We start from the raw sequence: 277,069 nt of genomic DNA on the forward strand, positions 1-277,069 counted from the left end.
GGGGACAAATTCAGGCTCTCCGGGGTGCCTGCAAGGAGCTTTTATATCATCTTCCCCCTGTCAGCCTTACCTAGGGAGGTGTACTCACTGCTGGGTATGGTGGCCACTGGCAAAACCTTCACCATGTCAAATGCTCCGGCACCTGGTGCTTGTCAGAATCCTATAGTTGTCCAATTCCACAAAGAAGGTAAATGGAACCCAGCTTGACAGTTTGATAGTCTGCCCAAGTTACATGCCGCCCTGCACGTGACAAGATGGGCTTGAGTCTCCAGCCTGCCAGGTAGCTCAACGTGCTTCTTTTTTTTTTTAAGATTTTATTTATTCATTATAGAGAGGAGACAGAGAGAGAGAGAGAGAGAGAGAGAGAGAAGGGGGGGGAGGAGTAGGAAGCATCAACTCCCATATGTGCCTTGACCAGGTAAGCCCAGGGTTTTGAACCGGCAACCTCAGCGTTTCCAGGTTGACGCTCTATCCACTGCACCATCACAGGTCAGGCTCAACGTGCTTCTGACCACACACCCTTTGAAAAGGGGCAGAGAGCCAACCCTGTCCATTTAACCCCCTGCCAAGAGGGGGGTGCTCACCACAACCGACTCCTGCCACCCCAGGCTGTCATCCTCACCCTAGTCGTGACTCCTGGTGAAGCCTGAGACAGACTTGGAACCAGAGGACTCCTTCCCTTTCAGCCAGCGAGGCCCTCCCTGCCCCTGTAAGGTCCCTAGCAGTCACCACACAGGCCACACACGCATGCCTGCACTTTATTTCTGTAGAAAGCCCGGCCCTGCCTAGCCCCGATCCCATCTCCAGGGTTACCGAAAGGTAGAGAAGCTCTGGGTGGCAGTGCAGGAGGCATAGGGCACACCCCGAGACCGAATCTGCAGGGTGTGGAAGGTGAGGGGTGGGTTGGGGCCTGAGGAGCCCGGGTTCAGGGACTCGGTGTGAGGCTCCATCACAGTCACGGGGACTGCATAGGACAGCATCTGGGGCCGGTCTTCGTGGCGTCTCACCGTGCCTTTGCCCACCAGGTGCAGGATGCTAGAAAGGACGTCGGCACTGTTGCAGGCAGACCCCCGGCCAAGGCTGCTGACCAGACCCCTGGGAGGACACGGGCCCTTCTGCCAAGCCTCCAGCACCTGGTACAGAGAAGGAAGGATGAACAATAGGTCACAGACACCGGGCTTCAGGCCACGTCTAGTTTCCACTCCAAGCACAAGCTGCCAGGGAGGTAAGCTCTAAGGACACCAGGTGCAACCCAACCTCACACACCTACAGGCACCACAGTGAACCAGGGGCTGCCAATATGGACCTACCACCCTGTGGACCGCACCCCCCAGGGCTCCCTCAGCCACTGCCCACCCCGCCTACCAGGCAGACAAGCTGGTCAATGTGCAGCCCCCCATCCCCGTAGGCTTTGAGGATGCGGACAATGAGGCAGCTCAGAAGGTTCCGTCTCTTCTCCAGGTTCCGGCCCTCTTCATCTTCAGCTTTCAGGTATGTCTGAGGTGGGATGAGCCACACGTTGCCCCTCCTTGGCCTGGGCTCCTCGCTGTCATCTCGAATCTTGAGAACACCTGAAATAAGCATTGGTCACTCGGCGGGGCGGCCCCTGACGACAACTGGACCTCGCTCAGGCCTCTCGGCCCTAAATCCATACCTCCTGGGACATCCTTTGGCTCGTGAAGGTCCAGGGGGCCTCTCGAAGAGGTAAGAAACCCAATCGCCTGCTGCAGCGTGTCTGGAGAGAGCCCCGAGAGCTCCAGCAGACTCTCCACGGAGACCGCCTTGGAGAAGAGCAGCGAACATTCAGGGCTTCCCGAGGGGTGGGTGGAAAGGGGAGGGGAGGATGGGAGTCAAAGTTTAGGAAGAAAGGGGAGACAAAGGGGGGTGAGAGCAGGGAGGGGTGAGAGCAGGGAGGGGGAGAGAGCAGGGAGGGAGGAGAGAGCAGGGAGGGAGGAGAGAGCAGGGAGGGGGAGAGAACAGGGAGGGAGGAGAGAGCAGGGAGGGGGAGAGCAGGGAGGGGGAGAGAGCAGGGAGGGGGAGAGTAGGGAAGGGGAGAGAGCAGGAAGGGGGAGAGAGCAGGGAGGGGGAGAGAGCAGGTAGGGGGAGAGTAGGGAAGGGGAGAGACCAGGGAGGGGGAAAGAGCAGGGAGGGGGAGAGTAGGGAAGGGGAGAGACCAGGGAGGGGGAAAGAGCAGGGAGGGGGAGAGGGCAATGAGGGGGAGAGAGCAGGGAGGGGGAGAGAGCAGGGAGGGGGAGAGTAGGGAAGGGGAGAGACCAGGGAGGGGGAGAGAGCAGGGAGGGGGAGAGAGCAGGTAGGGGGAGAGAGCAGGGAGGGGGGAGAGCAGTGAGGGGGAGAGAGCAGGGAGGGGGAGAGAGCAGGGAGGGGGTGAGTAGGGAAGGGGAGAGAGCAGGAAGGGGGAGAGAGCAGGGAGGGGGAGAGAGCAGGGAGGGGGTGAGAGCAGGGAGGGGGAGAGAGCAGGGGGGGGAGAGAGCAGGAAGGGGGAGAGAGTAGGAAGGGGGAGAGAGTAGGAAGGGGGGAGAAAGCAGGGAGGCACAGAGAGCTGGGCCACCTCCAGGTCGTTGAGATATAGCAGCAGCCACATCTGCACGGTGGACACATGCAGGGTCTGGTCCCCAAACTGCAGTTCAGCCCGGCCCAGCCACGTCCACTGCAGCCGCTTCTGCGGGCCCGGCTCCAGTGCAGGGTAGCTCTGACCTGAGAAGGACCAGGGAGGAGGAGGGAGACAAAGAGCAGGGCAAGGAGGGGAGTTGGGTTTGGGGAGGGCACACCGTTGGGTGAGCTTTGAACCCCGCTAGTCTCTGCAGAGCATGCAGCCCAGCATTTGTGGACACTCAGAGCTCAGCCTTCTGCTGCCGCTCAGGTGAGCCTCAGGCATCTGGGAGCCCACCGTGAGCCTAGCCCTGTACCATGTGGGCTCTAGTCAGTACCTTCGAAGAGTTCCTCATTTTGAGGGGGAGACAAAACCATTAAGTAAGGAAGGACAGGGGCTCTCTCATCACCTGGACTATCCCCGAGAGAGAGAAGACATGTCTCCCGTGTTAGTCGGGGACTCCCTGAGGGCAGATCGAATTCCCTTCCCCCTCCATTGTTGCTGCCCAGCCCTGGATCAGCCCCTGGGGGCAGCCTGGATTACAGTGACTGACCAGGATCTATACACCTACCACTGAGGGAGAGATAAGAGTCCTTTCTGCTGGCCTCTGGTGCCTCCTGCCTCCATTCCTCTCACCACCCACAAGGACAGTCCTGGGTCTTGCCTGACCAGGCAGTGACACAGTGGATAGAGTATTGGACTGGGACGCGGAGGACCCAAGTCTAAAACCCCAAGGTTGTTGGCTTGAGCATGGGCTCACCAGCCTGAGCCCAAAGGTGGCTGGCTTGAAGCCCAAGGTTGCTGGCTTGAGCCCAAGATCAATGGCTTGAGCAAGGGGTCACTGGCTCAGCTGGAGCCCCCAGTCAAGGCACATATGAGAAAGCTATCAATGAATAACTAAGGTGCCACAACGAAGAATTGATGCTTCTTATCTCTTTCCCTTCCTGTTTGTCCGTATCTATTCCTTTCTCTGTCTCTGTCACAAAAAGGAAAAAAAAAAAAAAAGAGAGTCCTGGGTCTTTTTTTTTCTCCCAGAAACAGAGAGAGAGTCAGAGAGAGGGATAGACAGGGACAGACAGACAGGAACGGAGAGATGAGAAGCATCAATCACTAGTTTTTCATTGCAACACCTTAGTTGTTCATTGATTGCTTTCTCATATGTGCCTTGACCGCAGGCCTTCAGTAGACTGAGTAACCCCTTGCTCGAGCCAGCGACCTTGGGTCCAAGCTGGTGAGCTTTTGCTCAAACCAGATGAGCCCGCGCTCAAGCTGGTGACTTTGGAGTCTCGAACCTGGGTCCTCCGTGTCCCAGTCTGATTCTCTATCCACTGTGCCACCGCCTGGTCAGGCGAGAGTCCTGGTTCTTATTTTATGGGCAGAAACACCAATAGTCTGGGGATCTGATGCCTGATAGCCCACCCCTACCCAAACCTAAGCTCCTGCCCAATCTTCTCAAATCCACCTAACCCCACGTTCTTGCCCTGTGTGCCAATCTCTTCCCAGTCCCCAGTTACCTCTGCCTCTCTCCTTACTCTTGTTGTAGAAGTTGGAGTATCGGTTCAAAGTGCCCCTCAGGTAGGAGGGCAGGCAGGTTCTGGGGTTCAGCGTGTGGCAGATGGAAGCAGTGGGCCAGCAGCGTGCTGACAAGACGAGCACAGACACTTCCGGCATTGCCCCTTCGTAGTAGAGGTCCTCATTCTCCTCCTCCTCCTCCTCCTCCACTGCCCCCGTCCCACCTGCGGCACCTGCTGCCCCAGCTTCCCAGGCTGCTTCTTCGCCCTCTCTCTCCTGCTCCTTGCCGCTGGCCTCATGACCCACCTGTAGAAGGAACACAAGGTCCCCCCCAACGCCGGTGAGCCGCCTCTGGTCTGCTCTGCGCGCTCTTCTTCCCTAGCCTCCCACCCGCTCATCCCTTCCCTGGCCCCCACCTGTATCTTCTTCTCTGTGTCCTCCAGTTTCAGGAGTTCCTGATCCAGCCGCTGGAGCTGGTAGACGTGGAACTGGCGCTGCAGCTCCTCCGAGGTGCTTAGGCTCTGCAGCATCTGCTGGGGGAGGCGGCTGGGGAAGCAGGAGCCGATCTGCTCCAGCACAGCGCCCTCCAGCCAGCTCGAGCCCAGGCTCAGGAGCCGGTCCGCCATGTAGTGCCTGCAGCACACACAGCCCGGGCCAGCCTCAGGGTGGCACTAGGCTCCGCCCGGCCTCCCGCTCCAGGCCCCAGGTCTTCCCGGACCCCAGACGCCCAGGCCCCTTGCGCCGCCCCGCTCTTGCCATCCTGCCTCCCCCAGGGCTCACTTCACAGGTGCGCACTCACTGGTAGTAATGCTCGAAGGTGGTGGCGATCTCCAGGCCAGAGAAAACCAGGGCGGTTTCTAGGCACCGCTGCAATTGCGCCAGCATCTCCATCCCCCGAGCCCCCCCAATCCGGCTGCCCTGAATCCGCTGGTCAATGTGCCGGGCAAACTGCTCGCTCACCTGGGCGGCGGGAAGACAGGGAAACCGAGAAGGGGCGCGTGGAGGTGGGCAGTGGGGCAGTGCGCCGAGGCCCACACCATGAATATGGTCAGCGCTTGGTAAGTTGCTCAACACTTTCACGAAACTGTTTTATAAAGTCATTAACAATCGGGCAACTCAACAATATTAATAATTATGATGTGTTTTTTCATATAAAGCATGTCTGAAAGTCAAACTAACAACAAGAATTTAATATGAGGCCCTGGCCGATTGGCTCAGCGGTAGAACGTCGGCCTGGCATGCAGGAGTCCCGGGTTCGATTCCCGGCCAGGGCACACAGGAGAGGCGCCCATTTGCTTCTCCACCCCTCCCCCTCTCCTTCCTGTCTCTCTCTTCCCCTCAGGCAGCGAGGCTCCATTGGAGCAAAGATGGCCCGGGTGCTGGGGATGGCTCTGTGGCCTCTGCCTGAGGCGCTAGAATGGCTCTGGATGCAACAGAGCACGCCCCAGAGGGGCAAAGCATTGCCCCCTGGTGGGCATGCCTGGTGGATCCCAGTCGGGCACATGCGGGGGTCTGACTGCCTCCCCGTTTCCAGCTTAGGAAAAAATAAAAAAAAAATTAATATGAGGGAATAAGTTCTGTGTACAAAGACAGTCACACTGCAGGGTTACTGAGCCGCCGTCTCACGCTCCCTTTGTACCATTCTCTGCTTATCAGAGAGCCTATCACATTTTAGTTATCATTTGCTTAATTAATTCTGTGTCTTTTCTAGAAGACTAGAAGTTTTTTCTGTTTTTTAAGATTTTATTTATTTAATTTAGGGAGGAAAAGGAGGGGGAGAGTGGGGGGGGAGAGAGACAGAGAGAGAGAGAAAGGCAGTGGAGGAGAAGTGGGAAGTATCAACTCATAGTTGCTTCCTGTCTGCCCCTGACCGGGCAGGGGTTTCAAACCTCAGCAGTCAGGTCAATACTTGTTCCACTGCACCACCACAAGTTGGGCAAGACTGTAAGTATATTTTTTTTGTGTGTGTGTTTTTTTTTTTTTTTTTTTTTTTAAGAGACAGAGAGAGGAAGGAGAGAGGGAAGGGGGAAGGGAAGCATTCATTTGTTGTTCCATTTATTTGTGCATTCACTGGTTGCTTTCCAAGTGTGCCCTGATCAGGGATTGAACCCGCAACCTTGTCATTTTGGGAGGACGCTCTAACAGACTGAATTAACTGGCCAGGGACAAGACTATAAGTTGTGTTTTTTTTGTTGTTTTTTTTTTTTGTATTTTTCTGAAGCTGGAAACGGGGAAAGACAGTCAGACAGACTCCCACATGCGCCCGACCGGGATCCACCCGGCAAGCCCACCAGAGGGCGACGCTCTCTGCTCACCAGGGGGCGATGCTCTGCCCATCCGGGGCGTCGCTCTGTTGTGACCAGAGCCACTCTAGCGCCTGGGGCAGAGGCCAAGGAGCCATCCCCAGTGCCTGGGCCATCTTTGCTCCAATAGAGCCTCGGCTGCGGGAGGGGAAGAGAGAGACAGAGAGGAAGGAGAGGGGGAGGGGTGGAGAAGCAGATGGGCGCCTCTCCTGTGTGCCCTGGCCGGGAATCGAACCCGGGACTTCTGCACGCCAACGCTCTACCACTGAGCCAACTGGCCAGGGCCAAGACTATAAGTTGTTGTTTTTTTTTCCTGAAGCTGGAAACAGGGAGAGACAGTCAGACAGACTCCTGCATGCGCCCTACCGGGATCCACCCGGCACGCCCACCATGGGGCGAACGCTCTGCCCATCCGGGGCGTCGCTCTGTTGCGACCAGAGCCACTCTAGCACCTGGGGCAGAGGCCACAGAGCCATCCCCAGCGCCCGGGCCATCTTTGCTCCAATGGAGCCTCGGCTGCGGGAGGGGAAGAGAGAGACAGAGAGGAAGGAGAGGGGGAGGGGTGGAGAAGCAGATGGGCGCCTCTCCTGTGTGCCCTGGCCGGGAATTGAACCCGGGACTTCTGCACGCCAGGCCAACGCTCTACCACTGAGCCAACCGGCCAGGGCCAAGACTATAAGTTTTTAAAGGGAGGAACTTTGTCTATCTTCAGCTCTTATCACAGTGCCTGACACATTTTAAGCGCCTGTTAAATATTTATAGGATGATGGGAATGGGTAAGTTATAGTATTCATTAGATGGAATTTATGCACAAATAAAAAATGAGGGCAAACAACACTGGGAGAGGCTTTTAAATGTAGTCATCAAGGAAAACAGGATAAAGCATCTCAGCTACTCGTGAGTAAACCCTTAAAGCATGCATTCAAACGGGAGAAAGTATGTCAAGACAGAGAGGACAGCGTGCTGGGGGTCACTATTTTTCTTTGAATTGTTGATACCGTGGTCATATGCTGATACACGTTGCTTGTTGAATGGGCATGGAGGGGGGACATCTGGAGGGGGTGGGGGAAGGCAGAATCTGGGGAAGAGGCGGAGGCGTGGGCGGGAGGCTTACGTGGGCAGCTCGGAGAAACGGGAGCTTCAACAAGGCCCCAGCACAGCCGTTCTGCAGCGCCAGCAAGAAGGCTGCCCGTGGCCCAAACAGCTCGGAGCTCGACTTCTGCAGTTTATTAAAGTGTTCGCAGTAGCGTGGCACAAAGTCATCATCTCGCCAGTGTGAGGTCAGAAAACTGTTCACCTGCGGAGATGGCGCAGCAGCGTGAGGAGGCAATCCAACCAGCCGCAGCTCTGATTCCACGCCCGCCCCCGACCCGCCCCCGCCCCTGCCTCCTCCCGGCCCCTGCTCACCTGCTCCTCCACCGCAGCCTTCCAGCAGCGGGTCAGGTTTTTTACGATGCTGCTGGGAAGGCCCCCGGTGGCTAGAGAGCTCCAGCTGTGGCTTCTGTTTCTGTCCTCTGTGGAGACAGACGGAGGGACAGAGACAAGTGGAGGAAGCCATTCAAGGGTGAGCCCTGGGGCCTTTCCTGACATGGTACCACCCCAAATGATGCTCCTGGGTGAGGGAGACACACATCTGAAAGATGGATAGTCTGAGCACGTGCGGAGGGTGGGGGAGAAGGGGAGAAGCCGGAGCCTGTGAGTGGGGATGCACAGGGCGGTGCCCCTAACCAAGTTCCCACCTGGACTCCCTGGTACTCACTGAGCTGAGTGGCCATCCCCGCGGCGGGCACCTGACAGGGCTCCACGTGCACCAGCAGGTGGGTGAGGCGGCGTACCCTCGAGGAGAAAGCTGCTGCACGGCTCTGGGGGTTGTGGGCAGCCTCCCGACACTCCAGGTACTGGTCCAGCAGCCAGCCCAGGGGGCTGACGCCGTCCTCATCTAGAGGGCAGGGAAAACAAGCCAAGGCAGGGCATGTCTCCAGGACAGTGGGAGAGGCTGCAGGACGAGCGTGGAGAACGAGCAACTAGACAGACTGAGAAGGGGGAGAGAGGGGGAAAAGCCCCTCCTGATCTTATGGTGTCAGCTGGCACCTGAGAGACATGGGAAAGGAGGTGGCCCCTGGGCTGTGAGAACGGGGGCACTGGGGTTCCAAACACACACGCAGGTCCCAAAAGTGCCACGAGCACAAGCCGGATGGCTCCAGGGTGGAGCAAGAAGAGGCTGGTGAGTGGGGCAACACCGGGATGGTAAAGGGGGCCGGGGCTCGGGATGGTTACCGGGGGAGGTGATGTTCTGCACCAGGGGGCTGACCAGGGCCTCCCAGCAGGTCTTGCCCAGTGCTTGGGCGGCTTCATCATCAGGGAGGAAGTAATCAGCAAAATTCTGCTCCTGGCGCAGTGCCCCATTGAGTCTGGGGATGAGGATGGAGGAGGAAGGTGTCAGGGGCTCAAGGCATAAGTGACCCCACTATCCAACCAGACTGAGACTGCCAGCTCACCCCAGCAACCAGACCAAATCCTCCCGACTCAGTACTTAACAACTCCCCATATGTTAACTGGCACATCCCATGCCCAGCCTACCAGAGAAATTTTTTTTTCAAGATTTTATTTATTGATTTTAGAGAGAGAGACAGAAGGGGGGAGGAGCAGGAAGCATCAACTCCCATATGTGTCTTGACCAGGCAAGCCCAGGGTTTCAAATCAGCAACCTCAGCGTTCCAGGTCAATGCTCTATCTACTGAGCAAGCACAGGTTAGGCAAATCTCTTTCTTCTTTCCTCCCATCCTCAAAATGTAGAATATGGCAGCCCCTCCCCAAGCGGGTTCCCTCTCTATCTTACACCCTCCATAGAACCCACCCAGCGGCCTCTGCGATCCTCTCACCTGCACACACACAGACACACACACACACAGACACACACACACACTCGCACACACCTAGAACTCAGGTGCAGGAGGCTCCTGCGGTCCTCCGCTATGTCTTGGCTCCAGGCCTGTGACCGAATCATGTAGAAGAGGCGTGTGTGTCGACACAGCTGCTCCCGGAACACCGGCCAGAACGTGGGCTTGGGGCCCAGGACCTCCAGCCCCCGGATGCGTGTGTCGATGCCACCCTGCAGGGCACACAGGTCTGTTTTTACCCATCCACACTCTCTTCATGATGGGCTGGAGTCAGCCACACCCTTGTGCCTCACTCTTGGAGCTGCCCATGACCCGGGCTGGAGCCCTGGCCCAAGACTACAGCAGTTAGAGGCCACACCTCACACCCCTGCCCTCCCCCCACCTGCTGGCAGCGCTTTATGCGAATCTGGATGACGGGCCAGAAGCGGTTGAGGTTCTCCAGGATGATCACCCGGCTGGCGGAGGGCATCACATTGACCTGGCAGGGGATAGGGAGGGCTGTCACCTCGACATGTGTGGATAAGAGTGCTGACAGCACAGCCTGTTCCTGTCCCCTCACTGTGTCCCTCCCTTCCCCAGCCCCGGGCTATGTCTGGTCCCGATGAAAGGGTGCGAAGGCCACCCTCACTGTACAGGGTCTGATGCCACTACACTCACACAGGGACAGAGGTCTCTACTTTCCATGGGGCACAAAACAAGGAGAAAGGTAGGAGGCTGGCTGGGAGGGTTGATCCAGTGAGGGGTGGTCTAACGGCAGAGGGCTCCCTACCGAGTTGAGTTCTGTGTTAAGAGAGCTGGTGCTGTCGCCCCCGAACACCACCACCCTGGCCGGCATGTAGCTTGAGTCTTTGCTAGCCACCATCAGGGTCAGCTGCCTGGGAGCAGGGAAGAGGAACCAAATTGGAACTGGAACCAGTCCTGCCCTTGTAAACAGAACCAAGGGGACCCTTTGACAACACAGGGAAAGTGTGAGAAAGTGTAGGTGTGGCCAACATATGCACGAAGCGAGTTACCTGATGAGGGCACCCTGGCGCATGTGCAGGGTGATGGCGTGGGAGCCGGTGCTGCTGTTGGACTCCCAGTAGGTCTTGGGGTTGCGGTCTGTCAGCTTGCCGGCCTGCTGCGGGTTGGAGGACACCTCCACCTTCTCCCAGCACTTGTCCTCCTTCACTTCCACACTGGAGCCTGGGGGCAGTGGGAAGGGGTGGCGGTCACAGCCTAGTAGGTGTGGAGGGAAAACAGATGTAGGTATGGGGACATGGAGTAATGTGGGGACAGGCACGAACCCTGACACAGATATTTGAGGAACACATCAAAGAAGGGGATGTTGATAGGTCGGTGGGTTCGTCTGTGGTCTTCGATCTGACCCAGCACCATCTGTAGCCGGAACATCAGAGAGAAGGGCAGAGGGAGGGGGGAGGAACATGGAGAAACACATATGGAGAAAGACCCAGCAGCAATGGGACTTCCTCATAACACTGCCAGAGCAGGTCCAGGGGCAGCAGAGACACAGAGAACGGACGCCCCCCGGTTTACTAGACTCACCCACCTTTCCCAAATTCAGAAGCACACTCTGTCCCCTCCGCGGCTCAGGTTTTATATTCTTACCCAGCTGTGAACCCACAAGCGTCTCCCGTCCTTCCTCCTGACCTGGATACAGCCTCCAAGGATGTTGGTGGTGAGTTTCCGGTAGAGGTGGGCATGCTTCTCACACTTGAACACCATGTCACGCAGCTCCTGAGCCAGATCCAGCTTTCCCAAGTGCTTTTCCAGGGCCTTGGAGATGGCATCTCGGGCTCCCAGCTGATTGAGCACCACAGCATAGTCCCTGCTCACAGAGGCCAGGTGGTGCAGGAAGAAGATCAGTTCCTGGAGCACCTGGGAAGGCGGCAGAGGAGGTGAATAAAGGTACCGGTCACAACGGCATCTGCACTAGTGTTTACTATACACTCGCTGGGTGCTGGGTGCTGGGGCTCCCGCAATGAACAAGACAGTGAGGAAGTGAAAAGACAGGGATGGGGTAGACACGAGAGCTGTGCAGAGCGAGAGAACCACCAAATACAAACCGAAACAGCAAAGCCTGGAGGCCCTGCCCCCCTGGGGTTCTCAACTACTGATCATGTGTGCAATAGGAGAGCATCCCAGCCTGTTTCTTTTCAGGCCCACCTGTCCCCAGAGCCAGTTGTGGGGCTGCATTTTGAGATCCTCAGGCACTAAGCAAACATCTGTCAGCAAGGAGGGACTGAGAGGGCCCCGATGTGTGTACGCACACTCAGTGAGTCCATCTCAGAAACTCAAATCTAGGTAACAGCTGAAGGTGTGTCCTGCAGATGTCCACTGCCACCATGACCCCAGTTCTCTGATCCTGTCCCTAGCCTTCTGTGCCCAGGATGTCTTTGTGGCAGGGGAGTCTGGAATGTGACAGTCCCTTCTGCCTCCTTTATTCCCCTACCCGCTACAGGAGTAACAAAAAGGGAGCCATTGAGGCTCTTAATGTAATATGGACATAACCTTTCGTGTGAAAAAGGAGGTGGCACCTGACCTGTGGTGGCGCAACAGATAAAGCGTTGACCTGGAAACACTGAGGTCACCGGTTGGAAACCCTAGGCTTGCTCGGTCAAGGCACATATGGGAAGCAACTAGGGGTTGATGCTTCCCGCTCCTCCTTCCCCCTTTTCTATCTCTCCTCTCTCTAAAATGAATACATAAAATCTTAAAAAAGAATTAGAGATGGTAAATAAGATCATACATTTGGGTTTGTTTATATTTGCATAAGGAAACACAGGCGCCTGACCTGTGGTGGCACAGTGGATAAAGTCTCGACCTGGAAATGCTGAGGTTGCCGGTTCGAAACCCTGGGCTTGCCTGGTCAAGGCACATATGGGAGTTGATGCTTCCAGCTCCTCCCCCCTTCTCTCTCTCTGTCTCTCCTCTCTCTCTGTCTCTCCCTCTCCTGTCTAAAATGAATAAATAAAAAATAAAGGAATCATATAGTTCTAAAAAAAAAAAAAAAAAAAAAGAAACACAGGCAAGACTTATGAATTGATACAACTGGTGACCACTAAGGGGTGGGGTGGGGTGGGGTGTCGCTGGGAAAACAGGGATTTGGGAGGGAGGGAGAATACTCAGTGTATACTTTGTTATATCGTTTTGATTTGTGAACTATGTGAATATATACCTTTTTAAAGCAATAATATTCAACTTAAAAAACAAAACCCGCCCTGGCTGGTTGGCTCAGTGGTGGAGCGTCGGCCTGGCATGCAGGACTCCTGGGTTCAATTCCCGTCCAGGGCACACAGGAGAAGTGCCCATCTGCTTCTCCACCCCTCCCCCTCTCCTTCCTCTCTGTCTCTCTCTTCCCCTCCCACAGCCAAGGCTCCACTGGAGCAAAGTTGGCCTGGGCGCTGAGGATGGCTCTGTGGCCTCTACCTCAGGCGCTAGAATGGCTCTGGTTGCAACAGAGCAACGCCCCAGATGGGCAGAGCATTGCCCCCTGGTGGGCGGGCCGGGTGGATCCCGGTTGGGCGCATGCGGGAGTCTGACTGACTGCCTCCCCGTTTCCAGCTTCAGAAAAATACAAAAAAACAAACAAAAACAAAACAAAACCCAAACCAAGGGCAGAAAGGTTCTACCATGCCCTTCAGAGCCCCACCCAGGTGGTCTGCCTCATCAGAGGCCACCTCGTGTCCTCCACTTTCAGCATGTCCCCAGAGCAAGGCAGAGTACCTCTCGGTCAGTGTCTGGGGACCGCAGGCAGACCATGCAGGCATCCATGGCCTCATGCCAGGGGAGCAGCAGTGCCTCAGGGAAGTCCACCAGACGCATCAGGACTCTGGGGGCAGGAGCGGGAGGAGAGCTGTGTGGCCAGCCTCAGTGGCCCCCGTGCCCGCCCCACCCCTCCGCACCCCATCACCTCAGAACAGCCAGGTGCAGGGCCCTGTTGGCCGCTGGAGTGTCGAGGCTCTGCATCAGCATGAGGAAGGGCTGGGGCTGCCGCTGCAGCCGCAATAGCAGCGACTTGACCTCGCTCTCCTGGGTCCCCTCGGCGCTGAGCGCTTGTGCCAGGTCCAGGACAATCTTCCCAGCCGGCCCAGACCCCTCCACCAGATGTTTCAGGGGGCTGCCAGGACACTGCGTCGGAGGGTCTTTTGCTGTAGGATGAGGAAAGTCACAAGAATCGGCCACTCTTAGTGTTATGAAGGATCAGAAAACGATAGATTTGTAACTTTTTTTTTGTGGCAGAGACATGAGAGACAGAGAGAGAGAGACAGATAGGGACAGACAGACAGGAAGGGAGAGAGATGAGAAGCATCAACTCATAGTTGCCGGACCTTAATTGTTCATTGCTTTCTCATATGTCTTGACTGGGGGCGAGGGGGCTACAGCAGATTGAGTGAACCCTTGCTCAAGCCAGCGACCTTTGGACTTCAAGCCAACAACCTTTGAGTTCAAGCCAGCAACCATGGGGTCATGTCTATGATCCCATGCTCAGGCCAGCAATGTCACACTTAAGCTGGTGAGCCCGCGCTCAAGCTGGCGACCTCAGGGTTTTGAACCTGGGTCCTCCATGTCCTTGTGCAATGCTCTATCCACTGAGCCACTGCCTGGTCAGGTGATTTGTAACTCTTAATCTTTTTTATCTTTTTAAAGATTTTATTTATTCATTTTGGAGAGGAGAGAGGTGGAGGGGAGGAGCAGGAAGCATCAACTCTCATATGTGCCTTGACCAGGCAAGCCCTGGGTTTCGAACCGGTGACCTCAGCATTCCAGGTTGACGCTTTATCCATTGCGCCACCACAGGTCAGGCAACTCTTAACCTTATTTCCTAATTTCTCCTAATTTTTTTTTTAAGAGAGAAAAAGAGAGAGCAGGGAGGAGTGGGGAGCATCAACTTGTAGTAGTTTCTTCCCAGATGTGCCTTGACCGGGCAAGCACAAGGTTTCAAACCGGCGACCTCACCATTCCAGTCGAAGCTTTATCCACTGCACCACCACAGGTCAGGCAAAAATGCAAAAATGTTTTTTGATTTGTTTTACCCCCTTAAAAGTTAAGTTTTGGGGGTGTGGCCTGTGGTGGCACAGTAGATAAAGCTTCGACCTGGAATGGTGAGGTCACCAGTTCAAAACCCCGGGCTTGCCTGGTCAAGGCACATAAGGGAGTTGATGCTTCCTGCTCCTCTATCTCTTCTCTCTCTCTCCTCTCTCTAAAATGAATAAATAAAACCTAACATGCTATAGTACTTCCATTGACACATGACTGACTGGTGGCTCTCAGTTTCAGGTCTTGGAGACAAGCCCCCATGGGCCGTGGGTGGGGGAAAAAAAAAAAAAACCTAACAAAAATAAGTTAGGTTTTGGAATCTGATAATATACTTAAAAAGACAGCTTTATGACAAATTTTATATCATTAAAATTGCAAAACAGCTTCCTGACCACAAAAATCGAGCATTTCCCTATATCTGAGAGAGTGCAATAATTTGTTTTTCCTGGCAATAGGAAAAATTAAATGTGGGGGGTGGGCTTTTGAAGGCTTTTAAATTCTCTCAATTTTCTAACTTTACATCCTCCCTCATTCTTTGGAGGGAGCACAATGTCTACTTTTCTCATTCATTGCTTGTCTCTAAGTTTGAGCTTCTCTCTAAGGTTCCGTCTCCTCCAGACAGGACTGCACAAAATCAGCAGTGCCATGTCACCACCTGGCTCGCACCCTCCTCGAGGCCACGTGGCAGAGCGGCTGTCTGTCTGGGCCTCACCTTCCGCTTGGGCTGCATCTGCTGCTCCCCGAGGAGGCTGGGCCTGGGCTTCCAGCAGGGCTGGGTCAGCCAGCTGCCCCGCCACAGCCTTGAGCACGTATTTCCGGTAGACACGGCAGTTGAGCAGGTCCCTGAGAGCACTCTCATCAAGTCGCTGTGGCAGTGCCAGCAGCAGGTCCTGGGCCAACTCGACGGGCACAGCCAGCTCAGCCAGGATCTCGCCATCCAGAATCTGTCATCAGGGAGGAGCTCTTCTCACTACAAGCCACCCTGCAAGCACGGATGCTCCAGGGGCACTGGGTGGGGGGGCGGGGGCTCTGTAGTTGCCTCTGCATCCTGAGCCTCTCACGGCTGGCAGCTAGCTCTTCTCAAACAACCTGCCAACACCTCCGGACATTTTAGACCCCTCCCCTTCAGCCCCTTCCACTGTCAACCTCCACCTCCCATCCTGAGCCTTCCAAGTGCTCTGTCACAGTCCAGCCCTCGCACTGGAGCCCCCCAACTTCCGTGTGTCTCCGGGCCAACTCTACCTCCCCATCCAGGTTCTCCTGGAGAATCTGGAGAACCTCCTGATGGTCTGGTCCGTCCAGCTTCTTGATGAAGAAGAGGAGCTCCCACCATTCAGGCTGGGTCAGGTGTTCGCTCTCCTCAGCATCTTCGTCCTCCGGCGGCACGTAGGGCGCAGCATAGAGCTCGGTCATGGGTTTCCATCGCCAGGAGAGCCAGGCTGTGGGCATGGGGCACAAGGCGCAGAGATGTCACTGCCCACCCAGCCAGACCATTGCTCCTGTGCTCCGAGCTTCCTCCAGCTTCCTCTCTGGGCTCACCTATACCCTGGGCTCCGCTGCCCACTGCCCGCTGGTACTCATCAGCCTCCACGATGTCCTCCATGTCTTCCTCAAAACCCAGGATCTCTAGCATGTGCCAGTGTACCCAATAGGTGCGGCCTATCGATTCCCACAGCACCTAGGAGACATGGGGAAAAAAAGAAAGAAAAGGGGAATAGAGAGATCAATTCATGACTGACTGGGGCCCATTGATGAGGACACACATACTGGCCAGGTGTAGAAAAAGCTATAGACAGCCAAACACTGGTATAGTGAGAACACAAGCCCACACCCAGGGTGCCCGCCCCTACTGGGGCTGGGCTGGCTCTCCTCTCACCTGTCCTTGATGGCTTATGGCCTAGACTTTCTCCTGGTCTCAGCCACGCTGTCTCCCTGACCCTGGCCTTTGGGAGAGTCTTGCTATATCAGTTCCTTCCTGGGAGTCTTCCTGACCTCATAGCCTCCTAACTCCAGATTTCCTTGGTCCTCCAAATGGTCTCCCTTCTCAATTGCTGACCCTTGGAGGTGTTCTCCTTGGGCAACCTGCCGGAGCCCTGTGCATGGAAGCCCCAGCTCTGCATCACCCAAAAACATCCCCCACAGCCCTGCACTGGGGTACAGGGACTGGGGCGTCGCCCGGGAGTGCTAAGGTTGCCAGTCCCATCTCTCCCTTCCTCTCACTCTATCAAAAAAAAAAAAAAAACAAATAAAATAAAGAGCCCTGGCCGGTTGGCTCAGCGGTAGAGCGTCGGCCTGGCGTGTGGGGGACCCGGGTTTGGTTCCCGGCCAGGGCTCATAGGAGAAGCGCCCATTTGCTTCTCCACCCCCCCTTCCTCTCTGTCTCTCTCTTCCCCTCCTGCAGCCAAGGCTCCATTGGAGCAAAGATGGCCCGGGCGCTGGGGATGGCTCCTTGGCCTCTGCCCCAGGCGCTAGAGTGGCTCTGGTCACGGCAGAGAGACGCCCCGGAGGGGCAGAGCATCGCCCCCTGGTGGGCAGAGCTTCGCCCCTGGTGGGCGTGCCGGGTGGATCCCGGTCGGGCGCATGCGGGAGTCTGTCTGACTGTCTCTCCCCGTTTCCAGCTTCAGAAAAATACAAAAAAAAAAAAGAAAGAAAAAGAAAAGGGCCCTGGCTGGATAGCTCAGTTGGTTAGAGCATTGTCTCAAAGTGCAGAGGTTGCTGGTTTGATCCACGGTCAGGGCACATGCAGAAAGAACTCAATGTTCCTGTTTCTCTGTATCTCTCCCTTTCTCTCTCACTAAAATCAATAAATTAAAAAGAAAAAAAAAGGGGGTCCCCACCCAGTAGTGTCCCAGCACCGTGCGCTCCCTCGCTCACCTGCACAGGGGGCATTCCACTGTTGCTCTGCTGGTACTCGCCCTCGTCCCCAGCACTGATCTCCTCGTAGTCGTCCAGCATGCGCACTCGCATCCCCGGCTGCAGTGTATCCCGCACGTACAAGGCGTAGGTATTGCCGCTTGCGAACTCAGAGCGAGGGCGAAACCGCCTTGACCTCCTGAGGGCGGGCCGGGCCTGGGCGGGTGGCAGCCCCAGGCCTGCATCTGCCAGCTGGGGCTGGAAGATGGAACAGGAGGACCGAGCCAAGGGCCCCTCTCTGCTCGAGGCCCAGTCCCAGCGCATGGCGTGTACCAGCTCTGAGATCAGGGTGCCCATGGCCATGCTGAATTCCAGCTCCAGCCGACCCCTTTCCCTACTCAGCTCTTCGAGAGACCTGTTCTGGCCGCCTAGTTCTGCAGTACTGTCATTCAGCTGATCCAAGAGGGAGGTGACGTGCAAATAGTGTTTCACCAGGGAGAAGAGCAGCCTTCCTGGGACCTGTAGGACACAACCTTTGCCCGATGTCCACTTTGTCCCAGCCTTCGCCCCTCCCTCTACACGGTCCTTTATGGACACGGGTAAAGGCCTGGTCCCTAGGTCTTCACGGCTCCATCCCCAATGCCCACGACAGAATACCTGTGGCAGCTGGATTCCCTCGAAAGACATGGGATGTTCGGAAAGCGTGGCCTGTGCAAACAGAGCCAGCAGAGCACAGCGGCTGTCAAAATCCAGGTGCTTCTCAATGGCCTCCTGCTGGCTCAGTGACAGGAGAATCTGGGTACGGGTCCCTGTAACCCACACTCTAGTCAATAACTGCTCCCTAATCCCACCTTTCCCAGGCATCTCTCCTAGACACCCCCACTCCCTTAGTTCAATTATTTTTCTTTCTTTTTGTATGTGTGTGTGTGTGTGACAGAGACATAGAGAGACAGAGGGACAGATAGGGACAGACAGGAAGGGAGAGAGACGAGAAGCAGCAATTCTTTGTTGCAGCATCTTAGTTGTTCATTGATTGATTTCTCATATGTGCCTTGATGGGGATGGGGGCTACAGCAGACTGAGTGACCCCTTGCTCAAGCCAGAGACCTTGGGCTCAAGCCGGTGCCCTCGGTTGTTTGAACCTGGGTCCTCCACATCCCAGATTGACGCTCTATCCATTGCGCCACCACCTGGTCAGGCAAAGTCCAATTATCTTTCCACCACAAACTAGGAATGATAAGGTTTGCTGATTTCCTTTGAAAGCCAGATTTACTTTTTCACATATATGAATGAATATATATATATATATATATATATATATATATATGTATGTATGTATGTATGTATATCCTGTAATAGTTTATAAAACCTCATCTCTTCCTTTGCATGGAGGTTCTTGGGGACTCAGTCTTGCCTCTTTCTGCAGAGATGCCCACACCTACCTCCCTGCCTCCTTTTCTTCCAACTCTGAGAGAAGGGAAACAGATCATGTCCTACTGATGGGGTCATAGGCTCCTGTTATAGCATCCTGTGAGGCCCTCAGCCGCCCCAGCCCCTCTCCTACTCCCCCGCCCTCCCCGCGCTTCTCACCAGCATCATGAGAGGCCAGGGCTTGTATCATCCGGCCGGCGCTCCAGCGAACCTGATAATCAGGACTACTCAACATGTGCATGAGCAAGTCCAGGACCCTGGGGTCTCGGAAGACCCCAGTGAGGGGCTCAATGCTGGCGTAGGCGCTGAGCACGTGGACAGTGTGAAGCAGAGGAGCAGGAGGGATGGTGCCCACACACTCCTCCAGCTGCCGAAGGGCCCTCTGAATCAGGGACTTCACGTCGGTTTCCATCTCCCTCAGCACAGATTTGTCCAGGACCCCAGTCTCCCCTGCAGACTCCTGGGAAGGCCCAATGATGTGGCCGTCCTCGCCCAGCATCTTGTGGCAGTTGGCATAGATCTCCTCATTGGACATCCAGAGTAGGATGTGCTCAGCCTTGCAGTCCACTTGGCTAGAGCCCCCCTCCCCATCCTCCCCGCGCCTGAGGAGGAGCCAGCGGATCTGGTACTCAAGATGCCCCGTGTGGCCCACTCGCTGGCGGATCAGCTCATCAGGATAGGCGTGCAAGCCAGGCCCCAGGGGCACTCTGAATTCCCTGTACCGGAGCTCCCCCACCATCCTGGCACCTGGGACAAACAAGGAAAAGAGAACAGGAAAGCGAGTGTGAGAGGGGAGGTCAGAAAATCAAGGACATCCAGGAGAGGGGAAGCAAATGTGGCACCAGCTGTTGCGCTGGGTGGGGTATGGCAGGGCCCAGGAGCTGCCTGAGGCAGGCTGGGTGGAGCCGGCCTAAGCAGAGGAACACTGGGGTGTTTGTTCTGAGCGAATAGAAAACCTGGGGGCTAAAAGGACGATCTAAGGTCCTACAGCCTGCAGTGGGTCGGTTTGGAGCAGCGGGAAGGGGCAGTGGGGGCTGGGCCACCTTGGCCGCCTTAGAGTTTATAAGGGAATCCCAAGGTCCTGGGACAAGTGGAGGCAGCCCTGGGAAGGGGTATGTGCAGCCCAGAGCTGGGTGTTGGGGACTGTGTGTGTGTGTGTGTGTGGGGGGGCTGGACAGCAACACTGGATTGTGTGTGGGAAGCGGTGCTAGCTCCAATGCTTGAAGCTCAGGAGTGCAGGTCGCGGAGGAGAGACCAAGAGTAGGGCGCAAGGCGCGATGGGCTGGGAGGGGCTGGTGGGCTGCAGGCACCCATGACTGGAGGCACTGGAGTAGCAAGGCCCTTTGGGGTAACGCAAGGCCTGTAAAGGCAATGCGAAGCCCCGGGCAAAGTGCCTGGGAGACCCGATGGATGAGGGGCGCGAAGCTAGAAGGACCAGCGTCACATACCCGAGAAGCCCGGGGGCGCGCAACAAGATGGAATGGGTGGCTGGGCAGGATAAATGAAAATCGCAAGGTGCAGTGAAATGGGGGAATGCGAGGTCGGGTGCGGAGCAAGGATCGGTGGGCTAGTGGGTGGGTGGGGGACCCAGGGTAGGGGCAGAGGGCCGCGGCGGGGCTCTGGCCACCTTAGATCGATGGGAGTCCTGGTGCAAGGCCTGTCCTTCGCGGAGCTAGGGACGCGGCGCAGATGATGGCGGCGATGCTGGCTGGTGGAGATTTGGGCCCCGCCTGGGCCCCCCAAGGGGGTCGAGGCGGAGAGGCGGGAGGGGGCGTGCTTCCGTAAGACACACGTTCGGGAAGGGGGCGTGGCGCGCAGGGACTCAGCGCCCAGGGGCAGGGCTACTGTCTCCACCAGCGCACGCGCTGGTGTGAAACCGCCGAGACAAGTCAGGTCAGGTCAGAACCCATGGTACCCACACCAGCTCTGGGGGCTCAGCCACCCTCCCAGAGCCTCTGCTTATTTCCGCTGCACCCAGCGGAAAGCTAGGGGCCCTAGGAGAGCCCTGGGGAGGAGCCGTGGGTGCCACCTCGGCGACGCGCAGCACCTCCTCCTCTGCACCGCCCTTTCCTCTTCCTTTTCGTGCTCCCTCCTGCCACCGGAAGTGTCTTCCCGGTTTCCCCAAGTCAGAACTGGAAAAGACCTTAGAGGTCATTTATTACCCCCTCCTCCATTACCTATGAAGGAACGGAGAGAAGGGGTATGCCTGGAAACGAGGGAACTGCAGCCGCAGACTTTGTTCCATATTGTCCTTCCCTTTCTCTGCCCCAAGCATCTGTTTGCTCCTGTCTCCCCCACCCCCCATCCAGAATGTACCATCTCCCCTCCCAAAACACCAGTCACAAATAAAAAAGAGGGTTATTTTATTAGAGTCCAAGAGCATCAGCTTTGGGCAACAGCGGAAGGCAGCTTTACATAACTCTTCATTGGGGGCAGTGGCCGAATCTTGCGGCCAGCCCAGCCCCCCTTGCGGTGCCACAGCCCGCTGGAAGGCCTCTTGCCCAGCCAGCGGTTCCGTCCAGCCTTGCCAATGACCCGTTTGTTATGATCAACGTTGGATACTCGGCCTACTGTTGCTGTGCACGTTTCCAGCACCTGACAGAGAAAGCAGATGGAAGAGAATGCACCTTGGGGTCAAGAGCCTGACTATGTTGAGGACAGGACTCTTGGGATGGTTCTTATACTCTGAGAGAAGGGAGAGGACAGGGGGAAAGCACAATAGAACTGAACCTGAGTGCAGGTCCTACAGGTATTGAAAACGAAAGACACTGTTCTCTATTCTATTATTGTGCCAGCCTCACTAAGCATTCTGGTCACGCAGCAGAGGACAGACCTAGCTCAGGGCAGTTCCTAACACAAAACACCTGGGAGCTATGCAGGCCAGGAAAGGTACATGCCAAAAATTCCTCCCTTGCTTATCCCTCCTCCCACCTGTACCCACACACACACACCTGCATCTGCCTCTTGGAGGGCAGCTGGATGATGGCTGTCCCATTCACCTTCCGCAGCAGCACACCACATGTCCCTGGGGGAGGGAGAAGCAGCTTTGCCACCCTCTACAATGGAGGAGGTGGGGGGCGGATTTACAGGGGCCACTCGCCACATACTACCCATGTTTTGCCCTTTAGGAGCATATACACTGGAACAGGACGCATGTAATGTTTTAGGTCAAAATATAACCACCTTTTCATTCTCATTCTCCTTTTTTCCTTCTTTTCACCCTCATTCTCATTTTTTTCTTCTTTTCCTCTGCTAGTGGACCAGATGTGGGCCCATGGGTTCAGAGAATTGTGACCTTGGGTATCACCTGTCCTTTCAAAACATAAGACCCCAAGCTCCTTTCTTCATACCTGCGGCTCGGATATACTGGGCCCCCCGGCCTGGCTCACTCTCCACGTTGTTGATGAGGGTCCCCACGGGCAAGGCCCCAAGAGGATGTGCATCCCCTTCCCGAGGAGCAACTAAAAGACAGAATTTCATCAGCACCAGAACTCTTGCAGCCTTCCGGTCCACACACATCTGGCGGCCATCTCTCACCTGCCATTCGGCCTATGTGGTCAGAGTTCAGGATTATGTCTCCAGCTTGCATGTTTTCAGTGGCAATGATCCAGCGTTTCCGGTTGCCCCCAGCAACCAGAGCTATGTCTGCTGACCTGTTCAGGGTGAGCTACAGGTGAACAGACCATCCAGGCCAGGGGTAGTCAACCTTTTTATACCTACCACGCACTTTTGTATCTCTGTTAGTAGTAACATTTTCTAACTGCCCATCGGTTCCACAGTAATGGTGATTTATAAAGTAGGGAAGTAACTTTACTTAATAAAATTTATAAAGCAGAGTTACAGCAAGTTAAAGCATATAATAATAATTACTTACCAAGTACTTTATGTCAAATTTTCACTAAGTTTGGCAGAATAAATATTTATAAAACAACTTACTATAGTTAAATCTATCTTTTTTTAAAACATTCTTTTCATTAATTTTAATAGGGTGACACTGATAAATCAGGGTACATATGTTCAGAGAAAACATCTCCAGGTTATTTTGACATTTGATTATGTTGCATACCCCTCACCCAAAGTCAAATTGTCTTCCTTCACCTTCTATCTGGTTTTCTTTGTAAATCTATCTTTTTATTTATACTTTGGTTGCTTTGCTACCTTCCACCATGAAAGCTGGAACACCCACTAGGGGGCGGTAGACACCAGGTTGATTACCATTGATCTAGGCAGACCCACATCTTCTGAAAAGCCACCAAGTCGTCATTCAGTCACGCCATCATCACCCCACGCCCCGAACTTGCCTACAGGGATCATAGCGGACAAGGACGACCTTCTCCTCAAAGGGTCCTGGCTTGGTTTCCGGCTGGGGTCGGAACCGAAGAAAGTCAATCATGCGGTAACGTTGCTTGTGGCCCCCACCAATACCATGCACTCGGATTCGGCCTGTGGTCAGGACAGTGAGGGCGACATAACTCAGGTCAGACCAACAGGCCTGTCCTGGACAAAGAGCACTGCTTCCCAACATTATGACTCAAGCAGAAAATGATAATAAAAAAAACAAACCCAAAAGACGTAATTATTTGGTTATTAAAATGATATAAAATGCCCAGATAAATTCTCTACAAATTACTAAATTCAGTGCTCACCAAAGGCCATGCTCAATTTCAACAGTTATCAATTTTTGAAGGGTATGAAGAAAAATGTCATGAAACTTGCTGTGTATGTCCAGTTTTCTTCAATTATCTAGATTGCCTCTAATAGCACAGACCACTTGTCTGTTACTTTGTCTTCTACTCTCTCGTCTTTTTTTTTTTTTAATTTTATTTTAATTTTTTTAATATATATATATTTTTTATTTATTCATTTTAGAGAGGAGGGGGGGAGAGAGAGAGAGAGAGAGAGAGAGGAGAGAGAGGAGAGAGAGACAGGGGGAGGAGCTGGAAGCATCAACTCCCATATGTGCCTTGACCAGGCAACCCCAGGGTTTCGAACCGGCGACCTCAGCATTTCCAGGTCGACGCTTTATCCACTGCGCCACCACAGGTCAGGCCTACTCTCTCGTCTTATACACATACCATATGCAGGAGTCCAATAAATATGTTTTAATTACATTCCTCTGCCTGTATCAATGCACAGTACTGGGTCCTACCATGCTTTTTTTCCCATTTACTGCTTAAATCCTCTTGCCCTTGCCCCCACCTGTGTGGTCTCGGCCCCCAGACTTCCTCATCTTCAATGGTCTAATGGTGTACTTGGTTTGACTCTTCCAGGATACAAAGTTGGCACTGAGGACCACAGAGGTAAGGATTGGGCGGCAGGGGAGCAACATCGAGGCGAAGGGCGGCTGGATGAGGGTACTGTTGGTCACCTAGAGATAAACATAAATCTCTTTCACTTGAAAGCTGATTGAAGGAGAAGCATCATAGAACCAAGGGAGAGTATAGAGACCGAGTTTAGCTTGTAGCCCACTTCCTCCTGGATGTGCCCCAGCCAGCTGTCCAAAAACTCTACCCTTCACAGCTTGCATACCAGTGTGGAATGTTTATCCAGGTGTATGTGTGTTGATTACCTCTCCTCATTTAATATACCTTCACCTCTGAAATAGTTTATTCACTTATTTCTTTTAATATTGATTGATTTTGAGAGAGAGAGAGAGAGAGAGAGAGAGAAACATCAATCTGCTGCTCCACCTATCCATGCATTCACTGGTTGATTCTTTTTTTTAAGTGAGAGGAGGGAAGATAGAAACAGACTTCCGCATGTACCCCAACCAGGATCCACCCAGAAAACCGTGTCTGGGGCTGATGCTTGAATCAACTGAGCTATCCTCAGTGCCTGGGGCCAACACTCAAACCAACTGAGCCACTAACTGCGAGAGGGGAAGAGAGAAGGACAGGAAGGGGAAGAGGAACAGATATGCTTCTCATGTGTGCCCTGACTGGGGATTGAACCCAGGAGTCCGCACACTAGGCTGACACTCTATCCACTGAGCCAGCTGGCCAAGACCTGTTTGATTCTTGTGTGTGCTCTGACCAGAGATGGATTGAACCCACAACCTTGGCTATAAGGACAACGTTCCAACTGACAGAGCTACCCGGCCAGGACATCTGAAATATTTTTTTTCTTTCTTTCTCATTATTTTTTTTTTAGTGAGAGATGAAAAGCATCATCTTGTACTTGCGGCATTTTAGTTGTTCATTGATTGCTTCTCATACATGCCATGACTAGGGGGGAGGGAGGTCCAGCCAAGCCAGTGAACCCTTGCTCAAGCCAGCAGCACTGGGCTCAATCCAGAGACCTTGGGCTTCAAGCCTGTGACCTCTGGCTCAAGCCAGTGACGCCACTGCCTAGTCGGGCAGGCCTTTCTTTCTTTTTTTTTTTTTTAATTTATTTTATTTTATTTATTTTATTTTTTTCAGAGACAGAGAGAGGGATAGACAGGAACAGACAGACAGGAATGGAGAGATGAGAAGCATCAATCATTAGCTTTTTTGTTGCGCGTTGCGACGCCTTAGTTGTTCATTGATTGCTTTCTCTTATGTGCCTTGACCATGGGCCTTCAGCAGACCGAGTAACTCCTTGCTCGAGCCAGCGACCTTGGGTCCAAGCTGGTGAGCTTTTTGCTCAAACCAGATGAGCCTGCACTCAAGCTGGCGACCTCGGGGTCTCAAACCTGGGTCCTCCGCATCCCAGTCCAACGCTCTATCCACTGTGCCACCCTGAAAGGTCAGGCAGGCCTTTCTTTTTAATAAATATGTTTAATAATAGTTAAACATATGTTTAATAAATGTTTAATAATAGTTGTTCATGTTAGTTCATTGAAGTATTTCTATAATGAAATGTTCTCCCCTCCATGCTCTACTAAATCTAGCTCAATTCTCCTTCTCCGGGAAACTTTTCCTTCCCTAAACAAAACTCCCTTCTCCAGAGCAGATAACTTGCACACATCCATGTACCACTATCAGAACCAATGCCTTTTGCCCACTGGCATTGTTTCTGGGAGTTTCCAGATACAAATGGAGGGGAGGGAACATATCTGTCTTGCTCCCTGTTGTATTCTCAGAATTTCACAGAGTAGGTTTTGAATTTTAAGTACACATCTCCGAAACTCGAGCATCAGCTCTAGAGATTCAGAGCAAGACTTACGTCTTTTCTGTGATTCACGAATTGTCCACTAGGGGCCTTATGATACCTTCACCTTAGGTTCCTAGTCTTGGAATTCTGCCCTGCATTCTATAATCTCAGCATCCTTAATGGTTATCATAATGGTTAAAAGCTCAGGCTTTGAAGTCAGACCCGCGTAGCTCAAATAGTTGGTGTATGGCCCTGGACTGCTTATTAGTTTTCTCATATGTAACATGGGAATAATGGTTGAAAAGAATTCACTCACCTAAAACCTCTATTACTCATGCCTGGCTTATGCTAGGCACCCAATAAATGTCCATTATTATTGAAACCTTGTACAACCGGTTATCTGGAACCCACTTTCATCTCCGATATCTCGTCTGGGGAACCCAGGGGCCCTGTGAAATAGCATCACTTATAGAAGAGAAAACTGAGGTCAGTTTTAGAGTGATTTATCCAAGGTCACAGTCTGGCGTGACTCTAACCCGAGTCGCATCCTAGGCTCCCATCCCTGGGCCTTCCCTCTCCGTCGGCCCGAATGGAAACAGCCTCATTCGGATAAGGTGGATTACCTGGGCGGCCGAGGTTAGTCTCGGGCCGGGAGCGGGGACAGCCGGGGGCGCCAGGCTCAGGGAGCCCAGAGCACGGGTCAGTCCCCGCAGTGCCATGAGTGTAGCCAGGCTCCGCAGGGATCCGCACGCCACTATCACCTTTACCCAGACAGCCCGGCACTACGAGATGACGCTAACGACTCCCTGTGCCGTCCCTCCCTCATGACGTAAAAGAGGCGGAAAAAGAACCCAAGAGCAGCTGTATACACATTTCCTTCCCTGCCTGCTCGTGGTCAGAACCAATCCTCCGGCTGTTCTTAGGTCGCGTGACTGGGAGCAGGTCCCGCCCCCATGAGCCGTCAAAACAATTGCCTCGAGCGGCAGCCATGATGAATTTAAAGGGGCAGTATCGGGAAGGGCGACAACCAGACCGACCGACTGCAGGTGAGTCTTTGAGAATACCTCTGGGGCGGAGGGTTGAGCTCCGGCTACCTCTTATTTTCGCATTGTCGGACAGATAAACAAACCTGGGCCAACCGACCCCACACAACTCCAGACAGTCTAAAAAACTCCGCCCCCCGAGATTCTTCCCGCCCCTCGGTGTCCAGACAGACAGACAGTCGGCCTGCCCCGCCCCCTGCGCTATAGACATATTCAGTGACCTCGGGGCTATCGAATCGCTGAGTGTCGGTCCACTTTCTCCTCTCCCCGGCGCCCCCTCCCATCCCACTCTATCCCCATCCTGCGCCCCAGGGCAGGTCGACAGCCTGGGGCACTCTTCAACCACATCCCAAGGCCCGGGAGACCACCTCCCAGCGCCGTGTTTCCCTGTGACCCAGCCGCCGCTCAGCAGACCTGCCATTTTTCTTTGCATCATCAGGCGTGTGGGAGGCACCCTAAGGTGACTCTCCGATCCTGTTAATAGGTGATCATAACAGGCAAAGGCATGGAAGTGACTGAGCCAGGACTGACCAGGTCTTCCTCCTTACTCTTGACCAGACACGCCCCATCCCACAGGTTCCAGATCAAGTCTCACTCCCTTAGGAGAAAATAGCTCCCCAGGCTTGGGGTGAGAGGTTGGCTTGGGGAAGGAGGAGGGACACTGATAGTCTTTGAAGACCTGCGGCCAGGGGGAGGGAGGATGTTTGTCCTGGGTGGAGCTCTGTGCCAGGTCCTCTGGGTGGCTGTGAAGTGGTGAGAGAAGGAGTGGGAATGCTGGACTTCTGGACTTTGGGTAGGGCAGATCCTTCTGAGTCCCTGGCCACTGAACAGAGTTTCTTCCCGGCTTTGGCCTGAGTGCCACAGCCGAGGGCTGTGTTCTGTAAACAGGTAAGAGACCTTCAAAGGTGAGAAACAAAGCTCTTTTGAGGAAGTAGGAAGACAGCCTGAGAACCTTGGGGGGGGGGTGTGTGTGTGAGAAATATGGGTTGAAAGCTAGTGGGAAAAGAGGCAGGGCTAACCGGGTTTGTAGATGCTGGTCTTAGCGCCGTGATGCAGCTTGAAGACCTTCAGCCTAATGGGGCCCTCTCATTGAGGTCCTGCAGGGAAGGCTCCTGTTTCCTTCTTTTCTCTTTTCCGTGACTTAACTTTGAAACTTGTTCCTTCCCTTTTTCCAAAACTTTTGTACCATTTCCTGCATATGCCCTGTCTGCTTGAACTCTATTCCCTTTGCAACTCTCCCCAAGCACCCTCTGTGTTCCTTGTGGCGCTGTCTCTCATCTCCTGATTCCTTTTCCTAACCCTAGCTCTCTTTCCAACTCCTGTACTGTTTTGGTTCTAAGTTTTCAAGCCCCCTGCTAGTTTTCAGGACCTTTGTTCCTTCTCTATTTTTTTTCATTTAAGTCACTTACTCTCTCATTCCCACAATCTTAAGCTTTGTGTATATTTTTGTTTTGTTTTAAATTTTTTGTGTATTGCTTTTAGAGATAAAGAGAGAGGAAGGAGGTGAGAGAGAGAGAAGCATTCATTTGCTGTGCCACTTAGTTGTGCATACATTGGTTGCTTCCCGTATATGCCCCCACCGAGGATCATACCTGTAACCTTGGCATTTTGGGATGATGCTTTCACCGACTGAGCTACTTCCAGGGCTTAAGCTTTGTGTTTTTAGTATTGTAGGCTCCCTCCCCACTTATAACTTTCTCTCTCCAATTAAACCACAGGGTGGCCCATATTCTTTCTCATCCCTCCACTTGGATCTCTACCACTCTCTAAGCATGGCACTCACCCTCCTTTTCTTGTCTTTTTGTTGTTGTTAAAAGATTTTTTTTTTCCATTTTTTTCTGAAGCTGGAAACGGGGAGAGACAGTCAGACAGACTCCCGCATGCGCCCGACCGGGATCCACCCGGCACGCCCACCAGGGGCGACGCTCTGCCCACCAGGGGGCAATGCTCTGCCCATCCTGGGCGTCGCCATGTTGCGACCAGAGCCACTCCAGCGCCTGAGGCAGAGGCCACAGAGCCAACCCCAGCGCCCGGGCCATCCTTGCTCCAATGGAGCCTCAGCTGCGGGAGGGGAAGAGAGAGACAGAGAAGAAAGCGCGGAGGAGGGGTGGAGAAGCAAATGGGCGCTTCTCCTGTGTGCCCTGGCCGGGAATCGAACCCGGGTCCTCCGCACGCTAGGCCGACGCTCTACCGCTGAGCCAACCGGCCAGGGCATTAAAAGATTTTTTAAAGCAAAAAAAAAAAAAGAGATTTTTTAAAGCCTGACCAGGCGGTGGCGCAGTGGATAGAGCATCAGACTGGGATGCTGTGGACCCAGGTTCGAGACCCCGAGGTCACCAGCTTGGGTGTGGGCTTATCTGGTTTGAGCAAAAGCTCTCCAGCTTGGACCCAAGGTCACTGGCTCGAGCAAGGGGTTACTCGGTCTGCTGAAGGCCTGCAGTCAAGGCACATATGAGAAAGCAGTCAATGAACAACTAAGGTGTCACAACGAAAAACTGATGATTAATGCTTCTCATCTCTCTGTTCCTGTATGTCTGTTCCTGTCTATCCCTCTCTCTGACTCTCTCTCTGTCTCTGCAAAAATAAATAAATAAATAAATAAAAATGAATAAATAAAAAGAACTTGATTTAAAAAAAAAGATTTTTTTTAATTTATTGATTTTACAGAGAGGAGAGGGAGGAGCAACTCATACTTGCTTCACTTTACTTGTTCAATGGTTGCTTCTCATATGTGCCTTGACCAGGCAAGCCCAGGGTTTCGAATCCACGACCTCAGTAATCCAGGTCAACACTTAATCCACTGTGCCACCCCAGGCCTGGCTCTTTTTCTTGTCTTTACTGCACCTGAGTACTGTTGTTTCTCCCTAGCCCAGGTGAGGTCCTTCAGGCCAGGATGTCGGGCCTGGTGTTGGGGCAGCGGGATGAACCTGCAGGGCACCGGCTCAGCCAGGAGGAGATCCTGGGAAGCACTCGGCTGGTGAGCCAAGGGCTGGAGGCCCTACACAGTGAACACCAGGCTGTACTGCAAAGCCTGTCCCAGACCATCGAGTGTCTGCAGCAGGGAGAACATGAAGAGGGGCTGGTGCATGAGAAGGCCCGGCAGCTGCGCCGTTCCATGGAAAACATTGAGCTGGGGCTGAGTGAGGCCCAGGTGAGAGGGAGGAGGTGGTGCCAGGTGGCCCATGGAGGAGCAGTGGTCTGATTGGAGGTTTGGGGTCCCTTGGGATCACCTTGTCCTAGATTCTTGCATTCAGTAAATATGTAGTAAGCTCCTACTATGTGCCAGGCACTGGAGACACATCACTGAACACAACACTCAAAATCCTTGCTGTCTTAGAGCTTTCATTCTAGCTGGGGGAGGCAGACAATACACAAATAAATAAATGACTCAGCATGCCAGAGTGATCATTGCTAAGGATAAAAGGATAAAAATAAATCAGAGAAGGGCATTAGGGAGTTTGGAGAGAGCATATGATTTTAAATAGGGTGGTCAAGAAAGGGTTCACTGAAATGGTGACATTTGAGCAAAGGTTTGAAGGGAAGGGAAGGGATCATGCAATAATTAAGGGAAGATCATCCTAAGAAGCATAGGCAGCAAGTGCAAAGGCCCTGAGCCAGAGCCTTCCCAGTGAGTTCAGTGCGGAGCCAGTGTGGCTGCAGTAGAGGGAATGAGGAAAAGCAAACTAGAAAATGCCGTTCAGGAGGGAATGGACATGCAGAGTGGGGGAGAGATCACATGGAACTTGTAGGTCATTATAAGGACTGAGGAGAGGAGTGAAGTGTTCTAAATTAACATTTGCAAAAGATCACCTGGCAGCCCAGTTGAGAAGAGACTCTAAGGGAACAAGGGCAGGAATGGGAGCCAGTGAGGAGGCTAGTGTAGTTAGTAATCAGGTAGGAACTGATGCTGGTGTGATGTAGGGTGGGGACTATAGAAGTGGTGGGAACTTGGGCTCAGGGAGTATTTTATATATATATATATATATATATATATATATATATATATATATATATTTTATATATATATATTTTATATATATATATATATATTTTTTTTTTTTCCTGAAGTTGGAAACGGGGAGGCAGACAGACTCCCGCATGCTCCCAACCGGGATCCACCCGGCACGCCCACCAGGTGGCGATGCTCTGCCCATCTGGGGCGTCGCTCCGCTGCAACCAGAGCCATTCTAGCGCCTGAGGCAGAGGCCATGGAGCCATCCTCAGTGCCCGGGCCAACTTTGCTCCAATGGAGCCTTGGCTGCGGGAGGGGAAGAGAGAGGCAGAGAGGAAGGAGAGGGGGAGGGGTGGAGAAGCAGATGGGCACTTCTCCAGTGTGCCCTGGCCGGGAATTAAACCTAGGACTCCTGCACGCCAGGCCGACGCTCTACCACTGAGCCAACTGGCCAGGGCCTCGGAGTATTTTGAAGGTAGAGCCATTGCTCCCCGACCCCACTTCCTGTCTCCTGCTAGTCCTGCTGCCTCCCAGCAGACTCCCGTCCTGCCTATTCCTGAGTACTCCTCGCCAGAGTCTGCAGCTCACAGGATGTGCCCACCTAGGTGATGCTGGCTTTGGCCAGCCACCTGAGCACAGTGGAGTCGGAGAAACAGAAGTTGCGGGCTCAGGTCCGGCGGCTGTGCCAGGAGAACCAGTGGCTCCGGGATGAGCTGGCGGGTACCCAGCAGCGGCTGCAGCGCAGCGAGCAGGCTGTGGCTCAGCTGGAGGAGGAAAAGAAGCACCTGGAGTTCCTGGGACAGCTACGACAGTATGATGAGGACGGGCACACCACGGTAAGCCTGTACGGGCGAGCCTAGCTGGGGGCAAGGAGCTGGGGCCACTGCTCCATCATCTGCAGGGGACAGCAGCACTGCGCAACCTGTTCCACATGGCAGAATTCATGTACTGACCCCAACTTTAGATGACAGCAAGGGGCAAAGAATATTCACTCACTCAATCAACAATGAACATAATCACATAGGCCAGGCCCTGTGCACTCCGCTGGGATGCAGCAGTGAATAAGGCAGACAGAGTTCCTGCTCTCACAAATACAGGTTTGTGCAGGGAGACAGATGAGCGTCCGGACAACTCCAATCCAGAGTCCTAAGTGCTACAATTAGGGAAAGCATCGCCTCGTTGCTCAAGACCCTCCTAAAATTTGCTCTCAAAATGTATAACATTTAACCCTCACTCAACACGCATTTATATATCTTTATGCCTTAAGCAGTTCAAGAAGAAGTATATAGGGGACATGAAAAGAACTATGAAAGAGTTGCTGCCTTTTTGAGTTTGTAATGTAGCTTATCTGTGAGGACACACGTGTGACAACACAAAGCAGCAAGTGCTCGGTGCTGGATGAGGGGTTCAGTCGGTGTGGAGGAGTTCCAAGCAGATGGGCTCCTGGGGACTGGAATGGTTTGAGAAGGAGTCACAGAGGAGGCAGGGTACTGGGATGGTAAGATGTAGGTTGGGTTTTAAAAATTTTAATGGTTATGAGTTGGGAGGATTTTGATGGATGATGAGGGAGAGGGAGGAACCTTCTAAACTGGGGGCTGGGGGATGTCACAGATAAGGCTCTAGGGCTGCAAAGCTGGTCTGTTCCAGGAAAAGTGGGTTGATGTGCATGGGACACATTGGCGAAGCTGGGTAGGAGGGTTGGAGGTGTTTGTACAGGCCTGCAGTGCCTTGTGAGCACAGCAAGTTTGCCCTGTGTGGAAGTAGGTTAGACAGGGAGGGTTGGGCATTAAGTCGAGTGTGAACAGTGGCAAGTGGTGGCCAGAAGGCTGAGGTAGACACTTTGGGTATGTGTCAGTAAGATCAGACACACTCCCTGCCCTCAGGAGAGACAGGACAGACATATAATCAATGTCAACACACAGGGCTATAATTATAAGAGTTGAGGGGGTGAGAGGTAGAGGCTGGAGAAGGAGCGTGCTTAGGAAGGAAACTCTGAATGTGAGGGAAGGGAAAGTCATGAGATTTGCCAACGAGAGGTCTGAGCTCGGGGAGACAAATGCTGGCCTTCCGCAGGGGTAGGGACATGATCAAGGTTCTTCTTGTGGGCTCCACCTGGTAGGGATTTCATGGTTCAGAAGGGCCCTGCAGAGGTTACTGGGGATATCTTGGCCCAGATACACTGCTGCTTTCTTTCCAGGAGGACAAGGAGGGTGACGCCACCAAGGATTCCCTGGATGACCTCTTCCCCAATGAGGAGGAAGAGGACCCAAGCAATGGCTGTAAGTCTGTCTCTGAAGTGGGAGGGTAGAGAGGGCCAGCAGGAGCCTGGTTCAGCTGTGCCCCCCCCTAATACACAGGATGCCCGCCATCCGGAAATAGGTTCTTCACTTCCTCTGGAGATGGGGCAGAGACTGGGCTAGTACTTCGGTTTCCTCAGCCTCCCCGTTATTTCTCATTCATCAACATTTATTCAACACTTCATATGTGCCAGGGACTGTGCTAAGCCCTAGGGATACTGGGATAAGCACGACAGGGTCTTGCCAGTAAGGAGTTCACAGCTGAGTGGGAGAATGACCCTGGGGAAGAAGAACATGAAGTCCTCAAGGGAAAGAAACAGGTCTTTCTTCTCTTTGCGCCTCTGGCTCAGCCCCTGCGTCATGCTTATTGAGTAAATGTTTGTTGAGTGAATGAATTCCTGGGTGAACAAATGGGATCAATGGGCACAGGTTCAAGAGCTTGGGCAAAAGAATAGCAGATGATGAGGCAGGTCTCCAGAGAGAGCCTGGGTGGGGGCAGGTGCAGGCACAGAATAAGACATGGAGCGGGAGTGGGGAGGGCAGGGAGCAAAGGAGAGGAGAAGAGTCCCCTGGGAAATCTCCTGTTCATTTTCTGGGATGGTTTAGTGTCGCGTGGCCAGGGTACCCAACATAGTGGATACGAGATCCCAGCGAGATTACGGACTCTGCACAACTTGGTGATCCAGTATGCAGCCCAGGGTCGCTATGAGGTGGCCGTGCCGCTCTGTAAGCAGGCACTGGAGGACCTGGAGCGGACCTCCGGCCGCGGCCACCCAGATGTCGCCACCATGCTGAACATCCTTGCTTTGGTGTATCGGTGAGTGCTGCCCTCCTTCTGGCCACAGATCTGCCTCCAGATTCCACGTTAATACACCCTGATCCACCTTGAGCTCCCATTCCTTCTCTCCACTGGGTACCCTTACCCTTCTTCCTGCTGGGCCCCCAGGTATATGCCACTTGGGGTCTTTTCTTGGACCAGAATGCTCATTTTTTCTGTCCCTAAGCCCCTGACCTTAGATAATACTCATCTCTCAGACTCTTTGTTTTTCCAGTCTTTCTTCTGGGGAGGGTTTCTTTCTCCTTCTCGGTCTCCTGTGTCCAGTCTCCTCATGGAGGGCACGATCCCTAAATATATCTCAGTCACCCCAAAGGAAAGGAGGGAAAGGTGGAGATGGCTTGGGGGCAGTGTTCAGGGTAACCCCTTGATACTTTTCTCCTCCTCCAGGGACCAGAATAAATATAAGGAAGCCGCTCACCTGCTGAATGACGCTCTCAGCATCCGGGAGAGCACCCTGGGCCGGGACCACCCTGCTGTGAGTATTTCCTGCCCTCCTCTCCCATGTTCTTTTGTCCTGTCTTCGCTGGACCCTCCCCGGCCCTCAGTCCAGTCACTGGGGATGCTTAGGAAGCAGGTGTGAGGATTCTTTTCTTCCAGGCACTGTCTGCTGATCCCAGAAGTTTTCTTTTTTCTTTTGGTATTTTTCTGAAGTTGGAAACGGGGAGGCAGTCAGACAGACTCCTGCATGCGCCCGACCGGGATCCACCCGGCATGCCCACCAGGGGGCGATGCTCTGCCCATGTTGGGCATCACTCTGTTGTGACCAGAGCCATTCTAGCGCCTGAGGCAGAGGCCATGGAGCCATCCTCAGCGCCCGGGTCAACTTTGCTCCATTGGAGCCTTGGCTGAGGGAGGGGAAGAGAGAGACAGAGAGAAAGGAGAAGGGGAGGGGTGGAGAAGCAGATGGGTGCTTCTCCAGTGTGCCCTGGCCGGAAATTGAACCCAGGAGTCCTGCACGCCAGGCTGATGCTCTACCACTGAGCCAACCGGCCAGGGCGTCTTTTCTTTATAAATTTTTTTTTTTAATTTACTCATTTTTTGGAGAGGAGAGAGAGTGACAGAGAGAGAGATAGAGAGAAAGGGGGGAGGAGCAGGAAGCATCAACTCCCATATGTGCCTTGACCAGACAAGCCCAGGGTTTTGAACCGGCAACCTCAGTATCCCTGGTCGATGCTTTATCCACTGTGCCACCACAGGTCAGGCTGATCCCAGCAGTTTTAAACTCTGAGACCCGAATGACTCCATTTTTTTTATTTTTATTTTTATTTTTTGTATTTTTCTGAAGCTGGAAACAGGGAGAGACAGTCAGATAGACTCCCGCATGCCCCCGACCGGGATCCACCCGGCACGCCCACCAGGGGCGACGCTCTGCCCACCAGGGGGTGATGCTCTGCTCCTCCGGGGCGTCGCTCTGCCGCAACCAGAGCCACTCTCGCGCCTGGGGCAGAGGCCAAGGAGCCATCCCCAGCGCCCGGGCCATCTTTGCTCCAATGGAGCCTTGGCTGCGGGAGGGGAAGAGAGAGACAGAGAGGAAGGAAGGGGGGGTGAAGAAGCTAATGGGCGCTTCTCCTATGTGCCCTGGCCGGGAATCGAACCCGGGTCCCCGCACACCAGGCCGATGCTCTACCGCTGAGCCAACCGGCCAGGGCTCCATTTTTTATTTGTTTGTTTTTTGTGAGAAAGGAAGAGGGAGAGAGAGAGAGGGAAACTGGAAGAGAGAGATGAGAAGCATCAACTTTTAGTCGTGTCACTTTAATGGTTCACTGATTGCTTCTTATACATGCCTTGACCGGGGGCTCCAGCTGAGCTAGTGAACCCATGCTCAAGTCAGCAACCTTGGGATCAAGTCTGTGACCATGGGGTCATGTTGATGATCCCACTTTCAAGCTGGTGATCCAGCACTCAACTGGTGAGCCTGAGCTCAAGCCGGTGACCTTGGGGTTTCGAACCTGGGACAACTCTCTATCCACTGTGCCACCACCAGTCAGGCGCAAATAACTCTTTTTTAAATATTTTATTTATTGATTTTACGAAGAGGAGAGGGGAGTGAGAAGTATCAACTCATAGTTGCTTCACCTTAGCTGTTCATTGGTTGCCTATTGTCTGTGCCTTGACCGCACAAGCTCAGGGTTTTGAATCAACAGTCCCAGCATTTCAGGTCCATGAGCTATCCACTGTCACCACAGGCCAGGGAATGACTCCTTCTTATAATGAATATTTTCCTGAAACGTTTTTCATAGATAACGTAATCTAATTACACATATAATTTCCAAAACATCGAATGATACCCTATTAATATAAAGTGGAAATAAGGAAAGTTACTTATAATAAAATAATATATACAATGTATTACAATGAAATAAAAATATAATAGTTGTAGTATTGAGTACAACTATGCTAGAAGACATAATATAGTAATATGATATATAATGAATAACTTTAGATTTAGAAGTAAGGCCAGGAAACCATCCTATATGAGAGGTACTAAAATATGACAGAGCAGAAGGACTGGTGGATGTGAGATAAAAATTGAGTGTGAGAATAAATTACAACGGGCCAGATTTAGTTGTATTAGGTAAGAGAGAAATAAGTAGGGATCGCATGCTCAGATAAACGATATGTTGTCAAAGTGGAGAAAATGAGAAATAAGATATTTCTGAAAATGAGCTAACAGTGTGAAAATAATTCCCTATGTTTTGGCATGTGATATGCAGGGATGATGTATCTCAGAAAACATAATTCCTGTCTTGATATCCCACCAGTGTCAAAGCTTACGTTTAGTATTTAAATGTCAGGCAGGACATTCAAAACTTGGCACAGCTATCCCACAATGCAGAACACCTGCTGCTTCCAAGGGTAATAGTGCCCCCCCCATTTTCACGTGTAACAAAAAACAAAATATATATACTTTCAGAAATGTCTACCCCTGGCCAGGTAGTTAGCTCAGTGGATAGAGTGTTGGCCCGGCATGTGGACGTCCTGGGTTCGATCCCTGGTCAGGGCAGACATGAAAAGCAACCATCGGCAACTCTTCCCCTCCCTCTCCCCCTTCTCTCTCTTAGCTGGTGACTCGATTGGTTCAAGTATTGGTCCTCACTGGGTTGCTGGATGGATCCTGGTTGGGGCACATGTGGGAGTCTGTCTATCTCCCTTCCCTCCTTTCAAACAAACACACACACAAAAAACAAAGGAAATGTCTAAAAATGCCTCTAGAGGGCGATACCACCCCCATGGAGAACCCCACAGCTGTCTGGGTCAGCAATTTCCCCTCTCTGACGCAGAGTCCCGCTTTCTTGGGGTTGTGCAGCGTGGGGGAGGACCTCCCAGTTCTCAAGGTCTTTCTCAGCACCAGTGTCTGAGGGGACAGGCCTGTCTTCTCAGGTGGCTGCCACACTCAACAATCTGGCTGTGCTGTATGGCAAAAGGGGCAAATACAAGGAGGCGGAGCCACTGTGCCAGCGGGCACTGGAGATCCGAGAAAAGGTGCACATCCTCCCCATGTTCTTCGTGCTGCTGTGACCCCTCCTCCGCTATCTCTCTTTGGCTCTGCCCTCTCACCCCTGCCTTGTTGTCTTCTGTCATTCCCTTTCTCCGCTCCCCACAGGTGTGTGTGCATGCATGTGCATGTGGGCGCACACGACACATAATGGCAGCCATCTATCAGCCTGTGCTTCCCTTCAGGTCCTGGGCACTGACCACCCAGATGTGGCAAAGCAGCTGAACAACCTGGCCCTGCTGTGCCAAAACCAGGGCAAGTATGAGGCTGTGGAATGCTACTACCGGCGGGCGCTGGCCATCTACGAGGGCCAGCTGGGGCCGGACAACCCTAATGTAGCTCGGACCAAGAACAACCTGGTGAGAGAGGAGGGGGCGATGTGGGCGGGAGGAGAGGAGGGGACGGCAGGCACCACAGCCTGACACGCTGACACCAGGGCCTCTGTGCCTTGTCTCTGGGGCTGCCTTCGGGGCCAGGGCTCTGCTTCTTTCCAGTGGGAAGGCAGAAGTTCCCTAGCCCCTTGGGGGTGGAGTGGGCATACTCTCGACCCTGCAGCTAGAAAAGGAGGTGTGAGGAGGATCTCTGGGGAAAGGCAGAAACAGACCAAGAAGTGGAAATCCCTGCAGCCTGGCTGAGATTTTTTTTTTTTCCTACAGAGACAGAGAGTCAGAGAGAGGGATAGACAGGGACAGACAGACAGGAATGGAGAGATGAGAAGCATCAATCATTAGTTTTTCGTTGCGCATTGTGATACCTTAGTTGTTCATTGACTGCTTTCTCATATGTGCCTTGACCATGGGGCTACAGCAGACCGAGTAACCCCTTGCTCAAGCCAGCGACCCTGGGTCCAAGCTGGTGAGCTTTGCTCAAACCAGATGAGCCCGCACTCAAGCTGGCGACCTCAGGGTCTTGAACCTGGGTCCTCGGCATCCCAGTCCAACACTTTATTCACTGCGCCACCGCCCGGTCAGGCATGGCTGAGATCTTGTCTCCATCTCTTACTCCTGCGTTTTTTGGCCTTCCTGCCCCCAGGCCTCCTGCTACCTGAAACAGGGCAAATATGCTGAGGCCGAAATGCTCTACAAAGAGATCCTGACCAGAGCCCACGTGCAGGAGTTTGGGTCTGTGGATGGTGAGTGGCAAAGGCCGATGGGGGACAGGGGAGCTGCAGGGAGGAAAAGAGGTGCAGACCAAAGGTGGGGGGTTAGACCACAGCAGTTCCCAGGGAGTGCCACACCCCGTTAGTCCAGCCCTGTGGGCCGTGGGTCCTGGCTCCCCTTACTCCATCCAGCTCAGTTCTGTAACTTCAGCACCTCATCCCGTGTCTCACCCCCAGATGACCACAAGCCTATCTGGATGCATGCAGAGGAGCGGGAGGAAATGAGCAAGGTGAGTGGGGGGCCCATTCTGGGGAGCCTGAGGCTACTTGGCCCCCGTCTTACCCCCTGTACTAGCCCAGTGCTTCACGCTTCACTTCCCAACCGAGCGCCAGCCCTGAGGCATGGTGCCTGGCCAGCCCCACCTGCACACCTGCACCCCAGCCAGCTCCAGCTCTCACCCCAGCAGCTCCGCACTCACATCCCTGGCTCCCCCACTCTGTCCTCCTGCAGACCCGGCACCGCGAGGGCAGCACACCCTACGCAGAGTACGGAGGCTGGTACAAGGCCTGCAAAGTGAGTAGGTAAGCTGCAGGGAGAAGGTAGCTTGGTCTCTGATGCCCTCCATTCAAGCCCAGACCCTGGCCTGGGCCTTTCCCCTCCCTCCTTTTGACCTTTGCCCTTCTTCCCTTTGACCTTTCCTTGGCCTTAGCCCTGCTCCCTTTGTCTCCTCACTTCCTTCCCTGGTCTCCCTGCCACAGCCCCACAGTGAACACCACCCTGAGAAACTTGGGAGCTCTGTACAGGCGGCAGGGAAAGTTGGAGGCCGCTGAGACCCTGGAGGAGTGTGCCTTGCGTTCCCGGAAACAGGTCAGAGATGGGAGGGCAAGCATGTCCGGGAGGTAGGGCCTTAGGGACAAGGGACCACTGAGGCTTCTCCCGGGTCTCTGGAGAACAGGAGGAGGGCTGAGAGGACGTGAGGCACCCTTGCGGTTGTGGTTGTTAAGTATGTTCTTACCCCACCTGCCCTTTGTGGTCAGGACTCCAAGTTCAAGGTTCACTTCACTAAATGGGATTATTAAAGAGGAAGCCCTGCCCTTCCACAATTGGAAAACTATTAACAAGGGGCATAGGTGGTGTGGATAAGGGGGTTGAGGTTGAGAAGAGCCCAATGTCAGAGGTTCGCAGGTTGTGGGTGTTAGTTAGCTCATTACTGGGTCATGAAATCAATTCAGTGTGGGCTATGGTTAAAAATATATACGCATGTATATGTAGGGATGTACTGCAAATAGAAAAGGTGGGTATTGTGCCGGTATGTGTGCCAGCATGTGTGTATTGGGACATCACAGGGAAACATGTCCTCCTTCCTGTGGCTGATGGAGAAAAAAGGTTTGAAAGCCTCGCCCTGAATGAAAGAGTAGCAAGTCCCAGCTTCTTCCTTTTCCTTCCTAGGGCACTGACCCTATCAGCCAGACCAAGGTGGCTGAGCTACTTGGGGAGGGTGACAATGGCAGGACCTCCCAGGAGGGCCTCAGGAGCAGCGTGAAATTTGAGAGAGGGGAAGACGCCTCCGTGGCGGTGGAGTGGTCGGGGGTAAGTCTGGTTATTGCCCCTCGGTCTCCCCGGCGCCCTCCTGCTGGTGGGAGTGAGAGGCTCTGAGCCTGTCCGTGGAGTGGTCAGGGGTAAGTCTGATTATTGCCCCCTGGTCTCCCCGGCGCCCTCCTGCTGGTGGGAGTGGGAGGCTCTAAGCCTGTCCGTGGAGTGGTCGGGGGTAAGTCGGATTATTGCCCCCTGGTCTCCCCGGCGCCCTCCTGCTGGTGGGAGTGAGAGGCTCTGAGCCTGTCCGTGGAGTGGTCGGGGGTAAGTCTGGTTATTGCCCCTCGGTCTGCCCGGCGCCCTCCTGTTGGTGGCAGTGAGAGGCTCTGAGCCTGTCCCTGAAGGATATGACAACATGTCCCCACTCCAGTTTAGTCAGCTCCTCCCTCTCAGAGGTATCTCTGTGAGCCGGCTAGTGGCCAGGCTCCTGTCTGCAGGGACTGGGCTTTTGGGGGTGGGGGATGTGTGCAGAATAAATGGCAGGGGTAGACTCAGAAGCCAGTCTGCATGGGATGCCCTTAGCTTTTGTGCCCTGCCCCTCTCCGCCAGGACGGCAGTGGGACACTGCAGAGAAGCGGTTCTCTGGGCAGGATCCGGGATGTGCTCCGTAGAAGCAGCGAACTCCTGGTGAGGAGACTCCAGGGAGCCGAGCCTCGGCCCTCCAGGTACAGGGGCCTGAGACACGGGGAGATGCAGCAGAGCAGGCACGGAAGCCCCGGCCTCCAAGTCCTCGGTCCCTCACCCCTGGAGGGGAGAGAATCATGGAGGAGATCAATGGGATGGCCATGAAGAGAGAGTTTGGGAAAAATGGGTGCCCCAGTGTAGGGGGAGACACCTGAGGAGATGCTGTTTGCTGATGAAGATAAGAGAGTCTATGTGGATGGGGGGTGAGGCAGTGACTTGATTTCGTGTAGCACGCACACAGCTCTAGTGACTCGGGAGGAAGGGAAGAGACCTCACTTCTTTTTTTCTTTTTCTTTCTTTTTTTTTTTACAGAGACAGGGACAGAGTCAGAGAGAGGGATGGATAGGGGCAGACAGACAGGAACGGAGAGAGATGAGAAGCATCAATCATCAGTTTTTCGTTGCGAGACCTTAGTTGTTCATTGATTGCTTTCTCATATGTGCCTTGACCTGTGGGGCTACAGCAGACCTAGTAACCCCTTGCTTGAGCCAGCGACCTTGGGTCCAAGCTGGAGAGCTTTGCTCAAACCAGATGAGCCCGCGCTCAAGCTGGTGACCTCGGGGTCTCGAACCTGGGTCCTCTGCATCCCAGTCCGACGCTCTAACCACTGCACAACTGCCTGGTCAGGCAAGGCCTCACTTCTTTCTTTTCGATTGCAGCAGCAACATGAAGCGGGCAGCCTCCTTAAACTACCTGAACCAACCCAGTGCCGCGCCCCTGAAGGTGAGAGCAGTGCTGGTGAGCTGTTACGGAAGAGAAAGGGAGGATGTGGGAGCAAGCCAGAGGGGGTTAGGGAGGAGGGGAGAGGCATCAGGGCTGAAGATGAGCTAGGGACCTGGGTTTGGCTGACAGAATCAGGCACCTTGCTGGTGGTGGTGGTGACTAGGAAAGGACAGTTTCAGGCCGGAGATAGTAGTAAATAAATTAATCGGAAGGGGAACAGGAATTGATGTTCTCTAAACTGGTATTTTGGAATTAGGAATAACTCAAGAATGATTTGGGAATTCTAATTACCCTTTCTCCTGTAGCCGCCATATACCTTACCTTGAAGACTCAGTAGTAAAGAAGGGAAAAAGAATTCAATTATTTCCATTGGAAAAAAACAGTAACGACATTTTAGTGGGAAATGAGCATTTGTATCAAAGTATATGCCAGTATTCACATGGCTCTTCGAGGTGTTTTCTCCGCCAGACTGTGGCCTTTGAAAAATATTAGTAAAGCCTCAGAACTTGGAGTGGAGGGTACAGGCTCCATCCTAGGTCCAGAGATAAGACTGCAGCCATGAGATGGATAGACCCTAGGGGACAGTTTTTAGGGAGCTGAGGTCACTGGGCTGATGGTATATATTGTCTGTTTCAGGTCTCCCGAGGCCTCAGTGCCAGCACTATGGACCTCTCTTCAAGCAGCTGACATTCACCCCGCCCCCCCAGATCTGCTGGGTCTCCCCACTGCCCTCACAGCATTCCCTGTTGCTCCTGGCTCTTCCAGCCCCACAGTGGGACAGTGAAGGGGGAGCAGTTAACCAGAAGATTGCTGCTGCCCTTAGGGTCTCAGCCCCCTCCTCAGGAATCCCCTCAAGAAGGACCCTCAGGACACCCTCTCCCCACCCTGTGGTCCTCTAGAGTAGCCAGCTCTGAGGCTCCCGGGCGGGTAGGGAGCAGGTATGCACCTCAAAGGTGCAGCCTGCTGCTGGCTCTTCTGTCAGAGGGGTTGGGGCTGGCCAAGCAAGATGTCTTGTCCTGGCCTCTCTTGTTCCTTCTGCTGCCTCACTTCAGGTCCATGTATTTCACTTTTCTTAAATAAAAGAATCAGGTAACCATTCTGCCACTTGAGTCCTGATTGAAGAGGGTAGGAAGCAAGGATTGTGTTGGGGCCTTCACAGAAGGGCGAGGGGCAGTGATGGATGGGGCACAGGAGGAGTGTTGATTCTTGGATCGCTCCTCTCTGCCTTCCCGTTTGTATCCTCTCCAGCAGGGCCTGCAGGAAGGCATGTGGGGAATGGGGGAGGAGGCCCACAACCCAAGGAGAAGGTGCTGTGGACTGGGTTGTCAGGGACATGTGGTGGCCATGTGGCAGGACCCTGGAGTCCTGGCGCCACTGCTCCCGGGCTGTGAGGCCCTCTGTGGCTGCCCCTCCTCCTCCCAGCTGCTTGGGGGAAGGGAGGTCTAAGCAGGCCTGGGGGGCCCTCCGGAGCCAGAGGGGAAGGAGGCACTCACTATCCATCCCCTCTCAGCATATCCTGGAGGCCTGAGCAGCAGCTGGGGCCCATCTTCTAAAGCTTGACTCCTCCTGACCCGCCTCCTACACCCCTTGCTGCTTTCACAACAAAGAAAGAATGTGGGGGTGGTGGCGCTGGGGGTGGGGGTGCCTGGAACGAGGGCTGTGCTGGGCCTCCCCACAGCTGGAGACTTGGCCATGCCCTGACACAGCCCAGACTGCCTGGAGATGGACTTGGGATGAATCTGTCAGTTTAACAGCCTTCAGCCTGGCGCTCCAAGCCTAGTCTGTTTCTACCTTTGGGTTCAGGTTGGTCTAGACTAGAGCCAAACCAGACCCCAGCTATTCACAGGTCCCTCACTTCCCCAGGCGACATCTCTCCTGGGGCTGCACAGTATCTCCAGGTTACCGTGCTTGGGGGACACCAAAGACAGCCTTCTGTTCTAGGTCTCCCTCAGGATTTCAGGTTGCAAAGTCACTTCTCATCTGGAGACTTAGGGGGAATTGTTGGTCAGAGTCCCCATGAAGCCTCGAACTGACCATCCTCCCTAGGGGCCACGGAATCACAAAAGTCACTTTGGTTCCCTTGGATCCCTGCGGATTAGTTGGTAGGGACAGCCTACCTTTCCCTACTTCACTCAGATCATCGGCGCTCCCCCACGCCTCCCTCAGTCCGGGATCCGTCTCCAGACCCCTCCCCCAACTGCGAGCTCCTCCCCACCACCACGGGGAGGGGGCGTCGTGGGGGCGGGGCGCCGCGCGGCGGCCCGCGGGGAGGGGGCGTCGTGGGGCGGGGCTTGGCGGCGGCGCGCGAGGACTCGGAGGTACCGGGCGCGCGCGGCTCCGGCTGGGGACGCCTCGGGCTCCGGCTGCTGCAGCGGCGCCCGCGCTCCGGTGCGCTCGGCCTCCTGGGCCCGCCACGGAGCGCAGTCCGCGCGTCCGCCGTGCGCCCGCCCGCTGCTTTCGGCGAGCCCGCAGTGATGGGAGCTACGCGGGGAGCCCCGAGCAGCCCCCGCCGGCTGCCACTGCTCAGCGTCCTGCTGCTGCCGCTGCTGGGCGGTGAGTCCCGGCGAACTGGGGAGCGGGGCTCGGGGAGCGCGGAAGCCCCGCTGGCACAAGGGGTACCCGGGAAGTGGGTTTGGACGGCTGGAGGGGAGAAGACACCCTGGAGTGGTGGAGAGGCTGCTAGGACTGCGAGGTCCCGGCGGCGGGGAGGTGGCCGAGCCCCCAGTGGACTCGGTCGGTCGGGGCCCCTCTGCCACCCACGCCCGCGAGGTCGCGTTTCCAGCTTCACAGAGTTTTCCCGGCCCGAGCGTAGAGTTTTGCTTGGGAGCTGACGGGAGTTGCCCGCGCCCGGGCCCTGGTGGGGAGTTTCTTTTCGAGAGAAAAGCGACCATCCCTCACTTGGCGGGGGTGCAGGGAGGTGGCTGGCGGTGGGAGAGACCGAGTCCCCCGGGTTTAGCTCAGGTGAGGGAGGCCGGCCTGGGGCCGGATGCCGGACCGACCTGCGGCGCGCTATAGCTTTGTTGCCTACGCCGGCTCGACGCTCCCCGCTTCCCTCCTCCAAGTTCCAGGGCCAAGCTGGGACCCCTGATGGCCTTACTGGCGAGGGCGGAAGAAGGGAAGAATTAGGGGCTGCACCGTCTCTTCTAGCTCCTGGGCCCGAGCCCACTCCCAGCCGGGGTTGAATCTGGGGACTGGAGTCCCAGGCTGTCGCGGTGACTAATGTGGGAAGGCCGCTGCCAAAATCGGGCATGGCCGGCCTGCAAAGGTGCGGACGGGGTTTGTTCTGCGCCTTCCTGGATTTCCATCCTGTGTCTCCTCAACGAGAAAAGCAGATCTCACTTTCTACAGGCCAGTAAGGCCAAAAGAGTTCATTCTGTCTTTTCTTGAAGAGCCTCAGCATTTTGATGAGGGTGTGGTCCGTATCTCCAGGATAGAAAGGATCCGGACCCCTCCCCCCTTCCCGCCTTTATTTCCTGTCTTGATCACACCTGAGAGTCACCACTGAGGTGTGGAAGTGTTTCACAGGAAAGCACCAAGCTACCAGCACAGCCTGGACTGGAACTACCCCCCCTCCCCATCTTTCTCTTTCCAAAAAGACCCAAAAATTTTCCGTGATGATTGTGGCAGCAACCCTCTCTGGGGAACTCTGCTCAGGGAACCTGGTCCTAGTTTATCACTTTCCTCCTTTGAAGAGTGGCCACGGGGAGAGGGGGGATAGAGAATTGTCTTTCCTGGCATCTTCCAGGCCTGCCAGCTGCTGAGGGGTTTTGGTGCTGATGGAATCAACATTTCCCCCACCCTTAGTTGTAAAATGAGAGGTAATTGTAACCCAGGACCCAGAGGTAAGAACAGGCTCCGAGGATTTGTAGGAGGTGTTTCTGGAGCTGCCCTGTGTTCCTTGTGATGTGTGGGGTGATTATTGCTCATGGCAGAACCCACATCTGCTCCCAGAGGAAGTAGGGAAGGTTTTTTTTGCCTAGCCAGGATTGGGGGCCCAGCCATATGGAGCAGCCTGAGCTCACAGGCTTCCTACGTTGGCCAGCTGTTTGGGTTTTGGTGTGCAGGTTGCTCGATATGGGTGCGTTCATTGCTGCTAGAGTTCTGGAGTCAAGGGGAGATTCTGCTGGAGACAAGGCTCTTGTTCAGCAAATGCTAAATTCCTTCTGTGAGATGACTCTGATGTTAATGGACGCTAATCTGGTGACTGGTGTTTACTGGAGGGGGCTTCTGTAGGGGAAGTTAGGGTAGGCTGAGGGCTTGGGACTGGAGGTCTTGAATCTCCCCTGGGGGTGGGGAGATGTCTTGAGCTCAACAAAGGAACATTTTAACGAGAGCCTTAAATCAGTTCCACCAAATGTGCTTGGTATGGAACCTGTTCATGTGCTGTAAACAATTTCAGTCAAGGCTTAGGCGCTTGCTGTTTCCTGGTGAAATCCAGGGACTTGGTGCACCCCTGCCAGGCATGACTTTAGGGGGGCAACAATTTTTAAATAGATTACAGTAGATTTTTTCCATCTCATTGTTTGTGTAATTAACTGGAGTTGTAGTAAGACCCTGCTGTTAAAAAGGTTGGAGTAAGCGACCTACGCTGGCTAGGTTTGTGGATTAGACCGTTTTGAAGTTTGGGTAATTATGCTGTAAATGTCTGAGTAACCCTCCAAACTTTGAGATCCCCATTGTGATTAATATGGTGGAGGAGGAGGGAAGGGCTTGATGTTTGAAATGGGGGATTTTGAGCCCCAACTGCTTGGTCGGTTGTGGCCATTTCCCATCTCTGTGCCCCTCATCCCCCCTCTCTGGGTTCTTTCCTCCAGGCTCTTGTTTCTTTGGGGAAATCAAGTTGTCACATTTTGAGAGACACTGTTCTGCAGGACTCCTCGTGGCTCTGCAGCCTGTAATTCAGGCTTGGGAGTTGCTTTTTATCAGTGATGGGCTTCTTTAGATGTTGGGCAGTGCAGTGGGAGGGAGTGGGGAAGGCTAATCTCTGCACATCGCTTGCCAGGGGATGGAGTCAGGCTCCTGGCATTCAGAGCAGGGCTGAGGGCTGGTGATGAAGAGTTTGGCAAAACAGCAACTCCAACTCTGACAGGCCCTGTGTCCCTGGGCAAATTTCTTGACCTCCCAGTCGGCCTCCTCTGTAAAGGGACTTACTTCCTGGGTTGTGCTGAGGATTAAGTGTAATGAAGTATATAAAGGGCCCCTTTCTTGTTCTTCCTCTCTCGTGGTGTGCTTCCAGCACACCTTCCCAGCTTTACTGTCATCCCCAACAATAAAGTTTCCACCTACTGGAACCCTCCGTTCCAGCCCAGCTAGTCTCAGGCCCGTCACCTAAACATACGTGGCTTCTCAGACCTTTTGTTCCTCTCTGGCCAGTTCCTGGTCATGAGCTGCCTCCCCATCTCTCGTTTGCCCACCTCCACTTCCACTTCCTCCCCAAAACTATTTTATTATTTGTTTTGTCAGAGACAGAGTCAGAGAGAGGGACAGACAGACAGGAAGGGAGAGAGATGAGAAGCATCAACTCTTCCTTGCAGCTCCTTAGTTGTTCATTGATTGCTTTCTTTTTTTTTTTTAATTTTTATTTTATTAATCATTTTAGAGAGGAGAGAGAGAGGGAGAGGGAGAGAGAGAGAGAAGAGAGACGGGGGGAAGAGCTGGAAGCATCAACTCCCACATGTGCCTTGACCAGGCAAGCCCAGGGTTTCGAACCGGCGACCTCAGCGTTTCCAGGTCGATGCTTTTGATTGCTTTATCATATGTGCTTTGACCGGGGGGGGGGGGGGGGCTACAGCAGAGTGAGTGACCCCTTGCTCAAGCCAGTGACCTTGGGTTCAAACCAGCGACCTTTGGGCTCAAGCCAGCGACCCTGCAGTCATATCTATGATACCATGCTCAAGCCAGCGATCCCAAACTCAAGCTGGTGAGCCTGCGCTCATGCCAGCGACCTTTGGGCTTCGAACGTGGGTCCTCTGCGACGCTCTAGCCACTGCACCACTGCCTGGTCAGGCTCCAAAACTATTTTCTTGCCCCTGCCAGAAAGTGGATGCCTGTAGAACTTCTGGACTCTTAGGACACCTTCCATGTTTTTGCCCCAGTTGGATTTTAATTTACTGAAGGGCTCCCCCTTTAGAATTCAGTACAGTATCTTATTTATAATGGGTTCTTATCTAGGTTTAGAGGGCAGAGTAACCAAGGGCAAAAGTAAACAGCCCCTTTGCCACCTGGGCATTGGGGGTCTTCTGTGCCCTTTCTTGCCTCTCTGTGTTGGGTGGCCTGCTCAACTGTGACCCAAGCAAGGGGTCCATCTTTCCTGTTACTGGGTTGTCTATTCTTTGTGGTGCTTTCTGAGTTTTTTGTTTGTTTTTTTACAGAGACAGAGAGAGAGAGAGAGAGAGGGATAGATAGGGACAGACAGACAGGAACGGAGAGATGAGAAGCATCAATCATCAGCTTCTCGTTGTGCATTGTGACACCTTAGTTGTTCATTGATTGCTTTCTCATATGTGCCTTGACCGCGGGCCTTCAGCAGACAAGTAACCCCTTGCTCGAGCCAGTGACCTTGGGTCCAAGCTGGTAAGCTTTTGCTCAAAACAAATGAGCCCGCGCTCAAGCTGGCGACCTCGGGGTCTCGAACCTGGGTTTTCGGCATTCCGGTCCGACGCTCTATCCACTGTGGCACCACCTGGTCAGGCGCTTTCTGAGTTTTGATGTGGCTTCTGGCTTTCCCCAAGAGTTCCTGGGCCTGAGCAGCCACCTCTACATATGAAGCTGACCTGCCTGGAAAGACCATGGCTTAAAAAAAGTGAACTAGGGCGGGACCTCAATTATCTGCGACTTTACCTCTCAATATGAGGTCCAAAGGCAAGTGGCATCAGCATTCCCTGGGAATGTGAATCAATATCCCAAACTACTTTTTCACAAGCTCCCCAATTGACTGTACCCCAGAGTTCCAGAAGTCCTGCTCTAGGCGTTTCTCCTTATACAGAAATTCATGTTGCAACAGGACAAATTAGGGGTCCTAGATCTTGCACAATATTTAGAGACTTATCTTAAATAACTTTTAGTTCATGTGCACACTCTTCAGTGTGATATGTGCACTTAAAAATTATTTTACCTTGGGTTGAATTTGAATTAGATTCTATCAGGAAGCATGGCGCAGTGGATAGAGCATTAACCTGGATCGCTGTAGTCTCTGGGTTTGAAACCCCGAGGTTGCTGGCTTTAGCTCAGGCTCTCTGGCTTGAATGTGGGGTTGCTGGCTTGGCTTGAGTGGTCCCCGGTCTGATACCCAGTCAAGGCATGTACAAGAAAACAGTCAACATACAACTCAAGTGAAGCAACAACGAGTTGATGCTTCTCTCTCTCTCTAAAAAAAAAGTGTGACTCTAGAAGGTTGGCAATATAAGTGTGACGCTCTGTTCCTCTTGGAGTCTCAGTTGTCCTCAGGAGCGTGTCTTGTTTATAATGAAAGCCAGTGGAGAAATGGGAATTTGTAGGCAGAAACTGGGTCAGCGGCTGACTTTTCAGGAATACGCTGGGTTCCTAAAGGGAGGTGACGTCTCTGCTGGGCTTTGACAGATGTTGCGTTAAGTCTTGGAGTCTTTCGTATTTTGGAGCGAAGGGGTTTGTGTGAGTTTGTGTTTAAGCCAGTGCAGCTTTTGTGAGATTCATCTGGGGTGGAGATTGGCCAGTTCACATGATGATGATGAGTCAACAAGCAGTTTGGGCCCAGGGATTCAGTCTTTGGAGTTTTTTTAATGGAAAAAAGGGTCATTAAACAGGGTTGTATGTCCTTGGCCTGCATGTCTTGACATCCCTCTGTTCTCCCTAACCTCAGTAGCATGCCTCCCTGCTGCTATGCCCTTGGCACTACCCCTGGCAGAGCCACATGGTGGGGTTACAGGCTCCGGGCCATGGCTGCTGGCACGGGCTCTAGCCTTGCCCTCCAGCTGTGGGCCTGCCTCTTTCCTCACTTCCTGCTCTCTGACTCTGCACCCCCAGTCCTGGTCCTTTTTTTTTTGAGGGTGTGGAAGTTCTGCCATGGTGGCTGGGTTAGAATCCTGTCTTGGGGTTCTCTGAGTTCACTGCTGAGTGCACACTTGGCCCTGCCGAGCCCCCTGGCGCTTTGGTGGAGCTGGCACAAGAGCTGCTACAGCTAATCAGCGGTTTGAGGAAGCTCTCTGCAGTCTGTCACATTTTCCATCCTCTTTTCTTCTCCGCATTGAGGCCATTTCCCTGCCGGCAGCAGTGGGGCAGGGAGGAAGCTTTGTTGGAGGGGCCGGGCATTCGCAGATGCCTTTCCCCTCTTGCTGGTTTGGGTTCTCCAGGCCCTTGTGGCCCTGGGGTGCCTTAACACTGAATGCATGCACAGGTGAGTGGAGTGCAGTCTACCTGGGGTCCGGCAGATCCCAAGTTCCTGCCAGAAGCTTTGACCCATCATGATGAGCGGGATACGCACTTGCTGGTGTTAGGTGTGTTTGTAACTTCCGAAAACTGAGTCCTGAGCCATGAGGCAGAGATTACGAGTGGCATGTTAGGAAGGTGTAGATTTGTTGTTTCTCAGAAATGTGGTCCGGAGACCTTCTGGGCCGTATACCAGTTTCTGGGTATGTAGTGGATGGCGGTTAATTGGAGGTACTGGTTAAAATTTGGGTCACCTGGGTCCTGCTGCAGATCTGCCCATCAGAATTATTAGAGGAGGAGCCAGAAAATGTATTTTAGTTTCTGGTTTGTGAGGTTATACTGTATTTTTTGAATAGCCAGCCCAGTTACATATTTCAAGTCTCAAAAGGAAACTGCAGATTAAAAGAGCTTCCCAGGAGATTTGTACCTACTCTCAAGTTTGAGAACCTCCAGGTGGCCCTGAGGAGAATTTGTCAGTTCAAAGTGGAGGTGTGGCACTGAGAAAGAGGTTGGTATGAATATCAAGGGACTTAGGAGTCCGATGAAAGTGTTGGAAGGTCTTTTGTGGGTGACCATCTCAGGTTGGGCAGGAGGCAGGAAGGAGACAAGACAGGGAGATGTGAATCAGGTGACACATAATGAAGACACCATTTGAAAAAGTGCTCAATAAAATATACAGCTCACAAAAATTAGGGGATATTTCCAAACGAATGTGAAGCTGTAAATATTCCCTAATTTTTGTGAGCAGTGTAAAAGAACATTCCAGAATGTGTAAGACAGTTATGTCCACAACGCAGGAGCAAATGGGAAGGGAAGGCGCTTCGGAGAGGAGAGAGCGAGCGAGTGTTGACATTGCTGGGAGCTCCAGGCTGCATAAAGGCATTAAACCGGGTGGGGTGGTTCATTTCCAGTATCAGCAACATCAGTGCATGATAAAGGAAGAGAGGTGACATGCAAATGATGCTGATCCCTGCCTGCCTTGCCGTCTGGTGCTCCGGGCTGTGGAGGTGGTGGCCCGGGAAGAGCCCCTCTGGCTAACCCTGATGTCCCTTCCTGGGAGTTCTCCTGACCCTGTGGCTCATCCAGTGCTGACCCTTTACGGGGTCAGCTTTTCTTTCCAGTCCTCAGCCTCTAGACCAGTTTGCAGGGGCTCAACAAAGTCGCTCTTGACCGGCAGCTTTAGAAATGGTTTCCTCGTTCTAAGGCAGGCACGGGTTTTCTAAATGGTCTCAGTATTCCAGCAGCAGCTCAGAAATGCGGGCGCAGCCGCTGTGCATTTCCTGGTGGGAACTCCTGCTCCCTCTGTCCCAACAGCTTCTCCTCCGGGTGGTCAGTGCTGGCGCAGGGCCACTGTCTCCCCTTGTGCTGATGGGGACTGGCTAGGAAACCGTGACCCCCAGCCGAGCCAGACTTTTATATTACCTGAGGGAGGGGCTTCTGTCATCACGGTGGCTGCGGGGGTTTCCCCGGTCAGTCACCGTGTGTGACTTGCGAGGTGTCAGTCAGCGCCATGGGAGGTTCCTGAGGTGCCGTGTGGTCTCCCAATGGGTGGTTGAGGTGGTCAGAGTGGGTACTCGCACACACTGGCTCTCTTTTGTCTGCTTCCTGGAGTGCTGGGGCAGTGAGGAGGATGTTTGTCTGCTTTCGGGACTGCGGTGTCCCAGAGGCTAGCTCATACAGTGCTTTTGTGGCCATTAGGAATAGGCGCCCTTCCTCCCAGGCTGCAGCCCTGCACGGGACACAGGGCGCCTGGAGCAGGGCACCAGTGTACAGTCATACGTGGCTGTCCTATTGGGACGAGGGCATTGCAGCCAGTGACTCTTTGTTTCCCAGCTGATGGGCCAAGGTGATTTTGGTGACTTCCCCTAATGGGTTTCAGGTGAACCCTTTTCACTCCTGCTCTGCTTCTGGTGGTGTTGGGGCCCGGCCCTCCTGCTCATGATGGGGCCCGGGCTGCGCCCACTCCTCAGCATGTGTCTGTCTGTGGCTGCTGAGGGCTTGGCCGGTCTCTGGGCTTCTCTCCCGCCAGAGGGTTTTGCTGCCTTGCAGAGGCAGGCTTTTAGCCTCTGTAATAATTGATGCGAAAGGCTGGCTGACAGAGGGGCCTCAGCCTTGACTTCAGCCACAGTAAGGAGCCTCAGGCTTGCCTCTGCCTGGGCACAGAGGACCTCCCGGGTTCCTGTAAAGCACCTTGGGCATTCCTGCTCTAGAGGGAGTCCTGCAGTAGAAGTGGTCTCACTTAAGTTGCAAAGATGGGCCCTCAGTGTTGATGGGCTCCTGCTCTAGGTGCCCTGGAGGTACGTCCCTCTTAGCCGGAGGGCTCTCTGATGGAACTCCAGCTGGAAGTTAGGAGACCTGGACCCTGTTCCTGCATTTACCCCAGATGGCTTGATGATGTTGGGCAAGTCCCACCTGCCACTTGGGCTTCGGCTTGAGGACAGAGGACCTCAGAGGCTCTTCACTGTGGTGACCTCTGAGACTGACCTGGCCCAGCGTCGCCATATGCACCCTCCAGTTGTGTGTCTGCCACGCCGACAGGCTCTCTTCCTTGCCTTCGGTTCCGGAGACCACATTCATCTGAGGGCTGCATTTATTTTGGAATCTCCAGTGCGTGGGCACAGATGCGTTTCGACTCGATCGGTTGGTGATGTGGGTGTAATTCCCTGGGTGCGGAGGGGAACGGACAGGTTTGAGTAAGTTTGAGGGAGGATTGGGAAGGAGTTCTTACGAGAGAGAGGGAAAGAGCGAGTTTTTATCTGGGGACGACAAAGCAGAACCACGCACCCGGTTAGTCCTCAGGTATTTGAGGGACTAGTGCCTCGATGGGAATTCGCTTTTCTTCTGCACAGGAGGGAGAACAACTGGGAGGGGGCTTCACGTTGGGAAGAAGGGATCGGTGTGTTTGGGAGAGCCGCCTCTGTAGTGACCAACAACTGCACCCAGCTCTGCCGTTTACAAAAGACTTTCACTCCTGCTGACATTTGGTCCTATCAACCGGGCTCAGAGAGCGGCAGGGTGAGGATGGTGGAGTTTTTTTTTGTTTTTTTTTTTGGAGAAGGAAAGGGTGGCAGGCATCTGACAGGGGAAGAAACTGAGTCACAGAGTATGATCCTCTGAGGACTGCAGAGCTGATTCCGTGTTCTCGTATGTCCTTGTATGATGTCCCCTCTAGAAGCTATGATGTGTCGTGCAAGCATGCCTCAGAACCTAGTAATCATCTGGGGACGGATTTTGCAGATGAGAAAACTCTCTGGGTGGGTTTAGGAGCAGTCCTGCTAGAATCAGAGGGCGGAGTCACCTTTGTTCTTTTTACTAAGAGTGTATCCATCATTTTATATTTGGAGAGAGCTTTAGGGCCACAGCCAATTTTCCTCCCTGTTTCTGTTACAAAACAGGTTAGGGTTTTTTGTGGGCCGTTCTGAGGTTTGTATACACATCTGAACGTTTTTAGAGTTATGGTCACACTATCTGTAATCTAGAAGTCCAGAACACTGTGCCCGAACCCCCAAGATGGGAGCTTTCCTCACGAACCCAGGGGTTCTCTGACTCTTCCGCCTGGTGCTTCTAGAAGGTCGTGGGTAGTTACAGGCCCCGGCTTGCAGGTGCGCTACCACATTCCAGACCAGGGTGCCTGCTGCGAGCCGTACACTGGGTGATGCTGTGCTGGAGACCAGGTGGGCGGCGACAGTCAGTCATGCCTGCTGCTGCTGGTGGTTTGCCACTTCTGACTGCTTTTGTGTAGATAGATGTGCCCGTGTTGGGGGGTGCGGGCCCTGGCACACAGTAGGGGTGCAATGGATGTAGCTTTCCCTGTCATTTCTGACTGTGTAGGCAGTCCTTGCATTCTCAGGAGATCTCAGGAGCGGTTGGACACAGACCTTGGACGTTCTGGGAGACGTGGGCTTTCAGGCCAGGTCTGCCTGCCTTGAGCTGGTTGTTGACTGCTCTTGGCAGTCCTGCTGAGCCCGTTCTTCTGCCTCGGCCGTTCTCAGATTCCAATATGAGAACTGATGTTCTATCATGGCTGAGTGCAAAGTGACACTTCAGTGTTCTGATTCTGTTGAGCTCATCTCTTAAAAAAACAAAAACAAAAACACAAAGCTGAGCTGTTTTCCTGGCTGGGGGAAGAGAGAGGGGTACCCTTCAGGCCAGCAGGTCCTTGGAAAGGTGATGTGCTCGGATGGCATTTGAGAGCCCAAGTTCATTTTCAGCCACCTGAAAAACAAAACAAATCACAAAGAAAACGGTTGTCTTGCAGCCTGGGGCGGGCAAGGGGGCGGGGCGATGCTGTTGGTTCTTTAGCTCCAGCTACAAAGAGCGGACAGATCATTCTATCTGGTTGGTTACTTTAGCAGGTTAAGCTAATTGTTAAACTGACCGATTTAAAATTTGCCCAACTTGCCAGCAGCTTTGCCGCCGCCTGAGATCTGGGCTTCTCCACCCCAGGGGTCCCGGCCTTTTGTAGGAGGAGCTTTGAGAGGAGGGGGCAGATGCTGGGTCCTGGAACAGCCCTGGGGGGGCCTTCAGGAGGATCTCCGTCTTCTCTCCTCCCCCATCCCCTGCCCCTCAGTTTTTGAAAACTCCTTAACACAAAAGGCTTTTATTTAGTAAACTCCTTCCCCCTGTCTTGATACAGTATCTTGAGTTGCTTGGGTGTATGTGTGGTGGTGGTGGTGATGGGGGTATTTATCCCTTTATTTCTGTGTAAGAGGCTGGGATGCTGTCTCTTTACCTTTGATTCAAGGGCTTTTTGAAGATGGTCTGAGCGGTCCTGTGGAGCTGGCCTGCTGTCATTGGCAGCAGTTTTAGACGAGTCTCTACTTGAGCCGCCCCATGAGACTCACTTTCCCAGGCCCTCGGATGGTGCTGCCCAGAGAGGGGGCAGGAGAGCCTGGGCCCAGCCTGCCCTAGGCTTGGGTGGCACCTCTTTCTGTCCCCTTCCCACTGGCCCAGATCAAAGGAGCCTCCTCGGGGAGTAGGGAAATACCTCTCCCAATAGCCCCACCAGTGAGTAAACAGCCTGGGCCTCTTGCAGCTTTTGAAGCGCGGTGCTTCAGGCCTGGAGGAATGCAGAACATTTCATCTTAGGAGTGGACTTAGGTTTCCACTGCTCTCGGTATTTGCAAATTTGAAACAAATGCCCTCATTTAGCAGCAGGCAGGCTGGGCAGTAAACGGGGGCTGTTTAAGGGCATTTATGGCAGTCACAGGTATTTGTGGGAAGAGGGACCCCAGCAGGTTTGGGGAAAGACAGAGGGTTTATGGTTAGGTGGGTTGTACAAAGACCCCAGCCAGGTCTCTGGTGGAGGGTTGTTGTTAGGTGGGCTTTGTCATAAAAAGTATTGCTGCCTGCTGCCTCCCAGGAAGTAAGGATCTCCTTCTGTCAGACACAAAGGGGTTTGGGATGTGTTTATCCCCCAGGGCTGATGCTAAGGGCCTTGTCCCTCTGACTTGGCTGCCAAAGTATCAGATTTCCAGTGAACCTTTCCTTCTCCCACTCCCAGGGCTTGGAAGGCTTGTTAAATGTGCTTTATATGTAACGAGTTGGCTGAGAGGTTCCCCCTGACTTCCAGCAGGTTTTGTGAGGAAGGAGCTAGGGAAACCTTTCTTCCTTTTTGTTGTTGTTTCTGGAAGTAGGATTTGTGAAGGTGCCATTGCATAAAAACCGTGGTTTTAGGAATTAGCCCAGCAAGTGTTCTGTGCCTTTGATGGGGCGGCTGAACCCAGAAGGATCTGTCTGAGGTCTGGCCACCCTTCTCTTACCCCCCAGGGAAGGTCAGAGATCTGGTTCGAACTGGGTTCTGGTGTCACAGCTTGCTCCCTGAGAGACCTGAGACAGTTCAAGCCACCACTCTGAGCCTTAGTTTCCTCTTTTGTAAGATGGGGATAATAAAAGCAATCCTGTTAGAGATAGAGATCGCGTGAGAATTAAGTGAGATAGTACTGTGTTTCATTTACTCTATAACAGTGATTTTGAATCGGTGTGCTGCAAGAATTTTAAAAACGTGTGATACCTGACTATTGAGTCAGGGGTACTGACCTCTTTTTCCTTAGATCAGTGTTTTTTAACCGCCAGTCCGTGTACTGGTCCACCAGAAATTTTGTGCTGGGGGAAAAAAAAAATTTTGTGCTGGTCTGCCAGAGTTAACCACCCTGATGTTGTATGATGATTATAGACCCAGTGATGTTAGTCAAATTCGCTCTTGCTCGGTAATTTCTGCCTTAGTGATCCCTAAAATAATTCCCCTATTTCCACTGTTCCCAAGTGTAAAAAGGTTGAGGACCACTGCCTTAGATTGTCCAAAAAAAAAAAAAAAAAAAAAAAAAAAGACAATAGCCAACACAACAATAGCTATCTGGTGTGAGTGAATCAAAATTATTATCTTTTCTTTTTTTGTTAGATCTGCAAAAAACAAAATATTTTTTGGTTTGCCATAGAGTTTTAATTAGTTCATATATGCCGTAAGATGAAGAAGGTTAAAAATTGCTGCTTTATAAGATGCTCTTTTCTTCTCCCTCAGTTTCATGTCTTCGGAATCAGGTTGTGACATTGGTTATGTAATACTGTTCTTAGTTTAGCTGGTACCATTCCTATGATAGGAACATAAGTAACGGCACATCTTAAAATCTTTGCAATTCATTGTATGTGAATGTCGTCTCATATCCCGAAAGCTCAATAAAAATAGTTACAATGTGATGAGGGGGATTTATTTACTGGTCTGTTTTTGTTTCCCATCTACCAGTAACTTTGAATAGAAACTGTCTTCCTTTTAGTCTGTCAAATAAATAACAAATGATGCTTAAGGCATAAAGCATCATGGTGTGTGTCTGTGTGTGTGTGTGTCTGTGTGTGATTGTCTATGTGTTTCTCTCTAGGGGTTGAGGTATGGTGGGGGTGGACTTTTAAGTCCTTGGGAGGCAAGAGATGTCCAGAAAAGGAGGTGGTTGTCCCTGAGAGGATAAAAAGTCTGTTATGGAAAGAAAATTCCTTTCTGGTGGTAGAGTCTCTGTTTAAAAAGGCTGAACTATTCCTTAGGGACACTGGAGACGCACTCCAAGAATGGTATGTCTGGTAGGCAGATTGAGACGGAACCAGAAAAGAGTAATTAACAAGGATGCAGAGAAGCCCTGAAGAGGAGGACCCTGAATGCCAGGCTCTCAGAGGATGGCAACCCGAGTGAGGCAGGCAGGAGACAGACAGGAGACGGTAGCATTTTCTTCCCCTTCCAGGGAGCCCAGTTGCATGGGGTGGATCCACTCTTTGTGGAGACAACTGGTGCCCTCTGGTTTGCTTTGTGCTGCCCATGCATTTCCTGCCGAATGGCACCTTTTCCTCGTCAGGCCTGCAGTGGCCCAAAGTCCGGGAAGTTCATTTGGTTGAGTTCTGGGTCATGTGGTGGTGGGGAATGGATTGGCTGTGGGCTTGGGGTTTAGATGTTAGATGTATGTATTAGTAAATGTCAAGAGCAAAGCTTTATTTCTTCTTTTTTAATATACTGCTCACAAAAGTTAAGGGATATTTTCAAATACAAGGCGATAAAAGAAAGTACTTGATTTTGGGTTTTTTCTGTATTGTTTCTGAAGTGAGAAATGGGGAGGCAGTCAGACAGACTCCCGCATGTGCCCGACCGGGATCCACCCGGCATGCCCACCAGGGGGCAATGCTCTGCCCATCTGGGGCATTGCTCTGTTGCAGCTGGAGCCATTCTAGCACCTTTGGCGGAAGCCATGGAGCCGTCTTCAGCACCAGGGCCAACTCTGCTCCAATGGAGCCTTGGCTGTGAGAGGGGAAGAGAGAGATAGAAAGGAAGGAAAGGGGGAAAGGTGGAGAAGCATATGGGTGCTTCTCCTGTGTGCCCTGGCCAGGAATCAAACCTGGGACTTCCACAGGCTGGGCTTATGCTCTACCACTGAGCAAACTGGCCAGGGCCTGATTGTTTTTTAAATTTTTTTATTAAACAAGAACATCAGAAAAGCAAAGGACCAGTCAAAGAAAGTTTGATTATGCAAATGAGATGCAAAACCAACTTTTATGTCATTGGTGAAAATGCAGTGTACAAAAGGGTGAAAGTACCAGAGTGTCTGCACGTTCCCTGATCCCCTAAGTTTTGTGAGCAGTAGATTTGTTTCAGGTACTCACTTTTGTAGGCTTTCGCACGACTCCACCTTATAAAGGTTTCAGAATGAAGGTTCTTTCTGTGTTCTTGCCCAGAATTCTAACCCAGTTAGGGAAGGGGCCCATGAATGGATCACCTGGAAGGCCAGAACCCAGGTCCAGGGGCTCGGAAACCCATCCTTCCTGTGGAGTGAGTTCCCTCCTTGGCTCCCTTCCGCAGTGTTTCAAAGGAGGATAAGGTATTGTAGATGGTGGGCCTTGACCAATCATGAAGAACGTGGTTGAGAGGTTAATTCCAGTGCTCTGCCTGACCTGCGGTGGCGCCCCGAAAACATTTGATGTACTGGTGAGGGCATTTTTGATGATACAAAGCCTATTTTTGGAGGCCCTCTGTGTACTTCAGCGTGACATTTTCTTCTGGGGTGCTCGGCCTTCCCATCCTCTCTGTCCAGTGAGGGTTGAAAGCGGCAGCCGTTCTTTCCAGACCAGGTCAGCCAAGACGCTAAAGCCCTTTTTTTTTTTTTCATTTTTCTGAAGCTGGAAACAGGGAGAGACAGTCAGACAGACTCCCACATGCGTCCGACCGGGATCCACCCGGCATGCCCACCATGGGGCGATGCTCTGCCCACCAGGGGGCGATGCTCTGCCCATCCTGGGCGTCGCCATGTTGCGACCAGAGCCACTCTAGCGCCTGAGGCAGAGGCCACAGAGCCATCCCCAGCGCCCCGGCCATCTTTGCTCCAATGGAGCCTTGGCTGCGGGAGGGGAAGAGAGAGACAGAGAGGAAAGCGCGGCGGAGGGGTGGAGAAGCAAATGGGCGCTTCTCCTGTGTGCCCTGACCGGGAATCGAACCCGGGTCCTCCGCACGCTAGGCCGACGCTCTACCGCTGAGCCAACTGACCAGGGCTCAAGACGCTAAAGCCCTTTTTATGTCTCAGGTCCCCAGAGTGATACCTGTAGGCCCTCAGTTGCCCAGTTTGGGTCTGAGCCTCCCGGTAAGGAGTCCATGACCGGAGAGCCTAGCGAGGCCTCGCAGGGACCTCCGTGGGTCTCCTGCCAGCTGCTGGCCTCGGGGGTGACGAGCGAGGCAGCTGAGTTAACAGGCCAGGCTGTGGCCTGGGCCCTGGGGAGAGGTGTTGATCAGGCTGACAGGCAACAAATCCCCCCTGAGCCCAAGGTTGGGAGTAAATTTGTTAAAAGTTGCTCTTAGACTCTTAACAAATTGCTTTCAGTTTTTGCTGCCAGAAGAGAACTCTGCACACAGGGTGTAAATTGGGTTATTTATACTGTCTGTTTTTGTTGCTTCCCTGAAGCTGGTGAAGGAGGCCCCGGTCCAGGGCAGCTTTTCAGGTTCTGGTTGCTCCGCCCCGCAGGTACCCGGCCTCAGGTGAAGAGGAGGTGGGGGTGGGCATGTTGAGGTGAAGTGTCCTTGAATGCAGGATGTGTGGTGACCCCACGGGCCTTTGAGGTGCCTGGTACCAGCCCCTTTCATTAGATCAAAGAAATACCTTTTGTTTTCCCTCTCACACTTTCCTCCGCCCTGGAGGCCAGAGTCATAAAGAGGTGGAGTTGTGAGGGTCTGCATCTGGTGGCTGGGTGGTGGGTGGAGTGCTGGGCAGTGGGGGGTGGGAGGGGCGGGGGAGGGGGGTCTTCCCTGGCGCTCAGCCCTTCCTGGAGTCTGCTCGGGCTAACCAGGGGTCTGCCTGGGCTAGCCGGGACTCCTTGGGCTCGGGCTCTGCTCGGCCACCTGCCCAGTGGGGCCCTGCCTGAGTTGGGTTGTACAAGCTGGCGAAACCAGCCATACAAAGACGGATTTCACTCTAGGCTAAGTGTTTTGTTGCTGAATCATTTGCATTCATTAAAAGTAGTGAAGGGTGAGTGATATTTAAGGCAACAAGACGGGTTTGCTGGAGGCCGCTGCCTTCGAACCTCATTAAGAATTCTTGGAGCTGGGAAGAGGATGGCCCAGCTCATTCAGAGCTTACTTAACTTCTGACTGCCTTGGGCGTAGGCCAGCTACTAAAATATGAAAAATGTTTGCCCAGCAGCCCCCAGAGCTTGGTCAGACTGCCCTGGCCAAAGAAAACACACACTTACAATTCATTATTTAGCCTCCTCCAGTGCCTTGCTCCTGTCTCTTCCTCCCCTGGGACGCTGCTGATTGGGTGAGGGGGTGGGGTCGGGGTGGGAGTGGGGGTGGGAGCAGGAAGGCCCTTCATATTTTCAAAGAAAGGTTGGCCTAAAGCAAATGCTGTCTGCATTCATCCCACCCCACCCCCATCTTTCTTCCTGGGTTATTTCACAGGATCCTTGCCGATAAAATCACTTTATGGTGATTTTAGGGTTTGCTATTTTAAACGGAGCCACCACAGATGTCCTTGTACCTAACTTGTCCTTGTCCTTGGATGTCTGTAGGATAAATTCCCGAAGGTGGAGCTGCTCTGTCAAAGGATGAGCATATGAAAACATACATTTATGTCATTCTTTTTCTGGGGAGGGACTTTCTAAAGCTTTCGTCAGATTTCTGAATCGCTGCTGTACGGTGGGCCTGTGAAGATCACACGGGATCATGTGTGGAAACTGGTGAGCATGGTTCAGATGTGGGGCATTGCATGGGAGAACAGAGAGCTTCTCACCGGGACACTTAAGAATGATGTGAAGAACACCAGCCTGAGCCGGGGTTGTTCCAGGTAACGGGGGAGTGTGTAGCCGGTGCCCGAGGACCGCGTGTGTTCTCCCTGGCACACCCGGGAGCTCTGAGGCACCTGCTCCTTTTTATTTGCCGTTCTGTCTGATCTGTTCTTTTTGTTCTCCCCCCAGCTGGATGGTGAGCTTGGTAGGGTGGGTCGAGCCCCTGTCCTCTTTTCCCACAAAGTCTAACCCTGTCCCAGGTGCTCGGGTGGTTGCTCAGAAGGTTTTTAAATTCCCAAGATCAGAATTTGAGTCCAGGAAGCAGTTTTAACTTTTCTAAATTCCATTTCTTCATGAAAACGATCATGATCAAGATGAAAGTGGTAATACTCAGCTCATTAGGCTGTGGCGATGATCTGATCTAGTAAAGCTTGGGCCAGGGGTGCTGTTGGTGTTGCCCTGGTTTGAGGGAGGTGAGCTTCGGGGGCCCTTGACATTGACATATATTGTCACTCCTCATTGACATGGACTTGGGAGCCTAGAAGGCACCGCTAGCTGTCCATTTGTTAGTGTCCCTTCATTGCTCTTCTATCAGTTTCATCCCCTTAGATGCCAGTGTCCGCGGCTTTGCTCAGGTCTTGTCATTCCTCTTGGAATACTGCTGGAAAAAAGAAGTGAATTTTTGAAGGCATTATCTTTTTGTTTCTCCCCTCAAAAATGTCAACAAGACATAGCTTTGATGAAATCTGATATTTAAAAAAAATATACGACGAGAAACAGCAGACTGAGATGAAAAGGCAGCTGAGAAGAGTAAAGAAAAAAAAAAAAAAAGAAACCGGCCAGGAAGAGGAACCAGTGTAAGGAAACAAGAAATAGGCTAGCAGAATTGTTTCCAGTAGAACCTCTAAAGGGTCGAATCAGCATTTCAATTAATCTAATCAATGCCATGCAGTTGGAAAGCTCTTAGAATGAGAGGAAAATGGACAGTGAAATGAAAATGATGAAAAAATGTGATGATTAGAGAAATAGATTTGAGATTTTATTTTATTGATTTTAGAGAGGAGAGAGAGAAAGGGGTTGGGAGAGGAGCGGGAAGCATCAACTCATAGAAGTTTCTTCTCTTATGTGCCTTGACCGGGCAAGCCTGAGGTTTTGAACGCTGGTGACCTCAGCGTTCCAGGTCAGCGCTCTATCCATTGTACCACCAAAGGTCAGGCAGATTCAAGATTTTAAAAAGTAATAAAGGGGCCTTACCAGGCGGTGGCACAGTGGATAGAGTGTCAGCCTGGGATGCAGAGGACTCAGGTACTAAAACCCAAGGTCGCAGGCTTGAGCACGAGGTCATCCAGCTTGAGCACAGGTCACTAGCTTGAACATGGGATTATAGACAGGACCCCAAGGTCTCTGGCTTGAGCGAGGGGGTCAGCTGGCTGGGCTGGAGCTCCCCCCAAGGCACATATGAGAAAGCAATCAATAAACAACTAAGGTGCTACAACAAAGAATTGATGCTTCTCATCTCTCTCCCTTCCTATCTGTCCCTATCTGTCCCTCTCTTCATCTCTGTCTCTCTCTAAAAAAGAAAAAAAAGTAATGAAGGGTATATTAGTAGAGTTAAAAAATTAAAAAGCAAGATGTCTAGGCCCTGGCCAGTTGGCTCAGTGGTAAAGCATTGGCCCGGTGTATGGAAGTCCTGGTTTCAATTCCAGGTCAGGGCACACAGGAGAAGCACCCATCTGCTTCTCCACTGTTCCCCCCTTCTCTCCCTCTCTCTCTCTCTCTCTCTTCCCCTCCCCTCCCATAGCCAAGGTTCCACTGGAGCAAAGTTGGCCCGGGCACTGAGGATGGCTCCATGGCCTCCGCCTCAGGCACTGGAATGGCTCTGGTTGCAATGGAGCAATGTCCCAGATGGGCAGAGCATTGCCCCCAGGTGGGCTTGCCAGATGGATCCTGGTCTGGCACATGTGGGAGTCTGTTTGCCTCCCGGCTTCTCACTTCAGAAAAATACAAAAAAATAAAAAAGAAGAAGAAAAAAAGGCAAGATGTCTACCTTGCAGATCCTAAAAGGTGATGAAAGCAAATGAAACATAATACATCCAACAAAGAAAGAACCATTAGCTTATATTAACACATAAAATGGACAAAAGCAGCCTGACCTATGGTGGCGCAGTGGGTGAAGCGTCGACCTGGAACACTGAGGTCGCCGGTTCAAAACCCTGGGCTTGCCTGGTCAAGGCACATATGGGAGTTGATGCTTGCTGCTCCTCCCCCCTTCTCTCTCTCTCTCTCTCTCTCTCTCTCTCTCTCTCTCTCTTTCTCCTCTAAAATGAATAAATAAATGAAAATAATTTTAAAAAATGGACAAAAGCAAAGACAAAACAGTTGTGATTTTAAATTTCAGTAGAATAAGAAGTTTTCCATTAAGATAAAGTTAAGATTGAGTAGCCTGGCCTGTGGTGGCACAATGGGATAAAGAGTTGACCTGGAAAACTGAGGTTGCTGGTTCAAAACCCTGGGCTTGCCCTGGTCAAGGCACATATGGGAGTTGATGCTTCCAGCTCCTCTCCCTTCTCTCTCTCTCTCTCTCCCCCCCCCCCCCGCCTCTCTCTCTCTCTCCTCTCTAAAAATTGAATAAAGTCTTAAAAAAAAAGATAAAATATCAATGAAAATCTAAACAAGCAATTTAAAAAAAATTAAGATTGAGTAAAAATGTTTCATGCTCTTCACATGAGACAAACCTAAAATAGTTACAAAATTTGTTTTATTATTCTTTGTCTTTAGGCCAGTAGCCTAACTTGTTTCACTTATTTAGAAAATAATTTAAGCCTGACCAGGAGGTGGCACAGTGGGTAGAGTGTCAGACTGGGACACGGAGGACCCAAGTTCAAATCCCCGAGGTCGTTGGCTTGAGCATGGGCTCATCTGACTTGAGCACAGGTCCACCAGCTTGAGCAAGGGTTTGCTGGCTTGAGCGTGGGATCATAGACATGACCCCATGATCGCTGGCTTGAGCTCAAAGGCTGCTGGCTCGAGCAAGGGGTTACTCGGTCTGCTGTAGCCCCCCCCCCCCATCAAGGCACATATGAGAAAGCAATCAATGAACTACTAAGGAGCTGCTACAAAGAATTGATACTTCTCATCTCTCTCCCTTTCTGATTTCTCATCTCCCTTCCTGTCTGTCTGTCCCTCTCTCTATCTCTGTTAAAAAAAAAAGAGGATTAATTTTCTTCTGAATACAACAAATTTTAAATGAAAAATATTGACTTGATACAGTCCATTGCTTTAAAAAAAGGAAACTTTGGGAAGTCCAATCAAGAAAAAGAAAGAAAAGGTCAATAAAGAAAACAAGCCCTGGCTGGGGAGCTCCGTTGGTTAGAGCAGTGTCCCATAGCGCTGAGGTTGCTGGTTTGATCCCCGGTCAGGGCACAGACAGGGACGGATTGATGTTCCTGTCTCTCCTTGTCTCTCTCTTTACCTTCCTCTCTTACTAAAATCAATAAGTCAAAACAAAACAAAAAACCAAGAAGAAGGTTTTAAATTCATTTCTGGCTTCAACAATTTCTTGAGCACATACTAGTCACCTGGTGGATACGGGAGACATAGCAGGGAATGAGATGGAGCCTTGTCTTTAATAGTCAGGGTTTAGGAAAATATATCCTTATAATTAGAGTTGTGATAATTATGATAGAAAAGACTTTAAATTATCAAGGGGTAATGCTATTCAAAGAAACTTATGCTGGAAAAATATAAATTACTGTAACTTATTCAAGAACCATTAGACTAACTGAATGGACCAGTAATTATTAAAAAACAATTGCACCCTGGCCGGTTGGCTCAGTGGTAGAGCATCGGCCTGGCGTGCAGGAGTCCCTGGTTCGATTCCCGGCCAGGGCACACAGGAGAAGCACCCATCTGTTTCTCCACCCTTCCCCCTCTCCTTCCTCTCTCTCTCTTCCTCTCTCGCAGCCGAGGCTCCATTGGGGCAAAATTTGCCCAGGCACTGTGGACGGCTCTGTGGCCTCTGCCTCAGGCGCTAGAATGGCTCTGGTTGCAACAGAGCAATGCCCCAGATGGGCAGAGCATCGCCCCTTGGTGGACATGCTGGTTGGATCCTGGTTGGGCGCATGCGGGAGTCTGTCTGACTGCCTCCCCGTTTCCAACTTCAGAAAAATTAAAAAATAAATAAAATAAATAAATAAAAACAATTGCAAGATAGTTTTTTGAAAAAGATTTTATTTATTCATTTTAGAGGAGAAAGAGAGAAGGAAGAAAGGAGGGAGGAGCAGGAAGCATCAACTCTCATATGTGCCTTGACCAGGCAAGCCCAGGGTTTTGAACCGGTGACCTCAGCATTCCAGGTCGATGCTTTATCCACTGTGCCACCACAGGCCAGGCACAAGATAGTTTTTAAAAAAGCCAAACTGTTGCCTGGTTTGTGGTGGCACAGTGGATAAAGCGTCAACCTGGAATGCTGAGGTCGCCAGTTCGAAACCCTGGGCTTGCTGGTCAAGGCATATAGGACAAGCAACCAATGAACAAGTAAAGTGAAGTAACTATGAGTTGATACTTCTTGCCCCCCCCCCCCGTAAAATCAATACATAATAAAATCTGAAAAAAAACCCACAACATATAAAAAATCCAAAGTATTGTATCAGAGGGCTTTGAGGGAAAAAAGTGAAAGACATTGAGGAAACAGATCCTTGTAATGTTTTATAGACTGTCACAGAGCTAAGGAATGAGATGGTCACCCTGTGCATGTCACAGAGTTGATATAACCTTGCTCCCAAATACTGACTGATAGTTCAGAAAATAAAAATTTTTTTTTTCAAATTTTTTAATTTTTTTTTATTTTTTATAGGCACAGGGACAGAGAAAGAGTCAGAAAGAGGGAGAGATAGGGACAGACAGGAACAGAGAGAGATGAGAAGCACTAGTCATCAGTTTTTCGTTGCGACACCTTAGTTATTCATTAATTGCTTTCTCATGTGCCTTGACCGTGGGGCTAAAGCAGACTGAGTAACCTCTTGCTCGAGCCAGCGATCTTGGGTCCAAACTGGTGAGCTTTGCTCAGAGGAGATGAGCCCACGCTCAAGCTGGCGACCTCGGGGTCTCGAACCTGGGTCCTCCGCATCCCAGTCCGACGCTCTATCCACTGTGCCATTGCCTGGTCAGGCACAAAAATAGACTTCTTAAAAATATTAGTGTAGTAGCCCTGGCCGGTTGGCTCAGCGGTAGAGCGTCGGCCTAGCGTGCGGAGGACCCAGGTTCGATTCCCGGCCAGGGCACACAGGAGAAGCGCCCATTTGCTTCTCCACCCCTCCGCCGCACTTTCCTCTCTGTCTCTCTCTTCCCCTCCCGCAGCCGAGGCTCCATTGGAGCAAAGATGGCCCGGGCGCTGGGGATGGCTCTGTGGCCTCTGCCCCAGGCGCTAGAGTGGCTCTGGTCGCAATATGGCGACGCCCAGGATGGGCAGAGCATCGCCCCCTGGTGGGCAGAGCGTCGCCCCTGGTGGGCGTACCGGGTGGATCCCGGTCGGGCGCATGCGGGAGTCTGTCTGACTGTCTCTCCCTGTTTCCAGCTTCAGAAAGAAGAAAAAAAAAAAATATTAGTGTAGCATAAAGTCTCACACACACAAAAAAAGTTGGTGTAGCCTGACCTGTGGTGGCACAGTGGATGAGGCATCAGCCTGACACGCTGAGGATGTCGGTTCAAAATCTGGGCTGCTGTCAAGGCACATACGAGAGGCAACTGCTGTGAGTTCATACTTCCCATTCCTCTGCCCCTTTCTCTATCTCTATCCTTTCTCTAAAGTCAATAAACAAAATCTTAAAAATGTATATACAGATGTAAAAGTCTAATATCAAATACTGTTAAGTTAAATCTAATACAGTACTATGTTAAAGGTAGGTACTACAAAGGATTTAACAATGCATGGATGGTTTAATTTCATAATTCATCAAATAATTCAGAGAAGTCTCGCAGTTACTTGAATAGATGCAAAAAACGGTATTAGATACAAATTAACATCTTGATTTTTTGAAGAAAATCTTAAATCACAGCTAATATTATACTTAAAAAATGAAATTATACTGTTCTCATTAAAATAATGAAATCACCACTGTTTTGTTTTTAGATTTTATTTATTGATTTTTAGGGAGAGGGGAAGACAAGGGGAGAGTGAGAAAGAGGAGGGAGAAGTGGAAAGCATCTACTCATAGTAGTTGCTTTTTTAAATAATTTTTTTTTTAAATATTTTATTTATTGATTTTTAGAGAGAGGGGAGAGATAGAGAAGGGGGAGGAGCAGGAAGCATCAACTCCCATATGTGCCTTGACCAGGCAAGCCCAAGGTTTCGAACTGGCGACCTCAGTGTTCCAGGTCGACGGCTTTATCCCATTGCGCCACCACAGGTCAGGCAGTAGTTGCTTCTTGTATGTGCCTTAACCAGGCAAGCCAGGGATTCAAACTGGTGACCTCAGCATTTCAGGTCGACACTTTACCTTCTGCGGCACCACCACAGGTCAGGCCAAGTCAGCACTATTTAACATTCTGGAAATTGTAGCTAAAATAATATGAGAAACAAAAGTCAAAGTTGTTTTTCTTTGCTGATGTTACTATATTTTTATGTGTGTATCCTGAGTATCAAATGAAAACACTAGAACCAGCAAGACAGTGGGGTCATTTGGGCCAAATACAAAGCTACACAAAACCCAGAAGGATCAATATCTACCGGCAATTAACCTTTTGGAAAATACAATGGAAATATCCCCTTCACAAAATCAACAAAAACCCATAAAATACTCAGGCTTAATGCAATGTAATGGAAAGTATATATTGAAGGAGCCAGTGAATGTCACCGTTCTCTACTCTGAATTTGAAGTAAATGGAGGCAGAGAGGAAAGAAAAACAGACACAGGAATTGGACAGATGGAGATGATCATTTTTATTATTAATAAAGATTATGTTGAGGAACAAAGTTCTTATCTGAAGAGGATAAACTGGTCTAATCCATCCCTGTATGTGTGTAAGTGTGTATGTTTTTAGGCTACCTGTAAAAACTGTTGATTCTACACCCTAAGTAACTGGGGGAGGAAGGGTCAGAGCTGGACATGCCTGATAAGACATCACCCCTCTCTGGCGCTCATGAGAGGAGCTGGAGTGAGGCTCCAGTGGTACCCCCTTTACCAGAATGGGGAGGAGTTTCTTCTTAAAATTTCCTTTCTTCTCTGAACATAACCCTGGCCAGATAGCTCGGGTGGTTATAGCAGTGGTAGTCCACCTGGTCCCTACTGCCAACTAGTGGGCATTCCAGCTTTCATGGTGGACGGTAGTGGAACAACCAAAGTATAAATAAAAAGATAGATTTAACTATAGAAAGTTGTTTTATAAAGATTTATTCTGCCAAACAGCGAAAATCTGACATAAAGTACTTGGTCAGTATTATTTTTCTTTTTTTTTTTTTTACAGGGACAGAGAGAGTCAGAGAGAGGGATAGATAGGGACAGACAGACAGGAATGGAGAGAGATGAGAAGCATCAATCATCAGTTTTTCGTTGCGGCATCTTAGTTGTTCATTGATTGCTTCTCATATGTGCCTTGACCGAGAGGCTTCAGCACACCGAGTAACCCCCTGCTCGAGCAGCGACCTTGGGTCCAAGGCTGGTGAGCTTTTTGCTCAAGCCAGATGAGCCTGTGCTCTCTCTGGTGACCTCGGGGTCTCGAACCTGGGTCCTTCCGCATCCCAGTCCGACGCTCTTATCCACTGCGCCACCGCCTGGTCAGGCGGTAAGTAATTATTATTATATGCTTTAACTTGCTGTAACTCTGCTTTATAAATTTTTTAAAGTTAAGTTACTTCCCTACTTTATAAATCAGCATTACTGTGGAACCAGTGGGTGGTTAGAAAATGTTACTACTAACAGAGATACAAAAGTGGGTGGTAGGTATGAAAAGGTTGACTACCCCTGGATTATAGCATCCATCACTTGCTCTGAAGCACAGAGGTTGCCTGTTCGATCCCTGGTCAGGGCACATACAGGAACAGACCAATGTTCCTGTCTCTATCTCTCCCTTCCTCTCTCTCTAAAATCAGTAAATAAAATTTAAAAACCCCAAAATACTTCCTTTGCGGTCTGGATTCAAGGGACTTAAGCATTGAAGACCCTGGACCCCTGGGGATGTGGCTCTTGCCCTCAGGGAGGGGGAGCAGCTGTCTGGCCGCTTCACTGATTACCCTGCTCTCTTGTAGATGCTCCGGGACAGCTGGAGAACAGAGTAAATTTTCCCCCAGAAGACTCTCAAATGGATCAAAACAGGACAGTATTTAAATTAATTTTTAGGCATTCTGCACCCCAAGGTGAAAATTTACTTCCTATCCTATTGCCCAGCCCAAATCACATGCACACACGTTTTCTTGTGAGAAAATAACATTTTAAGAACAGGAAGCTTCGCATGTCTCATTCAGTGCTGTATTCCAGTACTTCGAACACTGTCTGGCACACAGTAGGCATTCAGTAGCTTAATGACCATTTTAGGGGGAAAGTGCAACATGTAATGCATAAAAGGTCTTATATTTCTGATCTTATTGATTACAAATTGATAAGACATACACAATAAAAAATAAACAAGGAAAAAATAGGCAAGGAACTTGAATAGAAAACGAACAATACGGAATTCAACGAACCAGTAAAAATACAGAAGATTACTTTATCTAGTTTAAGGACACACTAAATGTCTAAAAATGCACATTAAAACAAAGTATTGGCCCTGGCCAGTTGGCTCAGTGGTAGAGCGTTGGCCTGGCGTGCAGGAGTCCTGGGTTCGATTCCTGGCCAGGGCACACAGGAGAGGCGCCCATCTGCTTCTCTACCCCTCCCCCTCTCCTTCCTCTCTGTCTCTTCCCCTCCTGCAGCCGAGGCTCCATTGGAGCAAAGTTGGTCCAGGTGCTGAGGATGGCTCTGTGGCCTCTGCCTCAGGCGCTAGAATGGCTCTGGTTGCAACAGAGCAATGCCCCAGATGGGCAGAGCATCACCCCCGTGTAGGCATGCCGGATGGATCCCGGTCAGACGCATGTGGGAGTCTGTCTGACTGCTTCCCCGTTTCCAACTTCAGAAAAATACAAACAACAACAACAAAGTATTATTTTATGTCTTTCAGATTGATGAAGGTTAATAATTACACTGGGGAACAATTGTTTTGTTTTCTGTTGTATAAGGTTTTAGAACTTTTTCTATATATTTCTGCATCACTAATTCCAAATCTGAAGTCCATTTTTTGGTGCATGCTCTAGTTTTTATGCAATTTTAATTTCTTTTTGTTACACAGTTTATGGCATGCATTGGTTTTTAAATTGGAGTTAATGGGCAACGACTCTTGGATTGAACATAACCACAAGGCAATTAATGTTTTTTTTTTTTTTTTTTTTTTTTTTTTTCATTTTTCTGAAGCTGGAAACAGGGAGAGACAATCAGACAGACTCCCGCATGCGCCCGACCGGGATCCACCCGGCACGCCCACCAGGGGCGGTGCTCTGCCCCCCAGGGGGCGATGCTCTGCCCATCCTGGGCGTCGCCATATTGCGACCAGAGCCACTCTAGTGCCTGAGGCAGAGGCCACAGAGCCATGCCCAGCGCCCGGGCCATCTTTGCTCCAATGGAGCCTTGGCTGCGGGAGGGGAAGAGAGAGACAGAGAGGAAAGCGCGGCGGAGGGGTGGAGAAGCAAATGGGCGCTTCTCCTGTGTGCCCTGGCCGGGAATCGAACCCGGGTCCTCCGCACGCTAGGCCAACGCTCTACCGCTGAGCCAACCGGCCAGGGCGGCAATTAATGTTTTATAAACATCACTTTTACATAATTGTAGCTGTTTTTAAATGTAAAAAATTATTATTTGGTAAAAATGCCCTCTTATTTAAGATTGAATCATGGCTTCTTCGAGTAGGCGTAAATGTAAGAATAGTCATAGTCCTGACAACTTCTGTTACATATTATATGTGGCTGTTACACACTTCAACGTCAAAGGTGCCAATATTTCATCATTTGTGACGTGCATATATTGCCTATTTTCAAGTTCCCCTTGGCGATCAAGACAAGAATTGGGCTCCTTATATTGTGTGTCATTATTGTGAGGAAATGCTTCATGACTGGACAAGAGGAAAACGCAAAGGAATGCCTTTTGGTATTCCCATGGTTTGGCGTGAACTTAAGGACCACAGCAGTGACTCTTATTTCTGTCTGATCCACACAAAGGGCATTGGCAAGAAAAAACGGCATATGATTGCATATCCTAATATTCCTTCAGCAATACAACCTATCCCACATTCTGAGGCACTCCCGGTTCCAGTTTTCAATGGTTTTATTTCTTCTAAGGACGAAGAAAGTGAACATGGTGATCAAATGTATTTTGATAAGATGCATGAGGAAATGGTTGTCTAATCTGAAGGGTCTTCTTCTGATGCCAAGCAGTCATTAACCCCTCAGCAGTTTAGCCAACCCGAATTGAATGACTTAGTAAGAGATTTGGGCCTATCAAAGAAAGCAGCTGAGGCTTCAAGAAAAGAATGTACTTCATCGGTCAGCTAAAGTATCCCATTTCAGGAAGCATGAACAAATTTTTGTGGACTTTTTTCCCCGAAGACAAATACTTTGTTTACTGTCATGATATCAGTAGTCTTCTCAGCCAGCTAGGTGTTACCACTTACAGTCCAACGGAATGGTGGCTATTTCTTGACAGCTCTAAATGGAGTCTGAAATGAGTTCTTTTACACAGGGTAATGTTTATGCAGCGGTACCAATTGGTTATTCAACTCATCTGTGAGAAGATTATAATGACATAAAAATTGTCCTCGACTTTCTGAAGTATGAAGAGCATAACTGGATCAATTTGTGTGGATCTTAAAATGGTAAATTTCCTGCTAGGACAACAGAGAGGTTTCATGAAGTATCCTTGCTTTCTGTGTTTGTGGGACAGCCGAGCTCAAGAAAAACACTGGACACAGAAGGAGTGGCTGAAACGTGAAGCTCTGGAAGTAGGGATACAAAATAATGTGAATGAACCTGTAGTTAATCGGGACAGGATCATTTTCCCCCCTCTTTACATCAAACTTGGCTTAATGAAGCAGTTTGTTCAGGCTTTGAATAGAGAAAGTGAATGCTTTCAATGTATTATTTCTGCTTTTCCTGCCTTGTCTTTTGAGAAGATAAAGAAGGTGTATTAGCCTGACCTGTGGTGGCGCAGCGGATAAAGCTTCGACCTGGAATGCTGAAAACCCAGGGCTTGCCTGGTCAAGGCACATATGGGAGTTGATGCTTCCTGCTCCTCCCCCCTTTCTCTCTCTCTCTCTCTCTCTCTCTCTCTCTCTCCTCTAAAATAAATAAACAAATTAAAAAAAAAAAAAAGATGTATTCGATGGACCTCAAATTTGAACCCTCATACGTGACGAAGAATTTGCCAGGAAGATGAATAAGGAGGAGAAAGCAGCATGGCAGTCTTTTGTGGCAGTTACAAAGAACTTCCTTGGCAACAAAAAAGCAGAAAACTATGACCTGTGGTGGCACAGTGGATAAAGCGTCAACCTGGAGACGCTGAGGTCGCCGGTTCAAAACCTTGGGCTTGCCCTAGATCCCAGTAACAACTTCTGGTTCAAAGGATGCTTATGGCTTTCCGCAATATTGGATGTAACATGAGCGTTAAGATTCACTTCCTGAACAGTCACCTTGATAAGTTTCCTGAAAATCTTGGAGCTGTTAGTGATGAGCAGACTACTGCTGGAGCATCAAACAAGATTGTCCTTAACAAGTACACAAACGCAAGAGCTACAAACGCAAATTTCTGCTTGAATAGAATTTAAATAAGCTTTGCGCAAATTTTATGATTAAAATAAGTGTTTTAACATGTTCTATTTCAAAATTGTAGACAAATTCTGATGCAATATTCTTGTAGGGTATTAGCGTATTTACTGCATTATATAAATTATTATATTTTCACAAAGACGATGCCCAAGAAGACATTCTACTTCATTATGTTCAACTAAATGCTGAAAATTTTACAATAAAATGAAAACCTAAAATCTTGAATTGAGAAAAAAACTAGCTTACAGAGGAAAACTAATGTCAGATTTGAGATCAGCACACTCGAATTTAGGTAAGAACAAGTTTTTTCTGGATGCAACAAAAACTTTGTTCACAGTGTTATCAGTGTTGGTAAGGAAGCCATAAATTTGTATAACCTTTTTTTTTTTTTTTTTTGTATTTTTCTGAAGTTGGAAACGGGGAGGCAGTCAGACTCCTGCGTGTGCCCGACCGGGATCCACCCGGCATGCTCACCAGGGGGCGATGCTCTGCCCAACCGGGGCGTCGCTCTGTTGCGACCAGAGCCATTCTAGTGCCTGAGGCAGAGGCCATAGAGCCATCCTCAGCGCCCAGGCCAACTTTGCTCCAGTGAAGCCTCAGTAGAGGGAGGGGAAGAGAGAGAGAGGAAGGAGAGGGGGAGGGGTGGAGAAGCAGTTGGGCGCTTCTCCTGTGTACCCTGGCCGGGAATTGAACCCAGGACTCCTGCACGCCAGGCTGACGCTTTACCACTGAGCCAACCGGCCAGGGCTGCATAACCTTTTTAAAGAGCATTTGTCGGCCCTGGCCGGTTGGCTCAGTAGTAGAGCGTCGGCCTGGTGTGCGGAAGTCCCGGGTTTGATTCCCCGCCAGGGCACACAGGAGAAGCGCCCATCTGCTTCTCCACCCCTCCCCCTCTCCTTCCTCTCTGTCTCTCTCTTCCCCTCCCGCAGCCGAAGCTCCATTGGAGCAAGGATGGCCCGGGCGCTGGGGATGGCTCCTTGGCCTCTGCCCCAGGCGCTAGAGTGGCTCTGGTCGAGGCAGAGCGACCCCCCCCCCCAGGGGCAGAGCATCGCCCCCTGGTGGGCAGAGCGCGGCCCCCTGGTGGGTGTGCCGGTTGGATCCAGGTCGGGCGCATGCGGGAGTCTGTCTGACTGTCTCTCCCGGTTTCCGGCTTCTGAAAAATACAGGAAAAAAATAATAATAAAGAGCATTTGTCAATATCAAAAACTTGAAACTGCTGTATTTATTCTCTTTGGTCCAGGGGGGAGTGCTGTTTCTAGGAAGTCATCCTACAGAAACATTTTCATTATCAGTGTGCTCAAATTCCTGTATAGAAGATCAGTTGAAGCATTGTTTGTAATGGGGAAATATTTAAAACCCCCTGAATGTCCATTAGGGCAGTGGTCCACAACCCCCGGGCCGTGGACCGGTACCAGTCCGTGGGCCATTTGGTACCGGTCCGCAGAGGAAGAGTAAATAACTTACATTATTTCCGTTTTATTTATATTTAAGTCTGAACGATGTTTTATTTTAAAAAAATGACCAGATTCCCTCTGTTACATCCGTCTAAGACTCACTCTTGACGCTTGTCTCGGTCATGTGATACATTTATCCGTCCCACACTAAAGGCCGGTCTGTGAAAATATTTTCTGACATTAAACCGGTCCGTGGCCCAAAAAAGGTTGGGGACCACTGCACTAGGGTGTTTGACAAATAGTTATGGGTCATGGGGACGGTAAAATGATACCGAGCAGTTGAAATGAGTATGTTACAACCAGATGAGCAGACGTGGGAAGAATGTGGTTAACTGGACCGTGAAAACAGCAAGTTGGAGAATGGCAGGCATTATGGGTTGAATGGTGTTCCCCAAAAGGATATGTTGAAGCCCTAAGTCCTGGTACCAGTGAATTTGACCTAATTTGGAAATAGGGTCTTTGCAGATATGATCGTTAAAGAGAAGTCATTAGCCCTGTCTGGATAGCTCCGTTGGTTAGATCATCATCCAGAAGTACAGAGGTTATTGGTTCGATCCCTGGTCAGGGCACATACAGGAACAGAGTGATGTCTCTCTCTCTCTCCTCCCCTTCCTCTTTCTCTAAAATCAGTAAAATAAGCATTTTTGGGGGGTTGTTTTTTTTTAAATTTTTATTTTTTGTACTTTTCTGAAGTTGGAAACAGGGAGGCAGTCAGACAGACTCCCGCATGCGCCCGACCGGGATCCACCCAGCATGCCCACCAGGGGGCAATGCTCTGCCCACCTGGGGCTTTGCTCTGCTGCAACCAGAGCCATTCCAGTGCCTGAGGCAGAGGCCACAGAGCCATCCTCAGCGCCCGGGCCAACTCTGCTCCAATGGAGCCCTGGCTGCAGGAGGGGAAGAGAGAGACAGAGAGGAAGGAGAGGGGGAGGGGTGGAGAAGCAGATGGGCGCTTCTCCTGTGTGCCCTGGCCGGGAATCGAACCTGGGACTTCTGCACGCCAGGCCGATGCTCTACCACTGAGCCAACCGGCCAGGGCTTAAATAAGCATTTAAAAAATGTCATTAAAGTGGGCTCTAATCATATATGCTGGGTGAGGTGATGTCCTTTATAAGAGACAGACATGCATGAAGGAAGATGGCCATGTGAGGATGGAGGGAGAGATTGGAGTGATAGTATCTACAAGCCCTGGAACAGCAGGGATTGCCATCAGTCACCAGAATGGACAGGGACATGCAGCAGACTTCCTCCTAGCCTCCATAAGGAACCAAGCCTTGATTCCCAGCTTCCGGCCTTCAGAGCTGTGAGACAACAAAATTGTTGTTTTAATCCCGCCCAGTTATGGTAATTTGTTATAGCAGCTCTAGGAAACCAATAGAGCAGGTATGGTGTTATCCCATAATAATGCCCTCTGTGAATCCGCCTGCTTCAGTCCATTTTCTACCCTAACAACCACTGCCTCGGTAACGGACTCACTGTGGTGGCAAATTTTTTTGTTTTTGTGTTTTGTTTTTTTATTGTCAGGGGACAGCCTGAGCAGGGTGAATTTGTTACTTTTATTTTTATTTAAAAATTTTCTGTCTATTTGAGAGAGGTATCAACTTGTTGTTTCACTTAATTGTTCCATTTAGTTGTGCACTCATTGATTGCTTCTCATATATGCCCTGATTGGGGATTGCACCGGTGACCTCAGTGTGCCAGGACAATGCTTTCTCACCTGAGCCACCTGACCAGGGCCAAGCAGCGTCAATTTGTGTGTCATCTCCTTGGTCTCACCCACAGACCAGTGCCCTAGTGGCCTCTTGCTGGTTCCCCGTCATCATCATCTCTTAAACTCTAAGCAGCCTTGAATTGCCCAGCATTCTCTGACCATCTTTGTCTTAGTGCATCTGTCTTGTTCTTTCTTTCTTTATTTTTATTTTGAGATTTTGTTTTTATTTGAGAGAGAGAGAGAGAGAAAGGCAGGGTGTGGGGGAGAAGCGGGAAGCACAGGGTTTCGAACCAGCAACCTCAGCATTCCAGGTCGAAGCTTTATCCACTGTGCCAGCACAGGTCAGGCACATCTGTCTTGTTTTATTTGAAGCCCCATTCCTTCTTCTTTTTTTTTCTTCTCTCTTTTTTTTAAAAAAATTTTTTTTTTACTTTCATTTTATTTATTTATTCATTTTAGAGAGGAGAGGGAGAGACAGAGAGAGAGAGAGAGAGACAGAGAGAGAGAAGGGGGGAGGAGCTGGAAATATCAACTCCCATATGTGCCTTGACCAGGCAAGCCCAGGGTTTCGAACCGGCGACCTCAGCATTTCCAGGTCGATGCTTTATCCACTGCGCCACCACAGGTCAGGCTTCTTCTCTCTTTTAAAAATGTTTTATTTGATTGATCTTAGAGAAAGGAAGGGAGAGAGCACGAAGGAGACAGGAACATCTGTTCCTGTATGTGCCCTGACCAGGGATCGAACCGGCAACCTCTGCACTTTGGAACAATGCTCTATCCAATTGAGCTATCCAGGCAGCGTGCCCCATTCCTTCTTTTTTTTTTTTTTTTTTTTTTTTTGTATTTTTCTGAAGTTGGAAACAGGGAGAGACAGTCAGACAGACTCCCGCATGCACCCGACCGGGATCCACCCGGCACGCCCACCAGGGGGCGATGCTCTGCCCCTCTGGGGCGTCTCTCTGCTGCGACCAGAGCCACTCTAGCGCCTGGGGCAGAGGCCAAGGAGCCATTCCCAGCGCCCGGGCCATCTTTGCTCCAATGGAGCCTTGGCTGCGGGAGGGGAAGAGAGAGACAGAGAGGAAGAGGGGGGGGGGTGGAGAAGCAAATGGGCGCTTCTCCTATGTGCCCTGGCCAGGAATCGAACCCGGGTCCCCTGCACGCCAGGCCGACGCTCTACCACTGAGCCAACCGGCCAGGGCCCCATTCCTTCTTAAACCTTTGTTTTGAAGAGCCTTGTTCCAGGATTCTTCCTTGACCCCTTCTTCCCCCACTCTGGTTTAGAAGCTTGTCTTGTGCACCTACCATCGTGCTGAGTGATAATGTGGTAAAGCATTGTGATATATATAGTTTTTCTCTGGAGCCATATGACCTGAGGTTTGAACTCTGTGTTTGCCACTTACTAGCTGTGTGACCTTGAGCAAATCGATTCACCTCTCTGTGCCTCAGTTTCTCCATCTGCATACTGTTGATCATGGTACCTATCTCACTGGGTGATTGTATGCATTAGGAAGCTATAGGGTTAAAGCTCTTGGAATAGTGCCTGGCACGTAGTTAGTGGTCAGTAAGTGTTAATTATTATTGTAATTGTCTATTTGTCTGATTCTCCAACTAAACTGAAATACTTAAAAGATAGTAAGTATTGGTGCCTGACCAGGTGGTAGTGCAGTGGATGGAGTGTTGGCCTGGAATGCTGAGGACCCAGGTTTGAAACTCTGAGGTTGCCGGCTTGAGCATGGGATCATAGACATGACCCCATGGTCACTGATTGAGGAAGGGGTCACTGGCTCAGCTGGAGACCCCGGTCAAGGCACACATGAGAAAGCAATCAATGAACAACTAAGGTGCCACAACTATGAGCTGATGCTTCTCATCTCTCTCCCTTCTTGTGTGCCTCTGTCTCTCTCACACAAAAAAAGAAAAAGAAAAGATAATTGGCGTGTTTTTCTCTTTATTCCCAGTGTTTTGCAGAGTATTTGACAGTAGTAGGCTCTATAAATAAATGTTTGTTGGATTAATAATTATAATTAATGTAATTGGCTACCAGCATCCCATTGGGCTTTGACCCTCGCTTGTTCCACATGATGCAGGGGTGATGGGGTCAAGTAATCTGGCTGAGTGTAACCACTGCAGACCAGCTGGTCTCCCCTGAGCACCTGCAGTGAAGGATGAGGGTGAGACCAGCCCTGTCCTCAGGGAGCTTAGAGTCTAGTCGGGAAGACTGGTTATAAGTACATGAAATGTTAAAAAAAAAATAGGATTTTGGCCCTGGCCGGTTGGCTCAGTGGTAGAGCGTCGGCCTGGAGTACGGGGGACCCGGGTTCGATTCCCAGCCAGGGCACACAGGAGAAGCGCCCATTTGCTTCTCCACCCCCCCCCCTTCCTCTCTGTCTCTCTCTTCCCCTCCCGCAGCCAAGGCTCCATTGGAGCAAAGATGGCCCGGGCGCTGGGGATGGCTCCTTGGCCTCTGCCCCAGGCGTTAGAGTGGCTCTGGTCGTGGCAGAGCGACGCCCCGGAGGGGCAGAGCATCACCCCCTGGTGGGCAGAGCGTGGCCCCTGGTGGGTGTGCCGGGTGGATCTCGGCTGGGCGCATGCCATGCAGGAGTCTGTCTGACTGTCTCTCCCCGTTTCCAGCTTCAGAAAAAAATAATAATAATTAGGATTTAAAAAAATATATTTATTTTAGCCTGACCAGAGGTGGCACAGTGGATAGAGCATCGAACTGGGATGTGGAAGACCCAGGTTCGAGACCCCGAGGTCACCAGCTTGAGTGCGGGCTCATCTGGTTTGAGGAAAGCTCACCAGCTTAGACCTAAGGTCGCTGGCTCGAGCCAGGGGTTACTCGGTCTGCTGAAGGCCCACGGTCAAGGCACATATGAGAAAGCAATCAATGAACAACTAAGGTGTTGCAACGCGCAACAGAAAAGCTAATGATTGTTGCTTCTCATCTCTCCGTTCCTGTCTGTCCCTGTCTATTCCTCTCTCTGACTCTCTCTCTCTCTCTCTCTGTAAAAAAAAAAAAAAATTTTTTTAAAGAGGGGAGGGAGAGAGAGGGAGAGAAGGGAAAGGAGCAGGAAACATCAACTCCCATATGTTCCTTGACCGGGCAAGCCTAGGGTTTTGAACCAGCGACCTCAGCGTTCCAGGTCAACACTTTATCCACTGAGCTGCCACAGGCCAAGCAAACAACATTAAGTTAAAAAAAGTATTTGTATTTTTAAATTAATTTTAGAGAGAGACATCAACTTGTTGTTCCACTTATTTATGCATTTATTGGTTAATGCTTGTATGTGCCCTGATTGGGGATCAAACCTGCAACTTTGGCGTATGCTCTAACCAACTGAGCCACCCGGCCAGGACAACGTTAATTCTTTTTCTTTTTTTTTTTTTGGTCAGAGACTAAGAGAGACAGAGAGAGGGACAGATAGGAAGGGAGAGAGCTGAGAAGCATTGCTTCTTCGTTATGGCACCTTAGTTCATTGATTGCTTTATCATATGTGCCTTGGCCAGGGGCTACAGCAGAGTAAGTGACCCCTTGCTTAAGCCAGTGACCTTGGGCTTCAAGCCAGTGACCTTTGGGCTCAAGCCAGAGACCAGGGGGTCATGTCTATGATCCCACGCTCAAGCCAAATCAGACTTTGCTCAAGCTAGCGACCTTGGGGTTTCAAACCTGGGTCCTCCGCGTCCTAGTCTGACGCTCTTATCCACTGAGCCACTGCCTGGTCAGGCTTTACCTTTGATTTGAGAACTCTTTGTGTTGTTTTGACCATGTTGCTATTAGACTCTAGTGGTTATTATGATTGACTTGTAACTATATATCAAGGCCAGTGACCCCACTTCTGTCAATTGTGGAAAATAATTTTTCTAATTTGTTGTGTGATGCTGAGAGTTGTTTACAACTTCTATTTTATGTAGTTAGGTGTTTTCCTTTACAACACGTAGAATCCCCCAGTCCTCTTTTGTTGGGGCTGTAGATCAGAAAGCTGAAATCTAGTGCTTGTCTCCAGACACCAGTTGGTCCATGAACACCCCCTGTACTCCCCTCACCCACCTACAGTGTGTTCCATGCGGCCAGAGGCCTGACTCCTGCCAAGATGGTCTGGACTCACTGGCACCCAGATGGGTTCACTCTGATTCATTTTCATACTGAAGGTGCCGCTGATTTGAGAAGCTTTTGGAGGGGAGTGAGTGGAACTACGATCAACTGTTCATCTAGGCACTGCCTGGGGGGCCCTAGGGCAGTGGACAACAGGCTTCAAAGCTCCCAGCCATGAGCAGCTACCCCGCAGAGCTTCCGTGACACGGGGCAGCGACCCTTGAACCACAGTGCCCTGCATTAAGTACACCCGGTGACCAGGTGGCTGTCAGGCAGCAGCTGGACGAAGTTTCAGACCGCAGCGTCTGTTCAGAGAGAACCGCTGCACTCAGATGGCAGAGACTGGGTGAGCAGCAAGTCAAACAGGGCTCTTTGCAGCTCCAAGTGGCCTGCAGGAGAGGAATGCCAGCAAAAGCCTTCTCTGGGTAAGAGATGGTTGAGATAGGGTCTAGTTCCTAAGAGATAAATATCTCTGCCCTGGCTGGGTAGCTCAGTTGGTTAGAGCGTTGTCCCAATATACCAAGATTGCCGGTTTGATTTTTGGTCAGGGCACGTTAGAAGAATCAACTAATGAATGCATAAATAAGTGGAACAACAAATTGATGTTTCTCTTTCTCCTTCCTCTCTCTCTGAAATCAGTCAATAATTTTTTTTTTTAATTTATTGAGACAGAGAGAGTCCGAGAGAGGGATAGATAGGGACAGACAGACAGGAACGGAGAGAGATGAGAAGCATCGATCGTTAGTTTTTCGTCGTGACACCTTAGTTGTTCATTGATTGCTTTCTTATATGTACCTTGACCGTGGGCCTTCAGCAGACCGAGTAACCCCTTGCTTAAGCCAGCGACCTTGGGTCCAAGCTGGCGAGCTTTTGCTCAAACCAGATGAGCCTGCGCTCAGGCTGTCGACCTTGGAGTCTTGAACCCGGGTCCTCCGCATCCCAGTCCGACGCTCTATCCACTGCGCCACCGCCTGGTCAGGCAGTCAATAAATTTTTTTAAATGACATTAGGATCTGGCTGATTTTCCTTTAAAAAAATAAATAAATTATACACACACACACACACACATCTCCAACATAGCAATAACTATAAATAATGGCTAAGAGCCCAAACTCACATAGTCCTTAATATGTTCCAGATCCCATTCCAAACATGCTACATTTATTAACTTGTGTATTTTCTCTTCACAAGCCTATGTGGTAGTTACTGGTATTCGCACCATTTTATAGATGCAAAAATGGAGGCACCGAAAGGATAAGTGAGCTTGCCCAAGTTCGTACACTTGGTGAGTGGGGAAGTGGACTCTGCGTGCGTGACTCCACTCTGAGCTCTCGTCCTGTCTCCGCCCTGCCTGTGTGCCGTGGGCCAGGATCAGCAAGTTGCGTGGCTCTTCAGACTTGCCAGAGAGCATCTCATCCTTGTAAAAGCCCCGCAGGAGAGCGAGCAGCTGCTGATGTCCTGTGTGGGGACGGACAGGAAGGTCTGAAGATCAGAGTGACATGCACAGAGCCACGTCTGGGACGCAGCTCTTCCTGCGTTTGGTAACTGTCACTCATTTGGCATCAAAGTTGAACACTTTGAACCTTTCAGGAACAGAAGTGCCCTTAGACAGGTACAAAGTTGTTGCCTTTTCTCTGTGAGAGGGCCAGAACCTCTGGGTGGCTATGGGGATCTTGCTCAGGATGTTTCTGGGCACAGGTCTGACTTTTCTTGGAAATTGACTGCTTTGCCCTTGCGCAAGGAGCAGCAGACTGAGGTCCAAAAGTAGCGGGACTTCTGGGTCAGGGGTTCTGGAAGAGGTGGGTGGAAACTGAGCCCGCTGTCATCTTGCTCTTGGCCTAATGGCTCAGACCATTTTTAGATGTCAGGAAGTATAGCAATATGGTACATTTATCTTGGTGAATAATGGATGAACCCGGGGAAGGTACTGTACTTCTGGTGAATTATTTACCGGGAGCCTCTAATTTGAGGCTCCATTACAAATGGTCTGAATCTGGTATCGATAGAGCCAGCCCCCTCTCTCCTCTCCCTCTCTGCTTGCTCCCTCAGTTCTCCCCCCTACGCACTAGCTCTAACCTTTTGTTTCTGGTGTTATGCTGGGCAGCCCTGTGGCCTGTGGCCCGGGGATGTCTGAGTTTTGAGCCCCGGTGGCTGCTGGTGAGGGTAGTGGGAGAGAGGTGGGGACCTCCTTACTAGAGACACAGGGACCGACCTGCCAGGGAAGCTGGGACCAGTGTGTGGCTGCAGCCTGCTTTACAGGCCTGGAAGCCCTATGTCTGCTTACGTGTGCACACGCACACTTCATTTGTGTGTTATCTCATTGTCTTTTTTAACCCTTTCTCTGGGTCTCTGTAAATTGATGTTACTCTGTGTCCATCTGTTTGTCTCTTCTGTCTCTCCCTGTTGATTTCTTACCTTTTGCCACTGTCAACTCTGGGTCTCTCTCTGCCAGCGACTCTTCCTCTCTGTCTGTTGATCTCCTTGTCTCTGTCCGTTGTGGGTCTTCCTCTGTCTGTCATGGCCTGTCTCTGTAGATCTGTCTGTTGGTCATGCAGTCAGCCCCTCAGCCTCAGCCTCTGTCTCTGTCTCTGTCTCTGCCTCCCTCTGTTTCCCTTGATCTCATCTTCCTATCTCGCTCTGTCTCTCTCCATCAGCGTCTGCTCGTCTCTGTCCCTGCCCTCCACCCCTGGGCTTGAAAAGTCTGTAAGAGGCATCTCTTGGAATGGAGGGACAGCCAGTTCCAGACTTAAGTGAAGTCAGATCTTGGTGCCTTCCAGATCCTGATGTAAGATCGACAGAGTAGGCATGAAATAAACTTTAGGCTTTGTCTTTTTTTTTTGGCTATTCAATTTAGTATTGCATCAGCTACTCTTAGGATTTTATTTTCCTGTAGCTATTTGTGTGTGCTTTATGTTTTATAATGTTTACTGCCCCCTGCCCTGCCAAAGTTGGGTATCCCTAAGCTCTAAAAAGCATCTGGTGATGAGTTGGAAGTTTTTGGTGCTTTTAAAAATAACTTACAACAAATTGTTTTTGCTATTCATCAGTTTGTATTTTTTTCATCTGTTCTTATTGATCTGGAGATTGGAATAACTTATTTTGCCATCTTTAGCCAGAGTACTTTTTCTAAAACAGCTGACTTTGGCTGGGGGTGGAGTAAGGGGACATGACTCTCTCTTATTTTCCTTAAAAAATAAAGGCACAGATCACTAGTAACGCAATTAAGAGATTAAACAAAAGAATAAAATTAGTTTTGCCTTATTAGGAAGTTTATAGTTTAAGCAGTAAAATTAGGTTTATAAGGATCCAGGGAGTGTCTGATGGCTTGACTCTAATTATGCAGCTGGCCTGCCTTCCACCTCCGGCTCTGTCCGCTGACTCCCCCTTCGCCCAGGGACACCAGGCCGGACGCCATTACGTCTGAGTAGTATTTGAGCAGTGATCACGGCTGCAGTAGGTGATGTTCAGTACGAGATACCTCCCCCCTCGCACATCCCCCTGCCCCAGCAGTTTAGAGCCCAGGAGGACACCATTGCCTCTTTATGTCAGTGACTCTTCCAAACCTCCCTCAGTCTGGATTCTTATCTTTGTGTCCCAGGTTGAGACCTAAAACCTGGAGCATCCTTCTAAAACTCCCCTCCCTGGAGAGAAGGGCTGTTTCCAGAAGCAGCTGTTGGTCAGACAGGTGGGGAAGGAAAGAAAGGAAGGCTAGGGGTTGGACACATTGAGGATGGTGTCTAGTTCTGACTCTTGGGCCCCACTTCAATTCCGGCTCCCGCAGCGGGCGGGGCGGGGGGTGGGGATGGACAGACAGCCAGGCTGGCTGTTGAGCATGTTGTCCGATGGGGTCTCCTCCAGGCTGCCAAGGGGCCGTTGGCCTCCGGCACATGTGGTGAGCATCGCCACGTGTCACTGGGTGTGTGACTGCCACAAACCCTGAGTGGCTCGTGCTCCCCACATCACACATAGCAAAGTGATTTCCTCACATTCCCCACTCTTGTCTGCTCCAGGAAGTGGTTTGCAGAGCGCTTCTAAATATAAAAGTATGAGACTTGACTTTTTCTCTTATCCCTTTGAAACCAGCTGAGGTCCAGCCTCTTCAGTGACTTTTTGGGGTTGTGGGGAGGTGGGAGGGGACAGAAGAAGCTGGTGCGTGTGCTTGCATGTGTTTCACTGGGCTCTGATGATACCCAGGTGGTGGGGAGACAGACAGTGTGGGGTAGGTGCTGTGATAGAGGCCAGGGCAGGGCACAGGGGGTCTGCAGAGAGGAGCGTACAGGCGCAAAGACTGATTTTCAAACTGGGCAGCTATGTTCAGCTGTGTCCTTGTCTTAAAAAGATTCATTTACTTCTCCCCCCCAAGAAAACCCCCCCAAAAACCAGTGATTTTCAGCTACTGGTCCACCAGAAATTTCATGCCAGTCCATGAAAGAGTTAATTAACCACCCTAATGTTGTATGAAGATTATAGACCCAGTGATCTTAGTTAAATTTGCTTATGCTCAGGGTGACTTCTGTCTTAGCGGTCCCTAAAGTAATTATATTTTCAACAGTCCCCAAGTGTAAAAAGGTTGCAAACCACAGCCCAGCAGCATGCTTATCTTTTGAGAAGGGCAGCAGGATGTAGGTGATGGCCACAGAGAAGGCTCTAATTCTATCATTAAACACAATAGAATGGTTGTGGGGGAGTACATGAAAGCAATGGAATGCAGCCAGTGCAGCATCAGCGCACAGGGCTGGCAAGAAGTCATCAGAGGAGGCCCTGGCTGGTTGAATCAGTGGTAGAGCATCGGTCTGGCATGTGGATGTCCCTAGTTTGATTCCTGGTCAGGGCAAACAAGAGAAGAGACCATCTGCTTCTCTACTCTTCCCCCTCTTCTTTTTCTCTCTCTTCTTCTCTCAGCCGTGGCTGGGTTGGTTAGAGCAGTGGTTCTCAACCTTTCTAATGTTGTGACCCCAAACCAAAAAATAATTTTGGTGGCTACTTCATAACTGTGATTTTGCTACAGTTATGATTCAGAATGTAAATACCTGATATGCATTATGTATTTTCTGATGGCTTTAGGCGACCCCGCCGGGGTTTCGACCCACAGGTTGAGAACCGCTGGGTTAGAGCAAGTTGGCCCCTGGCTTTGAGGATTTCTCCCTGGCCTTGCCTCAGGCACTAAAAATAGCTCTATTGCTGAACAATGGAGCAGTGGCCCCAGATGGGCAGAGCATCGCTGGGTAGGTGGCTTGCTGGGTCGATCCTGTTTGGGGCACATGTGAGAGTCTGTCTCTCTGCCACCTCGCCTCTCACTTAATAAAAAAAAAAGAAGGAAATGGTCAGAGGACCTAAGGCACCTTGTCCTGTAGCAAGCACCTTTTGCAGGGGTGGAAACTGTTCAGTATCTACACTGTTCAATACAGTGGCCGCTAGCCACTTCAGCTCCTGAGCACTTGAAATGTGGCTAGTGTAACCAAGGAAATTAATTTTCAATTTTGTTTCATTTTAATTAAGTTACATTTAAAGAGTCCTGTGTGTCTAGGGGCTATCATGTTGGACAGAGCTGGTCAAAGGGAGGACTTTCCTCATGAAATGTAGTTGAGGCCACTCCACCTAAAGGGCAGGAGATCACACTCTGCCTTCCACCGGGAATTTGGGGTGAACTGCTGGTTAGGTCTGGGGTCTCTGCTCACCACCTTACCAGCCTCCCAGGGGGAGGCACAGATGAGTGAAAAGAGCTCAGAAGACGGAGTCCCCCCGGAGGTTTCTGAGCCTGCCTTGAAGATGAACAAAGACCTGGTCCAGCCCCTAGTGGCGGAAGGTAGCGGCCTCAGGCTGGCGTGTAGTTTTCCTTCCCAGGAAAGGCCGTGGGGAGCTCGCGTCCGGCCTCAGCCGGGGCTGTTTTCACTGTGGCCTCCCAGAGCCCTCACCACCATACCTGGGGGTCGGCCCTCGGTGGGCCCTGGGTCTGGACCCCCTTAATGAAAGGCAGCGGAAGCTACAGTGGGCCCCTTTCCCTCTTCTCTGGGTGATGAGGGGCTTGGCACCCCGTCCCCGCTGGGAGTCCTGAGCGCTCCGGCCCAGCACCCCTGGCTCTTCCAGGCTTGAGCTCATCCCCCGTCTCCTCCTCCAGCAGCCCCGGCACTTTCCCTGTGACTGGTGTTATTTCTGCAGGCCCCTTGCTGGTTGGTGTCTTCAGGAACCCTCTGACTGCTGTCCCCCCCCGCCCCCACCCTCCCTTAGGACTGAGAAGGGATCTATCCCAGGGCCTCAAATGTGGAAAAAGTCCTGGTTCTCCTCCGCGGTTCTGTTTCAGCGTCTCCACACCCACCTTCATCATTCCCCAGGTCTTCGGATGCCTCGGGGCCACCCTGTCAAAGGACGTTTTGTTTTTACCTGTTATTTAAAAGATTGTATTTATTTGATCTTAGAGAGAGGATAGAGAGAGAAAAGGGGGTGGGGAGCAGGAAGTGTCAACTTGTAATAGTTGCTTCTCCTTGACCCGGGAAGCCCACAGTTTGGAACTGGCGACCTCAGCATTCCAGGTCGATGCTTTTTCCACTGCGCCACCACAGGTCAGGCTCAAAGGACATTTTAATTTGGGGTCTACAGTTCTCTAGAATTTTTGGGATTTTTCTTTTCTTTCTTTTTTTTTTTTTTTAGATGCTTTATTGATTTTAGAGAGAGGAAGGGAGAGAGAGACACACAGGGAACATCAGTCTGCTCCTGTATGTGCCCTGACCAGGGATCGAACCGGAAACCTCTGTGCTTCAGCACGATGCTCTACCAACCGAGCTATCCGGCCAGGGCTGGGAGTTTTCACTTCCCTGAAAAATATGCAGACTTTTATTTGTCTGTATCAAGTATGCATTTTATTTGAACATCTAGGGGCCTGGAAAAGAATCACTGTAATCAGTTTCAAGACTGCCGTTTTCCAGGTGAGGAAACCGAAACCCAGAATGGAAAATTAAGTTGGCCAGGATTGGATAAAGGGTGTTGGACAAGATTTCGGGTCAGATAGTCTCTTCAGTGACTTTATTCCCCCGTGAAGGCTTGCAGGACCTTGACTGTGAGGCCCAGGTGCTCGGAAGAGCACAGCCATAGCATGGTGGGCACGGATGTCTGTTCTCCCCTCGAGCTTACCGTCTAGCTTGGGGGACACAGCTCTCAGTCACGGCCCAGGTGGGAATATTCTGGATGTCGCAGGCAGTGAGCTGTTAGTGCAAGTGTGTGGCCAAGGCCGAGGCAGGGTCTCCTAGGGAGGCGGGATGCAAGTTGGGCCACCGGAATGGCAACAGCTTGTCAGCAGTGATGCTGGGTCCCTGTCTGTAACCCCGCAGCTGCCTCCAACCCGCACACCTGCTGTTCATAGCATCACTCTTAATCCCTTCCCCGGCTAGCCCTACAATCCCTCACTGTGTGTGCAGCTTGGGGGCAGGGAGGGGACTCTGGGAGTGAGCCCTTTGTTTCTGTAACTGCCTCTGAGGATCATCGCCGTGAATTCAGTGTTAGGTCTTGGTGACTGTCCAGTCACATCCTCTTCTTTCTCTGATTGTACAGATAATAAAACTGTCTGGCTGGGGCAGGGCGGTGGGGCAGGGGGGATGGCGGGGCTTGCTAATGATTGGCCAGGGGCCCTCCATTTGTTAGCAGTTGTATCGAGACCACAGTCCACGTCTCCCGGACCCATGTTCCTTCCGCGTGATCACACAGCGTCCCCCTGGCTGGGTGTTGCATTCATTACTGCTTCCTTGGGGATATCTCAACCACTGAAGAAGGCTTCCTAAGGGTGAAGGTTGTGTCCCAGGTGTGGTCCTCTCAGCCCCAGCCGAAGACGAGGTGGCTCTAGCTAGTGTGGCGCGTCTTGAGCCACGTTTCCAGCTGCTGGCATGTGTGCGCCAGCATCCAGCAGATGCCACGTGATGCTGGACAGAAGGTCGCACTCGTGCCTTCAGAGGCTGATCTCCCAGGAGTGAGCAGGGCAGGCCTGGGTTGTGGTTTTCATCGAAGGTAGAAGAGCTGGCTCGCTCCTTATTTCTTCCCTAATCCCTGGTGATTTTGTTCTGTTTCTCTAATCCGGATGTGGGAGCCTCTCCAGATATTTACAGTTAAATCCCAGGGCAGGAACTCGGCCGGGCCCCTGGCTGCTCCCTCCCGCGTCGTCTGGGCCGGGCTCTTATGGCCTGTGGAAGGCTGCGGTGCTCCTGTCAGCCGGCCTGGGGCCTTTAGGAGACACTGGGAAGACAGGAGGGGGACAGAACTTCCTGCTCCGAACCCTGGTGTTCTTTTTGGCTTATCAGTGTGGTCGGGGTGCTTAAGCCAAAGGCAGCGTATTGGTGACGGGCTGGTGGTAATGGAGAAGGATGGTCCAGGTGCCCAAACCCACCAGTCCCACTTGGCATTTTGTGTTTCTGCCGATCTGGGTGAACTGGGGCTGGGGGTGGGGTGACTGCAACATGTTCCTGCAGCGGTTGAGATTTGTTCCCACAAAAGCTTGCTAATGTCTGTGAGACGTGGGACTTTGGGAGTGGCCCCATTGCCTCTGAAAGTATGCCAGTTAAGTCCCTAAAGGCTTGGGTCTGTGGTACAGGGCATTGGTCCCTTGGGCAGGGACACTGCTCCTCCTAGGGTGGGCCTCTCACTTGGTGTCCCTAGCGTTTCCAGATGGAGGGGACTGGTGAGCAGGGCTGTCCTGTGTGGGTAAGGGTTCTGGAGGCCACTCTCTTGACTGGAGCATGTGTGCCCCTCCGGTTGAGGGCAACCCCTCCTGGCCTGCGTCCTGATGCTGGTGCCCCAGACAGGGCACAGGAAGTCGGCCAGCGTCTCAGGGCCACCCAGGTGTCAGGATGTTCCTCACCAGGCCCTGGGCCCTGGGGCCGAGACTGAGTGTTAAGTGTGGAAGAGGCAGCCACTTTGCTGTGGCTGGTCGACCTTGTGCGTGGGAGAGGTCACAGTCACTCTGATCTTGATCACACAGAACCTACAAAATAAATACCCATTCCGGGGCCAACCAGGGTCATCTTGGGATCTCCGTCTGGCTCCAGGGCCTCTCTTCAAAGCGTGGGATTTCTTTTATAAGAGGGAAAGAGGGTAGATAAAATCAACCGGTCAAGTTTGGCTGGTCCTGTGGCGTGTGCAGTGTCCTGGGGGGTGTTTTTCTCGTCTGGGAGGACTGGGCGCTGAGACCTGGGTGGTTGAGTGGCCCAGATGGATGCTTGGACTGTAGCAGCTAAAATGACTTCAGAGCGGAAAAACTTCCTGCTGCTCTCTGCTCTCTATAAAGTTGTGTTTACACATATGTGTGCGCGCACATGCACACACATACACACATGGATGGACTGGGCCCGGAGCCCAGAGAGCAGCGAGGAGGGCAGGCAGCAGACCAGATGCGTGCTGGGGGGTGGGGAGCGGGGGCTGGGCTGCTGCCCACACAGCCCTTTCTCGAGGGGCTGGGGCCAGCGCTCAGGCAGAGCGAGTGGCTGCATATCGAGGGCTGTTGGGGAGCCTGCAAACTGCTTGGAAAACATCTTTACTGGGCATTTGGCGCTCCAGCTTTGTGGGGGTCAGCATGTGAGCATATGGCTCTGCCTGCCTGTCCTTGTGGAGGGGCTTTTAGAGCCCACGGTGCCCAGTGGGGCAGCCCCCTGCCCTCTGGGTGCTCCATGCTGTGCTGTGGGCTTTGACTGTGTGAACCTGCTTAGCCTCCTGCAGCCTGAGTGGTGAGAGTGGGGTCCCCATTTCATGACACGGGAAAGGGGCCAGGGGCCAGGCTGAGTTGACATTGTCAGGGAGTGGCGGGGCTGTTGGGCGGCATCCCAGCTGCTCCACTGAGGGACCTGCTTCTAGGACCTCATGGCTGTGTGTTCCGTGAGGTCCTGCGTGTAGAAGGCGTGCTGCATGGACGGTGCGGCCGGACTGTGAAGGAGAGGGGGCGGCTTGGAGAAGCAGGCCTCCCTCCTTGTCCTCTGTCATTGCTGTCCTTCATTTTTTCTGTTGGGGTCTCAGCCGAAGCATCTGAAGAGTCCCTCACTTCCCAGTCCTGCTTTTTCTGGAGTTGGGCGTTTCTGCCAGGGGCTCCTTGGTCTGCTTCTAACTCACCTGACCGTCTCCCCCAACGCAATGACTGACTCCTCTACAAACTGTGCAGGTGGCCCGACCGGGCACACCGCACACTGACTTCCCAGCAAACGTAGACGCCACAGCATGGGGCCAGCCTCCTGCCTGAGGAGCCTCGCGGCCCAGCTGTGGGTGCAGAGCAGGGCCTGGGGGCTGCTCTCCCTGCCTTTTCCAACATCTAAAGTCTGCCCCAGCCAAGCACTAACCAGGACCTGCTGTGAGCTGACGTCAGGACAGAGGGCCCCGCAGGGCCGGCTTTGATGTTTCCCAGGCCCTATTGTGGCGGCGCAGGGGGCTCTGAGTGGCAGTCTGGGAATGCAGCAGCATCTCTCACCGCTGCCACGGGGCAGCCCGGCCCCAGTAGGGGATGTGGAGGCCAAGCTGGGTCCCCTCTGAGTCATGCCGGTTCTTCTCCCAGCTCAGGTTTCTGTGGCCGCTGGCCTGTGGTTCCTGCAACCCCGTGGCCCCTCTCCCTCCATCCCACCCATCATCCTTTTCTGCTGTGGCAGCTCCGTCCCGGACAGGGTCTGGGTCTGGTCCTGGGCCTTGCGATAGGGGCGCTTTCTAATGTGCTTAAAATGTGAATCCTTGGGCTGCAAAGGTGGTCACGGTAATAATACCAGTAGCTGGCTTGACCGGTGGAGGTGCAGTGGATAGAGCGTTGACCTGGGACACTGAGGTCCCAGGTTCGAAACTCTGAAGTCACTGGCTTGAGTGTGGGCTCATCCAGCTTGAGTGCAAGCTCACTAGCTTGAGTGCAGGGTTGTTGGCTTGAGCATGGAATCGTAGACATGACCCCATAATCGCTGGTTTGAGCCCAGAGATCACTAGCTTGAGTCCAAAGGTCTCTGGTTTGAGCAAGGGGTCACTGGCTTGGGTGGAGCCGTCCCTACCCCCTAAGTCAAGGTACATATAAGAAAGCAATTAATGAACAACTAAGATGGCCTCAACTACAAGCTGATGCTTCTCATCTCTCTCTCTCTTCCTCTCTCTCTCTTGCTCCTTCCCTCTTTCTCTCTCTTGCAAAAATAAAAGATTAATAATAATGGCAGCTGTCATTTACCAAGTTAATTCTGTCTCAGGCACTTCTGTGCAAGGTCAACCACACCAAGTGGGAGGGTCAGGAATTGAGCCGGACCTGCCCGATTCCAAACCCTATCTAACGTCCCTCTGCTCCTCTGCATGGGGGACTCCTGGCTCCCCGCTAGGTCAGGAGCAGCTGGGTGGGGAAGTGCGGGTTCGCCTACACTGTGAGAGGGTAATCTCTTTGGCCTTTGAGGAGCATCCTGAAGTTCTGGGTCCGTGGTCCCAAGATTTTGATGAGTCACTTTTGAGAGGCCCCCTGGAGCCTCTCAGACCGTCTGGTTCTGAGAGGTGGTCAGGAAGGGCTCCAGACACTTCCACGTTCACTGCCCCTTACCCCGCACTTCCTTTGAGGTTGCCACAGTTCAGCCAGTCATCAGCTGATCGTCTTTGTGTGCCTGGCATTGTCTGCAAGAAGTGAGTCTACCTTTACCTGGCTGCAGTGAGGGAGGCCTGTTGTGGGATCAGTTGCTTCCAGGGTTGGTTTTGAGTTCCTGGGCGGGGCTGGGAAAAGCGTGGGGCTCTGGTCTTGGTCCTGGCTGCGCCACAAATTAGCTGTTTGATCTTGGGCAAATGCCTTCATCTCTCATGACCTCAGTTTACCCATCTGTACTACAAAGGGATTGAGCAGGATGCCCAGCAGGGGCAGGGCCACAATCTTATGCAGCATTTAGAAGTGGGTAGGGGTGTTTGGGTTGTCAGGGCGACTGAGGGTGCTGAGCAGTGCCCAGGAGGCCTATTTGTTAACTTGCAAGTGGGTGAGATCGCTCAGCCGTGGTGGAGGATTGTTCCATCCAGTACCTCACTGAGAAGTAATGGGGGGGGGGGTGTGCTCTGAGCTGTTTCCACTTCTGTGTATCTTGTGGGCTGGCCCCTCTGAGAATGTTGGGGGAAGGACCCACGCCAGGGGCAACCCCTTGTCTGGACCCAGCCCTGTGGGATCCCGAGATCAGTTGCCAGTGGGTTGGGAGGGAACGGGCAGGACCCATCAGCTGCTTTATTCCTGCCCTTGCCAGGCTCAAGTTTGGCCAGAGGAAGAGCCTGCTGTTTCATGTGGCAGCCCCAGGTGGTCCATTTCTTCTTCCTGGAGGGGTGTTGGCACGTCCCCTTCTGTGCTGTCACCCACCCCTGGCTGGTCTTCCAGGCCCAGCAGCTTCAGGCCTCTGCTGGGCACTCACGTGGGCCAAGAACAAAGCCCAGTGTGTTATTCTTGCTGCCGTAACCATGCCACCTGCCCGGCCCTGCGCTCCACCTCCCCGACCCGTCTGCTGCTTCACCCGGGCTTCTCACTCTTCCCTTTGTTCTCACTGGCTCTGGTTCCGCCTCGGGTTGCAGGGCTCCCCTTCTCGAAGGGGTCCCCTGACCAGAGCTGAGCTGTTGCCGTGTGGGAGGGGGAATGGATTCGGGTGAAAACCTGGAACCACTTGGCTCACTCTTTTCACTTAGCACAGAAAACCCAGCCCTGGCCACACGTGGGTTCTTGGGGATAGAGAGTGGGAAGGTGAGGGTGGCCTTGGCATGTCTTTGAGAACAGCCCTTGTTCTAGAGGATATTGGCTTCTGCTGTGATGGGGTGGGTTCTCCCGAAGAAGCCCCTGGGGAACTCGGGGCTGACGAGTTTATGGGCAGGATTCAAAGTTCCCTCCCTGACCTGTGGATCCTCACTGGGTGTGTGAGTATTAGTAATTGAAAGATGCTCTTTGGATCATGATTTAATTTTAAGTTCGTCCGCATCCTCGATTCTGAAGACAGCGGGGAGGACTGCCTGCTAACGTCCCCTGCTTCCCGGCCCCGCATCGAGCCCTGTGATCTAGCCCACAGGTTCCGTGCCTTCTTTCTCTAGGTAGCCTCTGTGTGGCACTGGCACCCCTCTCCTCAGTCCTGGGGGGCTTCCTCCCTCTTCTGTGCTCTAGAGGCACTGAATTCCACACCATTCACTTGTCATGGGTTTCGCTATGGCTTGTATGATTGTCCTGTGTCCCCCTTCCGACCGGCGTCCTGTGGAGCGCCCAGCACAGTTTAAAAGTTCTTCATTGGACTCCTGGCAGTTGTGATCTCACGAGACTTTTCCCCTGCACCTGCCGAGCATGTCCACAATCTCTTTTCTCCTCCTGGGCTTAGGGTGATGGGTGACCTGTGTTAGGACGGTGACTGCAGCTCCTCTTGACCCTGTGTGTCCCGTGTCCCCATCTGCAGGTGCCCAGGCAGCCATTGTCTTCATCAAGGAGCCATCCTCCCAGGATGCCCTGCAGGGGCGCCGGGCCCTGCTCCGCTGTGAGGTCGAGGCCTCCGGCTCGGTGCACGTGTACTGGCTGCTGGATGGGGTCCCTGTCCAGGACACTGAGCGGCGTTTCGCCCAGGGCAGCAGCCTGAGCTTCGCGGCTGTGGACCGGCTGCAGGACTCGGGAGCCTTCCAGTGCGTGGCTCGGGATAAGACTACTGGAGAGGAGGCCCGCAGTGCCAACGCCTCCTTCAACATCAAGTGTGAGAGCTGGGACTGTGCCCGTCCCCATCGAGATCCTCAATCCTGAGCCCCGCGGGACCCCTCCTTTTCCTCAGCGTCTCCCATTTCCGGTTGGATGGGGCAGGCAGAATGAATGCAGTGTGGTCAGTTCCTTCTGCTGTGTGGCTAAGAGGAAGTTAAACTTTTTAATTTTTAAAAAAATGCTCCCTCTTTCAGTCTTGGACCATTTATCTGCTGGGTGCTTTTGCAAATGGCAAGCACCGTGAGGCAGCGTTGCCAAGTGTCAGGCCTGACCTGCCAGGGACCAGGCAGGTACTTGGCGGGCGCTTGGTCTCTGGTGGCCCACAGGTAGCCCCAGCCTTCGCTCCACAGGGCTTCCCTGCACTGTCTTTGGCTCAGGGCCTCCAGGTTACGTCGTTTCCTGCTTGTCCTTCTCCCCCTCTGCCCTCCCCGGGTGCTCTGCTCTGTCGCTCATTGCTCTGCTGTCGCTCAGTGTGCACCCATGGCCTCTGCTGCAGGGATTGAGACAGGCCCTGTGGCCCTGAAGCATCCAGCCTTGGAAGCCGAGATCCAGCCACAGACCCAGGTCACTCTCCGTTGCCACATTGATGGGCACCCTCGGTAAGGAGCCCACTTTGAGGATAGGGGTGGGGAGAGGATTATTCTAGACAGGCAGGGATGTGTCCCCCAAATCCTGCATTCTATTCAGGCGCGTTTTGCTTCATTCTGCAATCACCCCTGTGCCTGCGCTGCTCCACACCAGCCCCTGGTGACCTGAAGGGCAACGTTGTGTTGTGGAGTGACCCTGGGTTGTAGGAGCTGAGAAATCTAGAATCTCAACCGAATTCTGCCCCTGAAATGCTCTGTGAACTTGTGCAAGTCACTTTCCCTCCTCAGGCCTCTGTGTCCCTATTTGTAAACCAAGGGGTCTAGCCCTGACCCATCTGTTGGTCACCTGCTTCCCTGTTGCTGACCCCCTCGCCCTACAGGCCCACCTACCAGTGGTTCCGAGACGGGATCTCCCTCTCTGAGGGTCAGAGCAACCACACGGTCAGCAGCAGGGAGCGGAACCTGACCCTCCGGCCCGCCGGCCCTGAGCACAGTGGTGTCTATTCCTGCTGCGCCCACAATGCCTTTGGCCAGACCTGCAGCAGTCAGAACTTTACCCTGAGCATTGCTGGTGAGCCTGGGATGGAGGTGGAGAAGGTAGGGTAGGGGTCGGCGGGGCCCACTCACTCTGCCTGTTCCTGTGCCTGTGCTTCTCCCTCCCAAGATGAGAGCTTTGCCAGGGTGGTGCTGGCCCCCCAGGACGTGGTGGTGGCGAGGAACGAGGAGGCAATGTTCCACTGTCAGTTCTCAGCCCAGCCACCCCCGAGCCTGCAGTGGATCTTTGAGGATGAGACTCCCATCGCCAACCGCAGCCGGTAAGGCATCTGGCAGGGGGTCTTCAAGAATGGTGGTCCAGCCTGACCAGGTGGTGGCACAGTGGATAGAGCGTCGGACTGGGATGCAGAGGACCCAGGTTCGAGACCCCAAGGTCGCTAGCTTGAGTGCAGGCTCATCTGGTTTGAGCAAAAGCTCACCAGCTTCAACCCAAGGTCGCTGGCTTGAACAAGGGGTTCTTCGTCTGCTGAAGGCCTGCGGTCAAGGCACATATGAGAAAGCAATCAATGAACAACTAAGGTGTTGCAATACACAACGAAAAACTAATGACTGATGCTTCTCATTTCTCCGTTCCTGTCTGTCCCTGTCTATCCCTCTCTCTTACTCTCTCTCTCTGTCTCTGTAAAAAAAAAAAAAAAAAAAAGGTTGTCCAGCTTGACCGGGTGGTGGCGCAGTGGATAGAGCATCGGACTGGGATGTGGAGGACCCAGGTTCGAGACCCCCAAGGTCGCCAGCTTGAGCGTGGGCTCATCTGGTTTGAGCAAGGCTCACCAGCTTGAACTCAAGGTCGCTGGCTCGAGCATGGAGTCACTCAGTCTGCTGGAGCCCCCCCCCCATCCCCTCCCACCCCCATCAAGGCACATATGAGTAAGCAATCAACGAACAACTAAGATGCTTCTCACCCCTCTCCCTTCCTATCTGTCCCTCTCTCTGACTCTCTCTGTCACAAAATAAATAAATAAATAAAATGAAAAAGAAAAAAAAAAAGAATGGTGGTCCCGGTGCACAGTGCATTCTCTAAAAGGGAATGAGAATCATCAGACATCGCAGGCCTGTACATGTATTACTTCAGATTTCCGGCAGGTGGCAGTACAATGCCTCGTTATTACAAAATAAGTTCACAAAGGGAAGTCTCCAGGGAAGCACCTTTCTCTAGTTCCCACAGGGCCACCGCAGGATGAGCCAGTAGACGCCCTACCCTGTTCCCTCCTGCCCACATGCATCTCTTGGCATCAGGGCATAGAGACCCAGGGATGGAGAGACACAGGGGGACCTGGATGATCATATGCACACTGACATACGGGCACACGCGTGTGTTTTGTAGGAAGCAAACACTCCTAGAAGGTGCTGGGTGACGCCAGCTCCTCTGCAGGGGCTTGTCTCCTTGCCACGGCCCCATGAAAGCAGGAAGTCCCCTTGTGGTGTCAGGTGTGGCCGTGGTTATTGGGGCTGTGGCTCCTGAGGCTAGGGGCTTGGATGCCACCTGGCTTCAGCCCTGAGGACATCATCAGTAGTCCATCTGATGTGACTGAAGGACGTATGACCGGAGGAGCTGGGTCCTTACCAGCAGGCTTATCTTGCCCTTGAAGGAAGGTGGCCCCTCTGTCCCTGTAGTTGCATGCTGTTGATCCCTCATCATCTCTCACTTAAACACTTGTTCGCCTGACCGTTCCAAAAGCCAATGCTCTGGTAGTCGGAACACATGCCTGAGCATGCACGTGAATGAGTGCACGCACGCACATGTACGTACACACATGCATACACACACACTAACATGGTGTGCCGGCTTCCTTTGCTCTGCCCCCTTCCTGGCCGGGGCAGGATGTACTTTCCTACATCTCTGACCTTTGTGGGATGGGGTCCCATCACATTCCCCTCCAGAAGGAGGCCTGTGGACCACCTCTTCTAATGGGCACTCTCTCCCCTCCGCAGTCCCCCACACCTCCGCAGAGCCACGGTGTTTGCCAATGGGTCCCTGCTGCTGACCCAGGTTCGGCCGCGCAATGCTGGGGTCTACCGCTGCATAGGTCAGGGCCAGAGGGGCCCTCCCGTCGTCCTCGAGGCCACACTTCACTTGGCAGGTGGGTCTCTGGGGTGCCAAGGTGGGGGCTGCCTTCCATGTTGTTGGCATGTAGAGACTGAGGTTCCTGTTTCCACTCTGGAGGACAGAGGGAGGATGGGGATGCCAAGGTAGCAAGGAGATGCCAAGAGTTATGGGAAGGCTTGTCTGGGAAAGCCCCAGAGCTTGCGGTGGGAGGACATCACGCACCTGGAGACCCACAGTAATAGACTGTTTCCCTTCCGCTCACATCCCTGCAGAGATTGAAGACATGCCGCCCTTGGAGCCCCGGGTGTTCACGGCTGGCAGCGAGGAGCGTGTGGCCTGCCCACGCACCCAGGGTCTGCCGGAGCCCAGCACGTGGTGGGAACACGCAGGGGTCCGGGTGCCCGCCCACGGCCGAGTGTACCAGGAGGGCCGCGAGCTGGTGTTTACCAGTGCTGCCGAGAGCGATGCCGGGGTCTACACCTGCCATGCCGCCAACCTGGCCGGTCAGCGGCGACAGGATGTCAACATCACCGTGGCCAGTAAGCACCCTTGCGCTGAAGGTTGAGGCGCGGTGGAGGGAGCCCAGGTCCCAGGGGGCCTTGGGCTCTGGGTGTGATGGACAGAGGCTTCCTTGGTGCCTCCCCCCCCCCCCGGCCCCCGCCAACGCCTCAGCTCTGGGCCCTGCAGGCACCTGGGAGGTGAGGTTGGAGCCTGGCACAGAGGTTGGGGTGACGACCCTCCAGAAAATTGGTCCTCTGGCTTCGAAGGAAAGAGCAATGGAATAGAGTCTGGAGACCCAGGTCCCACTCTGTCCCCAGGGCACAGAATGACCATGACGAGCAAGTCACCCACCTTGCTCTATGGTTTGGTTTCATCCATAAAATGGGACTAATAACTCACGTACCCTACGAGATGGTTGGAAAAGTGAATGAAATAGTTATAAAAAAAAATTGGGGGGGGGATGGTGATGATAAACTTATGTGATAATTTATTTGCATTTGTTATACTTTCTGAATTTCTGTAATGAACATGGTACTTGTGGACAGACTGGAAGTGCGTGTGCTGAAGGCCTGTGTGTGCTTGCTACGGCACAGAGACCTACTTCCTTCCTTCCTTCTTTACACCATGCCTGTCCCAAGCCTTTATAATAGTATAAAAGGGCACACAAGACGAACTTATATACAGTCACACACGGTTTTGCAACCTGTTTCTTCCACTTATCTCTACATCTTTTGAAGTGGGTAAGGTTCAGAAACTCAACAAGGTTTTGAATACGGAAGGGGCTCTGTAAATTTGAAGTTGTGACAACACTAATCTGGTTAAGGTACTGAAACCTCGGAGTTGTGCTCTCTGGTGCTCAGGGACCTGGTTCAGGGGGGAAGCCGCAGCACACAGGTGGCACATGCCACACACAGGGTGCTCAGGACACTTTCCCGGTGACATGCAGACATAGGCAAGCAGCTGCAGTCAGCCTTTCTTCAGTCTGGGTCTGGGGAGCACCTTTTACTTTGGGGGCGCTTTTACAAACGCAGAATCTGGGACTCTGCTCTAGATCTCCTGACCCAGACTTTTGGGGAGGGCCCAGGTGGAGAGAGGCCAGGTGCTCCGGGCGATGCTTTCTGCATGCTGCAGGTGGAAGGGCTGGCTTCGCTCCGTCGCTCAGCGGGCATGCGCGCCGGGAAGGCTTGTGAAGTCAGCGTGGTGCACGCAGGGCTGGAGGAGGTGCGGAGGGCCGCGGGCTGGAGTTGGAAGGAGAGAGCTCTGTGACTGCATTCTGTCAACAGATTTATTGAGTGCATTCATCGTGCTAGGCACTGTTCCCAGTCCCGGGAATGCAGTAGTGAACAAAGCAGACAAAATTCCCTCTCCTTGTGGAGCTCAGAGTGTAGCAGGAACGACAAAGCAAACAAAAACAGTTGAGTGAACCAATACATAATTTTAGAGGGCAGTGGAGCCCTGAAGAAAAGTAAAATAGGGGTGAGAGAGAGAGAGAGAGATGAGGCCCAGGGGATGTTTGGGGACAGCTCCTCTGGACAGTGGCATTTGAGCTGATACCTAAATGAAGGCGGGAGGCCTGTGGCTAGGCTCTGAGACAGAGACAGAAACGGGGGCGCAGTAGCTTGTGCGACTTGCATTGCCTAAGGAGTGGTGGGTGTGGCTGGGATGGAGGGTGGAGATGAGAGGACGTGGGGCTGTGAAAGAATGGGCTTGTATTCCGAGTCTATCAGTTATCTGTTGCTGCGTAACAAGTGACTTCATGACAAGTGACTTGAAACACAATAGTCATTGTTTCACTTACGATTCTGTGGCTAGAGTTCAACTGGGATGGCTCATCAGCCCCGTGTGCTATTGGCTGGGCTCGTGTGCATTTGCCATCAGCGGATAGGCCAGCTGGTGGCCGGGTCTTCTCTGATGGCCTTGCTCACACGTCTGGCAGTTGTTACAGCTCAGGGCATCCTGGTTCTGTTCCCCCTGACTGCTCCAGCAGGTTAGCTCAGGCTTCCTTCCGGGAGCTGGCTTCAGAAGCTGCAAGGTGTCACAAGGCATTGGCTTCGACGTGGCACCATGTCATGTGCACTGTTGGACAAGGCAAGCCACCCAGCTATGAGACCGAAGGGATGAAAGGGCCATTTACAGCCATCTTTGCAAATAGTGTCTCATACCAAGTTAGGGGACCGGAAGTCCTTGCAGGGTTTTGAGTTAGGAGAGTGATATTTTTGAAAGATCACTCTGGCTGTTTTGAGAAAACTAGAATATTAGGACAAGAGTCAAAACAGGGAGACTAGCCTGGCCTGTGGTGGCGCAGTGCATAAAGCACGGACCTGGAGCGCTGGGGTCGTTGCTTCGAAGCCCTAGTCCTGCCGGGTCCAGGCACAGATGAGAAAACTACTACGAGTTGGTGTTTCCTGCTTCTCCCCTGCTCTCTCTTTCTCTCTCTCTTTCTTTCTTCCTCCCTCCCCCTCTTATCCCCTCTCCCTCCCTCTCTCCTTCCCCTCTCTATAAAATCAATAAATAAAATATTAAAACAAAAATCAGGGAGACCAGTTAGCAGATGACTGTCATTGTCTAGGGGTCGAAAAGACTAGAACAGAGGTGGTGGATGCCACAGGTGGTCAAAGTCAGGGTCTGGGCCCTGGCCCGTTAGCTCAGTCAGTTAAGAGCATTATCCCAAAACAGCCTGGTCGTGGGTTTGATCCCTGGTCAGGGCACACATGGGAAGCAAGCAAAGGATGTACAACTGAGTGGAACAAAAATGCTTCCCTTTTTCCTCTCTTCTTTCCCTTTCTCTCTCTAAAAATCAATAAAAAATTAAGCCCTGGCTGGATAGTTCAGTTGGTTGAAGCCTTATCCCTGAGCGCAGAGCTTGCTGGTTTGATTCCCCGGTCAGGGTACATACAGGAGCAGCTCAATGTTCCTGTTTCTCTCTCTCTCCCTGCCTCTCTCAAAACAAAACCAAACAAAAAATTAAGCTTCTGTTTTGGAGCTCAGGTGGATAGGGTTTGTGTGGAATAAACGTGAGGGGGGTGAGAATATAGAGAAATGGGGGCTAGGGTTTTGACTTCTAGAGTTTCTGGATCGTGGCTGTATTCACTGAGATGGGAAAACTAGGACGAGCAGGTTTGGGGGAAATCGGGCGTTCTCTTCTGCACGTCTGAAGTCTGAGCTGCCTGTTAGGCAGCCAGTTGGAGAGGTCGGTAGGCAGCTGGCTTTGCAGGTCTGCAGCTCACGGGGAGGTGTTGAAGGCAGGCTGGGGACTGGATGAGATCACTCAGAGAAGGAGTATGGCTGGAGCAGAACAGAGAGATCTGAGGCCTGAGCCTTGCAGCGTTATGGCATAATAAAAAAAGCAAGGCTTTAGGAGTCATACGAGAGTGTCCAATCCTGTCTCTGCCGTGTTTTAGCAAATCACCATTACTGCCCTGAACTTACGTCTTAGCTGTAAAATGGGTGTAGAAATACATACTGTGGGCATTTACTGTGACCATTATTACTGTGTCACAATGAGAGCACTGTGACAGTGTTCAAAAGGTGCTGGCATGTGGCCCTGGCCGGTTGGCTCAGTGGTGGAGAGTCGGCCTGGCGTGCAGAGGTCCCGGGTTCGATTCCTGGCCAGGGCACACAGGAGAGGTGCCCATCTGCTTCTCCACCCCTCCCCCTCTCCTTCCTCTCTGTCTCTCTTCCCCTCCCGCAGCGAGGCTCCATTGGAGCAAGGATGGCCCAGGCGCTGGGGATGGCTCCTTGGCCTCTGCCCTAGGCGCTGGAGTGGCTCTGGTCACGGCGGGGCTACGCCCCCTGGTGGGCGTGCCGGGTGGATCCCCGTCTGGCGCATGCGGGAGTCTGTCTGACTGTCTCTCCCCGTTTCCAGCTTCGGAAAAATACAGAAAAAAAAAATAATAAATAAAATAAAATAACAAACAAACAAACAAAAAGGTGCTGGCATGTAGGCCGTCACTGCGGTGGGGACGTTGCTGCGGTTATCGCCGGAACGCCGGGTTCCGGAGCTCAGGACTTACTGGGGTATTAGAATTTCTTCGGATTGGATCCTTTGCTTAATCAATCTTCACTGTGTCCTCCCTGCCCCGCTAGCGGTGCCCAGGTGGCTGAGGAAGCCCGAGGACAGCCAGCTGGAGGAGGGCAAGCCGGGCTACTTGCACTGCCTGACGCAGGGCACGCCGAAGCCCTCCGTCATCTGGTACAGAAACCAGATGCTCATCTCGGAGGTGAGCGTGAGCACTGCCGCGGGTGGGTGCACGGGGCTCCTCCCGCGGCTCCCCTCTGCTCCCATCCATGGCACTCTTCCCCGAGCCCCGCCCCCTCCAGCATGATGTGGGTCGGGGTTCGTGTGTGGCAGGACTCGCGATTCGAGGTCTCCAAGAACGGGACCCTGCGCATCAACAGCGTGGAGGTGTACGACGGGACGTGGTACCGCTGTGTGAGCAGCACCCCGGCGGGCAGCATCGAGGCCCAAGCCCGCGTGCAAGTGCTGGGTGAGTCGGCGCGCGTGGGGAGGGCGCCCTGCCTGGCGGGCGGGCGGGCTGGCTGGCGCCGGGGAACAGAGGCGTGATCCGGTCTGGTCCAGGATCTGCAGGCCTGCCCGCGCCTGTCTAGCTGCCTCAGTTCCTCCTCTTTTCACCTCTCCCCACCGAAACAGAAAAGCTCAAGTTCACACCGCCACCCCGGCCGCAGCAGTGCATGGAGTTTGACAAGGAGGCCACAGTGCCCTGCTCCGCCACGGGCCGAGAGAAGCCCACCATTAAGTGGATCCGAGCAGGTTGGTACCGTGGGAGCACGGGGAGGGGAGTGGGCAGGGTCCATCCACTGGTCAGACGTGCGCTCTTCTGAGTGCCCAGGTCCCATGTCAGGGTCCGTGGGGACAGGCAAGAAATGTAGGGCAGGGTTATAGTTTAGTCAGGGAGGAAAAAGCCAGACAGAAAAGAGTTCAGATTTTAGTGTTAGACAACACACATGACTCAGGACAAGGGGTTGGGTTGGGCCAGAGAGCTACTGCAGTGCCCTCCCTTTTCAGAACAGTCATCCTCCCTGACAAAAGAAACCTGGGCTCCTTCAGAAAATTTCTGGAGGGAAAAAGGTATAATCCCACCATCCATTATCTCTGGGTGTGTGCCCTTTTCTTGTTCTTCGCATTTTTGTGTGTGTTTATGCAGCGATTTTAGTGTATATTTTCATTTATTCACCTTACATGCATAAGTCACGCTTACTATAAAAAATAGAAGATGCAGGTAACGATGTATTTTTATACTCCTTTTTACCTAACATTATCCAGCATTATCCCGTTTTTATACATAAACACTGGTTTTGATGATTGTGATAATATTCCATTGGTTGACTTCACTGTAATTTACTGAAATATTCCCTAAATGTTGGAGATTTGGGTTGCTAATCATCCTACCTCTCTCCGGGGCCTCTCTCCCTCTCTGTCTTTCTCTTTCTGTCTTTTTATTGCTGTAATAAACATCTTTAAGCTAAAGTTTTTTCTGGATTTGGGTTTATTTCCTTTGGGAAAGGTTCCCAGAAATGTAACAATTATGTAGAAAAGGGTATGCACATTTTACAGCCCTTGGTGCAGACTGCCAAATTGTTTTCTCAAAGGGCTGGGCCAGTTTTTACTTTCCCACGAACAGAGGAGTTAGAGGGTTGCAGGCTTTGAGGAGGGAGTGGGCGCTCTGCTCAGGTGATCTGGGGAGGTTTTCTGTGGGACGAGTGGCTCTCGGCAGATCTGAAGCCTGGGACCGTGGCAGGGAGCAGGAATAGGTCCTCGGAAGTCCAGGCAGCGAGGGGAGAACAAGGCAAATGCAGGTCCCAGTCAGAAGTGCAGTTCCGCAGCAGTGGAATTAGAAGGAGACAGGAAATTTGGAAGAGGGGCATATAATGGGATTCCCAATGCCTGCTTAGGAGTTCGGATTTGCCTGTGGGAAGTCAGGAGGGATGACATTTATTTGAGTCCATGTGAGCGACTGAGGGCATTGCCAGCCAGCCAGCCGTGTAACTGGTCAATTCCATGATGTCCCTTTGTTGCCCCTGCAGATGGGAGCAGCCTCCCAGAGTGGGTGACAGATAATGCCGGGACCTTGCACTTCTCCAGGGTGACCCGCGATGATGCTGGCAACTACACCTGCATCGCCTCCAATGGGCTGCAGGGCCAGATCCGTGCCCACGTCCAGCTTACCGTGGCAGGTGCGACCATGGCAGGGTCCCAGGGCTGGGGCTGGCAGGCGCTGTATGTCCTGCCGGCCCCCGTGCTCACTGCTCCCGGCCCCTCGCCGGGCTCTTCCCATCCAGTTTTCATCACCTTCAAGGTGGAGCCGGAGCGCACAACCGTGTACCAGGGCCACACAGCTCTGCTGCGGTGCGAGGCCCACGGGGACCCCAAGCCTCTCATCCAGTGGAAGGGCAAAGACCGCATCCTGGACCCCACCAAGCTGGGACCTCGGTAGGGCCGTCTCCCTCCCACCCCCACGCTGCCTCTCCTGCAGCCTGGTCGCCCCAGGAGCCAGCGGGGTGGGCAGCGCTGTGGCTTCTCTCCTGGCAGGATGCACATCTTCCAGAATGGCTCCCTGGTGATCCACGATGTGGCCCCCGAGGACTCCGGGCGCTACACCTGCATCGCGGGCAATAGCTGCAACATCAAGCACACGGAGGCCCCCCTCTATGTCGTGGGTATGGGCCGGGGACAGGAAGCAGTGGGGCCAGACTTCTTTCTCATCTTTGTCCTCATCCGACCCTGTACACGGAAGACACTCAAACTGTTCTTGTGTGGAGGGGGGAGGAATGGAGAGCTGGGTGTTGTTCCACAGCTGGGGTGTGTGTGCGCGTGCGTGCTGTGGGGTGCGCTTGTCCTGTGGTGCTGTCTCCTAGGTCTCCTGCAGCTGCTGCACGTCTCCCTGGGTGGATACGTAGGGCATCAGGTCAGGGTGCATCAGGACAAGGTTCCTTTGTCCTGGAGGCCCAGAGAGGATGGTGTGTCAGGTTAAAGGCCCTGTCTAGGGTCGGGGACTTGGGGTGGGGTCTGGCCGCTCCTGCTGCTCACCAGCGGCATGCCCCTCGAGGTAGAGGCTGTTTCCTCTCCAGGGCTTGTTTCTGCATCAGCAAAATGGGCGTGGCTTAAATGAAAAGTTCTCAAAAGTTTTTTGGTTTAGCAGCAGAATTGTTTCTCTGGACGAAGTATAATATAGGACTTCCCCTGGATAACAGTGAAGCGATGAGCCCCTTGGCTGGAGCCGTGGGGCATGTGTGAGAGTTGGGGGGATCCTTTATAGTATCCCCTTGGGTCTCTCTCCCCTAGTTCCCCTAACTTTCTCCACGAGACCCTAGGTCATCGAAAGCCCCTAGACTGGAAGAGCCTTTCTACACATAACATTTCTTGAGGAACCTGCTGTGTGCTGTGCGTTGTCTGGGATTCTAAACCAGAACTCCGACGCTGCTCTTCAGGGCTTGACTCATAGTGTTGTCACCTAGGAGCTTTTTAACAGTGGGTTTGTGGTGCACCACGACAGGTGTGGTTTCTATGCAGGTCCCCGCCTGCTGTTGGCATGCACAGCTGGCCAGGGAGTCACTGGCCTCAGCTCCTTCGGAGCTCCCTGTGACCTCCGTGGGCCCGAGGCCCTGGCCCTGGGTAAAGCCGGTGATGGCGGTGACCCTCCCCAGGTCTCTCCAGCTCGGCTGGGGAAGCCGGTGTCTGGGAGCTTTCTATATGTGTTGGGTTATGGAGGGGCAGGCAGAGGAAGCAGGGCTGGGCTTTCTTCAGCAGCCCTGCCCAGACCTCGCTGTGTGTCCCCCAGACAAACCCGTGCTGGAGGAGTCGGAGGGCCCGGGCAGCCCTCCCCCCTACAAGATGATCCAGACCATTGGGCTGTCCGTGGGCGCCGCCGTGGCCTACATCATTGCCGTCCTGGGCCTCATGTTCTACTGCAAGAAGCGCTGCAAGGCCAAGCGGCTTCAGAAGCAGCCAGAGGGCGAGGAGCCCGAGATGGAGTGCCTCAACGGTGAGGGGCCCCTGCAGGAGGGAGCTGGTGCCAGGGGCAGGTGCCGAGCGCCCTCTCGTGGCCGTGGGTGGTGGACAGAGCTGTGGTTCTGGAGGAAGCCGGCGGCCGTGGGGCTGGGGCTTGCTGCTGTGGCCAGAGCAGAGCTTCCTCACCCTGGCTGGAAGCCTCAGGTTGGCTCATTCCCAGGGCCTTGGCTGCTGCTGCTTCTCTTTCTTCTTCTTTTAATTTATTGAGTTTTTTAGGGAGAGAGAAAGAGACATGAAATGACTCTGTTCTTGTATGTGCCCTGCCCGGGGATAGAACCAGCACCCTCTGTGCTTTGGGAGGGCTGTCCAGCCAGGGTGGGCTTTGGCTTCCGAGTGACCTGGCGTAAGGCTCCTCAGTGGAGGCCATGGCCAGGATAATGGTTAGAGGGTACGGCATCGTCCTGGCACGTCAAGGTCTTGGGTTTGATCCCTGGTCAGGGCGCATATGAGAAGCAACCAGTGAGTGCATAACTCGGTGGAACAACAAGCTGATGCTTTTCTCTCTCTCCCTTCCCCGCCTTCCTCACCACCCCCCTCGCAAATCAATGAGGAAAACAAGACTTCCTCATTGGAGGTGCTTGCGCCAGCGCCCCGGGTCTCCCTGCCTTCCCCCCACAGCTCTAAGCCACAGAGATAATTGGAGTATATATTTGTGTTTCTGGTACACATCTTGTCTTTCGAGTTTCCCCAAAGGCAGTCTGTTTCTCTCCTCCTACCCTCCCCGTCCTCCCTAGGGGCATTTCTGGGTCTCTCCTATAAACCAAGGTGTTCAGGAGCAGGGCCTGGGTCCCCTCTGTGCCTGTTTAGGACCTTGCATATAGAAGCAGAAATCCTTATGTCTGTATGGTATCCAGAAGCCAGTGATTGACATGAGACCGGTATGATTTGTTTCTCTCAGTGGTTGTGGTCAGCTGCATCAGTAAGCGGTCATACCTGAAGGGGCGCCCGTCCCCCCGTCCCCCAGCCTCACCAGTTTATCCATTGGATTGGCCCTTTTCTGTGGAGCACTGGGATTGGACCCATTTGATAGAAGTAATAGAGGGTTGAGAGAAAACTGAGGTCTCCATGGTGACCTGAGTGACAGCTCTCATCTTGACAATCCCTTGCACCTTCTTCCCAGGTGGACCTTTGCAGAATGGGCAGCCCTCGGCGGAGATCCAAGAGGAAGTGGCCTTGACCAGCTTGGGCGCTGGCCCCGCGGCCACCAACAAACGCCACAGCACAAGTGACAAGATGCATTTCCCAAGGGCCAGCCTGCAGCCCATCACCACACTGGGTATGTTGCCTTGGCCACAACTTGCCTGTGTGACTAGAGGTCACCAATTCTGTCTTGAGGCTTAGGTTGTGACTGGTGGCTCTTAAGTTCCTGAAACCTAGACCCTTAGAGATGGGGGCAGCACAGGGGGACCCATTGCCTGTCCCTCACCCCCCCACCTCTAGAACTTCTGTCACTCCTGTGTGTTATTGATTTGATATTTTCTTTAGATTGACTTCTTTAAAAAAAAAACCCAAAACTTAACTAACGTTAGCTTTGTTCTAGGAAAAAATATGAGAAATTAGGGATTTGTGTCGGTTAAGTTTTTTTCTGAGCACACATTAAACATATAACTATTAAGACCTGTATATCATGAACCACCTAAAATTCTCACACAAACAACCCTTTGGAAAATATTAATCCCACCCCTTTATTTCACTGTTGGGGGCTGGAAGCCCAGGGCGGGAGAGGGAGGGCTTTGCTCAGGGTCACACAGCGGAACTGGACCGAGGCCAAGTCCAGGGGAGTGGGGAGCAGGGGAGTGGGGAGCAGGGAGCAGGGGAGGTCCCCGCCATCTGACAGCGGCGAGCAGCTGGCTGACTCAGGTCTGTGCCCGCAGGGAAAAGCGAGTTTGGGGAGGTGTTCCTGGCGAAGGCCCAGGGCTTGGAGGAGGGGGTGCCGGAGACCCTGGTGCTTGTGAAGAGCCTGCAGAGCCGGGATGAGCAGCAGCAGCTGGACTTCCGGAGGGAGTTCGAGATGTTCGGGAAGCTCAACCACGCCAACGTGGTGCGGCTCCTGGGGCTGTGTCGGGAGGCCGAGCCCCACTACATGGTGCTGGAGTACGTGGACCTGGTATGCTGTGGGCGGGGGACCTGGGGGTCTGGGGCAGAGCGGCGTCCTAACGGGGGCCCTGGGGGGGCCCCATGGGAACCTCATCTCGTGATCTCGGGCGAGTTATCAGCCTACCTGCTGTGAGATGCTGTCTGCTGCCCCCCTGCCCCTGCCCCCAGCTCTCTGACGCCTGCCTTCCCTTGACCAGCACCCCCTCTGCCAGCCCTGTGTCTGGGGGTTGGTCCCAAGTTCTTCCGGTTCTCCCTCTGCACACTGTATGGATATTTTCCAAGTCTTTTCCTCGACTCTGCTGTTCTGTGGTTTGCCGTTTTTCTTTTCCCTAGGGCTCGTCACCCCTTGAGAACACACTTCCCAGAGCCTGGCTTTTCCTCCTCCCCGCGTCCCTGTGTGAGGCAGGCACCAGTGTTAGCACAGTCGCCAGCCTCTCCTCGCCACCCCAGTTGTCATGCCCACATCTGCCCTTGCTCCTCGTTCCCCAGCTGGTCGAGGCCTGATCCCTCCTGGTCCTCAAACAGCTGCTTATCAACCCCCCCAGCTCTGGGCCTGAGGGGGAGGAGCAGTCCCTAATCCTCCCATCAGAAGTGTTGATGAGTGCTTTGTGTGCATTTCTGCTGCTGTCCTCTCCCCTTATTTGTCTGTGTCTATGAAATTAATGAACCCTTGGAGGACAGGGGACAGTTGTGGGGTGCTGTGTTCCCTTGGCTTCTTGGGGGCGGGGACTTGGACACCTGCCTGTCTGGGGGTGCTCTGAGGGTGGGCAGGGCCGCCCCTCTAGGACTGACAGCTCCTGGGACGTACCTCCTATGTATGTACTATTTGTTTCCCACTGGACTTCCCCCATGGGAGGGGCCAAGGTTGGGGCCGGCAGGGGGTCAGGGCTTCTCACTGTCCACCAAGCAGCACACTCTGAGCACCTGCTCGGTTCGATGCTGGGCTGCGACAGGACAGGCTTCTGACTTTTCCCTCAGGGAGACCTCAAACAGTTCCTGAGGATCGCCAAGAGCAAGGATGAAAAATTGAAGACGCAGCCCCTCAACACTAAGCAGAAGGTGAGGACAGGGAGGGGGAAGAGAGAGGTCCCCAAGGGTGGGTCAGGAGCAAGGACAGTCATCATTACTGGCACTGCTAATTGAGTGCTCCCTCTGGGCCCGGCCCTCTGGCAAGTGCTTGACATGTGTTATTTGAGCGACTACAACAGTTGTCTTAATGTGTCACTGTCCCCATTTCATGGGTAAAGAGACTGAGGTGTAAGAAGTTAAGTGAACCTGACCAGGCAGTGGTGCCGTGGATATAGTGTCGGACTGGGATGCTGAGGACCCAGGTTTGAAACCCCAAAGTTGCTGGCTTGAGCATGGGTTCACCAGCTTGAATGCAGGGTCGCTGGCTTGAGCATGGGATCATAGATGTGACCCCATGGTCACTGGCTTGAGCCCAAAGGTCACTGGCTTGAATCTCAAGGTCACTGGCTTGAATCCAAAGTTGCTCACTTGAGCAAGGGGTCACTTGCTCTGCTGTATCCCCCCAGTTAAGGCACATATGAGAAAGCAATCAATGAACAACTAAGGAGCTACAATGAAGAATTGATGCTTCTCATCTCTTTCCCTTTCAGCCTGTCTGCCACTCTGTCCATTCCTCTCTCTCTCTCTCTCTCTACAAAAAAAAAGAGATTAAGTGATTGCCCTGGCTGGTTAGTTCAGTTGGTTAAGAGCGCCATCCCGAAACAAGGTTGTGAGTTCAATCTCTGGTTAGGACACACATGGGAAGCAACCAAAAAATGCATGACTGGGCCCTGGCCGATTGGCTCAGTGGTAGAGCGTCGGCCTGGTGTGCAGGAGTCCCGGGTTCAATTCCCAGCCAGGGCACACAGGAGAAGCGCCCATCTGCTTCTCCACCCCTCCCCCTCTCCTTCCTCTCTGTCTCTCTCTTCCCCTCCCGCAGCCAAGGCTCCATTGGAGCAAAGTTGGCCCCGGGCGCTGAGGATGGCTCTGTGGCCTCTGCTTCAGGCGCTAGAATGGCTCTGGTTGCAACAAAGCAACGCCCCAGATGGGCAGAGCATCGCCCCCTGGTGGGCATGCCGGGTGGATCCCGGTCGAGTGCATGCGGGAGTCTGACTGTCTTCCCGTTTCCAACTTCAGAAAAATACAAAAAAAAAAAAATGCATGACTGAGCCTGACCAGGCGGTGGCGCAGTGGATAGAGCGTCGGACTGGGATGCGGAGGACCCAGGTTTGAGACCCCAAGGTCACCAGCTTGAGCCCAAGGTCGCTGGCTTGAGCAAGGGTTTACTGTTAGGGTTAGGGTTAGGGTAAGGCCCACAGTCAAGGCACATATGAGAAAGCAATGAATGAACAACTAAGGTATTGCAACGTGCAATGAAAAACTAAAATGATTGATGCTTCTCATCTCTCCGTTCCTGTCTGTCCCTGTTGACTCTCTCTGACTCTCTCTCTCTCTTTCTCTAAAAAAAAAAAAATGCACGACTGAGTGAAACAACAAATGCTTCTCTTCCATCCCACTCTCCCTTCCTCTCTGTCTCTCTAAAAATCAATAAAAATTAAACCCTGGCCGGATAGCTCTGTTGGTTGGAGGGTCATCCTGAAGCATGGAGGTGACCAGTTCGATCTCTGGTCAGGACATACAGGAGCAGCTCAATATAACTGTCTTTCTCCCTGCCTATCTCAAAAATAAAAAGGAAAAAAAAATGAAGAGGTTCATTGAGTTAGATCACGTGGCCTGAAAGTGGCTTTATATTGCCATGTTGTCTTCACATAGCAGAGCTCTCCTAGCCTTCCCAGCTGGGGCAGGACGTTAGATCCCCGCAGGGAGGAGCAGCTGGAAGCACCAGGAGGAGGAGGGAAGAGGGAGGGCTAAGGAGGAGGAGGAGGGGGCACTGAGGGGGAGGAGGAGGGGGAGGAGGAGGGAGAAGGGAGCGCTGAGGAGGAGGAGGGAGGAGGAGGAGGGCTGAGGAGGAGGGGGAAGGGAGGAGGAGGAGGGAGGAGGGGGAGAAGGGAGAGCTGAGGAGGAGGGCTAAGGAAGAGGGAGGAGGGAGTGCTGAGGAGGAGGAGGGAGGAGGAGGAGGGCTGAGGAGAAGGGAGAAGGGAGAGCTGAGGAGGAGGGAGGAGGAGGAGGGGGAAGGGAGGAGGAGGAGGGAGGAGGGGGGAGAAGGGAGCGCTGAGGAGGAGGGCTGAGGAGGAGGAGGGTTAAGGAGAAGGGAGAAGGGAGAGCTGAGGAGGAGGGGCGCTGAGGAGGAGGAGGGCTGAGGAGAAGGAGGGAGCGCTGAGTAGGAGGAGGAGGGAGGAGGAGGAAGAGGAGGCGGAGCGCTGAGGCAGGGAGCAGTGAGCAGCCCCTGCTGGGCTGGCGTGCCCCTGAGTAGTTTCTTCAGACTGTGAGTGTGGAAACTTCTGTGAGCGGCTGCCCACGTTTCACCTCCTGTGGTTTCACACTTTCACTCACTTTGGCTGTAGCTCTGCAGTTTTTCCTTCCTGTTCTCCTTCTGCCTCTGGGCAGGGGGTTGTTCTGGGCACAGGGCCCTGGCTGGAGCCCCACGGCAGAGCAGACGTGGGCTGAAACCCGGGCTGAAACGCTGAAGAGGGGACCCTTGCCTGCTCCCCTGCCCGTACCAGGTGACACCGCCTGCTGCCTAGCCCTTCCTGCCCACAGCTTTCCCCCTTCCCTCTGAGGTGGACCCGCCTCCCCTGTGACAGGGTGCTCTGCTTCCAAGCTGACAATGAAGTCACCTTATAAACCAATCAAAGCACAGGGCCAGTAGACAGACACTGACTGCTAGAGCTCTGCCAGGGGACCATTCCCTGCCTTGCAGGCTGACTCAGGGCACAGACTCTGGGGGCAGGGCAGAAAGGCGTGGGTGCTTTATGAGTCAGGCGAGTGGGACCCTGGCTGCCCCTGATCTGTCTGGGGAAGGGGCTCTGGGCCCTTGAGGGTGGCCTCCTTCCATCACAGGTGAATTTACTAAGGCCCAGACAGGGCAAGTGACCTGGCCCCAGGTCAGCCAGAACTGGTTTCTTGACACTGTGCCCCTACCTCTGTCTCTGAGAAGTCATAAGACAGGATGTTCTGCTCCAGGTCGGTGAGATGTCATGACCCCAGAGCTCACAAATCAGGACCTGCATGGAGCCAGTGAATTTCTACTGAGCCAGCCATGGCCCTCAGGGCCCTTGGGAATGTAAAATCGAAACTGCCAGGCGTCGTTGGGGCACTTAAGATCTAGTGGGAGAGCTTAGGTAAATGAGGATATACCTGACACACCGACTTCAGGTACGACACAGATAGCAGACGAGAGGCATGAATGAGGATATGTCGAAGACATCCACTTTAGGTGGACAGACTGCTGTGGTTAGCAAGGGTTTCCTGGTAGAGAAAGCCATTTGAGTTCAGCTCTCAAGGACAGGAAGGACTTGAATGGCAGGAAGGGGATGGATTCAGGAGACAGGGAGTCAAGGTAGGTTTCTGTGGCTGGAACAGGGACAGAGGCTGGCAGGAAGTCAGTCACCTCTGTCACATGACCCGAGGGACTGGATTTGGCTGAAAGTCATCACTACCTTTGTTGGGATCTCCGACACTTTTTTTGCCACATCATCTTAAATTTGATGGGGGAGCTTTGGTAAGGTGGGTTCCACACTCTGTAAGGACAGTATTCTGCATGTGGTGGTGATGGGGCGGGGTTGGATTGCTTCTTAAAAAAGTAGATTTCTCGCCTGACCTGCGGTGGCACAGTGGGTAAAAACATTGACCTGGAACACTGAGGTCGCCGGTTCGAAACCCTGGGCTTCCCTGGTCAAGGCACATATGGGAGTTGATGCTTTCTGCTCCTCCCTCCCTTCTCTCTCTCTCTCTCTCTCTCTGTCTCCTCTCTCTAAAATGAAAAAAAAAATCTAAAAATAAATAAAGTTTCTTACAGTTTCAGTGTTTAAAAAATAGAGGAAAAAAAAGTAGATTTCTGGACCAGACCTTATTCAGACTGAGAGAATCAGAAAATCTGAAAGTGGGGTCTGAGGACCTGCATTTTTCTTTTATTTTTATTTAAATATTTTTTTCCATTGATTGGGGGAGGGAGAGAGAGAGAGAGAGAGAGAGAGAGAGAGAGAGAAAGAAGCATCAACTCGCTGTTCCATTTAGTGTGCACTCATTGGTTGTTTCTCATACTTGCCCCGGCTGGAGATCGAACCCCATGACCTCGGTGCACTGGGATGGTGCTGAATCCTCTGAGCTACTGGGCCAGGGCTGAGGGCCTGCATTTTTCCAACAACATTTTCATTTGATTTGTAAGCTCATTAACGTTTGAGGAATTCTTGTGTAGGACAGTGGTTTTGACAATGTCTTTGATAAGAAATGCATTTCATATCATGATCCAGCACACACACACACAAAATTAAATTTAAACTTTCACAACACTGTTATTTGATGTACTTTCCTAGCCTGTTTGTTTTTTTTTTTTTTTTTTTTTTTTTTTCATTTTTCTGAAGCTGGAAACGGGGAGAGACAGTCAGACAGACTCCCGCATGCGCCCGACCGGGATCCACCCGGCACGCCCACCAGGGGCAACGTTCTGCCCACCAGGGGGCGATGCTCTGCCCATCCTGGGCGTCGCCATGTTGCGACCAGAGCCACTCTAGCGCCTGAGGTAGAGGCCACAGAGCCATCCCCAGCGCCCGGGCCATCTTTGCTCCAATGGAGCTTTGGCTGCGGGAGGGGAAGAGAGAGACAGAGAGGAAAGCGCGGCGGAGGGGTGGAGAAGCAAATGGGCGCTTCTCCTGTGTGCCCTGGCCGGGAATCGAACCCGGGTCCTCCGCACGCTAGGCCGACGCTCTACCGCTGAGCCAACCGGCCAGGGCCCTAGCCTGTTTTTTTAACCCACAAAATTGGTTTTGAGACTCATGTGGGTTTCTATTAGTAGTTTAAAAAATACTGCCCTTTGAGGATTCTATGAAAATGACAGTTCTTAGGGAATATATACTAAAACCTGTAGATACTTTGGGTTAGCTGCAAGCCTGTTAGAGCAGGGGTCTCAAACTCAACTCGGCATGTGGGCCGCAGAGCAAGATCACAGCCATTCGGCGGGCCGCACTAGGTCTACAAAAGGCAACTGTTACGCAACACTTTTGTCACTGCAGTTGAAAACAAAAAAAAATCAGTACAACAAGCACAATCGTACATGCAGTTTACTCAGTGTCACAAAACGACCAGAAACTGTAGTTTGCATCACAACTGCTGTTAACTAAGCTAATATCTAGCTAGGATGCTAGAGAAATGAAAAATACAAGTAGGCCCCTAGGCTTACTTAATTTTATCCAAAATATTTTGAACTTCGTGGATTAGTCTGCGGGCCGCACAAAATTGTTCGGCGGGAGACCCCTGCTGTAGAGGGTTAAAGTTGGACAGGAAGAGGTGGGCACGGTCTTTTTTTTTTTTTTTAGCAAGAGAGATGGAAAGTATCAGTTTTTCATTACGGCACCTTAGTTGTTCATTGATTGCTTTTTCATCAAAAAAGCCTTGACCAGGGGCTCCAGCCGAGCCAGTGACCCCTTGCTCAAGCCAGCGACCTTGGGCTCGAGTCAGTGACCATGGGCTTTAAGTCACCAACCTTTGGGCTCAAGCCAGCGACCATGGGGTCATGTCTATGGTCACATACTCAAGCTGGTGACCTCAGGGTTTTGAACTTGGGTCCTAAGCATCCCAGGCCAATGCTCTATCCACTGCACCACTGCCTGGTCAGGCATGGTCTTTATAACAGTATTTGAAAATTAATCCTGTGGCCATCTGATGGCAGTTTGCCCAGCAGTAAGGAAACACTTAATTGGCTTGGGCCTAACAGAATCCCTCACTTAGCCGGTATTTCCAGAAGCACTGCCCCTCTGGAAAGTTAGCAAGTTAGTCACCTTGCCAAGTCCGTTCTTCTGTTTCTCTTGAGTAGCGGCAGATTGCAAGCTGACCGAAGGGCATGGCAAGTGTGGTGAGGGCACATTACAACAGCCTCTTCTGAGATCACCGTGCAGATAACCAGGCAGGTCTGAACAGGGCCTTGGGGTTTGGAAGCCTGGAATCAACTCTGCTCACTCACGATGACCACTTCAGTGGTCATGTTTCACCACCAGTGTTACTTGGGGCATCCTGAGGACGGCAGTCTGGGGACTGTTTTGGGAGTGTGGCCTCTGCTTCTCCTTGGAGGTGCAGTGCGGGGCTCTGCACCCACCAGCTCCGCAATCCTGCTAGCCCTGTTCACCCAAACTTCTTTAACTCTCCTCACTGGGTACACATATTTGGCGGGAAGCTCTCTGGAGATTTTGTGTCTTCACTTCTGATAAAGAAAATATATCAAGGCCCTGGCCAGTTGGCTCAGTGTTAGAGCTTCGGCCCGCATGTGGAAGTCCCGGATTTTATTCCCGGCCAGAGCACACAGGAGAAGCATCCATCTGCTTCTCCACCCCTCCCCCTCCTTCCTCTCTCTCTCTTGTCCTCCCGCAGCCAAGACTCCATGGGAGCAAAGTTGGTCCAGGCCCTGAGGATGGCTCCTGCCTCAGGCACTAGATAGAATGGCTCTGGTTGCAACTGACCAACAGCCCGGATGGGCAGAGCATCACCCCCTGGTGGGCTTGCCGGGTGGGTCCTGGTCGGGCACATGCAAGAGTCTCTCTGCCTCCCTGCTTTTCACTTCAAGGGAAAAAAAATGTATCAAGAAGAAGAGATTTTTCCCAACTCTTGATGGTATCCTTTGTCCAGTGAGCACCTCTGTGTGTGCAGTGTCCATCAGTGTGTTGGGTATGTAGATGGGTCCAGTTTGGTGGTGGTGGTTTGGATCAGTGCTAATAGAACTTCCTGCAGTGATGAAGGTGTTCTTTATCTACTGCTGTCCAAGGCGGTAGTCATTAACCCTGTGTGACTCTTGAGCACTTAGAATGTGGCTAGAGCCATTGAAAAGTGAAATTTTTTATTTTATTAACTTTAAGTTAAATAGTCACGTGGAGCTAGGGGCTACTGTTTTGGGGAGCATAGGTTTAGACCATTGTTTAAATTTTTTTTTTTTACTGAGCCACATAGTAACAAAAAGCACATTTTACATCACAACCCAACAACATGGCCATGGTTATATATTTTTAAAATGAAAAATGTTAGGAATGTTACCCTTATGAAGTAATGCACTATGATATTTTCTCTTTTTTTTTTAGATTTTATTTATTGATTTTTTAGGGGGAGAGAGGGAGAAGCGTCAGCTCATAGTTGCTTCACTTTAGTTCATGGATTGTTTTCTCGTATGTGCCTGGGGTTTCGAACTGGTGATCTCAGTGTTCTGTGTTGACGCTCTATCCACTGTGCCACGCCAGGTCAGGCTTCTATACCGTTGTTGTTTTTTATTGCTGGTTAAGATTCACTAAATTGGTTTCATGCCACACTAATAGGTTATGACCACAATTAGCAAACTATCACTGGAGGCAGTGGGGCCTACAGGATGTCACTGGTCAGTGCACACAGGCTGAGAAGATCTGTCTTTGAGTGACCCCTCTGCTAGTGTCTGTCCAGCTTGGCTCTTCTGCTGGCCTTCCTGTGACCCTGGGAGCCAGGCTGGTGAAGCTGCTCAGAGCCATCAGCGATGCAGAAGAGCCAGGCTGAAGCCAGCACCCCACCTCTGGGCTCACTTGCTGGGCAGACAGCCCCTCCTGTGCCCCAGCACCAGTGTGATTTGACCCAGGAGAGGCAGCTGTGGTGTGAGACTGGGTAGAAGCCTTGGATGGGATCATAGGCAGGGCTGAGGATGAGCCCCAGCTCCCGGAGTGCAGGTGAGAGAGGCAGCTGGCCTTGCTCAGGGCTCAGCACCCAGTAGGTACTCAAGTGTTCCTGGCTCCTCCTCTCAGGTTGGGTGGTCTCCTCTACCTCGGCCCCTCTACTACTATTCACTCTTATTCCTCTTTGTACTTCAGCAACATTAAATCTATCACTTTAACTGTAATTTTTGTATAATCTATGACATATTCATATTGGTCCACACATGGGCTTTTGCTCATTTTTTAATGTTCCTATTGATCTCTGTGTGTTTTTATTTTGCTATTTCTTTTTTTGGGGGGAGGGGTTGTATTTTTCCGAAGCTGGAAACGGGGGCGGGGGGAGAGACAGTCAGACAGACTCCCCCATGCGCCCTACCGGGATCCACCCGGCACGCCCACCAGGGGCGAGGCTCTGCCCCTCCGGGGGCGTCACTCTGTGCAACCAGAGCCACTCTAGTGCCTGGGGCAGAGGCCAAGGAGCCATTCCCAGTGCGCCCGGGCCATCTTTGCTCCAATGGAGCCTCGCTGCGGGAAGGGAAGAGAGAGACAGAGAGGAAGGAGAGGGGGAGGGGTGGAGAAGCAGATGGGTGCTTCTCCTGTGTGCCCTGGCCGGGAATCGAACCCGGGACCCCTGCACGCCAGGCCAATGCTCTACCACTGAGCCAACCGGCCAGGGCTATTTTGCTATTTCAAATAAAACAGTGTAAGAACAGTTCAAGGAACTCCTACAAACCCTTTATCCAGATTCAGTTGTTTGTTTATTATTTTTGACAGAGACAGGGAAAGTCAGAGAGAGGGACAGACAGACAGGAAGGGAGATAGATAAGAAGCATCAATTCTTTGTTGTGGCACCTTAGTTGTTCATTGATTCCTTTCTCATATGTGCCTTGACTGCGGGCCTTCAGCAGACCAAGTAACCCCTTGCTCAAGCTAGCTACTTTGGATCCAAACTGGTGAGCTTTGCTCAAACCAGATAAGCCTGCGCTCAAGCTGGCGACCTTGGGGTCTCGAACCTGGGTCCTCTGCATCCCAGTTCAACACTCTATCCACTGTGCCACCGCCTGGTCAGGCCTATATTTTGTTATTATTTTTTAACCATTAGAGATAAGTTGGAGGCAGACTTTTGACTCTTTGCCACCAGATGTGTATAAAATGATACCTCATTGGATTTTGGGTTATATTTCCTTGATCACCAATGATACCGGGTTTTGGCCCCATTCTTATCTTCATCCCTCCATGACTGCATTGCTGTGCTGGGTGACTGCTTCCGTATGGACCCTGAGAACGAGCCTGTATGGTTGAAGAAGCACACGGCTGGCCTGGAACTGTTATCTTCCACAGGCCACAGGATCTCTTTGCATTTCTGTTTGCCTTGTATTTATAAACAAAGAATCACTACACAGCCTGGCCTGTGGTGGCACAGTGGATAGAGTCCACCTGGAATGCTGAGGTTGCCTGTTCGAACCCCGTGCCTGCTCAGAAGCCTGGTCAGGTCACATATGGGAAGCAGCTACTATGAGTTGATGCTTCCCACTCCTCCCCCTATTTCTCCTTTCTCTAAAGTCAATAAGTAAAATCTAAAAAGAAAGAACCACTACAGGTCCCACATATCCCTCAGTGGTTGCTGCCAAGTTTTGGATAAGGGGACAGTGGCTAGGGGTCATGGGTCTTGACAAGCGCTCTCCTGATGCTCCAATTTTACCTCTGTTTAGCATGGAACACCTCCCTGGTGGTGGCCACCACCTTGTGGGTATAATTCTGACCTCACATCTAGGCTGTCCTCTCACTAGGAGTACTGTCTTGCCATTCCTGTTGTATTTCACCAGTATGCAGGGTGTACAGTACATACTCAGTATTACTTCAGTGCAATGATACATGCTGTAAAAAAAGTTAACGTAACAATTATAATTACATCTAATATGTTCTGTAAGGTAGTCTATATAATACATTCACATTGCTCAAAAATTTTAAAAGGGCATCAGTGAGGCCCTGGCCGGTTAGCTCAGGTGGAGTTAGAGCACCATCCCTGAACCCCAAGGTTGTGGGTTCGCTTCCCAGTCGGGGGCACAGTGAGGCAGACACTGTCATCATCCCAATTTTACGGAGGACACTGAAGCTGTTGTGCCTTTGCTTTTGGGCTTCCTAAGCATCACAGCCATGGCACTGAGACCTCACCAGGGGTTGTGTCAGAGGTGGTCACCTGGATCCCCTAGATCGAGGTGTTCTGACAAACCCCTTTTTTGTTCCAGGTGGCCCTGTGCACCCAGGTGGCCCTGGGCATGGAGCATCTGTCCAACAACCGATTTGTGCACAAGGACTTAGCTGCTCGCAACTGCCTGGTCGGTGCCCAGAGGCAGGTGAAGGTGTCGGCCCTGGGGCTCAGCAAGGACGTGTACAACAGGTAGGACACTGGTGGGGTGGGGCGAGGTGGGAAGTGTGGGGAAGGCCTTAGTGTCTGCTTGGTCAAAAGCTGGAGAGCCCGGGCAAGGGCGAAGATTTCCTATGCTTTCTCAGAAGGTATAGTAGTTAGGTGACCAATCATCCTCCTTCAGAGAGGACAGTGTTTCTTTTGGAAGTTCCGTCCTCCCTCGAAAAGTGTCCTCCTACATGTCCTCCTCTTTGATATTGGAAGACTACTCTGTAAAGGTCCGTATTTGATCGATGCAGAGTCAATCCACCGTTGTGTGATGTGACGTATTTGTATCTAAATGAGTACCTTTTTCTTACAATTATTATTAAAAATTAATAGTCATGTAAGCATATTTACAGTATAAAATATTACAAATGTTTTGATTGTGCAATTATCCGATTATAGTGTATTTTTGCAATGGATGTTTCTTTTATTTATGATACTGTTTTCTTCTATTTATTTTTGTCCTTTTCATTGTAAAAAAAGTTGGTCACCTTACTAATAGTAGGCAGCCTAGCCAGTGGCCACAGGTCCCTGCCACTCAGAAATGTTCTCTAGTGATGAAGTCAGTTTTTAACAACTAGTCCAATTCTATAACAGTTTATATGTAATCTAGCTATTCATATGGTTCCCTCTGGAGCTTCCTGAATTCGGTGATTGTTACTTTGGAGCCCAGGACGGCCAGAGATTGCCCAGGATGCTCATTCACTCTACACAGCACCTCTGGAACTTCCCCTGAGTCACTCCGGCCCTGAGTCACCCAGCTCGTCTGAGTGTTGTTTTAGTCATGATTGATTTATCACTAGTAAAACATTTTAAATTCTTTCATTTAACGTGTCCTCCTTTTTCACATTTTTTAAACCAGTACTGAAAAGGACATATGATGATTAGCTTTTTATATTCAAATTTAGGCAAAATTTGATTCTTAATGGAATTTTTTTTTTTTTTTTTTTTTTTGTATTTTTCTGAAGCTGGAAACGGGGAGATGGACAGTCAGACAGACTCCTGCATGTGCCCAACCGGGATCCACCCGGCACGCCCCCCCAGGGGCGATGCTCTGCCCACCAGGGGCAATGCTCTGCCCACCAGGGGGCGATGCTCTGCCCCTCCGTGGCGTCGCTCTGCCGCAACCAGAGCCACTCTAGCCCCTGGGGCAGAGGCCAAGGAGCCATCCCCAGCGCCTGGGCCATCTTTGCTCCAGTGGAGCCTTGGCTGCGGGAGGGGAAGAGAGAGACAGAGAGGAAGGAGGGGGGGGGTGGAGAAGCAAATGGGCGCTTCTCCTATGTGCCCTGGCCGGGAATTGAACCTGGGTCCCCCGCACGCCAGGCCGACGCTCTACCGCTGAGCCAACCAGCCAGGGCCTCTTAATGGAATTTTTAACCATCAGACCCCTTGTGGATGCCTCCAAATTTCATCCCGGTATGCCCCTGAGCTCAGTGTGAACGTCACCCGTTTCTCTGAGCGCCTTCCTGTAGAAGAGTTGGGTTCTAGCTCGGGCATGAGCCCCAGACCTGAGGCACGAGTACCCCGTGACCCTCGGAGGCGCCCCCAACCTCCACCTGTGGTTTTCTTCTGCAGTGAGTACTACCACTTTCGCCAGGCCTGGGTGCCTCTGCGCTGGATGTCCCCCGAGGCTATCCTGGAGGGCGACTTCTCCACCAAGTCGGATGTCTGGGCCTTTGGGGTGCTGATGTGGGAAGTGTTCACCCATGGAGAGCTGCCTCATGTTGGGCAGGCTGATGATGAAGTGCTGGCAGGTAGGCAGCGGTGTTTCCAAGGGACCATTCCAGATGTTCTCCGAGTGGAGACTTTGCTTGAGGCCCTGGGGCTGGCTCAGCCTGCCTCCCCTCAGGGCTGGTTTTAGCAGGTACAGGGATATGGTCCCTGGTTGCTGAGATACTTAAATACTTTTAGACTGGTTGGTAAGCAGCCCTTGCCCCTAGTGCCCACTCTGGCCACTGACACCTGCCCGTTGACCCCACGTGCATTGGTTGCCTCCTGTGCATGTGGCCCCTTCCCACTGGCTGGCAGAGCTGGGGCCAGGGGAGTGAACCCCTTTGGTTGGAAGATATTTCCAGTGTACTCTTTTTTTCTTTCTTTTTTTTTTTTTAGCGAGAGAGGCAGACAGACAGGTGAGGAGAGAGATATGAGAAGCATCATCAATTCATAGTTGCAGCACCTTAGTTATTCATTATTGCTTTCTTATATGTACTTTTACTTGGGGTAGGGTGCCTCCAGTAGAGCTAGTGACCCCTTGTTCATGCCAGCGACCTTGGGCTTCAAGCTAGTGACATGGGGTCATGTTTATGATCCCACACTCAAGTTGGTGAGCCCACACTCAAACCAGCGACCTTGCTGTTTTGAACCTGAGTCCTCAGCATTTCAGATCTACACTTGATCCGCTGTGCCAATGCTAGTTAGGCCCAGTGTACTGCTTGAGTCGGTGCCCACCCACTCCTGGCCTGTGACCACTATCCCTAGTCTCCCTCCAGTGGCTGCTTGTGGGAACTGCAAGCTCCACAGAGTATTGGACAGGTGGTTAGAAGTTTGACTAACGCTCCTCCCACCCTTTTCCTACAGACTTACAGGCTGGGAAGGCCAGACTTCCGCAGCCTGAAGGCTGCCCTTCCAAGCTCTACCGGCTCATGCAGCGCTGCTGGGCCCTCAGCCCCAAGGATCGGCCCTCCTTCAGTGAGATTGCCAACACCCTGGGAGACAGCCCTGCGGACAGCAAGCCGTGAGGAGGGATCCCAGGCCGGCTGTGCCTCAGGATGGCATGGGCAGGGGAGGATCTCGGGACGGGTGCCTGCAGCATGATGGGCAAGATCCCTGTCCTCCTTGGTCCTGGGCCCCCCCCTGGCACCACAGGCCCTGTTGAGGTCTGGGCAGGGCCTGGGGTTTCCTCCTCTTCCTTACCCTCAGCCCTTAGGGAAGCTGATTTGGACCCAGACTAGCTGACTAGGCCCTTGGGCTGGGCAGCTTTCTCTGCTACCCCTACCCCCATCAGGGACTGTGGGTGCCTCAGGTAACCGCAAGTTCTGGCCTTGGGCTCTTTCCCTTGACCAGGGCCAGTTCTGCCACTCGCCTGCCAACTTTGTCCAGGGAGGGCTAGGCTGGAGATGAGCTGGGTTTGAGGGGCAGTCCTTACTGTACGCAAACCCCTGGGGAGTCCTGGCCCGCGGGGCCCACCTGGGGTCTGCACCAGGATCCAGAGGACACAGCCAGTGTGTCCTCCCGCATGGACTTGTGCACGCTGATCCAGACCCGTGCCCCCTCCCCACCCGCCTCTCCTTTCCGCATCCTAAGTGCCTGGCAGATGAAGGAGTTTTCAGGAGCTTTTGACACTATATAACCCGCCCTTTTTGTATGCACCATGGGCGGCTTTTGTATGTACTTGCAGCGTGGGACGGGTGGGCCTGGGAGGGAGGGCTGTGCCCTGGAGGAGATGGGGAGGCGGCACCCCTGCCTCCCACCTTTATTGTTGTTGTTGTTGTTTGTTTGGTTTTTATTTTTACACTCGCTGCTCTCAATAAAGAAGCCTTTTTTACAACCTGCTTCTGATGCCCATTCTCTGCCGTGGCCCATGGCTCATGCCCCGTCTTCCCAATCTTCGCTTGCTTGTTAGAAGGGGCCGTGTGCCTTTATGGGGTTCGGTGAGTCATGGGTGGGAATAACTGGCAGTCACTGGTCCTTCTCTCTGGTTTGTGGAGCAGTTGAGAATGTGGGCTCACGAGGCAAAGCCACCTCGAGTCCATAGGACCCTGTGCGTTGCTCTTTGACTGCCACCTATTTTTTCTCTGCTGGCTGGCCTAGTCCTCTTGCTCAGGTGGGGAGGGTGGAAGTGTGAGGGGGGACAGGTTAGAGTAGGACTGGAGGGGTAGTTAACGACAGATTCAGGTCTATGAATCTCTTTAAGACTCAGGCAGGGAGATGGAGTGGTAGTTGTGAGCAGAGACGATGCTTAGTGCCTCATTGGTGCAGGGCCCTTGGCTGATACGATTCCTATCTATTCTTTACGTAGACTTGTGTCATCGGTTACATTCTACCTTATTCCAGTAACCTGGAATTACCGAATTATTAAGTCCCAGGTTCCCCATCCTAAAGGAATGAGTCCTTAACTCTGAAACTGCCCTAGTTCATTCTGGCCCTCATCACATTTCTCGGTAATGAAAATAACAGCTAGTATTTATTGACCACTTGCTCTGTACCAGTCACTTTGCTAAGCACTTAATACGCATTGTTTCATTTCGTCTCTGCAACCACTCTGGTAGCTAGCTGGATGTTACTGTTCCCATTTCATGGATTCAAAAACAAGCTTAGGCCTGACCTGTGGTGGCGCAGTGGATAAAGCGTCAAGCTGGAACAGTGAGGTTGCTGGTTTGAAACCCTGGGCTTGCCTGGTCGAGGCACATATGGGAGTTGATGCTTCCTGTTTCTCTCTTCTTCCTTTCTCTCTCTTTCTCTCTCTTTCTCTCTCTATCCTTTCCTCTCTAAAGTGAATAAATAAAAATCTAAGAAAAAAATGCCCTGGCCTGTTGGCTCAGCAATAGAGTGTCGGCCTGGCATGTAGAAGTCCTGGGTTTGGCCTGACCTTTGGTGGCGCAGTGGATAAAGCATAAACCTGAAACACTGAGGTCACTGGTTCAAAACCCTGGGCTTGCCTGGTCAAGGGACATATGGGAATTGATGCTTCCTGAACCTCCCCTCTTCTCTCTCTCTCTCTCTCTCTTTCTCTCTTTCTCCTCTAAAATGAATAAATAAAAATCTTTTAAAATAAGTAAAGTATATTAAAAAAAAAAAGTCCCGGGTTCGATTTCCAGTCAGGACACACAGGAGAAGCAACTCTCTGCTTCTCTACCCCTCCCTATCCCCTTTCTCTCTCCTCCCTCCATCTTCTCTCTCTCCCCCCTCCCGCAGCCATGGCTCATTCAAGCAAGTTGGCCCCAGGTGTGGAAGATAACACCGTGGCCCCACTTCAGGTGCTAGAATAGCTCGATTGCTGAGCAACGGAGCAACGTCCCCAAATGAGCAGAGCATCACCCCATAGGGAGATTGCCAGGTGGATCCTGGTCGGGACACATGCAGGGTCTGTCTCTCTGCCTTCCCTCCCGCCTCTCACTTAAAAAAAAACAGGCTTACGAGGCCAGGTAGTTTCCCCAAAGTCACACAGCTAGTAATTGAACCACTTACTTGTTGATATACAGGATGTTACATCTCGTGGGTGTGTTGGTGTGGAAAAAAAAAGCCTAGAAACAATTTTTCTAAAGCAGTGCTTTTCAAACTGGGTTGCAACCAGCATTTTTAAAATATGAAACATGACAGAAACTACCTTTTTAAACATTTTCTTTGTAATATTTGACACGTTTGTGTATGCTGGGTTATTAGTTAGCTGTTGGGGTGATGAGCCTGATAACTCTTCAGATCTCAGTCACTTATAACAATTGGCTTTTCTCCATGCTTATGGATCTGGAGGTTGCAAAGTTCAGCTGATCTTGGTGGGACCCAGCTGAGTTCAGCTGGGCCTGGCCCTAGGCTGTAGGACTGGTTTGGGTCACCCTGGTGGTCTCAGAGTATGCTCTCTTGTGGTAGCAGGAGCCCAAGAGGTCAAGCCAGATCATGCAAGCACTTTTAAAACCACAAGTCTGTTAAGTTTTTATTGGCTAAAGCACATCACATCAACCGCAGTAGTAGGTTCTGTACAATCATGGTGAAGGATGTGGATGTCTAACCGTCTAACTCTAATACAGAGTGTGAAGAACTGGGAGCGAAAATCCAATTCACCACTGATTGCCATGTGAAATTGATTCCTTAACATGGATTGTACCTGGAAGTATTGGGAAGGCACTCCTCTTAAAGGTCATTAACACTAATCCTTTTCCCTTCCTGGTCTCCCTTGACCGCTCTGCAGCGGCTAACATTGCTAGCCACATCTGCCTTTTCAAACTTTTCTCTCTTGACTTCGGTGATGGTATGCCATGTCTACTTTCTTTGGGCAGGCCTTCTCCAGCCCCGGCTGAGGCTTCCTTCTGCCTGCCCCAGTAATGGCTCTTCCCCTGGAGTCTGGCCCTGACCTTTTCTCTCCATTCTCCCCTGCAGGAATCTCATCTCACCTCATGTGGCTTTAACTGGCCCTTTAGTGTGAACAATTCCCAAAGCATTAGCTGCAGTTCCAGCCTCTACCTCAAGCTCCAGACACACGCTCCCCATTTCCTACAGGACCTTTTCCTCTGCTTGTTTCCCTGGGCCCAAACGGAGTCTCTCCCAAACCTGTTCCTCCAGCCAAATTCTCTCTTTCCATTAATGGTACCACTGTTGGGAGGATAGTCACCCTTATTCAAAACCTCAATCCATCACGAGTCCTCCTCTCTGTGTATTCCCCTCCCTGTGCAGCTGGTTACCAAAATCCATTTATTCTACCTCTTTCCTGTCTCTCTACTTGCTTAACTTTAAGGGAGAAAAAGTTGGATAAAAGTAATACTTATCAAGGAAGAAGTCAGGTCAGACTTGTATAAAGCAGAGGATACACTCTGCCGGTCCCTTTGGTTCTCTCTAGTGGTAAACATTATTACCGTTTGGAGCATGGCTTTCCGGACTTTTGCTAGGCACACCGATTCACAGCCTCTTTTCCTTTCCATTCCCTCTAGTGCTGCCATCACAACTGAGACCTCTTTGCTTCTATCTGAAGAATACATGTGTAAAGGTTAACTCCAAATAAAAAGTTTTAGAGCTAGTAACTTTTCATGACAGTAACTTTTTTTTTTGGTAATTTTCTGAAGCTGGAAACGGGGAGGCAGTCAGACAGACTCCCGCATGCTCCCGACCGGGATCCACCCAGCACGCCCACCAGTGGGTTATGCTCTGCCCATTGGGGCATCGCTCTGTTGCGACCAGAGCCATTCTAGCGCCTGAGGCAGAGGCCATGGAGCCATCCCCAGCGCCTGGGCCATCTTTGCTCCAGTGGAGCCTCGGCTGCGGGAGGGGAAGAGAGAGACAGAGAAGAAGAAGAGGAGGAGGGGTAGAGAAGCAGATGGGCGCTTCTCCTGTGTGCCCTGGCCGGAAATCGAACCCGGGACTTCCGCACGTCAGGCCGATGCTCTACCACTGAGCCATCCAGCCAGGGCCACAGTAACTTTTTTTTAAAGTGAGAACAGGGTGAGAGAGATAGACTCCTGCATATGCCCCGACTGGAAACCACTTGGCAACCCCTCTCTGGGGCCGATGCTCAAATCAACTGAGTTATCCTCAGCGCCTGGGTCTATGCTTGAACCAGTTGAGCCACTGGCTGTGGAAGGGGAACAGGGAGTGGAAGAGAAGCAGATAGTTGCCTTATTATTTTTTTAGGTAGAAAGAGGGACACAGAAACAAAGGGAGAGAGATGAGAAACATCAACTCATAGTTGCGGCACTTTAGTTGTTCACTGATTGCTTTCTCATATGTGCCTTGACTGGGGGGCTCCAGCAGAGCAAGTGACCCCCTGCTCAAGCCAGCAATCTTGGACTCAAGCCAAGTAAACTTGGGCTTCAAGCCAGTGACTCCTGGGCCTAAGCCAGCGATTATGGGGTCTTGTCTCTGATTCCACGCTCAAGCCAGCAACCCTGCGCTCAAGCTGGTGAGCCCACGCTCAAACCGGCAACCTTGGGTTTTGAGCCTGGGTCTTCAGTGTCCCAGGCCAATGCTCCTATTTGCTGTGCCACTGCCTGGCCCGGCCTGACAGTAATTTTATTTTTGATTGACAGTAATTATTTGTTGATTTTACAGAGAGAGGAGGGGGGCAGCAAGAAGTGTAGACTCATATAGTTGCTTCACTTTAGTTGTTCATTGCTTGCTTGTTGCTTTGTCCTATGTGCCTTGACCAGGCAAGCTCAGGGTTTCGAACTGGCGATCTTAGCATTCCAGGTTGACGTTCTTTCCACTACACCACCACAGGCCAGGTGTGACAGTAATTTTTCAAAGCATTCTTAATTCTTGTTCTGATATTTGAGTGATAAAAATCAGGAGAAAGAGCCTGACCAGATGGCGGGACTGTAGATAGAGCATTGGACTGGGATGCAGAGGACCCAGGTTCAAGACCCCGAGGTCACCAGCTTGATCGTGGGCTCATCTGATTTGAGAAAAGCTCACCAGCTTGGACCCAAGGTCGCTGGCTCAAGCAAGGGGTTACTTAGTCTGCTGTAGCCTCATGGTCAAGGCACAAGTGAGAAAGTAATCAATGAACAACTAAGGTGTTGCAACAAAAACTAATGAATGATGCTTCTCATCTCTCTCTGTCTCAGTAAAAACAAACAAAAACAAAAATCAGGAGAAAGAAACAAAGAACGGTTTAGGAAGGGTGTGGTATGAGGGTCCCTGGCTGGAATTCTGATGCCCTTTCTGGGGGTGCTCCATGGTGTGGGGGGTGAGCTCCCACCTTCCTGGGGACTACTGTGATTTCCGCCTTATCAGAGCAGCTCCGAGCTCACATTCCAGAGGCCAGACAGGGGGCTTATCTGAGCTCAGTGGGCTGTGCGGAGTCTGCAGTGAACTGACAGCAGACACCTCTCCTGTGGCTACTGTTCAGCCCAGCTCTATCTAGGTTGTAGTGCTGCTGCAGGCACTTTGAACTAGCGTTGCTAAAAATTCCAATTTTTAAAATATATTTTATTGATTTTTTATTTTTTAGAGAGGAGAGCGAGCGACAGAAGGGGGGAGGGGAGAGCAGGAAGCATCAACTCATAGTAGTTGCTTCTCTTATATGCCTTGAGCCGGCAAGCCAGGGTTCAACGCTCACTCCACTGCACCACCACAGGTGAGGTAAAATTCCAATTTTTTTAGAGAAGCTGGATATTCAGATTGTTATGTAAAACCTGATTTTGAAATATTAAATAGTCCAAACAAAACACATCTATTCTGGGGGACCTCTATGTAAAGTATATGATGATCTAACCACTATGTTGTACATCTGAAACGAACACAAAGTCATACTGAATGTACGCTGTAACTGAGAAATAAAACACAGCTATGAACCAGTGTTCGATTTTGACTTGATCCACATGAACAGTTTCAAGCTTCTGAACCTGCAGTTTATCCAACATAGTGTGGGTGTTGGTCCCCCCTGTCCCAACGGTGACAAAGGGCGGAGAAGATGAAGCCATCCCAAGCAGGTGAAGGCGCCGTGGCCCGCACAGCAGAGGGACTGGGTGAGATCGGAGACAGGGCAGCCCGTCAGAAAGGCAGCTGAGAACTGTTGACTGCCCTGTGGATGTGGCAGGCAGCAGTGGTCCTCTGGAGTGCCACACTGCCGAGGGTGTCTGAACCAGGGCTCTCACCCCAGGCAGGAATGCACCACAGGCTTGTGGTTGTGAAACCGCTCCTCAGACAAATCGCAGTCCCAGCACCGTCTGTGGCCCCCGAAGCCCTTCTGGAACCTATTTATCTATTTGACCTGCTCTTCCTCTTGAGCTAACACATTCCATATGTTTAACTACCTGTTGTGTCGACTAAATTAGGAAAAGAAAAACATTCTTTAAAACGATTGGGAAGTGGGGAAGAGGAGGGCTCTTAATTCCTGTAGTTAGGGGTTTGATGAACAAGTCCATGTTTTTAATATAGATGTGTTTGTATGTGTAAATACACACATATCTCACAAAACACTTGAACATAATTTATTTCAGTCTTTCTGCTTTTGGATTATGACGCACAGTAGGATATGCAGTTGACATTGTCATTCAATACACATGTTGAACCAAATGAAATCCACCTATCCCATCTTTTTGACCTATAAAATGGCAGTTTTATATGGTTCAACCTAAAAATGCAACAAAAGTTTTATGCAACAATAATTACCCTTGTGATACCCATTTGTTTTAAATGCTGGTTGCAGTACATTAAATTTGTTTCACTACCACTTAATCCTCACAACTTTTAAGGTAGGAATCATCACCCTCTTCCATTCTATTAAACACAGGAGGATGTTTATCCCAGGGATGCGGTGATTGCTCCAGGTAGTTTCTGTTAACTACTCACTGACCACTTACTCTGGGCTTTAGTCTTCATCTCATTAAAGTTGCATTAAGAACCTCCTGGGATGGGTAGCAACAATGAGGGATATGAAGTTTAGAGAGGCGCCAGACACTTGTTTCAGGCACGGGGGGGGGGGGGGGGGGGGCTAGAAAGAGAAAGATTCCCGATTTGAATAGTATCTGCAACAGCAAAACCCAAGCTCTTTTCACTGCCTTGCAGCCAAGACCGAGAACTATACTCTGAACCTGGCCTTTCCAGCACCCTGGTTCTAACTTTCATCTCCTACGGGCTTTCTAGAGAAGAGCGTGTGTTCGCTTGCTTGTTTGCACTCTTGGCCCGGCTATACTTTTTTCCCAGGCCGCCGGTCTGTCTGAGGGGTGGGCTTTATCCCTAGGACCACCCCTCCCCCAGCCCAGCCCGCAGCTGGAAGTCTTCACTGATCTCCATCTCCCCTCCCTGCCCCCCTCTGGGACGGGGAGGCCGACTGTCTCTCCGGCCTTTTTCAGTTGTACCTCTGCCAAAGACCACCCCTCACCCCGCAGTACAGAAGATGATGAATGAGGCCTGGAGAGCCGGCCTGGTGGGAAAGTGTCATCGCCTCGAAAAGAGAAACAGAAAGGAAGTCGAGGGCGGGGGGGAGGGTTGGAGAGGTGAGGGGACGACGAGTCTGGCAACAGAGACCCCAGTCCCCGTTGCAGAGCCAGTAACTGCCTCCCTCAGGAAGGCGTGGGTAAATGCTCCAATCCCTGCACTTCGTGGAATTTGGGCTGTATTTACTGTATTACATCATTTACTGCAACCCGCACAATGCGCTCAGGAACTAGCCCCGTGCTTGTTCCCACCCCTTCCAGTGCCGGGCTTCCAGAGCTGCTCCTTCTTCTCCGCGAGATTGAGCTCCAGTCCCTTCCTAGGCTTCCTCCCTGCAGGTCCCTCCCAGCTCTTTCTACCATTCTCTGGTCAGGGGGGTGGAGTCGTACCTCCTCTCCAGTTCCTTTAAGAGGCGTCGCCTCCTCCCCTTTCGGAGTCGCCGTCTGACACCGAATGACTGCAGCGAGTTCGGGATATCTATGCAAATAGGCGCCCCCTGTGGGCCAATGGGGAACGGAGGTGCCAGAGCAGTGGACCAATGGGGCGGGGGCGCAGGGGCTCACCATATAAGGAGCGGCCTCGCCATAAAAGGAAACATTGTATCTCTTTATATGGGGGGGGAAGGGTCGGGGATCCCTCGCCGCCTGCGCGTGGTCCCGGCCCCCTCCACCCGCCGTCCCCGCGGCGGCCAGCAGCCTCTGCCCCCGGGGGGACGCTGACGGCCGCCGGGCGCGCCGCCGTAGCATACGGACAGGGGGCGCTCCGCGCGGCCTGGGGCAACCCGGGCCACAGGGGCAGGAAAGTGAGGGCCCAGGTCGGCCCGGGCGTGCAGGGGCCCCGGGTTCGTGGCAGCGACAGCGATAGCGGCACCAGCAACTGCGGGAACGCCGGGTTGAGCCGGGAAGCCGATGGCGGCGGCGGCGGCGGCGACTCCAATTCCTCGCTGACTGCCTATCCGCCCTCCTGCATTGAGCGCCATGTTACCGAGCCAAGCTGGGGCCGCGGCGGCGCTGGGCCGGGGCTCGGCCCTGGGAGGCAGCCTGAACCGGACCCCGACGGGACGGCCGGGCGGTGGAGGTGGCGGCGGCAGCGGGACTCGTGGGGCTAACGGGGGCCGGGTCCCCGGGAACGGCGCGGGGCTCGGGCCGGGTCGCCTGGAGCGGGAGGCTGCAGCAGCAGCAGCGACAACCACTCCGGCGCCCACCGCGGGGGCCCTCTACAGCGGCAGCGAGGGCGACTCCGAGTCGGGCGAGGAGGAGGAGCTGGGCGCGGAGCGGCGCGGCCTGAAGCGAAGCCTAAGTGAGATGGAGATCGGCATGGTGGTCGGTGGGCCCGAGGCGGCGGCGGCGGCCACCGGGGGCTATGGGCCAGTGAGCGGCGCGGTGAGCGGGGCCAAGCCGGGTAAGAAGACTCGGGGCCGCGTGAAGATCAAGATGGAGTTCATCGACAACAAGCTGCGGCGCTACACGACCTTCAGCAAGAGGAAGACGGGCATCATGAAGAAGGTACCGGACCGGGAGACCGGCCGGCCGGCCACGGGGAAGCAGGAGGGTGGGGACGCGCAGGGGGAGCCCGAGAGGAAGGCAGAGCAGAGCCGGAGGTGAGAGGCGGCGAGTCGGCAGGAGGTGTGTGGGAGGGGATGCCTGTTACCCCGGGAGGGTATAAGGGGAGGGGCCGCCAGGGAAATGTGGGTAGAGGGGAGTAGTGGCGAACCTCCGGAAATGAGGAGAAAGGCGCCAAGGTGGGAGTGACGGGCGCGAGAGAGGAACAGGGCCCTTGCAGAGCGAAGGGGTGAGTAGTGGTTGACGAAACCCAGGGTCCAATGGTGTTAGGGGAAGGGCACCCGAAAATCAAAGAGCAGAAGAGAAGGAATGACGGTGAGGAAGCCGAAGCAACAATGCGGGAGCATGTGTGGGAGGAAGGTGGGCACCACTTTAGTACTGTTGGCTTGGAAGGACAGGCGAGGCTGATGAATGGGGCTCTAGAGCTCCAGGTAAGGGAACGAGGCAGGAAAACTGATGCAGGGGCCGAACAAGTCCTGCCATGGCCATGTGTCTTCCATGCATCCACTGGAAGCCCGCACACTCCCTGGAGGACAGGCTTCAGGATCATCTGGCTTTTGGACAAGTGGGATTTCCAGCCCTAGGGAGAATCTGTGCGTAGGTTTGGTGGGAAGATAGGGAGGTTTGCAGAGGTACCTAGATAATCCTCTTCTAGCGGGTTGTCCTGTGAAATGGGGTAAGGAAAAGAGTTGTCTTGAGGTGTAGAAGATATGGGATGAGATGGAAGCACAGGAACTGGGAAACAAGAAGCTAAAGTCCTGGGACCATTGGCTGGTGTTTATATCTGTCCCATATATAAGTCAGAGCTATTTCCAAGGTGGTTTTGTGAAACTGTTGGAAGTCAGGATACCATCTATGGGGCCATCCTTGAAGGTCCCCTTCCTGGGCTTATGGCAGAGTAGTAGCTGCTAAGCTAGCCCCTGTTTTCCATCACTCCAGACACTGTTGTATCAAGACAAAGGAAGAAAAAAAGGGTAGCACAGAATTCTAGGGCAGAAGGACAAATGGCAACAGGTTAGCACCTGTGCAGTTTCTGGGAAGAAACATGGGATATTTCAGAGTTTAGGTGGCTCCTAAACTCTAAACATTATCTCTAGTGTCTTCTGTGACTTCCAGTATAGTAGCAGGTTTGTCCTGGTTCCTGTGACAGTGAGGAGTGGATGGGAGGCTGGATACCAAGCTGTAGTGAGGAGTAGCTACCTGGGGCCCTCCGTGTCCACCTAGGTTATGTGTTCTATCACCAGGGCATTATAACTATTTGCTTGGGGTTTCTGCAAATCAATGTGGCTGCTCCTCAGAGAGGGGACATGGGGTTTTTCTGCTCTAGAGTCTAGCTCACCTTCAGCTATCCTGATAGAACCTCCCCTATAGTCACTGGAGAGGAAGGTCGTTATGGAAGTGGGGGTTTTGAAATCACTGTATACTACCTCTCTTTCCTACTTCCCAAAGAAGATAGCAATAAAAAGTTTTGCTGATGTACCTATCTCCTCCCCCTTATCCCCAGGCCTATGAGCTGTCCACGCTGACAGGGACACAGGTGCTGTTGCTGGTAGCCAGTGAGACAGGCCATGTGTATACCTTTGCCACTCGCAAACTGCAGCCCATGATCACCAGTGAGACTGGCAAGGCACTGATTCAGACCTGCCTCAACTCGCCAGACTCTCCACCCCGCTCAGACCCCACCACAGACCAGAGAATGAGTGCCACAGGCTTTGAAGAGACAGACCTCACCTACCAGGTGTCCGAGTCCGACAGCAGTGGGGAGACCAAGGTGTGTTTGGGTCTCCTATTGAGGGAAAGGAAGGGGAGGGACTTGACCGGCAGAGAGGGGAGGGCGTCCCTTTCCCTCACCAAGGACAGGTGGAAGGTGCCCACTGATGTGGAATGGGGCCGGGTTAGTACCCCCATCCTAGAGGACAGGTGTCCATTCTCGCTATCCTGACAGGAGGCTGGCCCACTAGATAAGCGGGCGGCCTCCGTGCCCATATAAGGCCCGCTCCGGCTCCACGCCGGCCTCCCGCCTGCAGCCTAGCTGCCTGGCAAGGGCCTTGCATTCCTCCCGCCAGCTGTCTGCCCGCTGGGGGCGGGGGCGTAGCTTAGCCCTGCCCTCCCGGCAGGCCGGGTCACCCGGGAGTAGGAAGTGAGCACTCATGGGTTCCAGGGTACTGGGAACCTAGCACTGTCTGCAGGAGGGCTGGCTGACTGGGCTGAAGACTACCTTACTAGCCAGCCACCTACCTCTTCAGGATGTCCGGACCTGAGCACATTAGGGAGTGTATTCCCGGCTGCTAGGGATGCCGGCCCTAGTTACGCCTCCCCCTTCCTTTTCCCGGTAAGGAGAGGGGGCGGGGCTTACTTCCTACTTTGGGGAACTCCACCTTCCGGGTGGCCCTTCACTAACTGGCCAATTGGAGGCAGCAGCACTGTTTGCCTTAGCAACGCCTCCACCAATCAGGGGCTTTGAACTCGTCCGCTTAGGAAACATCCCGCGCTGATCAACCCCCAGTATTTGAGCCCCCTTAGTTCTCTGAGCTTGGTTCTCAGCTCCTTTTCCACCTTCCCCTTCTAAAAACAAAGCTTCCCTGAGGGGAAAGTTAGTGCTCTAGACTCCCCTCTCTCTTATTGGCATATATAATAATTTTCAAACTTTTAGCAATAGGGCTCATTTATTCCCAGGAAACTTTACTGGATGAATACATTCTCAAACCCCAAGTTCCCTGAAAAACTCTCGGTCCCTATCTGAGAAACCTGGCAAATCTGAGCTGGAAGGACCCTTTTAAAGAGGGCATGGTAGCCCAGCCCTCTTGTATTTACATTAGAGGAAAACAGAGGCTCAGGAAGAGTAATTGATTTTCCCAGGGTCACACAAATGGTCATTGCCAGAGCTGGAAACAGACCCCATGTGTCCTGATTCTCCAGCCAATGTGATGGCCACAGTCCACTGGGGCAGAGAAGTCAGGGAATTATGATAGTGACATTATCCTCATCCTCATAAGGGCAGCAGATACTTATTGCTCTTTATATGTGTCAGACATTGTTCTAAGTTCATTATGTATGTTAACCTATTTATTCTTTACAACATCTATGGGGTAGATATTTTCCTGTTTTTACAGACAGGAAACTGGAGCTTAGCAACTCAATAACTTGCCCAAGGGCCAGGTATCAGATAAATGACAGCTGGGATTTGAACCAAAGCATACTGGTTCCAGTCTGCTGTCAATCCACACGAAACTTCTGCAGGGGCACGATCTAGTAGAGGCTCACTGTTTCATCTCTGGGTGTAGGACTCACTGAAACCAGTGTTCACAGTCACAAACCTGCCGGGTACCACCTCCACCATCCAAACAGCGCCCAGCACCTCTACCACCATGCAAGTTAGCAGCGGCCCCTCCTTCCCCATCACCAACTACCTGGCACCAGTGTCTGCTAGTGTCAGCCCCAGTGCTGTCAGCAGTGCCAACGGGACTGTGCTGAAGAGTACAGGCAGTGGCCCTGTCTCTTCTGGTGGCCTCATGCAGCTGCCTACCAGCTTTACCCTCATGCCTGGTGAGTCACAATGGGAAAATTGAGCATGCCAAGATTGGGTTTAGGGCTGGCACAAGGAGAACCTCTTCCCTGCTCAGAAGGAGGGTGAACAGGGGGGCCAGGACCTGAGAGGAGCCTATTATGCCCCATTGGCAAGCATGCCACTCCCCACTGGGACCCCTACTGTCTTTGTCAGTAAGTTTCAACCATATGCTCTGGCTTTGTCTAGCCAGCCAACCCAGCCCTTTGCCACAGGGACAGTAGACATTCTGTCATTTCCCTACCTTGACTAAAGGGTAGATCATGTCCTTGATGCGTCAATGCCAGCTCCCTGAAGAGGGCAGAGGAAAGACGTGGGGGCAGCAAGAGGAGGGAAGGGCAAGAGCAGGGTATAGAAGTCTCTGGAGACCAAAATTTAGGACAGGAAGGGCCTCTTTGGCTCCCAAGAAAGTGATGGGAGTTGGAGAACAGTGTGCCAGACCCTGGGCATGGAGGTGTTTGAGGGTGCTTGGTGCAGTTGGTGGCTGGGTAGGACAGAGCATGAGTAAGTCTCTGTGTCTCACAGGTGGGGCAGTGGCCCAGCAGGTCCCAGTGCAGGCCATTCAGGTGCACCAGGCTCCACAGCAAGCATCACCCTCTCGCGACAGCAGCACAGACCTCACGCAGACCTCCTCCAGCGGGACAGGTATAGCTCGAAGCTCTGTCACTTTCCTGCCCTGTCTCCTTGTTGAGGCCTAGCAGTAGGTGCTCAGAGAATTTCTTAAGTGGAGACTAAGGCTTTTGGCTTAACCCTTATCCTAATCCTTAAAGTCAGGAGCGGAGGACTGGGTTTGAATTCTCCCCTGCAGTAGGGTTGTGGCTTCTAGAGAGAAATTAGGGATCATTGAAGCTACCCCCCTCCTTATTCAGATGAGAAGCTTGAGACCCAGAAAGCAGAAATTACTTGCCCAAAGACTCCCATTTGCTTAATTACTAGGAAGGATTTATGGAGCAGTTGTCTCCTTGTGAGAGGTGTTCCAGGTTTGGAGTAGCCATAATTTCCCTCAGTGTCTCGAGTCATTTCAGAAACGATGAAACACTTTCAAAATAAAATTTCTTTTAAGTTCTTGTTATTTACAACCTTGTTATAATCTATGGAGGGCCAGCATCACCCTGGAGCTTAACAGAAATGCAGACTTTTAAGCCTCACCCTAAAGCCACTGAATCAGAATGTGGATTTTTAACAAGAACCCCAGGTGACTTTATGCACATTTGAGGAGTGCTTGTTTAAAAGATGCATTTGTTAGCCACACATTGAACAAAAGGGAGGAGGAGTGAAAACAAATAAAAATGGGATAATGGAGCTCCCTAAAAAGGGAGGCATGTCTGAGTTTCCTTAGGTGGGTCAGTCACTGTATGTAATTTAAATTTTTTTTTTTTTTTGTGACAGAGAGAGAGAGAGAGAGAGAGAGATAGAAAGACAGACAGGAAAGGAGAGAGATGAGAAACATCAATTCTTTGTTGCGGCACCTTAGTTATTCATTAATTGCTTTCTCATATGTGCCTTGCATTGGGGGGCTCCAGCAGAGCAAGTGACTTCTTGCTCAAGCCAGAGACCTTGGGCTTAAGCTGGTGAGCCTTGCTCAAACCAGATGAGCCCCGCGCTCAAGCTGGCGACCTTGGGGTTTCGAACCTGGGTCTTCTATGTCCCAGTCCAACGCTCTCTCTACTGCCACCTCCTGGTCAGGCTCTGTATATTAATTTTTGTTTTTCCCAGGACCTTGAGGCAGAGGTCCCCAAACTTTTTACACAGGGGGCCAGTTCACTGTCCTGAGACTGTTGGAGGGCCGGACTATAAAAAACAAAACAAAACTATGAACAAATCCCTGTGCACACTGCACATATCTTATTTTAAAGTAAAAAACCAAAACGGGAACAAATACAATATTTAAAATAACAAGTAAATTTAAATCAACAAACTGACCAGTATTTCAGTGGGAACTATGCTCCTCTCACTGACCACCAATGAAAGAGGTGCCCCTTCTGGAAGTTTGTAGGGGGCCGGATAAATGGTCTCAGGGGGCCGCAGTTTGGGGACCCCTGCCTTAAAGTCTTGGAATAGAGAATTTAGCAGATAGACAATCAAGTAGTAAGACATGGTAGAATACAATTAAAGGCTGGTGCTGTTATAGTCAAGAAAAAAATAAGGCTTTTTTTAGTTGATGATGGAGAAGAACGAGTCTTGTCTAGCTCTGACCTAGGTCTGACCTGGGAAATGGCAAGAGGGTTCTGGAAGGCTTGGAATTCCCGGGTATGGGATGGGAGATAGCACTAGGGACCAGTGTCAGTCTCCCTGACATGTGTCTGTATTTGCTAGTGACGTTGCCTGCCACCATCATGACATCATCTGTGCCCACAACTGTGGGCGGCCACATGATGTACCCTAGCCCCCATGCGGTGATGTATGCACCCACCTCGGGCCTGGCTGATGGCAGCCTCACCGTGCTCAATGCCTTCTCCCAGGCGCCATCCACCATGCAGGTGTCCCACAGCCAGGTCCAGGAGCAAGGTGAGTCGGGGGTCGGGCTGAGGAAAGAAGGATCTTTGCCTCCTTTACACGCACACAGACACACATTCAAATGCCATTCCCCCTAGATATATACACACCCTTCCACACACAGATTAGGATGCCCCCCCCACACACACACACAGATGCTTGTGTACACTTTCTGGCACCCATGCTTGTCCACTTGGACACTTGCATGCACACTTGAACACTCACACCCACACACACACTTGGGCACTCACCCTAGGGCACTTACATCAGACTCTCCCAGTCATTTATGCACTTATCAACACTGCTCCAATAACCGGACGTTTCTCTTGAGCAAGCAGTATGAGTGTCTTGTTTTCTGACGCAGGTGGTGTCCCCCAGGTGTTCCTGACAGCGCCATCTGGGACGGTGCAGATCCCTGTGTCTGCCGTTCAGCTTCACCAGGTAGGTGGGAGCCCCTATCACTCTATCCCAGCCTGCCAGCCCCGTCTTTATCTTTACCTTGGAGATTCCATTACCAGTTGGTCAGAGCTAAGATCCCTAGCCCGGAGGCCTGTTTTCCTGGTCATACCTGTAGTGGGAAGGCTGGCAAGCAGGAGGAGCCTGAGCTGGCTGATAGTTCCTGCCCTCATTTCCTCATACTCCCACTTCCCTCCAGATGGCTGTGATAGGACAGCAGGCCGGGAGCAGCAGCAACCTCACCGAGTTACAGGTGGTGAACCTGGACGCCGCCCACAGCACCAAGAGTGACTGATCCGCCCTGCCGCCCTGGACAGATGGCCCAAGGGATGGCACCACTTATTTATTGTTGCCTTTTCACGTTTTCTTTACACACACGTTGACGGGCTGCAGGAGGGAGGCGGGGAGGAGCAGTGGGCAGCCACAGGACTGAGCTCTCTCACTCCAGCCAAAGAAATGGGCAGCCTACCCTCCACCCCGTCCTCCCTCACTCTCCCCTCCTCTGGCTCCACCTCCCATTTCTGTTGATGGTGGGGCTGCCCTCCCTCCTCGGACTCCCCTTGCCAGCTTGGCTCCATGTTTGCCACGAGTATTAGCTTTCCCAGTGGGACCGTGCCCACCTTCCCACAACAAATCTCTATGGGATTAGGCACCGTGCCCCCCCACCCCACCCGAGGAAGCAGTTGAGGTCCTCTGCCCAGCCTCCTTGCTGACCCCACGTCAGCACTATGTCTGCCACAGGCTGGGTCAGTAGAGCCCTCCTTCTGCCCCTCAGGGAGCCAGCTGGGGAGATGGGGCTTCTTCCCTCAGGCCGAGGCCCAAGGGCCCTACAGCTCCCGAGTGGCTGGGCCTGCGCAGGCAGCAGGTTGCCGGGCCGCCTGCCTTGCCTGGCCGCTCCTTTAGGAAGTCCAGGGGCTCCTGGGTCGGAGGGGACCATCATTGTTCCCTCGCCCTGTCTTCCCCCTCCTCCCAGCTGCTTTACTTAAAGTGGATTTTGAACTTTTTATTTGAGGAGACGAAGTGAAAACAAATCTATAAATATATATTTTTAAAATATTTAACATTTTTATGGCGTTTTTCTCATCCCTCTCCCTACCCAAGCTCCCCTTCCCTGGGGAGCCCAGGGGCTCCCCAGAACTGGCTGGGCCTCTGGGGACAGAGCCATCCCATGAGTTTGGGGCTCACCAGTGTGTGGGGAGAGTCTGGGATTGCCCGGTCCTGGGTTGTTTCCAGGAGAAAGCCGGGGGAGGGCCCCAGGCCATGCCCTAACGGGGCGGGAGGGACCCACAGCTCCCAGCCTCTTTTTGCCCTCTAGGGCTGTTGCTAGGGAAAGGAAAGAGGGAGACCAAATGTGGGGGTGGGAGTGGGAGGGTGTCAGGAAACTGACTTCATTTGTGCCACACACATGGGCATTGCAGCCTTGTGCTCCCTGGGCCTGCAGCTGCCTGGGGCCCAAGTTGCAGTGAGCAGGGTGGGGTCTGGGAGGGGATGAGAGACAGGAAAGGGGGTCAGAAAAATGGGAGCAGCTCTTGGGCTGAGTGCAGTGATAGGGGAGCCGGAAGTGGGCAGCTCTCCCAGGGAGTGAGCAGCTACTGTAACTTTTTAAAATTAAGACAAAAAGCCTTGAAGAAAATGACTTTATTTTTCTAAGTGTAACCTCAGTATTTATGTAATTTGTACAGGGGCCGTGCCCCACCCCCCTCTGCCCCCTTTGGGGTAGACCTTCAGGGTGGGCCAACACGGGAAGGGTCTTTTACCCTGTGTCAGAGCCCACCCTCACCACTGATATCCAGAAAGGAAGCTTTTTCAGAACAGGGCAGTAATTGAAGTAGAGTTTTATTAACCCTATGACTGCCTTCAGTAGGAACGAGCCTGCTTCTGTGATTAGGTGAAGGGGTGGGGAAAGATTTTACGCACAGCCGAGTTATCAAGGGGATGATTTGCCAACAATTTTGAGAACCCCCTATCCTCTAACCCCCATTACTGTTTTGCCCCAATTTGGGGTGCCAAGATGGAAGTCTCCTTTTTGGGCTTTCTCCTGGAGACACCTGGGGCTTATGGGTGGCTTACAAGGCTAGGGCATGGCAAATCAGGGGCCAGAGAGTGGGGGGGCTTGGGACTCAGGTCTGTAACTGCCCAGCCCTTTTCTCTGGTCTTGTTTCACACCACCCTCACTCACTCACTCCCCACTCCCCCACCCTGGGGAGGAGACCTTGATGAATTAATTCCTCCTCTCCTTCCCATAAAAGACAGACCCAGTGAGTGAATCAGGCAAAGTGCTTATAATGTGTGTTGTGTGAGCATGGCCTTGGGAGAACATGCGTGCATCAGGGATAAGGTGGCATTTATATGTGCAGCAACCTTGGTGTTTCCCTTCCTTGGTGGCGCTGGGGTGTGTATGTGTGTGCGCGCGCTTGAATGAATGAATGTGTGTGTGTGGATGTGGGGTGTGGATGTCAGTGGTTTCTACTTCCCCTGGGATGCTGACCCCAGGAATAGTGGACATGGTCACAGTCCTATGTACAGAGCTTTCTTTTGTATTAAAAAAAAATACTCTTTCAATAAATGTATCATTTTTGTGCACAGACTGTGGGGTCTGCCTGTGTTTTTCCACCTAGGGACGGGTAGAAGTATGAACTTGAATCAAACCCCAAAAGTTGCTGCTCTGAGAAGGAAGCCCGACAGCTTGGTGAAAGCAGCAATGCTAAGGGGTGCTTTGCGCTGTTAAACTCTTTACGATTTAATTTAAAGAAACACTTCGTGGGGCTGGAGACTATATCTGTGTGCACGGCTATACTAGGTGCTTAGGTCACCACAGAGATAAGCAATTTTAATAGAAAGTGACTCAACCAATCCAAAACATTGCTGAGGGGCTTGGGAAACTCATGGCCACGTGACGTAGTGAAAACCCAAGGACTGCCCTAGGGCGCGAGTGTGAGTTACTAGGTTTCAGGGGGTGAAGAAGGCAGACGCACGAGAGCCGAGGTTGGGGTGAAGGGGGCTTCAAACTTGACTAGATGTAAAGCACTGCCTACCGCTGCAAAGACAGGAACAACGTGACCACGATTGCGGGCTCCGCCTCCAGTGCGTCCCCGAAACGCAGCGGCCTGTGGGTACTACGCATGCTCCACTTGCGCGCGGCTCAGCCGCGCTCGGCGGTGGGCCGCTTTGGGACCCGTAGACGCCCGGCAGGGCGGGCAACCGCTGTGTGACCCGGAAGAGAGCTGCTGAGGAGGCGGGGCCAGCACGGCGGGACCGGTTGGGGGGTTCCAGCGAGGGCCGAGCCGGGCGGTGGGAGGTGAGAGGAGAGCTCTGCGCGGACCTGGTCCTTGCCCTGTCCCTCCCCGGTCCCTTACTCGTCAGTCCTTGTGGGAGACTGACGACAGGAGCCAGATCTTGCTCCCTGAGACTCGCCCGGTCCTGTCAGATTTCTTGGACCGCGCCCCCCACCCCCCACCGCGGCTCACCCCGCCCCCCAACGCCCTTCTGGTCTCCTGCACCGCCCTGCTAGTCTGCAAGCTTGGGCCTGATCTTGCTACCTGCGCCTACCTGCTGTCGTATCCCCGCGTCCAAACCTCACCTCACCTTATTTTAACGTTCCTTACAGTTACCCCATCCCCCCAAATTTAGGCCTATCCGATTGTTCTAGTTCTCCACTCTCGTCATCACTTGTTGGTCACCGTGTCGCTGGTTGCCTCCCAGTCTTGTCCTGCCCCCCTGGTAACTGGACCCCTGCCTCCGTGGGGTCCATATCCTGTATCTCCCCACCTCTTCACACCTTTTTTCTACACTCATCTACTGTCCCTGTACCCCAACATGACCCCTGCCCTGATCACCATTTCTTCATCGTGGGTTTACCTTCCATTCTTATTCTTGCCATTCCCTGCTGCCCCCACACTGCTTTATGTCTCTGCTTTTCCTCATAGCCATCACCCTTCTACCCCTGACAGTCCTCTACTTTAATAATGCTCCATTTATCTGAGGACGGCCCCTACCTTCTCCATCTAAGAAAAATAATATGTACTAGATCATGTTTACTGAGCACTCACTATGTGCTAGAGACTGTTCTAAGTGCTTTACAAAGGTGATCTTCAGTTTTTACTTCATGAGTCTGGATAGGTATATTATTACCATCTTGCAGAGGAGGAAACCGAGACTCAGAGGTTAAGTAACTTGTCCACAACTACACACATAGTAAATCAAGGGGCCAGAATTCAGAGTCACATTGATCTGATTCTGAAATCTGCACTATGTTACCTCTCCACCATTTCCTGACCTCATTCCCTATTCTTCAACTCCGTGATTACTACCTCCATCTGTGTCTGTCTGACTTAGACTGTCAGCATACGTGTAGAATAAGTGAAGGATGGAGTCTGGTCTTTTTCTCCCATTATTTTATCTGGCTCCCTAGACTCCTCCTCCATTCACAGTCCTCAAACGCTTTTCCCATCCAGCTATCTGGATGTTGGAGTCCACAGCCCAGCCTGCTTTCATATTTATTCTCTATGTCTGCCGTGGCCTACTCTTTTATATCCACATTTCAGCTCTGCCCTGTCATTTATACCTTCTGACTGGCCTCCCCTCTGCTTGACTTTCCTCACTTGTTCTGGCCCCGCTGTCTCCCATGCTGCTGTCCTTCCTCCTCATCCATGTCATTCTGCGTCCTGATCTCTGTCCCTCAGACACTGTGCCCAGACTATCCTACTTAATTGTCAACTCTTTTTGTTATCTTGCTTATTCTCATCTCTCTCATAACCTCTTCCTGTTTCTTAAATCTGATCATTTTATCCTCAACTGTTTCCACTCCATTCTCCTTTTCTTATAAATCTCAGAGTATGTTCAAGTTTTATTTATTTCATCCTATTCATGGCCTTTCTGCTTGGCCTCTAAATTTCCTCATTCAGCCTACCGACCACCACCCATCCTGAAGATATCACCCCTTCCATGTAGCCTTTTCCCTTTCCCATAGTGCCTTTGTCTTTCTGCTTGTGTGTTCCAGGAGGTCAGGATGGTGGGGGAACAGCGCACTGGGGACCTCATGGTGCCCTTGGGACCCCAGCTGCAAGCATATCCTAAAGAACTTGTTCAGCAGCGTCCTGGGCATGATGGACATCCTGAATACCTGGTCCGATGGAGTGTCCTGAAGTGTGGGGAAGTGGGCAGAGTGGGTGTAGAAGAGGGCAAGGCAGAGCACATCCTCATGTGGCTGTCAGCCTCCGAGGTCTGTGCCAACTGCCCCATGCTGTTAGGTGAGTGGACACTATCTAAGGGACCTCAGTGCAAACTGGCTGGGGGTTCAAGAAGCTTCACCCGAGATCCAGGAGGCCTGGATGATGTGGCAATAGGAGAGATGGAGGCTGATGTGCGGGTGCTGGTGCAGAGGGCTGCCAGGCAGCTGGCAGGAGGTGGGACCTCGAGCCTCACAGCCGCTGTGCTCCACACTATCCACGTGCTCAGTGCCTATGCCAGCATCGAGCCCCTCACTGGGGTCTTCAGAGAAACAGGAGCCCTAGACTTGCTCATGCACATGTTGTGCAACCCTGAGCCTCAGATCTGTCGGAGTGCAGGCAAGATGCTACAGGCTCTGGCAGCCCACAACGCTGGTAAGAGGCAGCCAGGGGAGGAAGGAAAGCACTGGAGAGAATGGGGCCATAAGGAGTGAGAACAGAGACAAGAAGGATTTCCCAACTCTGTAATACCAATTCAACACAGAGGGAAATAATAGATTCGTAGGCTATTACTTATCAGTCTATACAGGATGAGATGATAGAACCCGGTTTATTTGTTCTCAATGCAGTGACAGAGAATGGAGTAGGTTTATATTCTGAAACTGCTGCTTCAGATTCATTAGTTGGTTGTGAAACCAGTTTGGTGAGTTATAACCAACGTTTTTTTAAAATGTAAAATATTAGTATGTAGCCCTTAAGGTAACTTTTGTAGCATGAAATACGTGTTTCGGTTATGTATATGTATTTTATATTAGTCTGCCATGTAAAATGTAGTTACTGTGGATTTCAGTCACAAAGTGAAGGCCTGGGGTAGGGGATGGGGAGTCTAGGAAAGGCAGAGGGAAGGTCTGGGGGACCGAGGAGAAGATATGGATTGGGTGTGGATTACAGGGAGTCGGGCTCACGTCCTTCTGTCACTGAGCCAGCAAGATGGCATCGAGCAGCACATGGATTTTGACAGCCGCTGTACTTTGCTGGAGCTGTTTGCAGAGACCATGTCTTCTGAGGAGCACTGCATGGCCTTTGAGGGCATTCATCTGCCTCAGGTACTCTGGCAGCTGTGGGACACATGCTGTTCAAGGCCTGGGGCATCATTTCTGAAAATGGTTCAGGACTACATCACCAGAACCTGGGGAGATTGCTAAAATGAAGGTTCATGCCTCCTTCTCACTCCGAACTTCTAAGATTAGAACCCAGGATTCTGTGTTTTAAGACATTCCTTGGCCCTGGCCGGTGGCTCAGTGGATAGAGTGTTGGCCTGGCGTATGGATGTCCTGGGTTCGATTCCCCAGTCAGGCCACACAGGAGAAGCGACCATCTGCTCCCCCCCCCCCTTCTCTCCCTCTTTTCCTCCCACAGCCAGTGGCTTGATTGGTTCAAACATGACATACACACACACACACACACACACACACACACGCTGAGGATAGTTCGATTGGTCAAAGAGCATTAGCCTCAGGCGCCCCGGATGGTTCAGTTGATTTGTTGATTTGAGCATGGGCAGCAGATAAGGGGTGGGGGATGGATCTTGGTTGGGGCACATGCAGGAGTGTGCCTCACAATCTCTGCTCCTCTCACCTCAAAAAAAATAAAAGACTTTTTGTAAAAGAAATTTAAATCACAGTTTGAGAGCTACAGGTATGTATATTTTTCTGTAGAGGATGATGTTGAAGGGAAAGGAGATGGGCTACAGCTGAGAGATAAACCTATGCCACACACTGCGTCCCACAGATCCCAGGAAAGCTGCTCTTCTCCCTGGCGAAACGCTACCTGTGTGTCACTTCCCTGCTGGATCAGCTGAATAACAGGCCAGAGCCAGAGGCTGAAGACCAAGGCTCCCTGTCCCCAAGGGAGGAGTTCGCCCAGGCGAAAAGCCGGGGACAGCGGGAGCTGGAGTTCAGTATGGCTGTGGGCAGCCTCATCTCGGAGCTGGTGCGGAGCATGGGCTGGGCCCGGAACCTCAGTGAAAGGGCCGCGTCGTCGCCCCGATCATCCCGGTCCATCTTTCAGCCCTGCGTTTCCGGCTCCAGCCTTTTACTCCCCACCATTGTTGCCACCCCCAGAAAGCAAGAACGGGCCTTCCGCCAGCGGTTTGAATTCTCCAGCCAGAGTGGCTATGGCGAGTATGTGCAGCAGACGCTGGTGCCGGGGATGCGAGTGCGCATGCTGGACGACTACGAGGAGATCAGTGCTGGGGACGAGGGCGAGTTCCGGCAGAGCAACAGCGGTGGGCCCTGTGTGCAGGTGAGCGAGGGAGCGAGCGCATGGTGGTGGGACACATAGCGGAGGCTTCCATGTTGGGGGCTCTGGCTGGACACCCAAGGAGAAAACTCCCAAGGAAACTAGGATGATTAAAGGGGACCAGCAATTGAAGGGGAGGCATTTGGGGAAGACTGAGAAAATCTGGTGGGAGTAGGCGGGCTGTGAGGTCCAGGAGAGACTCATCCCAGAAGCAGAACCGATGTATGGAGACACCCTGCCCCGTACTGGTGGTACTGGGCAGGAGGGACAGTAGTGGCAGAGGCTGTCAGGCTTAGGAAGAGATGAGAGGCAAGGCGTCCCCTGACTGGGGAAGGGAGCCTTTTGCTCTGTGGTTTTCCCAAGCCTAGCCAGGTGTGCCATGAGGGCTGAATGCCCCAGGTCTGGACCCAGCACATCCTCTCAAGACTGCACAGCCCAGGGTTCAGAGGGTGAGCCATGTCTCTTCCCTCTGTCTTCCTCCATTCCAGGTCTTCTGGCAGTCGACGGGTCGCACCTACTGGGTACACTGTCACATGCTAGAAATCCTGGGCCCCGAGAAAGCTGCCGGGGACACAGCTTCCGCAGCTGTGGAGAAGGGAGCAGGGGCTACTGTGTTGGGCACAGGTGAGCCTTGGAGGAGACACTGCCAGTGTATCTGTGAATAGAGGAGTCGTGGCTGGGATGAAGCCACTCCAGGGGCTGCCCCAAGAGATCCAGAAATTCCCTATTCCTGCTGGCTGCTAAGTCCCCGATGCGTGTATCCTCAGCACTTCCCTCCTGGGACTGGAAGCCTGTGGATGGGCTCTACTCTTTGCCGTATCTGCAGCCTGAGCCTCAGAAGAAATTGAGACACCTGACTCAGGCTGAGTGGTGGGAGCTGCTCTTCTTCATCAAGAAGCTGGACATCTGTGAGCAAGAGCCAATATTTCAGAATCTTCGAGAGAACCTGGATGAGGTATTCCAGGCCTGAGGGGGTTTATGGTGGGGTTAGAAGTGGGATTCAGGGTGGAATTGTCCAGGAGAGTTCTAGGTTCAGAAGTGTTTAGGAGGAGACTGGTGCTATAGGTTAGAGAGTCTGAGGGGTCCTGGGAGACAAACGCTGTGAGGGTCTGGTATATAGAAGGTGTGCAAAGCATGGTGGGAGGTGGCCACCCTTTCATTTACCATCCCCAGAACTTTTTTGTCTGCTTGTTCCTGAAATGCATACTCCTTTCTGTTGACAGACCCTGGATGAAAAGGCCCTCGGTGAAATCTCCGTGCCCATAGAGGTGGCGGAGGGTCTGCTGCAGGTTCTCAGCGATCGGTTTGAGGGGAGCGCCCTCAGTGACCTGCTCCACTCCCAGATCTACACCAAGTACCGGCTGCGACCTGACGGCCCAAGCGCCTCATCTTCTTCACGGAGTTACTCCTGTACCCCAGATCCAGAAGAGGAACCCGAGCTAGAGGCCAGGTGTTCAGAGGAAGAGACCGAGTCCCCCAAAGCCAAGGCTGAGCCTCGTAAAACAGAGGCTGAGCCTGCCAAGGGGAAAACTGAACCCATCAAGGCACAGAGTGACTCGCAGCTGTTTAACCAGCTTCTGGTGGCTGAGGGGATGGCTCTGTCCCCCAAGATAAAGAAGACATCCAGGGGTGAGTTCAGTGCTGGGAGGAGAGGGAAAAGAAGTTGGAAAAAGTCCTGGGTGAGCCCCAGAGAAGTGAGTAATTAGGGTAGAAGGAAAGTGGAGTAAGGTCATGTTTGCACAGGAAAATGCTTTGGAAGCATATATCCATCTTCCTTCCTTTGGCCTTGATTATATCTAATCAATCATGGGTGCCTTTCTTCAGTATCCCTGAAAAAGGAGGGCCCATTTTCCAGAGAATCTTCGTCTTCGTTGTTTGACTGTTAAGTGCTTTACACAGAATTGTAATGGAATGCAAACTACAGCAACGAATAATGTATTGAAGTGTAATAGTATAAGTGGGCTTGACCTTGAAGGACTTCCATCTTGCAGGTGCCACATTTTTTTAAGCCACTGCCTTTCTCTCATGAATTTCAGAAATGGCCAAAGCCCTGTGGGGTCCGCACAGATTCCTGTACCAGCACGTGGAGGCTGTTGTGGCTGCTGTGCAGGAGTCCAGCTTGGGCACAAAGCTGCAGCTCTCAGGGCTCGACGCCCTCTCTCAGGTGGTGGAGTCGGTTACGGAGCGGGACCATCCTCTGGTCCATCCTGACAGATCCCTGAGGTTGGGATGGTGGAGAGGGAAGAGGTTTCAGTTTCAGCTGGGAGGTTGGGGACGGAGTAGTAAGGTGGGAAGGAGCTGAGATCAAGAACTGGAAAGGCTAGGGATGAAAGAAAGGTCAGTCTGCGGAGCAGCGGAACAGGAGGGTGGAATATTATCATGGCTCCTGTTGTTGCGGCATTTATTCTCTGCAAGCTCCGTGCTTAGATTTTTACTTGCATTCTCTCATAAAGTCCTATCACCTAAGAGATTGGTTCCTGCTCACATCCCATTGTATGGGCGGGGAAACTGAGGCTGAGAGAATTGAACTAATTTGCCCAGAGTTTGACAGAAAGCAAAGCTGGGGTTCAAACCTAGGACCCTTTGGTGCTGGAACTAGTGTTTTTCTTTTATTTTCTCTTCCTTTTTCCTCTTTTCCTTCTATTTAAAAAGGTTTCTTTTTCCTCCTCAATTATGTAAATGATACACAAATACATTCTCATTTTAAAAGATCTGAAGACTATAAGATACTAGAATAAAAAGCTCAAGTTCCTTTTCACCACTGTCGTTCTAGCATGGGCTCCTTCAGGCCTTCTCTAGATTTACATTTGTTAGTGTGTTCGGATACAGAATGTTTCCTGAGTTTGTGTTTTAATATATGTAATCACACTCCACGTGTTTCTGCAACTTTCCCCCCACTCAGCATGTCTGAGAGCACTCTCCATGTCAGTCCACACAGAGCTAGCTGCTTTCTTATTTTGCTCTGCATAGGACTCTGTGACTGATCATATCCATGTTCAAATACAGTGTTCTGATGGATCTGTTTCTCTCATGTCTGCCAACACTGGATACTAGCATAGTTTAAAAATCTTACCAGATTGGCCCTGGCTGGTTGGCTCAGTGGTAGAGCGTCGGCCTGGCATGTGGGAGTCCGGGTTCGATTCCCAGCCAGGGCACACAGGAGAAGCGCCCATCTGCTTCTCCACCCCTCCCCCTCTCCTTCCTCTCTGTCTCTCTCTTCCCCTTCCGCAGCCAAGGCTCCATTGGAGCAAAGTTGGACCGGGCACTGAGGATGGCTCTGTGACCTCTGCCTCAGGCGCTAGAATCGCTCTGATTGCAACAGAGTGATGCCCCAGATGGGCAGAGCATTGACCCCTGGTGGGCCTGCCGGGTGGATCCCGGTGGGGCACATGCGGGAGTCTGACTGCCTCCCCGTTTCCAGCTTCAGAAAAAAAAACAACAACAACAACAAAGTCTTATCAGATTGGCAAAACTATTTTCAAAAAAATTTTTAATGTTTTTAGGGAGAGAAGGAGAGAGAGAGACAGGAACATCAATCTGTTCCTGTGTATGCTCTGACCAGGGATCGAACTGGCAACCTCTGCTTTGGGACGATGCTCTAACCAACTGAGCTATCCAGTCAGGGCACAGATTGGCAAAATTTAAGATGATTAGTAACTCCTTGCTTTAATTTCTTAGCTCTAGTGCAGTTAGGCATATTTGCACGCATTTGTTGTGTTTCTTCTAAATACTGTTTTTACCTTTTGTCCACTTTCTTCCTGGGTCTTTGTCTTTTTCTTACTGATTTATAAGTGTTCTATATATTAATCAGTTATTTATGTTTCAAATATCTTGTTTGCCTCTTTTTCAAAGTCATATGAACTATTTTCTAACTATAAAATGATTCATGCTCATTATAAAAAAAAAAATAGAAAATTACAAAGGTGCATGACCAGTGGTGGCATAGTGGATAGAGTGTCAGCCTAGGACATTGAGGTCCCAGGTTTGAAACCCTAAGGTCACCAGCCTGAGTGCAGGGTGGCTGGCTTGAGCCCGAGGTCACTGGCTTGAACAAGGGGTAACTGGCTCGGTTTGAGCCCCCCGGTCAAGGCACATATGAGAAACAATCAATGGACAACTAAAATGATGTAACTACGAGTTGATGCTTCTCATCTCTCTCCCTCCCTGTCTCTGTCTCTGTCTCTCAAAAAAAAAAAAGAAGAAGAAAAAAAAATTGTCAAGGTAAAAATCATCTGGAAACCCTGTATGTAGAGATAGTCACAATGTTAACATTTTAGTAAACATCCTTACTTTTATTTCCATACCTATTCATACGTGTTACCTATACATACTTACTTGTTTGTAAGAAATCATAACTATAGAAGGGGATATATATTAAAGTGTATTTGACTCACACTGAAGTCATTATAAAGCACAAGAAAAGACAGATTAAAAACAGAACTTTCTCAGTACCTTTATTTGCCTCCTCTCTCAGAATTTCTTCTTTCGTGTTCCTTTACTCCATAGTTCATAGGCCATTCCTTCACTGTGCCCCTCTGTCCCTGCGGAGAAGGAGGTCAGTCCTGGTGTTGATTCCCCCTGTGATGCTCTCTATGATCTAGGGACTCCGGAGGTACTTCTTCCTTCCCTTCCGATCAGCACTTCCTTTCTGCTGGGGCCTCTCGGACTCCTGTTGCTTATCCCAGAACTTGGTGGAGATGCCCTTCATTGTGCTGAAGTTTCAGATTTTTTTTTATTTTTTTTTTTTTTTTTACAGAGACAGAGTCAGAGAGAGGAATAGACAGGGACAGAGAGACAGGAACGGAGAGATGAGAAGCATCAATCATTAGTCTTTCATTGCACATTGCGACACCTTAGTTGTTCATTGATTGCCCTCCCACATGTGCCTTGACCATGGGCCTTCAGCAGACCGAATAACCCCTTGCTCGAGCCAGCGACCTTGCATCCAAGCTGGCGAGCTTTTTGCTCAAGCCAGATGAGCCCGCGCTCAAACTGGCAACCCCAGGGTCTCGAACCTGGGTCTTCCATATCCCAGTCTGATGCTCTATCCACTGATCCACCGCCTGGTCAGGCTGAAGTTTCAGATTTTAACGTTGCTGTATTTTTCAACTTTCTATGGCTTCTAGATTGTATGTCTCACTTAAGAAGGCCTATCCTATTCCAGGATTACAAAAACATTTTTCTATATTTTCTAAAACTATCCATGATTTTGTTTTTTAAGTTTATTTTTAAATGTTTTCAGTTTACGTTTGCAAATGGAGTGAAGCGGACTTCCAGCTTTCTTTTCTCAGATGGACAGCCAGGTGTCTCCACGTCACATCCTGCATGGTCCTTCCTGTCCTCTCTGACTGAGATGCTGCTCTTGTCTCTCTTCACATCTGTTGATCTGTTTAGCTACCCTGTATTATTTCCAGAGTTTTGTTAAAAGTTTATATTCATATTTTGATAACTAGTAGGCAAGTCTACCATTATTTCTTTCCAAAAATTTTTTGACTACTGTATTCTTGTATATTTTCCCTTCCTGGGCCTGAATCTGCCTGTCATGTTTGTTTTTTTTTTAAAAAAAGAACAAACACAAAAACATTTTTAGGCATTTTGATTAGAATTACATTATATTTATAGACTTACTTGAAATGACGAGCCCGAGTTCGTAACCATTTTGTTCTACTGACTCCTTCATGAAGTGAGGAGCCAGAGGCAGGCTGACAGCGGAGGACAGGGGACCAGGGGAGAGAGTAAGGCCAGAAGAGCAAGTTAGAAAGGAAGGAGTGGGTGATGGACCGGAACTTGGGGTGTAGAGTTAGGTGGGAAGTCCGGCATGACTCTTGGGGTCGGTGAGAACCTCTCATTACTCTCCTCTCAGAGACAAGCTAGTGAAGATGCTGGAGGAGCTGCTGACCAACCAGGTGGGGGAGAAGATGGTGGTGGTGCTGGCCTTGCGCCTCCTCTACCTGCTCATGACCAAGGATGAGTGGCACCCACTCTTTGCCCGGGCGGATATCATCTATACTGTGCTGGTTTGCATGCAAGAATACAGGACTTCCGTCTTGGTACAGCAGGCGGGGCTGGCGGTGAGTGGACCAGGCCTGGCTGGTGGGAGTGAGCGTTGGGCGAGACAGGCCGGGTGGGGGACCGCTGGCCTTGGAGGGTTGCTGTGGTGAGTTAGACCCAAGAGGAGGCCTTGGGCCAGAAAAATGCAGATGAATTGAAGAGTTCCAGCTGGACAGTCTTGAAGATTAAGCACATGTTTGGAGAGAGGGAGAAAGTTGTCTTTAAGAATGACTCTAGCCCAGACAGCTAATGGTCGGTTAGAGCAGCATCCCGAAGCTCAGAGGTCGCCAGTTCGATTCCTGGTTGGGGCCCATACAGGAACAGATTGATGTTCCTGTCTCTCTCTCTCTCCTTTTTTTCCTTTCTCGCTAAAATCAATAAATAATAACTAAAAAAGGAAAGAAAAAAATATCATTAGGTTTAAAATTAAGTGTCAGGGTCGATGAGATGGCCATTTACTAGTTAGGAGAATGTTGGAGGAAGAAGAGGTATAGAAAGAAGGTCAGGAGCGGAGTTTCTAGGTATGTTGGATTTCCCATGCCTTTATAGTTATAATTAGATGTCTGGTTAAAGACTAACTTCTAAATGTGACAAAGTAGTTTTTTACCCTTTGATCTGAGTTGCACCCTTACACAGAAAATACCCCTCTCAGGTGTAGGTAAGACAAAGCCAACCTTGCCATTGTCTTGCTACCTTGGGACCAGAGAATGAGATAGGGAAGCCCTCATCCAGGGAAGCTTAATAGAATTGCTTCCTGACTTATCCAGACACAGTGCCGGCCGGTAGGTGTGGGCTGCAGAGCCTGAGGGTCCTCGAGGGGGACACGTTGGCCTCAGCTCTGAAAGTGCATCCCAACAGTATAGAGGCAGCAGTGGGGACAGGGGCACGTCCAGGCCATGTCTGCTGAAAGAATTCCCTGACCCTTTCAAATCGTGTGTCCAAAATACAGCATTCCCTTCTATATCCAAACTCTTGCCCTGTAATAAAATTGTATCATTTTGTTTATAACTTAAGGTCTGCAGAATTTAGCTAATTGGGAAAAGTGGGGGAGCCAAAGGGAGAAAGCCTCCTGATGAGGGGGCACTTGCGCGGGGGTCTAGGCCTTAGAAGGGAGATTATCCTGAGAGATGTTTCTACTTCCTAGAGGGTTTCTTCTCAAGAGTCAGCTCTTTCACCAGGAGAGACATTCTCCGCTCGGCTGAGATGTACAGTGTTCATCTTAGTTTATTTTTCTATCGTACCAGCAAACAAGTTTGTAGGTTACAAGTATTTTTTCCTATAATTCCAACCACTCTGCCTGTGAGACAGCCCAAGTAGCCTTGTTGCGGAGGGTGGGATACTGACCTTGGAGGCCACGGGACATGGGTCTAGGAGTGCTGGCATAGAGGTGGGAACTGCAGCTGTGGGCACGGCCAGGGTTGCCTGGGGAGTGGGTGCACAGTGAGAAGGGAAGGGGCACAGGAGATTCCATGGCTAAGGATCAGGCAGAGGATGCCAGAGAGGGAGAACCACCAGGAGGCCAGGACAGTATGACAGTCAAGAGAAGAGAGAGGAGTGGTCAAGCAAGAAGGAAGACAACTTCAGGGAAAGCTTTTGAAGACAGCTAGATGCTGTGAAAGGGCCCCATCCTGAGGGACGCTGAGGGAGGGGTCGGCATCCACTCGGTTAGCCTTGGTGCTGCCAGAGAGACACTGGGCGATACTGCCACCTTCGAGCCTTAGATTTCTTCTTGTTTGTCTTTTCCTTCTTTTGTTTTTTAGCATCTATTGTCCCATCATTACCTTTTCCATTTCCATCCCTTAGTTGACCTGTTTGCAAAGAGCTCAACTTCCCCGAAGTTTGACATGGAGAATGATGGTCTGGCTCTCCCCTTCCTCTGCACGGTGGCTCTGCCCACTCCTAACTCTGCTTCCACATCCCCCTTACAGGCTCTGAAGGTGCTGGCCGTGGCCAGGTCCCCGGAGATCCCCACTTTTGTCACTGGCCGAGATTCCATCCACCCAGTATTTGATGTGCAGATGACCACAGAGATGTTCGCCAGCATCGCCACCCGCCCGGGCTCTGAAAGCCTGCTCCTTACCATTCCTGCAGCTGTGGTCCTGATGCTGAACACAGAGGGGTCAGGGCATCACCTTCCCAAATCCTGTTAAACCCCTCTGCTCAAGTCGCTTGTGCTCTACAGAAATACCCCTCATGTTGTTGCCTCTGGCTGAAAGTTTAGTGGCCCTCTCTGACTGTTGTTGGAAAAGAAGCCAAGTGGTTGGGGAGAGGGTGACTCCCAGAGAGCAGAGACACCCTGCCCTTTCTTCCTGGGATTGGGAGGAATGACCTGAGGTTGGGGACCCCTGGAGCCCATTCCTCCCCAGCTGCAGGGCTTCTCCCATGTGTACTTCCTTCCTGTTTTTATCGCATTCACTCTGACGATCTTCCCGGTCACCTGCCTTCCTCCAGGTGCTGCTCCGCGGTGAGAAATGGCCTGGTCCTGCTCAGGCTGCTTTCCTGCAACCACCACCCTCTGGGAGACCAGATTGTAACCCAAGAGCTAAGAGATGCCTTGCTTAGGCACTCAGGGATAGCACTGGGGACAGAACCCGTGCCCACCACACATACCAGCCTCATGATGCTTCTCAGTCACTACTTAGGGCTGCCGGGCAGTCCTGAGCTTGCAGGTACCATTGTGGAGGGGGTGGTTCCGCTAAGGAATCAGACGGTGCCAGCCGGAGGCTAGGAGGCTTCCGCTGATGTCCTCATACCTTACTGGAAGGACCAGTAAACCTTCAGGAAATGAATGAGGGTTTTGGTGTTCAGCTTAGGTCTTAAGTAGAACTTCCTGACCAAGAGGAAAGGGTGACTCTAGAATAGTTAGAAGGAAATTGCCTTCTCTGAATGGCTTTGAACACATGAAGGTAGCCATCATGTGGTCTGGGTTTGGTCCTATTTTATCGGACATCGAAAGTTGGTTGAAATAACTTACAGAGAGACCTTCTTTTTAATTAATTTTTTAAAAGACTTTATTCATTTCTAGAAAGGAGAGAGAGTGAGAGAGAAGGAGAGGAGCAACAGGAAACATTGACTCCCATATGTGCCTTGACCAGGCAAGCCAGGGTTTTGAATCGGCGACCTTAGCATTCCAGGTCAACACTTTACCCACTGCACCACCACAGGTCAGGCCTAGAGAGGCCTTCTTTAGAGGAATTGTTATTGTACAGAAAGTGTATAACTAGAAACCTGAAATATTGATGTCATGGGGAGGAAATCCTTTGTGTTTAACAAACAAGTGAAAATCCAGAAGTGGGGGGGGAAATTGAGATAAACAATTATGTGCCTTTTAGTGTGTATATCTAAGGCCTAGTGCTAGGTAGTGCAGGGATATGGTTATAACAGCTAACATTTATTGGCTTATGTAACAGCATAGCTTACATTTAATAATAAAACAATTGTATGACCAGAGGAGATTAAAAATGTGTAAATGTGACAGTGTTTGCCATACTAGACACTTTTTTTTTCAGATGTAGCTAATATATCTATATTTTGGTATATATTTGGGGCCAGAAAATAAAATCCCCTATAGTTTTGTAAAAACTGCAGACATCCTCTAAGTGGGAGGAAAATTTGGGGGCGATTTTCAGAAACTCCATTTCTCGGTTTGACCAATTTGTATGAGCCCTCGTCATATGTATTTTCTTCCTCCCGTGTGTCTGAGCAGCAGCGCTGGAGACCCCCAGTGCCCAGGGCCAGGGTGGGTCCCTGGTTGGGGGCCCGTCTGCAGAACTCTTCCTGGACTTGGAGCGCGTGCTGTGCCGTGAGGGTGGCCCCATGGGCGCCGTGAAGCCCCTCCTCAGGCGCCTCCAGCAGGAGACCCAGCCCTTCCTCCTGCTGCTGTGGACTCTGGATGCCCCCGGGTCCAACAGAGCTCTGCTGCTGACTGTGCTGAGGTGAGGGGTCCGCTCAGGCACCTGTGCACTGGGGGGGGGTCCTGCTCAGGCACCTGTGCGCTGGGGGGGAACCTGCTCAGGCACCTGTGAGCTGGGGGGGGGTCCCACTCAGGCACCTGTGAGCTGGGGAGGGAACCGCTCAGGCACCTGTGCACTGGGGGGGGGTCCTGCTCAGGCACCTGTGCGCTGGGGGGGAACCTGCTCAGGCACCTGTGAGCTGGGGGGGGGTCCCACTCAGGCACCTATGAGCTGGGGGGGGGAACCGCTCAGGCACCTGTAGCTGGGGAGGGCATCTGTGAGCTGGGGGGGGTCCCCGCTCAGGCACCTGTGTGCTGGAGGGGTCCCGCTCAGGCACCTGTGCGCTGGGGGGGTCCCACTCAGGCACCTGTGCGCTGGGGGGGGCCACTCAGGCACCTATGAGCTGGGGGGGGTCCCACTCAGGCACCTGTAGCTGGGGAGGGCATCTGTGAGCTGGGGGGGTCCCGCTCAGGCACCTGTGCGCTGGGGGGGTCCCCGCTCAGGCACCTGTGCGCTGGGGGGGGTCCCACTCAGGCACCTGTAGCTGGGAGGGGTCCCACTCTGGCACCTGTGCGCTGGGGGGGTCCCACTCAGGCACCTGTGCTCTGGGGGGGACCCGCTCAGGCACCTGTGCTCTGGGGGGGACCCGCTCAGGCACCTGTGAGCTGGAGGGGGGTCCCACTCAGGCACCTGTAGCTGGGGAGGGCATCTGTGAGCTGGGGGGGTCCCCGCTCAGGCACCTGTGTGCTGGGGGGGTCCCGCTCAGGCACCTGTGTGCTGGGGGGGTCCCGCTCAGGCACCTGTGCGCTGGGGGGGTCCCACTCAGGCACCTGTGCGCTGGGGGGGGCCACTCAGGCACCTGTGCGCTGGGGGGGGTCCCACTCAGGACTCAGGCACCTGTAGCTGGGGGGGCATCTGTGAGCTGGGGGGGGTCCCCGCTCAGGGACCTGTGTGCTGGAGGGGTCCCCGCTCAGGCACCTGTGAGCTGGGGGGGTCCCACTCAGGCACCTGTGCGCTGGAGGGTCCCGCTCAGGCACCTGTGAGCTGGGGGGGGTCCCACTCAGGCACCTGTGTGCTGGGGGGGCACCTGTGAGCTGGGGGGGGTCCCCGCTCAGGCACCTGTGTGCTGAGGGGTCCCCGCTCAGGCACCTATGAGCTGGGGGGGGTCCCACTCAGGCACCTGTGTGCTGGAGGGGACCTGCTCAGGTACCTGTGCACTGGGGGGGGGGGGTCCTGCTCAGGTTCCTGTGCGCTGAGTGGGACCTGCTCAGGCCCCTGTGCATAGGGACTTGTTTCCATCCCCTCACCAGGGTCATGACTCAGCTGCTGGATTACTCAGAGGCAATGGTCCTCCCTTGGCATGAGGTCTTGGAGCCCTGCCTCAACTACCTTACTGGCCCCAGTAGTGACTCTGAGGTACCAGAGCCATGGCAAGGGCGGGGGGGGGGGGGGGAAGGACCGCCTCTGGAGGGCATAGCACAGCCTTTCCTGATGGGTCTGGACACTGGGAGGTATGGGTAAGGAGGAGGAGGCCACTGTCATCTAAGAGTCTCCTGAACTGGGCCTTTGAGGTGCAGGCATACATCCCAGATGGTGCAGGTTCGGTTCTAGACCACTGCAGTAAAGCAAGGGTTGCAAAAAGGGAGTTGTAATCTTCTTGCTGGTGGAGGATCTGGCCTCTAATTTGTAAAAATTGCAGATCTGTGAAGCTCCACAAAGCTAACGCAGTATAACGAGGTGTGCCTGTGTAAGCCTTCCAGCTACACCTGGATTTTAGACTCTGGGTTAAGAAGCCCACATTTAGCAATCCAAACATTCCTTGCTCTCCACCCTTCAGGGTTTGCGAGGCTCAGGTACCAGAGCTGTCTCTTGAGATAGCTTGGTCCCGGCAGGAAGAAGCCTGGAAAGCTGTGCCCAGCTCCTGCCCACTCCCTCTGGAGTCCCAGCACCCCGTTATTCTCTTCCTACCTGTCTTTGGGCTTTTTACCCGGGCTTTTGAGTTCCTCCCGAATCTCAGCCACGACATTCCCTTTGCTAATTCCCTCAACCCTGACGCGGCCTGCCCTCGTTTCCCGTGCGTTGATCTCCGCGGCCCTGGGCTCAGCTTGTGCAGGGGCTGCTCTGCTTCCTGCACCGCCTGGCCTCGCTGCACAGGGACTATGCCGTGGTGCTCTGCTGCCTGGGAGCCAGGGAGGCCCTCTCCAAAGTCCTGGACAAGCGCCCTGGTCTGCTGGCCTGCGAGCTTTCGGACCTGGTGACTCAGTGTGACAAACACGCCCAGCTCTATAGCAGCCTCACCTCCAGCATCCTGGCTGGCTGCATTCAGGTGAGGAGGCTCCTGGGTGCAGAGCTAAGGGAGACTGTAAGCCAGAAGCCAGGGAAGGAGATCACTGTGTGTCCCCATTTGGCATCGTTTGGCCTGAGTGGTAGCAGATGTGGGGTAGTTTCCCAGCCTTTACCCCACATGCTTGTTCTTCCAAAATGTGGGGGGAAATGGGTTGAGAATTCTGTTGCCCCTTTCTCCATATATATCTTTTATTGTGTTTGTTTTTCTGTGTTTTCTCCTCCCTCTGCCCCTTCTCTGATGTTCTGGTTGTAGATGGTGCTGGGCCAGATCGAAGACCACAGACGAACCCACCGACCCATCAACATCCCCTTCTTCGATGTGTTCCTCAGGCATCTCTGCCAGGGTTCGTGCCCCATGCGCTTTCTCCTGGCTCCCACCCCACCCTCTGTTCTCCCCTGCCCTTCCCTTCCCACTCGTAGTCCTTTCCTTTTCTCTCAACTAACCAGCCTGTGACTGCCACCGCTTCCCACTGCCCGCAGGCTCCAGTGTGGAAGTGAAGGAGGACAAGTGCTGGGAGAAGGTGGAGGTGTCCTCCAACCCGCACCGGGTCGGCAGGCTGACGGACCGCAACCCCAAGACCTACTGGGAGTCCAATGGCAGCACCGGCTCCCACGCCATCACCTTGCACATGCGCCGTGGCGTTCTGGTTAGGTGTGCACACACCCAGCGCATCTGTAATACATGAGGGATACACTCAAACCCATTTTGTGCAGTGAATGGACAAACACACAGACCTGTGCTGGTAGGGGGTGTCCCTTCACCCCATGAGCCTGGGGACATGCTCCCCCAACAGGTACAGGTGTCACTCCTGTGCTTGGTGTTGCAGGAAGTCAACAACTCTCCTGTGGGCATCTGTGTCCTAGTTGAGAAATGATGACTGTCTGCAGTTAGAGGGAATGGGAATAGCTAGAGGTGATGGACTGGGAGATCCTAAGAGGTGGAGTCTATGGACTTGCCCTTGACCTGATGAGGGAAGCGGGAGAGGAAGGCATTGTGGTGACAGTGTCTAGTTGTAGAATTGGGTGGGTGGCAGTTTTCTTTCCCAGGAGAGAGAACTGGGAAGAGGAGCCAGTTTCTGAGGACAGATAGGCATGTTGGGCATGTTGGCTGATGTGCCTGTGGGGCATGGCATGGAATGTCTGTGAAATCTCAGGAGAGGAGTCTAGGGTAGAGATGTGGGGTCGGGTCATTGGGTGTTAATTTTCAGCTGAAAGTATGATTCTAAATGAAATAACTCTGGGGGGAGGGAAAGGCAAGAGCAGAGGGTCCAGGGAAGACGCTTAAGCAGAGGGACAGGAGTCTGAGGAAGAATTGGTGGATTGCAGACATTTTGAACTCAGATCGTGGTCCTGGTTCTTACGGATTCCTTTCTCTTCCCCCAGGCAGCTGACTCTACTGGTGGCCTGTGAGGACTCCAGTTACATGCCTGCCAGGGTGGTGGTGTTTGGGGGTGACAGTACCAGCTGCATCAGCACTGAACTCAACAGGGTGGGGACCCTCTGGCCGGCCTTCTGTTTGTCCCAGGGCCTTATCAGTAGAACCCAGCCCCTGGGGAACTCCCATATCCCTTTCTCCAAGCAGTGAGTGGAATTGGGGATGTGGAGCCGTGTAAATCCACGGACTCAGGGCAGGCGCAGTGATGAGCACACGCTGTCACAAACTTGGTGTCAGCAGCCCTTCCAGCCTCGCTTTTGGAGGTGACAGCTGTCCCTCTCCTCCCCTGCCCCACCAGGTGAATGTGGTGCCCTCCGCAAGCCGGGTGATCCTCCTGGAGAATCTGAACCGCTTCTGGCCCGTCATCCAGATCCGCATCAAGCGCTGCCAGCAGGTGGGGGGAGGCGGTCTGGGTCTGGGGGAGCAGGAGGGAGCACAGGTTCTCCATGGTGACTGGGTCCCCAGCATTTGGGGGCCAGGCCAGGCCAAGGCTCCCCCTTGGTCAGCTTGGGGATGGCCCAGGAACCTTTTGAGTTCTGGAGATGTAGGACTGTCTTGAGCAGCTCTAGGGAACTCAGTGTGAGGCCAGGCTTTGGTAGTGCTTGGTGGCTAGGTGGCTTAGGTGACAGATAAATCTGCATGTTACAGGGCGGCATCGACACCCGGGTCCGGGGTGTGGAGGTCCTGGGCCCAAAGCCCACTCTCTGGCCACTATTCCGAGAACAACTGTGTAGGCGTACGTGTCTGTTCTACACAATTCAGGCGCAAGCCTGGAGCCGGGACATAGCCGAGGACCGCAGGCGCCTCCTCCAGCTCTGTCCCAGGTGGGCGGGGCAGGAGGTGTGGGCGGGGCTGAAGGCGGGCGGGGAGGTGGTTCAGGGCTGAGGTCGCTGGGAAGGAGAGAGGTCCCTGTGGGAGCCTGGCAGGTGAATGAAGCAACAGCTAGGACCTGAGGGGTGAGAGGAAGAGAGCGTAGGTGAGACGCAAGTGCTGCTGGGGAAGTAGAGCTGGGGTGGCTCGAGCGTGGGTGACCAGGGGTTGACTGCACTCACGGGAACCTGTGTCTTTAATCCTTGACCACGCACTATTTATCCCCAGACTGAACAGGGTTTTGCGCTACGAGCAGAATTTTGCCGATCGCTTCCTTCCTGACGATGAAGCCGCCCAAGCACTGGGCAAGACCTGCTGGGAGGCCCTGGTCAGCCCCCTGGTGCAGATCATCACCTCCCCCGGTAACCATCTGGAGCCCCGGCCCCACTGACCTTGTCGTTATTCCCGGGTACTACTTGAGTTAATGCTCTTGGTTCTCTTGGTTCCTGTCTTTATCCCTGAAGGCCTGTCACCTCAGTGTTCCTTTCCTTCCTGCCCCCGAGACTGCTGCCTGACACTGGTATTTGAACCTTACCCTCCACCCCACCCTGTCCTGTGACCACATCCCTAGACGCCAGCTGATGCAGACCCTGGTGAGGGCGGGGCTGGGGCTGTGCTGCCCCCCAAACCATTTTGTACAACTGCTCCTCCTCTCTCTTCCTCCCAAGCTGTCCACTCCCCCATTGCCCATGGAGACTAGTTTCTGACCGATCTTCCTTTAGACGCAGAAGGCGCGAGCTCCCTGGGATGGCTGTTGGCTCAATACTTAGAGCAGAGGGAGAGCTCTCGGAACCCCCTGAGTCGAGCAGCATCCTTTGCTTCTCGTGTGCGTCGCCTTTGCCGCTTGCTGGTGCACGTGGAGCCTCCTCCTGGGCTTGCTCCTGAGCCGTGGGCCCATCCCTGTAAGTCCCAGCCAGTGGTGGTTGAGCTCAGCATCTGGGCAGTGATATTCTCTGGCTCCTCCCTCGTGGATTTTATTCTTCCTTGTGGCTTTGGTTTTGCTGTGGGCATTTCCAGGGGTCAGTACCCAAGACTCCAGACTCACTTGGGGGCTGAGGTGAAGCTCTTGCTTTGCCCTCTGTCTCTACAGCCAGCAGGAACAGGAAGGGTCAGGATTGGAGCCCTGGGCCCTCGCCAGTTCTTCCAAGCAGCAGCCTGAGGAACATGGCGCAGTGCTGGCTGAGCGTGGTGCAGGGGCAGGTGGGCAGAAGGGAGCTGGCCTGGGGCGGGGTGGGGCTAGGCTGGCCGCACGCTGGGAGTTTCCACTTAACATTTCTCTGCTCTTCAGGTCAGCAGGTTCCTGGTTGCAACCTGGAAGGCCCCAGACTTCGTGCCCCGTTACTGTACACTCTATGAGCACTTGCAGAGAGCGGGCTCCGAGCTCTTTGGGCCTCGGGCAGCCTTCACACTGGCCCTGCACAGTGGCTTCTCGGGCGCCTTGCTGCAGCAGTCCTTCCTCAGCGCTGCTCACGTGAGTATCAGCAGCTCGGCTGGAAGCTCCTCTCTCCCTGCCCTTCCAGCTCCTCTCCCTCCCTCCCTCCTCCACTGCCTCCCTCCTCCACTCCCTCCTTCCTCATGGTTCCCTGGCGCCCTTTCCATTGCCCCAGATAAGCGAGCAGTTTGCCAGGCACATCGACCAGCAGATCCAGGGCCGCCTGATGGGTGGAGCCCCTGGAGAAGACACGCTGGGGCAACTTCGGGGGCACCTGGAGCCCATCATGGTCCTTTCTGGCCTGGAGCTGGCCATGACTTTTGAACACTTCTACCAGTGAGTGAAGGTGTGGAGAGGTAGGGCATGAGAGGCCTAGAGTCAAGAGAGGGTGAAGCCTGACCTGTGGTGGCGCAGTGGGTAAAAGCCTCGACCTGGAATGCTGAGGTCACCGGTTCGAAACCCCAGGCTTGCCTGGTTAAGGCACATATGGGAGTTGATGCTTCCTGCTCCTCCCTCCGTTCTTTCTATCTCTTTCCTCTCTCTCTCTCTCTGTGTCTCCTCTCTCTAAAAAAATGAATAAATAAAATGTAAAAAATAAATAAATTGTAAAAAATAAAAGAATTATAAAAAAAAAAAAAAGAGGGTGAAGACCTGAGTCTTAGAGGGAGGACAAGGGGCAACACAGTAGAGAGGAAAGATTAAGAACCAGAGGTGGCTGTGGTATTGGGGGAAAGCAGATGGGAAGGAAGAGCTGAGCCTGTGACCCAGGCTAGCTGCACCAGGGACCCCTATGTGTGGAGCGGGAGGCCAGGCTGAGCCCAGTGCCACCCTGAGGCTGGCTCGGGCTGTGTGTGCTGCAGGCACTACATGGCGGACCGGCTCCTGAGCCTGGGCTCGAGCTGGCTGGAGGGCGCTGTGCTGGAGCAGATCGGCTCCTGCTTCCCCAGCCGCCTCCCCCAGCAGATGCTGCGGAGCCTGAGCACCTCGGAGGAGCTGCAGCGCCAGTTCCACGTCTACCAGCTCCAGCGGCTGGACAAGCTGCTCTTGGAGCAGGAGGAGCAGGAGGAACAAGGCCTGGGAGAAAAGGAGGTAAGGGCAAGGAAAACAAGTGGGAGAGCAGGAGACCGAAGAAGGGAGCCCAAGAGTCCTTGAAACCCTTCTGTCTCTCAGGAGGAAGAGGAGGCTGAGAAAGGACTATTTATCGAAGACCCAAGTCCAACAGTTTCTATACTGGTCCTGTCACCACGCTGCTGGCCGGTCTCCCCACTCTGCTACCTGTACCATCCCAGAAAGTGCCTTCCCACAGAATTCTGTGATGCCCTTGACCACTTCTCCAATTTCTACAGCCAGAGTGAGGAGATAGGGACAGGCAATTGGAGACTGGGGGGAGGTTTGGGGAGGCAAGACAGGAGGAGGAGAGGACCATTGGATAGGAGTGCCTAGATATGAAGACACAGTCTTTAGGGACAGCAGGGTCCTGGGCAGGGTGAAGAAGTGTGAATGAGATCTTCATTAATTTCTCATCATTTCTTTCAACTTTGTATGAATTGGTTCTACATTTCTTTTTTTTTTTTAAGTCTCTGCAGAGTCGATCCTGACTCTGCTTTTTTTCTTTTTTTTTTTAAACTTTTCCATTGATTTGAGAGAGTGAGAGGAAGGGAGAGAGAGAGAGAGAAGCGTTAACTCATTTCACTTAGTTCCATTGATTGCTTCTTGGACGTGTCCTGACTGGGGGTTGAACCTGAACCTGCAACCTCTGGTGCTCCAGAGAAATACTTTATCCACTGACCCTACCCAGCCGGGGCTCTATTTTTCTTTTTTTACTTCAAGTTGCATGCTTAGTCTTTTCAGACCTCTTTCCAAATAAAAGTATTTAAGGCTATTTATTTCCCTCTCAATGTTGTTTAGCTGCATTCTGTAAGATTTTGGGGTTTGTTTTTTAATATTTTTTTATTGAGGTATAATTAGTATACAGAAAAGTACAGATATCTTAATTATGACTTAATGAATTTTATATCCAAATACATTCACTTAACTACCCCCCAGATCCAGATGCAGAATACTTCCAGCACCCAGAAAGATTCCTCCTTCATGTCTCCTTTCTCATCACTTTCTTCCAAGAGAAATCATTATTCTTCCCTTGTCACCATAGATTTTTGCCGGTATTTGAACATCATGTAAATGGAGTCATAGAGTATACATTCTGCTGGGCCTGATTTCCTTCACTCAGCTCATTGTCTGTGGGCATGACCCAGGCTGTCAGTGTATCCTTACTTTGGTCTTTTGAATTGCTGAATCGTATTCCATCGTGGGAATATATTTACCTTTTCTGCTGCTGATAGACATTTGGGATGCTGAATAACTAACTGTATTATGTGGCATTCTTATTGTTTAGGTCAAAGAATTTTCTTTTCTTTTTTTTTTTTTTTTTTTGTATTTTTCTGAAGCTGGAAATGGGGAGAGACAGTCAGACTCCCGCATGCGCCCGACCAGGATCCACCTGGCACGCCTACCAGGGGCAACGCTCTGCCCACCAGGGGGTGATGCTCTGCCCCTCCGGGGCATCGCTCTGCCGCGACCAGAGCCACTCTAGCGCCTGGGGCCGAGACCAAGGAGCCATCCCCAGCGCCCAGGCCATCTTTGCTCCAATGGAGCCTTGGCTGTGGGAGGGGAAGAGAGAGACAGAGAGGAAGGAGGGGGGGTGGAGAAGCAAATGAGCGCTCTCCTATGTGCCCTGTCCAGGAATCGAACCCGGGTCCCCTGCACGCCAGGCCAACGCTCTACCGCTGAGCCAACCGGCCAGGGCCTGTCAAAGAATTTTCTAATTTTCATTATTACTTATTCTTTAACTTACCAGTTTTCTGAAGGAGATTTAAAAATTTTAAAGCAGATTTTTCTTTGTTTTGTTTGTTTAGTTATCTTTTTGTTTTAGATTTCAACCTTCATTCCATTGTGGCCAAAGCACATGGTTTCTGTGATTCTGAATTTTTACCATTCCCTTGTGGCCAAGATGGTCACATTTTCAAAATGCTCCATATGTAATTAAGAAGAATGTGTGTTTTTCATCTGCTAGCTACAAGATTCTACATATTTCACTTAATGGCCCTTGTTAATTGTATTGTTCAAGTTTTCTGTAACCTTACTTATTTTTGTCTATTTGATTTATTACTGAGAGAGGTGTGCTCTAATCTACCATTTTGATAGTGACTGTTTAAACGATATAAATTTTGCTTTATCCCTTTTGATTATGTTATTACGTACAGTTTTAAAATGATCTCACAGTGGTGCTAGTAGAGCTTCCTGCAACGAGGGAAAAGCTCCGCATTGTTCAGTGTGATAGACATTTGTGGCTGTTGACTACTCGAAATGTGGCTAGTTTGGCTGGGGAACTGAGTATTTAGTTTCATTTACTTTAACCAGTTTAAATTTAAGTAGCTACATGTGGCTTCTGGCCATCACAATGTGCTGTGCAGGTTTAGAAACTTCATGGTTACTTAAACCTTATTACAATGGAGTGACCTCGCAGTCATTTTATCTAGTATTAGTAGTAAGGTGACCAACTTTTTTACAATGAAAAGGAGGATGAAAATTGAAGAAAACAATATAAATAAAAGAAACATTTTATTCATTGCAACAGTAATACACTATAATATGATAAATGCATAATAACATTTGTAATATTTTATATTGTAATTATGCTTAAATGCCTATTAATTTTTAATAATAATTGTAAGAAAAGTACTCATTTAGATACAAATACGTCACATCACACACAGTGGATTGACTCTGTATCGATCAAATATGGACATTTACAGAGTAGTCTTCCAATATCAAAAAGGAGGGCCCTGGCCGGTTGGCTCAGCGGTAGAGCGTCGGCCTAGCGTGTGGAGGACCCGGGTTCGATTCTCGGCCAGGGTACACAGGAGAAGCGCCCATTTGCTTCTCCACCCCTCTACTGCGCCTTCCTCTCTGTCTCTCTCTTCCCCTCCTGCAGCCAAGGCTTCATTGGAGCAAAGATGGCCCCGGGCGCTGGGGATGGCTCTGTGGCTTCTGCCTCAGGCGCTAGAGTGGCTCTGGTCGCAACATGGCGACGCCCAGGATGGGCAGAGCATCGCCCCCTGGTTGGCAGAGCACCGCCCCATGGTGGGCGTGCCGGGTGGATCCCGGTCAGGCACATGCGGGAGTCTGTCTGACTGTCTCTCCCTGTTTCCAGCTTCAGAAAAATGCAAAAAAAAAAAAAAAAAGGAGGACATGTAGGAGGACACTTTTTGAGGGAGGATTGAACTTACAAAAGGACTGTCCTCCCTAAAGGTCACCTTAATTAATAGTATAACAACTTTCTTTGGTTAATATCTTTCTAACACATCCTTTTCTATCTTCTTTTTGTTTGGATAAATAATTTTTTTTCTTTTTGCAAGAGAGGCAGATAGGGACAGAAAGGAAGGGAGAGAGACGAGAATCAGTTCTTCCTTGTGGTACCTTGGTTGTCCATTGATTGCTTTCTCCAGGGGCTACCGCAGAGCAAATGATCCCTTGCTCAAGCCAGCGACCTTTGATTACCCCTATATATATATATATTTTTGACTTTGATCCTCCAATGGGGCTTTAATGCTGCCAGGCCAGGACCTGATTTTTTTTTTTTTAATTTTAATGGGTGACATTGATAAATCAGTGTACATATGTTCAGAGAGAATATCTCCAGGTTATTTTGACATTTGATTATGCTGCATTCCCATCACCCAAAGTCAAATTGTCTTCCGTCACCTTCTAACTGGTTTTCTTTGTGCCCCTCCCCTCCCCCAACCCCCTCCCTCTCCTTCCCCCTCACCCTGTAACCACCACACTGTTGTCCATGTCTCTGAGTCTCATTTTTATGTCCCACCTATGTATGGAATCATATAGTTCTCAGTTTTTTCTGATTTACTTATTTCGCTCAGTATAATGTTATCAAGGTCCATCACCCCTATATTTTTAACCTATATGTTTGACTTGTTAAACCTATATATTTCCCACCTTCCTGAATAATTAAAGGCCCATAGAAAATCTTAACTTCAGCTGTGGCTCCTATCTGTCTTGTTACTGTTGTTCAGTACTTTAGAATGATCTATTTTTAGTCATTTTTGTTTTATTCACTTGATGTTTATATTTGCCATCATGCCGATTGATTTAGTCACCGTTCCTTTTGCATCTTGAGCCTTCCTTTCGAGTTCAATTTTTTTCCCTAAAGTGTATCCTTCAGAAGTTTCCTCATTGAAAGAGTATTGGTGGAAAACTACTAGTTTTTGTTTGACAGAGGTTTATTTTCATCCTCATTTTAAAATCCTTTTATTATTATACATTTTAGACATATGCAAAAATAGAATAGATAGCAACATATACAAATTTATGACTAATCTTGTTTTATCTGTCTTCCCCCCCAACTTATCCAACCATGAAATTTAAAAGATAAAGACTTCTTAAAGGCAAGGATGCTATAGTAATTATCAAATCTTTAGAAATGAACAATTCTTTTTTTTTTTTTTTTGTACCTCTCCTAAGTTGGAAATGGGGAGGCAGCCAGACAGACTCCCGCATGCGCCCGGGATTCACCCGGCACGCCCACCAGGGGACGATGCTCTGCCCATCTGGGGCCATTCTAGCGCCTGAGGCAGAGGCCACAGAGCCATCCTCAGCACCCGGGCCATCTCTGCTCCAATGGAGCCTCGGCTGCAGGAGGGGAAGAGAGAGACAGAGAGGAAAGAGAGGGGGAGGGGTGGAGAAAGCAGATGGGCGCTTCTCCTGTGTGCCCTGGCCGGGAATCGAACCCGGGACTCCTGCACGCCAGGCCAACGCTCTACCACTGAGCCAACAGGCCAGGGCCAAAATGAACAATTCTTGATATCATCAAATATACAGTTAGTATTTCTATTTCCCTTATTGTCTAAGTTTTAAAAATTAATGGTTTATTGGAGATCCAAACAAAGCCTATGCATTGCATTTGATTTAGTTCTCTTTTTCATCTTAATCTATGGGTTCCCGTCTCCCCTTTTCTTCCTATCCCCATTACAATTATTTGTGGAGGAAGCTGGTTTGTTTGCCAGAGTTGTTGACAGGCTGGATTTTGCTGATTGTATCTACGTAATGTCCTCTAGCATGTTCCTCTGTCTCCTTTATTTCCTGAAAACCTATGTTTAGCTGTAGAAGCTTATCCAGGTTTGGGTTTGATTGCTCAGGCAAGAACACTTCATAGGTGGCGTGTGTACTTCCCCAGGAGGTGTGTTACATTTAGCCGTCTCTCTCCGTGTTCAGGTGGATGAGTGGATTTCAGTGTTGTTAATCTGATGTGTGCATTATGTATATTTCCCATCATTAGTCATCATCATTGCGTAGGCATGGCATTTCCTTAGGGGTCATGAACTAGTGATATTGTAGCTTTGTCTTTTTTTTTTTTTTTTTTTTTTTTTTGTATTTTTCTGAAGCTGGAAACGGGGAGAGACAGTCAGACAGACACCCGCATGCGCCCGACCGGGATCCACCCGGCACGCCCACCAGGGGGCAACGCACTGCCCACCAGGGGGCGATGCTCTGCCCCTCTGGGGCATTGCTCTGTCGTGACCAGAGCCACTCCAGCGCCTGGGGCAGAGGCCAAGGAACCATCCCCAGCACCCGGGCCATCTTTGCTCCAATGGAGCCTTGGCTGCGGGAGGGGAAGAGAGAGACAGAGAGGAAGGAGAGGGGGAGGGGTGGAGAAGCAGATGGGCGCTTCTCCTGTGTGCCCTGGTCGGGAATCGAACCCGGGACTTCTGCACGCCAGGCCGACACTCTACCACTGAGCCAACCGGCCAGGGCCACTTTGTCCTTTCTTTATGTGTTAGCTGGAGTGCTTTCTCTATAAAGAGAAACTTTTCTCATCAACTTTTTAGTTACCTTGAAGTATAGTTGGGAAAGGAAAGCCTTGATTCTTTCCCCCGTCCCTTTATTTTGAACCAGTTTTCAAAATAATGTGTTGGTTCTCTAGCATCCTCCAAAGATGACCAGGGAGGTCATCTAAAAGTGGGGTCTTCTAAAAATATATAATCATGTGAACTCATGGATTAAAAAAAATATCTCATGTGTTTTAATCCATCTCAGGTGTTACTTTTTCGATGTTCACATTGTCCCATCTTTGGCCAGAGAGTGCCCCTCAGGTTGGGTCCTTTGATACACTCTTCCTTTGAAAGCCTCCCTGCTCTCTAATAGGAGCAAACATCCCAGGCTCACGTTGCCCAAGCTGTAACACAGGACAAGGAAGAGCCCCAGCCAAGTGGGTCTTTATGACTCCCAGCTCCTTAAGGGCAAAACCCAGGTGTCTAGCGCTTCTTCCGTGGAGCCTGCCTGATAAAGGGTGAGGCACAGGGTGGTTTCCCAGATTCCTCTGGCTTGCTGGGGAGGCAGCACGGGGCAGGGGGTGGGGTGGGGGCGTTGAGCTCTGTACGCTCTAATTGCTGGGGCCTAAGTGGCTAGCAGGATAGCACGCCCTGGCTTCCACCCCGGCCCAGTTTCCCCTCTTATTTGTCCCCGCCCTTGTGCTCAACACTTTCCCAGGTCAGAGCCATCCAGTCGGGGGACCACAGCGGTGGCTTCAATGGACGTGGCTGGGCCGGGCTGAGCTGCAGTTTGGGGACCAGACCCTGCATGTGTCCACCGTGCAGATGTGGCTGCTGTTGAGTTTCAATCAGATAGAGGTGCCGCAGCTCCTTAGCCTCTCTCTGTCTTTTTTCTCCCTTGTCTGCCACTGTTCTGAGCTCTGTCCCTCCTTGCATTCTTTCTTCTCACTTCTGACTGGCCCTGTTTCTCCTCACCAGGAGGTGTCAGTAGAAACCTTGCTGAAGAGTTCTGACCTTAGCCCACAGCTGCTGCTCCAGGCCCTTTTGCCTCTCACCTCTGAGAATGGCCCTTTGACCCTGCATGAGGGTCAGGACTTTCCACACAGGGGTAGGTCACTGGGAACAGCCTGGGACTCTGCTTATAGAGAGTGGGGTCCTGAGGGTGGGGTCATGCAGTAGGGGCAGTAGGGGGTGAAAGTGGGCTCTCCCCCCCTTTTACCCCCACCCCTACCCTGGGCACTAACTAGGACTGTGCTCCAGGTGTGCTACGGGTTCGTGAGCCTGGGCTCTGGCCCCGTGGGGGGGCCCTGTGGCTGATACCTCCCCAGAAGTACCTGAATGTAGGGAAGGATGAGGGCCGAACCCTGGAACAGAAGAGGAACCTCTTGAGCTGTCTCCTTGTCCGGATTCTCAAAGCCCATGGGGAGAGGGGTCTCCACATCGATCAGCTGGTCTACCTGGTAGGCAGAGAGGGAGCCATGAAGTGAGGAGAGGGAGGAAGCCATGCTTGGGGTTGGGGGTTTGAGCCACGGGTCACCACAAGGGAAGGTCAACTCTCAGTATGAGACCTTGTAGGGTGACACTTCTGTCTGGGTTTTCTGTTCCTGACAGGGCAGTTAGACTAAAGGTGGAGACAAGGCATGGGTATTTACCTGTGCCAGGCCCTAGACCTAAGGGTTTGCATTATTAAGTCATTTCATCTGCACAATGTTGTGAGGCAGGCGGTCTTATTATTATTCTCATACTCATGTGACAGATAAGGAAAATGAGGCATGAGAGTTAGCAACGTCCGTAGTTGCACAGCCGGTAAGTGGCACAGCTGGCCGTTGGACCTAGGCAGCCTGGCTCCCCTAGGAAAAAGGGGCCTGCCTGCCTGTTTTCTCCTTTCCCATCAGGTGCTGGAGGCCTGGAAGAAGGGTCCAAATCCTCCCGGAAGCCTGGGCCGCACCGTTGCCGGGAGTGTGGCCTGTACCAGTACAGATGTTTTCTCTTGTATCCTGCACCTTCTGGGCCAGGGCTATGTGAAGCATCATGATGACTGGCCCCAGATCCTGATGTATGCTGCCCCAGAGCCCATGGGGCCCTGCCGGGGTCAGGCAGAGGTCCCCCTCTGTGGCAGCTACACTACTGAGACCTCCAAGCCTAGGTAGCTCCCCAGCCCCATCCTCCTGCTGCAGAGGCTCCAGGCCAGTAGAGAGGGTTGGGCTCCCCACAACCAATGGCACTCAATAACTTGGGAGGGCTTTTAGTGCCAGAGCCAGGCTCCCTTGTGGAAAAGCACTTCATTTCTTTCTTTGTCTCACCCCAGTTTTCCTCTCCCTGTAGTTCCCCCAGCTTGATCATCCTCATCCTCCCCAGTGCCATCACCCCCTTCTTTTCCTTTCTAATCAGGGACCTTGCTGTCCCCATCCTCCTTAGCAAGGGACAAAACCATGTAAGCTCCTTTATAGAGATCTCTCATTCTAAGCAAATACTGTATGAAATAGGAGTACGTATTGAGTGCTAACCATGTACTATGCTTGGTGAAATAGACAAACTCTAGTTTGGGGAAGCCTGTTCTTCGGGGGAGTTGCTGTGGCTATCCCCTAATTAGCTCAGACTTTGCACATCGGAGCCAGGTGACCAGAAGATTTGGAGGCACCTCTTTGGTGCCTGCTCTTTGCATTGGAAGCAAAAATGCCTTCTCAAATAACCTTTCTCCAACTTTCACATGCATGAACATCACCTGGGGATCTTGTTAAAATGTAGATGCTGATCCCTGTGCTGCTGGTCCACATACCACACTTTGTGTGTGACAGAGACAAAGGGACAGATAGGGACAGGTAGGCAGGAGGGGAGAGAGATGAGAAGCATCAATTCTTCATTGCAGCTCCTTAGTTGTTCACTGATTGCTTTCTTACATGTGCCTTCATGGGGGGGGGGCTACAGCAGAGCAAGTGACCCCTTGCTCAAGCCAGTGACCTTGGGCTTCAAGCCAGCGACCTTTAGGCTCAAGCCAGTGACCTCTCATTCAGCTGATGAGCCCCCATTCAAGCCAGCGACGTTGGGGTTTTGAACCTGGGTCCTCTGCATCCCAGTCTGATGCTCTATCCACTGTGCCATCACCTGGTCAGGCCACATACCATTTTCTTCCAGACATGCTGGTAGTATTTTGGGTAGGACCTACAGTGAGACTCTCCCATCTACTGTAGGTGAGTTAACATCTTGGACCCCTGCCCACTAGATTCCTCTAGTGCCCCAGTCATTGTGACAGCCAGCCCAGCCCCTGTGGAGGACCCCTCTGTGACAGTCACTTGGGGTAGTTGTCCTCAGGCTGGTTAAGCAGTCATGAGCAGGGTGTGCAAGTGGAGAGCAGGGGGACAGGGTAGGGTTCAGTTGGTATCTTGCATAAGCAGGGCAGCAAGGCTAACCACTGACTCTTCTCTGCCCCAAGCCCAGAAGCTGTGGCTGCCCTGGCATCTCTTCAGCTGCCTGCAGGCCGCACCATGAGCCCCCAGGAGGTGGAAGGGTTGATGGAGCAGACAGTGCGGCAGGTGCAGGAGACGCTGAACCTTGAGCCAGATGTGGCTCAGCACCTTTTGGCTCATTCTCATTGGGGTGCTGAACAGCTGCTGCAGAGCTACAGTGAGAACCCTCAGCCCCTGCTGCTGGCGGCGGGGCTGCAGCTGCCCCAGGCCCCGGCCACCGGGATGCGCCTGGACCATTGTCCCGTGTGTGTCAGCCCCCTGGAGCCTGACAGCGACCCGCCCTCGCTCTGCTGCATGCACTACTGCTGCAAGGTGAGGCCCCCAGCTCTCCAGCTCTCTGTGCCAACACAGGTCTTCGAGAACTGTGGGCGCTAGCTCCTGTGCCAGCACTTTCAACCAGGGAGTGTTGGACGAGCTGCTTAGTCGCTCTTAAACTTTCTTAAACTAGTTGTGTCACCAGCCATGACATTCTGAAGGGTGGTCCTTAGGATCCAGTGGTACGCATCAGTGCTTCTCAAACTTGGCTGCATATTATAATCACTGGGGACCTTTAAAGCTCCTGGTAGCTCAGGCGGGTTCAATCGGAATCTGCAGGGAAACGTGGGTATGTGCAGCTTTAAAAGCTCAGGTGATTCTGTATTCAGCCAAGTTTGAGAAATATATATACTGATATACACACACATCTCACACACCAATACGCATTAAGGTACTTTGTGAAGGAGAAGTACAGTGGTACCTTGACACACGAGCACTTGAAATCATGAGCAGTCACTCACGGGATTTTTTGCTTTAAGTTACCAGCAGATATTTGAATCACAAATGTTGGGCAAATGAGTTTGTAAAATTTGTGGGGTTTTTTTTTTTGTATTTTTCTGAAGCTGGAAACGGGGAGAGACAGTCAGACAGACTCCTGCATGCGCCTGACCGGGATCCACCTGGCACGCCCACCAGGGGGCGATGCTCTGCCCCTCCAGGGCATCGCTCTGTCATGACCAGAGCCACTCTAGCGCCTGGGGCCGAGGCCAAGGAGCCATCCCCAGCGCCCGGGCCATCTTTGCTCCAATGGAGCCTCGCTACGGAAGGGGAAGAGAGAGACAGAGAGGAAGGAAAGGGGGAGGGGTGGAGAAGCAGATGAGTGCTTCTCCTGTGTGCCCTAGCCAGGAATCGAACCCGGGACTTCTGCACGCCAGGCCGACGCTCTACCACTGAGCAAACCGGCCAGGGCAAATTTGTGTTTTTTGAGTTTACTCACTTTTATTGTTAAAAATGGCCCTGGGCAGCTGTCTGTGAAATTGCTAATTACCTTCCTGTTTGGGAAGGGCCGTTGTTATGCTAATGTCTCCTCCCCATCCACCAGCATCTTCAGCTGACCTTGAAGGTAAATACACTTCATAAACCAGTTTATTTCTTTACATTCTCTCCTATGTATATATATGTATTTGTTATTTATAAAGTACATTTTCTTATTTAAAAGCATATAAAACAAAAATTTGTGTGGTTTTGGGGGGCCAGAATGGATTAATTGCATTCCATTCATTTAAATGAGGAAATTCGATTTGACACACGAGCAAATTGAGTCACGAGCTCGGCTGTGAAACGAATTACTCATGTGGCAAGGTACCACTGTATTATTAAATTGGTGGTAATGATAGTTCATGGTTTCCTTTTCAGCATTCAAGTCTCTAAGAACATCATCACGTGGAAAATAATACAATAATTAATAACAACACAGAAATAAAGTGTGTTTTGTGTACTCACAACTGTAAACCTACTTTTGCCCAACTCTGGAATATACCGTTATTTCCCCACGTGTAAGATGCTCCCGTGTATAAGACGGACCTTAATTTGGGGCCCAAAATTTAAAAAAAAATGTATTACATAAAGTTACTGAACTCAAGTTTTATTCATCATAAAATTCATACAACTCCTCATCACTGTCAAAACTCTCATCCATTAGCTTGTCCTCATCTGTGTCTGATGAGGAATCACTGTCTTCAACAATGAGCGCAAAAACAAGCGCGAAAAAGTGAGAAATGGAAGTAAAAAAATCTACAACTTCTGTATAAGACGCACCCAGTTTTTAGACCCCAATTTTTTTTTAAAGTGCGTCTTATACATGGGGAAATACGGTATTCATTTAATACAGAAATAAAAGAAGTGTTGTAAACCAGAGCGTAGCACAAGAGTAGAGGGGACTCATGGGAAGGCAGGGTTTGCCGCCCTGAGGCGGAAGCAGCCCTGAGGCTGAGGCTGCGAGTGAGGACTTGCTTTTGGAGGCAGGGGAGAGGGGCTGAGCGCGGCCATGCCGTGCCCCGCAGCTGGGAGCAGTGCCAAGCCCACGCATCAGTTTGATTAACGGCATGCACTCCTCCGTAGCCATGAACAGCGGCTGCCGCTCCCAACAGTGGCCCCGCCGCAGCGTGTGTCAGGACTTTCTCTCTTTCCCTTTTGCTTGGCTCCGTTAACTCTTCTCACGCAGGTGCCTGTGCTTGCTTCTTTTCGAGTTCTTACTTATTTCCTTGACATTTCCATTTCTCCATTCAACTAGTGTCTGTCCTGGATTGACAGTGTGCATAGCACGGGGTGCCGAATGAGGGAGCGGGAGAATCCACGCAGGGAGTAACCTCAGCGCTGGGCATCATAGCCGCTAGTGCCTACCGGCCTGTTAACGGCGTTGTCTTGCTTAACTGCCATCCTAGTTCTCCGTGAGGCAGTCCTTGCCTGTCCCCTCTCTGCAGACTGAATGGAGGTGCGGGGCGGAGGAGGTGCTTGCCCACGGGCAGGGTTGGATTTCAGCAGTCTCACTGCAGGGCCCACGCTTAGGATGAGTGCAGGGAAGAGACTACAGTGGGTCCTGTCGAAAGTGACTGGGGTTAGGAGGGGCCGAGGGCCTCGTCAGGGACTCTAGACTGGGGAGGTAGGGGAACGCCTGTCCCAGGAGCTGAGGGAAGTCCGGGAGAAGAGGAAGGAGCAAGTGAGAGCACTGAGAGGCGCAGGGACAGCGGCTGGCGGCAGAGGAGCATGTGGCCCGGCCTGGCCGACTGGTCAGGTCGGCACCCAGTGGGGGTTATTTACTACAAGGGAAGCTACGGTGGGCCTTATGCAGCGCAGTGATATGATCTGATTTACATTTTTGAAAGGATCACTGTGTGGAGAACAGGCTGGAACAGAACCAGAGTGGAAGCAGGGACACCCGTGTGGAGCCTTATGCAAACAGGCAAGAGAAGGTGGTGTGTGCCTAGGTCCCAGGGAAGAGAGGCCTGGGTGGGCAGGGCTGCATTTGGAGGCAGAGCAGGTAGAGCTGGGGGTTAGGTGTGGGCTTAGGTCCTAAGACAAGGGAATTGAAGATGATTCCTGGGTTTGACCTGAGCATCTGAGTGGATGGGATGACATCGTTTACTGAGTTGGGGGAAACGTCAGGCCTGGAACTAGGGACGGAGAACAGATTTTTTTTTTAATTTGTATTTATTTATTCATTTTAGAAAGGAGAGAGAGAGAGAGGAGAGAGAGAAGGGGGGAGGAGCAGGAAGCATCAACTCCCATATGTGCCTTGACCAGGCAAGCCCAGGGTTTCGAACCGGCGAACCGGCAACCTCAGCATTTCCAGGTCAACGCTTTATCCACTGCGCCACCACAGGTCAGGCCGGAGAACAGATTTTTGAAGGGAAATTCAGTCTTTTGTGTCCATGAAGTTTGACTACCTGTTGGATACCTGTGTGGGACTCACAGTGGATAGTGGGTTTTCGAATTCAGAATTAAGTGGGGAGGCCTGTCTGGTGTCACCCAGGGAGAGAGAAGTAGGCCCAGGGCATTGAACTCGGGCCGCCCCCGCCCTGCAGAGATGTGGAGATGGGGAGCCTGGGAACACCAGTGAGAAAAGCTGGCTGATGGAAGACATCGTAGCCAGGAAGGAGCTTGTGACTAAGTCAGAGCTGAGGGGCACAAGTGAAATGCAGGACAACTCAGGACCCAGGAGCCTGAGCCTGGGCCTGGGGCAGATGGGAGCAGCTTCCCCGGATGAGCCTGGAGTGGCAGGTGGGGCTGTCAGAGGGCCAGAGACCCGTTCCAGGTGGGCTGGGCAGGGGGACCAACATGAGGCAAGAGCAAGCCCCAGGCAGAGGAGTGAGCCGTCAGCCGGGTGTCCTCTGTGCCCGGAAGTCAGCTCTCTGGATTGGGAGAAATTTCCTCTGTTCTATTTTGTGGATACAGGAATTTTGCATTCAGCTTCCTAGTTTACCTGAATTTCTCTCACTATAGAGAAAGGGGTTTATTTTGTTGTTTAGTACTTTCTTCTGGGTAAAAATGGTCCAGTGAAGTGCTTCCCATTAATCCTGGAGCTTTGAGAGCACCGATACTTGTCCTTGCTTGGGGTCAGATGCATCGTTTTGGAAAGCTTGGCTGTCAGCAGTGTGAGGGAAGAGGTTGTTAATGAAGAACTGGAGGAGGCTCAGGCTGCTGATCATGCATAAACCATGTGGATTTGATGGGGAGAGACCGGTTGGGAAGAATGTTTATTGAGACCAGCTCCTGCAGCAGTTTAGGAGAGGCCACTGGCCTGGTTAGGGTGGGCAGTGACATGGGCACAAGACAAGGATTCAAGAGATGTGAGGTTCTGCTGCTGGGACTGGAGGGGGGCACTGGTGCTGTTTATCGGGATTCGGAGATGCAGTGGGCAGGTCTGTTTTGTGAAGAGTCTGAGTCTGGGGGCTTGGGAGCCTCCAGACAGGCATTGAGGTGAGCAGATGGAGCCAGGAGGCAAAGCCCCAGCTGTGTGTGCAGTGGCGGAGGCCAGCCACCCGGTGGGGACAGGGGGACCCACCACCTCCCAGGCCTCCTTCCTCTGACCTTGCTCTCTCCATTTCTTTCTTAGAACTTGAATCTTTCTCTCTCTCTCTCCTTTTGATTCTCTTTATCCATTCCCTCCACATCCATCCCAACAATAATTATATTGTAATTAGGCTGCTATCCTGGCCTACACATCTTCAAAGGCAACAGTAATTTGGGTCAATCCCAGGAAAATCCGTGGCAACCAGAAAGGTTAGGGTCAGTTTTGAGGCTGATCTAAAAGCAGGCTTGTCTCTGGACCCCCATGTTGCTGGAGAGAGGAGCTAGACGACTGGCCAGGACACCTTCCCCTCACGCTGCCCCCACACTCTTTCTGAGCAGCTCCCCTTCCCCTCCCAGTCTTGCTGGAATGAGTACCTGACAACCCGAATCGAGCAGAACCTTGTGATGAACTGCACCTGCCCGATCGCCGACTGCCCTGCCCAGCCCACAGGAGCCTTCATCCGTGCCATCGTCTCCTCGCCAGAGGTCATCTCCAAGGTACCCCTCCTCTGAGAGTGGCTCCAGTACCAGTGGAGGGGCAGGCCTCAGGGAGCAGGCTGACGAGCAGGGTGATGGGACGCCTGCGCTATGGCCTCCTGGGGAGCCAGGCTCTACCTGGTGGCACCTATGTCCCCGCAGTACGAGAAGGCCCTCCTGCGTGGCTATGTGGAGAGCTGCTCCAATCTGACCTGGTGCACCAACCCCCAGGGCTGTGACCGCATCCTGTGCCGCCAGGGCCTGGGCTGCGGGACCACCTGCTCCAAGTGTGGCTGGGCCTCCTGCTTCAACTGCAGCTTCCCTGAAGTGGGTGCCCCCCCCCCCGGCCCTGATGCTGAGCTGGGCCCCACACCCCTCCCTGCCCAGCCTGCCTTGTCCGCATCCTCTGCCTCCAGGTTGAGCTCTGTTCCTCCCTTAGTCCTCCAAATGGGACCTCCCTCCCTCCTGCTCCCCCACACACTCCAGCAGGAAGGCCGCCCTCAGTGCGGGCTTGGCTGTGTCCTCCCCTCCCTCCTACTCTAGGCACACTACCCTGCCAGCTGTGGGCACATGTCTCAGTGGGTCGACGACGGCGGCTACTATGATGGCATGAGTGTGGAGGCCCAGAGCAAGCACCTGGCCAAGCTCATCTCTAAGCGCTGTCCCAGCTGTCAGACTCCCATCGAGAAGAATGAGGGGTGCCTGCAGTAAGAAGGGGGTACTGAGGGCCCTGGGGGAGGCAGCAGGCACAGGAGAGGGTAGGAGGCCTGGTAGGAAGAGAGGGGCCATGGGGCTTATGGGAAGACGGGCGACAAGGGCGGTGACCCACCCGCCCCTCGGCACTCCAGAGTGCTTCCAGGACCTCATGTTCCTTCCAGCACTTTGAGTCCACACTGTGTGGGGGAATTCAGAAGCAAGGGTGAGTTCAGTAGGACCTGGCATGGTTAGGAGACTGAGGGCATGGAGGGGCCAGGGACATTGTCAGTGGTGCATCCAGGCTCCTGGCATTCCTGATGTGGCCAGAGGCAGGAGCCCTCTGACCGGCTGGCTTCCTCCGTAGCATGACCTGTGCCAAATGCAACCATGGATTCTGCTGGCGCTGCCTCGAGTCCTGGAAGCCGAATCACAAAGACTATTACAACTGCTCTGCCATGGTGAGGGGCTGGGCACCAGGGGAGGTGGTAGCCAAGGGCGGTCAGGCTGGGCGCTCTGCCGCCCCGGGGCAGAGGCTGTGTGCAGAGCAGCCGAACAGTTGTTGGGATAGCGGCTCTGTAGAGAAGACAGAAGCCATAGAGACGCACGGGTGCTGGGAGGTCCCAGAATGGGACTTCTCACACCTGGTGGCTACAGAAGAAGTTGAAGAGGGGCCGAGGAGTGCTGGGCATCCTCAGGGCAGCAGGACAGAGCAGAGAAGAGCAAGGACTCTGAGTCAGAGCCTGGTCCCACCACGGAGTGTGTGGCTTTGGGTCCGTTACTCGTCCACACCTCAGCATTCTCGTCTGGAAAAGGAGGGAATATGACCGACCTCTCAGAGTTCTGAGGACTAAGTGAGAAAATCTGGGGAAAGTGTAGAAAGGCCTCTGTGAACGGTAGCTAGTCTGATGAGCCCCATTCTGACCCAGCAAAGCCCAGCAGCCCCCTTGCTGTGTCCTCCCAGGTGAGCAGGGCAGCCTCCCAGGAGAAGCGGTTTCAGGACTACAACAAGCGGTGCAGGTTCCATCTCCAGGCCCGGGTGAGCGCGGACAAAGCTGGGTCGGGCTGGGGCTGCCGGTCTGGAGGGGCGGGGCCCACCCGGACCAGGGCTGTTCTGACGGGCACGTGTGCGCATGGCTGGCACCCGCCTGCTTTCCCCGTGCAGGAGTTTGCTGTGAAACTGTGGAACCGAGTGTCTGCCGTCCACGAGGCGCCCCCGCCCGCGTCCTTCACCTTCCTCAGCGATGCCTGCCGGGGACTCGAGCAGGCTCGGAAGGTAGTGGCCCAGAGGGGAGGGCTGGGGAGGGGTGTGCCGAGGGGGTCTGGTGGCAGGGCAGCTGTCCTCTCACCTGTTTGGGTGGAGGGGACGAGGAGGGAGCAGGTGGGGGCGGGCCTCGCCTCAGCGGAGAGAGGCCTGACTCGGGCGGCCCTAGGTGCTGGCCTATGCCTGCGTGTACAGCTTCTACAACCAGGACACGGAGCAGATGGACGTGGTGGAGCAGCAGACCGAGAACCTGGAGCTGCACACCAATGCCCTGCAGATCCTCCTCGGTGAGCCCGCCCCGCCGGGTCAGCCCTCTCCTGCCCCCCACCCCTCTGAGCAGCCCATCCCAACAGACAAGAGGGCAGAGCCGGCCCCCACCCCAGCTCCCACTTCCTCTCGGTCCTCCTCCTCCCAGTTCTTCATAGCCTCGTGGCCATCAGCCTTTTGAGAGTCTGCGTGTAAAGGTCTAGACATGCAGGCTGCGAGTGCCTGCGGGCACAGTCTTCACCTGACCTTTCACTTGGTTACGCTGTCCCCACCAGACAGCATGAGCCTCATGGAAATGGGTGTCTAGGGCTGGGCCTGGCGGTGTTGGTGGAACTTGCTAGGGGTTTGTTGAAGGAGGAAAGGGGGGAGCTGGAGGAAAGGAGGGAGCCCTGCACCCTGCCCCCTCTGCAGAGGAGCTGCTGCAGTGCAGAGACCTGGCCTTGGCCCTGCGCCTCCTGCGGGCCAACTGCCTCCACGTGGGCCTGGAGCTCCTTCGGCGGATCCAGGGACGACTGCTTGCCATCCTGCAGCATTCCACCCAGGTATGCAGCGCCAGGCCTGCACTTCCTGTGCCCAGCGCACCCCTCCCCCGGACACCCCGAAGGAAAGGCAGCGAAGGATGGTGAAGGGATGTTTGGAGGCCTGGGTGTGTGTCCCAGCTCCTAGGCCAGCCTGCTGGGTGCTGTTGGACCCTGCCACTTAACTGCCTGGTGTTTCGTACCAAATAAAGGAGTTAGCCCAGATCAGGGGTACTGGCCAGATCCTTGCTCATCAGAATCACTTGGGGAACTCTTATCAGACATACTTCCTAGATGTGGACTCAGAATCCCAGGAGTGGGGGCCAGGGGGTTGGGGTCTATTGGAGTAAGGGACCTCTGAGATTCTTGCAGCTGTAACACGCTGATGTTGAGTCTGAACTGTAAGTCCTGCCCTCAGGCAGCTTACAGACTGGGAGGAACTTGGGAAGAAAAGACATGAACATACACAATGAGCCCTCAGTGTGCGGCCGCTGTGCCTGAGCGGCACTGTCTCGTGCCTGGAGACCACCTCCGCGTTCAGTTACGCAAGACAGTGGTTTGTGCGGTGCTGCGGGGAGGCAGGGAGAGCAGGCTGAGAGCATGCCTGCCAGGGGCCTGGCACCTGATAGGCCTCAGCACTGGGTGAAGGACCCCTGGGCACAGAGGCCCAGTGGCCTCCACTCTCCGGCTCTTCACGTTCTGTCTCTGTGCCAGGATTTCCGGGTTGGCATCCAGAGTGCATTAGAGGCCCGGAAGGCTAAAGGGTCCAACGTGCCCAGCAATCAGTGAGTACGGGCAGAGCCACAGGGGAGCGGGACATGTCAGGCTCCAGCCAGGGCTGAGTGGCATTGTCTCTCCCTAGGTCCCAGGGCTCCTCGGGGCTGGAGATGGATGAGGAGGAGGAAGACGATGAGGATGACATGCCAGAGTGGCAGCGGGATGAGTCTGATGAGGAGCTGGACAATGACAGCTTCTCCTATGACGAGGAGTCTGAGAGCCTGTACCGAGAAACTTTCTTCTTCGGTGACGAGGAGGAGGATGGTTATGACTGAGGGACAGGACACGGGGCGGGGGGTGGTACCGGGAGCCGCCCCAGAGCCCTGGGGCCAAGGGGCTGGGAGTTCGCTCTGACCACTGTCCTGGGGTGGCCGGAGGGGGTAACTCCTGGCATCTGTGGCACCTTCTTCTGTTTACTGAATAAACTTTCACATACTTCTCTGGCAGGCTGGGCAGCTTCCCCAAAGCCCACTTCAGATCCCCCCCCCACCCTTTCTCACTCTTTAGTTTCCTTTCCACTTCTAGACCCTTTCATCAGAGAAGGCCCAAAGCTGACCCACTGGACCTCAGCTGACAAAGGGAAATGAAGGACATGGTGCATGCTCACGTGCCCCAGACCCAGCCTCGTGTCAGAGGAGGTGGGAACAGCCATCCCCCATGACAAGCCTTCCCCTAAACTCGATGTTACTGGCAGGGGCCTGAGGGCATTAGAAAGTATCCGCCTGTTGGGGCCAGAGACTTCTAAAGGTCATCTCTACACCTTGAAGCGAAGTGGCGTGAGAAGAGGATATTACCGAGGACCTGCTGTGCCCACCACACATAACGACATAACGTTAGAATTGTAAATACACCTTTTCATTCGGTACCGGTCCTGCAGGGCTGTAATGGTATTAGAGCTGAGTGTGGGATCAGAAGCATGTAATAAAGTGGAGATAAGTCAAGTGGTTAGGTAGGGGGAAGAAGCCATCTGCTCAGGAGGATCAGCCTCAAAGTATCGATCCAGCACGGCCTCCACCTCTCCCTCCTCGTAGTCCCACACCTGGAAGCGTGAGCCATCTGCTGCTCCCCGGATCATGGCTGAAAGCACTGGGAAGGCAGAAGGGGGTGATGGTGCCTCCCACACACGCCCCGCCCTGTGCTCCCTTCCCCAGCCCTTGGGAGAGGACACTGTACTCGGAGCCTCCCAAGGAAGGGGGCCAAGGGCTGGGCCCTCCAGGGCCTGTAGTACTCACCTCGGCCAGACTTCGGGCGGAACAGGCACAGGACGCGCTTATTGAGGGCCACGGCCCGGCCCAGCTCATAGCCGACACCTAAGGATGGCTGGGTCACTTCTGCCACAACCACTGGGAAGAAAAATGAGGCTGAGGTTCAAAATCTGGGCCTGTAAGAGAAAGATGGCAGTGAGTATGGTAAAGAGGGAGCTCGGGGCAGCCAGGGAAGCTGACAACCCAGAGGAGTTCACAGGCAGGAGCGAGGGCCACTTACAGTCTGCCTGCTGCAGCCAGGCCAGGTCCCGCTGGTGGATTAACCTGTCACCCCCCGCAGCCTCTTCCCCTGTGGTGAAGGGAAAGCTGGTTAAGGCCACGCTCCACCCCAGTCCTTAGTACTTAAACTACTTCTCTGCCCACCACTCGCATCCACCCTGCTCGGGGAGGAAGACGTGCTCGATGTCATCTGACCACCTGCCCAACACTACAGGTCCATGAAAAGGAGCGAGGAAATGGAACAGCTGCAGGAAAAACTCAATCCTGTGCAAGGTGGGGTGTGTCATTAGGGCCAGGGAAGGACTTGCTGTAGGTCACAGTGATTAGAGGCGGAGAGAAGGGGGAAGAGCATCCCAGGCGGGGGAAACAGCAGGTGGGAGCAAGGATTGGTCCATGCAAGTGGAGGAAGACCAGACGAGCCGAATGAAGTGGCTCTCAAGCGTTGACAGCTACCAGAATCATCTGTAAACTTGAGAAAATTACAGACCCACGTGTCAGTGGGCTCAGCTGCTTCATGAGCTCTCAGGTGATTCTCATACCAGAGCTGGAGAACCACTGCCCAAATGCAAAGGAACTGCAGGAGGTGGTGGGAACTGAACCAGGAGGGTGAGCCGTTCCAGTTTAACCTGACCCGTGCTGGATAATCTCAAGCTCCCTCATTATATCGAGCACACTAAAGTGAGAAAGAACTTCCAGGCAGGCTGGACATGCTATGAAACCAATGAACCTTAAGTTTTAGGGTCCCTCACTTATACGGGTGCTTCCCAACACCCTAGCAATTAAAAAATTATACTTATTGAATTTAGAGAGAGGAGCAAGAAAGCATCAACACGTAGTAGTTGCTTCTCATATGTGCCTTGACCGGGCAAGCCTGGGGTTTCGAACCAGCAACCTCAGCATCAGCATCCAGGTCGATGCTTTATCCTCTGCGCCACCACAGGTCAGGCACCCTAGCAATTCTATGATTTTGTCTTTTTAAAGAGGTCTCCCAGGATTGCATTACATCCCACAAATCCTGGATCGCCTCCTAGGTAGGGTATGGGGGAACCATTTCAAGTTTTCTGAGCAGAAGTACATCAAACAGTTTTAGGCACAATTTTCAAACTAGAAGAGTTTGATAAGACCAACTGATCAAAACCATGTTTTAGAAAAACCCAGTAATAATAAATTATCTAAAAAAGAGTGCAATCCCGCCTGACCTGTGGTGGCGCAGTGGATAAAGCGTCAACCTGGAAACGCTGAGGTTGCTGGTTCAAAACCCTGGGCTTACCTGGTCAAGGCACATATGGGAGTTGATGTTTCCTGCTCCTCCCCCCTTCTCTCTCTCTCTCTCCTCTCTATAATGAATAAATAAAATCTTAAAAAAAAATAAAATAAAATAAAAAAGAGTGCAATCCCATTTGCAATAGCATCAAAAACAATAAAATACTTCAGAATAAATTTAATCAGAGAAGCAAAAGATCGGTACACTGAAAACTATAAAACACGGATGAAAGAAATCGAAGAAGGCACAAATAAATGGAAAATTATCCCACGTTCATGGATTGGAAGAATCAATATTGTTAAAATGTCCATACTACCCAAAGCTATCTACAGATTCAATGTAATCTCTATTAAATTCTAATAGCATTTCTTACAGAAATAGAAGAAACAATCCTAAAATTTATGTGGAACCACAAAAAACCCTCAATAGTCAAAGCAATCATGAGAACAAATAGGGAGGCATTGCACTTCCTGATTTCAAGCTATATTATAAAGTTAAAACAGTATGACACTGGCATGAAAACAGACACATAGGCCAATGGAACAGAATCAAGAGCCCAGAAATAAAGCCGTGTGTGTGTGTGTATAGTCAGCTAATATTTGACAAGGGTGTCAAGAATACTCAATGGAGAAAAGACTATCTCTTTGATAAATGGTGCTGGGAAAACTGGATATTCACACTAGATCCCTATTTTACACCAGTGGTCCCCAACCCCTGGGCCGTGGACCAGTATCAGTCCGTGGGCATTTGGTACCAGTCTGCAGAGAAAGAATAACTTACATTATTTCTGTTTCATTTATATTTACATCTGAACAATTTTATTTTTTAAATATGACCAGATTCCCTCTGTTACATCCATCTAAGACTCACTCTTGACGCTTGTCTTGGTCATGTGATACATTTATCCGTCCCACCCTAAAGGCTGGTCTGTGAAAATATTTTCTGACATTAAACTGGTCCGTGGCCCAAAAAAGGATGGGGACCACTGTTTTACACCATTCACAAAAACAAACTCAAAATAGATTAAAGATTTAAAGGTAAGACTGGAGCCCTGGCCGGTTGGCTCAGTGGTAGAGTGTCGGCCTGGCGTGCGGAAGTCCTGGGTTCAATTCCCGACCAGGGCACACAGGAGAAGTGCCCATTTGCTTCTCCACCCCTCCCCCTCTCCTTCCTCTCTGTCTCTCTCTTCCCCTCCCGCAGCCAAGGCTCCATTGGAGCAAAGATGGCCCGGGCACTGGGGATGGCTCCATGGCCTCTGCCTCAGGCGCTAGAATGGCTCTGGTCGCAACAGAGCGACGCCCCGGATGGGCAGAGCATCGCCCCCAGGTGGGCGTGCCGGGTGGATCCCAGTCGGGTGCATGCGGGAGTCTGACTGCCTCTCCGTTTCCAACTTCAGAAAAATACAAAAAAAAAAAAAGACTGGAAACGATGTAACTCCTAGATGAAAACAGGAAAAAGCTCCTTGACTTGGATCTTAGCAATGGTTTTGGGATATGACACCTAAAGCACAAGCAGTAAAATAAACAAGTGGGACTACATCAAACTAAAAAGCTGCTTTCTGCACAGCAAAAGAAATAAAACAGACAAGCTACAGAATGGGAAAAAATATTGATAAACCATGTATCTGGTAAGGGGTTAATATCCAAAATATAAAAAGCCTCGTGGCCCTGGCAGGTTGGCTCAGCGGTAGAGCGTTGGCCTGGCGTGTGGAAGTTCCGGGTTAAATTCCTGGCCACACAGGAGAAGTGCCCATCTGCTTCTTCACCTTTCCCCCTCTCCTTTCTGTCTCTCTCTTCCCCTCCTGCAGCCAAGGCTCCATTGGACCAAAGTTGGCCCGGGTGCTGAGGATGACTCCATGGCCTCCACCTCAGGTGCTAGAATGGCTCCAGTTACAGCAGAGCAACATCCCAGAGGGGCAGAGCATCATCCCCTGGTGGGCATGCTGGATGGATCCCTGTCAGGCTCATGCGGGAGTTTATCTGTCTACACCTCCCGCTGCCGCGCCCTGCTTCTCACATCGGAAAAATACACAAAAAATAAAAATTAAAAACCCTCATACAACTCAACAGCAAGAAAACAATCCAATTTAAAACAGGCAAAGGACCTGAACAGACATTTTATCAAAGTTGCTATATGAATGGCCAAGAGGTACATGAGAAGGTGCTCAACATCACTAATCATTAGGGAAATGAAAATCAAAACCACAATGAGATAACGCTTTAGGTCTGTTTAAACAGCTATCATCAGAAAGACAAGAAAAAACAAATGCTGGTGAAGATGTGGAGAAAGGGAATGGCTGTGCTCTGTGGTAGGGAATATGTGTCCACTATGGAAAACAGTACAGAGGTTCCTCAAAAAATTGAAAATAGAGCTGTTATATGCCCAAGCAATCTCATTTTTGAAAATATAACCAAAGGAAATGAAAATACTGTTGAAGAGAAGTCTACACTCCATGTTCAAGGCAGCGATACTTACAATAGCCAAGGCACGGAAACACCTGTCTACAGGTGGATGAATAGATAAAGAAGTTATAGTGTATATATGCAATGGAATATTATTCAGCCATAAGAAAGAAGGAAATCCTACCATTGGAAAGGACTCTGAGGGCATTATGCTAAGTCAAGTCAGTCAGACAAAGACAAATAGTATATGATCTCATATGTGGAATCTAACACACACACACACACACACACACACACACACGCAAACAGAACCCAAACGCCTAGCAAAAGAGATCAAATTTGTGGTTATTAGAGGTGGGGAATAGGAGGTTGAGAAATTAAATAACAGTGGTCAGGAAGTACCAACTTCTGGTTATAAAATATACTGCTCACAAAAATTAGGGGATATTTCCAAATATGAAGTGATAAAAAAGCATTTGATTTTTTAAAATTAAACAAGAACATCAGAAAAGCAAACAAGGCCTGACCTGTGGTGGCACAGTGGATAAAGCGTCGACCTGGAAATGCTGAAGTCCCAGTTCCAAACCCTGGGCTTGCCTGGTCAAGGCACATATGGGAGTTGATGCTTCCAGCTCCTCCCCTGTCTCTCTCTCCTCTCTCTCCCCCTCTCTCTCTCCTCTCTAAAATGAATAAACAAAATTTTAAAAAAAAATTTAAAAAAAAGCAAACAAGTCAAAGAAAGTTGTTCAATTATGCAAATGAGATGCAAAACTAACTTTTATTTCACTGGTGAAAATGCACTTGATACAAAAGGCTGAACGCACTGGAGTTTCTGCACGTTCCCTGATCCCCTAATTTTTGTGAGCAAACACAAAATGTAAGTACTAGAAATGTAATGTACACCATGATGACTTCGGTTACCACTGCTGCGTGGTTATTTGAAAGTTCTTAAAAGAATGTAGATCCTAAGAATTATCACGAAGGAAAAAAATTTTTTCATGAGGTGATGGATGTTAACTAAACTTACTGTGGTAATCTCACAACATATGAAAGTCCAGTCATTATGCAGTATACCCTAAAAGTATACAATGCTGTATGTTAGTCATAGCTCAATAACACTGGCAATCAAGGGGGAAAAAAGACCTAGCGCAGGGGGAGAGCACCTAACAGCCTGGTCAGAGGGCGCGGGAGACGGTGGTGGTGGAGACAGCGGGGGTCTGCCGTTCTGAGAGAGGGCTGACACCTCCACGGCAGGTGGGGAGGCGTGGGAAAACTACTTTGTTTCAGCTGGGGTAGAAGAAGCCAGCGGGGTTCACGGAAAGCCAAGCCGTCCCATCCACGCCCATTCTGCCCCTCCCTCCAAACTACACTGGAAAAGAGCTGGAGAGTTCTCCAAGAAGGAACGAAGGCCTAGATAATGCAGCATTGAGTGCGGAGACTGGGCTCCCACCGCAGCTGCCCTCGGTCACACCGGTTCCCTTTTCTTCTCGAGCAGGGCGCTGGCTCCGTGCCCGCGCGCGGCGGAGTGGCAGGCGGCCACGGCCCGGGGGAGGGCAGTTTGGGTAAAGGGGCGGGGCCGGGCCCATCCTTGTCCCCTGCAGCCCGCGCTCCGTGACCCCGCGGCCTCACCCCACGCGCTCAGGTCCGCGGCTGCCACGTGCTCGGTGAGCACGGTGCCGAAGCGCCGCAGCCGCGACACGATCCGCTCGTACAGCGGCCGGTCCTCCCGTCCGCCGCGAATGCTCCCGCAGAAGTACAAGGCCAGGCGCCCGCGCTTGCCCGACTGCCCCGGCGCCCCACGCTCTCCCGCGTCCGCCATCGTGACCCTCACAACCGCCCCCACCTCCGCCCCCTTTTCCGCCCCCATCTCCGCCCCCACCACCGCGCCCACCACCGCCCGCATCTCCACCCCCCTTCCCCGCCCCTCCACCGCCCCCATCTCCACCCCCTTCCCCGCCCCCATCTTCACCCCCTTCCCCGCCCCCATCTCCACCCCCCCTTCCCCGCCCCCACCACCGCCCGCATCTCCACCCCCCCTTCCCCGCCCCTCCACCGCCCCCATCTCCACCCCCTTCCCCGCACCCATCTCCACCCCCCTTCCCCGCACCCACCACCGCCCCCTTCCAGCGCCAGGGGGCGCTAGCTCGTGGCCACTTGACCAGGGCCCGCGCGGAGCCCTGGTGCGCAAGTGTCCACACCTGTGACATACGGACGAGTTGGGAGAAGGGGTGACGATACCCGTGTGAGGGGAACCCACCGCCTCCTGTACTTCTGAACTTTAACTTGCTCGGGAGGAGTGGCCGGCCTCCTCACCGCGCCCACCTATCCCCGGCCGCCCCGCAGTCTTGCCCATTCCGGCTGCGCAGGCCCAGAACCTTGGAGTTCCTCTCCTTCCGTCAGACCCTACGTCCTTCTGATCCGTGGGCAGCTCCTGTCGGTTGTCCCTTCTGAGCATTTCCAAATGTTGATGATGCCCACCCATCACCTCCAGGGCAGCCATGCTCACCCCTTACCTCCCTCAGCGTTCTCCCACAGCTCCCCACTTCCGCGCTACACAGTCCGGTCTCCACTCAGCAAGCCACAGCGATCCTGTGAACACATAGTCAGGTCATGACCTTCCTCTGCTCAAACCCTCCAATGGCTCCCTTCTCACTAAGGGTGAGAACCCAAACCCCACAGTGGCCCACCAGGCCCTCATGAACTAGTGACTCTCTGACTGCTCTAACCCCAGCTCTAATGCTCGCACTGACTCTTCTGCCGCAATGCTGGCTCCCTGGCCGTCCTCAGGCATGCTGGCCTCAGAGTCTTTTCACTTTCTGGTCCCTGGAACCTTTTTGTCCCTGGATGGATCACTCCCTCATTTCCTCAGAGTCTTTGTTTATATGTCACCCTCTCTGACCATCTTCAATAGGGCAGCCTCTATCCGGAATATTCTCTGTGATCCTTCCCTGCCTTGCCTTTCTCATGGACCATATAATTTATTAATTTTGTTGTGGAGGACCCCTTTAATACCCCTGGTAGAATATAAATCCTTAGGAAGGCAGGAATTTTTACCTGTTTAGTTCACTGCTATATCCCCAGCTTCTAGATCTGTGCCTGGCACTTAAGAAACATTTATCAAATATTTGTTGAATGAAAAAGTGGATTAAATGAAAATTTGCATTTGACAGCACTTTGTAATCTGCTCAGCCATATGGTAAACTGATAAAAGCTGGATCTTCAGAGAGACAGGCACATACCCCTCATCTCACCAGTGACTTACCCCTCATTTTGTGTGTGTGTGTGTGTCAGACAGAGAGAGATAGAGGCACAGACAGGAAGGTAGAGAAATGAGAAGCATCAATTCTTTGTTGTGGCACCTTAGTTCTTCATTGATTACTTTCTCATATGTGCCTTGATCGTGGGGCTACAGCAGACCGAGTGACCCCTTGCTCAAGCCAGCAACCTTGGGCTCAAGCTGGTGAGCCTTGCTCAAACCAGATGAGCCCACACTTAAGCCGGCGACTTCGGGGTTTCAAACCTGGGTCCTCTACATCCCAGTCCAACACTCTATCCACTGCGCCGCCGCCTGGTCAGGCTACCCCTCATTTTATTATAAAAAGAACACAGACATAGGACAAAATTTTTTTATATATAAATAATTTTTTATTAATTTTAATGGGGTGACATCAATTAATCAGGGTACATATATTCAAAGAAAACATGTCCAGGTTATCTTGTCATTCAGTTATGTTGCATACCCATCACCCAAAGTCAGATTGTCCTCCGTCACCTTCTATCTAGTTTTCTTTGTGCCCCTCCCCCCTGCCCCCCCCCCCATTACCACCACACTCTTGTCCATGTCTCTTGGTCTCATTTTTTTGTCCCACCAATGTATGGAATCTTGCAGTTCTTGTTTTTTTCTGATTTACTTATTTCACTCCGTATAATGTTATCAAGATCCCACCATTTTGTTGTAAATGATCTGATGTCATCACTTCTTATGGCTGAGTAGTATACCATAGTGTATATGTGCCACATCTTCTTTATCCAGTCTTCTATTTTTTTTTACAGTGATTAAGGCCTTTAAGCAAACTCTTGGCCAATACAGCAAGAATCCATAAAAGAGTAGCGTCCTTAACATGTTCACCAAGTCCAAGTTGTCCCCAACACCATTCCAAATCCCTGCAAATGCAACCAACCCCAGTTCAGTCTGTTAGGAGCTGTCACAAGGAGCAGGAGTCGAGGAAAAGTCCACATCCAGGAAAAGTCCGCATGGCACTGGAATTGTTGTCACAATTCTATACTTTGCAGCTCATGTCCAAGTCCCAATGATCGCTGCTTCTAGCTGGTAATGATTCAGGTAGACTGGAAATGCCATCTGCAGCATGTGTGGAGATGGAGCCTCTGTTCTCCTCTGCCTGGAGAGATGAGGCCAGGTTGCTTTTCCCTGGAGCTTTGTGACTGTGGCGTGTTAAAGAGAACCTTGGGATACACTAAGTTCCCACCACGCGAGTCTCTCCCGGCTGCCAGCTGCCGTTTGCTCCGGGGAGCTGGGCAGCCCTCTCCGCGTTTCCACTTTTCCTACCTGTCTCGGTGTGGCTTCTTCAGTGTTCCTTGGTTAAAGAGTCCTCTTAGTTTAGTCCAAAGTTGGTTTTTCCAGATGATAGTTCTTAAAATTAGTTTGTAATCCACTTTGGTTCTGGAGGTGGATGTTGGTACGTCCGCCTTCTCCAGCACCATCTTGTCTTCCCTCCATAGGACAAAAAATTTAAGTGGAACAAGAGGGTATGCAGTGGGAAGTGAGTCCCAAGATCCCAGTCCCCATCCCCAGAGGAAAGCATCATTGGAGTTTCTTCTGAAGGAGAGTAAAAATACCAAAGATGGGGTTCCAGAGCAGGCATAGTAACGATTTTTTAAAATACAAAGACGCAAAGAGACTTCAGGATATTTCTGTCCACTGATGGACACAGCCACAGATACACAGGCCATGGGGCAAAGGGGCTCCCGGGCACCCTCAGACACATGACCCTTTAGTAAGGATGCTTCATGTGCTAGATGACTTGATGGGCAACCTCCTTCACCCTTGTCATCCACGCTCACGCCTTCCCTCCAGCGTGAGGAACACACATGCTCATATACGTACAGGGCATCTTGTTTCTGCCTCTGTGTCTCAAAGGAAATAAACCAGCCTCCATCTCCTTAGGTCCACACTTTTGATGTCTCTGGCATCCCCTTTCCACCTTAGGATGAACTGGAAAGAGTAGAAGGGATGTGTTGCCTGTTTCTCCGGATGGGAACGACTCCCTGAGACCGGCTCTGTACCCACGGGTAGTCGGCGAGGGTGCAGAGCCGCACGGCTTGCAGCTCAGAGCTCCCGCCTCAATGCAGAGGCCTGAGGTGGGTGGATGGGGTACCAGGTGATGGGATGGGGGACCCAGGGCAGTGGGCAGTTCAGTGAGGCAGTATGATGGGGGAGAATATCTCACCAGGTGACAGGAGGCCAAAATCCAATCCTAATTCAGTTACTAATTAGCTCTGTGACCTGAGTCAGGCCCCTTAAGTTCTCTGAGTCTCAGTTTCCCCATCTAAGAAATTGGTGAAAATGTCATTCTGCCTTACTTACCTGGTATATGAAACCCTCAACACAAAGTGCTATACAAATGTAAGTCATCGTTCAAGTCAACAAGATTGTTTTCATTGTGGAAAATGTCAGAAGTATACTAATAGAATATCAGAAGAGTATGTATCAATATTATATGAGTCCATTTAAAAGAAATGTCCAGAAAAGACATATGTATTTAGAGAGACAGAAAGCAGACCGGTAGCCTTACCAGGCGGTGGCGCAGTGGATAGAGCGTCGGACTGGGATGCGGAGGACCCAGGTTCGAATCCCCAAGGTCACCAGCTTGAGCGCGCTCATCTGGTTTGAGCAAGGCTCACCAGCTTTAATCTGGGGTCGCTGGCTTGAGCAGGGGATCACTCTGTCTGCTGTAGCCCCCCGGTCAAGGCACAAACGAGAAAGCAGTCAATGAACAGCCAAGGTGCCACAGTGAAGAGTTGATAGATTTTGGTGATGATTGCACAACTCCAGAAATTTACAAAATACTTAAAATTGTACACTTACAAGTAGTGAATTTTATTGATATGTAAGTTGTACCCCATAGAGCTGTTTTTAAAGAAGTAAAATTGATTTGCCTGACCTGTGGTGGCGCAGTGGATAAATCATTGACCTGGAAATGCTGAGGTTGCCGGTTTGAAACCCTGGGCTTGCCTGATCAAGGCACATATGGGAGTTGATGCTTCCAGCTCCTCCCCCCTTCTCTCTCTCTGTCTCTCTCTCTCCTCTCTCTCTTTTTCTCTCTCTCCCTCTCTCTCTCCTCTCTAAAAATGAATAAAATAAATTAAAAAAAGAAGTAAAATTGAAGTATGTAAAATAGTAAGTAGTATATGATTTAATAATTATCAATTTATAGGCAGTCTTGTTTTATCTATACCCATATCCAATTTCCTCACTATACTATTTTTTTTTAAGTGAGAGAGAGAGATAGACAGGGACAGACAGACAGGAAGGGAGAGAGATGAGAAGCATAAATTCTTTGTTACGATACCTTAGTTCAGGGGTTGAGAACCTATGGCTCATGAGCCAGATATGGCTCTTCTGATGGCTGCATCTGGCTCACAGACAAATCTTTAATAAAAAAAATAATGTTAAAAATATAAAACATTCTCATGTATTACAATCCATTCATTTCCTACCGCTTATGTTCCTGGTTGTGGGTGGCTGGTGCCAATCACAGCTGTCCTCCGGGACAACACCAGATTTTTATTGGATAATGCATAAGGTACACGGGTCATTGTATGGCTCTCACGGAATTACATTTTAAAATATGTGGCGTTCATAGCTCTCTCAGCCAAAAAGGTTTCCGACCCCTGCCTTAGTTGTTTATTGATTGCTTTCTCATAGGTGCCTTGACTGGAAGCAGAGGGGGGCTCCAGCAGAGCGAATGACTCCTTGCCCAAGCCAGCGACCTTTGGTGTCGCAGATCAGCGTGGCTCCTAAGAACGATGCGGAATTAAGGAAACAGACTTATTAAAAAAGATGGGGGCCCTGGCCAGTTGGCTCAGTGGTAGAGCGTCGGCCTGGTATGCAGGAGTCCAGGATTCGGTTCCCGGCCAGGGCACACAGGAGAAGCACCCATCTGCTTCTGCACCCCTCCCCCTCTCCTTCCTCTCTGTCTCTCTTCTCATCCCCCAGCCAAGGCTCCATTGGAGCAAAGTTGGCCCGGGCGCTGAGGATGGCTCTGTAGCCTCTGCCTCAGGCGCTAGAATGGCCCTGGTTGCAACAGAGCAATGGCCCAAATGGGCAGAGCATCTGGGCCAGGTGGATCCCGGTCAGGCGCATGCGGGAGTCTGTCTGACTGCCTCCCCGTTTCCAACTTCAGAAAAATACAAAAAAAAAGATGGGACCGGGAGGACTCTTCAAGTGCTGATGGCAATATCCAAGTGCCCCATAGCCCCAGTTTGCTTTATTATATAGCCATATGCAAATCAAGGAAGTCCTCATACAAAGTTACACATCCTAAGCTAAAACAGGAACTCTCCCAAGGCATAAACAGGAATCCCCCTACCATGCATAAGCTAAATCAACATCTGAACAAAGAGTAAGAGGAAGGGCATGTAAATTGCTTCTAGCAACTTAAGGAAGCAAGTGAAGTGGGTGCAAATACTCAGCATAATAGCTAAATATGGAGATGGAGGGGGAGAACTTAGCCTTTTGCTAAGCCTTGAATCTACAAAGGCTTTTTGCCATTTACAGTCCACAACACTTTGGGTTCAAACCAGTGACCATGGGGTCATGTCTCTGATCCCACACTCAAGCCACAACCCCGTGCTCAAGCTGGTGAGCGCACGCTCAAGCCAGCAACCTCAGGGTTACGAACCAGGGTCCTCCTCATCCCAGGCCATGCTCTATCTACTGCACCGCCATGGCCACCACCACCCCTAGTCAGGCTCACTATAATATTTTGTTGCAAATTCAAGGTCATATTATTTCATCTGTAAATATTTTAATGTGCCTCTAAAGATACTTTTTTTTAAAAGGTAACCAAAAATATTACTATCACCACTGAAAATTTTTAACAAAAATTTTTAGCATCATCAAATATTCCATCAGTGTTCAAATCTCCAATTGTCTTAGAAATGTTATAAATGTTTGCTTACAATTTATTTGTTTAAAAGCAGGAGTCGGCCCTGGCCGGTTGGCTCAGTGGTAGAGCGTCGGCCTGGCATGCAGAAGTCCCGGGTTCGATTCTCGACCAGGGCACACAGGAGAAGCGCCCATCTGCTTCTCCACCCCTCCCCCTCTCCTTCCTCTCTGTCTCTCTCTTCCCCTCCCGCAGCGAGGCTCCATTGGAGCAAAGATGGCCCGGGTGCTGGGGATGGCTCTGGTCACAACAGAGTGATGCCCCGGAGGGGCAGAGCATCGCCCCCTGGTGGGCAGAGCGTCGCCCCCTGGTGGGCGTGCCGGGTGGATCCCGGTCGGGCGCATGCGAGAGTCTGTCTGTCTATCCCGGTTTCCAGCTTCAGAAAAATACAAAATAAATAAATAAATAAATAAATAAATAAATAAATAAATAAATAATAAAAGCAGGAGTCGCATAAGTGATTGGTTGACAGGTCTTTTAGGTCTATTTTAATCAACATGTTCTCCTGCATAGCCTGTCCCCTTCCCTCATTTATCCTGCAGTTTACTACAGTCTAGAGGTGGCTATGGTGTCATTTAAAGCAGGGGTCCCCCAATTTTTTACACAGGGGTCCAGTTCACTGTCCCTCAGACTGTTGGAGGGCCGCCACATACAGTGCTCCTCTCACTGACCACCAATGAAAGAGGTACTCCTTCCGGAAGTGCTGCAGGGGGCCGGATAAATGCCCTAGGCGGCTACATGCGGCCCTCGGGCCGTAGTTTGGGGATGCCTGATAAAGTGTTCCTCTGCCCTTTAAACTGAAGTTAGACCTAGAGGTTTGATGAGATTCAGGAGCAGTTTTGAGCAAGGCTGTTTCACAGGTGGTGGCGTGCACTCCCATCATGGGACACATACTGCCTGGTTCTCTCTTTTTTGATGTTAGCAACTATTGATGCTTAATGCCAAGGTCCACCCATCATTCATTCAGGGAACATACTGATAAAAATATTTTTATTATAAGATAAAATCTGGACCTTGCCAGATGGCTCAGTGGATAGAGCATCAGTCCAGCGTGCAAACGTCCCGGGTTTGATTCCCTGTCAGGGCACACAGGAGAGTTGACCATCTGCTTCGCTTCCTTTCCCTTCCCCCTGCTTTCCCTCTTCCAGTCCCGCAGTCAGTGGCTTGATTGGTTCAAGAACTGGCCCTGGGTGCTGAGGATAGCTCTATAAGTCCAAGTGCACCAGTCTCAGGTGCTAAAAATCGCTCAGTTGATTTGAGCATTGACCCCAGACAGGGGTTGTAAGGTGAATCCTGGTCTGGACACTTGTGGAAGTCTGTCTCTCTCCCCTCCTCTCACATAAAAAAATAAAAAAGAAAAAGATAAAATCTGGACCTGGCTGGACTGCTCAGTGGATAGAACGTCTGTCTGGCTTGCAGGTTTCCCAGGTTCGATCTCCAGTCAGGGCACACATGAAAAGCGACCATCTGCTTCTCTCCCCTTTCCTCTCCTCCTCTCTCTCTTCCCTTCTAACAGCCAATGGCTCAATTGGTTCGAGTGTCATGGCTCCTGGTGCTGAGGATACTTGGTTGATTCGAGCATCGGCTTCGGGTGGGAGTTGCTGGGTAGCTCCCTGTTGGGGTGCATGCAGGAGTCTGTCTCTCTATCTCCCCTCTCATTTTTTTGTTAAAAAGATAAAATCCACCTGCTAAAAACCACCTTAAAACAAATACATTATTATAAGACAGATACTCTTGCAACCACCCAGAAATATCTATGTGTCCCATCTTAATCACAGCCCCCCCTTTTCCCTCCAAAAGTAACCACTGCCCTTACTTTTATAGTAAGGATAAAAACGAACATAAATCCACTTCTTTATGCTTCTTTACAATTTTATAACCCCAGTGTGCCTCCCTGGACATACCATTTAACCTTGCTCATTTTTTATGTCTTTTATGTCTCTTTTTATCTACAGCATTGAGGCTATATATTTTTTAAAGCATTTCCATTGTGCAAGACACTCAGTAGGCATTAAAGGAGCTACAAAAAGGAGTAAAGAAGAGTCGGACACTGTGGCCTCTGTTTGGGTTTGGGAAGGACTAGCCTTAGCTCAAGAATGGGAGAAGTGACCCTGTCTGGTTGGCTCAGTGGTGGAGCGTCGGCCTGGCATGCAGGAGTCCCGGGTTCAATTCCCGGCCAGGGCACACAGGAGAAGCGCCCATCTGCTTCTCCGCCTGCCCCCTCTCCTTCCTCTCTGTCTCTCTCTTCCCCTCCCGCAGCCAGGGCTCCATTGGAGCAAAGTTGGCCCGGGCAGTGAGGATGGCTCTATGGCCTCTGCCTCAGGCGCTAGAATGGTTCTGGTTGCAACAGAGCAACGCCCCAGATGGGCAGAGCATCGCCTCCTGGTGGGCATGCCGGGTGGATCCCGGTCGGGCATATGCTGGAGTCTGACAGCCTTCCCATTTCCAACTTCAGAAAAATACAAAAAAAAAAAAAAAAAAAAAAAAAGAATGGGGCTCTGGCCGGTTGGCTCAGTGGTAGAGTGTCGGCCTGGCGTGCGGGGGACCCGGGTTCGATTCCCAGCCAGGGCGCATTGGAGAGGCGCCCATTTGCTTCTCCACCCCCCCCTCCTTCCTCTCTGTCTCTCTCTTCCCCTCCCACAGCCAAGGCTCCATTGGAGCAAAGATGGCCCGGGTGCTGGGGATGGCTCCTTGGCCTCTGCCCCAGGCGCTAGAGTGGCTCTGGTCGCAGCAGAGCGACGCCCCGGAGGGGCAGAGCATCGCCCCCTGGTGGGCAGAGCATCGCCCCTGGTGGGCGTGCTGGGTGGATCCCGGTCGGGCGCATGTGGGAGTCTGTCTGACTGTCTCTCACCGTTTCCAGCTTCAGAAAAATACCAAAAAAAATACAAAAAAAAAAAAAAAAAGAATGGGAGAAGCCCAGCCTGACCTGTGGTGGCACAGTGGATAAAGCATCAACCTGGAATGCTGAGGTCATTGGTTCAAAATCCTGGGCTAGCCTGGTCAAGGCACATGCAAGAAGTGACTACGAGGTGATGCTTCCCGTTCCTCCTCCCCCTGCCTTTCTCTCTCTCTCCTCTCTCTAAAGTCAATAAATAAATAATATATTTTAAAAAAATGGGGAAGTCAAATTATGCCATGCAGTGATGTGCAAGAGGCAGAGCGACTCAAAGAAGACCGAAATCAAGCACATGGAGGACCCTCCCCCGGTATGTCCTCACACTCCTGCTCTCTAACACCCACACCAAACTCCCGCTTCTGGCCAAGGTGTTGTGGGGACCAGAGCTATCCTCCTGTGTTTTTGTTTGTTTGTTTCAAATGTGACTTTCCTTTCTCAGATATGTTGTAGAGGAAACAGGGCTGAGACTCTCTGAATATCATCTACATTCCCCTACCTGGGTATATTTTTAGTCTGCCTTCTTCCCCATCCCAGTTGCTAGGATGTTTTCTTGCTTGTGACATTTCCTATGATGGAAATTCTGCAAAAAGGGAGAAACAACTCTCAGGTCTCTCATCTGTAAAGACCAAAACAGGGAATCCAGGCTAAGTGCTCCATTTCGCTTTATTATTTTTTCTTTTTTTCCTTTTTATTGACTTTATTGGGATGACACTAGTTAACGAAATTATACAGGTTTCAGGTGCGCAATTCTGCAACACGTTGTCTGTACACCGTATTGTGTGTTCACCACCCCAAGTCAAGTCTCCCTCCATCACCATCTATCCCCCACCCCCTCCTCAGCTTTCCCCAACGCCCTCCCCCGCAATCATACCACTGTTGTCCATGTCCCTGAGTTCTTTTCTTTTTTGTTCAATCCCTCCACTCCCCACCCCAGACTCTGCCACCCCGACAGCTGTGAGCCTGCTCTTTCTCTGTGAGTCTGCCTCTGTTTTGCTTGTTAGTTCATTTTGTTCATTAGATCCCGCATATCACTGAAATAATATGGTACTTGTCTTTCTCTGGCTGGCTTATTTCATTTAGCATAGTGCTGTCCAGCACCATCCATGCTGTCACAGGGCTAAAAATTCCTTCTTTTTTATGGCTGTGTAGTATTCCACTGTGTAAATGTACCACAGCTTTTTTTTATCCACTCATCTACTGATGGGCACTGAGGCTGCTTCCAAATCTTGGTCATTGTAAATAACTCCGCAATGATCACAGGGGTGCATATAGTCTTTCAAATTAGAGTTTCGGGTTTCTTTGGATGTATTCCCAGAAGTGGAATTGCTGGGTCATAACATGGTTCTATTTTTAATTTTTTGAGGTAACTCCATAATGCTTTCCGTAGTGGCTACACTAGTCGTATTCCCACCAATAGTCTTAGTGCTCCATTTTAGAGTGTCTAAACTTTTTAAATTGTTACAAAAATATTGCAAGTATGAGAAAAGTAGGGGGAATAATATATCAAATATCCTTGTATCCACTGTCCAGTTTTAGTAAATCTTAAAATTTTGATATAGCTATTTCAGATCTATCTAAAATATATATTGTAAAATCTATTATAAATATTATATTACCTATGATGTACATATATATATATGTATATAAAAGATACCTATGTATGTAATAGGTAATAAAAACCCTGAAATAGATATGGTACAATATAATAGATCATACATTATCTATATTGTATATAATAGATAGTCGACACATATATACTTTTCTTTTCCTATTTTTCTATATCCTTACTCTTTTCAGGGGAAATGCCCTTTTTTTTTTTTTTTTTTAAATCTTCAAACATAGTTGGAGATTTTTTTTTTTAATTTATTCATTTTTTTTTTAGAGAGGAGAGGGAAAGACAGAGAGAGAGAAGGGGGGAGGAGCTGGAAGCATCAACTCCCATATGTGCCTTGACCAGGCAAGCCCAGGGTTTCGAACCGGCAACCTCAGCATTTCCAGGTCGACGCTTTATCCACTGCGCCACCACAGGTCAGGCCTAAATGCCCATTTTTTAATCAACTATTGACATAATTTTGTTAAAATCTACCTCCAACCAGTGAATTTTTAATTTTGTCCTTGTAATTTTACCTATTTTTTTCTTTGTATTTTGAGACTACTATTAAGCGATTATAGGTTTAGAATTGTATCATGTTCCTGATGGTATAGTTTTTTTTTTGTTTTTTTTAAATTTAATTTAATTTAATTTTTATTTTTTTTACAGAGGCAGAGATAGACAGGGACAGACAGACAGGAACGGAGAGAGATGAGAAGCATCAATCATCAGTTTCTCGTTGCAAGTTGCGACTTCTTAGTTGTTCATTGATTGCTCTCTCACATGTGCCCTGACCATGGGCCTTCAGCAGACCGAGTAACCCCCTGCTGGAGCCAGCGACCTTGGGTCCAAGCTGGTGAGCTCTTTGCTCAAGCCAAATGAGCCCGCGCTCAAGCTGGCGACCTCGGGGTCTCGAACCTGGGTCCTTCTGCATCCCAGTCTGACGCTCTATCCACTGCGCCACCACCTGGTCAGGCCTGATGGTATAGTTTTTATCCTTATGATGTAACCCAACTTTTTTCTCCTAATAAATTATTTTGGACTTTATATATTGTTACATCTTCAATTTTAGCCTTTATGTATTCCAAGTGTATTGAAGCAGCTTATATGTGCATTTTAAAAATATGTGCATTTTTAAAAAGCTAATGCTCTATAAATCAATGATTTATATTTGGATCGTTTTCCTATTATCTTCTTTTGTGCTATACCTTTACCATGGTTTTTCCTTGCTCCTTTTCCTGTTTGTTTATCATAGTTTCTCCTATGTGGATTTAAAAAAACTGAGATGTAGTTGACATATTGACATATAATATTGTATTAGTTTTAGCTATACAACATAATAATTGGATATTTGTATATATTGCAGAATGATTGCCACAAAAAGTCTAGTTAACATCCATTACCACATGTAGTTATATGTTTTTTTCTTGTGATGGAAACGTTTAAGCCTGACCAGGTGGTGCCGCAGTGGATAAGAACGTAGGCCTGGGATGAAGAGGACCCAGGTTCCAAACCCCAAGGTCATTGGCTTGAACGTGGCTCACCAGCCTGAGCACGGGGTCACTGGCTTGAGCCCAAAGGTTGCTGGCTTGAAGCCCAAGGTCGCTGGCTTGAAGCCCAAGGTCGCTGGCTTGAGCCCCAAGGTTGCTGGCTTGAGCAAGGGGTTATTGGCTGGGCTGGAGACCCCCGGTCAAGGCACACATGTGAAAGCAATCAAGGAACAACTAAGGTGCCGCAACAAAGAATTGATGCCTCTCATTTCTCTCCCTTCCTGTCTCTCTGTCTTTATCTGTCCTTCTCCTTGTCTCTCTCACTAAAAAATAAAGAAATAAAAGAGAATCTTTAAGATTTTCTCTCTTAGCAACTTTTAAATATACAACACAGGATTATTAACTATAGTCACCACACTGAACATTATATGCCCAGGATTTACTCATCTTATAACTGGAAGTTTGTACCTTCTGACAGCCTTCACCCATTTCATTCACCCCATCCCCCAACCCCTGATTCTGGCAACTACCAACCTGTATCTGGTTTTTTTTGTTTTGTTTTAAGATTCCACATATAAGTAATATGATACGGTATTGTCTTTCTGTATCTGATTTAATTCACTTAGCATAATGCCTTCAAGGTCCATCCATGTTGTCTCAACTGGCAGAATTTTCTTCTTTTATTGACTGAATAATATACTACATTTTCTTTATCCGTTCATCCATCAGTTAACACTGGGGTTATTCTCATGTCTTGGCTGTTGTAAATAATGCTGCAATAGGCATGGGGGTGCAGATAGCTTTTCAAGATAGTGACTTCATTTTCTTTGGATAAATGCCCAGATGTGGAATTGCTGGGTTGTAGGGTAGTTCTGTTTTAGTTTTCTAAGGACCTTAATACTGTTTCCCATAGTGTCTGCCCCAAATTACAATCCCACCAACAGTGTACAAGGGTTTGCTTTTCTCCACATACTCACTGACATGTATTTTTTTCTGTTTTTGATAGTAGCCATTCTAACAGGTGGGAGGTGGTATTTTATTGCGGCTTTGATTTGCGTTTCCCTGATGATAATGACATTGGATACCTTTCATGTACCTGTTGGTCATTTTCAGATCCTCTGCTCATTATAAAATCAGGGGTTTTTTCTATTGTATTCTATGAGCTTTTTATAAATATTAGATATTAATTCCTTACCAGATATATGATTTGCAAATATTTTCTTCCATTCCATTGGTTCCCTTTTTATTTTGTTGATGGTGTTCTTTGCTGTATACTGTCCGTCCCATGTTTAATGACCTCAAAACTGGGCAGAATATATGAAACAATGACGTTTGAACGTTGGCCATTAGACGACAGTAATCCCGGAACAACTGAAAGCCAGCCAGGTGAACTCTGTGTTTGCCCCCATGTGATGCCTGCAGGGTTTCCAGGTTGCAGGCCGGAGGAACCCAGGCTGAGCTGTCTTCTTGAGCTGAGGAGGCAGAGTGGGGAGTCCAGGGAGGCCAAGGCAGCTGGTTTGCAGGATAGAGCACAGGAGAGGAGAGAGAGCTCTGGAATCTTCCGAGGGTTTCCTGCGGCAGTCAGCTGAGGACTGAACAGCACACAGGTGTGAGGACACGCTCTGAAGTGGGGAAAGAACCATCTATAGTGAGCAAAGCAAACAGTCCTTGGAGCTCACTCGAGGATGGGAATTGTGAGCGTTCCTTCCAGCTGACGTGAAGAATCTCATAACTCATGGGGCATTGGGTAAACTATGGCAAAGGGGTTTGCATCAGTGGTGGGGGAAAATTAACCTTAGATTGGAGGCTGCTCAGGTCCCACCTAAAAAAGAATTAAAAAGTAAGCTTTGGAAAGATCAGACTTTTTCTAAGTAAATAAATTGCTTCCCAGAAAAGAGTTCAAGAATATGTACTGAAATAGAAAAATATTTAGGATTCAACAAGGTAAAATTTACAATAGTTGGCATCCAATAAAATAGTATGGAAAGGAGCAGAACCATATGACCCATAGTGAGAAGAAAAATTGAAACTAATCCAGAAATTACTCAGATAATAAAATTAGTAGACAAGTACACCAAAAGAGTTGTTATAACTACTCAATATGTTTAAGAAGTTAGAAGAAAAATTGAACATGGAATATTTTAAAAGACCCAGATTGAACTTCCAGAGATGTAAGCTACCATGAAAAATGCAGTGGGTGGGATTATTACCAGATTAGCTACTACAAAAAAAAAAAAAAGATTAATAAACTTGAACATATATCAGTAGAAACTATCCAAAATGAAACACAGTGAGTAAAAAGATGGGGGAAAATGAACAAAGCATAAATGGGACAACTTCAATCAGCCTAATATACAGGGTAATTAAGTCCCCAAAGGAAAACAGAGGGCAGAATAAATATTTGAGAAAATAATGGCTGAAAAAAATTTCAAACTTGATGAAACTGTAAATCCATAGATACAAGAAGCTCAATAAAATTTAAACACAAGAAACATGAATAAAACTACACCAAGGCACGCCATAATGAAATAGTTTAAAACCAGAGATAAAATCTGATCCCTGGCCCGGTAGCTCAGTTGGTTAGAGCATCATCCTGATACGCTAAGGCTGCGGGTTTGATCCCCGGTCAGGGCACACACAAGAACCAACCAGTGAATGCATAAGTAAGTGGAAACAAATCAATGTTTTTTTCTCTCTCATAGTCAATTTAAAAAGATTTAAACGCCCTGGCCAGTTAGCTCAGTTGATTAAGAGTGTCATCCTGAAAAAGCAAGGTTGTGGATTTGATCCCCAGTCAGGGCACACATTGGGAAGCAACCAAAGAATGTACCACTGAGTGAAACAACAAATGAATGCTTCTCTTCCTCCTCCCCTCTCTCTCCCTTTCTCTCAGTCTCTCGCTAAAAATAAATAAATAAATAAAAATAAATAAAAATAAAGTTCTAGCCATGTAGCTTGGGAGTGTCGTTCTAGAGTGCAGAGGTTGCTGGTTCGATTTCTTGGTCAGGGCACATTTAGAAGCAGATAGGTGTTCCTGTCTCTTTTTCTTTTTTTTTTAAATAATTTTTAAAAATTATTTATTTATTTATTTATTCATTTTAGAGGAGAGAGAGAGAGAGAGAGAGAGAGAGGAGAGGAACAGGAAGTGTCAACTCCCACTCGTGCCCTGACCAGGCAAGCCCAGGGCCTCAAACCGGCGACCTCAGCATTGCAGGGCCTCAAACCAGGACCTCAGCCCGATCCACTGCGCCACCACAGGCCAGGTGCCTCTCTCTTTCTAAAAAAAAAAAAAAAAGATTTAGGCCCTGGCCATTTGGCTCAGTAGTAGGGCTGCTGGCGTGTGGATGTCCTAGGTTTGATTCCTGGTCAGGGCACATAGGAGAAGCGACCACGTGCTTCTCCACCCCTCCCCCTTCTCTCTCTTTCCCTCCTGCAGCCATGGCTAGATTGATTCCAGTGTGTTGGTCCCAGGTGCTGAAGATGGCTCCTTGGAGCTCCTGCTTCATGTGCTAAAAATAGCTCGGTTGCAAGCACAGTCCCAGATGGGCAGAGCATTGATCCCAGGTGGGGTTGCCGAGTGGATCCCAGTGGAAGTCTGTTTCTCTATCTTCCCTCCTCTCGCTTGGAAAGAAAAAAAGATTGAAAAAAAAATTTTTAATTGAAAAATAAGAGAAAATCTGAAAAGTAGTCAGAAGAGAAAAAGACACATTATATTAAAGAGAAACAAAGATAAGGATAATTGCGGAGTTTTCATAAGAAACAATGCAAGCTTAAGAGGATAGTAGAGCATTATTTTTTTAAATCATGCACAAGAGAGAAACAAAAAAGGAGAGAGATGAGAAGCATCAACTTGTAGTTGCAGCACTTTTTAGTTGTTCATTGATTGCTTCTCATATGTGCCTTGACTGGGGGGTTCAAGCTGAGCCAGTGACCCCTTGCTAAGCCAGTGACCATAGGGTCACATCTATGATCTCATGCTCAAGCTGGTGACTGCACGTTCAAGCTGGAAAGCCTGCACTCAAGCTGGATGAGCCCGTGCTCAAGCCAGCCACCTTAGAGTTTCAAATCTGGGTGTTCTGAGTCCCAGATAGATGCTCTGTCCACTGTGCCACCACCTGGTCAGGCTAGAGCAACATTTTTAAAGTACTGGAAAAACTGTCAACCCAGAATTCTAACCCAATACTCAGATCAGGCTGTGTCTTATTTCTGCTTAGAATCTCCCGTGATTCCCTGTCTAAGGGTCTCATTGCCCTAGGTACTGACCCTGAGACAGAGATGATCATGCATCAGGCATATTGAGAAGTGCTCTGAGGACCAACATCTGTGGATACAGCCTTGGGGAAATTGAGCTTTGATGAAGTCTCAATAGAAGCCAGTTGACCCTATCAGGAACTTTGAAAATGAATGTCCCTTCAGACCTGTCCCAAGTTGGAGGAAGGGGGCAAAACCTTTGTACTCACAAGTTGATCACTGATTAGATATGGGATGCCCCAGGAAGTGCACATGATCTTGAACAAGGCATCTCTCTAGGCCAAGAGAAATTTCCAGAGAGGGAGTCAGCCTGGGGAATGACGATCTAGATTGTGAAAGGGCATCTGGATGGTCGCCACACTGTCCAATGCTTTCAAAAAGGAGGTGGAGAAGATCCAACCTTCTGAGCACGGCCCCTCGTGACCTTGCACCTGCCTACCGCAGCTCGCCTCAGGCTGTCCTCCGAGCCCGGAAGTCTCTCCCACCCTCTGCACTGGCCACACAAGTCTGTCGGAAAACTCCTTCTAATCCTTCAAATAACAGTTAGGTGCACCTTTTCTGAGATGCCTCTTCTGACTGTTTTTGCAGACTCAACGACACTTCCTCCCAGCAGAGTGGTTAGGAGCATGGACTCAGGAGCCAGGGTTTGAATCCCAGCTATAACACTTGCTAGCTGTGTAACCTAAGGCAAATTACTCAAATCTCTGTATCTTAGTTTCTTCATCTATAAAACGGGTACCACATTAGTACTGCTACTCATAGGGTTGTTATGAGAATTAAATGAGGAATATGTGTCAAGTTAGAATAGTGACTGACAGGAATAAATATTTGTTGCTATTATTGTTGTTGTTGAAGGTGCTCAGTATGCTTTTATCGAAGGCATCAGGATGGAAGGAAAGGTCCGAGAGAGACAAAGTGCAAAGTATGTTCAGCGAATGTTGAGTAATCCAACCTGTCAGAGGGTAGTTAAAGCCTCTGTGAGCCCATGTTGGGAGGAATTTTTAATGACGCTGTAAAGAGTGTGCATCTTATTTGGTAAGCAGTGATTGTCAATGGCATAGTTTGTCAACAGATGGGAGAAAGGACCGAAGAAAGAAAAAACACAGGTAGAGCCAGGAGGTAAGGTGTATATGTGTTGAGGTGAGAGTTATAGGTGAGGAATGGTGTTAGAAGAAATGGGAGTGGGAATGTATGGCAGGTGAGGGAAAATGAATTTAGAGGAAAATAATATGACTATATAGAGGCTGGAGTGGGGGAATCAGTCGAGGCTGATAAGGACAAGCGAGGAGTAATAAGAACATACTGGGAGTGGAGAAGATAGAGTGATGGAGATAGGTGAGGTTTATGGGGGACAGGTAAGGAGTGATGGGGCTCTGTTGGGGAATAGGGATCGAGAGAATGATTGAGACCAGTGAGGAAATCCTAAACGTTAGAGAGGACCACGCGCGCGCGAGCGAGTCTTTGAGCTGCAGGAGTGGGAGAGGAGCAGGGTAGAATGTGATGTCAGAGAAAGGGCGGTGATGTAAGAGCCGGGGCGGTGGGGCGGTGATGTCAGGGCTGGTGCTGATGCTGGCGGCGCAGTGCATTGTGGGCAGCTCCCCGCTCTGCTGCGGCCGCCGCCTTCGCCGAGGAGGATCGGGGCCGGGCCGGGCCGGGATGGTCCCGGTCGGGAGGCCGCCGCCGCCGCCGCCGCCGCCGCGGGAGGGAGCGGGCCGCCCCGCGCCGCACTGAGCCGCCCCCGCCCCCGCCCCGCCCGGGCCCCGGGGGATGCGCCGCCCCGAGCCGCTGCCTCCGCCGCCGCCGCCGCCGCAGCCGCAGCCGCAGCGGGCACAGAGCAGGTGAGGCGGGGCGGGGCCGGGCGGGGGCCGGGCGGGGGCTCCTCTTCGGTCTCGTCGGGCCTCGGGCCGGGCTCACCTCCCCGCGCAGCCTTCGCCAGCGCCCCCTCCCTGCTGCCGTCCCCGCCCGAGCCGGGACGCTGGCCTACACTGCCTGGGCTGCAGCGGAGGCCTGGACCAGCTCCCTGCCCCCAGCACACATACCCACCCTTTCCTGCCTGCCCTCCAGGGGTTTTGTTCCTCACTTCTCACCTCTGTCCCTGTCATCCCTGACAAGTCGTTTCCAGCTGTCTCCATAATCTTCCTCCCTTGTCCTCAGCCCCTCCATTGCTTCCACTAGCTGTTTGACCAACTTCCTCACCCCTTCAACTGTGCCTGGAAACTCCTGCCCTGGTCCTGTGGCTTCCTCACTGGCCATCATGATCTCTCACCTGACCCAACGCCCTCTGCCGATCCTGTCACCCCTGGTCCCTTTCATTCCCCTCTGCCCCCTCCCACACATCTTTTCACACGTTTCCATTACCCGTCGCTGGTCTCCCCTTTACCTCTCCTTACCTGGGCTCCCAGATTCCCACACATAGTGACTCGCACTTTGCACAGGTACACACCAGTACCTGCCTTCACATACCACGAGGAGCTCCCAACCACTTAGCGCTCTCTCTCTCATCGTTAGGCCCACACTCTCAGACATGCACTCTCAGACATATGTTCATAAAAACCTCCTCCACAGCCTCTCTCCCTACACACCCAGCCTCCACACACCCAGCGGGCCCTGAGGGGGCAGTAAAGGGACAGCCAGATTACTTGTGTTCCCGTCATCCAACCCGAGTCTTGAGTTGAGTGTGGTCCTCTGAGGCAGAGAGTTGGGAAGGATGGTGAATAGGGAGAGGCAGGGGACCCTCATTTATCCTCCTGCCTCCACTCTTCCTTTCCCCACCTCACCTGTTCCTCCTAGGCTTGCCCATCTATGAAATGGGAGCCGGACCTAAATTTTTCTCATATAGAATCCACCGTCACAGGGCTGGAAGGCCCACCAGAGGTCACCCTGTTCAACTCCTGAAGCCTCCCTCTCTGCTCGTTCAATGGCTTCTTTTATTTCTCCTAACCTGTCTCCTCCATGTGTATTCCAGAACCTCGTCATCCCTACCTCTCCCTTCACCCTACCAATGCCCTCACAGCCCTGCAAACTCCTGCCCTGTATGCCACTTGGCAAAAGGCGGGCAGAGGCTTATTTGATATCCCCGCAGCTCTGATACTCTGAAGTCGTGTGGATTGGAGGGAACAGTTAGCCGAGTCATTTGAAGCAAGTCAGAAAAAGAGTGACAGTGCCCTTCCCCATGAAGATCCCTTTTCCACATGTCCCTCATGGCACACCACGACCTGTTGAAGGTTGTTTGCATGCATTCACCATTCCATGCTATTCACCGTTGCTATATCAGGATGGCCAGACACAGGAGCGCTGGGGAATTATTCCAGACCAAGGAGAGACAGGTTTATGGAGTTCCCATCCCATCCATAGATATCTTAGACACTTCCTCTTCTTTACGCCACCCCTACCCCCCACAATCCTAGCTTGAGTGACTTCCTTCCATCTGTGACTCTCCAGGGTCATTGTGAGGGCAGGGCAGTGTGCTTATTTAACAAAAAAGGGAAAGAAAAGAAGGAAAGATCTTGGTTCCATTCCTGTACTGGGTTGGCAGAGATTTCAAAAAGTTATCTCTTCTGACCCTGTGCCTGAACATACATATCACACACTGAGACACAAAAACACACATAAGCACACAGAGACACAGATGTACAGACATAGCCATAAAGACACACACACACACACACACACACACACACAGATACAGAGAGACACTCTAGTGGGGTTAGTAAAGGTGAAAGGGGGCCAAATATATGGTGATGGAAAATGATTTGACTTTGGATTATGGGCACACAATGCAATATACAGATAATGTATCATAGAATTGTACACTTGGAACCTATATGATCTTATTAACTAATGCCACCCCAATATGTTTAATAAAACAAAAGACACACAAAGACATATATAGACACTCACATAGAGGGATATATATACAAACACACATGTGCATTTCTCTGGGTGACACTGGCTGGCTCCCAACCCTCACAGTTGGGACACTCTCCCCGCTATCCAGCTTCTACCTATCCTAACGCAACCAGAGCTGTGTTCTTTCTTGTTGGTTTCTGAGCAGACCCAGGAAGGTGTGGTCAGAGGCTCTCGCACCCCATGCCACCCCAGACCTGCTGCTCCCTGTCACTCCTCATTAGGCCTCTTCCGCTTCCCATCAGTCCCCAATTCCTCCCCATTTGACCTGCTTCTCTCCTTCTGAGTGGCCACTTTAGCTACTGTCCCCCTAATATCCGTGTCTTGAGTCCACTGCCTTATGTTCACATCATCATTCTCACCCTTGCTTGTCAAGCCCAGGGCTGTGGCAGTGGTTTAGGCTTCCCATGAGAATGAATGGTGTGTGCCTCTCAGCCACTGAATCCTCACTCAGGACCATCCTTGAGGGGCTGTCGGGTATCTCCTCATTCTCTGAGTATCACATCTCCCACGGTTGGCTGGTAGGTCTCTGTCACTCTGGGGTGTGTCTCCAGGGGTCACTTCTTTGTCAGCAGTTCTCCCCTTTCAGTAAGCCTCAGATGCACAGCTCCCTGGCACTTTGTAGCACAAGGAAGGTGTGGGTGCGAGGGGCCACAGATCGAGTTACTCGGACTGGTCCTTCCTGGCTTAGGCCTCCCCAGTATAAGCATGGGTTCCAGTTGGTGTGCTCCTTGGGTAGTAAGTCTCCCCCACATTAGCTAGCATATGTCTCTATGGGAAAAGCTTTCTCTACAGCCTGCTTGCTCATCATTTTCCTCCAATTTTTTCATCAGTGTGTGTTGCTAGTTTTCACATCTCCAGTTTGTAGTTTGAATCTCCCTTCCTGTGGAGAGTACTGTCTTCTCCTTTGACCTCCCCCAGGGCGCTTACGGTACTTCCCCCAGTAAGCCCTGAAGCATCTGTCCAGTGGGGCCGGGAAGGATGCCTGCTAGAATAGAGGTCCTTGGTTTGTGGCTCAACGCACTCACAGCCCCTTTCCACTCCCCCAGGTAGATGGCCCCCCCAGGGCAGGCCCTGCGGACACCCCTCCCTCCGGCTGGCGGATGCAGTGCCTAGCAGCTGCTCTTAAGGACGAAACCAACATGAGTGGGGGAGGGGAGCAGGCCGACATCCTGCCGGCCAACTACGTGGTCAAGGATCGCTGGAAGGTGGTGAGTGAGTGACCCGGCGGTGCAGAGAAAGGGGCCGGAGGGGAGGGGCGGGGTAAGGGATCTGGAAACCTGTGAAAACAGGTGCCTTAAGTGCACTTACCCTAAGAGGGAGGTGCCCCTCAGCTCATTTGCATACTGTTTGCAGGTCATTATTTTTGCCTACACTTTTGGACAATCGCTTTCTCAGAGTGCCCTCTCTCCAGCCCCGCCCTCTCTCTCATCCCTTTCCCGGCTAGGTCACGTTGGTCGGTCCCAGCCTGGAACAACTCCTGGTTGGATGTCGGAGCAGGAGCTGCAGAGCTCAGCTGGGGGAGGATCGAGGATGGGGGAGGGAGCTCTTTCTTTGCCGGACCTTGGAGAAGGGCAGTGAGTGAGCATGTGTCCCTCCGCTTCCGCAGAGGAAGGAAAGAGATTCAGGGAAGGAGGCTCTGCAGGCTGCTCCCACTGCATCCGCACTCCATCTTCTCCATCCACCCTCCTCCTTCACTAGTTCCTGCGGCAGGTGCAACACGCCGAGACTCCATCTCCCAGCGTGCCTTGCTCCTCTAGCCCAGGACTTTAGGCTGCTCGGCCTGCTGGGAATTATAGTCCGAGCCTTCTGGAGGGTTTGGGTTTGGGTGGGAGGAGGACGCTTGAAGATTGGGGGAAAGGCAGTGAGTGTCTGGGAATCAGGACCTACTGTAAATCAGTCCCTGTCCTGTCCCCCTTTTTGTCACATAAGAGCTTTCTGCGTGCCTCTTACCATTGTGGGGGCAGGCTAATGTGGTGGATTGTGGGGTGATGGTGTGTGAGCTGTGGGTCTGCACCTGGGTGGGGAGCCAGGAGGAAGAGAAGGGGAACAGCATTGATCAGGTCTATACTGAGCCTGTGTGTGTGTGTGTGTGTGTGTGTGTGTGTGTGTTGGAGGAAGAGGTTCAGCCTACCAGGGATTGGGTTTGAGAGGAGAGTGGGGCCTGGATGCAGGTCGGTTTCCATGGCAACAGCCACCCTGTTGGACAGGTCCCTTTAAGGTCCAGGGATTGGGGCGAAGGTGGCAGCTTTGTCAGAGATGTCTTGCGAAGGGCGAAGGGCGGGGGCAGTGGAGGAGCTGGAGAACTGAGGGCAGGGCTGTCTGTGTCCCTGAGGGGGATTTCCTGAGAAGGAGAGTAACAAGACAGAGACTAGGAGAGGAGGAACCAGGACAGTAATCAAAGGAATGAAGGTCGGGCAAAGTGAAGAGTGCTACCAGAGCTTCTTGTGCTGGTAGATTGGAGGAAGAAGGATATTTGCACTGAAGAGGTGAGAAGAAGATGGTGATCATGAGCTTGGATTAGAATCCCATGGTGCTTTTTGAGGGAGGAAGTGGAGGATGAGTGGGAAGAGAAATGACATGAGGGAGTGAGGAAAGGGGGCATGCGCACAGTCTTTGCCAGCTTACCTCGCTGCTCACGTCCTCCCTGGCCCTTGGAGCGCTAGAGATGGTGGGGTGCCAGGTGCCTCCCCTCAGCCATCTTCCCGTGAGGGATGGGACAGAGGCACGAGGCGAAGCTCAGGACCAAAAACAAGTTGCCCAGAGGTGGGCTGTAGCCAGGAGAAAATGAGGGTCAGTGGCACTAGGTGGGTATTTAAAAATAATAACATTTTCTTCTTGATGCAGGCTTCTCAGAATCAGAATAGCAAACAATAATAGTAATAATAATTGTAACAGAACTTAGCATTTGTTTGTTCTGAGCATTTACTATTGCCAGATGCTGTAGAAAAAATGTAGATACTGTTAGCCCCATTTCACAGGTGTAGAAACAGAGGCACAGAGATTAGTTAACTTGCCAAGTTACGGTAACTGGTAGGTAGACCCAGGTCTGCCTGGCTGACTTCCCGAGAATCAGCCCATCCAAGAATCAGAACCATAGATAGAGCTGATGGAGTCTTTGTGACCAATTCTAGTCCAACTCTCCTTTTACAGAGGAGGAGGAAAAGTGGATCCTCAGTAAATTTAAGAAACCCTGGGTTATCCAGAGCTGGGCCAAGAAGCCAGGCTTCCTTTTTCCTCTGTGAATGCTGGTTCTATTATGTCGCATTTCTCCTCCACTTCAGGGAGGTCCTTCGGCAGGGCAGGGATCAGAGTCTGGTGAAGGCAGTTTGAGAGAACATTCCTGTTAGTACTGGGTTTTATGACTACATTTGGATAAAGAGGAATAAATTAATGTTATATATTAAAATTTTCTTTTTGATCTAAAAGTTCATTTTTTTCTCCTTTTGATTTTATTTATTATTTTTAATTTAAAAATTATTGACTTTAGAGAGAGGAAGGCGTAGAGAAAGAGAGAAAGAGAAACACTGATCTGCAGGTGCCCTGACTGGGAATCAAACCCACAACCTTGTGACTTAGGGTGATGCTCTAACCCACCGAACTATGCAGCTAGGGCTTCTCTTTTTTTGTGTGACAGAGACTGAGAGAGACAGAGAGAGGGACAGATAGGGACCGACAGGAAGGGAGAAGATGAGAAGCATCAACTCTTCGTTGCGGCACCTTAGTTGTTCATTGACTGCTTTCTCATATGTGCCGTGACCTGGGGGCTACAGCAGACCAAGTGACTCCTTGCTCGAACCAATGACCTTGGGCTCAAGCTGGTGAGCCTTGCTCAAACCAGATGAGCCCGCGCTCAAGCTGGCGACCTCAGGATTTTGAACCTGGGTCCTCCGAGTCCTAGTCCGATGGTCTGTTCACTGCGCCACCGTCTGGTCAGAGTAGTGCTTCTCCTTTTGATTAAAAAAAATTCAAACATTTTCATTGCCTCCTAAAAATATTATGGGCCTAGTCACTTTGCTTGCTGTGGCTCATGGATGAGGGCCTGGGGAGGAGGGGTATTGGGTGAGTGGGTGGGGGCAGATGCCAGGCTCCCCACCCTAGGGAGTTCTGTAAAGGATGGATGAGGGTAACAAAGGGCCTAAAGAAGGAAAAACAGGCTCTGTTTGGAAATGAAGGTGGTAGAGAAATACCCTTGGGCACCCTGGGAAATTGGGGAGTAGGTGTTGGAAATGTCTTGATTTCCCTGACCCCTCCTTACCATCTCTAGCAAGGATTTTGGAGCCTAGTAGATCTTAGCTTGAATCTCAGCTCTGACACTTTTAATTCCAGTGCGATCAACTGTTCCTGTGACATCTTGTTCAGAGTGTGGGTTTCGTATCAGATTTCCTGGTTTTAAATGACACCGGCTTTGTTATTTACTGGCTGAGTGTGTTCTGGGGCCAGGTACTTTGATCTCTGTGCCTTAGTTTTACTTCTGTGCAAAATGGCGACTCCTGTGACTTGCCTCACCTGTGTTGTTGGGTGCCTTTGCAGATAAGATGTCTGTGAGCCAGGAGCACAGATCCTCCGAGATGCGGTGATTTTTCTCCTCCCCCTGCCCTTTCCTCCGTGTGCACACACAGCAAACCACAAAGGAATCCGGAAAATACTAAAATCTCCCCGAGGTTAAGGTTCCCTAGAGGAAGACAGGCCCTTGCTTCCCCTGTCTGTGTCTATCCCCTCCTGGTTCTGAAGTTCTTCTAGAAGTCTGACCTTCAACTTTTGTCTCAAGGAGAGAGGGACTGTGGTTTCTCACTGCTCTGCCTCTCCTCTTTCCGTGTCTCCCTCCTGGGCACCAGAGTGATCAAGAGCCCATCCAGCCTTCCACTGCTCTTCTAAATCTTCCTTTCATCCTTCTCTTTCTAGAGTGGTTTCAGTTGTCACCTGCTGGGTAGTCCCAGGGCTGAGCTCTGCCCTGCCCCCTTCCTCCCTTCCTTCCCATATTTCAACCACCATTAAATGTTTACTGGGTATCCAAGTCCTGATAACTGCTAAGGGGAGGGCTCTGAGACACAGGTGGTTCAGGACAGGTACAGGATGGCAGATCATAGCCACCTCCATTCACTCATTAGCAAGTCCAGCTGTGGCTGACTAGTTACAAGTCAATAAGATTGCAAGCGAGGGCTCCGGAGGGCAGGCCACCCATGAGGGGCAGGCTTCCTGAAAAGGCAAAAAGTGACTGTACATCTTTCTGAACCCAAAGGAATTACAACTTAGAACTCAACACCTTCTCCAGTTTCCCCCCATCATTGCCAGCAGCGCCTTCACTCTCCAAGAACCCTGGACCTCGGACTTGACATGACTTTCACTCCTCCCATAACTCGGCTTCGCTCTTCTCCCCTTGCTGATTCCTCCTCCATCACTGTGCTCTGTCCTTTCTCACTACCTGCCCTGGGATGTGGAGGAGGAGGGCCTGGAGGGTTAGATCTCCACGGCACTGCCCCCGGCCATAAGCAGATTCTCTCCAAGCCTCCATGCCCACATGCTCCTGCGTGTCCCCTGCCCCGAAGAGGAGGCTCACCGTGGTCTTGGGCACCTGAGCAGGGGCCTAGGGAGCGATGTGAGCTTCAGTAGCAGGCATGGGCAGTGAGCACCCTTGCCTGAGTCTCCTCCATCAAACACCCCTCCCCAATACTCTGGCGACAGCTTTTGGGATTATGCCAACCTCTTCCTGGGAGATGCACTCTAAAGCTGGGAGGTTCTGGAAATTGGTTTTCTCTCTGGAGGTGGCTCAGTCTCCGCAGTGGATTGGGGAGAGCGTAAGACTTACTGTCCTAGAGAAGAAAAGATTCACGACAGCCCATTATCTCTTCAGAATCCCACATAAACTTGTCTCCATGTCTATACGATGTCACATGTCTCAGACCCTGTCCTGCTGCCCACTCTGACATCTGGCCGTGTGTGTGTGTGTGTGTGTGTGGGGGGGGATTGTCCACCCATGAGCTGAGCTGTCTCAGGCACTAGGAAAGGAGGCGGGGCCCTGGTGGGTGGGGCAAGGAAGGGAGGCATGGGGTCCGCCCCTTCAAGGATGGCCCCTGCGCCTATCAGTGAAGGCTACGACCCAGCAATGGGCGGGATGAGGAGCTGCTCAGTCTGATTCCTGTGTTCCCCATTTCCCCTACCCCCATCCCACCTGTCTCTGCAGCTAAAAAAGATTGGGGGCGGGGGCTTTGGTGAGATCTACGAGGCCATGGACTTGCTGACCCGGGAGAATGTGGCCCTCAAGGTGGAGTCAGCTCAGCAGCCCAAGCAGGTCCTCAAGATGGAGGTGGCTGTGCTCAAAAAGCTGCAAGGTGTGGGCCTAGGGCCAGAGGGGGTGAAGGTGATGGAGCCAGGGCCTGGGAGAAGTGATGGGACAGGAAGCTGGGGAGGAGGTGGAGTGTGGTGGAGGGAAGGAGCCAAGAGGGGTGGTGATGGACAAGGTGCGAAGGGACCAGAGTCTAAGAATGAGGATGAGCCCAAGGGCAGGGTGGTAATACAAAGCGGTCAAGGGGCCGGGGATGGCAGGGGACCAGGAATCCAGAGGCTACGAGGAGCCCACCTCAGGGTTGGAAGTGAGGGAGAAGGAGGTGGAGTTGGACGACCCCTGTCTGTGTCCCTCAGGGAAAGACCACGTGTGCCGCTTTATCGGCTGTGGGCGGAACGAGAAGTTTAACTACGTGGTGATGCAGCTCCAGGTGAGTCTGTGGTCCGTCCTCCCCCCAGTCTCACCCTGAACGTGGGCTGCAGCCCCTGCGGCGGGGAGCTGAGAAGGGAGACCGTGGCCGGTGGCGTGGGTGAGGCTGGGCAGAGTGTCACAGTGGCGGGGGCGGGGATGGCCGCTGAGCTGTTACCCTCACCTCCACCCGCAGGGCCGGAACCTGGCCGACCTGCGTCGCAGCCAGCCGCGGGGAACCTTCACGCTGAGCACCACGCTGCGGCTGGGCAAGCAGATCCTGGAGTCCATTGAAGCCATCCACTCCGTGGGCTTCCTGCACCGCGACATCAAGCCGGTGAGGGCTGCCCCACTGCACCCCCCAGCACCCCCCACCACAGCTCCTCTCCCTCTCTAGGTCCCCGGTTTCTTCTCCAGAACAGCTTCTTCTCCCTCCCAAGCCCCATCTCCACCTCTCCCCCGCCTTGCAGGAGCACAGAGCCCTGTCCACCCTGGGCCACGCCCACGCCCTCCTGTACTTCTCTTTCTCTCTCCCTCACCCCTGACCTGAATAGTTCTTGAACCTAGACAGGTGAACGGGTTGGGGAAGGATGGGGCATAGAGGAAAAGGGACCAGGGACTGGGGCTTCCTAGGAATTCTGTGTAGCTATTTTTGTGACATCTTGAATTTTGGTGCTGGACAAAAACTGCCAATCTTAAGGGGTGAAAACTGGGGCCCAGAAAGGTTGGTTGAATGGCCCACAGTTGCACAGCAAGAACAATGTAGGTGTCCTGTTGCCTTAGTTAGACTAAGGCTTACTGCCCTGCTAGGAAGTCCCAAGGATTTAGAGCAGCGGTTCTCAACCTGTGGGTCGCGACCCCGGTGGGGGTCGAACTACCAAAACACAGGGGTCGCCTAAAGCCATTGGAAATACATATTTTATTTAAAAATGTATTGTATAATAAATATGTATTTTCCGATGGCTTTAGGCGACCCCTGTGTTTAGGTCGTTCGACCCCTGCTGGTGTCGGGACCCACAGGTTGAGAACCGCTGATTTAGAGCCAGACAGAACTAGTTTCAACTGTCAGCTGGGCCATTGGTTGATTTGTGATCTTGGAGTAGCCCCCTAAGCCTTTTGACCTTCAGTTTCCTCATCTCTAAAATGAGGACAATCCCACTTGCCCCTTGGATGAGGTGCTCTGACCACCTGCACATGCTCACGTTTCAGTCTTATGTGAGTGCGTGTGGGCTGAGGGTCCTTGAGGTGAGCCGGGAAGGGTTGGAGCCCACGGCTCACAGCTGCTGTCTCCCTGCAGTCAAACTTTGCCATGGGCAGGTTGCCATCCACCTACAGGAAGTGCTACATGCTGGACTTCGGGCTGGCCCGGCAGTACACCAACACCACGGGGGACGTCCGGCCCGTGAGTACCGCTGTGCACAGGACCCCTGGCCTCCCGGACCCTTCACCAGGTTTTCCTGCAGCTGCCCAGACAGGCCCAGCTGTGTTTTGTCTCAGCAGCACCCAACTCTGTGTGTGCACCTGGCCCGTCCCTGTCTCCCTGAGCCTGGGCCCTGGATGGAGGCCACACCCACACTGTCATCTGTCTGTCCACTCTGGTCAGGGACAGCCACAGGGACAGGAGGCGGGTTTAGGACTAGGATTGGTGTCAGGTTTGTTCCCGACCAGGCCAACGTGGCGGGGGTGGGGGGTGCTATGGGAAGCCGGTCAGAGTAAGAGTAGGCGGAGGTCAGCTTGGTAAGCAGGGTTGAGATGTGGCCAAGGTCAGGCACAGCAGCTGAGGCTCCTGGTGGGGTTCTCTCCTCTGCAGCCTCGGAATGTGGCCGGCTTTCGAGGGACTGTTCGATATGCCTCGGTCAATGCCCACAAGAACCGGGTGAGTGGCAGCGCCAGGACTGAGGGATGTAAGGGCAGCAAAGGCACAGGTCAAGGGTGGCGTTTGCTGCCGAGGGAGAGGGGAGAGGGGAGAGGGGGCAGCTCTGGAGGTGGGGGAGAAGTATGGGGCAGGGGCTGGGAGCTGTTACTCCAGCGACCCCAATGGGAAGAAGGCTCTGTACTTGACTTCCCCTTCTTCCGTGTTTTCAGGGGCTCCCCTCCTCTCTGTTCTCAACACAAATCTCTGTGGGCTGAGAAATCACACAGAAGTTATGATTGGGATTCTATATATACTGGCAGGTTGGGGAGGGAGCCTGGCTCTAGGGAGAACCAGCTCTGCCCATAGAAGCCTGGGTGCCAGGCCCCCTTGAATGATGTACCTCAGTGAAGGGTCAGCCCCCTGTTCCCAGGGAAGGAAGGACCTGAGAGCTGTGGGTGACCTCTACACCCCCACCCCCAGGAGATGGGCCGCCACGATGACCTGTGGTCCCTCTTCTACATGTTGGTGGAGTTTGCAGTGGGCCAGCTGCCCTGGAGGAAGATCAAGGACAAGGTGAGCCCTGCGCAGCGGGGTCTGAGGCAGTGAGGGAGGCTGGGGCAGCCAGGGCTCCATCGCGCTGTGTGTCTTGCCTCCAGGAGCAGGTAGGGATGATCAAGGAGAAGTACGAGCACCGGATGCTGCTGAAGCACATGCCCTCTGAGTTCCACCTTTTCCTGGACCACATTGCTAGCCTCGACTACTTCACCAAGCCTGATTACCAGGTGGGAGCCAGCCACCAGCCTGCGTCCCCGGATACCTCTGTGTGGGCGAACATCTCCAGCAGCACCTCCTGCGGGGCCCTGCGCCCCTGCCCTGACCATCTTCTCCTCCTGGTCTTCCAGATGCATGAAACTGTTTTGTGCTCTTATAAATAGTAGGCACAGCTAAGATTTATCGAGAGTTTACCCTGTTTTCAGTGCTTTTCATGCTTTAATTCATCTAAGTTTCAAAACAAGCCTTTAGTGATTATTGGGTGCTCCTTATGTTATTATTTTTAGCACTTAATTAATTAAGTCAAGTGCCTGCAAGTGCTTTACACCAAAACTCTGCAGGAGTCCAAGTGGGATGATCATCCCGTGTCCTACACAAGGAAACTGAGGCTGGTAGACTAGAGCAGGGCTGCTGGGCTCAGGCACATCTTCTGACTCCGAGGCACCATCCCCGCAGCCCTGTGGGAGCCACTGACCCTCACCCGAGAGTGGGGAAATGTCAGTAGTGTTCTGCCCACCCACGACCTGCTGTGAGCCCGGTGGGGAGTACCGTGTTGGGCACACAGTGGGTGCTCAATGGAGTGGGCCCTGCCAGCAGAGAGAACCTGCCCTGCATTCTGGAGAGAGTGAAGTCAGGTTGGAATGGTCTGGGAGCTTCAGAGGGTCTACCACTGCCCCCCACCTCCTGAACACAGAGCCCTGGTTGCAGGCCCAGGAGCCTTCCTTGGGCAGTAGGAGGCCACGCCTCCTTATTCTTAGGTCAGTCTTGTGGGGTCCCCTAGACCACACCCTGTGCTGGGCCCTGTGCCGGCTGCTAGAGATACAGAGTTGGCACGTAGGTGTGTGAACAGTTTGAGCTCATGCACTGTGCCCAAGCAAGGGAGCTGTGTGGTGGGGAAATCAGGGAAAGCTTCAGAGAGGATGAGTGGGAGAGGCATTGCAGGCGGAGCAAGCTGCCTGTGCACACCCGCGACCCCCGGTGGTGGGTTTGGGGAACTACCAGTACTTTCAGCTGCTGTTGCTTCTGTTGAGATGATGGAAATGGCAAAGGAGTCTGAGGACATTTCAGGGGACAGATCTCAGGGGGCTTATGTCCAGCCAGTGGAGCTTAAACCGAGATGATAATTTGCATGCTTATTTGCATATTGTGTGCATGTTTTCATTTAAAATCAATATACCCTTCTCCTTCCATTGCCTCCTCTTGGTCCACCCCTGTCCTGGAAGGCCCTCTCTTCCCCCTGCAACCCCAGCAACGGTCCCCTCCTCCTGGCTAGCCATGGGGTCACCTCTCTGTCCTCCCACCGCCCCCGCCCCTGCAGCTGATCATGTCGGTGTTTGAGAACAGCATGAAGGAACGGGGCATCGCCGAGAACGAGGCCTTTGACTGGGAGAAGGCGGGCACCGACGCCCTCCTGTCCACGAGCACTTCTACGCCGCCCCAGCAGAACACCCGGCAGACGGCAGCCATGTTTGGGTGAGTCTCCGGAGGGGCGATGGCTGGGGTGGGGGACCATAGGACCTCTGCCTGGACCTGTCACCCGAGAAGCCAGCTCTTGTCCTTTTCCTACCTGGCTGTCCCTCCTCATCTTGGTGCTGAACAGTGAGGTTCTTAAATCCTAGGAAGTTCTGCCACATCTGCACCCTCAGCATGGGCACGCAGTGGGGTCCTCACTTGGAGCTGTTGACCTCAGTGGGCATCGGGAAGCCCTGAGTGAAGTTGCCTGAGCCCCACAGTTGACTTCCTGTTCACGTGCACTCATTTAGCGAGCAAGTCTTGAGCGCCGCCACTAGACTCTGTGGAAACAGAAAGAACTTGCAGCTCCTGCCCTCCAAGTACTTTTTCTTTTTTTCCCCCTGTTTGTTTATTTATTTTCTGAGAGAGAGAGAGAGAGACAGGAGCATGGAGCTGCTCCTCTGTGTGCCCTGACCAGGGAATTGAACCAGCAACTTCCGTGCTCAAGGATGCTCCAATCAACCATGCTGTCCGGCCAGGGCTTAATTTTTATTGATTTTTAGTGACAGAGAGAAGAAGGGAGAGAGAGCAGAGCGGGAAGGGAAGCATCTATTGTTCCTCTTAGTCGTGCATTTCTGGCTGCTTCCCGTGTGTGCCCCGACCAGGATCAAACCCGCAACCTTCTTGTTTCAGGATGATGCTCTTAACTGGCTGAGCCGACTGGCCAGGGCCCAAGTGCTTTCAATCGAATCTAGGGTATTTATAGTTGATGGGTCAGCATTTCAGAACCACGTGACAAGCACAAACACAAAGGTGGCCAGCGTGAGAAGGGGCTGTCAGCCCAACCTCAGGAGCGAAGCAGGAGAGACGTGGGCAGGGGTTCCAGAGACACACGTGGGAGGAGACTCCACAGGACTTGTCAGCACATCACAGTGCCCTGTTCTGTAGAGACATTGCTGAGGCCACTCCCAAGTGAGTCTTCCCTTTAGACCCACCCCTGGTCTAAGGGAAGCCAACCAGTGAACCACAGTGGAAATCGGCAGGCCCTGGACAGCGGAGGGATCTCTTAGAGCTGGGTGGTGCTGTGCCCATCCTGGCAGCCACATCTTCTTACAACCCTTTGCCAACCGGAGGAGGGTCTGATCTCAGAGGTTTTGTGAGCCGAGGTGGTGATGAGTCCAGGGGCGCCCCTACCCCTGCTGGTGACACCCCTGTACCATGCCCATGGGTGGCAGTGATCCCCAGGGCCTGTGCTGGTAGGAGAGGGCACCCCACCAGCCTCCCCCATCACCCCCCTCTGGCCTCCCCAGGGTGGTCAACGTGACCCCGGTGCCAGGAGACCTGCTGCGGGAGAACACCGAGGACGTGCTGCAGGGCGAGCACCTGAGCGATCAGGAGAATGCACCCCCGATCCTGCCTGGACGGCCCCCCGAGGGGCTGGGCCCAGGTTCCCACCTCGCCCCCCATCCTGGGGGTCCTGAGGCTGAAGTCTGGGAAGAGACAGATGTCAACCGGAACAAACTCCGGATCAACATCGGCAAAGTAACTGCAACCGGGGAGAAGGTCGTGGGTGGCCTCCCAGCCCGTGGGCCCCGTCCCCGGCCCTCCTGGGTGCCCTCTCCCCAGCTGCCAGCCTGCTTGTCCTGCCTCCGTGGCTTTGCCCATCTCAGGATCACTGGCCTCCTTGTGCTTGGCCTCCCTCTGTCTCCTGCGCCCTGAGAAAACCACCTGGCCCACCTCACTAACCTCCCCTCTCCTGCAGACCCCCTGCGTGGTGGAAGAGGAGCAGAACCGAGGTGTGGGGGTCCCCAGCTCCCCAGTGCGTGCCCCCCCAGACTCACCAACAACCCCAGCTCGTTCTCTGCGTTACCGGAGGGTCAACAGCCCTGAGTCAGAGAGGCTGTCCACGGCGGATGGGCGGGTGGAACTCCATGAAAGGAGGTGGGTCTGGGGCTGGGGGCTGGTGGAGGATCCCCTGGTCACCTCCCACCTTCATGTGGCTGGTCTGGGGGGGAAGGTCAGACTTGTGGCAGAGGTCAGGGGGCTCTGGGAGTGTTGAGAGGGCTGTTCTTGGGCCTTGAGTCAGACTCGGCTAGAGTCAGTGACGGCCTGGAGAGGGTGGGGCACACGAAGGTCCCACCTCAGGCCATGAGGGACGTGGGGGTGACACAGGCCACAGGAACGACAGGCTGGGTCCCCAGGCCCGGGAGGAAGTGAGGGGTGAGTTAGTAAGTAGGTGGGCTTCCAGAACCTCTTTCTTTAGAGATTAATTCCAGGGGCTTCAGAGAGCAGACGAAGTCCCCTTCAGCTTTGGAGGAGGGGTTCAGAGAGGGCTCAGCTTGAGGAGGAGAGAGACCAAGTCTGGGGAATCAGGGCTCCCCTGAATGTCAGGGAGGGGCCTAGCTGATGGGAGTGAGTGTTCGTTTAGAGCTCAGAAGAGCCTTGGGGGGCTGATGGCCAACAAGGCCCAGGGCCACATTGGTGGGTGGGACAACCTCAGGTGGAAGAGAGCCGTCCCTGCCTTCCCTCGGCTGTGGGTGGGCCTTCTCTGTGCCAGGAAGGGGCACCGTCCTCGGGCCCCCCCGGGGGTAGAGGCCCTCCCACACCAAGCAGTGCGGTTCTTCAGGCCCACCGCAGCCAGGCCCCTCCGACTCTGCCCCAACGACATCCCACCTCTGGGATGGGGCACGGTCCTCCTTTGGGGTGAGGAGACACTCGAGACCAGGGGCCCTGTCCCATTCCCTGTGGTGACCTCACGGCAGAGGGTGTGGTGGACCCTGTCTCCAGGGAGCCGGCAGCTCGAACACTCACACTCACACAGGTTGGTCTACATTTTCATCCGTGGTAGCCTGGAAGGTTCTGGTAATGGAGAGAAATGAGGGAGAGCAGTTTGGAAGGGAGATGAGTGGACAGAGAGGTGGGGAACGCCCTGGACATACGGTCCAAAAGAGCAAATGGGTTTGGCTCAGAGTGAACCCTTGTTTCAGGGGTGGTGGGTGAAGGAGATGGCTGGGGAGAGGTTTTTCTGGAAGGGAGTTCTCAGGATCTCATAGGCAGACCCTTGGTGGCCTCCTTTAGGGCTGTCTTTATTTTAAGCTTTATTAACAAATCAATAAAAATACTGTATAGAGTCCGAGTTGACAGGTACCCACTGAGGCCGGGGTGGCAGTATGTTGAGAAAGCCCCACAAGTGGCTTCTGATCCATACCCCTCCCTCTCACAGGCCCGGTACTGGGGCAGAATGAAAGCCAGCCCCATGCCCACGGGCTGAGCGTGAGCACGGGCGCAGCCCCCTGCCCGCGGGCTGAGCGTGAGCACGCGCACGGCCCCCCGCCCACGGGCTGAGCGTGAGCACGCGCACGGCCCCCCGCCCGCGGGCTGAGCGTGAGCACGCGCACGGCCCCCCTGCCCGCGGGCTGAGCGTGAGCACACGCACACCCCCCCTGCCCACGGGCTGAGCGTGAGCATGCGCACACCCCAGAGGCACTCAGCCATCATGGTTCTCAGTGAGGGCTCCCCAGGCATTCGGGAAAAGAAAAGTCTTCCTTTCGTAGTGGCCTGTCCTCTACACACTGTCATACAATTACAAATACCCTCACGTTGGGGCCAGTCCACTCTGGGTACTGTACTGACAAGCTCTGGAAGTAATGTGAGACTCACAGCAGTTTAAGATCACAACAGAAGAGATGCCCAAGGCAGCATCAGTGCCCGAGAAGTGAACAGTCAGATGAGCCCAGGCCCTGCCTGGTGGAGCTCACAGCCCCTCGGGGAGGCAGATGCATAAATGCACACGTGCTTGCTCTGTGATGAGAGGGGATGCAGGGAGCACCGCCGTGGAGGATGGAAAGGCTCCTTACAGGAGGTGACATCTGAGCTGGGATGGACAGCAAAGGGTGGGAGGACAGGCCTTATAAGGGGAACATCATGTGCAAAGGCACAGAGGTGTGAGCGCGTGGGCAATTTGGGGAAAGTGGGTGAATCTGAGATGGTTCTGGCTAGGGGCTCGGGGAATCTGGTCTTTAGTCTGACAGCCAAGGACCTTGAGCGCCAATCTAAGGAATGTGGCCTTTGTCCTTGTGGCTGGGAGCCATTGGAGTTTGCCGGAGATGTGGTGAAACCAGCCAGGCAGGTAGGGTTGAGGGTGGTAGTGGAAGGGGCTGGGAAGACCATCTGCAAACTCAAGGGCCAGGTGGGTGCATTCCCTGGGCGCAGCAAGAGGAAGCTCCCGATGGGGTGTGAGCACCAGAGAGGCCAACAGACTTGGCTCTAGGAATATTCCGTTTCCCTGGGGTGGTCTGGAGAGGAGCATTCCTTGAGCACAGGAGCCAGATTTTATTTCCTGCCTGTTTATATTCCTGGAATACAGTAAGCATTCAAACACATGTTGCATGAATGAATGAGATCTGTACAGGGGATGAGGGTGCAGAGTGACAACCCAGGAGGTGACTGAGCCTCTCCCAGGGTAGGACAGGCACCACGATCAGGAGGACCCAGGCGTCATGGGCCGCCCTGCTACCTACGTGGGGTCCTTGGGGGTCCAGAGAGGCCTGGCACTGAGCCCTGGCTGGGATGGTTTTGCAGGTCACGAATGGATCTGCCCGGCTCCCCCTCGCGCCAAGCCTGCTCTTCTCAGCCGGCCCAGATGCTGTCCGTGGACACAGGTCAGGCTGACCGGCAGGCCAGCGGCCGCATGGACGTGTCAGCCTCCGTGGAGCAAGAGGCCCTGAGCAACGCCTTCCGCTCGGTGCCGCTGGCCGAGGAGGAGGACTTCGACAGCAAGGAGTGGGTCATCATCGACAAGGAGACAGAGCTCAAGGACTTCCCCCCGGGGGCTGAGCCCAGCACATCGGGCACCACGGACGAGGAGCCCGAGGAACTGCGGCCGCTGCCCGAGGAGGGCGAGGAGCGGCGGCGGCCAGGGCCAGAGCTCACGGTTCGGCCCCGGGGCCGCAGCATGCAGACGCTGGCTGAGGAGGACCCACGGCAGACGCCAGCCCAGCCCCCGCCACCCCAGCTGAGCCAGGCGGATGGCCGGTCAGAGACATCGCAGCCCCCCACGCCCGGCAGCCCCTCCCACTCACCCCTGCACTCGGGGCCCCGCCCTCGCCGGAGAGAATCGGATCCCACAGGCCCTCAGAGACAGGTAAGGTTGGGTTTGCATCCCACACCTCACCCCTGGACACCCACAGTTCTGGCATGGGAGCCGGGAGTGCTCCCCGTGTGCTCCGTGGAGGTACCGACCAGCAACCAACTGTTGCACAGTGTGATGAAGGCAGACAGGTTGAAGGATCTGAGTGTGCTTGGGGGGCAGGCGAGGCTTCCCAGAGGAAGTACCCTCCAAGTTCTGAGTTGAATCTTGCATTATGGGCAGTGTCACCCAGGTGACAAAGCAGGAGAAAGGCCTTCCAGGTCAAAGGGGCAGCATGGGCAAAGGCCTGCAGGTGGCAATCAGAAAACACTGTGCTGATTACATGTTGCAGCAGATGAGGCTGCAAGGTAGGTCTTGGGGCCCCATCCTTACAGGGCCTGGGGCTAAGCTATGGGGTTGGGGCTTGATCTGAAAGCTTGGGAAGCCACCAAAGTCTTTTCAGCAGGGGTGTGACATAATGACATTGGTACTTTTGAATGATCCCTCTGGCTGCTGTGTGGAAAGTGGATTAGGGGCGCACAGAACTCTGAGCAGGCCACATGGCAGGCGCCAGCAGGAGCGCGCCCTGGTGGCCTGGGCCGGGGTAGGGGCTCTGGATGTGGAGCAAGGTGAACGGAGCTAACAGGTGTTGGAGCTGTGACGGGCTGGTGGGGGCTCTTGGGTGGTGCTCTGCATCCTGGCTGGTGGAGGTGCCGTCACTGAATGGTTTGAAGGGAACATGAACTCAGGTTTGGACACTGACCTCTGGTACTGTGGGATGTCCACATGGAAGTTTCAGAGCTCAAGAGAGATTTCAGCTGTAGGTACAGATTTAGAAGTCATGGAAGCCACAGAAATGGGTGCTGTCGCCCCAGAGGATTGGGTAGGGTGGGGAGAGCCAAGGGGAAGGGCAGATCCAGGAAACACTGACCTCCGGGGGGGATGAGAGGAAAGGCGCCCTTGAGAAAGACTGAGTAAAGGGGCCAAAGTGTGGGGGGAGCATGTGGGGAGAGGGGTCCCAGAAACCAGGAGCGGTGGCTGGGCTGGTGAGGGCAGCAGGGGAGGGCTGGCGTGGGAGTTTCTTGTGGGTGGGGCAAGTTCCATGTGGGAGGTGAACCCTGAGAGCCAGGTGGACAGACAGTGATAGGAAGAAACAGAGCCAGGGCAGCAGGACCCAAGACTGGGCACAGGAGTGGGCACAGTGGGGGCCCTGGGATGACCCAGTTAGGCTGCAGTGGCACCTTCTCGTATGGGAGGACTGAGGGACGAGGCTGGAAGGCCGGGGTCAGGGCGCCAGATGGTGGTTGAATTGTGACCGCCTGGCCGAGCATCCGCAGCCTGTCTGACGGTATTTTGGTTCCTTTCTTCTGGCAAGGACAGGGTGTCAGAAGAGACAGGAGGCCACCGGCCTGGCCTGGGTTCTCTGTGTGTGGGGGGGAGGCTGATCTCTGTCAGGTCCAGGAGGTAGCGCCAACTCTTACCCTGGGTGCTGACCGGGGCCCATGGTCCCCCAGAGGGGCTGGGGAGAGCCCAGGAGGTGATTCGGAGGGCTCGGCAGGGGGTCGGCTGCCCTGCGCTGCGCTCCACTTTATCGTGCCACACTGGAGAAGGCTTCCGGGTGGCTCTGGGAGATGCCCAGGTGCAGGCTCGGGGCCAGTTCTGCTGAGTGCCCAGATTGGGAGGCCCGACCTGGGGACAGGCAGGTGCCCTGGAGAAGGGCAGCTCCAGGCAGGGCTGTATTCAGGCCTCATCCCTGTGACTAGAAGACAGGATCTCTGAGTTGAGTTCCTGAGGAATGTGCATCCTGGTTTTATCCTAGATTCTGGAAAACGGGGGGCTCAAAAAGGGTGTACCATGAGCCCTCACCCAGAGAGGTCCGGGCCAGCTTAAACTGGCGGCTCTACTGGGGCAGTGTGCGGGCCGGCATGACTGTGTTGCTGACCTGCACCCGTTCTCCCAGGACCAGCACTGGGGAAGCAGTAGGAGCAAGATCTGTTTGGGGCTCCCCCCACAACCTCTCACTCATTCACTTATTCACTCATTCATTTCACTCCACTCCTACTGAGCATTTGCTCCGCCCCAGGTCCCAGAGTCTTCAGAGACCATATGCACAGTAAACTGTGCCCACCGGAAGCCCAAAGTTTAGGAAGGAGGCAGACAGTGGTGGCGCGGGGCAGAGAGAAAGCCATAGTTAAAGTCAGGAGGCCTCAGCTCTGGCCCTGGGCTCTGCCAGTCGCTGCTCCCTGGTGGCCGTGTGCCAGCGGGCCTCAGAGGGAGGGCGCTGAGCTGTGGGGGAGGTGTTTCTCACCTTCAGATTCCCACCCATGTGCTGTGGGGGTCTTCCTCAGATTGGGAGACCCTGCCCAGGGGGTGAGGAGAGAGACTTGGGGAGCAGGCACAGGCCTATTGCAGAGTCAGTCTTGGGTTCGGTTGCTGCTGTGACATGGGTGGGCACTGTTCGGCCCAGGGAGCGGTGACCTGTGTGTCTGGCTGGGGTGTGAGGCAATGGCAGGCCCGGGTCTCCTACAGAAATGAGGCTGGTTAGCATTGTGCACCGTGTGTGTGCATTTCTGTGTCAGCTGAGCTCAGGAGTGTGCATCGGTGTGTGGGTGTGTCCGTATGTGTGCACATCCGTATGTGTGAGGGCGGCAGTGGTCTGCGAGTGTGTAGAGAATGACGGAAGCCTGGACCATCAATGCTGGCAGGAGAGTAACAATCATAGGAATCATTCTAATGACAGCAGTAGCTGTCACTGTCCTCAGCACATCCACATTTCCACATTTCGCATGTGTATTCCCCACAACAACACTGTGAATGTGCAACTCCAGCTTAAAAGGTCAAGAAATGGAGGCTCAGAGGAGTTAGCTGGGGTCCCCCGCTGGTAAACAGTAGAGCCAGGGGCTTGAATCTGGCAGCTGACTTGAGGGTCGGCTCTGGGCCACTCAGTCTGAGGCCTGTGTGGTCAGGAGAGGAGTGGACACAGGCTCGAGAGAGCAGATGGCTTATGTGGGGTCAGAGAGAGTCAGACTGGTGTGTGTGTGTTTTGTGCACATGCACATGTGTTCACTCACTGGCTGGATATGCCGCTGCGTGTATCAGTGTGCATGGTGGCCCCTGTGTGTGTTTGTATGTGAACATATGAGCACATGCGGTGTGACCTGGTTAGCCAAATAGTGCAGCACAGCAGGGTGGGCAGAGACCTTCCTTGGTTAAGGGGAGGGAAAGGGAAAAATGGACTGGCATAGTTTTTCCATCTTTCTTTGGTCTGGAGGGAGTCCTGACTTTGTCTATGTGTGTGTTGGGGGGTGTCCCAAACATGGCTACACACTGGAATCACAATTTGTAGAACTCCTCCCTCCCCCCACCCCATAACTAGACTCAATGGCTCGGCAAGCCGTTTAATGGGCAGCAAGTCTCTACAGGGTCTCCCCACGCTGCCACCTCTCTGCAAAGAATCCCTCCTCGACCCAGCGTGCTCTTCTCAGAGTCTGATGTATGAACTTCCTCGTAACAGCACCTGTCACTCTGCCACCTATGCCTGTGGGGAACAGGGATCAGAATAATGTTCAGAACCAAGCACAGCAATAATCCTTTGGTGTGCATGCCATGATACTTTAAATGTTCTTCTTTACACACCTTGCGTTCTTCTCTGGGAATTTCACGTGCAAACCGGAAGTGGCTGGGAAGCTAGGGCCGAAGGGAGGGCACCAGACAGTGTGATTTGGGGGCAGATGTTTGCCAGGTCGTCTCTGGCTGATAAGCACTCCCGGAGCACATGGACATCCGTTGGCAGCCACCAGGACATTTCCCTGCCAAGTGCCAGGCAGTGCACTGGGAGCGGGGGGACAAAGATGAATAAGGCTTCCAGTCCTGCTCTTTTGGAGCTCACAGTCAAGAGAGGTGGGGTGCGGGTGCAGAGTATAGACAAGGGAGAGAACAGAGAACTCTTCTTTGCTGGGGATGGGGAGACTGGCTGGGAAGCTGGAGTGGCCTCACAGAGGTGACACTTCAGCTGGGTGTTGAAGACAATCACAGGTGGCACCTGGTCAGAAGGGGTAGGAGCATGCTGGAATGAGCTCCCCCTGGCAGCTGAACAAACTCTGGCTGGGCTGTTCAACTCGAGCCACCCACATGGGCGTGAGAGGGGCTGTGGGCAAAACTGTGGGTACCTCTGTCCCTTGGTGATTTGGGGTGGCCTTAGACCCTTAATGCAGACAGGACCAGCTCAGAAGGATCCTGGCCTTGGTCAAAAAGAAGCTGGAAGGAAAAGCAGAGTGAGGGCAGAGACAATCCCCTCAGAATATTCTCTCTCCAATCCTCTCTACTAGAGGTTCCATGTTGGGCCCCTGTGTCCCCATATGACATCTGCAAGGGGACACTGGAGCTGAGTGTCCTGGGCCTCCTTTTCCTTCAGTCCTCTAGCAGCTGGTCCAGCTAGTCCTCATTGCCCCCACCAAAAGCTCGTTAAACTGGCCTCAGTCCCAGGAAGAGCTAGGGGTTGGGACGGGAAAGGGGTAGTGACACCAAACCACCATTTCCATCTCCACAAGCCTGGACACTCAGCGCCATTTCCCCTTTTCCCTCTTCCTGCCGGCAGTGAGGCTCCCAAGCCTCTGCTGCGCTGCCTTGTGGCTCAGCCTTGGAGAGGACGGGGAAGAAACCACCCTGGAGAAGTAATTTCTATTCGCTCCCCCTCCTGCTAGCCTCTACCCATGCCTCTATTCTGAAGAGAGACTTAAAGAGTTATAAAGCAGCTGACACGACCCAGCATTTACTCCATGGCAGGCGCTGTTCTGAGTGCTCTGCCTGTTTGAACATTTAATCCTCATGACAGCCCACGAGGCAGGAACTATTGTTACCCTATTTCACAGATGAGGAGGTCGAGGCATGAGGTGAAAAGTACTTGCTGAGTGACCCAGGTAGGAAGTGGTGGAGTTGGGTGGGATTCAGCCATGAGTAGCTGGACTCCAGACTGTTATCCTTGTGATAGTTGTTACTAAAACCCTGCCATCCCCCCGTGATGGGGTGGGGGTGGGAAGGCAGAGTGTGTGCAGGGAATGCTCTCTAGACCTCATGAGAACATGGAGTCAGTCCAGCCAGGGAGACAGACGGACACAGCTGCTAACAACAGGGCAGTAAAAAGTGCAGAGCCGGAACTCTGCGCTAGGGGGCGCTGGGCCAGGAAGGCTTCGGAAAGGAGGCGAGTGACAAAGGTCTCCGCAGGGAGACCGCAGTATCAGAAGTGTCAGAGAGGAGGAAGGGGGAGAGGGATGGGCGTTGGAGGCCAGAGCCTAGGTTCTGAGGCAGAACCTAGGTCTGCACCCCGTCCTCCCTGCCCGACCCTGCCCTCCCGCCTGGGACGCCGTCGCCGCAGGGGCTGTGCGCGGTGGGTGGTCCCCGAGACGGAGCTGTCGAGTCTGTGCCTGACACCTCTTTTCCCTCCACTCTCTTGGTCTCTTTCAGTTGGAGGAGGACAGACTCTCGGGGCACTCCCTCCCGCGGTACAGCCCCCTGCGACGACTGGCGTCCTCCGTGTTCTCCTCCTCCACGCTGGAGACCGAGCATTACCCTCACCCCGGCGGCAGCGGCTCCTCGGGCTCCTCCGGTTCCCTCATTCAGCGCAGCCGCTCGGCCGAGAGCAGCCCCGTGCGGGCGCCCCACCGGCGCCACGCGCCTCTCGCCGCCGGCAACCACAGACTCGTGCCCTCGGTGCTCCGCATCTCGCGGTCCCAGCTGCAGCAGGTGTGGGCCCGCTTCACCCACAAGACCTAGGCTGGGCCCCCCCCCTCCTGGAGGGGGCAGGTGGGGGGGGGAGCAGGCAGAGACCATGGTTCCTTCCCAGGACGCAATAATCACACTCACACACCGCATCCACCCCACCATGCAATACAGCCCCCATAACGTTGGCCCAAGGTACTGTAATACCCCACCCCCCACCCCCGTCGTCTCCCTTTGCTCGGTGCCAGCCAAATGGTGCAGGAAGGGGTGGTGCTGTCTGTGCAGTTTCAGGAACAGGACAGGGGCAGGACAGGGGCACTGGGCTGGAGCCACCAAGGAGTCCAGAGTCCAGTGGAAACCAAGGTGTCAGGGAGGTGAGGCATGCTGGGTCAGAGTCAGTCTGGCATGGGGTCGATTATGTTTAATGTGTGATCTCTTGGCATGGCTGGGCCTGGTCCACCTCAGGAGGGGGGCGGCAGAATTGGGCCCCACGTGGCGGGCGGGGTGTGAGTGCCTGTGTGTCTGCTTGGGGCGACGTGGTGGCTCTGTATGAGATGGGGGCTGGCCACCCAGGTTCGGGGTTTGTTAGGGAGTGCCTCTATACCCAGTTATATAGGAGAAGCAGCCCTGTGACGCACTGTCACAGAGGGCAGTCCCCATCTCCCATGTCTCCCCCCAGGAGGCCTGGAGGTCAGTGTGCTATAGGCTGCCCCCCCCATGGCACAGCTGCTGCCCCTCTCCGTGGGATTGGTTGCCTGGCCCAGCTCCTTGGGAGCAGGGTTGGGTGAAGGGGGCCTGGAGTCTGCCCCTCAGAGGAAGCTGGAGCCGAGGGACAGGGGGACCCAGACTAGAAGCGGAGACAGAGAGGGTCATTGTTAAGAATGAGGTGGGACCTGTGAGCTCAGGACCACCACTGCCCACCACCGCCCCTCTCAGAGGGCCACTCCTTGTAGGTGCTCAGCCAAGCTGGCTGGTCCCAAGGGGCCATGGTGGAGTCAGAGCCCAGGGGAGGCAGGTCAGGTGGGGGTCTGGACCTGAATGGGGGAGTCGGAATCCAGATGGCTTATGCCCTCTCTGTCCATTTCTCAGCTCCTGACCTGTCACTGCAGGGACTCCCAAGTTTCCCTTTCTTCACTCCTGCCCACGTCAGCCAGCACCTCTGTTCCCTGAGGTAACGAGGTAGTGATGAGGAGGGCACCAGGAAGGACGATGCCCAGAGCCCGTAGAGGGGGAAGGACGGGAGGAGACCTGAAGACTTGCAAAACTTTTGTTGCAGTGAGACTGTCTGTGCCCACGAGCATGTCTGTCCCTGTGAGTGTGAGTGTGCTTGTATGAGCATTTGTGCGTGAGCGGGGCTGCCGTGGCTGGTGGCTGAAGCTGTCTACTGCAGAGTTCCTGTGTGGGTGTGTATGGGTGTGCATGTGTGTGTGTCAGGGAGACAGAAAGATATTTGTGCAGTTTCCTATGTACCTGCTCTCTTCCTGGTTCCTCTCTCTCCCCCTTCTCCCCAGCGACCTCTGGTCGGAGTAGAGGCCTCAGAGACCTTGCTCCAGCCTGGGGGTGCTGTAAATGGATGGGCATCCATGGAGGCATGCCCACACACCCACCTCACTCCTTTCTCCGAAACCTGCTCACTCCCTGCGGATGTCTGGGCCGGGAGCACTTCCCGATCTTGGAATGAAACCCGTGCCCTACCCGCTCCGATCCTCGCTCCTCACTTCTGGACCTCCCTTCTGGGCTGTTTTGGGTGGCAGAGGTAGAGGAGGGGTCAGTGCAGAGCCTCTGGAGAAGGGACAACAAACACAAAGCACAAAGGTGAGGGGGTGGGTGAGCAGCAGCCACACTCCTGCCCCTGGCACTGCCCCCATCTGTGGCCCTCTTCCCGTCTTCCAGCGGCGTGGGGGCAGGGCCCCTGCTCTCTGGGGTTAGACGACACCAAGCACTCTTATCCGGCATTCCCTTCTAGAGGGTTCCACGACCCAAGCCTGAGCACAGCTCCCACTCAGTGACCAGGACTCTGAGGTACTCTAAGATCCCAAAGTGCCTTTTGACTTATTAAAGATGAGGGCACTACCTCCAGCCTTGTTTTAGCATAAAATGCAGATTACTGTTTCCAAAGCCTTTGGAGTTGAGGAATCCATTCCAAAGGTGGCTGAATTTTCACACACACACACACACACACACACTCACACACACACACACACACACACACACGCACACCTGTGGGAGAGGGTGTGTTCTTTATAGTAAGATTATGATTCAAAACATTTTGTCCTTTGAGACACACTCCTTTGCATGCCCTCTGTGATCAGGAGAGAGTGTCTTGTAAGCCATAATGCTCTGAGCTAACTGGAGGCAATTTTGGTAAACTGTTATTTTGGGGGGGTAGCTTTGAAGCCGCATGTGTTGGATCAAGTTCACGTAAAGCTTGGCAGAGCCCTGCCTGGTTTGGAGTTGAGTGGCCTGTCTCTAGGTCCCAGCCCAGCAGGCAAGGTGTGAGGCCGCGATGTTGTCGCTCTCTCTTTTTTTTTAATTTTATTCATTTTTAGAGAGGAGAGAGACAGAGAGGGAGAGAGAGGAGAGAGACAGAGAGAGAGAAGGGGGGAGGAGCTGGAAGCATCAACTCCCATATGTGCCTTGACCAGGCAAGCCCAGGGTTTCGAACCGGCGACCTCAGCATTTCCAGGTCGACGCTTTATCCACTGCGCCACCACAGGTCAGGCTCGCTCTCTTTTTTCTGAAGCTTTTCCCAAAGAGGAGAAATGGTGTCCTGCTTTGGGAAAGTGCACAGCCTCCCCAAGGTCAGCTTTGAAAAGAGGCAGCACTCTTTGTTGTACTTTAAAAATGATGTTTTCATACTTTATAGCCACACCCAGCATACAGGAATAGCTTCCAATGCTTTATTTTTTATTTTATTTAAGAGTCACTGACACCAAACACTTACTCTGTGCCAGGCGGTGGTCCAAGCACTTTACAAAATGGATTCATCTAATCCTCATAATAATAGCTATGAGGTAGATCCCAATATTTATCAGCATTTAATAGACTGATTAGAATAATGTACAAAAGACATTTTTAAAAAAACAACTTGCCAATGCCAATTAACCAAGGTCTTGTGTGATAGGCACTTGAAAGTATTTCAGTCTGCGTACTGGTCTCTTTAGTGCCCTTCCTGGCTGGCCCCTCCTCGCCCCACTAGTGAGAAGGGAGTTGTCTGTGAGCCAGACTCTCCTTCCTTCTCCACCGCCCATGTTAGGTCACTCCAGTGGGGGTCACTCTCGAGTACTGGGGTTGGTTGAAATGGCAGAGCCTGTCCCTTTAGAGACCCCACACTCCCGACCCCACACCACCCAAGCCTCCCACGGCAGCTCTGGGGATTGGGTGGCCAGGGAAGAGTGTAGTGAAGAAGCAGATGCTCAGAACCCTGACCTCAGTGGTCCTGGCAGGACCCTCAGGGGCGGGCTCACAGACAGGGCAGGTGCTGAAGGTGTCCAGCAGTGACCATGGGAATTTGAGCTGAGTGTCACCAACTCACTGGTCAGGAGGAGCCAAGCAGTGTCAGGATGTGGGCAGATCGGGGGATTGCAGTAAATGAGACCTCCTCACCACAGCATCCTCTGTTCAGCTGATGTAGCTGAAATCTCCAATTTTTTATGTGAAATCTCCCAATTTTTTAACTATTGGCACCTAATTTTTAAAAAAACCAACTTGTAAAAGAAAAAGCATTGTGTGAGCCAGACAAAACCGGTGTGCAGGCAGAGACCTTGAACTGTTCGTAACCTCTGTGAACCTGAGCACTGTCCACCCGTCTTCTGTCCAAGACTTCAGCTCTCGAAGGGGGACAGTATTCTTCCTCAACCCAGGAGGGCTTCTTAGAAGAGACAGCTCAAAGCCAGGGGTGATGTGTGAGGTGTAGTGTCCGTTGTGCGTTGTGTGTGCCTGAATGTGTGTGTGGGCCAGTGGGCTTGTCTGTGGTGAGTGGGGCCCTCCTCATAGGACCAGTAATTTCTCTGTGGCACAGAACCCTGAGTCAGTGAAAAAGGCTCTGTTAAATTCTCCATAACAAATAGATACCCCCACACACTCAAGGCAGCTTGGGTCACAGCAATAACCACTAAGCACTCTCCCAACCACTAGCATCCCAAACTCGGCAATCCCTTTGCGTTTCCAGTTTGGGGGAAATGGGCCTAAACCTGCCCAGGTGGGGGATGACAGATGGCATCTTCCCCAGCCAAGGAGACAGGCCTCTCCAATCCCAGGAAAAGCCAGGGGTCCTTTCTGTGGAGGGTCCTGGAGCCTTGACTGTTTCTCACCTCTGTCCTGCCTAGGTCCCTTGTTCTGGGGGCAGGGGGGTGCTTTCTGCCCAGACAGTGGGGAAAGGCAGCCTGGGTTAGTGGGGTGAGCGGAGGAGCTGTGTCAGTATGTCTACACTGGGTGGCCAGGGGAAGGGATCGTGTTTAGGGAGGGTGTGGGTGACCCTGGCTGGGGGCACAGAGAAGGTTGTACCCGCTGCTGTCCTTGGGCTGATTTGTGCCTGAAGATGGGTGCATAGACCCCCCTAAGGAGAGCCTGAACACCACCCTGCCCTACTCCAAACTCCACTGAGCTCTCAACCCAGAGCGCAGGAACCAACCCACCCCCCTGGGCAGACCTTGTTAACAAGGACTGCGGCAAACCACTCTCCCCAAAGTTCACATTATTCCCACAGGAGCAGAGGTGCCCCTAAGACCGGCAGGTCAGCCTCTGACACTTACACAGCATCCTTCTCCCTAAGGGAGAGGCTCGCAGCCTGAGAACCACATCCCTCAAATGTCCCTAAAGGATCCCCACACACCCAATGCGCTTCCCAGCCCAGGGGGCCCCTGAGCCTGAGTGGCCCCGTCTCCTAAGTAGAGAGCTGAGCAGCAGTGAGAGCATTGGAGGAGTGTGGGAATCTTCCTAGGCCTCTCGGGTCCACTTGGTTCCGCTGTCATTTCTCCCACAGAGCTCTTTTCTGCCTGCACAGGATGGGGGAGAGTACAGGGGAGGGGGGTTCGCTTTGCCACACACACACACACACACACACACACACACACACGAGTGCGCGTGTGCCCCCCACCCCTGTGTGTGCACACTACGTCCACTCTCGGGACAGCAAATGAACAGCCCCCAGCCAGGAAGGGCACAAGGGCCACGTTTCCAGGCACCTCTCGCAGGTTTCTAAATGTAACGGGACTCCAACCATCACTTTCCACTTTGTCCCCGTCCCCGGGACCTGCCGGCCGTGTCACACTCCTGTCCGCGCCGCCTTCGCACCACGAATGTACGTTCCGTCTTTTCAACTAGCTGCTACGCGGCGTGCCAAGGGGACCGCCCAGCCTCTTCCGAGCCCTGCCCCACCCGTCTCCAGAGCGTCCCTCCCTGGCGCGCGCTGCCATGCGGGACCCCAGGGGACTTCAGCCCCTGCCCTTTGCCCCCCATCCGCCGAGCTGCCTGCTGCTAAATCCCCCACTTGGGTTAGCACCCCCTGCGCCCCGACGTCGCCTCAGCCCATGTTTGCTTTCCCCTCCACCGGCTCGCGGCCGCTGGGTCTCTGGCCCCGGGGCGGGGCGGGGACTGGAGGGGGGCCGGCCCCCCAGTGCTTCCAGGTCGGGGGTGCAGACGAGGGGCTGGGAAGGGGAGCTGGCCCGCTCTCCGGGCTTGAAGAGCTCCAACGCCTGATTCCTGTTACCTCACCGCCCACACGACTGTCCCCCATCCCCCAAATAATTGGCCTTGCAATTGGATGCCAAAGAGCCCAGAGTTGAGGGGGAGCCAAGCTTTGAGCCTAGGTCTCTCCGAGCCACCCAACACCCCGTTTTGCCCATGCCCCAGCGTTCGTGTCTCCTGCCCCACCTCACTCCACTGGGGGCCCTGGGGGGACCCCAAACTCGTCCCCACTTCCGGCTCTTTTTCCTCCCCAACCCCGAAAATAAAACTCAGGGACCAACATCTGCTTCCTTTGCACTTGCTCCGTCGACCCCTTCCCTCACTTGGAGGGGCTGCTGTGGGGGAGGAGGCAGGGCTCGGGGCTCTTAGGACTGACAGTACTGAGCAGAGAGGAGCTGGCCCTGGCCCCCCGAAAGGTGGGACTGGTGGGATGGGGAGAACTCAGCCCTGGGCCCCGCCGAGCCCCTTCCCTCAAGGACCCCCCCCCCAGAGTCAGGAAACGCTTCCTCGTCGAGGTGAAGAGGGGAGCGAGGGGTGGGAAGGGGGCTGCCGAGACCCTCCGGGATCCCAGCCGGTTTATTCCTGAGCCACCCCCTCCCGTCATGACCCCCTTTTGTACTGCAATAATACTGTATTATAAGCTTGCACTACTCCCCAGCCCCGGCCAGCGTAAGCATGCACGAAAAACTCAAAACCACACACACGAAGATGGGACGCTTTTCCCGGCTCTCTCTCCGGGGTGCGTCTTCGGTGTACATAGTGGCGTCGGGGGCCCCCGGGCCCAGGTAGAAAAGCATGCACTGAGCCCCCGCCCCTAGACTGCGAGTACTGTACAAATCCAACACTTGAAACCGACACGCACACGCGCGGCGCCCCCACGGGGGTGGGACACGGACACGCACCCACGCGCACACGGTCACACACGGACGGGGGTGGGGGAGCCCCGCCGTTCCGCGTCGCCGTGCGAGGGATCTTGTGCCTTTTTAAGTCCCTGTATGTTCATGCAGACAATCCGGAGAGCTTGTGTACTACCAAATCCTGATTAAAAAAGCCTTCCAGGAACCTGGCCTCGCCTGCTTTCTTTCCCCCAACCCCTCCTCACCCGCCCCTCACGCAGATCCGGCTCTGGAGTCGCTGGGTCGCTGGGCTGGGCAGAGGGTGGGGTCTAGTCTTTTCCAGACTCAGGGATGGGGTGGGGGCAAATTCCAGATTGGTGGATCCAACCTCACTACTGCCCACCCCTCGCCCCCCTGGGCTGATAGGGTCCCCAGGAGGTTTCAACCTCAGTGAGTCGAGCACCTCTCTCTCTCTGCTGGCCGTCTCCTTTCATCTGGAGGAGGGCCTTGAGGCTGGATCTCTGGTCTCTGGGGCCCACTCCAAACTTCTGGCTGGCGGACTTGCCAAAACCAGGAGAAGAAGTCGGGGTGGGCCCACTGCTAGTTTCTATATGAATCAGATTGTTGAGTCAGTGGGCGGGAAGCCAGGGTGCCAGTGAGCTCCGTGAGGTGGTTGCAGGAGCCTTTGTGGCCCCTCTGCTCTGATGGGGGCTCTGAGGTCGCCCTGGCCTGGGGAGAAGGGTCTGTTGAGGTAGATCAGTGAGATGGTGGCAGTGCAAGGATAGCATGTGGGATGAGGGAGGACCAGACGGATGAAAGAGGGTGGGGACATGGAGGAGAGGCTTGCACAGATTTCTAAGAAGGCAGAAAGAGAGAGTGGAGGGGAGCTCTCCCTCTCCCTCTCCTCTCTGATTCCCACCCCGCTCCTCCCCTGCAGGCCTGCTGCCACAGAGCCAAAAGCAGAGACACTTTTCTCCTTGGAGCCTGAAGCAAGTGTAGGGGCAGAACAAGGGCAAGCTGCAGCCCTGGCCCTTCGGAGCCCTGCAGAGCGCCCCAGGCTGTCAGCGCCTTGCCCTGCGGAGGCAGGGCTGGGCTGGGGACAAACACCTGGAGATAAAGGAGGTGAAGATCTGTAGAGATGTAGGGTAGGCAGCCCTCAGTCATCTTTCCCCTTCCTCCCAGAGGACTGTCCCCGGCCCCGAGTCTGGAGCGGGTGGCACTCCTGGGTGTGGGTGGAAGAGCAGCCGGAGGGGTCCTGGTTCAGCAGATGTGTTTTGAGAGTGAAGACCTGGACTGGTGACCTCTCATCCCCAATTTTCAGGCTGCACAGTTGTGGTGAGGGGGCTCCCCCTGGGGAAGGGGGGCGCAGGAGGTGTGCACTTGGTGGCTGTTGAGGAAAGAGGAGTGGGGGGCACTGCTGTGAGCGGCACAGAGCGCTCCCCACACCCACCCAGTGGGGGAAGGGTGGCATCAGGGTTCATCCTCTGCTTTTGTAACTCAGCAACCCCCTTCTCCGACCTTGGGACCCATGTGCTAATGGGCAGTGTGCAGTGTCTGAGCTGGGCCAGGGTCCAGGCAGGAGAGCTGCTCTATGCACCCTGTGTGGGGATGGCCAATGTGGAATAACCTGTCCCTGGGGTTGGTGTCAGAAAAGTCAAGGCAGAGGGGAGCCCAGTTGGGTTGGTAGCAGAGGAAGATCAGAGGCTGGTCCTCCCACCTCTCTGCACTTTTCCTGCTGGCTGGAGAAAACGTGGACTTGGGTTGGACTCTGAAGGTGGTGAGCCCACCTGGGGTCAGTGGGGTATTGGAGAAGGCTAGGACTTCCATTCGCTCTGCGTGTCTCAGCTCCAACGGCCTGCCTCCCCTTCTACCACAATTCACCCTATGACATTTACCTTTTGCCAAACTGCAGTAGAATCACCAGGAAGCTTTAGACAGATAGATTTCTTGGCCTGGTCTCATTTCTACAGACTGGAGGTAGGACTCTGTATTTTCAAGAAGCACCCACAGACAATGCTGTGCCAAGCCAGGCGGGAGGACCCCAGTAAGCACCTTGGAATCATAAAAGGTCATTGCCCTGGGAAGGGAGAAGGAGGTGTGAGCTCCCCAGACCCCTACATTCCCTGCTGGCACCCAGCACTCCTGCTTCCCTCTGAGCTAGAATGGGGGAGGGGTCGTTGCTGTCCCCTCCCACAGTGTCCTCAGCCTCCAGGGCCAAGCATACAGGCTATCTGTTGATTGCTGGCTGAGTGGGTGAGCACTGGATTGCATGGAGGAATGGATGGATACTCACTAGGCCCAGGCATCCAGGAGACACCAGGGGACAGGGAGGGAGGACCTCCCATGAAGCCAGATGTGGAGGAGCAGAGGGATTTTGAAACAGAAAACCCAGCATGCTCAGGTGCAGGTGGCCTTGGCAATGATCCTTAGGACAAAGCTTTCTCCACTGTGAGGTTTATAGCCCTTTCTGCTAAAGGGCAGAGGGCCCCAGTTTCTCTGCCTTGGAGGGTGGGAGGCCAGTGAGGCAATGGAAAGAGTTCTGGTCCACCCTGGTTGATGTGTTTTGTGACTTGGGCGTGTCTGTGCCTCTTTCCAGGCCTCAGTTTTCCAGTCTGATATCACCGATGCCTGGTTTTCAGTTCTCCTCCCTCTTCCCTCCCAGGTAATCGAAGGGGAGAGCTTTGAGATGGAGGAGAGAGGGTTCCAGCTGGGATCATCTAATGCGGGCATTGTGAGAGGCATCCTATGGACGGGGCTTCTTCAGAGACATCCAGGACCTGGCCGGGGGAAAGGTGGTTCTTCCAGGGATGCCCACAGTGTCAGAGATGGAGCAGGAAGAACAGGCAGACATTCTGAGAGAGGATCCCTGTGAAGGGTACTCCTGCCGGGTGGATGTATCTGGTGCTGGGTGGGTGAGCTCTGAGCTGGACAGGAGGGAGACATGATCAGTGCTCAGTGTCGCTCTGCCTGTCCCTGGCTCTCAGTGTCCCTGCCCCATGGCCCCCACAAGTCCAGGAGTTCACCACACCCCTTCCACCTCTGCTCAGTCATCTTCGCTAGCCTTGATATTGGTAACTAAACATGGCAAAGGGCCCCAGCACAAGGCCTGGCACAGAAACGGTGCTTAATGTTTGCTAAATGAATTAATGAATAAATGAAGAATGAGAATGGTGCAGATAAAGAACATTGCTGGGGACTTCCAGCCCGGATATGAAGGGGACAGTGCTCTAAGGAGGTTCCTTGTCTGGCTCAAACAGGACATGCTGGGGTCCTGTCTGGTGGGGTCTGGTGGTGCCCTGTCTGGCACCAGTCTTCACCACCAACCCCGTCCAACATGTCCTCACCCAGTGGTCTGATTGTGAGGAAGAGTGTGGCAGTTGGGGATGGGAGAGGTCACGGGTAGCCTCGGACAGGTCCTGGGTCTTAGGGGTCCCTCCCTCTCCCTTCCACCAGCCTTCGGGCTATTTGCACAGAGACCGCTAGCAGACCTCCTCCTTGCCCCTCCACCCGATCCCCCATAGATGTAGTATCCTATGGGGGACAGAGGGAACGATCTCCAAATCAAAGTAGGAGGGGGATGAGAGGGAGCTAACATTTATCGAGAAACTGCTCCATGGCAGACCCGTTGCTTATACGACCTCCTTTATGATCATAGCCTTTGTGGAGTACACATTCTCTCCTTTTCATTTCCTGGTATGGAGAGTGCACACTCCATGCAGTCACAGATTCAGGACTTCTTGAATGAATGAGTAAATGAAGAAATGAAGAAATCCTCAAGGGGCTTAGTGTTTATGAAGAGAGAGAAGCATGTAGACACCTGCATGTGAACTAGAGGGTGCCTCAGTGCCAAGAGTGGAAGCCACCTTCTTCTAATGGAAGGCTAGGGGCAAACCGGTACAAAGGAAGGATGAAGTCTGCTTGGTGGGTGGACAGGAAGTCTTTCTGGAAGAACTGTTTGAGCTGGGTCCTGGAAAAATGTGAATTTTTTCATGTGAATAGAGGGGATGAGAAGGACCCCCAGAGCAGAGGAAACTGCTTAGGAGAATACCCCAAAGTATGAGGTGCATGATGCGTTTAGGGAACTACTGGTGGCATCTGAGTGGCTGGGGCGTGGGGAGGGGGGTCAGAGGGTGCTGCCAGAAGAGAAGTGGAGCAGAAGGTAGAACCAGACCATGAGGTGCAGGGGTGGGGTTTCTGGTGTGTCTCCTGTGGACTGTGGGGCCAGTGGAGGTTTCTGTAGGTTTGAAGCAGAGAAAGATGGGATTTGATTTGTTTCAGGAAGATCCCTCAGGCAGCTAAGGGAGGGACTGATGGACGGATGGAGGATGGGTGGATGGATGGATGGGTGGGTGGATGGGCAGTGTGGGATGGAGAAAACAGGCCAGTGGCTGAGGAACCACCAGGCAAGACAGGGCTGTGCCCATGAGGTGGGGCAGTGGACACAGATGTCTAAGAGGGCACTTGGCGGGACTCCCTGAGAGTCTGGATGGCATCTGAAGATGTTGGAGTGTCAGGATATCTCTGGGGCTTCTGGTCTGGCTGGGCTGTGTTTAGGAAGATGGAGGCCCAGGGTGTCCAAAAAGGCTAACAAAGTGTTGGACACTGTTAGCACCATCAGTCCAGGAACACAGCCACGTCAGCTGGACCGGGCCCAGCACGTGGAGGGTGCCCGGGATGTGTGTGCGTTGGCAGGGCGGAGCTGGAGGAGATGCAGCAGCTGAGGGCCTGGGAAGGTGGTCAGGCCTGTGCAGTCTAGAGGGAAGGAGGCCCAGGGGAGATGGGCAGGGGTATTAGGAAACCAAGAATGGGCCATCAAATGGCCAAGGACTCTGTAGAGAGCTTCAAAGGGGAACAGTTAATCGGGTGAAAAGGAACCGCCCTTCCCAGGTTGGCTGGGAATTCCTAAAGGAAGTGTGAACCGAATCACACGTGGAGGTCCTAGCAACTTCCTGGCTGATGGGCCAGGAAGGGGCGGAAGGGAAGGGTCTTGGAACTTGCAGAGGCCCCGCCTACACTTGGTGGGGAGAGAACAGCCTGAACTTGGCCTTGTCCCACACAGGTTCTGGTGACCGTGGAACTCTGCCCTGTGAGGAGCCAGGGAGGGCCCCTTGCTGGACCCGTTCCCTGCTCTGTTTAAGGGAGGGTTGATCTGCCTTGCAATGGTCATTTTATTCTATTGATAGAACTAGAGGGGCTCTGGGTCTCAGGAAGCACGTGGCGAGGAGAGGAGTGGTGGGAACGGGAGACGGAGAAACAGAAAAACCACCAGGAGCAGGGCCTGGGACCTCAGGGGACTTGGGGCATGGACACAATCATTCACCGGAGATTTATTGAGCACCATCCTAGGCCCTGGGGGTAGAGCCATGAATAAAACAAACCTGGTGCCTACGTTTATGGAGCTCACACTCTGCGGACACACCGGGCACGTGGGCCTCCTAACCTGTGGGTGCACGCCCTTGGAGGTGGTCCCCTTGGGCCCAGGAGGGTGCGTGACCTCAGTGGGTCCCTGTGTGTGCCCTTTGCAGGTGTTCTCCATGGCGTCCCCGTTTGAGGTGAATGGTCTTCCACGAGCTGTGCCTCTGAGCCTGCCCTACCAGGACTTCCAGAAAGATCTCTCCAATTACCGCGAACGGGCTCGGTTGCTCAACAGGGTCCGGAGGGTGGGCTTCTCGCACATGCTGCTCGCCGCCCCCCACGTCCCACTGACTCCGGCTCAGCCTCAAGCGAATGGGAATGAGGAAGAGGAGGAGGACGAGGAAGAAGACGAAGAGGAGGAGGAGGAAGAGGAAGAGGAAGAGGAGGAGGAGGAAGAGGAGGAGGAGGAGGAGGAAGAGGAAGAAGACGAGGAGGAGGAGGCGGAGGAGGAGGCAGTAGCCCTGGGGGAGGCGCTGGGGCCCCACAGTGGCTCCAGCAGTGACGGCAGTGAGAGGAGCACGGACCGGAGCCAAGAGGGCGCCCCGTCCACGCTGCTGGCTGACGATCAGAAGGAGTCCAGGGGCCGGGCCTCCATGGCCGACGGGGACCTGGAGCCAGAGGAAGGCTCCAAAACGCTGGTGCTCGTCTCCCCGGGCGACATGAAGAAGTCGCCCGTCACTGCCGAGCTGGCCCCTGAGCCTGACCTGGGCACTCTGGCTGCCCTCACTCCTCAACACGAGCGGCCGCAGCCCACCGGCAGCCAGCTGGACGTGTCTGAGCCAGGCACACTGTCCTCCATCCTCAAGTCTGAGCCCAAGCCCCCTGGGCCCGGGACAGGGCCGGGGGCTGGGCCAGGGGCCGCAGGGGCAGGGGCAGTGGCAGTCACCTCCTCACCCTTCACCAAAGTCGAGAGGACCTTTGTGCACATTGCGGAGAAAACCCACCTCAACGTCATGTCTTCCGGTGGACAAGCCTCACGTCCTGAGGAGCTCAGCTCTGGGGGTGAGCTGGGCCTGGAGGTGCCCGCTGATGGCAGGGCTGCCGAGGAAGGAACTTCTGTGCCCCTGGAGAATGGTATTGCCCAGTTAGGGCTGGAGAGTTGTGTCCCCTCTGGCCCTCCTGAGGAGACCCCCTTGGAGGCGGCCACGGACTCACTGCCCAATGGCCCATCCCTTGCCGAGGGGCCGGCCCCGGCATCCCTGCTGGAACCAGGCCCCGAAAAACGGGCCACCATCTCCCCCAGCCACCGTGCCATGCCAAGCCCTCGCTCTAGGAGCCGTATACCTGTCCTGCTGTCTGAGGAGGACACGGGCTCAGAGCCCTCAGGTTCGCTGTCGGCCAAAGAGCGGTGGGGCAAGAGGGCGAGACCGCAGCAGGACCTGGCACGGCTGCTGATGGCGAAGCGGCAGGGCCGCCTGCTACTGCGCCTGGCCTCCGGGGCCTCGTCGTCCTCCAGCGAGGAGCAGCGCCGCGCCTCCGAAACGCTGTCAGGCACGGGCTCCGAGGAGGACACACCTGCCTCTGAGCCCTCCTCGGTGCCCAGGAAGGCCGGGCGGGCCGCTGCCACCCAGAGCCGGATTCCCCGCCCCATCGGCACCCGCATGCCCACGCCTGTCTCAGCCCTGCAACCCCCTGGCAGACCCCACGGCACGGCCCCAGCATCTGACACAGCCATCACCAGCAGGTGAGAAAGCACTTCCGGCCCCAGGGCTGGCCGAGGGTGAGCACAGAAGGCCTCCCCCAGTGGGCTTGTCCCGGGCCAAGGTCAGGGACTACTGAAGATTCAGGAAGGACTCTCGACTACCTCCCGTTCACCGCCCCGACTAAGCCTCTCTCCTGACTCGGGTCCCAGACAGAGGCTCAGAGGATTAGACGCAGTGAGCATGCCTGGAGAGGCGCCAGGGAAGCCAGGTTTAGGACAGGTTGATGGGGACCAGTGGGGCCCACACACAGCCTCTGGTGTGTGCTACGAGGCATTTGAAGCCAAAGGAGAAAGCCCAGAATAGTTGGGAGAAAACATTATTCATATTAATATAAGCATGGTTATATTATAGAGTAGAATGTAAAATCCATGAGAATTTGAAAGGTTAAATAGGAACTCCAAAGAAAGCCTGCGGCAAGCTCCTCCCATAACAGCCTGGGAGTGTGCAGCCCCCCCGGAGGCCCTGCCCCGGAAGATGGGGCCACGAGCCTCAGTTCATCCATTGCTGCCATGGGCTCAACCAGGTCTGAGGATGCAGGCCTCTAGGGCTCGTTGTGCCTCTGAAAATGTCTTTTCCCTTCCTCTTCTTTTCTCTTGCCTTCTGACTGCTCCTCCCGCAGGCTCCAGCTGCAGAAGCCCCCAGGGTCCGTCATTGCTGCTGACCTCCGCCCCAAGCAGTCCCCTGGCCGCAGCCAGGGTCTAGGGCGAGCCCAAGCCAGCACTAGGCCCGCGCCGCGCAGTCCGGGCCTCCCTGCCTCCACCTCGCGGAATCCCAGCGCGTCCCCCCGCAGCCAGTCCCTGTCCCGCAAGGAGAGCCCCTCCCCATCTCACCAGGCCCGGTCTGGGGGCCCCCCACCCCGGGGCGCCTCGCAGGCCCGGGCAGAGCCTGATGGCACCCCCTCTCCGGGGGGCCCCAAGAAAGGACCTAGAGGGAAACTCCAGACTCAGCGCGCAGCAACCAAAGGCCGGGCAAGTGTCGCGGAGGGCCGGGCCGGTGCCAGATAATGACGCGCGCGGCTCTGCGCGGCCCCCCACCCTCACTCCAGCCCCCAACCCTCAGCCGGCCACACTGGAACAGCTCCCAGCACAGCCTTACGCGCCTGACGCGCGCCACCCGCGGCCCCAGCTTCCCGCCTGCACCCGCGACAGCGCGCCCGACAGCACCCACCGCGCCCCCACGCCGGCCAGACCCGACCGGTGGGGGGCGCCGCAGGGTTAGCGCTCGCCTCCTCTACCTTCTCTTCACCTCTGCCCCGGGAAGGCTCAGCCCCTCTTCAGCCCGCTAATCCGGGCACCCGCTCACCCACCAGGCCTCTGCTGCTCTCCATGCTCCACCCCCCAACACACCTCTGCTTATAGCTCCTATAGAGCCTTTCCTCCCTCCCAACCTCTTCCAGCCAAAGCCCCCCCTTTTCAGAAAGACAGCCTCAAATTCTGGAACTGGAGGCTCCAGCCTCCCCTAAGGGTCAACCCCACAGTCTCCTGGGAAGGACCTCTTCTCAGCGCTAGACTGGGGTGGAGCAGGTGGGACCTAGGGGCATTGGTCTACTCAGGTGTGAGGGGACGTGGATGATTTTCCCCAAAGTTAGCTCCATGCTGGACACCCCTGTGGGAGACAGTGGGCAGGTGATGGGGGTTGCTCCCTGTACCTCTAGGGTGCAAAGCTCCCTCTCCCTAAATGGGGATGGGGTCTCAGTAGGAACCATAGAGTGTGTGTGGGCTGCCTGCCTGAGCAAGTATTTCCCAGTGGGAAGTTGGGGGAGGGGTTTTAAAGAAGTTTTCACCTGTCCCTTGCCCCGCCCCCCGGGATCTAGTGCTCAGGACCCTCGCCATCAGGAATTTCTTACTGACATCTAACCTCAATCTTGCCTGCTGCAGTTTCGGCCAACTCCCTCTCTCCTAGGTTCAATGGAAGTGGAGAATGGCCAGTATCATCTCTCATTGGGCTCTTGGAGATTCAGGGACACAGTTCTAGCCAGGTCACCCTCCCTGTTACTCCTGGCTGTGACCATCATCTCCCCGAATGGACAGAGAGAGCAGAAACAGACAGACAGACAGACAGCTGGCCCCTGGACTCAAGGCAGAAAGGCCCTTCTAACTTCTAGATTGTATGCTTGTGTGATGGGTCCAGTCCTAGCCCTCTCCTCCCCTGGCTCACCCTTTGGCTTGTCCCCTCCTGTCCTAACCCCACACCATGCAGCTGAACTGTCCGTGCAGAGAGTGAGGACTGCTGCTCCATGAATAGAGACGGGGCCTGCTCCTAGGTCTGGCTCCTGCATAGCTCTCATCCCAGCTTACCATGAGCCTCCACTGCCCTTGTCTGGGCCAAGCAGCACACTGGTTGCAGAAGGGACAGCCAACCTTGCTTATCTGGGACAGGTTCCCTGCAGGCCTCCATCCTCAGCACCCACAGCCCCTGTCTCCAGGCCTGCCCCTTCTGTTCTTTCCTGGGTCATGGAGAGCAAGGCAGGATAACCAGGGAAGGGAAGAAAGGCCCCATCACGCCCCAGTGGTCTGGTGGCACCCAGCCACCATCGCTAGGATGCCCACAAGGAAGGTGACCCAGAGAGCAGCCTGGTGGTGCCAACTGGAGCCCCTCATGGAGAGTCAGCAGGCTTGGGCAGCTACTTCCATGCCAAGGTGGTGGCTTCTCTGCAGAGCAGCCTAGGGGAGGACTCCCCCCGGGTGTCCAGCCTCTGGGGTCCACCCCCATGCTGAAGCAGAAGCTCCCAGAACACTCAGGAAACCTCTCTGGGCAGAGCCCTCTCTGTCAGCCCGAGACCCTCCCAAGGCCTCTACTGCTCTCTGGGTCTAGCAGAGGAGGTGGGGGAGGGGCCACTCCATCCCACCTAGAGCTTCTCTGAATGACAATCAGCTCCTGCCAGGTGGGGACCAGGGCATGACCCCTGGTGCCCAGGTCCTGGGCCTGCTCCTTGCCGCCAACCGAACTGTGAATGTAGGGCCCCCAGCCTCACCCCTGCCCCAGGACCCAACAACACCTGGTTTGGTGTTGGGAGGAAAAGGGGGTGACCTGAGAGAGCCCCAGGCCCATCCCACCCCCAGCTTCACCCAACACTGAAGCTGGGAAGAGCTGCAAAACCCTGTCTGTCCTTGAGAAACTGGACCTCTCTAGGGCTTGCTCCCAACTGACCTCAGGCCTCTGTGTCACTGAACATCAAGGGTGGGGGAGGAGGAGCAGGGTGAGTGTGGGAGAAGGCTAGAGGACTCTGCTTCTCTCCCCAGGAAGGATCCAGGGCAGAGGAAACCGAATCTCCCAGTGCCCCACCCCCAGCTGCAGCCTCTTCTCCTTTGAGCACCCGTCCCTACCACCGAGCCCTGCAGGTCCTAAGCCCCCTCTCTCTGAGTGTCCCACCACCACCACGCCACTCCTCCAGCCCTTCCTCATCATGGCAGCCTGTGTCACTGGCTCAGATGTGGGCTGCTCACCCCAGAACATGCCTTCCCTCCCCAGCCACACTGTGCACCGAGAGGGTGCAGGAGAGGGGCTGTGCCCCAGGCACATGGGCTCCCCCTTCCCAGCCCCTCCTAGGGGCCTGGCTTGTTCAGTCTTCTCAGCTCTGGGGCCAGGCCTGGTGGGCAGGGGTAGGGGGCAGGGAGCTGCCCTCCCTTCCCCAGGGAAGCCACTGAAGAATGTTTACATGCCAAACAGAATGTAACACCCTCCCCTACCCCGTCCAGTCACTGCATGGCCTCTGCCCACCCTGAGCCTGTCCACACCCACTCCAACACCCTGGAAGCTGCTGTCATGATTAGATCGGGTCTCAGAAGGGAAGTAGCCATCACACCATTAAAAAGCCTGTGGACCTTTCTTTCTGTCAGCTTGGACTCTTCTTCCTTTGGGGCACAGGGTAGAGCCCAGGCCCTGGGACTGGGGGTGGGCAGGGGAGAAGAGCACAGGTTGGTGGGCAGGTGGGGACTGTCATGGAGGCAGATCCTCTCTACAGAAGAGGAAATGGAAGCCCCGGAGGATGCAGGTAACTTGCTCAGGGTCACACTGGTGGGAGGGGCCTGTCCTGAATTCTTTGATGGCAAAGCTTGCGATCTCTCGGCCCCCTGGCTGCTTCTCCCTAGGACCAGAGACTCTAAGTCTAGCTTTGGACAGAGAGGGAGGAAGAATTTTCATTGCCTAGGTAGACAAATGTGAGCGTGTTTGGAAAACCATGGACTACAGCAGCTCACAAACAAGGAAGAACTATGGTTTTTATTTTAGCAAAATCTATGAAAATCACAAGTGAACGTATCGTGTGGCCCAACACTTCTAGAAATGTATCCTGACCTGTGGTGGCGCAGTGGATAAAGCGTCGACCTGGAAATGCTGAGGTCGCCGGATCGAAACCCTGGGCTTGCCTGGTCAAGGCACATATGGGAGTTGATGCTTCCAGCTCCTCCCCCCTTCTCTCTGTCTCTCCTCTCTATCCCTCTCTGTCTCTCTCACTCTCCTCTCTAAAAATGAATAAATAAAATAAAAATTAAAAAAAAAAAAATTTCTTAAAAAAAAAAAAAAAAAGAAATGTATCCTATTTATAAACTTATGAACTCACAAAATTGTGTGTCTAAAAGTATTCGCTGCAGCGATCTTTGTATAGCTCTGCAAAGCCTCGTCTGCAATTCTGAAGCCCAAAATGTTCTGAGAACTGGGAGTTTGTCCATTAGATCGGCACAAACTCATTTGGTACTGAACTCTGACAAGACCATTTATAGTATTTATTAATTCCACTTACCATATATATTTGCAGTGGAGATATTAATGTGTTTGATTTTGGGGTGCCGTCTTAGATCTGAATGAGGGGTTTCAGAATGTATGGAATATGCACTGAATTTTGCCTTTCTAAATATTACACACGTGTGTCTGTGTACATGTATAAAGTCTGAATGCTGAAAGAAAGCTGGTCTTAATGGTTGGGATAAGAGGCTGTGGACCTGTAAAAGCAGGAGTTCAGATATAATCTAAATGTCTGTTCTGTCCATTGGGGCTGATTTGGTAGAGTGTGGCCACCCGTCTGTGATGATCGGGGACCCCATTGTAGGGTGCTGTGAGGCTCTGCAGTGAGGGAGGTGGCTCTTTGTAGACACTATGGACCCGTCTCCAAGACTAAGTTGAAGAACTGTGTATACAATGGACACTGATTTCGATGAGTTAGATGTCTCGAGTTGCTTCTGGGAGGAAAGCTGGGAAGAAGGAGGTTTTAGTGTAGTGTCTTTGCTGCACCCTTTGCATTTTGGACCCTGGGCTCAGTAAGTGTGAATCTTTTATCCAGGCAATACATAAATGATTTCTGTCCCCAGGCCTGAGATCAGAGATGAAAGAGCCCAGGCTCCGAAGTCCTGCGCCCTGTTCTCCCTCTAAGAAGAACATTCAGATGCAGCTGTGTAACATCTGTGTAACATCTTTCATTCCCCACAGTGGCCTCCTGGAACCCGCTTTGCTCTGACGCGGGTGCTGGGGGGGGGCGGTTCACCAGCCTTCAGTGGTGTTTATACGCTTTTGTTTTCCTCCTTGTGTAAAAACGTCAAAAGTAAGTCATGTTTGCAGTAAAAAGGCAAATGCGAAAAGCATATACAACATGAATATGATCATATCGGCGGATATGATCATATAGAGGTATATTCCTAGAATGGTTGTGCAACCACCACCATAATCAGTATTAGAACATTCCCATCACCCCAAGAAGAAACTCCCTACCCATTAGCAGTCACTCCCGTTTCCCCCCAACTCCTCCAGTCCTAAGCAACCATTCACCTACTACATTCTGTCTCTATATCAATTTTCATATTTTGGACATTTTATATCATCGGAATCATACAGTCTGTGGTTCTTTGTGACTGCCTGCTTTCATTCAGCAGGTTTTCAAGGTTCATTCATATTGTAGCATTTATCAGTACTCCATTCCTTTTCACGGCTAAGTAATACTCCCCTGTGTGGATAGAGCACATCTCCACATCTGGTTTATTCACTCATCATGGACTTTGGGTTTTTCTACCTGTTGGCTGTTATGAATAATGCTGCTGTGAACATTTGTTTATGTGGACATGTGTTTTCATTTCTCTCGGATGTATATCCTGTGAAAATATATGAAATAGAATTTACTAGGTCATATGATAACTCTTTGTTTAATATTTAGAGGAATTCCCAAACCTTTTCATAGTGGCGACACCATCTTACATTCCCACTAGTAATGTATGAAGATCCTTATGTTCTTTTTAACGGCTACATAGTAGCCCATGGCATGAACGTTCCATAATCTATTTAACCAGTTTCATGTTGATTTTTCATTAGATTTTTTTTCAATTTCCCATTATTTCAAATAGTGCCAAAATTAATATCCTTGTTTTGATCTTCGCTTCCTTCTCCAAGTCTAATTCTAGGGAAAATCCCCAGAATAATCAAATAGATGAAAAATGGTATCTTGTTCTATTTTTAATTTCTTACATTATTATTGAGAATGAATGAATGAACGAATTCTATGGGTCATTCATTATTTTTGCATTCCTTCAATCATCCATTCATTCAGCTGATTCTGCAGGCCCTTGCTGAGCCCCACAGGAACCGGAGCGGCCCGACCCAGGGCGGTGTCGGGAACTGAGACAGCGCCCAGTGAACTGGGAATTGACTTTCACTTTCCATTTGCGCTGTGTGCTGCTATACCAGGCTCAGGCAGTGACTCCCAGGCTGCCAGAGTGGGAGCTTCAAGGAAGCCCTTAAGATCAATATGACTCTTAAACTGAGTTTTCAAAGACAAACAAGAGTTAGCTAGATAGGGGGAGGACATTCTAACAGAGGGAGGTGTGAGGGTGTGAGAACTGCATGTGGTTCCACGCTGTGGTCGGAGGTGTGAATCAGGGAGCGGAGAGGAGTGAAGGGGCTGGAGCGGGCCCGGGGCAGAGGTAGGCTATGTCCAGGAGGGTGGCTTCAGAGGGGTACCGAGAACCCCTGCCCACCCCCTCCCCTGGGGAGCCTGAGACCTATCAGGTGCACTTACTTCCCAAGGCCCAGTCAGGGCCTACATGGTGCTACACCCGTTAGGGCCTGCTCGGCCCCTGGCTGGCCCCTTCCCCACTACCCCAGAGAGAGATTTCTCTTTTCTGTCCTGTGGCCAAGAAAGCTCTGAAGACAGAGGCACGGAGAAATATGAGGCTTGAGCAAGGTCGCTCCATCAAAGGCTAGATAGGGGCTTCAAGATCAGGGAAGCCCCTGACTAGATAGGTTTCCTTCCTACTAACAAAAGCCCCTGGGGAACACCCTGGAGAAAAGAGACCAAGGTCAAAGGGTGGAGGATGTTGGGTCTCTAATTATCAGACACTGTGGCTGCTGAGATTTCCCCACTGGCCACTCAGGGGTCTAACTCAGTATTGAGGGTGGTCAGAATGAGGTTCTGAGTCCTCAGCAGATGCAAAGAGCCTGGCCACTGCCCATGGCGGTGAGGTGCTGGGGGCGTCGGCATGGCCGTGGGAATTTGGCTATAGGTCAGAAGGAAATACGATATAAGCTCATTTTCACCAGCTCCAGGTGGCATCTTCTGCATTCCTCCTTATCCCATGTGCCTAATATCACCACCATGACTTTTATCACAGTCACCACCCCTATCTCCCTTTCCCCACCTCTAACTCTGTTTCCCACCATTACCAGCACCATCATCACTCAGATCACAGACACACTTCTCCCAGACTAGGCTCCGTCGCCACCACCAGCACTACCATCACCGTCACCACTGCCAGGCTCTGATGACACAGTGGTGAACAAGATCCTTGTTCTCAGGGGGCGTACACATCATCTTCATCACCACCATGACCACCACCTTCATGACTACAAACACCATCAGCATCATCCACATAATCCTCACCACCACCCCTGCCTTCATAACCACACCACTATTATTACTCTCCCGAGCCCCCAAGCCCTCATCCTTACCCCAATCACCACCATCACCATCATGTCCACTGTCAGTACTCCCACCTCCATCACTGCTACACCGTCTCATCGTCATACTCACCACCATAATTGGTTCCATTACCACCCTCATCAATGGAGGAAATGATTACATGGGTTATTGCAATGGTCAGTCAGTGAAACCCCAACTAAGATGGGGAGGTCAGCTGAGGCCACTCAATGCAGGGAAGGGTAAAATAGTAAGACATCCCTATTGCAAATGATCCCACATAGGAAATTGCTTATCTTAGGAACTTATTCTTCCCCAAATCTTTCAACAGTTGTAGTAATAATTTCAACTAAGGAGTTGTTCTTTTTCCTATCTAGTCTGGTATAAATGAAGGTCTCTTCCATCTAGGTCTCTGCGCTCAGGTTTGGATTTGGTGATAGTTAAAAGTTTCATCAGCACCAGCTCTTTACTGGTGATTCAGAGCTGATCTGCCCTCTGGCCAGACCCTCGGTATTTCATACCTTGTCTGTCAACCTCCACCATCTGCCCCCACACATCATGGTCATTGTCACCACCACTCCTTGATGATGTCAGAGAGGAGATCCGCGATATGGCTGAAGGCAGAGAGTAAGACGAAGCCAGGGTTGGCCTCCTGGCTGTCGTCTCTGGCTGTGGACAAACCTCAGAGTATTCCTCTGAGGAGCCACTGGACGGACCATGCAGATGAGACAGCTGGAAAACTTACCTCTCAGGACCTGCGGAGTGTTATGGTGTTTTATATTTTTATAGAAACAGTATGGGCCTGACCTGTGGTGGTGCAGTGGATAAAGTGTCGACTTGGAAATGCTGAGGTCGCCGGTTCGAAACCCTGGGCTTGCCTGGTCAAGGCACATATGGGAGTTGATGCTTCCAGCTCCTCCCCACCTTCTCTCTTTGTCTCTCTCTCTCTCTCTCTCTCTCTCTCTCTCTCTCTCTCCATTTCTCTCTCCTCTCTAAAGTGAATAAATAAAATAAAATTTAAAAAAAAAAAAGAAAAAGAAACAGTATGATTATATAGTATTAAATGGGGGAGGGACCAATAGCGTGGGGATCACATGTGAGTGAGAGCAAATAGGACCAGAACTGGCCTCCGGGCGCCTCGGGTGTCCACCAGGGGAAGAAGAGGGAGCCCAGTGCTGCCCAAGGGACCACACCGCGGGGCGAGGCGCCAGAGGGCTGGTGTGTTCGGGAAGCTGGAGGAAGGGGCATGGTGGGGAGGAGCCAGAGACAAGGCAGACAGGAGCCAGTTTTGGGGGGTCATATGGGCCAAACTAGGGAGTTAGATTTTCACTCTCAGCAGTGGGAGCTGGTGAAGAGTTTTGTTTTTTGTTTGTTTGTTTGTTTTGTATTTTTCTGAAGCGAGAAGCAGGGAGGCAGAGAGACAGACTCCCACATGCGCCCAACTGGGTTCCACCCGGCATGCCCACCAGAGGGTGATGCTCTGCCCATCTGGGGCATTGCTCCATTGCGGCCGGAGCCATTCTAGTGCCTGAAGCAGAGGCCATGGAGCCATCCTCAGCACCGGTGCCAACTTTGCTCCAATGGAACCTTGGCTGCAGGAGGGGAAGAGAGAGACAGAGAGGAAGGAGAGGGGGAGGGGTGGAGAAGCAGATGGGCGCTTCTCCTGTGTGCCCTGGCCAGGAATCAAACCGGGGACTTCCACATGCCGGTCCAACGCTCACCACTGAGCTAGCGGGCCAGGGCCCATGGTGAAGAGTTTTAAACGGAGGCATTCCCGTCACATTTGCTCTAGAGTGTTCATTGTGGTGGGTGTGTGAAGAGTGGCTTGAAAGGAGTGAGGCCGGAGGCAGGAAGGTTTATGTAACTTGTGTTAACCCTCCTGCCGGACTGGACACTCACCGAGGGCTGGGACTGTGTCTGAGGCATCTTTGTACCCCAGAATACTTAGGCTTCACTAGAGATCCAACAAATACCTCACACTATTATCAGCTCCTGTCACTGCCTCTAAACCACTGCCCTCACTCACATGCCTATTGGCACCCCCATGCACACACACCACGCCACACTGATTTAGCTCTTTTCCCAAAGCTCTTTGAGGGAGCCCCGCCTAGTGCTGACTGGAACATCTCTAGCTCAGCAGCTGGGGTCAGAGGCCTGGGCCAGGGTTATGGGCCCTGGTCCCCTCTTCAGTTCTGCTACTGAGGCACTGTGTGACCCCAGCAGGTTACACACCCCATTTCCTTATCTGTTCACAGTGGGGGCTAGATTAAATGAGTCATTTTCAAACTTTTAAAAATGCTTAGGCCCCTTAAAAGCCTATTTGCTTAGCCTGACCAGATGGTGGTACAGTGGATAGAGCATTGGCCAAGGATGCAGAGGACCCAAGTTCGAAACCCCGAGGGCTTGAGTATGGGCTCACCAGCTTGAGTGCGGGGTCGCCTGCTTGAGCATGGGGTCATAGACATGACCCCATGGTCACTGGCTTGAGCCCAAAAGTCACTGGCTTGAGGCCCAAGGCCAATGGCTTGAGTCTGACATTGCTGGCTTAAGCAAGGGGTCACTTGCTTTGCTGTAGCCCCTCTGGTCAAGGCACATATGAGAAAGCAGTCAATGAAAACTAAGGTGCCTCAATGAAAAATTGATGCTTCTCATCTCTCTCCCTTTCTGCCCATCTGTTCCTGTCTGTCCTTCTCTCTGTCTCTCTGTCTTTGTCTCTCTGGCTTAAAAAAAAAAACAAAAACCTATTTGCTTTGAAATCTGTAGCCCTGGAAACATAATTTGACAAACTCCCATCTCTGCCAACTTGGCATTGGAGAATCAGATCCAAAACACTTGACATTGCTGGTTTCTTCTGTGCTTTTGTTGCATGAGTGAGAATTCAGTGGGGAGGATCAGACAAATCCTGAGTCTTAAGCATTTCCGGTTCCTATGGCTAGACCTTGGTAAACCCTCTCCTTCCCTACCTACTCCCTCGGGTTACCTAGGAAGCTCTTAAAAATAGGGGTGAGGGCAGGCAGGTGGGACTGTGTGTATGGGAAGAGCCCCCAAGTGAAGAAGTGGGAGGGTGATGGGTCTAGGATCCCCAGATTGGCCAGGCTGCCCGGTGCGGTTCCAGGTGTGTCTCAGGCCCAGACAGAAGTTCCAGGTGGGGATATAAACCTGACAGGGTCAGAGTCTTCGTGGCTCAGCAGTGAGAACCCTTCACCTGGTTTTGAATCCTGGGCTGCCAGCCAGACTGTGGTTGTAAATATGCAAGGCTCACGGAGGGCTTGGTGGGACAAAGGGCATCCAAGGGGAGCTGGCAGCATGCCTGGAAGACTCCTCCTCTTAGGGACCCTTGGAACTCTGCTGATCAAGGGGCAAGGGGCTCATTTCCTACACACTCAGCCACCCATCCTGGCGGCCTGAGGCCACTCCACTCAACCCCTGAGCACTCACATGGAAGTTCCAGAGTCATGGGGTCAGTGACCTCTGATGGGATGGCAGCTCCGCCCTCCCGGGCACTGGGTTACACAGGCAGGGATCCCTGCGCACCCGGGTGGCCGGGAAGGCCCAGTCCTGGGCCAGCCCCGGAGGGCTGGATTGTGGCTGCAGGCTCTCCACCCATCAGACTCCCGCCTCCAGAGTCCAAGGGTCCAGGTGGTGGGTGGGCTGTGCTGTGCTGGTTACTACATAGGAGCCACACTGGGGACAGTTAGTGGGTGGGTGGCATGGGATTCGAAGAGCTGCTGGAACAGGTGGGTGGCTTTGGGCCCTTCCAGCTGCGGAATGTGGCCCTGCTGGCCCTGCCCCGCATCCTGCTGCCCATGCACTTCCTCCTGCCCAACTTCCTGGCTGCTGTGCCTGCCCACCACTGTGCCCTGCCTGGCGCCCCTGCCAACCTCAGCCACCAGGACACATGGCTGGCGGCCTACCTTCCCCGGGAACCTGATGGCACCTTCAGCTCCTGCCTCCAGTTCACTCACCCCCAGGCCCTCCCCAACATGACATTATGGGGAGAAGGGCAGAATCCTGGGGAGTCGCAGAGTGAGCCCTCCACAGTGCCCTGCCCTCACGGCTGGGAGTACGACCACTCAGAGTTCTCCTCCACCACTGCGACCGAGGTACGCGTGAGTGGGACGGGTCCGCTGTCGCCTGGGGTGATTACTCTGGGAGCATTAGACACATGACTTCTTGGAGTCTCAGTTTACCCATCTGTAGATGAGGTCCATGAATTTCAAGCACGGCACTTGTAGTAAGGGACATACATGGGATCTGCAATTATTAATCGGGAATGATTAAGGCAGGGAAAGGCTAAGGTGGCTCCCAGGGAACTGAGGTTGAGCGTTGAGAAGGGTGTTTGGGATGTTAAGAGATGGAGAAACAATAGGGACGTCCTTCTCTTCCTTCCTCTTCTGGGCCCCAGGTCTGGGGTTTATGTAATCCATCTGGAGGTGAGTGCAGGTGGAGGCAGAATATCCCTGCGGACCCACAGGACCCCCATTGTCATGGTCAAGGTTCTCCGTGGGAAGGTGGGAAGGAGCCGAAGCTCCCGGGTTGGGGAGGGGCAAAGTCTGCCACCCCCAAGCTGAAGTGAACCGTTGGGGGTTTATCACCTGACATGGAGGCCCCAGGATGGCACAGCTGGTGCCAGATGGAGGGGCCTGTGCCCATGGGAGGCCCCTTCTCGCCTGTCTGCGCAGTGGGACCTGGTGTGTGAGCAGAGAGGCCTGAACAGAGCCATCTCCACCTTCTTCTTCGCCGGTGTGCTGGTGGGGGCTGTGATCTTCGGCTACCTGTCTGACAGGTGGGGTGCGGTGGGGGCCAACCAGGGAGCGGGGGATAGAACGTTCTCCCACTAGCTGGGGCCTGGGCCCGGCCCACCTCTATCCTGGGCCATCCTCTCCACAGGGGGCTAACCCCGCATGGCCCCCTGTGCAGGTTTGGACGGCGCCGTCTGCTGCTGGTAGCCTATGTGAGCTCCCTGGTGATGGGCCTGACGTCCGCAGCCTCGGTCAACTACATCATGTTCATCGTCACCCGCACCCTCACCGGCGCTGCCCTGGCCGGCCTCACCATCATTGTGTTGCCACTGGGTAAGGCAGGCAAAGAGCAGGCAGGCCGAGGGGGCTGGAGTTGTCAAGGGTGAGACTGAGCCCATCGGTCCCTTACTAACTGTCTTTCTGTCTCCGGATGTGGGCCCAGAGATGGAGTGGCTGGACGTGGGACACCGCACAGTGGCAGGTGTCCTGAGCACCCTCTTCTGGACAGGGGGCGTGACGCTGCTGGCACTGGTCGGGTACCTGATACGGGACTGGCGATGGCTTCTGATGGCTGTCACCCTGCCTTGTGTCCCAGGCATCCTCAGCCTCTGGTGAGGCCTGTGGGCAGCTGGGGAGTGGGAAATACAGAAGTCAGAGATAGTATTCATCAGAGGCTGAGCTGTGAAGACAGAGAAACTGAGACAAAGAGAATGAGAAGCAGTAAGTGACCGAGACAGAGACCAAGACATGAAATGCAGAGCAACAGAAAACAAAATACAGAGAGAGAGAGAGAGAGCAACAGAGACAAGGTCTGAAAGGCAGATTCAAAGGGACAGATGGAGATGGACACATGAGTGACATGAGAGACAGAGCCAAGCACAAACCAAGAGGCTGGTACCCTGGAGGGGCAGGGGTAAGGACAGTGCCAGCCCAGAGCTAGGAAGTCCCTTTCACTGCCTACCCCAAATGAGCCAGCTTGCATGCCCCCTCTGGGTATGTCTGCTTGTCTGTCTCTCCTCCATCCTATGTCCTCCTGTCACCTGTGGGAGAAGTAGGTGGCTGTTCCTGGAGACTGAGATCTTGGGGGTAAGACCAGTTCAGCTGGTTGAGAAGGGACTCCCGGGCTACGGAGAAAGTAGGGCTGGGCAAAGTGTGCGAAAAGGTGCTTTGAAATTGGGACTTAAAGAATGAAGTTTATCAAGGGAGGAGGGTTGGGGAAAAAGATGTCCCAAGCTGAGGGGACAGCCTGTGGTGTGCCCGGGAGGGAAACATAGCTTAGGGTGCCGACTGACTGAAGGACATCCTGCTGTCCCCCAGGTGGGTGCCTGAGTCTGCACGCTGGCTTCTAACCCAGGGCCGTGTGAAGGAGGCCCAAAGGTACCTGCTCCGCTGTGCCAGGCTCAATGGGCGGCCTGTGGGTGAGGACAGCCTAGGCCTGGAGGTGAGGGTGAATGTGTGTGTGAGCGCATGCAAGTCCATGTGTGTGCACGGCCTGTGTTGAGCGCCCCCTTCCTGAGGGCCACTGTGTGTGCAGGAAAAGCTCTCTGCTCATGAGTGTAGAGTCCTCCCTGGATGTCCTCTGGTGGGCCACATCCTTGACTCCGCTTATCCCACTCAGCTCCCATGTGCATCCCTCCCCTCCAATGCACACGGGAGGAAAAGAGACCCAGAGAGAGCAATGTGCTTTGCTCAGGCCACACAGCCCACTCCATCTCACACACTCTCCTCCTCTCCCACCAGGCCCTACGCAAAGTGGCAGCTGCGGAGCGGGTGGTCCGAAAACCTTCATACCTAGACCTGTTCCGGACGCCACGGATCCGCTACATCTCACTGTGCTGCATGGTGGTGTGGTGAGGAGGGGCTGGCCGCGCCTGGGAGGTGGGCGTCGGGGTAGGGACGCGCCGACTCCGGGGTGATGCTGATGGGGACAGGAAACTGGACAAGTGAACTGTAACTGTGTAGGCCCAGGTGCAGGTGGGGGTGGGGGTGGTGGGTGAAGGGGTTGGGGGGTGGGTTCTGTAAGGTCAGAACATAAAGCAGGCATCGGAGACACGTGGGTTCAAAATCTGGCGCTGCCCCTTCCTTATTGTGAGACCTTGGACAGGTGTCCCTTCTATAAAATGAGACACTGTTAGATCCTACCTCACAGGGTTGCTGTGAAGACTGATTAGGCAATGGCGCTCTCACTAGGGGGAGGTGGTCCTTCTGAAAGCCCAAGGCTCCCTTGGGAGGACAAGGCGGAGTGGGAAGGAGGTCCCTGAGTGGCATCGTGACCCTTCTCAGGTTTGGTGTGAATGTCTCCTATTACGGCCAGAGCCTGGACTTGTTGGGGCTGGGATTGAACTTGTACCAGACTCAGCTGCTGTTCGGGGCTGTGGAACTGCCCTCCAAGCTGGTCGTGTACCTGTCGGTGCGCCACGCTGGACGCCGCCCCACACAGGCAGCAATGCTGCTGGGCGCTGCCCTCTCCTTGGGCTGCAGGCTACTGCTGACCTCTGGTGAGCCTGGCCCTGGCCCCGCCCACTTCCGAGGCCCCGCCCCCAGGCCAAGAAACCCCGCCCTTTCCCGGAAGCCTTGGTCAAATACGGTCCTCTCTGGAGATCCCACCTCCTACCAGGGAGCCTCACTGCCTGAACCCCTTTTCCTCCAGAGATGGTGTACTGGAGCACCGTCCTGGCGGTGTTGGGAAAAGGTTTTTCTGAAGGTGCCTTCACCACTGCCTATCTGTTCACCTCGGAGATGTACCCTACTGTGCTCAGGTGAGGGGAGCCTGGTCCTAGGCAAGCCTGGGGAGACGGTTTGTTAGTCTCACCTTTACCCCCACATACACACAACACACTACACCCCAGTCCCTCTCACCCATTCCTTATACCGCACTTGGAATACAGGGTTAATCAGAGCCTCTGTTTGCCTCACTCTGGGAGAAGGCTAGGCATTTTATCTTCTTTATTAAGTGATCGAGGGAGGTCAGACAACTTCTGTGGGCCTCCTTTAAAAGAAAACAGTGACAACAACAGTAAAGTTCTGTCTGCCAATTCCACAGCCCGGGCACAACTGCCCTCGGGAGTTGTCTGAACATAAGGCCTGGGGCTCTTTCAACTATTTATCGGCAAGTAAGGAGAGGCTTGTAGGCAGCTGGGGATGATTAGAAAGCCTTAAACCCCCTCTGAGAACATGGCGGAGTCTATATGAGCTGCCTTCCACACTACTCTTTCCCCATTCCCTTTCTGGTGATGTTTCTTTCTTCAGCAATAGTCTGGTGATACTTCAGAGATGATTGGTACTCTGTCAGAATGGGAACCCCATCCTCTGGGGGGTACTGGCTTGGGGCCCCCTGGCCATGGGGTGGGTGGGTAGGCCACCTGAAAGAAGCCCCAGATTTCTTAGCTCTCTGGGGTGGAAAAAAAAAAAAAAGGAAGTATCAGCAGGGGTACCCCCTACCAGCCCAGGGGGGAAGCCCCATGAGGTATGATCCCAAGTAGCTGTGAGTACCTATCCCTTCTCCCATCCTTTCTCTGAACAGACAGACAGGACTGGGGCTGACTGCACTGGTGGGCCGGCTGGGGGGTTCTTTGGCCCCACTGGTGACCTTGCTGGATGGAATATGGCTGCCACTGCCCAAGCTCGTCTATGCGGGCATTGCCCTGATAGCATCCTGCACTGCACTCCTGCTGCCAGAGACGAGGCGGGCCCAGCTGCCAGAGACCATCCAGGACGTGGAGAGGAAGAGGTATGTGCACATGCACGTGGGTATGGCTGCTCAGGTACCTGACACCTTAGACAAGACACGGAGAAGACATGTCTGTGTGTATGGATCTGGTGCATGTATGCAGGTGTGCATGGGTACATGCCTGAGGTGTGTAAACTGAGGGCATAAAAGCACGCATGAGTCCGTATGTGTGTATGTACAGAAATACCCGACTGTCCAGGAAGAGGTGGCTGTGTGCTGGGAGGTTGTACTGGTGTACACTCAAGTACATCTGTACCTCAGGGACGTGAACAAGCATGTATGGGAGTTTATATACCAGGAGCTGGGGAAGTCCTAGGCCATCCCTGATGGGGCAGGTTGGGCCGGTAGGCTTGGGGGCTAAATGCCACCACTGCTCAGGACTCCTTCCTCCCCAGTGCCCCATCCAGTCTTCAGCAAGAACAGGTGCCTATGAAGCAGGACCACGACTGAGTGGTGTCAGGACCAGGCCCTTCACAGAAGTTCTGCATCAGAGGCTGGGAGAGCAGAAAGGCGGCCCTGTGACTAGGGCTGGGGACAGTGAACCCCCTGCTCAGGGCTGGATTCACCACCAATACCCTTCTCTGTGATCATCCAACTTCTAGCAACAGAGCGACTTCCCAGAATGCAGTGGGCTGCTGGAGAATTCTGGCCCCTCTCTCGGGGCTGGGGTGATTCTGTAAATAAAGGTGCCCTTCAGGCTGGGACAGCAGTATGGAACTGTGAGATGAGCCCTGGATGGATGGGAAGCCACTGAGTCTGGTGCTGGCTTCTGATCTCAGTGTTACCACTGATTTGCTCTGTGACCTTGGGCATGTGGCTTTCCCTCTTTGGGCCTGTCCACCTCTCAAATGGATAACGAAGCCTCTTAACAGACTTTATCATAGGATCTATCTGTTGTTATGCTCAGTGAGATGCTGAATAAGGTGCTTCTTCTAGAGATGGTGCTAAAGAAGGGATTGTCCTATGATGACTTCTGGCACCAACAAAGCTGCGGCCACGTTGTCCACTGTGTGGTGTTGGGGGCTGCCCAATGCTCGGGCCAGAGGACCAGGAGAGAACAGAGCTCTTTGTTCTGTGATTGGCTTTGCTACCTCCCTGGCTTTCTGCAGGGAACGCACCCCCACCCCGCACTCCCCCCTCTCCCACTCACTGTCTAGGCCTCATGTTCAAAGAAGCGCTGAAGGTTTGGGAGTCAACATTTTATTGGAGAAGCCAGAATAAACACAGGTTTTATGTGTATCTTGCTTGAAGTTACAGAATTTTCTGGGAAAAGGAACTGGGAAGGCTAGGAGGCTACCCTTCAAAATGGGGTGGCCCAATTCCCCTGAGGACACAGGAATGGGAAAGGGAGGAGCGGGCAGAGAGAGTCTAGACTTTCTGGTCTACCATGAAGTTGAGGCCCAGGCCACCAGCATCCCGCCTTCCCCCATCATCATGAGACTGAAGAATTCTGTTGCTCCCATTGGACCATGGAGGGGATGATGGGAGGGTGACCTCTCTTGTGAACATCTCATTTGGATTTTATTTCCACGGGGTCATAGATGTAGCAGCCCACATCACCAATGTTCACACCTGAGGAAGAAAGCCCATCACCAATGGCCTTGGGGGCGGGGGGCACTGGGCTGAGGGCTGGAGGGAACTGGGAAGGACTGGGGTATGTCTCAGGGGAAGTGGTCCCCGCGTCCCCAAAGACCCGCACGCCATACTTTAGGCCTGGTGTCTAGGGTGGGGCTGCCCACCTTTGGGGCCAAACAGGTAGCCGTAGCAGGGTATGTGGCAGTAGGGGACGCCGTCATGCTGGGACACAGAGAGAAAGAGAGCCCTCTCAGCTTGGCTCTTTTCCTATCTCCAGCCTCTCTCCTCCCAACATAAGCACCCCTCCCTTCCTCACTCACCTCCGCATGACTGCCAGCGGTCAGGGTCTTCCGGCAGCGCTGGCACCTCAGACAGGGTCGGTGCCAATTTCTTCCCAAAGACATCACCTTCTCAGCTGGTGGTGGAGAGAGGTAGTAGCCCGGGGGGGCAGGGCAGGGAGACCCACCGGCCTTGCACTGCCTCCCCGCTCTCTGATGCTCACCTTGTATGCCCCTCCCCACGCTTTCCCTTGTCACTTACCAAAATAGACAGGTTCCTCACAGCCGGGGCACAGCGAGGTCTCCCCAGTGAATGTCTTCATGCAGGAAAGACCTTGGAGGGGAAGAGGCCCTGGCTGGAGCTGAGGTGGGACCAGGCCTAGGTGGGGTTCTCCAGCACCAGCCTGCATAGAGGGCACTGCCCTCTTCCCAAAGCCATGCTCATCCCAGAACCTCCCACCTGGGTGGCCATAAGGATGCCTTCCTCAGGGCTGAGTCCCCTTTGACGCCACCTCCTGTCCCATTGCCATCTGTAGGAGGGACCACCTTCTGTCCTGCCAGGGGCTCAGAGGCCCACCAGCCCAACCCTATCAGCAACTCAATCCACAGGAAACCTGAGCTGATATAGGAGCTGGCCAGGGCAGGGGTGTCAGGTGTTGGGGAGCACGGTGTCACTGCCCACTGCAGAGGATAGCAGAAAGGAACTGGGAGAGGGGAGAAGTGGCAGAATGGAGGGGCTGGCCCTGTCTCAAGAACTCCTCATTCCTAAGTCATTCCACCCATGGCCTTGGCCTGGGAGAGGCCTAAGTCCCGGGCCGACTTTGCCTGTAAATAGCTGTGCCTACACAAGGTCACTTGCCCTCTCTGGACCTCCGTTCCTCCCCTGTAAAATAGGGTTGGCAATGCCACCTGCCCACTTTACCTCTGACCTCAGCAGCTGACATAAGGGAACATGGATAACAGAAGATTTTGCCATGAACCAGGTGGGAGGAATGTGAGGCAGAGGACTAAGTGAGAGATGCCAACTGGCCCCACCCCCGTTCCAGTCTGGGACGGGTGCAGAGGAGAGGTGGCCGGGGCCCAGGCGCACTTACTTTTCTTACCCCGGGGAAGACCAGCCCTGGGCCGTGGGGGGCTGAAACTGCTGGGGCTGAGGGGAGTAGTGCTGGCAGGGGTGGGAGTCGGGCAGTTGTAGAGGTAAGAGCCCACACCACCAATGTTTACCCCTGCAGAGAGAAGAGGGGAGGCCAGCCTTGAGTCTCCAGCTCCCTCGCCACAGAGAGGGTTTCTTCTGCCCTCTGTCCCCTTCTAGGCTGGAGGGGGTACTCACCCCTGGGTCCAAAGAGAGCCCCATAGCACGGCTTGTGGCAATACGGCCTCCCGTTATGCTAGGCACAAGCAGAGGAAAGGGGGTTGCTCAGGGTCAAGGGGGCCTCTCCTGTGCCCCACAGGCCTGACCTCAAACAGGCTGCCAGGTGTATCTGGCCAACAGCCTGGGCTGTTGGGGCTGGGAGGGGTCAGCGGTAGGCTGGCATGCCAGAATTGCCACTGTGGTCAGGGAAAAAGGGCAAGAACAAGTCAGGAAGCAGTGTTGCTGCCCTTTCTTCCTCCTCAAATGGCATGGGGTCCACCAGCACAAGTCAGGGCCCCCAAATCTGGCTGGTATATGGCCCACTCTGTAAGTGGTCTTGAGAGTTGGCTACTGAGGTTGCCTTTGGTGAGCCTCCAGGGCCGCAGTGGGCTGGTGCCTGGGCGACAGTGACGGACATGGGGCTAAGTGCCCTGGCCAGGTCTCACCTCTGCATGCCCTCCTGGGGACAGGACACTGTGGCAGTGCTCACATTTCAGGCAGAAGCGGTGCCAGTTCTTGCCCAGGGAGCTCACCTTCTCCGCTGTGGGGAACAAGGTAGAACTGGGCTGCAGGGAGCCACGCCAAACAGCAGGCGCCCTCCTTCCCCCCTCAGCCCCACCCTGCTTCCTGGAGACGGGAAGAGTGTTTCCAGGAGGCCAGCTCCATCCCACCAGAGCACCAGGCCCCCAGGTAACCAGGGGGGCTGAGATCACACCCGTCGCCAGCTCCTTGTGTCCTCAGGGAACCCAGCCTCTCGCACTTGCCCCGCCTTCTCCCCTTCCTCAGCCTAGGCCTCACCAAAGAAAACAGGTTGCTGGCAACGTGGACAGGTCCAACTCATGGCTCCGCTCAGGGCAGCCGGCACCGCGCACGTTGGGAACCGCGGCAGGGACTGCGTTCCCGCCCCTCTGCTTGCTCCACCCGTGGCTCAGCGTCCAGCCTCATTGGGCTGAATCTGCCGCTCCTCCAAGCCCATTCGCTGCCAGAAATTTAGCACTACTCCACCTGGGGGACACAAGCGACTTCGCAATTACTTCCAAGTAGGGAGGGAAAATGCCTAGTGTGAACACCATGAAAGCACGATTATTTCAAACCCAAAGCGAGGGGGCAGGCGTCTTTGAAATGGTTTAATTCTACTTTGGCAGTCTCGCAGGTGGTTAAGAGTAAGGCAGTCTGGAGCCCATCTCTGCCACTAACTCTTTGGCTTCAGGCAAATTATTTAACCTTGCTCTGCCTCGGTTCTGCACGAGGTGTATGACGGTCAGTCTCTGCCTCATAGGATTGTTGTGAGAATTAGGTAATTTAAACATGCACAGTGCCCAAACAGCACGTGACATATAAATGGTATAAAAGCAATAGCTTTCATAATGAACTCGACTCCTAGTTTAGAAACCTCAAAACGTGGTCTGCAAACAATGGTTTGCTTGTAAAGTCATAATGCTTAATAAATTTACAAGTATACTTCAGACACCAGTTACATATTCCTAATTTAGTTTGTTTTATGATGTTTTAATATTTATTAAAAGTAGCTCAGCAGTACTTCAAAGAACACTTCAAAACTGAAACCCATAGAATGGGAGAAAAACATTTGCAAACATGTATTGACAAGGGTCTCTTAACCCAGATATGTAAAGGACTGTTACAATTCAATAATAAACAACAACCCAACTAAAAAAAAATGAGCAAAGAATTCAAATAGACATTTTCCCAAAGAAGATATACAGATGGCCAACAAGCCCAGGAAAAGGTGCCTGACATCATTAGTCATTAGGGAAATGAAAAGCAGAACCACAATGATACCATTTTATACCTATCAGAATGGCTACAATTTTTTAAAAAGTGAGTAATAACAAGTGTTTGTGAGGATGTGGCAAAATCGGATCCCTCATACATTGTTGATGGGAGTATAAAATAGTACAGCCCTTGGAAAGAGTCCAGCAATTTCTCACAAGGTTAAACATAGAGTTTCCATATGACCCAGAAATTGTACTGCTAGGTATATACCTAAGAGAAATGAAAGCATTTGTCCACATACCAACTTGGATATGGATGTTCATAGTACTCTATTCACAATAGCTAAAAGGTGGAAACAACCTGACTGAGAAACAAAATGATGTATAATTATAATAAAATATTACCCAGCTATCAAAAGGAATAAAGCACTGATGTATGTATGCTATAACATGACCTATAAAAGCATTGTTAAATGAAACAAGCCAGACACATAACACCACGTATTTTATGATACCATCTATATGAAATGCCTAGAATAAAAAATCCATAAAGACAGAGATTAGTGGTTTCTTGGGGTTTGGGGGACAGGCAGTTGGGTGTATCTGGCTAATGAGATGAGGTCTCTTAACAGGGAAATAAGTGATCTGGAATTAGATAGTGGTGATAGTTGCACAACCTAATGAATAGACTAAAAATCAATGACTTATATACCTCAAAAGGGTGACCTTGGCCCTGGCTGGTTGGCTCGGTGGTGGAGCGTCGACCTGGCGTGCGGGGCACCCGGGTTCGATTCCCGGCCAGGGCACATGGGAGAGGCGCCCGTTTGCTTCTCCACCCCAACCCCCTCCTTCCTCTCTGTCTCTCTCTTCCCCTCCCCCAGCCAGGGCTCCATTGGAGTGGGGATGGCCCGGGCGCTGGGGATGGCTCCTTGGCCTCTGCCCCAGGCACTGGAGTGGCTCTGGTCTCGGCGGGGCGATGCCCCGGAGGGGCAGGGCGTCGCCCCCTGGTGGGCGGAGCATCGCCCCTGGTGGGCGTGCCGGGTGGATCCCGGTCGGGCGCATGCGGGAGTCTGTCTGGCTGTCTCTCACCGTTTCCAGCTTCAGAAAAAGTACACAAAAAAAATTAAATTAAAAAAAAAAAAGGGTGACCTTTATGGTATGTGGATCTCAGTATAATATAATGTCTCAATAATAATAATGATGATAGCAATAATGCCTGAAGTGAACACTTTATTTTTTAAAGGTAGCCCAGCAAATGATGGACAGGAGAGGGAGCTGATTACCTTGTGCCCTGCAGAGTAGACAACACCTCAGTGAAGTACCATGGCGAAATGGAAGACTTTTCTAGAGTAAGTTCCTCCGTTTTGTGGAGTCAGTTTCAGAGGGCCGAGGGGTGTGTGTGTGCGCTAAACTCCTCATTGGGCTGCTGTGCTGTGCCCTGCTGGGTGGAAGGAGTCCTATTTGTGTTTGGAATCCTACACCCTCTCTGAACTTCAATACCCTCAACTTGGCAATGGGGATGGGACTGGTGTCTATGAACTCCCATTCAACACCCCTATTTCCCTCCTTTGTCTTCATCAGTACTTTTTTTCTGATAACAACACTTGCTTTATCCTCCTCTGGTTTCTAAACATGGAAGGCTTGCACACTGTGAAAGAAACTTTTCTACACTTTCTCATTATTTGTTTCTTGTTTTGGAGAATATTTCAAGATCCTTAGATTTATAACTGTTCCTTGAAGGACTTCTTCTTTAACAAATTTGAAAAATATTAGTTTTAGTTTCCACTGATACTTTATTCTGTTTCTGCCTCTCTCATGTTTCTTTTTGAAGAAGGCAGCACGAGGTTCACTGCTTTGCTCTCTATGGTGCTAACAGAGAAGGTCCCACTTCAGGAGGTTGGGGGGTTTGTTGCTGTATTTATTCTTAGGGATGCTCCCCCTTTTAGGAAGGGTAGTGTCACCTGCCCAAGGATCTAGCCTCAGCATTTCTAGGACACATCAGATAGCCCTTTTCTCAGACTCTCTAGCTCCTCCTGCTTTGGGTCCCTCTGTACGCACGTCTCAGTCTCCTAGACAGGTCACCTTCACCTGAGCATCCAGCACAGGGCCCTAGAAGGAACGGGCATCTGAGTGTGAGTACCATGCTGCTTTACACCACTTACAGTGTCAGCAGACTTCCTGTATTGTCTGGCCATGACAAAGTATAGTAGGCCTTGTCTCTTTCACTGCTTAGGAAAGACTGGTTGAAGCTCCTCCTTTCCAAATATTTGCCATCTATTTGCGAGTACAGCAATCACAGTATTCCATTCTTCTTTCATGTCGGTTTCTATTATTCTGACTCTAAAAGAGGCTTTGCAAAGAATGCTAATACGGAAAATGAACATTTCTTGTAGGTATGTAGTTACTGACAGTGGCTGTTTTGAATACTTTATATACTAAAAGCCTCTAAAATTATTATAAAAATATTATAGCCCTGGCCGGGTAACTCAGTTGGTTAGAGCACCATCTTGATACATCAAGGTTGTGGGTTCAATCCCCAGTTAGGGCACATACAAGAATCAACCAATGAATGCATAAATAAGTGGAACAACGAATCAGTTTCTATCTCCCTTCCTCTCAATCACTAAAATAAATAAGTAATTTTAAAAGTGATATAACCAATACTGCAAATGGATAAGTCTTGTTGAGTGTAGATACAGTATTCCCCTCATCCATAGGAGATATGTTTCAAGACCCCCAGTGGATGCCTGAAACCACAGAGAGCACCGAATCCTTTATATACCGTTTTTTCCTATACCAATTACCTATGATAAAGTTTAATTTATAAATTAGACACAGTAAGAGAGTAACCATAACAATAAAACAGAACAATTATAACAATAGAAGCAAAAGGATTACTTAAACACAAGCACTGCGATACAGGAACAGTCTGTCTGATAACGAGAGGCTACTAAATGACCAACAGACAGGCAGCGTATACAGTGTGGATACGCTGGGTAAGGGACGGTTCACATCCTGCACAGGGTGAAGTGGGACCACGTGAGATTTTATTACACCAGTGGTCCCCAACCTTTTTTGGGCCACGGACCAGTTTAATGTCAGAAAATATTTTCACTGACTGGCCTTTAGGGTGTGACGGATAAATGTATCACGTGACCGAGACAAGTGTCAAGAGTGAGTCTTAGATGGATGTAACAGAGGGAATCTGGTCATTTTTTAAAAATAAAACATCGTTCAGACTTAAATATAAATAAAATGGAAATAATGTAAGTTACTTATTCTTTCTCTGAGGACTGGTACCAAATGGCCCACGGACTGATACCAGTCTGCGGCCTGGGGTTTGGGGACCACTGCATTACACTACTCAGAACAGGGCACAATTTAAAACTTAGGTAGTGTTTATTTCTGGAATTTTCCATTTAGTATTTCAAACTGCCATGGTTGACCGCAGGTAACTGAAGCTGCAGGATGTGAGACTAAGGATAAGGGGGACTATTGTGTGGCCCACTCCATTGTCAGGGTGTGGTCTGTGTCATCCTTTTTAAGGAGGCAGGCCCCTTTCATGAAGATGACTGTTCCCTTGGTGTCCCCCAACCCCCTGCTTTTTCCTGCACAGACCTCTGTCACAGCACCTGTAATGTTATATTACATTTCTTTACTTGTCTTTCTTGACAGGATTGACGGACTTCTCTGTGTATCTACAGAACGAAGTATAGTGTAGATGCTCAGTTATTGTTATTTTTTTATTTTTATTTTTTTACAGAGGCAGAGATAGACAGGGACAGACAGACAGGAACGGAGAGAGATGAGAAACATCAATCATCAGTTTCTCGTTGCGCGTTGCAACTTCTTAGTTGTTCATTGATTGCTTTCTCACATGTGCCTTGACTGTGGGCCTTCAGCAGACCGAGTAACCCCCTGCTGGAGCCAGCGACCTTGGGTCTAAGCTGGTGAGCTCTTTGCTCGCCAGATGAGCCCGCGCTCAAGCTGGCGACCTCGGGGTCTCGAACCTGGGTCCTTCCACATCCCAGTCCGACGCTCTATCCACTGCGCCACCACCTGGTCAGGCTCAGTTATTGTTATTATTAAAACAATCTATGAACACATTTTACTTCATGTTTTTAAGCTCTACTGTTAGGTAGATGTCTATTTTAGGAGAGTTTTGTTTTCTGGATGTTGAACCCTTTATTGTTGTTAGGCAAGAAACAACTCCAGGTGAGTGGTGGTAGATTTGATAAGTTCAAACACCTGGACGGCTATCGCATGGAAAAGGCGCTAGGGGCACTGCCAAGACGCCTGGCTAGAGGGGTCTCAGTGGATAAATACAGGGAAGCCAATTTAGATTCAGTCCATAAAAAGAACTTTCTAATAGAGCACAAACATGGAGTGGCTGCTTCAGACAGTAGTGAATGTTTCCATTCCATCTGTCTCTGGATGTTATAAGTAACATTGGACAACAAACCAATAGATCATCAGTGTTGCAGAAAGGTTTTGGCACAATTCGACAATATATGATTTTGTGATTCCATTCCTGAAGAGAATTTTGTAATTTGTGTTAGCAAGAAAGCATTGCTAAAATAGTGACAGCTATCACCTATGGAGTGCCAGTCATAGGACTGTACTTGTTACTTCCGACCCTACAACCTGAGGAAGAGTTTAAATGTTACATTACCAACTGTACAGTAAAGGAAAGTAGCTTGGAGAAGTTAAGAAATTTGTTCAGTATTGCAGATCCAAGCATTCTGATTCTAGAGCTCATACTATTTCCACCCCATGTTCCTAAGCATGGTTCCTGCTAAGCTGCCTGTGTTTCAGCCTTAAAGGGTGCTAGACTTGTCTGCTCAGTAGTCCATACCTGAGGATAAGAGGGCCTATACTGGTAAATAATGGGTTGAGATGCAAGAGGCAAAGAAATGTCATTAAACTCTTCCATGGCTTCTTAGTGCCTGCAAGATAAAGTTTTTAACTTTGTTCCAGGACTCTCCACCTTTCCAGCTTCTAGTCAGTTCGGTTGCATCAACCCCTGCAACCACACTAAAAGAGCTGTGAAGTTCCTTCCAGCCGCAGGGTCTTTGCAAATGCTATTTCTTTTCTTGGAACTTGCTTCCCCAATATCTTCACCTCACTAATTCCTACCTAACCTCAGCTCCTCCTGGCCTACTAGAGTAACAGGCCATCGGCCCTCAGCACTCTCTATTTAGCATCCTGTGCTGAAGCACAGAGGCAATACAATCTTCATAGTTGTGTTTTCCCTGAGTGCTGAACCAAATGGGGAAGAACAGGCAAACGGAGACCCATGATAAAGGCTAGGTTTGTAGCTTCATAGGAGAGAAAAACAGGTCTGCTGACTTCCTCTCTGTTACCCCTCCCCCCAATCTAAGCTTTCTCTACCCCTTTAGTCTGTGCTCCCTGACGACAGGGACCAGGACTGCTTTGCCAACCATTATGTATACTTCCAGTGCTGTTCAATCTCTAGAATAGAGTGTTCAGTAAATACCTGATGGTGAGCGAGTGTTACATGTTATACACAGTCTCCCTCAAATGTAAGTAGAGGAGGACTCATGGAGTAGACGTAGGATTAGGAGGGGACGGGTAGGGACTGAGAATTTTGTTAGAACAAAAGCCCTGGAGCAAGGGAAACTCAGCTGATTAGGAGTAAGAACTCAGGAGTTTGTTTCTTTTTCTTTTTTCTTTCTTTTTTTTGCGACAGAGAGACAGGCAGGGACAGACAGAAAGGGAGAGAGATAAGAAGTATCAAGTCTTCATTGAGGCACCTTAGTTGTTCATTGATTGCTTTCTCATATGTGCCTTGACCAGGAGGCTCCAGTAGAGCAAGTGACCCCTTGCTCAAACCAGCGACCTTTGGGCTCAAGCCAGTAACCATGGGGTCCTGTCTATGATCTCACACTCAAGCTAGTGATCCCATGCTTAAGCTGGTGAGCCCGCACTCAAGCCAGCAACCTCAAGGTTTCAAACCTGGGTCCTCTGCGTCCCAGTCCATTGCTCTATCTGGTCAGGCTTGTTTCTTAATATAGATATATAAGGATCTGCATGTATGATACAGAATGGAATATGATTTAAACCAGGGGTCTCAAACTCAACTCAGCATGTGGGCCGCAGAGCAAGATCACAGCCGTTCGGCGGGCCGCACTAGGTCTACAAAAGGCAACTGTTACGCAACACTTTTCTCACTGCAGTTGAAAACAAAAAAAATCAGTACAACAAGCACAATCGTACATGCAGTTTACTCAGTGTCACAAAACGACCAGAAACTGTAGTTCGCATCACAACTGCTGTTAACTAAGCTAATATCTAGCTAGGATGCTAGAGAAATGAAAAATACAAGTAGGCCCCTAGGCTTACTTAATTTTATCCAAAATATTTTGAACTTCGTGGATTAGTCTGCGGGCTGCACAAAATTGTTCGGCGGGCCGCGAGTTTGAGACCCCTGATTTAAACTGATTCTGGTGATAACTACTAGGTAACTAATAAAGTAAAAAAAGAACTGTAATTTTGCTTTGGCAGGAAACCAGCCCCACTGACTACAATAATGCACAAAAACTAATTAAGCTTAATTAGGAGGTAGTACAATTATATCTATCATTAAATATATGGCAAATAAGAGAATGTGGGCACGTGTTATGTAAGCTATAAGCACTTTACAAATATGGCTGCTTATTATAGCAGGTTAGCACTGCAGTGAGTTTATTTTGTTGTTTTTTTTTTTTTTTTTGTATTTTTCTGAAGCTGGAAACGGGGAGAGACAGTCAGACAGACTCCCGCATGCGCCCGACCGGCATCCACCCGGCACGCCCACCAGGGGCGACGCTCTGCCCCTCTGGGGCGAGGGGCATCGCTTTGCCATCCCCAGCGCCCGGGCCATCTTTGCTCCAATGGAGCCTTGGCTGCGGGAGGGGAAGAGAGAGACAGAGAGGAAGGGGGGTGTGTGGAGAAGCAAATGGGTGCTTCTCCTATGTGCCCTGGCCGGGAATCAAACTCGGGTCCCCCGCATGCCAGGCTGACGCTCTACCACTGAGCCAACCGGCCAGGGCTGCAGTGAGTTTTGATGACAACTCCACTAATTTTATATACTGCTCACAAAAATTAGGGGATATTTCAAAATGAATATGAAGTGATAAAATATCCCCTTTTGTGAACAGTGTATTTTTGTAGACTTGTTCAAGTACATGGCCATATGCTTATGACTTTTAATGCATTATCAAAAACTTTGGAGGTCCTGGCCGGTTGGCTCAGTGGTAGAGTGTCGGCCTGGTGTGCAGGAGTCCCAGGTTCGATTCCCGGCCAGGGCACACAGGAGAAGTGCCCATCTGCTTCTCCACCCCTCCCCCTCTTTTTCCTCTCTGTCTCTCTCTTCCCCTTCTGCAGCCAAGGCTCCATTGGAGCAAAGTTGGCCCGGGTGCTGAGGATGGCTCTGTGGCCTCTGCCTCAGGCACTAGAATGGCTCTGGTTGCAACAGAGCAACGCCCCAGATAGGCAGAGCATCGCCCCCTGGTGGGCATGCCTGGTGGATCCTGGCGGGCGCATGCGGGAGTCTGTCTGCCTCTCTGTTTCCAACTTCAGAAAAATACAAAAAAACAAAAACAAACAAACAAAAAACTTTGTTCCTAGCCTGACCAGGTGGTGGTGCAGTGAATAGAGCATCGACCTGGGATGCTGAGGACCCAGGTATGAAACCCTGAGGTCGCTGGCTTGAACATAGGCTCGCCAGTTTGGGCACAGGGTCATTGGCTTGAGCGTGGGATCATAGACCTGAACCCATGGTCACTGGCTTGAGCACAAAGTTGCTGGCTTGACCAAGGGGTCACTCGCTCTGCTGCAGACCCCCACTCCCGTCAAGGCACATATGAGAAAGCAATCAATGAACAACTAAAAAAAAAAAGAGACTAAGGAACGGCAGTGAAGAATTGATACTTCTAATCTCTCTCCCTTCCTGTCTGTCTGTCCCTCTCTCTGTCTCTTTGTCTCTGTCACACACACAAAAAGAAAGCTTTACTTTCTGTAGTTTATATTACTTAAAAATAAATAAATAAAAATATACGTACAAAACAAAATAGAATGATATGCTTTCTTAAAAACACGCTAATCTTCCCATCTGCTGAGAATTGCTGTTTTATAATCACACTTTATTTATGGTTCTTGTAAGAGACTGACTTTTTCCCCTTGTTTTTCAGCATCAACTTGCCATCACATGAACCTGTTGAGGGTACTCTGTATACAGCCATTTGTGGTTAGCTGCTTGGGGCTACTGAGTGGGCTACATTTTGTCATTCAGTGGCATCACCTGGACTAATTTAGAATCAAGACTGCAGGTAAGGATCCCCTGACGCTTCGCCATGGCTTCCTTTAATTTATCTTCATGAAGAAATCAACAAAAGCTTTAAAGGGTTGTTTTCCATGCAAAGATGTATTTGGCTTCTCAATTATCACTCAGAAATGCATATTTCACCTGAAAGTATATAAAAATACCTCTAAATAATCTGCAACATAAAAAATGTAGCCATATGCTGGAAACTGAGAAAAAAAAAGAGTGACACCTGGTGGTCAGTTTGCTTATAAATGGTGACAATGCTCCTTGGAAGAAACTCCCAGCAATTTCCTCATCTTATCACTAAGGTTCAGGGGGTAATTTTTCTCTTCTTTTTTTTACAATATACTGTTGTGGACCAGTAATGGCAAAAAGCCATTATAGATTCAAGGCTTGGCAGGGGGCTTAAGTTCTACCCCCTCCATCTCCATATTTGGCTTTGATGCTCTGTGTTTGCACCCACTCCCCTTCCTTCCTTGGGTTGCAGGAAGCAATATACATACCCTTCCTCTGACTCTGTTTTCAGATGTTTGTAAAATTCACTAATGTATATATACTGTTTTTGCCTTGGGAGAGTTCCTGTCTTAGCCTTTGATGTGCAACTTTGTATCAGGGTCCTTGATTTGCATAGGTCCATATAATAAAGCGAACTGAGGCTGTGAGGCACTCAGATGCTGCCAGGCAAATGGATAGCAATTACCAGTATCTTAGTAGCGACAAGAACTTGAGCACCCATCTCTTAATAAGTAGCCACAAAGAGAATGGCTACAAAGAAGGCACTGAACCTCTGCAGCTCTATAAGGGACATTTTATTTTCTACTTAGAAGCATTTCCTTTGAGAACCTTGTCTGCCCCATTCCACATTAATTCAAATTAGTCTTGATTGTTCAGTAGGGTAGATCGAGCCTTCCCATGGTGAGCTTATGACCAGGGCCTGATCTGAGTACTTCATCTACCTAGCCACAGTAATTGTTGGAAATGTGGCCCAAGTCACACTGATCATATCCTCCCTGAGATTTTTTTGTGTCATAAGGAAAGCTATACTCTCATTTTCTAGAGAGGTCTATTAGGACCATGGTAGTCTGAGACTGCAGAGGCTATCTTGCCCCTGAGTGGAGAGAAAATGTGGCCAGGAAGAGCTAAGGAAATGGAGAAGGGAGAGTACTAGTAACATCTCTAACCTCCTGGATCTAACTCTGCCTCAGTTTCTCAATTACAAAGGCATAAATTAGCTCCTTTCCATTTTTGCTTAAGCCTGTTTGAGTTAGGTTTCTGTTACAACCAAAAGACACCTAATTAATATAACATGCACCTTTACACAGGTAGAAGTTCTCCTTCTTGTATTTTAGAATTATATCATGTTGTGTAAAATTCTAACACTGTATATAGCTTTATATGCATTTTTTCTTAATGCATGGTTTTCAGGATAACCTTTAAGAAAAATAATTAGAAAGTAATCTATATATAAGAAATGGATCTTAGACAAGCAATTCAATTGAAAATGAACAAATGATTTTATTTTATTTATTTATTTTTAATGCTGTATCTTTTTTTTTATTCTATTTATTCATTCATTTTTTTTTTTTTTTAGAGAGGAGAGAGACAGAGAGGGAGAAAGAGGAGAAGAGCTGGAAGCATCAACTCCCATATGTGCCTTGACCAGGCAAGCCCAGGGTTTCGAACTGGTGACCTCAGCATTTCCAGGTCGATGCTTTATCCACTGCACCACCACAGGTCAGGGAACAAATGATTTTAATAGTACTCTAAAGAAGATACACAAATGGCCAAAAAGTACATGAAAAGATGATCAACATCATTAGTCATTAAAGAAATGCAAATCAAAACCATAAGGAGATACCATTTCATACTCACTAGGATGGCTGTAAGAAAAAAACCAAACAGAAAACAACAAGTACTGTAAAAGATGTGGAGAAAATGAAACACACATTTCTGATAGGAATGTAAAGTGGTATAACTGCTGTGGAAAACAATTTGATAAAATGTCCATACTACCCAAGCTATAGGTTCAACACAATTCCTATCAAGATACCAATGGCATATTTCACAGAACTAGAACAAATATTCCAAAAATTTATACAGAATCACAAAACACCCCAAATAGCCACAGAAGTCTTGAGAAAGAAGAACCAAGTTGGAGGACTTATGTTACTTGATATACTACAAGGTCATAGTAATCAAAACAGCATAGTCCTGACATAAAAACAGACAATATAGATCAATGTAACAAAATAGAGAGCCCAGGCCCTGTCCAGTTGGCTCAGTGGATAGAGCATTGGCTCAGCATGTGGACGTCCCAGATTCGATCTCTGGTCAGGCACATACAGGAGCAGCAACCATCTGCTTCTCTCCCCCTCCCTCTTCCCCTTCTCTCTCTTCCTCTCTCGCAGCCAGGCATCAGCCCAGGTGCTGAGGATAGCTCAGCTGGTCCAAGAATTGGCCTCAGGTGCTGAGGATAGCTTGGTTGATTCGAGCATCGGCCTCAAACGGGAGTTGCCAGGTGGATCCTGTTGGGGTGCATGTGGGAGTCTGTCTCATTATCCCCTCTCATCTCACTTAAAAAATATAAAAATAGAGAGCCCAGAAATAAACCCATGCCTTTATAGTCGATTAATATTTGACAAAGGAGGCAAAAACATACAGTGGGATAAAGATAGTCTATTCAGTAAATGGTGTTGGGAAAATTGGACAGATAACGTGCAAAAAAATGAAACTAGAGCACCTTTTTACACCATTCACAAGAATAAACTCAAAATGGACTAAAGAATTAAATGTTAGACTCGAAACTATAAAAATCCTATAAGAAAACACAGGCAGTAAAATCTCAGACATTTCTCATAGCAGTATTTTTTCTGATATATCTCCTCGGGCAAGGAAAACAAAAGAAAAAATAAACAAATAGGACTACATCAAACTAAAAGGTTTTACATAGCAAAGAAAAACATCAACAAAATGAAAAGATAACTCACTGAATGGGAGAATACATTTATGAATACATCTGATAAAAGATTAATATCCAAAATTTATAAAGAACTTACAAAACTCCACACCAAAAAAACAAACTAACAAACAAAAAAGAAAACAATCCAATTAAAAAATGGGCCAAGGATCTGGGCTTTGTTTGTTTGTTTGTTTGTTTGTTTATTTTGGAGAAGTATCTCCAAATAGGACATACAGATGGCCAATAGACATATGAAAAGATGCTCAACATCACTAATCATCAGAGAAATGTAAAAACCACAATGAGATATCTCACATCTGTCAGAATGATGATCATCAATAAATCAACAAACAACAAGTGCCAGTGAGGATGTGGAGAAAAGAGAACCCTTGTGACTGTTGGTGGGAATGAAGACTGGTACAGCCACTGCGGGAAGCAGTATGCAGTTACCTCAAAAAATTAAAAATGGAACTGCCTTATGTCCCAGTGATTCCATTTCTGGGAATTTATCCAAAGAAACCTAAAATACTAATTCAAGAGAATATGCCTTCCTATGTTCATTGCAGCATTATCTACAATAACTAAGATTTGAAAGCAGCCCAAGTGTCCATAGTAGTTGAGTAAAAAAAGCTGTAGTATTTATACAATGTCATACTACTCAGCCATAAAAAGAAGGAAATCCTACTCTTTGTGACAGCATGCATGGACCTGGAGAGCATTATGCTAAGTGACATAAGCCAGTAAGAGAAGGACAAGTACCATATGATTTCACTCATGTGGAATCTAATGAACAAAATAAACTAACAAGCAAAATAGAAGCAGACTCACAGATAGAGAACAGACTGACAGCTGTCAAAGGGGAGGGGGGCTGCAGGGCTGGGTGAGAAAGGTGATGAGATTAAACAAACAGAAAGAACACACAAAAACCAACAGGCACAGACAATAGCATGGTTATTACCAGAGGGGAAGATTATTACCAGAGGGGAGGTAGGAGAGGGTAAAGAGGGGATAAAAGGTGATGGAAGGAGACTTGACTTGGTGAAGTGAACAAAATAAAATATACAGATGATGTATGATAGAATTGTACACCTGAAACCTATATAATCTTATTAACCAATATCATCCCAATAAATCCAATAAAAACATCCAATGGAACAGAATGGAAAGTCCCGAAATAAACCCACACATCTATGACAAACTGATTTCCAACAAGGGTGCCACGTTCATTCAAAGGAGAAAAAATAGTCTCTTCAAAAAATAGTGGCCCTGGCTGGTTAGCTCAGTTGGTTAAAGCGCTGTCTTAAAATGACAAGGTTGTGGGTATGATCTCTAGTCAGGGCACACACAAGAAGCAACCAATGAGTGCATCACTGAGTGGAACAGCAAATACTTTCCTTCCCCCTCCTCTCTCTCTCTCTCCCTTCTTCCCTTTCTCTGTCTTTAAAACAAACAAACAAACAAAGCCCAGTGGTTGGAACATTGTCCCAAGTGCGGAGGTTTCCAGTTTAATTCCCCAGTCAGGGCACATACAGGAGCAGCTTAATGTTCCTCTCTCTCTACCTGCCTCTCTCTCTCTCAAAAATTAAAATAAATACACACACACACCACACATTGGAACAACTGGATATTCAAAAGAACACAGTTGGACCCTGCCTCCTACTATATTAACTAAAATCCTTCTACAAAAATTAACTAAAAATAAATCACCAACCTAAACATAAGAGCTAAAACTATTACACTTCTAGAATAAAATAGGGGTCTCTTCATGACCTTGGACTTCATAACAGATTCTTAGCTATTACACCAAAACCACAAATAATATAAAATAGATAAATTGAACATCATCAAAATTAAGATCTTTTGTGCATCAAAGAACATTATATAAAAAAAAGTGAGAATACAACCTATATTGGGAGAAAATATTTGCAAATCATATATCTAATAAAGATGTAGTAGCCAGAGCATATAAAGAATTCTTATAATTCTACAACAAAAGAACAAACAACCCAAT

The 277,069-nt window shown here is 52.0% G+C and overlaps 10 protein-coding genes and 1 long non-coding RNA gene across 21 annotated transcripts; 6 read left to right on the forward strand and 5 right to left on the reverse strand.

The window, feature by feature from the left end:
- Positions 1-742: 742 nt before the first annotated feature.
- CUL7 (cullin 7) lies at positions 743-20,699 on the reverse strand. 2 transcript variants are annotated; one of them, XM_066250598.1, is made up of 26 exons: positions 20,278-20,699; positions 18,810-19,397; positions 17,877-18,028; positions 17,241-17,738; positions 15,906-16,044; positions 15,609-15,805; positions 15,079-15,310; positions 13,240-13,477; positions 13,053-13,158; positions 10,977-11,204; positions 10,613-10,703; positions 10,340-10,511; positions 10,096-10,201; positions 9,709-9,804; positions 9,363-9,538; positions 8,704-8,837; positions 8,186-8,365; positions 7,834-7,940; positions 7,541-7,723; positions 4,923-5,083; positions 4,540-4,756; positions 4,144-4,429; positions 2,570-2,715; positions 1,655-1,781; positions 1,366-1,571; positions 743-1,133 (listed from the first exon to the last, which is right to left on the reverse strand). In XM_066250598.1, the coding sequence occupies exons 2-26, from the start codon at positions 19,387-19,389 to the stop codon at positions 810-812; spliced, it is 5,082 nt and encodes a 1,693-aa protein (XP_066106695.1). In that variant the 5' UTR covers positions 19,390-19,397; positions 20,278-20,699; the 3' UTR covers positions 743-809. The 2 variants fall into 2 exon arrangements, with proteins under 2 accessions (XP_066106695.1, XP_066106665.1); XM_066250568.1 differs by having other exon boundaries at positions 4,126-4,429.
- Positions 20,700-20,996: 297 nt separating this feature from the next.
- On the reverse strand, positions 20,997-27,421 carry MRPL2 (mitochondrial ribosomal protein L2). 3 transcript variants are annotated; one of them, XM_066250787.1, is made up of 7 exons: positions 27,299-27,421; positions 23,850-24,018; positions 22,952-23,093; positions 22,188-22,303; positions 22,001-22,111; positions 21,602-21,675; positions 20,997-21,245 (listed from the first exon to the last, which is right to left on the reverse strand). In XM_066250787.1, the coding sequence occupies exons 2-7, from the start codon at positions 23,977-23,979 to the stop codon at positions 21,033-21,035; spliced, it is 786 nt and encodes a 261-aa protein (XP_066106884.1). In that variant the 5' UTR covers positions 23,980-24,018; positions 27,299-27,421; the 3' UTR covers positions 20,997-21,032. The 3 variants fall into 3 exon arrangements, with proteins under 3 accessions (XP_066106884.1, XP_066106875.1, XP_066106865.1); XM_066250778.1 differs by having other exon boundaries at positions 27,182-27,315; XM_066250768.1 differs by lacking the exon at positions 27,299-27,421 and adding an exon at positions 26,348-26,540.
- KLC4 (kinesin light chain 4) lies at positions 26,630-42,549 on the forward strand. 2 transcript variants are annotated; one of them, XM_066250618.1, is made up of 16 exons: positions 26,630-26,770; positions 29,636-29,918; positions 31,325-31,555; positions 32,917-32,998; positions 33,623-33,833; positions 34,242-34,329; positions 37,236-37,337; positions 37,536-37,709; positions 38,383-38,482; positions 38,687-38,739; positions 38,961-39,031; positions 39,209-39,317; positions 39,900-40,040; positions 40,593-40,708; positions 41,387-41,450; positions 42,087-42,549. In XM_066250618.1, the coding sequence occupies exons 2-16, from the start codon at positions 29,661-29,663 to the stop codon at positions 42,135-42,137; spliced, it is 1,851 nt and encodes a 616-aa protein (XP_066106715.1). In that variant the 5' UTR covers positions 26,630-26,770; positions 29,636-29,660; the 3' UTR covers positions 42,138-42,549. The 2 variants fall into 2 exon arrangements, with proteins under 2 accessions (XP_066106715.1, XP_066106706.1); XM_066250609.1 differs by lacking the exon at positions 26,630-26,770 and adding an exon at positions 27,516-27,655.
- A 1,200-nt stretch (positions 42,550-43,749) lies between these two features.
- On the forward strand, positions 43,750-121,587 carry PTK7 (protein tyrosine kinase 7 (inactive)). The gene is made up of 20 exons (XM_066250811.1): positions 43,750-44,003; positions 93,079-93,366; positions 93,865-93,967; positions 94,336-94,526; positions 94,620-94,770; positions 96,443-96,591; positions 96,830-97,096; positions 101,145-101,278; positions 101,410-101,545; positions 101,710-101,829; positions 103,104-103,253; positions 103,359-103,509; positions 103,609-103,736; positions 104,858-105,061; positions 106,208-106,363; positions 106,962-107,194; positions 108,163-108,243; positions 118,220-118,371; positions 119,959-120,137; positions 120,961-121,587. The coding sequence occupies exons 1-20, from the start codon at positions 43,925-43,927 to the stop codon at positions 121,119-121,121; spliced, it is 3,213 nt and encodes a 1,070-aa protein (XP_066106908.1). The 5' UTR covers positions 43,750-43,924; the 3' UTR covers positions 121,122-121,587.
- Positions 121,588-128,564: 6,977 nt separating this feature from the next.
- SRF (serum response factor) lies at positions 128,565-139,633 on the forward strand. Its single transcript, XM_066250824.1, has 7 exons — positions 128,565-130,472; positions 132,034-132,300; positions 133,814-134,075; positions 134,620-134,739; positions 136,411-136,602; positions 136,955-137,031; positions 137,246-139,633. The coding sequence occupies exons 1-7, from the start codon at positions 129,945-129,947 to the stop codon at positions 137,339-137,341; spliced, it is 1,542 nt and encodes a 513-aa protein (XP_066106921.1). The 5' UTR covers positions 128,565-129,944; the 3' UTR covers positions 137,342-139,633.
- Positions 139,634-140,193: 560 nt separating this feature from the next.
- On the forward strand, positions 140,194-180,200 carry CUL9 (cullin 9). 2 transcript variants are annotated; one of them, XM_066250837.1, is made up of 41 exons: positions 140,194-140,344; positions 142,046-142,649; positions 143,166-143,320; positions 144,006-144,518; positions 145,004-145,139; positions 145,283-145,470; positions 145,739-146,144; positions 146,552-146,738; positions 150,379-150,586; positions 152,495-152,685; positions 153,018-153,235; positions 154,273-154,501; positions 155,830-155,935; positions 156,624-156,845; positions 157,119-157,209; positions 157,346-157,517; positions 158,249-158,354; positions 158,599-158,694; positions 158,949-159,124; positions 159,399-159,532; positions 159,893-160,072; positions 160,261-160,370; positions 160,459-160,641; positions 160,778-160,938; positions 161,463-161,691; positions 161,773-161,953; positions 168,166-168,305; positions 168,426-168,555; positions 168,708-168,907; positions 169,343-169,593; positions 170,881-171,226; positions 176,081-176,239; positions 176,381-176,545; positions 176,762-176,925; positions 177,279-177,372; positions 177,876-177,950; positions 178,077-178,187; positions 178,345-178,462; positions 178,854-178,984; positions 179,675-179,745; positions 179,823-180,200. In XM_066250837.1, exons 2-41 carry the CDS (start codon positions 142,055-142,057, stop codon positions 180,010-180,012), a joined length of 7,518 nt encoding a protein of 2,505 aa, XP_066106934.1. In that variant the 5' UTR covers positions 140,194-140,344; positions 142,046-142,054; the 3' UTR covers positions 180,013-180,200. The 2 variants fall into 2 exon arrangements, with proteins under 2 accessions (XP_066106934.1, XP_066106944.1); XM_066250847.1 differs by having other exon boundaries at positions 140,195-140,344; positions 176,099-176,239; positions 179,823-180,199.
- On the reverse strand, positions 176,933-186,719 carry DNPH1 (2'-deoxynucleoside 5'-phosphate N-hydrolase 1). Of its 2 annotated transcripts, XM_066250858.1 has the most exons (5): positions 186,517-186,719; positions 181,223-181,291; positions 180,970-181,080; positions 177,556-177,717; positions 176,933-177,329 (listed from the first exon to the last, which is right to left on the reverse strand). In XM_066250858.1, exons 1-4 carry the CDS (start codon positions 186,704-186,706, stop codon positions 177,563-177,565), a joined length of 525 nt encoding a protein of 174 aa, XP_066106955.1. In that variant the 5' UTR covers positions 186,707-186,719; the 3' UTR covers positions 176,933-177,329; positions 177,556-177,562. The 2 variants fall into 2 exon arrangements, with proteins under 2 accessions (XP_066106955.1, XP_066106966.1); XM_066250869.1 differs by lacking the exons at positions 176,933-177,329; positions 177,556-177,717 and adding an exon at positions 180,353-180,823.
- An 18,341-nt stretch (positions 186,720-205,060) lies between these two features.
- Positions 205,061-246,295, forward strand: TTBK1 (tau tubulin kinase 1). The gene is made up of 15 exons (XM_066250883.1): positions 205,061-205,139; positions 208,257-208,418; positions 213,392-213,539; positions 213,850-213,923; positions 214,098-214,238; positions 215,199-215,303; positions 215,712-215,777; positions 216,237-216,329; positions 216,413-216,538; positions 217,846-218,000; positions 219,290-219,521; positions 219,742-219,920; positions 222,561-223,122; positions 240,875-242,448; positions 243,087-246,295. The coding sequence occupies exons 2-15, from the start codon at positions 208,311-208,313 to the stop codon at positions 243,469-243,471; spliced, it is 3,948 nt and encodes a 1,315-aa protein (XP_066106980.1). The 5' UTR covers positions 205,061-205,139; positions 208,257-208,310; the 3' UTR covers positions 243,472-246,295.
- On the reverse strand, positions 226,168-228,821 carry LOC136318500 (uncharacterized). The gene is made up of 3 exons (XR_010728080.1): positions 228,682-228,821; positions 226,744-226,938; positions 226,168-226,645 (listed from the first exon to the last, which is right to left on the reverse strand). It is a non-coding gene; the product is annotated as an uncharacterized lncRNA (long non-coding RNA).
- Positions 246,296-253,834: 7,539 nt separating the features above from the next.
- On the forward strand, positions 253,835-260,318 carry SLC22A7 (solute carrier family 22 member 7). 2 transcript variants are annotated; one of them, XM_066250949.1, is made up of 10 exons: positions 253,835-254,467; positions 255,047-255,150; positions 255,285-255,439; positions 255,615-255,717; positions 256,424-256,547; positions 256,847-256,956; positions 257,390-257,604; positions 257,757-257,865; positions 258,630-258,836; positions 259,232-260,318. In XM_066250949.1, exons 1-10 carry the CDS (start codon positions 254,075-254,077, stop codon positions 259,284-259,286), a joined length of 1,575 nt encoding a protein of 524 aa, XP_066107046.1. In that variant the 5' UTR covers positions 253,835-254,074; the 3' UTR covers positions 259,287-260,318. The 2 variants fall into 2 exon arrangements, with proteins under 2 accessions (XP_066107046.1, XP_066107036.1); XM_066250939.1 differs by having other exon boundaries at positions 253,837-254,467; positions 255,549-255,717; positions 259,232-260,317.
- CRIP3 (cysteine rich protein 3) lies at positions 260,273-263,020 on the reverse strand. 4 transcript variants are annotated; one of them, XM_066250973.1, is made up of 8 exons: positions 262,839-263,020; positions 262,487-262,581; positions 262,020-262,077; positions 261,793-261,915; positions 260,952-261,023; positions 260,732-260,826; positions 260,576-260,633; positions 260,273-260,408 (listed from the first exon to the last, which is right to left on the reverse strand). In XM_066250973.1, exons 1-8 carry the CDS (start codon positions 262,879-262,881, stop codon positions 260,347-260,349), a joined length of 606 nt encoding a protein of 201 aa, XP_066107070.1. In that variant the 5' UTR covers positions 262,882-263,020; the 3' UTR covers positions 260,273-260,346. The 4 variants fall into 4 exon arrangements, with proteins under 4 accessions (XP_066107070.1, XP_066107061.1, XP_066107088.1 ...); XM_066250964.1 differs by having other exon boundaries at positions 261,784-261,915; positions 262,839-263,019; XM_066250980.1 differs by lacking the exon at positions 260,576-260,633 and having other exon boundaries at positions 260,279-260,408; positions 261,784-261,915; positions 262,839-263,016.
- Positions 263,021-277,069: the final 14,049 nt, after the last annotated feature.

The sequence above is a fragment of the Saccopteryx bilineata genome, chromosome 1 (genome assembly GCF_036850765.1).
Source record: "Saccopteryx bilineata isolate mSacBil1 chromosome 1, mSacBil1_pri_phased_curated, whole genome shotgun sequence".
NCBI lineage: Eukaryota > Metazoa > Chordata > Mammalia > Chiroptera > Emballonuridae > Saccopteryx > Saccopteryx bilineata.

What these genes read in the sequence shown, in the direction of transcription:
- KLC4 (XM_066250618.1), top strand. Translation starts at nt 29,661, where the DNA reads ATGTCGGGCCTGGTGTTGGGGCAGCGGGATGAACCTGCAGGGCACCGG. An exon ending in ATCCTTGCTTTGGTGTATCG is followed by an intron (nt 33,834 to 34,241) that starts GTGAGTGCTGCC and finishes CTCCTCCTCCAG; the next exon opens with GGACCAGAATAAATATAAGG. An exon ending in CTCGGACCAAGAACAACCTG is followed by an intron (nt 37,710 to 38,382) that starts GTGAGAGAGGAG and finishes TCCTGCCCCCAG; the next exon opens with GCCTCCTGCTACCTGAAACA.
- CUL9 (XM_066250837.1), top strand. Translation starts at nt 142,055, where the DNA reads ATGGTGGGGGAACAGCGCACTGGGGACCTCATGGTGCCCTTGGGACCC. An exon ending in CATCCTGACAGATCCCTGAG is followed by an intron (nt 146,739 to 150,378) that starts GTTGGGATGGTG and finishes CTCTCCTCTCAG; the next exon opens with AGACAAGCTAGTGAAGATGC. An exon ending in GCAGATCATCACCTCCCCCG is followed by an intron (nt 159,533 to 159,892) that starts GTAACCATCTGG and finishes ATCTTCCTTTAG; the next exon opens with ACGCAGAAGGCGCGAGCTCC.
- MRPL2 (XM_066250768.1), bottom strand. Translation starts at nt 26,443, where the DNA reads ATGGCACTGCGGGGACTGACCCGTGCTCTGGGCTCCCTGAGCCTGGCG. An exon ending in CCACATAGGCCGAATGGCAG is followed by an intron (nt 22,112 to 22,187) that starts GTGAGAGATGGC and finishes TCTGTCTTTTAG; the next exon opens with TTGCTCCTCGGGAAGGGGAT. An exon ending in CCAGTATATCCGAGCCGCAG is followed by an intron (nt 21,676 to 22,000) that starts GTATGAAGAAAG and finishes TCCCTCCCCCAG; the next exon opens with GGACATGTGGTGTGCTGCTG.
- SLC22A7 (XM_066250939.1), top strand. Translation starts at nt 254,075, where the DNA reads ATGGGATTCGAAGAGCTGCTGGAACAGGTGGGTGGCTTTGGGCCCTTC. An exon ending in AGGACAGCCTAGGCCTGGAG is followed by an intron (nt 256,548 to 256,846) that starts GTGAGGGTGAAT and finishes CTCTCCCACCAG; the next exon opens with GCCCTACGCAAAGTGGCAGC. An exon ending in CTGTGCTGCATGGTGGTGTG is followed by an intron (nt 256,957 to 257,389) that starts GTGAGGAGGGGC and finishes GACCCTTCTCAG; the next exon opens with GTTTGGTGTGAATGTCTCCT.
- CRIP3 (XM_066250964.1), bottom strand. Translation starts at nt 262,881, where the DNA reads ATGAGTTGGACCTGTCCACGTTGCCAGCAACCTGTTTTCTTTG. An exon ending in CCAGCAACCTGTTTTCTTTG is followed by an intron (nt 262,582 to 262,838) that starts GTGAGGCCTAGG and finishes TGTTCCCCACAG; the next exon opens with CGGAGAAGGTGAGCTCCCTG. An exon ending in CCCCAGGAGGGCATGCAGAG is followed by an intron (nt 262,078 to 262,486) that starts GTGAGACCTGGC and finishes GCTTGTGCCTAG; the next exon opens with CATAACGGGAGGCCGTATTG.
- PTK7 (XM_066250811.1), top strand. Translation starts at nt 43,925, where the DNA reads ATGGGAGCTACGCGGGGAGCCCCGAGCAGCCCCCGCCGGCTGCCACTG. An exon ending in GGCCACACTTCACTTGGCAG is followed by an intron (nt 96,592 to 96,829) that starts GTGGGTCTCTGG and finishes ACATCCCTGCAG; the next exon opens with AGATTGAAGACATGCCGCCC. An exon ending in AGCCCGCGTGCAAGTGCTGG is followed by an intron (nt 101,546 to 101,709) that starts GTGAGTCGGCGC and finishes CCACCGAAACAG; the next exon opens with AAAAGCTCAAGTTCACACCG.
- CUL7 (XM_066250568.1), bottom strand. Translation starts at nt 19,389, where the DNA reads ATGGTGGGGGAGCTCCGGTACAGGGAATTCAGAGTGCCCCTGGGGCCT. An exon ending in CCCCAGACACTGACCGAGAG is followed by an intron (nt 11,205 to 13,052) that starts GTACTCTGCCTT and finishes CCGCCTTCCCAG; the next exon opens with GTGCTCCAGGAACTGATCTT. An exon ending in TATATCTCAACGACCTGGAG is followed by an intron (nt 1,782 to 2,569) that starts GTGGCCCAGCTC and finishes CTCTTCTCCAAG; the next exon opens with GCGGTCTCCGTGGAGAGTCT.
- SRF (XM_066250824.1), top strand. Translation starts at nt 129,945, where the DNA reads ATGTTACCGAGCCAAGCTGGGGCCGCGGCGGCGCTGGGCCGGGGCTCG. An exon ending in ACAGCAGTGGGGAGACCAAG is followed by an intron (nt 132,301 to 133,813) that starts GTGTGTTTGGGT and finishes CTCTGGGTGTAG; the next exon opens with GACTCACTGAAACCAGTGTT. An exon ending in CAGCTTTACCCTCATGCCTG is followed by an intron (nt 134,076 to 134,619) that starts GTGAGTCACAAT and finishes TGTGTCTCACAG; the next exon opens with GTGGGGCAGTGGCCCAGCAG.
- DNPH1 (XM_066250858.1), bottom strand. Translation starts at nt 186,706, where the DNA reads ATGGCGGACGCGGGAGAGCGTGGGGCGCCGGGGCAGTCGGGCAAGCGC. An exon ending in CGCGGACCTGAGCGCGTGGG is followed by an intron (nt 181,292 to 186,516) that starts GTGAGGCCGCGG and finishes CCTTCACCACAG; the next exon opens with GGGAAGAGGCTGCGGGGGGT. An exon ending in CTGGCTGCAGCAGGCAGACT is followed by an intron (nt 181,081 to 181,222) that starts GTAAGTGGCCCT and finishes TTTTCTTCCCAG; the next exon opens with TGGTTGTGGCAGAAGTGACC.
- TTBK1 (XM_066250883.1), top strand. Translation starts at nt 208,311, where the DNA reads ATGCAGTGCCTAGCAGCTGCTCTTAAGGACGAAACCAACATGAGTGGG. An exon ending in TCAAGGATCGCTGGAAGGTG is followed by an intron (nt 208,419 to 213,391) that starts GTGAGTGAGTGA and finishes CTGTCTCTGCAG; the next exon opens with CTAAAAAAGATTGGGGGCGG. An exon ending in TCAATGCCCACAAGAACCGG is followed by an intron (nt 215,778 to 216,236) that starts GTGAGTGGCAGC and finishes CCCCACCCCCAG; the next exon opens with GAGATGGGCCGCCACGATGA.